We start from the raw sequence: 282063 nt of genomic DNA, 5'->3' as shown, positions 1-282063 counted from the left end.
GGCTTTAAACCAGGGGTTAGACCAGGGTCGGGGGAACCTTTGGCCCTCCAGATGATGCTGAACTACAACTCCCATCAGCCCTGGCACACACGGCCAAAGGCCAGGGAAGGAGGCTGTTACAGTCTGGAAGGGTAAAAGTTCCCTGCGCCCGGGTTAGCCAATTGATGGAGGAGGAGAGGAGAAGCCTGCCAAGGACTTTTAGCGGTGGGAAAACTGCAGGATCAGAGGAAACCTGCCGGTAAGGGGTAACCCTAGTAGAGGGCCGCTTGTGGGCTTTGTGGAAGCATCTGATTGGCTACCGTGAGACGAAGGCTGCAGGCCGGCCCTTGTTCTGATCCAGCAGGGCTCCTCTTCAACATCTCTGCACCTGTAAGGTCCAGGCAGCGCGGCGCAGGTAAAGATAACTTTTACGGATTTAGCCCCGTCAGCTGACTATGCAGGGATGGGAGATTTAAACGGCGATCTTGTAATTCAGGCGTGGGGGAGCTTTGCGCCCCCAGATGTTGCTGGACTGCATTTCCCAGCAGCCCCAGCAAGCACGACCCAATGGCCAGCGCTGACAGGAGCTGCCGTCCCGCAACATCTGGAGGACCAAAGTTTCCCCACGTTTGGTGTAACGGAACTGGAGGCGTCGACTCCAGGGCGGTGTCGGGGGCGTGTGTCTCGGCCTTTTCTGCCGGAGGAGAGATTCTGCCCGCGGGGCTCCAACAGGCGGAGGAAAACTTTTTAGGAGGAGGAGGTGCGCGTGGGAGTTCGGGGCGCCGCCCGGGGGCCACCCGCCACGGCGCCGGGTCCATCGCCACTCCCTCTGCGGGCGGTCGGGACTCACCAGCTGCCCGCAGGACGCCCCGTGCATTCCGCCGCTGCCCCGCAGCGGCTTTCTCCGCCGCTACCCGCCTCTCGCCGCTGTTGCTGCTGCGCGGAGCCGCCCCGGAGGACGCCTTTGCAACCGTGGAACGTCCCCGGCCAGGGTCGCCTAGCAACGGTGGGACGCGGGGCCGCCGGAGCGCTCCCATTGGTGGAGAGTCGTCGCCGTTGCTTAGCAGCGCAGCGCAGCGCGGCGGAAACTTACAAAGGGCGGCGGGAAGCACGTGTGGCTGGCTGGCGGGGGAGCCTGCGTGTACCCGCGCCCCTTACTGGGGCTGGGGTGCTCCTTCACCGCAGAGGCCCTGCGTTCTGGACGAGACGTTAAGGAGTTAATAGGAAAGGGTGCCTTTGTGCATGTGCAAAGGGCTGTTCCTCCGCAACTTCCCGAATCTTTAGGGTGAAAAGAAAGCAGCAACAGAGGTTGTCGTTTGCAGAAGGCCGGATCAGTAACATGAAATGGGAGCGCGGGCTTTCTCATTTGGCCACATCTATTTGCCAGACCGCTTTCCCAGCTATATGCAATATAGGAGGACCTCAGAGGCGGAACAAGGAGCCGTGCACCTCTCCGCGCCCCATTGCACTTAAATGGGCCTGCACTGATAATACGTTGTGGAATGATGACGTCGGAGAAGGGGCAATCAATCGCCACTGGACCCTCCTCCCTGTCCGCCTCGGCATCCTTTGGCGACGATCCCGGGAGTTCGAGAGAGACGGCCTTCCTCTAACGCAGCCTTCTTTCTGTTTTGGACTACAAATCCCATCAGCCAGTAGTAGCCCAAAGCATCGGGGAGGGAAACTTGTTCTAACTGTGATGTCCATCGAACTTTTGACTCGCCAGACTTTGCTGAACTACAACTCCCATCAGACCCAGGAAGCATGCCTAATGACCAGGGGTGATGGGAGTTGCAGTTCAGCAACACCTGGATTCCTCGCACTTGCTTTGGGAGAACCAGTGTATAAGGAGAGGTGACAGCCATCTGCGACCCTTAGAGGGGAAGGGCACCTGGTTCCCGGGAGTCAACCAGGCCACCACCAATTTTGCCTGCTTGTGCCACTCAGGCAGTGACTTTTTCTTAACAGCAATTCATGGCCTTCCATTGCAAGCAAGCTGCGCTGGATGGTAGCTTTGAAGAAGAAATTCAGAAAAAATTGTGTTCAACAGCCTCTCCCTTCATTCAGCTAATAAAGAGCTGCTCAGGAGCCTGGCTGCCCTAGTTGCCGTCTACAACTTGATTTGCCCAAGACTCAAGGTTATTTTTTCCAAATCCAGATGGAAAATGGGAAGTTGTAATACAGAACAGCCCATTTCCTTCCTTCTGAAGTCAACTTCTTATGTGCTTAGTTCTTCACTGGCGATGCAGCTGGAAGAAAGGGCAGGGTACCTTGAGCCCCTGAACTTCGCTACTTAAAAAAAAATCTACTCACGGTTGGCCCCCAGCCCATCAGTCCCAACTCCCACCGAACACTCAAGTATCAGACAATGATTTACTGCAGGATCACTCTCTAAACCAGGGAGAGCGATGCTGTGGCCCTCCAGATGTTTTTAAATTTTAATTCCCACTCCCAGCAGCACGGCCAATGGGCAGGGAATGCTGGGATGCTGCAAACCAAGAAATGGCTCCCCTCCCTAACTATTTCCCACATTTGGAGCTCATTCACATGGGAGCTGAACTTCGCAGTAAAGATGCAGCTTTTGCCATCATGACAGATTTGCAAGGTTCACGCTTCCTAGCTTCAAATCCGCTGTTTTCCTTTCACACAAGTAGGCATCTGGAAAGGTTTAGTATAGCTATTTCCTTGGGGCCCTGCCCCTAATGTTACATGTTTACTCCCTCAGGAGTATCCATATTGCTAACAGAGAAAGGGAGGGTTTGTTTTGTCAGTTTCACTGTTTCTTGTCAATTGCAGGCCTCTCTGGTCAGTGGGTGTGCAATTGACAGAAAACTATGAAACTGAATAGAGGAGGGAGTGAAAGGCAGAGAAGGCAGCAGAGAGAGAGGGAGCTGGGGAGAGAGGGAGCATGAGAGCCTGCCCACTAAAAAAACATTAAGGCAAAGCACCTACACTGAGGAGCGCAGCGAAGCTGAGACAGTTTTTCCTTTCCTTTTCATATTAGAATTGGGTTGGGTTGATACAGGAAAATGTGTGATAGCTGCTGGTTGCCCGCAATGTCATGTAAACCATGCAAATTAAACGGGGATGCAAGTAGCACCAATCTTACAGTAAGTCACTGTGTGAACGAGCCCTGGGAGAGAAGTGACGGATCTCAGCACAGGGTTAAGGTTTAAAACTCCTGAATCCACATTTTTTTTTATTACCATGTAAGGAAAGAGGGATCACGCACAATATTTGTTCTAAAGTATTACATTCAAACAGCATTTACAGTAGGATGACATTAAAATTCCTCTGGTGGACAATATAGAAAAGGACCACAAGACTAGTGCTCTCATTAAGTGTCGTCACACAGGTGGGCTTGCCCTAAGAGACGATTGGTTGCACTAGATGCTTTGCTGCGTGACTCCCCACCCCACCACGACCAAACATCCGAAATTGGAGTATTGTGCCTGTGAGTGTGAAGCTTCTAAGGATGGGAGGAGTGGGCGGCAGGTTACTGAGGGAAAGGACATTTCTGGGCTTTTTTAAAAAAACAAACAATGCCCTGAAGAGTGTCAATCCCATTGGAGGAAGGAATGGAAGCCCACGAACATCCCAACATCAAAAGCTCATGGTCAAATACAAGTGGTCTGATAGTTTCCCTACGCAGTATAGCACTCTTACATGCAACATTTTCTTACAATGTTCTCCTGCGATTTTTGAACTTTTATTTTTAAAAGGCAGACTGTGAAGGGGAAACCACGTCATCTTCACTCAAGCCCTCTGCCATTTGCTTATGTTTGGGACAGAATCCTTCAAGCCTAGCCCATTTAATAGGATTAACCTACTTTGGGAAGGAGAGGCCTGTTCCTTTTTTGACCCCCACCATCCCTGCACACTCAGGTGCCAACACTTAATGAGTATAGCCAGCACCTCTGTCATTTCATTTAATCTGCAAACCAGACTGTATTAACACTGAATCGAAGTTAAGACGGAACTGCCAAACTCTTTGCCAACCCTCGTGATCAAGTAAGCACAGACAATAAGGCATTAGATAGAGCTGTTTCCCAGTAAAGTGAAAAAATAGCAAAGGAAGAAACCCTTGTATCTTTTATTATTATATCACTGGAAACAGAAAAAGAGAAATAGTGTAATGAGTTGAAAACCAGTGTTTGTTGTTCATTTGCTATGCAAAAGTGCATCTCAGGAAGAGGGACACTCAAATATCTTGAGCAGCCATCTCCTGCTTGGCACCCTCTGGATGCTTTTGGACTATAACTGCCATCAGCCCCAGCCAGCATGGCCGAATAGTCTGAGGCTGATGGGGGAGTTGTAGTCCAAAACATCCGGAGGGCGCCTAGTTTGGGAAAGCGGGTTTTAAAAGATCACATCTGAGGCTACCGAGCAGACTGGATCACACTGGGTCACGTTTTTTGTTTTACGTTATGAGAGGTTCAGGAAAAACGCCGGGTTTTTTTGAGCCAGGGAGCCTCAGCCTGACAGAAAGGTAGACAGTCCGTACCTATTGGGTAGGAGCTCCTCACAACGCAACAGATTTAGTTCAAGTCTCCAGTAAGCAGTTCCCATTTCTGAAGATGGTGCCTTGGCTGGAGGGGAAAAATATGAACAAGACCTCAACGTTGCAGAATTGTCTCCAAATGGAGAAAGTCAAAGGACGTGAAGCCATTTTGAACAAACCACCCATCACCTGAGACAGACACACTCATTTCCTGTCCTGCTATGATTTCAGGCCAAAGTAGGTTCAGTAGGTTTTTCGAGCAGTAGATAAATAAATAAATAAAGCCTGCCATACCTGATGGGAGCACAGATAATGACATGAGAGAAAATATGGGCATGGCTACCCCGGTGCAACAGTGGCTCTATCAAAGCACCTTTGATTGTGGAAAAAGGATACCCGTCTCCAGCCTCAGAGCTCATGGGATAGTCTCCACACTAATCGTATGTATTACATTAAAAAAAAAAAAAGAGGTTATAAGAAATTGTTTATTGTCCAAATTAAAAACCCCTCAGTTCATTTGGAGCACACTCTTACTCACACACAAACAGACCAGATTTTCAAAAACAGCATCAAATTTCCTTTTGCTTGTGCCCCCCCCTCCAGTTTTGCAGAACGTTGTTACTTAAGAAAAACTACCCTTGTTGAAAACACCATGTTGACCCAAACTGAAATATATCTACATGTATTTCTATATTTAACCTGGCAGATGTACATGGTGGGTTTTGGCAGGCTGCTGCAGAACATTTCAATAAAAAAAAAATATCAGACAACACTTGTACATATTCCCCCCCCCTTGGATATAGGAGCAAGGGAAAGAACTTCAAAGAAGCACCGCAAAAGTGGTACCTTGAGTAGGTTTTTCAAGTAAAACACAGGAGGAACACTACTTTAAAAGCTACTGTCTGGCTCAATGGGAATCTCCGAGAACCAACAACGTGTTTTCTTCAGAAAGGAACAGTTCCTTTCCTCTGGATCAGCCCTTCCCCAACCTGTTACGCTCCAGATGTTTTGGACCACAGCTGGCTGGGGCTGATGGGAGTTGTAGTCCAAAACATCTGGAGCGTAATAGGTTGGGGAAGGGCTGATCTAGCTCAACACTTTGGAGCATCATTGACTGGGCGCATCTTTTTTTTAAAAAAAACCCTGAGAGAAATGGGCTTGCTCAAGAGGAAGCATACGCAAGCCTGTTCCCTTTGTAGGTTTTGCCCGCTGCATCTTTTCAGCCCACGGATTTGGAACAAATCTTAGCAAAGCAAAGACTATTATAAAAAAAATGGACACAATCCAGCAGGGTGTTATGTTGTGCAAGCCGTCGAGATGAACAGGAGCGGGCAAGAGCTCAGCATGCATTGTGCCTCTAACCTCAATGCTTTGTTTTTCATATTTTTTTTTTTAAAAAGCACGCCTACCCTAAAAGAGGAATCAAAATTGACCACAAATATTTGTACCATAAAAAAATTCAGACAGAGGCATGTCCGTCTTCATTACTTTTCCCCTCTACTTATGTACCATATAAATTCAAACAAAAATAATTTTATATATATTTTTATATATAATATATATATAAATTAGAAGCAATAATTAAGATTAAAGAGCGCACTGAAATCAGCTGTTGGCACACTGATGTTCAGTCACTATAGTTACATTGCACAGTGTGTGTATGTGTGTATATATATATATATATTTGTACAGGCTATGTATGTTTGTATAAATATATATATATATATATATTGTACAGGTGTGTGTACTATACATGCACACAGAGTAAATCATAGTTCCTACAGGTGCTTGAGGGAAGGGGCTGTTGCAAATCCCTTGGTGATAACCTGACTGAATACCGTCCTTTTGCATTCCGGGGGCAGACAGTGAAGCCCTGAAGTTCATTATTGCTCATTTTCTCCCCCGTGGATATGCCTGGCCTTAAGAAATTGGCTGGTTCCTGTATCACAATGATGCAACTGCGAGCCAGAGGACATTTCAGTCTGGGCAGCTCTGTCTTTTCAAAAGGCGAAAGTCCTCAAAGAGCCACCTGCCCCATTGGACATAAGGAACAAATGTCCCAAGCACCACTCCTCCAGAAGACACCTAGCAACCGTGCCTTCAGCACTGGCAAAACCAGCCACTTTGGAAGAGGAACATGAAGTGCAGGTGCCAGGCAAACTTCCCTGTACCCTAAATCCCAGGATGATGGGCTGGGGGCTGGAACCAGAAGGAGCTTGTGCCGTTCTGGCCAGGGGAGCAAGGCAAGTCAGTGAGGGTAGCCGGCAAAAAGATGGCAATGCCTCCGTGGCACAGGGTGGGGTGGGGATGTTGGCAGCACCACGGCCAGCCTTGAATTAAAAACGGGGAGGGGGAAATGGGAGGTACTGAGAGAGGAGGGGGTCACATTCTGACTGGCTACTTGTGGGGCACCAGGTGTGAAGGCAGCTTTCCTTGCAAAGCCTGCTTGTCACTTGACCAGAGCAGTGGTGGTGCCCCACTGGCATCTCCACCACCAATCCTGCTCTCTCCATCTTCTAGATTCACTAGCTCTCTCCACGTCCCAGTGAAGATGACCAGAAGAGGGGAGAGGGAGTGCCTGTGTGTGCTTTTTACCTAGATGGCAACAGGAAAGCCCCAAAGGGATTGCCCAGGTGCATCTCAACACCAGCTTCATATTAATCCACAGCTTGATGTGGCTCAGCTGGATGTCAGCTCTGCACTGGGGCGACTGCTGGCTAGATTTGTTGCCTGAGTCTATGTGAATTCTGGTGCTTCCTAAACAGTGGCAGTGGGAAGTGACCAGCACAGCCTTATGGTGGGTCGGGGGTGGGAAGAGGAGGAGGGTGCTGTTTCTAACTGGACAGATTGTGGGGGAGCCTTCAATTCCACTCTGCCTGTGTTGACCCAGCTCCCTTGAGGAGATCCCGAAGAAAGAATTAGGAAGATGGTATTTAGATGTGCCAGGATTTCAAAAGCCCCAGCTCCCTTCAAAACTAACCTTCCCTGGAAATCCTTTCACAAAAAAAAGGACAGACAGCGAGACGATTGCAAAGGTGACTTCTCTACCAAGAGGCTGATACAGAACCAAAATTAAGCGGCCCTACACTCTCCAAAACACAAAGCCATCTTTTTTCAAGAGAGTTGATTTTAAAGACAAATTAACAAAAATATTGCCTGTTGATAGATATAGGATCCAAGTACTCCAAAAAGCATGGAAGCAAACTCAAATCACAATAATAATACTTCCTCCACACTTCTCCAAAGATGCAAATCTCTAAATAGCCAGGAGAAAAAGTATTGGCTTGCTACCCTCAGACACCGATTGATTGATTGATTGATTGTTCTCACCAGCCCAGGTTGTCCCAGAGGCCCCTCTCCATACTCCTGTATGCCGCCAATGTAGTCCTTTTATCTCTTACATGTATTGGACTAAGACGTTTGTTAACTGCTCTTGCCTGCTTTTAGGGAAGAGCTCTTGACAATGATGATAAATTCAAGGTCTTAGTCTTCTCTCGAAAAAGGGTAAAGCATCGCTGGCAGATCAACGGGCATCCAATAGATCAGGCGGCTTCCTTTAAATACCTCGGGATAATATTACAATTGTCCGGAGCAAGGCGACTCCAACTAAAGAGCGCCATCGTAAATGCCCGGAAAAGTACAAAGGCACTGCTTTCCTCTTTTATACTAAAGGGGGTCAACATGTCCCTTCAGCAATTCAGATCTTCGCAACTAAACTTATTGCTCAGCTGCTTTTATAGATCACAAATATGTGCCTGTGACAACTGTACTCCTTTAGAATCTGTCCAAACCAAATTTCTGGGAGCCATTCTTGGCATACCGGGATGTGTACCCAATTTCATTGTGCGTCTGGAAGCTGGGCTAACCAAGTTAAAAACTTGTATTTGGACATCCGGAATAAACTTCTGGTTAAAAATGATGTTTGCTCCTGTGGGCTTGGCTCCACTCACGTCGTCTGATGCTTTTCAGTCCAAATGGATGCGGTCATTAAACAAGAAGTTACTGAGCCTAGGCTTTTCCACGTCATCTATTCTCACCCTTGGTTATTCGAGAGCAAAATCAACTATTTCCCAACGAATCTTAGACTCAGATTTTCAAAACCACCTAGCACAGGCTGCACTTTATCCTGATCTTAGGTTTGACTCAAGACCATTTGCCATTTGGCATTCACGCGTGCCAAGTCCAGTATTTTACCTTCGGCACTCCTGGATGGTAGGTTTAAAAATATTCCATATGCTGAGTGGTTCTGTCCCTGTGACCAAGGGGCAGTTGAGTCAGCGGGCCACGTTCTACTTCATTATATGTTCTATTGTGATCTCCGCTCAGATTTACTTACTCCCATCCTGCGAAATATACCCGGTAGGGACGAGGCTTTTTATGCGGATCTTTTGCTATCTGATCATACTCCGCAAGTATCAGCAAAGGTAGCTAGCTTTTGTGCTGCTGCCGTACCCTGTAGAAGTACTTTGATAAATGCATAACTAACCTTAGATACAATACTAGTTTTAAAATGAATTCGTTTAAGTATTTTTAATCTGTTTTTAAAAGGTAACTGTCTAGCTGGATTTCTGCTTTCCACTCCTTCTGTATTTTCATGTTGTATTTTACATGCTGGTCTATGACCGACATAAACACAATCAATCAATCAATCAATCACCCTCAGACACTGCATTTTCTCCCTAGAATTTAGAACCCATTCAGGGCACAGGGCACTGGGTTGCCTGCATCTTTACAAAAAGAACCTGAACCATCTGTATACTTTTTAAACCTTTGTTAAAGCTCCACAAACAAATGAGAAAGAAAAAGAAATCAAACACACATCATTCCCCCACAATACCTGCATCTTTGGAAGTGTCAGAGTCTTGGCTGATAAAACCAAGAGCTCAAAATATAAGGAGTCTGCAGCTCCTGGTGCAGCAATAAGTAGGCCAGGCTTAAAAAGGAAGAAAAAAAATCCATCCTCTCTCAATCCTAATTGGTAGCTTAAAAAAGTCACTTTAAAAAATCAAATGCCATTTTATTAGTGCATAAAAATAGATTTGGAGTCCCTGTTCGGTTTGATTTGTGTCTTTTTTTCCTTTTCCATTTTTTTAAAAAATCTCTGTTTATTTAAACTCTTGTGTGTTTCCTCGAGGTGTGTGTGTCGACAGTAGGAGACCTGCTGCCTGGAGCGCTTCTGTTACCGGCTCCTCTGTCCCACAGCAGGAATGGAGAGGCCCTTCCTGGTACCAGCCAGTCCCAGCTTAGAAGCCGCTCAGAAGATACTGGGGCAGGCACTCCATGCCTGTTTCCCCTTGGCTTCCCAATATCCACCCTTGTAAACGCACATCAGCTCCCCTGTTACTGGGTCGACCTTCCGCTCAAACCACAGCGGGATATAGCCGTCATAGTCTTTGCCTGTAATAAAAAAGGGGGAGAGAGCAAGGCATAATAATACTAATACTACTAACACAGCAAGACGTCAAATGAAGGCTCCAGGTGGACCTCACTGGGGAGCGTATTCCGCAGATGGGGAGCCACCACTGAAAAGGTCCTCTTCCTTGTGACCTCTCTGAGCTTCCCTCAGAAGGAGGACCTGGAGAAGGGCCTCAGAAGAAGCCCCACAAAATTTTAGTGCTGACGCAGCTGGAGCCTAGTAGGTTGTCCTTCAGCAGTTGTGGAGTTGGCACTGAACCATCCCTTATTCTAAAGCTCACACAAGGATTCTAAGAGTTTTTGCCAAATGCTTACTTTTGCCTGAAGCAGCAGCTTTTTAATGTTTTGGGGAGAGGAAAAACAGAAGAACTCCCCTATGAGGAAAGGTTACACATTTAGGGCTTTTTAGTTTACAGAGAAGGTGTGCAAGAGGGGACACAATAGAGGTATAACAGAATTATGCATGGTGTGGAGAAAGTGGAAAGGGAAAATGTGAGAACTTGGAGCCATCCAAGGAAGCAGAATGTTGGAAGGTTGAGGACAGACAGAAGAAAGGGCTCCTTCACACAGTAGCTTAGTGACAGATTTCACTCCCACAAAAGGCGGTGGGTGGCCACCAACTTGGATGGCTTGAAAAGAGGATTAGGCAAAGTCATGGAGGAAAAGGCTATCAGCGGCTACTGTCCACGATGTTCTACCTCCACTGTCGGAGGCAGCGTGTCTCTGAGTGCCAGTGGCTGGGAATCACAAGTGGGGAGAGCACTGCTGCGCTCAGGTCGTGCTTGCAGACTTCCCATTGAGGCATCTGGTTGGCCGCTGTGAGATCAGGACGCTGGAGGAGATGACCCTTTGGTCTGATCCAACGGGACACTTCTTATCTCCTTATGGGGCCCTGATGAGACTGATGGGCCATCCCTTGATGAAGTATGGTGCCTCATATTCCACGCTTAGGGGCACTGACGTGTGAACGGTGCCGTCTAATCCTCTGCTCTCCCTCGCCCAAGGAGATTTCTCAGCTCCTTCCTCTAAGGCTCACTCTTCCCACAGTTGGTTTTGTACTACAACTCCCATCAGCCCCAGTCAGAACAGCCATGTGATGCTGGGACTGATGGGGCTGAAGGGATTTGTAGTCCAAAGTAGCTAGAGGGCGCACCAGGCCGCGAAAGGCTGCTTGCTCTAGTGGAGGGCCTGCCCGCCACCTTGCAGAACTACGGAACCATCCTGCTGGGCTCTTACCTTCCTCCAGGGCTACCACGGCCTCTGCTTCTCGTTTGTGCCGCACAGCCCTCTGCTTTTCTTCCAGCCTCTGCTTCTCCACGTTGGCCTCGTCCCACTTGCCGTTCTCCATGAGCCGTTGGTCAGGCCTCAGGCGGCTGTCTGTGGGGGCTGCCCCATCCTCTGGCTCGTTCAGGGTCAAAGCCAGGTTGGAGAAGTAGTACATGTTTTCAGCATTCTCCCTGCAGAAGGAAGATCCATGCCTGATTTAAGAGTGTGTGCATGTGTGTGCGCGCAAGAGCACTTAAGTATTTGGTCGTCTGAGGTTAGGAACATACATAGCTGCGTTATACCAAACCAGGTGTACCATTGGTCCCTGTAGCTCAGCACTGTCAACACTGACTGGCAGCGGCTCTTCAGGATTTCAGACTGGGAATCTTCCCCAGCCCTTCCTGGGGATGCCATTGGGGACTGAACTTGGGATCTCCTGCATGCAAAGCAGATGTTCTAACTGGTGAGCTACAGCGGTTACCTTCACACACCAGAATACAGAAAACTGCCTTTATCTACCTCAGTGTTGTCCATGCATACTGGCAGTGGCTCACCAGGATTTCAGACTGGAGTCTCTCTACCAGCCACACCTGGAGACGCCGGGGATTGAGCCCAGGACCTTCTGCATACAGGTATACCATTGGTCCCTCTAGCTCCGTCCTGTCAAGCCAGATTTTAGGCAGCAGTGACTTAGAATAGGTGTAGGGAATCTGCGGCCCTCCAGATGTTGCTGAACTACAACTCCCACCATCCCTCCCCATTAATCATGCTTGCTAGGACTGATGGGAGTTGTAGTTCAGCAACATCTGGAGGGCCACAGGTTCCCCAAGCTGCAAGTTCACTTGCTGCTCATTGCACCAAGTAACTGTGGCCGTGGAAACATTCATCCTACACCAGCCACTGAAATGCAGACACACTAGCTCAACAACACCCAGCACCCCAGCTCTGCTGGGTCGACTCACGGAAGAGGGTATTTCATCCACAGGACCTTGGGGGACAGCGTCTGGTAGACCATTTTCGGCAGCTTGCCTTCCGAGCCACCATTTCCGTGAGTGCTCTGCGTGATCTTGGAGCATTCCATCTTCTCGTCCCACGTGCCGGACATGACGTAGTGCCCCTTGCCGTCAGCGTCCGTGACCAAACCTGTCACCTGCAAAGGAATGTTATGAGCGCATGTGTGGGGACACCTTTGGCCCTCCAGATGCTGAACTACAACTCCCATCATCCCTGGCCATCAACATCTGGATGACTACACATTCCCTTCCTCAACAGATACAACATCTGTTGGCAGCCAAATTTCACCCAGTTCTAGGTTTTGCCAAAGACTTAAAGCAGACTTGCCCTAAGTAGTCCCCTCCAGATGTTTAAGACTACAACTCCCATGATTCCTGCCATTAGCCATGCTGGCAGGGGGTTATGAGAATTAGCATCCAACAATGGTCAGAGGCAGTATGCGTCTGAATAGCTGGAAACCACAGGAGTGGCGAGTGCCCTTGTGCGCAATTTCTGCTTGCTTATGGGCTTCCCACTGCAGCATCTGGTTGGCCACTGTGAGAACAGGATGCTGGACGAAATGGGCCCCCTTTGGCCTGACCCAGCTTCAGGGTTCTTTTTAAGAAATAATCATTACCGTTATGATGATGCATGTATACGTTTCAGTTGAGAGGTATCTGGTGCCCTCCGGATGTTATTAGACTACAATTCCCATCAGTCCCAACTACATGGCAAGTGGCCAGGGATTACAGGAGTTGTAGTCAACATCATCTGGAGGGCAGCATGTTGGTCAACATCCAATGAAGCTGAATGTTGGAAGATTCAGGACAGACAAAAGAAAGTATTTCTTCACACAGTGGTTAAACTATGGAATTCAGTCCCACAAAAGGCAATGGATGGCCACCAACATGGATGGCCTTAAAAGAGGATTAGGCAAAGTCATGGAGGGCTATGTTCTGCCTCCTCTGTTGGAGTCAGCATGTCTCTGAATGCCAGTTGTTGGGAATCAAAATTTCTGCTCTTTGTTTTTTGGTTTGCTTTTATTAAAACAAGTTGTGTTTTATACCATGTATTATTTACCCTGCTGTGTCTTTGGGGTAATTGTGTTTTGAACACTGGCGTGTTGCAGAAGTTGCTGTGGTCTCTGGCTACTGTATAAAGCAGGGGTGGCTAATTTGCGGCCCTCCAGATGATGTTGGACACCAACTCCCATCAGCCCCAGCCAGCATGGCTAATGATCAAGGATGATGGCTGCTGTAGTCCAGCAACATCTGGAAGGGCACAGGTTAGCTGTCCCTGGTATTAAGACTGAGCATTGTGTATCTCGGTAAATGCTTACCTTTCGGGGGACATCTCTGGAAAAATAGCTGTAGGGAGTGAATTTCAGTTGGCATTTGTCTTTTGATTTGTAGTTGATGATTTCTATGTCACCAGACTAAGGAAAAACAAAGAGAGAGAATTTACAAGATTAGTTTTACATTTCTGTGCATTTGTACAACACCAGCAAAGTAAGATATCCCTTGACTTTCCAAGGAATATGGGGGTAACCTCTGCACATCTTAAGAGCTAGATGCATTAACTAAGCCACAAAAATCTTTAAATTATGCCCTTTCAACTAATGCCCTCGTGTGCCAACAGAGTAAATGCAATTATTTAAAAACACAGGAAAGTACATAAATAAGAACATAAGAAGAGCCTGCTGGATCAGGCCAGTGGCCCATCTAGTCCAGCATCCTGTTCTCACAGTGGCCAACCAGGTGCCTGGGGGAAGCCCGCAAGCAGGACCTGAGTGCAAGAACACTCTCCCCTCCTGAGGCTTCCGGCAACTGGTTTTCAGAAGCATGCTGCCTCTGACTAGGGTGGCACAGCACAGCCATCATGGCTAGTAGCCATTGATAGCCCTGTCCTCCATGAATTTGTCTAATCTTCTTTTAAAGCCATCCAAGCTGGTGGCCATTACTGCATCTTGTGGGAGCAAATTCCATAGTTTAACTATACGCTGAGTAAAGAAGTACTTCCTTTTGTCTGTCCTGAATCTTCCAACATTCAGCTTCTTTGAATGTCCACGAGTTCTAGTATTATGAGAGAGGGAGAAGAACTTTTCTCTATCCACTTTCTCAATGCCATGCATAATTTTATACACTTCTGTCATGTCTCCTCTGACCCGCCTTTTCTCTAAACTAAAAAGCCCCAAATGCTGCAACCTTTCCTCGTAAGGGAGTCGCTCCATCCCCTTGATCATTCTGGTTGCCCTCTTCTGAACCTTTTCCAACTCTAGAATATCCTTTTTGAGATGAGGCGACCAGAACTGTACACAGTATTCCAAATGCGGCCGCACCATAGATTTATACAACGGCATTATGATATTGGCTGTTTTATTTTCAATACCTTTCCTAATTATTGCTAGCATGGAATTTGCCTTTTTCACAGCTGCCGCACACTGGGTCGACATTTTCATCGTGCTGTCCACTACAACCCCGAGGTCTCTCTCCTGGTCGGTCACCGCCAGTTCAGACCCCATGAGCGTATATGTGAAATTAAGATTGTTTGCTCCAATATGCATAATTTTACACTTGTTTATATTGAATTGCATTTGCCATTTTTCTGCCCATTCACTCAGTTTGGAGAGGTCTTTTTGGAGCTCTTCGCAATCCCTTTTTGTTTTAACAACCCTGAACAATTTAGTGTCGTCAGCAAACTTGGCCACTTCACTGCTCACTCCTAATTCTAGGTCATTAATGAACAAGTTGAAAAGTACAGGTCCCAATACCGATCCTTGAGGGACTCCACTTTCTACAGCCCTCCATTGGGAGAACTGTCCGTTTATTCCTACTCTCTGCTTTCTGCTTCTTAACCAATTCCTTATCCACAAGAGGACCTCTCCTCTTATTCCATGACTGCTAAGCTTCCTCAGAAGCCTTTGGTGAGGTACCTTGTCAAACGCTTTTTGAAAGTCTAAGTACACTATGTCCACTGGATCACCTCTATCTATATGCTTGTTGACACTCTCAAAGAATTCTAATAGGTTACTGAGACAGGACTTTCCCTTGCAGAAGCCATGCTGGCTCTGCTTCAGCAAGGCTTGTTCTTCTATGTGCTTAGTTAATCTAGCTTTAATAATACTTTCTACCAGTATAGCCTATTAGATGATAAGCAATATAACATCTTGAACGTTTTTGTAAATATCTAATCATTCCTACACAAAATAAAGAAACCCATTACGCAAATATAACCATTTAAATGTTTTCCTTGCACAACAGGAATTCTGGTTTTATTGGGACATTTTCACACATTACACACAAACAAATCTGGGTTTGCTACTGAGTGTGCACTTTGAAGGGAGTCATCGCAGCCAATCTCAGCTTGCCGGAGAGCATACCTGTTATGACACATACCTGCAGACACGTGTTGTTGCATTCACACTTTAGGTGAACCCATTACTGCTTAATGTGTGAAGAGGCCAACAGGAAGCCTTCAGTTAAGGATCAGGGGTCTAATGGCGAATGAGGCCCACACACCCTCCCAAGTATGGGCTCCATTCCACTCCAGTCTACAAAAGTCTTCCATTGCCGTCTCTGACTATTTTCTTGCAATTGTCATCCAGGGTTGGCCAATGTGTTGCTCTTTGGATGCTGCTGGCCTACAAATCCCATCGTTCCTTGCCATTGGCTGTGCTGGCTGGGGCAGATGGGAGTTAGAGTCCACCAACATGGCTACCCTTTTGCTTTAGCTTGTAGCGTGGGGGGCAGTTCTTGCTCAGCTAACCTGATCAATCCAGAGCTTGCCCACGATGATGTTGTGAACAGTCGAGGTCACCTTCTGCCAGACGTAGTGGTTGCCACTGGAATGGAATTCCAGGTGAATGTAACCTGCAGGGAGGGGATTGAGAGACAAAGAAGTGACCCTTTGTTTCTAGGTTGTGCTTGCAGGCTTCCCTTTGGGGCAAGCTGGCTGACCACCGTGAGAACCGGAGGCTAGACTAGATGGGACCCTCTTTGGCCTGATCCAGCCAATGGGCTCTTCTGATGTTCTTAAAAAGCCTCTGAGAAAGGGGTGGTGTTTCTAAGCGATGCCCTGCTTGCTTGCTGCCTACCACAAAGATGGACTAAACATTAAGTCACGCCTGGGCAGACACTGGAGATTACATCAGGATGCATATACTGGATAAGAGGGTCAAGAGGTGCCTCCAGATGGGTGTTTACAGTGCGTGCATGCATTATTATTTTTTTGCAGCGTCCATATGACATTGTTAGCATCAAAATGCCAGCCTATGTCTCCTCCCCATCTGATACAGATTTCAGCAGGAGGGAAATCTGTTAAGTGAAAAACCACCTGTTTATCTCCAACAATGCATGTTTTGATTTTGCTCAACCTGTGTAGTTTTAAATACCATCGATAAATTCCTTGAAATATGTTTCCCTTCGGGTTACTACTTAATAATATGCTTGAAATGTTCTTAAACAACCAGGCCCACTCTCCTTCTGATACTGAAAAGATGAATTGGAGATGCAGAAGAAGCAAAGCAGGCTATGGACGTGTTTTTTGGGACTGTGCTAAAACAAAACCATTTTGGATACAATTTTAGACTTCATACAGGAAGTGACAGGTCAAACAATATCAAGAAATCCCAGAACAGTTTGTCTGTATATGTTGCATTGGGAAGTTACAAACATGGACTCCCAACGAGTGGCAACATTGCTCACAGTAGTGAAAACATGTATTGCCAAGCCATGGAAAAAGAACGAACCCGCAATGTGGGTCGAATGGTTGAGAAAAGCTTGGGAAACAGGACTAATGCTAAAAACGACATGCAAGAGGAATGCTATTTACTGTGATTGTCAAAATAAGTTCTTACGAGAGATGGGCAGTTTTCATACAATTCTGGAATGGCATAGTAACAGACGACAAAGTTGTTTAATTCATTGACTTTAATGTAATCATCTACCACAAAACATATATATATATATATATATTTCTCATGTATTTTCTGTTTTTTTAAATTTCTTTCCTTACTGCTGCTCTCCGTCCCTCCCTGTCAAACTTCTAGTATTTTTGTTTTGTGAGTAATGTTTTGGTTGTTGTCATGTGCCTTCAAGTTGATTACAACTCATGGTGACTCTATGAATCAGCGACCCCCAACAGCATCTGTTATAAACCACCCTGTCCAGATCTTGTAAGTTCCTCCCTCTCAATACCGATTCCCATTGCTGAGGCCAACAGAGGGAGGAAGACGCCAGCTCCACGTCCTGCTAAAGTATCATGCAGACATGAAGTGCTTTGAAGGACATCTAGGTTGTCAAAGGGCGCTCTCAAACCATTGCTATTTTCATATGGGATTCAGCCACATGCTAGCAAATTCAGGTTGCACAACTACAGTGGAGTCGGCACTCTTAAATTAAGCGGAGGTGTAAACCACTGTGTATTATATATAAAATCAAGGAATAATTAACTGCCAAGAACACAAAATGCTCTCTCTCAGGTGTAGGGAACCTGTGGCCCCTCCAGATGTTGCTGAACTATAGCTCCCATCATCCCAAGCTGTTGGCCACGCTTGCTGGGGCTGACGGGAGTTGTAGTTCAGCAACTTCTGGAGGGGCCACAGGTTCCCCGCTCCTGCTGTACCTGGCGCTTACCCAGAGGCATGATGGAGAGGTATTTGCCTCGGAACTTGCTAGCAATGGTGATGTCCTGCCACAGGGTCCAGCCTCGTTTGGAATAGACGTGATGGGCAGCAGCCGGAGGGTGATGGCTCACCTGAAGTGGTGGTGGAAAGACAAGGAGAAACAAATCCTGACCGTGTTTTTTATTGGTGCATTATTTTGAGCAAACGGTCTATACATTTTCTAAATAAATAACGAACAAATTTGAGTAATCTGGGCTGGAAGAAAAACGCCAGGCCCATCCATGGCAGAGACGGGGGAAGCAGGGCGTGGCTTCCCTGGCCCAGGCGCCACGCCTTGCCCATCCACGACACCACGCCGGCCCTTCCCCCCCTCACCTGCTCACAGAGCGAACGGAAGCCCAGCTCGTCCAGGCGGTCGAGCTCGTAGGTCTCGCCCAGGAGCGGGTTGAACGGCTTTGCCGTCCGGTGGACTGTCGTCGAGTAGGAAGACACGGAGAAGGCAGCCACAAAGCACATCTGCTCCGTGGCGCTCTCGCACTTGACGGCTCTGTCCAGCAGCTCGTGGTACTCCAGGTCCTCGGTGAGCCTCTGCAGCATCGACAGCGGCTCGTTGAAGTTGACCTGCCGAAGTCAAGGCGAAAACAGGCTGGGCTCATGCATGACATCTATAATACCGCTTAGTATTCCAGAAAGGTCTGTGCAGGTGCCTCACGCCTCAGTGCTACTGTGTTCTCTCCCTGTCCCTTTCCATGCCCCCAGTTCGAACCCTGTGATGGTTGCAGCCAGCCAGCAAGGGGTGAGAAAAGGGAACCTTCTTCGGTGAATGGTTTGGGCTACTTTGCAAGTCGGGACACAGGAGGAAAGAGATCCAATCACTGCTAAAACACAAAATGTATCAAGGAACCACCACCAAAGATACCCTGTTGCTTAGGGAGGAAACTGCCTCCACTGTTGGAGGCACTAAATTGCTGGGAAGTACACATGGTGAGAGCACTGTTGCACTCAGGTCTTCCTTGCAGGTTTCCCAGAAAAGGCCTCTGGTTGGTCACTGTGAGAACTAGATGGGCCACTGGCCTGTTCTGACAGGGTTCTTTTTATGTTCGTATTTAGGGAAGCAGATTTTGGCTAAACAGTAGGACAAGCTTCCTAGTGGTAACAGCTTCTAGCCACAATGATTATGTTGTATGGGAGGCAGTATGCCTCTAAATACCAGTTGAGGGGAGGAATCACAAGCAGAAGGAACATTCAGGTCTTGCTTGCCAGCTTCCTTCCCAGAGGAGGCATCTGGCTGGCCACTGTGAGAACAAGATGCTGGACTAGATGGGCCTGTGGTCAGATCCAGCTACAGCGGTTCTCCTCATAAGAAAAAGAAGGGATATCTGCATGGCAAAATAGTAAGCATATTTTTTTTAAAAAAAAGAGGGGAGAAGTGGAGTGAACATCATATTGCAGCTGACATTAGCAACCTGGCAGGGAGCAGGCAAAGATTATTTATTTTTCATTTATCTATTATTGAATTTGTATCCTGCCCTTCCACCCAGCAGGAGCCCACAACACATGTTGTGTGTGTATATAGAGCAAGCCTGCGTGTGTGCATCTGAAGTCCTTTATCATGTACACAAAAAGCTCCCTGCATAGGAGGAAGATTTACCGTCATGCCAAAATGATATTAAATTTTCAAGTATTTCCCAGTGTGGCTCCTGCGTGAACTTTGCTGCTGCAGGCACTGTAACGGCTGAGTTACAGGCGCTCGTGGGATAATTCTATCTAGCTTGCTGCTGCAATTTCACGGCTTATGTGTATTGGATACAGGGATTATTTATACACGGCAATGCCAGGGCGATCCAAAGACCTCCTTGTGGGAGAGAGTGGTGTTGCACTCAGATTCTCCTTGCAGGATTCCCAAAGGGAACTGGCGGGGGGGGGGACTATTGTCAGGTTATAACACCTTACCTGGGGAAACTTGTACCGACTGCCAATCTGCTACTGGGCCAGGTTCAAAGTGTTGGCACGACCCTATAAGGCTCTATTCAGCTCTGGACCAGGTCACTTGAGAGACTGCCTTATCCCTTATAGGTCCAACGTGATCTGTGGGGGAGTTTCTGCTTCAAGTCCAATGACATCAGAAGCCCACTCCACAGTATCTGAGAGCAGGGCTTTCAGCATGGCAGCCCCTGATCCGTGAAACGCCACTCCTGTCGAGATAGACAGGTGCTCATTATCTGCACTTTCTGGAAACAAACGAAGACGTTTTGTTCTAATAAGATTTCTCAGCTGGATGAATGGGTCTCTGCCGGGGGGGGAGGGGGTCTCCTTTCATTGTTTTTCCATTAATTTGCTGTTATTTTCTGTGCTGTTTTCAACTCCCCCCCGCCCGTTTTATTATATCTCATACATGCCTCGAGACATTAATATACAATCATGCTGCCCTGGGCTCCTACTGGGTGAAAGGGCAGGATATTATCTATCTATCTGTCTATCTATCTGTCTATCTGTCTGTCTGTCTGTCTGTCTGTCTGTCTGTCTGTCTGTCTGTCTGTCTGTCTGTCTGTCTGTCTGTCTGTCTGTCTGTCACCCCATAGCTGAAGCTCTCTGGGTGGTTCACTAAAAACATTATTAACAACAACTACAACAACAACAATAATCATGCTGGACTAGACAGGCCTCCTTTGGCCGGATCCAGCAGCCAGACTCTTCTTACATTCTTAGGCAAAGCAGGGCTGTCAGGGTGGATGGAAGAAGGGACCGCGTGGTACAGCTGGCCTGCCTCAGACTCTTCCATAAGGAGCCTGCTTGGCATACTGGCAACAAACAACTGCACATCGACAATTGCAAGCGCACCTCCACAGCTGCTGTGTGTGGGCCTCGTCAGGAAGCAGCTCTGCTCCCAGAGTTTGGAAACACACAAGGAAGCATTCAATTACTTCCTGATTAAATATATCCTGATTGTTTCAAAAGCAGGCACGGCCAAAGGCTTGTGTTGCTGGGACTCTGCCAGCCTTGGCTGGCTTTCCAGACACCCAGAACCCCGAGCTGCTTTCCTGCCTTTGAAGGCCAAGCTTCACCCCCTCACACACACACACCTTTCTCAACAGGAAACAACTTACTCAGTCACACAGGCCATGGCAGCCACAGACTGTTTCAGTGGTCGCAACCAGCCCTTAAGGGTGGCCTTATCATTACTGTAAAAACAAAGGCTGGGACAGGGAACTACTCTGAGGTGCTGAGTTTGTCATTTTTAACTGCCAGCATCTTCTATTACAGGGCTTGGGGTGGGGTGGGGTGCCGGCAAAGGCCTCTCTCTCTCTGCCTGACATTTTAGGGCCAATCACAGGAAACTTTAAATGCGTCTTTGCATTCAACAATCTGGTTTCTTAAAATGCAAACTGCACCAGTTGGTTGGTTTTTTGGGGTTGGGGGGCTTAAAAGTAACGGGAACAGAGCAGGTAGCATGATGGAATTTAACTCTTTCCTCCCAGGCTGCAGTCCAGCAACTGGTATTTGTTTCAGGGGGTAGGGAGGAGCCTATTTGGTGCCTCTCAAGCAAATTCTCCTCCAATAGCCCCCAAACTTGGGAATTATCTGACTATGCTGGCTAGATGGACTGCTGGCCTGACTCGGTGCAAGGCAAACTGCTGATCTCATTTCTGTCCTGCCCTTCCTGAAGAACCCAGGGTGGTAACACAGATGGTTTCACAACAACCCTGCGGTGCAGGTTAGAGGCTTAGAGCCAACGACTGGCCCAAAGCCACCCTTTTAAGCTTTGTGGTTGCCTAGTGGATATGAACCCAAGTCTCCCCATCCCCCAACCTCCATCCTGCCGCTTCCACTCTCTCACCACCCTCTCCTTTCTCTGCTGCCTTGAGCCTGGTGATGGAGGGAAGCCTTTGTTGTTATGTGCCTTCAAGTCGACTACGACTTATGGCGACCCCATGAATCAGTGACCTCCAAGAGCATCTGTCATGAACCACCCAATTCAGATCTTGTAAGTTCAGGCCTGTGGCTTCCTTTACGGAATCAATCCATCTCTTGTTTGGCCGTCCTCTTTTTCTACTCCCTTCTGTTTTTCCCAGCATTATTATCTTTTCTAATGAATCATGTCTTCTCATGAGGTGTCCAAAGTATGATAACCTCAGTTTCATCATTTTAGCTTCCAGTGATAGTTCTGGTTTAATTTGTTCTAACACCCAATTATTAGGGCAGCCTAGATGCTCAAATAAAGGGCTCACCAATGAGCCTCGCTCCCTCTCAGACACGGGGAGGTGCTAAGCATCCTCCCGGTCACAGCTCAGCACTCAGGAGCCGGCCCTGTGCCCCCAGTGCCACGCTGGCCAGAGGAGAATCTCGGGGTCTACTCAGGGCACACACTTAAGAGCTCACAAAAGAAGAATGGAGCGCCTACGGAGAACCTCAAACCTGGGGGGCCAAGTGCGGCCCTCCAGACCTCTCTGCCTGGCCCTCAGACTCTCCCCAGGCCACGCCCCCTCACTGGCCCTGCTCCACACCCTCCTTGAGTGTTTTTGCCTGGCTGGGATCTGGCCCCCAGAAGGTTACCCAGGCCCTTGGACTGGAAACAGTTCTGCCACCCTTGAACTAGAGCGTGTGTGTGTAGGGGGGGCACGTACAGGCATGGGGATCTTGGACAGCTCTTTGCCAATGCAGTTCTTCATTATGCTCCAGAGGTTGAGGCTGTAGTTGGGTTTGTCCGGGATCCGCGACCGCCTCCTCTTCTTGGGAACGCCATCTTTGTTTGAAGCGTCAGTGCTGGCTGGATAGGAGCTCTCAAAGACCTGGGAAGGAAGCAGAGGCACAATGGGAGTTCAAGGGGCTGGTCAACCAGCAAGGCATCCTGGGGCTTTCAGCTCCCTGTCCATCCCCCCCCCACTGCATACATGAAAGCAATCTCCCCCTAACACAAATTGCAACTGCTGGTGGCTGATTCAAATAACTATCTTCTCTATCGTTACGGAAAGACACTCTTCTAAGGGTCAGGAGTCTGAGGAGGGTTGAGCAGCCAACTGTCTTCAATACCACACCTGGCTCTGAGTAAACACAGGGGCATAAGAAGCTGCTTTATATTTTATACCCATGCTCTATCTAGCTCAGTATTGTCTACACTGACTGGCAGTGGCTTTCCAGGGTTTCAGACAGAAGTCTCTCCTAGCCTTACCTGGAGATGCTGCCGGGGATTGAACCTGGGACCTTCTGCATGCAAAGCAAATGCTCTGCCTCTAAGCTATGGTCCTTTGCTACACCGAGTCAGATCACTGGTCCATCTAGCGCGGTATGGTCTACTCTGGCAGGCAGTGGTCCTCCAAGCTTTCAGAGGAGGGCATTCCCAGTCCTACCTGGAGATGCTGCTGGGGACTGAACTTGGGACCTTCTGCATGCGGAGCAGAGGCTCTAACCACTGAGCGATGGCCCTTCTATCCTGTGGGTCTTAGGACATGCATGCTGCCAATAGGTTGGAGTCCCCTTTGCACTTTTGTCCCACCTGGCAGACACTCCCCCCCCCCGCCAAACTCTGCCCAAATACACTTACGTTGTCGTCCAGGTTCCAGTCATCAGCACGACCCTCGCTGGCCCCACTAATGTTGCTGCCGGTCCGTCTGCAGAGGAAACACAGGCGGCAGTGGCAAGTGAGGCGGAGCATGGCAACTTGATGCCATGCACCAACGTGACCCGTCTAGGGCGGAAGTTTCTGCTGTAGAATGTGCCACTGAGGGAGTGTCACAAACAGGGGCGTTCTGATATGCAAATGCACAGCATTCTTAACCAACTGAGCTGCAGCCATCTTGTCTGAGCCCAAAGCCCTTAGCTTGCTCCAACAGGCAGCTGACGAGCAAACTGGCTGGAGGCACTGAAGGGAGGCGGTACTTTTCCCTACTTCAGGGTGAATGCAACTGGCCCATTCATTAGGGATGGTCTTCTAAGCAGTTAATGAAAAGCCAACCTAGTCCCTTCAACATGGCCAAGATTTAAAAGAGGTCTGTTATCCATGCCAAGAGCTCCTCTGAGAGGTGGTTTTTTTAATATATTGAGATTCCCCTCCAATACAACATAATCAACATTTATAATCCATTATAATATTTCAGCTTAAAGCACAACATGCTATCATTAATAAACAATATTGTCCTGCCGAAGACACAGCATTGTCATAACACGCTTAGCGCAATACAAACAGATGCATTTGGCCACAACCTTTGATTTTTACTATATTCAATAAGGCTATTCTATCTTATCTGAAAGCAATCGTGCCTTCGTTTTTGTTGTCTAAATCCGGGACAGTGGGTTAATTTGGCCATAGCAGCAAATTCCCAAAATTTCTCTATCCATTCTTTAATGGATGGTGCGTTCACTGACCTCCATGTCTTAGCAAACAATATTCTTGATGTAGCTAACATATATATAAAACTAATTCTTTATGTTCTGATGCCACTGAGCTTTCCATATAATTCAATAAAAAGAATACAGGATGGAGAGGAATTCCGTAACCTAAAATCTTCTTTATTTAGTTTTTAATTTTCTTTCAATATTTTTTGGCATGCTATATTCCCACCACATGTGTGTGTGTGTGGGGGAAATCACACCTCTCTTTTTGGCATTTCCAACATGTGGTGGGATTTTAATAAACTTTTGTACTGAAGTGATATACCATGTAGTCATAGTCTTAAAACATTTCCCCCTTATTTCCATATTTAAAGAGAACTTGTGTTGCCTTTTGCCAAATATTCTTCCAGATATCTAATGGCATATTTTCTCCAATATTTTGAGCCCATTTTATCATGTAATATTTTCTTCTTTAAAGTGGATTTGTTGCACTAGACCAGCCTTTCCCAACCAGTGTGCCTCCAGATGTTGCTGGACCACAACTCCCATCTTCCTGACCATTGGCAATGCTGGCTGAGGCTGATGGGAGTTGTGGTCCAACAACATCTGGAGGCACACTGGTTGGGAAAGACTGCGCTAGGGTGACAGATCTCTTTAATCCACTTTGTGCAAACCTAAATTTCCCAGTATGCATTTGAATCCCGTCCACAAAATCCTGACAGTCTGGAAGCTGCTAGAGAGCGAGTGACTGTGATAGGAAGCTGCCTTATACTGAGTCAGCACATTGGTCCATCTAGCTCAGTACTGTCTACACTGACTGGCAGCAGCTCTCCAGGGTTTCAGACAGGGAGTCTTTCCCCAGCCCTACCCAGAGATGTCCTTGGGGACTGACCTTGGGGCTTTCTGCATGCAAGACACATGCTCTACCACTGAGCTATGGCCCTTCCCTATAGTGCCAGCGTGGGTGTGTGCATCATCCTTACCTGTGGTGCTCTGACGGATCCGCAGCTACTGTGATGAAAGCGTGCGCGTCCTCCATGGCATCAAAGTACTCTGTCTCCTCATCTTCATCACTGGCTTCCGGTTTCACGCTCTGCACGCTCCCTCCTGGGAGAAATACTCGGATGAGCAAAATAAATAAAAACCGTCCATGTCCAACACATTTTTAAATTTAATTTAGGAAAAATTATATAAGCCACTTAACCAAAAAGTTTCTAAGTGCTGTACATAAACAGTATAAAATAACTGATAAAACACAGGGGGGGAAAACAGGATTTTTTTTAAAAAAAGAGTATATATAACTATATTATAAGTCTGCTCAGGGCTTCTTGAATTTTTTTTTTAAAGCAGGTGTCTAAAACAGTATAGCAACAAAACTGAAGCATGTAGGCCCGAGAAGCACAGGTGTACTGAGCAAATGCATCCAATTCTATTCCTCTGGTAACTCCTGCAGTATGGTGTAATGGTTACAATGTTGGACTAGGAGCCAGGGGACCAGGGTTTAAAACCCACTGGGTTATAAAGCTCACTGGCTGACCTTGGGCCAGTCACCAACTCTTACCCTAGCTTACCTCACAGGGTTGTTGTGAGGATAAAATGGAAAAGCAGAGAGCCACGTTGAGCTCCTAAGAGAAAAGGTGGGATATAAATAATAAATAAATTGAAATGTCTTGCCTATTACTGCATATTGCAGTTACTGCAAATCCCAGGACTACATTAATATATCTGTTGAGCGCTAGTTGGGGCTGATGGGAGTTGTAGTTCAAAACTGCTGGAGGACAACAGGTTGGTGGAACCCAGGAAGATCAGCAGCTGCCTTATGCCAAATCAGACCACTGGTCTGCCTAGCTCAGTATTCTCTACACTGACTGCAGAAGCTCTTCAGGGTTTCAGGGAAGGGCCTCTCCTAGTCCTAACTGGAGATGCCAGGGATGGAACTTGGGGCCTTCTATGTGCAAAGCAGATGCTCTTCCGCCGAGCTGTGGCTCTTTTCTGTGGAGGGCTCTAGACAAAGACGGACACAGCCAAGGGGCAGGGCGAGGGCTACTTGCCAAAGATGAGGGCTCACCTTTGGACGTGCGGCTGCTGGTGTTGGTAGAGAGGGACGGGGCTCCCCGGCAGGCTCTTTCCAAGTTGTTGTGCTGCTTGGCTAACTGCTCGATGGTCTCCTCCAGGCGGATGCGCTGCTCGCGCTCATACTGGAGCGCCCGCTGCCATTTACGGCTGTGGGTTTCTGCTAAGTCCAGGAAGTCACGGCAGGCCTGCAGGCAACGAGAGGACAGAGGTCAGCAGGGCAGAACTGCAGGAACTCTGAAACGGCACAGGGAGAAACAGCAGCACAAGTCCTAGGTGGAAGAAGCAGGACCAGTATTATTGATTTATTAAGCCCAACTGACTAGTCCACCCCTGCCCTCCAGGAGACAGGAGTGTAGGAAGCTGCCTTATACTGAGTCAGACCCACTGGTCTGTCTAGCTCAGTACTGTCTGCACTGACTGGCAGCGATTCTCCAGCTGTTCAGGTGACCTGGAGATGCTGGGAAATGAAGCTGGGATCTTCAGTTTGCAAAGCAGATGCTCTGCTACAGGCTTACCTGAAGATTTTGGTCAGCCTACGTTTCTAAGCAAGTTGCCCTGGTTCATATGCACCATGTATGATCACTGCATAGGACATTTTAGGAAGCTGCCTTGTATTTGAGTCAGACCATTGGTCCATCTAGATCAGCACTGCGTACACCGACCAGCATCTCCTTCCCTTCTCAGACTCCTCCATCCTGAGAGCTGCATTCAACTTTTAACTAGAGACCTTATCCCAGTCTGTGTCAGTGCTGGAATTGCTTTTTTACAGCTTTGTTAAAAAGATGGTTAATGTTTTTAAACATGGTTTGTTGTAATATATTTTAAAGTCTGCTTTTATGATGTTTTAGAGTGTTCTTAGTGCTTTTGTTTCCTGCCCTGGGCTCCTACTGGGAGGAAGGGCGGGATATAAACCTTATAAAATAAATAAATAAATAAACTAAGCCCTACTCAAAGCAGACCCACTGAAATTAACAAACCTACATGAGTCATGTCTATTAACTTCAATGGGTCTACTCCGAGTAGGACCAGCACTGAATACCAGCCTGACAATCCACCCTCTCTCCATTTCCTAAAAGCGTTGAATTATGCACCAAGAGACAATGGAGGAGGGCAACCAGTTCAGATGGGGACATGTACACACATGCGCAGTCTAAGGCTATTGTAGCAAAAAATAGTTCTCTGATATGGCACTCCATCATAGCACATGCTATTCATGTGCCCCTCCCACACATTCCAAAATCTGCAGCCACAAACCTCTAAATAGAAACAGTCTTGCAAACAGAGTTTGCATATTTTACTCAGTATATATAGCTGCACAACTGGGGCATGTCGTGCGTGCACGTGTTCAGAGTTTGGATATTTGAGGCAGAGAGTCCCTCCCTGGGTATGCATATATATGCATGCTCTGGCTGCACACGCATCCAAATTCCTTCCCACACTCTCTCCCCTCCTGAGCCAGACGGAATTGCCAGTTGCCTTTCCCTGTTCTTAGTCAAGCAGAACCGAGACAGAGCGGCAGTCTCCCGTGTAGCAATTAGAGGCACAATATAGCAAGCTGCATCGACAGTTTAAAAGCCCTGCTTTTTACAGATGGAATAAGGCAAGGTCAGGCTCCTGGGGAAACACGGATGTGCAAGCAGAGCCCTCTAACAAGCCATTTCCAACTCCAAGTGTTCAGCATCGGAATTCACAAGTAGAAATGAATTGCAAGATGAACTCCTAAACAATTGCTAGCCTATTTAAATTTCTTGCACATACGCGCACGCACACTCTTAAAAGCAAAGACGTACAAAATAAAAACCAACACAAAGCTATTAATATCCAGCAGAAATAACAATGTGGGCTGCAATGCCTTGTTTAACAAGGTCTGCACAGGGGAGAAGGTGACCTGAAAATGACTAAAGACAGGATGTTTTGTATTTGCCTCCTAGTCAGCAACAAACTACTATTTCCTATTCATTCAGCACTTAACAGTCCTGGTCAGCACCTGCGTTTCCCAGAGGAAGCGAGCAAAGGACAGAGGCAGAAGTCCCTTTACCCCATCCTCTTCAAAACATCCTGCCAAGTCCTATCGTCACAGATGATGATCATCCATACCACTACACTTTTCACCCCCACCCCACTGGAGTTGGAAAGCGCGAGTATAGATCAAGGATGGCTAACCTTTTTCAGGAAGAATCATTTTTATTTACTAATGAAAACATTTATAGATCGACCTTCATAGAAAATGTGAGGGCAGCGTACAACAAAATTTACAAAAGGGATAAAATGCCATCAAAAACAATACAGAACGATCATATAAACGACTGGCTCACCTTTAAAAAATGCAAAACAACCGAATTGGCCTGCTGACATGAGGAAAGCCTTCAAGAGACACCTGAAAGTCAAAAGCGAGGATGCCTGCCGAGTCTCTGCTGGAAGAGTGTTCCAGAGCGTCAATTATCACTGAGGGCAGTCAGCCCTCTGTAACACAGGGGATAACTTAACAGTGCTTCTCTGGATGATCTCAATGATCGAGCTGGTATATAAGGGGTCAGGTGGGCCTTAAGGTATCCTGGAGTTGTTCAGAACTTTGTATATCAACATGAGAACCTTGAACCTGGCCTGGTAGCATATGGGCAGTTAGTGCAGAGTGTGCAAACACTGACCCCCTGGGCCAGCCTTGCAGAGAAGCCACATGGCAAAGTGGACATAGCAAGAACTGCAGCTCTCTCATGCTGGACGCTGATTGCTGGAACCATTTGGGATCCTTCAAAGAGGGCCGCTGAGACGTGGCATAAGAGGAGCAATGTATTAGTGGCTGCCTAGGTTACTTCATACACATCCTAGCTGAGCTACAAATTATGCTGAGATTCTTTTCCACCAGCACCTTATCTTGCATAACATTTAAAAGGGGTGCATTGTAACAAGCATCTCTGCAGCCATTTGCAATTATCTCTTTTGTTCTATAATCCTCCATGGCCCCATAATGGCCCTTTTATGGCAAGCTCTTAAATGAAACTCTGTAATTACAGGCGATGTTCTCAAAATGCATTATTTGAAAACATTCCTTCCCCTGCCACTGGGGACAGCTGGTAATTTCCATATTACCAATCTGCCAGGCGGCAGGCAGACTGGTGCCATCAGTAGGGAGATGAAGATTTTTAATCGCATGAATTTATTATTACCACTAATAATAATAATAATATAGTATCATTATTATTTATTTGGGATGTGATATACAAGATGCTATGTATAAAATGCAAGACCCTCCGTGGCGCAGAGTGGTAAGTGGCGGTAACGCAGCCGAAGCTCTGCTCACGTCTGGAGTTCGATTCCAACGGAAGGAGGAAGTCGAATCTCCGGTAAAAGGGGTCGAGGTCCACTCAGCCTTCCATCCATCCGTGGTCGGTAAAATGAATACCCGGCATATGCTGGGGGGTAAAGAAAGGCCGGGGACGGAACTGGCAATCCCACCCCATATATACAGTCTGCCTAGTAAACGTTGCAAGACGTCACCCTAAGAGTCGGAAACGACTCGCACTACAAGTGCGGGGACACCTTTACTTTATATATAAAATGCACATTATATATTTTTATATATCATAGAATCATAGAGTTGGAAGGGACTTATAAGGCCATTGAGCCCAGCCCCTGCTCAATGCAGGAATCCAAACTGAAGCATCCCCAATGGGTGGCTGTCCAGCTGTCTCTTGAATACCTCCAGTGTTGGATATATATGGTATACGTGCTATATATAAAATTATTCATGGCATGGAGAAAGTGGATAGAGGAAAGTTTTTCTCCCTCTCCTCATAACACAAGAACTCATGGACGTCCAAGGAAGCTGAATGTTGGAAGATTCAGGACAGAGAAAAGGAAGTTTCATTTGTAAACTGAAGTATTATTGTACTGACTTATTGACACGAACGCTGATACCTGCCATTGTCTATGTCATGTTTCGTTTAGTTATGTTTGTAATAGTTATGGCTGATCAGCTGATTTCTTGTTAAGCTTCTTTGGGCACAAATGTTTGGAGAAATGGCTTACTAATAAAAGAATGCATATTAATTAGTATCAGCAATAAAGGTGGGAAAAGGCCACAGGGTTGTATCCCATGTCTGTCCTACGTAGAGTAGACCCATTTGAGATTAATGAACATGCCTAACCTAGGTCTTGTTAATTTCACTTTCAGCTCCTTGGAGGAAAGGTGGGATATAAATGAAATGAAATGAATAAATGGTAAGCAGAAGCTTACACTGTGACAAGTGTACACAATGCCAGCACCTGTAATCCTCCTTTGTGTGAGATGCAGAGAGAGAATGCTAATCCTCTCGTAAGGAAGAGGGGGATGATAGCAGGAGGAGGGAGATTGTCTGGACAATAACTCTATTGCTGCAAAGAGATGCTTTCTGCTGAAGTACACAAGCACTTCTCAGGCTAAAGCTGACATTTCCAACTCGCCTCTCATGGAGGATAAGGCTAACAATGGCTACTAGACACAATGGCTATATCCTGGGTAAGAGGCACTGTGCCCCTGAATACCAATCCCTAGGTAACAACTGCAGCAGAGGGCTGTTAGGCTCATGCCCTGCTTCGGGGCTTCTCAGAGGCATCTCACTGGCCATTGTGGGTAATGGGATTCTGGAACAGACAGGCCGTTGGTCTGATCCAGCAAGGCTCTTAAATTCTTACTTTGCTCCCTTGCTCAAGGCAATACAATCTACCCCCTATCAGCCATTGATGCAGGCCATTCATTCTTCAGAAGATAATTCTCTATTGTTGTAACCCACCTTTGGTGAAGGGTGGGTAATTAAGGATGATGATGATAAATGATGATGATAATATTGTACAAACTCCTGCCTCTTGCAGCTTCCCAGAACAGGGCCTTTAGTGTGGTGGCACCAGCTTTTTGGAACACTCTGGAAATAAGGAACTTTTCACTGAATATGTTGTCAGCTCATGCTAAACCTTTTCATGCAAGCTGTCCCGTATTTTTTGTTGCTGATTGAGTACATTGCTGGAAACTGCGAATGTGTAAAAATGTCTGTTGTCATTGTTATATTGTATCTTTCTTCTGATCTTATGTTTATCATGCGTTCTCTATTTTATATTCTTTGCACAACATGTTTTAAAAAACTTTAAATGGTTTATAATTTTTTAAATAAAATAAATAAAACACCACCAGCTGCTTGAGCAAAGCTCGCTTTTGCACACTACAAAAGCAGAAGAGGGCCAAGGAATCCCTTAAAGCCAAGTTTCTGTTATACTCGGTTCCTCTGTGTGTGATGAAACCGAGCCAAAGGGGCCTCATTTTTAAGTCCAATTAACCAAAGGCACTAGACAGAAAAATCAATTCCAAAAGGCCCATTTCTTAGTCAGCATCTGGCCTTGTTTCCTCCTCTTTGGAGAACAAAGGGGCTTCTCCTAGAATAAATCTCCGCTGGTTAGCTGGGACTCTTACACCTTTTGAGTGGAAGAAATGAGCAGCCAGACCAAGAACATGGTTAATGTTTCCTAGTTTTTGACATCAGCAAGCCCTGTGGTCTCAACACAGCTAACCGAGCTAGCTGTTCCACACGAGTGGGTTGAGATTAAAAAAGGGGGGGGGAGGTCATAAAAAAAATCCCCTCCACCTTCACACTAACAAGTCCACTTGGCCATTTCCTAAATACCTGCAAGGAGGAATAGATTATTGGGGGGGGGGAGTACAAACCAGTCTCATTCACAGTGTACATAGTGTGGGAAGATGGAAGATTATCTACATCCGCTTACCGCAATCTCATCCCCCCAACTTATTTTGGACTACAATGCCCATTATCCATGACCACTGGCCATGCTGGCTGGAGGGAACAGGCTGGGGGAGGCTGATTGAAGACTGTAAGCTCTTGAGGGCACAGACTTGCCCTTGTTTCTGCCACTGCCAGTCTTCGAAAACATCCATATTGTGTATAACCATAACATGCAAAATATTTCCAGCACTGCCCTAGAACTTCCTTTCCTTCACATATGAAACTTGCGACAGAACTCCTTCTCAACCAAAAATGGGGTAGTAAACCTGCTCTCTCTTTTTAAAATACTTTGGTCCCGCCTTTCAACAACAGAGTCCTTCAAGGCAGCTAACACCAGATTTTAATAAAACAAAATTAAACATGACTGAAAGCAGGGGTGGTCAGACATGGGGCTTGTGAGATCTCCTTTGCATCTGCAGGAGGGGAGAGTCACTGTTGCGCTCAGGTCCTGCTTGCGGGCTTCCCAGAGGAGGCATCTGGGTGGCCACTGTGAGAACAGGATGCTGGACTAGATCTGGAGGCGAACCCCAGTGCCAGGTTCTGATACTTGACTAGCAGAACAAATGCCACAAAGGGCATGGGTTTCTAACCAATGTTAAGTCCTACTCAGAGCGGACCCACTGAAATCAATGGGCATGACTAACTTCGGTGGCTCTGCTATGGGTAGAACTTGGCTGAATGCAACCCTAAAACCCTGAAATTGCAGGGAGGATGAACCTGGCTTCGAGAAACAAGCAGGCTCTGTCTGGCTTTTGCTTGTGGGGCTCTGCAGAACAGCCACAAGCCTCCCAATAATAAGGTTAAATTCTCTTAGGAGTACTTTGCTTCCCAAAATATTTTCAGTACTGACCATATCTGCCCATACTTTTAAAAGAGGTATGACCCTGACCTTTTATGTCAATAATAATAATAACAAAAGAAACTAAGTTGTGCAGGGTTCAAGTGGACGTGCACGTGTCTAAGTGGAGTCCTTACCAGTCTCTGCTGTCTCTCTTCCACATAAGTCTTTTTGGTTAGGCGGTGATTTCCCAAGTAACACATTCAACATCTAGCCAATGAAACGAGAGCCCTTTTTGAATGGTTGTGATCTCCGTCTCAGTGCCCCCAAGGCCAAGCTCGAGGGATCTAACTGATGTGTATGTTACTGCAAACCCTTCCTTGTTCTTGTTTGCTGCAACTGACCTCAAAGGGGTGCAATGTAGGCCCTCTCTCTCTCTCTCTCTCTCCTCTCTCTCTCTCTCTCCTCTCTCTCTCTCTCTCTCTCTCTCTCTCACACACACACACACACACACACACACACACACACACACACACACACACACACACACACACGGAGAGCATCCCTAGGGAATCCCCCCTTCCCATTCAGGAACTGTAGTTCTCAGCCCCCTTAACAGAGCTGGCTACATAGAAATATGCAAGCATCCCCCAGCACAAATCAAACTGCAAAGTTAGGACACAGTGCCCTGGGAGGCATGTGATGCTTTCGGAAGAGCTGTGATTCCAATTACAGCCTATTTGGGGCTGCACAACAGAATTTTTTTTCCTCCTCTCCCCAGCAAACTCACAAGAGAAGTGAGATGACAAATACGCAGTATCACTGCCCCCCCCCCCAAAAAGGAATTATTCAACAACAAAAACTTCTATGGCAACTCTTCAGCTGGAGAAAAGGGCCGGTTGCAAAACAAGTGCCTTAACACAGGGAACTCCGCCCAGGCACCCACCCACCTTTCCAAACAGCAGGATGATAGCGGCATGTCACTGTTTGCCTCTTCTGTCCACTCTACAAGTTAATCATTTCTTTATCCATTCAATTTACATCCTTGCATTCCTCTAAGGAGCCTAGGGTGGTTAAGAGTGCAGAAAACATGTCTCAGAGTCTCCCCTGGCTCCTATTTGAATTACATTTAAATCAGGAACTGGAAGCCTCAGACATTCAAGGCCTCAAATGGCCCTCCAGGACGCTAACAGGGACAATCACTAGGCCAATGGTAGCCAACATGGTACCTTTCATGGAGGATGGGAAGATGCATGTGTAGAAACCGCTGGCTTTTGCAAGGCTGGAATGCAGCCTATTCTACAAAGGTAAGAGCAACACTTTTTGCCTCTGTTCCTGCCCACCGCTGGCATGTGGTCCCTAGAAGGTTCCCCCATTAGGGAATGCAGCCCTTGGTCTGAAAAAGTTTCCCACCCCTGCATTAAATGATTGCTCTGGATAGGGAGACTGAATCCAGTAGTCCCATCCAATTTTATTTTGTAATAAAAGCAACTTCTCTGCAGCCAATGCAAGCATCAAGAGATTATTTAAAAATACATATAAATTAAACTTGGAATGGGGGTGGGGGAAGATATATTTTGTAGGGAAAAGATCCAGGTGCACCAACTGAAACAAAGAGCCTTATGGCAGCGATGTTCTTGACTCCCTGGTGAGAATCCTGCAAATGCTTTTTATTTTATTTTTTTGGCAGGGAATATGGGGGGTGGGTTGTTAATCCACAATTGCTACAAGCAGAAATGGAGCATTATTGAAGGAACAATAGAAAATCCCTTCTGTGGGGCTTGTGTTAACAGGGCCTGTTTTAATCTTGTCTGTCAACACACAGCGTTGGATGCAAGAGTGAAAAAAATATCACTTGTATCCAAAATCTACTTGGGTGTTGTTGTTTTTAAAAAAGGAAGTACATTCATTAGCAAGCTGCAAATTAAGCTGCCAAAAAGACCCTCCCCACTCCTATCAAGAACATACAGGATGGATGGCTGAGGAGGCGAGTATTGCTGTGGAACATCTTATAACAAGGAGGGAGGAGTATTTGGACTGCTCAGTGGATCTTATTTACAAAACAAGCCTCTCTGAGCACATCCTTCACGGGTGCAATTACTGTGTCTGTGGGCGGTCAATGAAACTGGATTTCCAATGAAGGGGCAAAGAACTCCTACAAGGTTTGGCCTCCCACACGCATGCACGCACACACAACCCCTTCTCCCCCATGCATGCTTCAGCTTGCGGCAGTTCTTAATGCAGAGATGCTCTCAAACTCTCTGCTGAGAAACATCACCCCAGCAAACCCTTCGTTGCCGGGGCACAACAATAACAAGTGTGGAACTAATATTGTATGGCACCTGTAACAGTGTGAGTTCCGCAAGTGAAAGTTGCCAAGATGATGTTTGTGCTTTTCACCATCATTAGGATCAGAAGCTTTGAGTTTTTTTGTTTTTAAAATAAAATCCAAGATTCTCTGACATCAAGTAGCAGATTTATAAATATCTGCCTGTAGGATTTGGAAAAGGAGGGGAACCCTCTAGCACACAATAGGCAAGCCTGAGATTATAGCAAAAAAACCCTCACTCAGAAGACAGGAGCTCCTTATTCCTTGCACAGCATGACTTCAAGGACCACTTACTGAAAATGACAGCATTCCTGATAAATCATTGAGGACAACACACAGGGCACCAGTGATGAACATTTGATTAGATCAGTATTTCCTCTCTGATTGTTAGGATCCCCGGGTGTGAAAGCAACTCATTTTCTGACGTGACTACCACTGAACATTGACTGTTTGGCATTCACTGAGAGGCAGTAGGTAAGCATCTGTCAGTGAGTTTGCAGGATTCTCTGCCATCTTATCATCACTCTACAAGACAGAGCACGCAGACATGCCTTAGGTGACAAGTTCTAACCAGCACATTTGCCTATCTGATCTCCTTTCCCTCCAAGGCTGTTCAATTCCATAGAAGACAATCTCTGGTTCCTTAAATAGGTAGATAGAAAGCGGATTTTTGACAGGTGCAAGATTCTTCCATGACCCATCTGCTAGGACAGAAGCAGCATCTGCCAAGATTCTTCCTTCGACAAAAAGATCGTCTGGTATGTGATCTTTCATCCATTCACACCCTTCCTAACATACAGATTGAACTCCCTGCCTGTGATCAGCTGCAGGAAGCCTGACTACTTGGTGTGGAAACCATTTACAGAACAGAAACAAACTCGATAATGAGGAGAGTCTCGCACTGCTGTCTCACATTGCATTTCCCATTTTGGATCATTGCTCCTACAACCCTATTCATTTACAGCCTGCCCATTTTGCGGCCGTTACACAAACAAGTAAAAATGGGGGACGGATGGCAAGGTAGCAGCACAGCCAAAGCTTTCCAAAAGAGATTCCCCCCCCATGCCTTAAAAACCAATAAATTAATGCTATAGGAGGAAGGGAAACAGGGATTGCTATTTTTAGTGCACTTTAACAGAACTACCATGGAATGAGGGATGAAATACTGTGCAGAGTCCTGCAGATCCAAAAAGGATAAAATGGCAACCAAAATGATTGGGGGCTGGGGCTACCGTCCTGAGAACCTGACAGTCCTATTGGATCAGCAGGCTGTTCTCACAGTGGCCAACCAGATGTCCCAATGGGAAGCCTGCAAGGAGGACCTGAGTGCAACAGCGCTCTCCCCTCCTGCCGTTTCAAACAACGGGTATTCAGAAGCATACTGTCTCCAACAGTGGAAGGAGAACATACCCATCAAGATTAGTAGCCACTGATAGCCTTATCCTTCATTACAAGGAAGGGTTGTCATGTTGAGGGAGGGTAGCTTAGGTCTATGTAAATTGCAAATTGCAACTAACAGTAGCTTAGGAAAGAAGCAGAATGAAGGGCATGATAGAGGAGTAAAGAATTATGCATGGAGCAGAGAAAGTTGATTAGAAGTTTTTCTCCCTCTTTCTTAATGCAGGAACCCAGGGTTATTCAATGAAACTGAATGGTGCAGATTCAAAATGGAAATGGACTGCCCTCAAGTCGATTCTGACTTATGGCGACCCTACGAATAGGGTTTTCATGGTAAGCGGTATTCAGAGGGGGTTCCCCGTTGCCTCCCTCTGAGGCTGAGAAGCAGTGACTGGCCTAAGGCCACCCAGGGAGCTTCATGGCTGTGTGGGAATTCGAACCCTGGTCTCCCAGGTCGTAGTCCAACACTCTAACCACTACACCACACTGGCTCTCTTGTATATGATATACCAATATTTAAATTCTGGACCTGTGTGTGTGTGTGTGCGTGTGTGTGTGTGTGTGTGAGAGAGAGAGAGAGAGAGAGAATGAGATTGGACAGACCATAAAATGAAATTGAAATGGACTGCCTTCAAGTGGATTCTGAATTACTGCAACCCTATAAATAGGGTTTTCATGGTAAGCGGCATTCAGAGGGGGTTCCCCGTTGCCTCCCTCTGAGGCTGAGAGGCAGTGACTGGCCCAAGGTCACCCAGGGAGCGTCATGGTTGTGTGGGGATTCGAACCCTGGTCTTCCACGTCGTAGTCCAACACTCTAACCACTACGCCACACCACTCTCAGTGCAGATTCAAGACAGGCAAAATGAAATACTTCTTATTATAAATATAAATATTGCTAACCTGGAGTATTTGCTATCATGAGATGCAGCGATGGCCATTAACGTAGGCTGCATTAAAAGGGGACCGGACAGTTTCATGCAGGATATGGCTATCGATGGCTACATGCTATTCCCAGGATCAGAACCAGCTCCATATACCACTAAATGCGGAAGGTTTTCTAATTCAAATTAACCTGTCAAAATTACTCCTATGGATTGGTACCATTGATTTTCCAGGAAAAATTGAATTGGAAAATTTGAATTCAACATTTTCCAGAAAACTCACATCGCTGGTGCCAATTCTTATATATCAGTTTATCTGCACACCCATGAGAGGTACAAAACTGATTGAACAGAACACAAAACGAAACCTGAAGATTTCAAGACTCTGGAAGGAAAAAAAAAAAGAGAGGGCACAGAAACGGTCTGTCCATCCCCTGCCCCCTGGTACAACCCATAACCCTCATGTCCATTCCACTGAGGCTTGCAGCAGCAGCACAAATCATTTCAGCCAGAAATCTGTTTCCAGTGCCACTCAACGAACCCTGAGAAGCCTTTATGAAACTTGCAGACCAGCTTCATCTACTGAACTCCATTGATGCTTCCCCATGCCGTCTGTCTACTAAGTCATCCAAAGGTTTTTTTTTCCTCCTGGGATTGTTGGAATACTCTGTGTAATTTACCCTTTAAATTGGTTCCTCCGTATTGGGAAACACCTCCCACGCCACCTCCGCACCAGATTGCAGTTTCCATCGCAGCAGCTCCTGGCTGTTCTCTGCAACTCTTGCTCAGCCCAGACGCACTGACTCTTTTCTTAATTTAGACCTTAATTTCAATGGTGTGTGCATGAGGAAGCCAAGATTATTATAGTATCATTTCTATCATGTTCTATTCCAAGGGGGGGGGGGAACCTCTTTGTTGGCATACTAATGTACTCCACCCTCCCGGCCCGTTATATATAGACATGGGATTAGATTTGCTCTGACATTATATGAATGAGTCTAAGATTGCATACACACCATCTAGTTACAGCATATGGCTTCTCCCAAAGAATCCTGGGAACTGTAGTTTACCCCTCACAGAACTACCATTCCCAGCACCCTTAACAAATTACAGTTCCCAGGATTCTTCAAAGGAAGCCATGTGCCTTAAATGCATAGTGTGCGTGCAGCCTATGTCTTTCTACATCTATTTTTAACATCTGGACAAACCCTGCACAACCAGCGTCTTTAGAAGCATCACTAGCTGGAAAGTCTACATAAAAGGGGGACAGGGAACATCTCTAGTGAAAACTTTAAAGTAAATATATATAAAACTATCGGCTGCAAAGCGCTTCACAGATCCCCTCTGGCCTTGGACAATTAAAAATGCATTTTAATTGTTTAAACTGCTTTTATCACTGTATTTAAATAGTTTTATTTGTTGTTTTGGTTTTAATTTAGATTCTGTACACCGTGTAGGCATATATATATATATATATATATATATATATATATATATATATATATATATATATAATATGAGTCTGCAGTATAGAAATGAATAAATAAAAATAATGATTTTATGTTGTTAATCACCTACGTTGAGCCACCTTCAAGAGCGGCTTGCCCTGAAAGGCAACACAGAAATGTTGATATCGGTGAGAAGGGAGAGGGTCTTTCTCAGGTCAAAGAAGGTGGCAAGAACGCACTCAGAAAGTCACTCCAATATTCGAAATGCAACAATACTCTTTTCTGGAGACAATTCCATTACAAAATCAGGTAATTCTACATCTGACGGAGCTTCAGTAAATAACCTCCCGGGCAACGGGGAGAGAAAAAGAGGCATGATATATTTCAGATTCTGAAAGAAGCTCCATACCTGCCAAGCAGGTTTTTATCTACCCACAATGCTTTGGTCTGATTGGGATCCCCAAGATACTTCGCCACTGACGTTATGGATTACTGCACAGGCTTTGCAAGGCATTGTTTCACAAGACAGCTGCAGCATATAGACACTGAACAATGAAGACCTGGATGTGTCCTGGCCTAACTTAATTGCATTTCCTAATCAAAATTATCCTAATCAAGGCATCAAGATTACATTAGGAGTGGGTAGGAAAGCAGATCTGGACCTGCAGGTGGATCTCTGGGCAATTTGCAGAGGATAGGCAAGGATTGCTGATTCCCAGCTGTTTAACAGCAGCAACAAAATGACTCCCCAACCCTAATTTTTATACTGCTGAAATGAAGAAAGCTTGGAGTAAACGGGTGGATTTTTGAGCTTTATTCCGTTTGGGGAATATTACTGGATTCGGAATTCTTTAATTCCAAAGTATGTGTCTTTTGCACCAACCTTTGGTTGGTGGATTATGGGGGTTTCAGTAAGAAAAATAAAATGGAGCCTGTAAAGCCTGAAGTCTGGCATTAGAGGACTTTTTTCCTATGTATACTTTTCATCGGTTTGGTATCTGTTTACATAACAGTGCAGTTAATGAATAAGAACAAGAAAAAAAACCCCAACCCATAAAGGACCACAGAGGGAAGGAGGAGCGGTGGAATAGGCTCTGGTAGAGCCCACTGGGACTTCACGCAAACAACTCCAAATAAAAAAGTAAAGGTGTCCCCACACTTATAGTGCGAGTCGTTTCCGACTCTCAGGGTGACGCGATGTTTACAAGGCAGACCGTATATATGGGGTGGGATTGCCAGTTCCTTCCCCAGCCTTTCTTTACCCCCCAGCATATGCCGGGTACTCATTTTACCGACCACGGATGGATGGATGGAAGACTGAGTGGACCTCGACCCCTTTTACCGGATATTCGACTTCCTCCTTCCGTTGGAATCAAACTCCGGACATGAGCAGAGCTTTGGCTGCGTTACCGCCACTTACCACTCTGCGCCACGGAGAAATATGGATCCCAAATCTTCCAGGTGTTTATTCTCCTGGCAACGATAGCCTTTTTAATACGCTGCCCCGTGGCATTAGAGTTTGCTACATGCTCCAGAAATGAAGTTCATGTGACCCCTGTCCCAAGCTGCAAGGACCTTTAGGTAAAACAGCTCTCTGTGTGTGTGTTTAGGGCAGGAAGATGTGTTGAAACGGACAGCTGTGATATTTAGGATACTGATGCCAGCAGTGGGGGTGGGGCAAGGCTATAGACTCGATTGGTGGTGGCTGGTGCCCATGGAGACTGGTAGGGCAGATGGCAGAGAGACCAACAATAGATGGAGCCAGAGCCAATGGCAGGCGGAGTCACCCCGATTGGTTGTACGTAAGAAGAGAAGCAGTTGGGGGCTGGCTGAGGGCAGACTGAAGTTGGTGGGACAGTGCCCAATCTGTCCTAATGGGCCAGCCTCCACTGCTACTTAGCAACAGTGCACATCCCAGAAAGATGTGCTATGCATGACCAGTGGGCTATCAACTTCCTGGGGAACAGGAGACTGTCATTTTCCTATAAGGACTAAATGAAGAAATTCATGTCACTTGCCCTGAGCACTTAGCACAGGGTCAGAGATGCATTTAAGCCAATAAATGCAAACAGCCTTTACGGCCACAGTTGGCCAACACTGGTGGAGAACAAGGTGACGCAAAGGCTGCTCTCAGTTACACATCTAATCCAGAAATTACATGTCAGGGTAACAGCTGAGTTATTGTATCCTTGGATGCACAGCCCATTTTACTTCCGATTTTTCAAATCTCTTCTTTGTGGCATTTGCATAATCGGATAATGAATGCAGGAGGACTTTGCATTAATGAAAACACACACACACACTCTCTCTCTTGCACATACACACACACGCACGTACAGTTAAATCTGTTTCAAGAAAGAAGGCTCTTCCCCTCTGCGGTGCCAACGTCTGAACATTCAGATGGTCTTCCCAGTTAAGTATCCACTAGGCCATCCCAAACACAGCACTCAGCCCACTCACATCTCTGACATGCCTTTCGGAGTATTCTCTGTCCTTTCCCCCCTTTATTTCTAACTGTGGTGTGAGTAGAATAAAGCACTCACCTTTTAACTGAACTCCAGCCTCTCAGAGCCCCAATCCCAATGCTAATCTGAAGCAAAGGCCTGTTGGATCTGTTCTGATTTGTGGGGAAAGCACTGGGGTGTGGAGAGGAATCAGCGAGGAAGAAGAGAATGAAAACTGTGGGAGACGTTATAGAGAAGCACAAGGCAAAAGAAAGGCCGTGGCTCAGTGGCAGAGCATCTGCTTTTGCATGCAGAAGGTCCCAGGTTCAATCCCTAGCTGCATCTCCAGGGAGGGCTGGGAGAAGCCCTGGCCTAAAACCCTGGAAAGCCGCCACCAGTCAGTGTAGATAATACTGAGCCAGGTGGACCAATTGTCTGACTGGGTATAAAGCAGGTTCCTAATTCCAAAACTTACGGGGAGCAGCCACAGAGCATCTGGTAAGTTTGAGGTCCAACTCCCAGGATGTCCTGGTAGGTCTGGGAGAGACCCATCTGAAATGCAGGAGCGCTGCTGCCAGCCAGTGCACACAATACTGAGCTAGATGGTCCAACAGTCTGACCCAGTGTAAGGCAGTTTTCAGTGTTCCTATGAGCGGGCAAGTCTATATATAAAACTGTCAGGTCCAAGTGTTGGCAAGGTTCAAGTCTCCACCACCACTTCAGGAGAGAAGTGCCCTAGTCAGTGCAGGGATAGCCAACATTGTGCCCTCCAGATGTTGCTGGACTATGTTCCATCACCACTGACCACTGGCCATGCTGACTGGGGCTGATGGGAGTTGGAGTCCAACAACTGCAGTGCATCATGTTGATTACCACTGCAGTAGTAAGCTTCCTATGGCAATGAGTTGCCCTGAAGGAGGGAATGCAACAGATCTGTGAGTTTTACAACAGGAGATGGTGCATAAGAGGATGCCCAGGGTCTGGACCGGGAAGCCTGCGGCCTGTGATGTTGGCATCCTAGCTTGAACCACTTGCATTTCCTTTTCCAACCAGCGGCCTGACCCACATGGGTTCCTCTTTGAAGGCTGCAGCAACTGACAGACTGAAAGGGCCGAAGGCTGACGTCCTCATCAGCTTATCTGTATGACTCTTTTCCATGGTAAAACATTCTGAATGCTGCTCACAACATCAGAAAAGTTTACATAATAAACTACAGCAGCATTTCAAGAAAAATGTTTGTAACTGTTAGTGAATTAACAAAACATAAAGTCATATAAATATTAATCACCCAAACAAACATTTCATATTAATAACAATATGCAAAGATTACGCTAATAAATCATACTAAGGCCTAATAACAGAAATACAAAACCATAATCTAAATATCCGTAAACTTGGTACATCTTATCCAATATTGAATGCTTTCCCCAAGCAACAGCTCCTAAATTAGTCAGGGCCCTGCCCACGTGGGCATGTCTAACCGGCACTAACAGGCATTGAAGAAAATCTGATGCCAAGGTCCAAGATTTGGACAAGCTCAGAGTCAACTGACTCAGAAGGAACTGACAGATGGCTCTCGAAGAAATAACATTTTGCTTAAGAGACTTTAGAAATCTTACAGCCACAAGAGTTTTACTACTTCCAACACACAACGTGCTCCACAGTCTGTTATCTCATGTATCCTGAGCTACGACACAGAATGGGCAGATGGCTTATTTCATTTGCTCTTAATCGGCCACCCTTCATCAAAGGGATCGTAGGGCGGCATACAACAACTAAACCAATAAATACAACAAAACCAAATCAGTATGAAATCAAACCACTACAACCTAATCTTACAACAGCAAACAAGAAAAATACAGCTGACTCTGAGCCACACCAAAGGCTCCAAGAAGCTTACAAGTAACAAACAACTAACTACTTTCAAGACGTGTGCAAGTATTTCCTTTTCACCGAGAAGTCTAGAATACTTAAAAGAGAACACAGCAAATCAGGAATTTGATTCCAGGCATCCCAAATGCAAGGCTCAGACCTTCCAACCAGAGAACCACCACCAGCTTGATGTGGAAGAGAAGGTAAAATTGCATGTCAGGGCTGGGATCTTGTTAGCGTGCCTGTCCTTGCAGGTTCATAGGATGTTTATCTGCCTATTGCTACCACTACCTGCCTGCAAAAATCCTGGGAGCTTCACACCTGCATTAGGCAGAAGAGGCTTTGCACATCTAAAAACCAGCACCTCTAACCAGCAGCCATGCCCCACTTACATTGATCATAGCATTGGAGGTGATCCGGAAGAGGGTGGCTCGCTCGTTGACTGTTTTGATCTTCTCCCCGCTCTCGGCAGGCAGTTTCAGGTTCTCCAGCTCACTCAGGGACCTCTGGAGAGCTGCCCCATGCTTTGCAATGAGGTCATTGCAAGTGCTGAGATCCTCCAGCTTACTCGAGAGGTTTTTCAGAGTGCTGTGCAGTTCGCTCTTGTCAGACTGTGAGGCTGGCTCCTCATCGCCAGAGTCATCTGTACAGGGGAATGGCAACAGGGAGAAGGAGGGGAAAACAAAATGGTTTCCATGGTTACTAACTGGACGGCACTAAAAACACAGTGATGGCTTGTAAAGTGAGAAGTGAAGCAAGACCTCTGTTTGCACAGAGTGCCGATTCCCCTAGCCATTCTTGAGTTCAAAAAAAGGCACCACCCAGAGAACATGCCAATTCTCTCCTAATTCCCCTCTGTTCCGAATTCCTGGAAGGAAGTTCTTCCTTCTCTCCAATAACTAAATCCTGAAACACATCACTTGGGAAAGCAAGCCCTATTAGGTTTCAAGGGAACTTACTTCCAAGGAAATGTGTTTAAGACAACAAAGTACTGATGCATCTACATTGCAGTAAGTACCCCACTACTGGAGCAGAGAGTTGCTGGCCTAAGACAAGGGTGGGGGATTCTTTTTCCCCAGCCGGCAGGCCAGATCCTGGCTTCCACACACGGCGGGCTACTTGAATAGGCCGCCCACTGCTCAGGTGGTTCATTGTTCCTTTATAGTGTGGCTAGAGTCTAAGCAGTGTTGCAAAGGAAGATCCAAGCCCTTCCAAGAGGGGCTTGAAGTCAGCACCGATCAGATGGTTGGCGCTGACTTCAGGCCCTGCTTTAAGGCAAGTGCTGGCTGCCCTACAGAATTCTGCATTACACTAAGACAATCTTCCCCAACCTTGGTGGCTCAGAGGTAGTCCCAGTTTCAATTCCTGGCATCTTAAGGTAGGCCTGGGAAGGTCCTTTGTCTGATCCAAGGGCATATCACGCAACCACCTTGCTAAAGCTAAGCAGCTCTGGCACTGGCCACTGCCTGGATGGAAGATCCCCCAGGGACCCCCGGTAAGCTGCCTCAATTTCCACTCTGGGAAAAAAGTGGGATATAAATGTACGAAGCAAATAAACATTCAGCTTGCATGCGAATACCCAACTTTTTAAAAACTATGGTTTTATTATTGCTGTGGTTCGTGTTGTGTAAGCTGGCCTTCAGTTCCACCATGAATGCCGATGAACACGGCAATACAGTAGAACCTCGCTATAATGCAGCTCATTCTACTGCAGATTCGGATAAACCGGTGGTATGATGATGTCCCCGAGTACAATACTGCTTACAGCATTGTGGTTTTCATTATAACATGCAACCTCTGTTTCACGGGTACATCCTTTGTCGTAATGAGGTTCTAACGTATTTGAATTGTTCAACAAGGTATCTAAAAAATATTGCAAGATTTTAAGAGGGCTTATCACCACACCTTGGCACAAGGTGGTCCAACAAGCCATTTCAGCTATTTGACGATTTAGATGTAACGGTGTATGGGAAACACAGAGAAAACAGAACTGGTGAAGTTTTACTAAATAGCTTCACTGAGAGAGCAGACTGGAAAATGCTTGCTTTTCTTAAATGCAGGAAACTGACCACCACCACCAGATGCATATCAAGTGTGTGCAAGTGCATGTATAAGCACTGCAAACAGTACAAACAAATCTAACAGTCAAATCCATCCTTGTGCCCAGAGGACGCTGAGGCAGATGCCAACGTTCAGAAGTAATGAAAGCCAGAAGGTGAGATTACTTCACAGCGAAAGGGGAGGGCAGACGCTCGATCCTGGCCTATGCTCCCATAAAGCAAAAATGCCAACCTTGAAAAGGTTGTCAAAGGTAAATAGTCAGGCTGAGGTGGCCAGGAACGAGACCTACCAGCACAAGGACATGCAAGCAGAGTGCTCACATTACAATTTGCAGTGCTCATGCCAAGCATCTGCCCACCTGCGAGGCGGCAGACAGAGTGGGAAGGAGCTGAGGACAGCTTCTGTTTACAAGAAAGAAAAGGACAAAGAGCGAAGGAGAAAAGAGGCTCCAGCAGCACTCCCCGGCAGACACAACCTAATACAACAAAAGGAATTCACACTCTAAGGCCAATTGTTAAGAAGAGGGGTTTTAAAAAAACCAACAACTGCTCGACTATGTGATCAGAACCAACACAGAAGCCCTAATCATGAATCTAGCCACCACAATGCTAAAGACGCATAGGCACAGCCTCCTGTGCGGGCTCCTCCAGGCAGCCTGTTGGTTGAGCGTTCATCCTGATTGGCTTGCACAAAGCGTACGTAAGGTTTAGATCGTATTCAGTCTTTAGTGAGCGTTCTTTCTGATTAGTTTGCTGGGAGGTTATACGACAATGAGGATTCATCCTGCATTCATCCTGATCTTCCTGTGGGGTGTTTAATATGTTTCCCCGTCATTTTCCTAACCACACACACCAAAAAATCTGTTTCTTTTTCAACATGGATTTGTCGCACTAGGATGACGGACAGGGCTGTGGAGTCGGAAACAATTTTGGGTGGAGTCGGAGTCGGTAGAAATGTACCGACTCTGACTTCAAAATAAATTCTGATTGACAAATTTTTTTAAATATACATTCAAAATGTCAAAGAAGCTTCCCATGAAGTCAGCTGTAGTTGAGCATTTCACCATAACTCAAGATGGAAAACATTTTGTGTGTCAGTGTGTGACACAGGACCCAGATGAAGACAAATGCTGTGATGCCAAGATCAGCGCATATTCAGGCAGCGATAAAAATGCTCCTATGAGAGCTTCCAATTTAAAAAGACATTTACAGCCCTTTCCAGGGCTGTGGAGTTGGAAGCAATTTTGGGTGGAGTCGGAGAGTAGAAAAATAGAGTCGGAGTCGAAGGTTTGGCGTACCGACTCCACAGCCCTGGCGACGGAGTGCTTTAATCCATCTGAATTGTACAAACCTAAATTTCCCAGGATGCACTTCAATTCCTCCTGCAAAATACTGGCAATCTGAAGGTGCCTTGAGTCAGTGTTGCTTACAACTACAGTCACTCAACACACATGTCAGTATTGTCCAAGTGGTGAGCCCTATCCTCCTTTATAACATATTTTATTAACTTTAATTTATTAAAATTATAGTTAAAAGTTCTGAAAAGTTACCAGACCACACATTTGTTTGCTAGCCTGCCTTTCCATGCCAACATGGAAACTGATGTTGCTTTCCTCTTCGTGAGTTCTCTTCCTTCAGAAGGTATCATGGAAACCAAGCAGGGTGATGGAGGAGGGATGGAGCAATCTGCCCCTCCTCCACTAGCCTGTTTGTTTGCCTGCATGGTATTTCTGGTCGCCTTTGGCTATCAGGGTAAGGTTGCAATCCTAACCCCAGTTGTCTGGGAGTAAGCTGCACTGAATTCAATAGGACTTACTTCTGAGCAGACATGGTAACAGAAATGTGTGTGCAGAAACTCATGTGGTGTGAAATATAGGGCTACAAGGTCAGTGAGAGCACATGTTTTGAATGAAGACGGCCCCAGATTCAGTCTCTGGCATCTCTAAGTAGGGCGGGGAGAGACTCTAGTCTGAGACCCTAAAGGGCCTCTGCTAATTCTTCACACAGCACATAGTTACAACTCTGGAATTTGTTCCCACAAGAACTAGCAATGGCCACCAACTGGGTTTTAAAAGAGAATCAGACACATTCACAGAGGATAAATGGCGACCAGCTACAATGGATATGTTCTCCCTCCACTGTCAGAGGCAGCCTGCCTTTGAATACCAGTTCCTGGGAATCACAAGCAGAAAGAGTGCTTGCTGTGCTCAGGTCCTGCCTGTGGGCTTCCCATTGGGGCATCTGGTTGGCCACTGTGAGAACAGGATGCTGGATTAGACAGCCTTTGGCCTGATCCGGCAACCAGACCCTTCCTGTCCTGTAAAGTAGGTCTGCATTATCATCTGTCAGCTGAAGGGGAACGGCACTGAGAGACTGGCTGAGAGACATTAGCTATTGCATCCACGACAGAAACAAAGCTGGAATCAGAGACTTCATAGCTGAGCCTGTCACTACTATACTGCACAGGCCTCATCATAACATAGCAGGCCATGCAGGAACACTGTTCTCCCCTGAACCTTTTCAAGAAGTGAGCAAGATAATAGGATTTCAGCTGGTAACAGGTCTGAATCTGACATTGCTTTACTGCTAATGGAGCTCTGCAATATTTTTATTAATTTATTTTTAGTTTCAAGATACACATCGTCAAATGAAGCCACTACAAACATGAAAGAAAAACAACCTTCGCTATTACTCCCTTCTCCCATGATACTGGCCGCCAATGGTTGATTCCATATTGTTCTTTCCCCCCCCTTCCTTTTTACATACATCCAGTATAACATCCAAATTAAGTCCCAGAGAGTCCAGTAACAGTCCAAACTTTCTGTCTGAATGGCCACAACTTTTGAAATAAATTTACAATGATTAATCTCATACAAATCACAAAGACTATGTTTGTAAGGATCCTGCTAGCAGTGGATCTTTCCATTCTGTTTCACCCAAAATAAACTTCCACCAAATGGCATAGAACGGTTCTGATTTTGCAATATCCCTTAAAACACTTATCACATGAGCTATTTTTCTGCAATCGCTCTGCAATGTATTTTGAGAAGAGATATGAACACACTCAAAGCATACAAACACAGACCCTCAGATACACACCTTTAGAAAGGGCACAGCTAAAACCAGAACCATACTTCCACTGGGTAAGTCACGGCAGCAGACGTTTGATCATGGGTGGGAGGAATACACCCAGATGAGAAGGAAATGAAACTAGCTTCAGGAGGTATAAGATTCATCAGACAGCGCTGGGGGGGGGTAGAAAGGTAAGGCACAGCTGTTCCGAAAAGGTTCCAATTAAGAGGATACATTCATCTTGCAAACAACCTCGCTTTCTTGTGTTCTGGTGCCAACTCAGTTGGCAAAGCCAATCAAACAAAGCAACACAGCAGAAAGCTAAATGAGAATGCAATTTCCTACAGGGCAGGGATTTTAATGAATCCTTCAAGGATCAAACATTTCTCTGCACATCAGTGCAAATGCTTTATGCACAAAGGTATGAGCATTACTGAGTCCACAATAAACTGCGGTGTGGAAGCACACTCAGAAATATTTTCTTATTTTGAGGACAATATAATTAGTGGGGGTTTTTTTAAAAAAAACCCTAAGCCTTATTACCTGAAGAGCATAAAATGCACTAGCTATATAGTACTGCTTATTATGCTTTGAGGAACTAGCTTTACTTAGCTTTATTCCAACAATGACAAATGCGCCCAGTGGCAGAGAGGATTGCAAACTGCTGTGCTGCCAGGTATCAAGATGAAAACTGGGCAAAGACTAACAAAATAAAATGCTGAAAAGCCACTAACGTTGTCCTGAGATGCTCGTCTTTATTGTAACGCATAATTTCTCGCTAAATATGATCTCTTAGTCGTAAGAGACACTTCAGGTGTTATTTAATTCATTAAAATTCTATCCCGTCCTTCCTCCCAAAAGGAGCCCAGGGCAGCATACAAGTGATGGAAGCAGTAGCATGTAGAACTCATTATTGTGAAGAAAACGATTGCTACAGGGACCAGAGAAAAGAATTCAGAAACAAAGTCCCAACATATGAACACAATTATCATTAACACTTGTGAATTTTTAAAAAAAGTTTATTAAGAAATGTAAAAATGTACCCCCAAACATTATTCTATATTGACCAAACATTTTTCTATGTTATCTATAATAATATAGAAGTCTCCCCTACCCCCCCCCAAACCCCTAAGCTTTTACATCTCAGTTTCTGTTAATGCTGACCCCATGGGCATAACTAGCAGCCTTAAAAAAAATGAGAGCCTTGCCACCGGGGACCCAACTGTGGCAGTGGCAGATTGATGCCAGCCTGCTGAGCCTAGACTAGTTCAAATGAGGACAAAGTCCTTTTGACAGGGAAGCTTACACAACAGCTACCTCTCACAGGAACTTTGAGCTACCAAACACCATTCCCTAAGCTCAGAGCCTCGCAGAAGGTGGCTAACAAAAGGATGTGGAAATTGCAGGTGTGCGTCAGCCAGTTCTTCAGAGCAACAGAGTCCTGTGAGCCCTGCTCAAGGGACAGGCAGTCTGCCATTAAGAGGTTTGTGGACAATCTTTGGACAGGATGGGAATGCCAGGAACAGGCTTAGATAGATTGAAGCAGCAGGCAACTCTGAAAGTCAGGCTTTGCTTCTCATGCAGTGTCAGAGATTCTGTCTGTCTGTGTCTGTGTGTGTAAACCCCTAATCTGTTTTCTCCACACTGAACACTACCATTTCCTCCAGTCTACGCTCTTGTATTCCAAGGATTATCGTTACAGGCATTCTACCTATGAATTCTCTCCAGTCTGTGTGGATCACCTTTAAAGCAAAAAAATATGTTTACAGTATGATTTCAGATAGGAAGCCATTATTTCTTTTGATGAAAATACGCCACTGGCATTGGCAGCTGCCGTTATTAAAACTGAAATCTTCAGAAAGTGACTAAAACTTGGGCAACTAGCAACGAAACAAAACCTCTGCAAACACACCCTCTCCAGTTATTAAACTTTTGCAAACTGTTTCAAGAAATACCAGACACAGAAAATGTATACCATTTACTGGATCAATTTCAACCAATGGAGGAACATGCAACTTTTGGAATTCTTTTTTTTAAAACAAGGAATGCTCCATTAGAGTTGATCTCACAAGAACAGTGGGATTTCTCCTCTCCTATAGTCTCATGCTGCCCTAGTAATGTAGGAATATGGAAGGAACAGGGCAAGAACAGGACCACACAAATAGAAACCAGCGTCAGAGGGCAGATCGGGACTTGCTGAAGGTCAACAGGAGTGGTGGCAAAGCTCATTTCAAGGGAACATAGGAAACCATCAGACCATTGGTCCATCTCACTCACTGCTGTCTACGCTGAGTGGCAGCAGCTCTCCAGGGTTTTAGGCAGGAGCCTCTTCCAACCCTACCCTGCAGATTGCAGGAACTGAACCTGGGTCCTTCTGCATGCAAAAGAGATGCTCCAGCACTGAGTTACAGCCCTTCCCCTTGAGCTACGTACCTCTACATTAACAGATTAGCCTGGAGCAGAACCACAGGGGAGTGGGAAACAACAGCACCCTCATTTACTTATTTCTGTGCCATTTTTCTACATCTCAAAGCGGCTTACAAAAATAAATGCAACAATGTAAGTATCAGGTCTTTTCAAGTCTCATTAGATCTAAGCTGACCTTGAAGTGTACCCTGAATTAATAGTTTAATCGTTCCTACCCCTGGTGGCTATGTGCCACTGTTGGGAGGCAGCAGGCTTCTGAATACCAGTTGCTGGAAACCTGAGGAGGGGAGAGAGCTCTTGCACTCAGGTCCTGCTTTCGGGCTTCCCCAAGGGCACGTGGTTGGCCTCTGTGAGAACAGGAAGCTAGACTAGATGGGCCACTGGCTTAATCCAGCAGGCTCTTCTTATGTTTTACTCCAGTCTGTCTCTCATGCTAACTCAATCTGCAAGAAAAATGAAGGTAACTTCTTGCCCTTGTAGACCAGGGTTGCCAACTGAGAACCACCATCCTGTGTCAACAAACAGGGGTACCTGATAATACTGGCGCAAGGAAGACCATTAAAGAGAAGGCCTATCACATTTAGCAGAGGTCTATCACGTGTGTTATGCTTGGATATAGGGATGTGCTTTCAGGCTGTCAAATGGAGATTGAAAATCAGATATAACTTCACATCAGCCTTCCCCAACCTGGTGCAACTCCAATCAGCCCGCTCAGCACAGCTATGTTGATGGGAGTTGTAGTCGAATACCTCTAGAGGGTATCAGGTTGGAGAAGGCTCCCTTTCATGATACCCAGCTTGAGATATAAAATTTCTGGTAATGTTGAAGCCATGGAAAAAAACCATTTCCCCCCTGTTTTTTTCCCAGAAAAAAACAGAAGTTATCAGAAAAATTGAAAAAATGTAATGTTAGCACTTTTTACAGGTTGACAGTCACTTTGCTCCTTCAGGAACATAAAATGTAATTATGTACGAGTTGGTTTGGCATAAAAGTATCACATTTGGTATATTTAAAGTACATTTTATTCAAGCAATTATTACAAATTGAATTTACTTTTTAAAATTTTTACTTTTTTTGTAACAAATGGATCTACAAGATCCTGAACTGTAAGAAACCTCTTGCATTTTGCCAGTTTGAGGAGCAGACAAAAAACAATTACAAAAAAACAGAAGAAACCATCAAAATTAATAACAAAAAATTGTTTGTCTCTGCTAGCCACAGTGTCAAGCAGACATAAAGCATCCATTCCCATAAAAAGAACTGAGAAAAAGGGGTGGACCAAGATTCAATGAAACATGTTATTCATCATGCTAAAATAAAACATTCCATAATCCAGTTTTTCTTAATTTTTTTCAGTTTTTCAAAAAACAAGAACGGCTTTGGAAAAAACCAGAAAAAAACCCGGTTTCCCCAAATTTTTCTGGGCCGTCACATCTCTATACCCAGTTCAGTGTCAAATACCAAGTTTTTACAGAACATGTGGCAGATGGTGCGCCTGGAATTTTTATTCCCAGAATCTCAGAGGCTCCTTCTTGATGCTCCAGAGGACAACCAGTGGACCAGCAATACCGCTAACGCCTCCCCCCACAGCTCCGCACAACCCAACTGTATTCACTCCCTCCCTTACATCTTCACATGTGCCTGCAAGACACACCACCTGCCTCCCCAGAAGCCATCAAGTGCAGCATCAACAAAGACTGGCAAATGTTTTTATGGGAAGGCATTCTAACCTCAGGGACCTAGGAAGCTGCTTTATACCGAGTCAGACCGAGCGTGGCCCTCGGGTTTCAGGGAGGGGTCTCTCCCAGCCCCGCCTGGAGATGCTGAGAAATCTTCCCCATGCAAGGCAGGTGCTCTGCCCCTGAGCTACAGCCCTTCTCCAAGCTTACACTCAATGCCAACGGGAAAAAAACACTAATAAAAATTCAGTGCAAATTCTGTGTGCAGTGGGAAGATATGCATTTATGTTTACAAGGGAAAAATAAAAATCACAGGTGATCCTGTACCAAACCAACCACAACGGCAAGCACTGAGTTACTGGCAGAGCTGTGCCAATATTTATTTATTTATTACATTTATACCCCGCCTTTCTTTCATGATAACAACCCAAGACGGCATACTTACGGTTCCCAGGCGATCTCCCATCCAGGCACTGACCAGACCTGACCCTGCTTAGCTTCAACAGGGTGTTGGCCTCGTGTGCCTTCAGACCACAGCCTGGGACTCTTGTTATATATAGAGCCCCTTGTTTTATTATTTAGTCTCAGTACGTTTAAATGGTAGACCAACTTGTTGATTGTTTTGGGGTGCTTAACATGTACTTGAACCAGGTCCCACATGCCATCTAATAAATATAAACCATAACACCCTTGCCTATCATTCCACTTGTTATTATTGTATTTCAGTGGCCAAACATACAAGCAATCGTATTTTGGTTTTGATTTGTAGGACACTTATAAATGAACCAGTTGCCACAGGAACTGATTGCCTCACTGAAAGCCAAGGCAGCTATTTTTAAACTTGTGACGCTATTAAATCTCTGGCGTAGAATGGATCAGAAGTTATTGGCCCTAACCTCCTTTAAGATGCATCTCCAGCCTGCTGCCTCAGAAGCACTACTGAACACATCTTGGTTCAGGAAACTTTGACACAGGCACAAGGCAGGCTGTTACGGGAAGAACTGCAAATGCACCATTAATTCTATTTTTAAACAATCCTCTCCCGCCCTTCTTGCCATGGGCTCTGGATACTTAGGACTCTGCAGAAAGGCAAGGCTCGATTCCCCACCCTGCGGAATAATCCCACACAAATTCATGCATCAGCACACAGACTTCCAGATTATCCGTGTACACAAAAGGAAAACTGGCTCTGGGTTGTGAACGTGTGTTTTTTTAAACACCCGATAGCCCAATTTCAGAAATGGTGTGGAAGGATTGCTTTCAAGGTCCCTTCTATTCCAGCAGGCGCTTAAAGGAAGTTTCCTGTTTCTATGATTTAATTTATTTTTATCCACTATGTGCTTTATTAAAGTACGCCACTTAGAATCTTCAGTGATTAAGCAGTATAGCTGAAATAAGTAACACAGGTAGTGGGCAATTAATGGCAGACAAATGACAGAAAACCTATGACACTTAAGGGGCTCCTGCCGCTACGAGTCAAGCCAGCTCTTGGCCCAAAATGAGGCTGCAAGCAGCCGAGCTGCACAATTTGACATTCCTGGCATGGCTTTGGCCTGCCAAAGCAGCAGGCCTGTCTCAAAACAGCATCATCCGAATTTTAATCAGCTGCCACACAAACTGCAAGTGACAACACCAGATGCTGTTGCTGATTTTAAATGATTTCCACCTATAGGGTCTTGATGAGCCTGTGGAAGCACAGGGACTGATCTCCATCAAACACAAACAAGGATTACGTCAAAGCACCGAGGGGGAACCTCTGGCCCTCCAAGTATTGTTGCACTCCCAACTCCCATGAGACCCATCAAGCACAGCCAACGTTCAGAGAAGATGGAACTACAGTCCAGCAACATCTGGAGAGCCACAGGTTTCCCATCCCCAAGCTAAAAGGTCCTATTTTTGATGCTCAGTAAAGTGATGTATTGGACACTGGCATGGTTACCGGGGGGTGGGGGGGTGGAGGCAGACCAGCATTTCCTACCCTTGAAATCTCTGACCAAAATATTCTGCTCTTCAATGGTCTCACCTGCAACTAGACTGCACTCTCCTGCCCCCACGCCCAATTTTAAGCAGTGTGTGTTTTGCACTCAAAAAACAGTAGCTGATTCCAGATTAATGCAACTCCATCTCCATCTCTGGGGAACTCCCCAGTGGGTTGGCAAGTGCAATCACCACAGAAATGACGCACTTCCCTCCATCAATAAACTATGGCTATTTGAGAGCATAGCATAGCAAGCCCAGCTGCAAGGAAGGTTCAGGAGGACAACATGATACAACTAGACACACACACACACATAAATTTTAAAACTGGATGAAAATATTAAATTTTTTTAAAAATATTGTACATTTCTATTAAATAATAATTTATTATTTAATAATCCATGGCTTAACAGTATGTGCAAATCAGACCACTGACTAGCGCCATCAGTGGCTGTCGGAAGAACTGCCAAAATCGTTGCATTTTTATCCTGTTCTTCAGCCAAACTTTGCCTCTCAGCCGAGCTCACAGCAATTAAAACAGAAAGCAAAATGACAAAATGTCACCAATGCACATACCTCTAATGTGAAAGGTGAAACCTTCACAAATATTTGGCAGGCACCCTCATCTTTGACTTTCAAGCATCTCTTGAAGCCTTTTTTTTTTTTTTGCACCAACGGGCCTGTGCAGCTGTTTAAAATGTCTTTTGAGTAGGCAGTCATTTTCATGATTGTTTTGTTTTGCTTTTAAATGTTTTTATGTTGCTATACACTGCCTGGATGTTTTGCAAGAGGGTGGTACATAAATACTTTTATAAACAAACAAAATAAATACATAAATAAACCCAGACTCTTTCCCACACAGATATTTCGTCTCATTCTGTTCCCCCCACCCCCACGCCACTTCCTTTCAGACAGTGGAATGAAGGAACATTAGTCATTTATCTAAAGAAAAAAACCCTCACATTGTTTTTTGAATCATTTAACAGCTATGAATATTAAATAGAAACTCGCGTTCATATTTAATAGCCTGTTCTTCTAGTTCATCATATATCTGAGACAGCTGCCTTGTTTTAATGGGACCCACAAATAAAGGCAGAAGTAGCAATTCTTTCAGTTCCAGAGATCTGAAATTTAATAAAACCGACAATATGGAATGCAGATCAGTAACAGCAAAATTAAACCATTTCTTTACCATTACAACACTGCTAGCAACCTTTCCCCACCCCTTTTTTCCCCTTCACAGCTAATGCAGACATACAGCAGTTTGCACAAATAGATACACAAAAAAACAGAAAAGCGATCTCTCACGGCAGGCATGAGACGGCTCTAAAAAGTCAGCACTTTTGAGCACAACAGAAATCAGAAGGAATGTGGATAGCTGAGCAGAAACGGCAAGGCCAGCCTGTTTATAGCACAGATGGGGCCCTGGCCCCAAGGGGGACGATGACAGAAGGCCGCCCAGCCAGCTCCTCGATGCCCTTGCTTGCATTGTACACAGGATCTTTGGGGAAAGGTGCCCCACATTTTTTGGTTGGCCAGATTCACAGTTCACACTGGCTGCTTCTTTTATCAGCACCCTCTCACAATGGCCACTGCAATCTGGCTGGGGGGAGCTTTAACCTGGAGGGGCACTGCTGGTTGTTCTCGGTGTTTGTTTATTTATTTATTAAATGTATATCCTGCCCTTCCTCCCAGAGAAGCCCAGGGGAGCAAACAACAATAAAACATCTTAAAAACAATTGCAATACAGATGCAGACTGAAATAAAGGTCTCTACTGAAGAGGCTTGTTGAGAAGAGGAAGGCACCACAAAGACAGCCGCCTGTCTAATATTCAAGGGGAGGGAATTCTAAAGGGGTCCAACTAGTCTCAGCTAGAAGTTGGATATTTAATGTTGCCAGTCCTGTGCTGTAAAAATTCAGCAGGCACCCTCCTTGCTTTTGACTTTCAGGCATCTCTTGAAGAACTTTTTATGCTGACAGGCCTCTGCTGCTATTTAGTGTTTAATTGTTTATTAGCCAGCTACTTTAACGATTATCTTTATTGTTTTTAATGTTGTACTGATATTTTATGATATGGCAATGCAGAAATACTTTCATAAACAAACAGAACAAAACATCTGGAGGGCACCAGGTTGGCGAAGGCTGATCTAAGCCACCAAAAGCAGAGACTGTGTTAACAGTACACATCACACTGAAATAATCGACTGAGGGGCTGGAGGCTCATATCCCCCCCACCAAATTTTTGGCCCTTCGGCCAAGGTGGCAATGGCAGCCTCCAACTGCAAATTCAGGCTTCATTGCCCCACATCTGTGAAAAGGCTGCAGTTGTCTCCACCGCAGTTTCACCACAATGGGAAGGTCACCAGCAGCTCAGGTAATGTGTCAAAGAGAACAGGCAACATCAGGAACTCATAACTACAAAGCCAGCATGGAGAACAGCCAGAGAAATCAGCAGGAAACGTAATGAGATATATAAACCAACCTAAGCCCATTGCTAGAAAAACAAAGGGCCAGACTTCACTCTTCTGGTTGTGTAGAGAAAGTTATTTATATACCTAGACTGAAAGGGTTTTCAAAAGCAGGGAGGACACCATCCCAAAGGAGTATGGCCTTGGGCTTAATGACCATAACTGCAACAATTACCTGATAATTCCTGCTGTTATCCTGCTGTAGAGTTAAGTAACCAGCAGAAAGTAGAACCTTAAAAACAGACGCTTCAGGGCAGAAACGCCTGAGGAAATCTAAGTGTGAGGGGGCAAATTGACCTCTAGGCCAGGGATGGGGGATCTTTTCCAGCCCGAGGGCCATATTCCCTTCTGGGGGCCACATGCCAGTGGTGGGCAGGGCCAGAGTCAAAAGTGGGAGGAGCAATAAATGTAAATTTTACCTTTGTACAGTAGACTAGTTCTTACACACATAGAGACTAGTTTCTCTATGCTCCACCCAGGGAAGCAAGAGGCATTCACATCCCAGCCAGGCAAAAGCACTCAAGGAGAAAGAGGGCCAACGAGGAGCATGGCCTGGGAAGAGGGGTGTGTGGCTGGGGAGAGAGAGCCCTGAGGGCCAGACAGGCAAGCCTGGAGGGCCACAATTGGTCCCTGGGCTTGAGTTTCCCCACCACCACTCTGAATGGTCACGGTTATGGAATGCAGAAAGTCGCCTTTCCTGGGGCGAAGCTTTCTGTAATACTTCTATTTGGGGCGACGCTAGCTGCTTAGAGAAGGCCTGCAAGAGGGGAAAGGGCAGGGGAGGCCTGATGGAGGGGGAACATCAGGGAGAGAGGAAAAGCCGTGCAGGAGCAAATCATTCCACCCATATACACAACTACAATAAAAATAGACTAGACAAATGCACAGAAGTCAACCACCTCCTAGTTCTTATTAAGTATGAGGTTGTATTTCAGAGGAGGACTTCAGGGCTGGGAGAGAAATGTGGCCCTCTGGGACTCTCTGTCTGGCCCTTAGAGCTCTCCAGAGCATCTGGCTGTCCTCTGTTGGAGGCAGAGTGCTGGAACAGACGGGCACATCTTGGCCTCATCCAGCAACCAGTATGTTAGTTTAGACACACTGCAACCTGTAGCAACTGCTACAGGTGAACCGTTGACCATTAACAGGTTAGCCAGTTAGCCATTATCGTCTCAACAAGACGTAAGGATGAAATGCAGCAGAGCTGCACAAGCCTCATGCAACCTCCATGTTTGGGGATAATGCTGACAAGGGAGAACAGGAGCCTGAAGCCTGTAAGCAACACCAGCTCCTGGACGTCACTTGGAGTCAGGTCCCTCTTCCTAACTGGGGCAGCTCAACTCACTGGCAAGTTTGCCCCGCGGATACAATTTCCCAGCATGTGGATAAAGGCTATCAGACTCTCAAGCTTTTCTAAATGTGCCGCCGGAAATAAATTTTTAATCATTATTTAAATACATTTTCCACCCTCAGGTCCTTCTAGGGTTTCACCATCTCACAGGATGGAAAGGGCGCTAGAAGAGGCTGACCGTCTTTCTCACTTTCCCCAGGGGGGAAAGAGAAAGGAACAGGAGAAGGAAGAGGAGGAGGAAGGAGCAGTTCCTCCTAAGAAGCCCAGACTGTGTTGAGATCAAGCCATTTTGGTCATTTAAAAACAACACGGAAAAAGGTTAAAGTGGCTCCCTTCAGTTCACCTTACCTGGGGGTTGTTATAAACCCCCCTGCCAAAACTCTCCTAAGTGATATGGTATTTATTATTATTATTATTATTATTATTATTATTATTACCACCTCAGTGTTTTTACAGGTTTAACATTTTAAACACGGTTGAGCATTCTTCCTTCTATTAAACCCATCAGATCAGAGTAATTTTATGCAAGACAAGAAAAAAAATGCAAGAGTAAGTTCTAATTATATAATGCACAGACTGCATGTGAGCGCATATGTGCACATCATGGGATGGTGGGGTAAAAATAGCACCTCATTTCCCACCCCAACCCCAACCAAGTGTGGGGAAAAAGCCAGCTGAACCGTACAACAGAAAGCAGTTTTCCTTTCAGGGGCAGAGAGTGACCATGTTAGTCCGCTGCAAGACCTGAAAGGCCAACACCATGACAAAAGCTAAAGAACCTATTTGGATTGTTTCACTTTTCTTCTGCAGTGCTCAAGTGTTGTTGTGAAACAGCTCTACTGTGTTGGGAAATAGTTTCTGGGTGTGGAAGGATGCCTTTGGATCCAACCCACCAAAAGTGTTTCACATAGAATGCTGTAAAACACTATATCAAGTACTATATCAACACTAAGCATTATGTAAGGTAGCTTTCATCAATCTAGTGCCCTCCCAATGTTTTCAACTACAACTCCCATCAGCCCCAGTCAGCTTGTGCTGACGGGAGTTGTAGTTCAAAACATCTGGAAGGCGCCAAGCTGGAGAAGGCTGATATAAGGTAATGAACAAACCACTTCTATGGAGACTGTTGGGAAACCACAGAGTTTTTCACTTATGTTTGCTTCAAGGTACTTATTCTGCTACACAACCAACAAAAAGTAACTTTTTACATTTAAATGCCACATCCATATATTTTGTGGCTGGGCAAGTTTTCATATTCCCTTCTCAGGATGCTGCAGGAAACATTTTCACCTTTCAAAAATCAGGGCATGCTAAGAAGCTGCAAGATCCAAGATCTTCAGGACTCACCACCTTTTGCCAGTTAAACAGTCACAGCCAGCAGCCAAGCTGAAGTGTTAGGCGCTATATTTGTCAGGTAACACATAGGTAACAAGGGAAAAACAGCACTGTGCTTATAAATAGGATGTAGATGATGTGAAAAAACAACATTCTCCATGTTTTGAAAATGTGGATCCCCCACACACACTGATATGTGACAATTCCATGAACTCCGTGCTGTCAACTAGCCAAGAGAATGAAAAGTAGGCATCTTGCACACGCCACTGAGAATCGTTCAATGGGATGCCTATTACCCCTCTCTACATGCTCTGTTAATGCTCGTTTCTTTTATTCTGCATGAGGTTAACACATTTTCTCAGCTGCAATGAATCTCATTCTGTTGCAAGATGCAATGGCAAGGTAATTTCCCCCAAGTACACCAATATCTCCCCCCCCCCCCGCCAATGAATTGATCATGCAGTGAAATATACCAGTCAGTGGAAGCCGGAAATGCTCATAGATAAATGAAGGCCTCCACCAGGAAAAAAAAGTCCAGAGAAGGCCAACTAACCCTTCTTAATTTTATTCAGGCAGCCGGAGTTGCAGAAGGAACGAACGGATCCTGACTCCCAGCAGCCCCTCCCCTTCATTCCCGCCGTTAGAAGGGTCTGGCGGAAGGTACAGCTCAGGGCATTACTACGAGCCTGAGGCTGTTCATAAAAAATAAAAAATAACACTAATATTTAAGAAGCTTCCTTATTCAGCAGCGAGATGATCTGCTGCATCGCTGTTCTCACAGGAGCACATCCCACGTTATAGATTCTGGCCACGTGCTGCTCCCCCCTATACATTTAAGCCCCCTGGACCTCCCAGAAGCCATCAAGCCACTTCGTTATAACCAGAATGCACCACAGCTTCGCTTCAGTGCAATAAGGCAATGCTTAACTCTGTCAATGCTGGGAAGACAAACGAAGTAAAAAGGGGGGGAATAAAACGAGGAAAGGAAAAGAGCAACATATAAGATGTATTTGCTGCTAAGATCCCCCCACCCCGTATGGAACCTGCGTTTGGACAGTCACATGGAACACAGGAAGGTGAGAGAAGCTTTCTGGGAAGAGCCCTGTCTCTTTAAATCCTCATAGAGGTTGCTTTAAGAACACGGGCTAGAATATGTATGCATCAAAGCTTAAACATATACAGAGAGAGAGAGAGAGAGAGAGAGAGAGAGAGCTTGGCACAGTGTTGTCCACATTTGACCAAATAAAAAAATGACCTAAGGATGAAGATCAGAAAAGTCTTCAATAATTCTCTATTCACCCCTAAGGAAATATTACACCGAAAGGTTTCTCACCCCCTCTAGCGCATGAGAATTTTGGACTTGCCCAAAACCTAAATATGCAGCTTTTTTTCTCTCTCTCCCCAGAAAATATTGACACAGCTGGAGAGAAAACGCTGAATAAAACCCAGCAGTGTGAGCTACCGTTAAGTACGCTACAGAAAGGGTGTTTGCTGCTAAACGGCAGTTTAGGGAGATTAAGAAAAATGGAGACGCTACTTCTGAATGCCTACACACACATTATTTTGTTATTCCCAGCCCTTGTTACTTTAAGAAGAAATCCTAAGGTCTGTCAATCGTAAAGATTCAGTGCTCGAATTAAGAGGAAAATGGAGAGCCCAACGCTCACCTTCTTGTCCGGGGAAAAGGTGTGTAGCTCAGTGGTAGAGCAACCACTTTACATGCAGAAGATCACAGATTCAATCCCCAACTAGGTCTGAGAGAGATCTCCTGTTTGAAACCATGGTGAGCTGCTGCCAGACAGAGCGAGATGGATAAATGGTCTGATTTAGAATAAGGCAGCCTTGTACGTCCTTTCAGCACAGCCTTCGCCAAGCTGGTGCCCTCCACCTGTTCTGGATGACAACTCCCATCAGCCTCAGCCAGCACGGGCATGTAAGCACCTCAGGGCAGGGACTTAGCTGCAAACTTGGCCTGCATTGGATCTGGTCCACCATCCAGATCCAGCTCTCCACCCCGGACCACGGCATGCAGATCAGATCTCATTAGCCTTCATAATACTGAAATGTTTCCTCCAAAAGTCAGCGGGTTCTGATGAAACTTTGTCACTAGCCAAGTATCAGCTGAGATTTCTGTTGCGCAGTGAAGAACAGGGAATCCAGAGTGTGAAATTAGGCTGGCCGCCCTGAATAGCAACAAGAGGCATCAAGTAAAAGAGCAGATCATAATGGCATCCACACAGACTTTGCTCTGTGGTTAATTAGCCACGTTCCTGCTTGTGGAAGAGCTCTGTGTATCTCTGGACTTTGGAACACTCCCCTAAACCATCCCTATCTCTCTTTTGACAGGAACGCAGGAAACGACCGCTTGTTAACATGATTTGTGGAACGTATGGGATGCATACGATGCCTTTGAAATCAATGTACCTGTTTGTTATTTATTTATTATTTATTCATCAAATTTATATCCTGCCCTTCCGCCTACAAGAACCCAGTTGGCCTGTCCCAGGTAATGGACAGCTGGGCTTGTCCATTAATTTCAGTGGGTCTTTCTGAGTAGGACTACCACTGGATACCTTAATAGGTAGGCACTCGTGATGAGCGTCTCTTCCCTCTTAGCTGAGCATCACAAGGGAGATTGCCTCTGGCGTTTGGAGCATCTCTGAAGCTCAGTATGGCATGAAAAAAGAGAACCACCCACCACATGGCAATAGAAGCAAGGTCATGATGACCACAACTTTTGTATGGAGAGCAACAAGGGGGTACAGCTGTTGCGTTCATGTCTGGCTTGCAGGCTCCCCAGAGGTATCTGGTTGGCCGTTGGGAGAAAACAGGGTGCTGGACTAGATTGGTCTTTGGTCTGATCCAGCAGGGCTGCTCTTGGGAGAGGGACAGGACACCCAGGGTACTACATTGGGTGGTGGGTACCAAATTCTGTTGCCTTGTTGTGTCATCGGAGACACAAGGTTATATCCAGTGCTAGTCCAATTCAGAGTACACCCATTAAAATCAGTAGACCTATGTTACTCGTGCCCATTAATTTCAATGAGTCTACTCTGAGCAGCTCTAGCTCTTGATACAACCCCATGTAGCTCTCTCTCACACAGAGCACAGTCTATGTAATTTCTTACAATACGTGGAATGAGATAGGCTACAGTACAATACAAAGCTCACTGAGTGGCCAGTCTTTCAAAACAGTACTTGAGGTATGCTTTTCTTAATAGCCACAGGGGACCGAGTGTCCTTGCACTCAGAGACAAAAATGGCAGATGGCTGGGCTGGTTGACACATAGCACTATGCTAAAGTATGGCTTAGAATGAATGTGGAGAGGAGATCTCGCTCCAGACAAGCCATGTGTTCAAGATAAGCCATGGTTTGGCTTAGCATTGCTCTCTTAGTTTATCAGGGAAAATATCCAAACATCACAGTAGGGTAGTGTCTTTATTAGGACCAACTGAAAGTTCAGAAGGAAGTGGGCCAGGTTTCAAATTCACTAGGAACCTTGTGAAGAGAAAGGCGGCCGTTTACCTGGCAAGATGAAAAAGCCCTCCTCTAATTCTTTCTAACGGGCTATGGGGAGCTGGGATGCTGACTTAATTGGAGATTAGTGACACTTGCTGCAAAAACATCTCAGGTTGCACCAAAGACTACAGAGATGGAAGCAACAATGCTTTTCCCTTTGTGAAAATGTTAATGGCCGTTAGAAACTGGTGGGAGATGGAAGGAAAATGGGACGTAACACGAATGGAGGAGTTAGAGAGAAGTTAAGTGGGTACTGTGGTTGAGCATGCTTTGAGAAGAAGGGAAACCGGCAGAGCATTTGCAAGTATAAAAAGGGAGTGGGTGGTGGCTGCAGCTGGGAGCCAGGGCACTAACGGGCAAGCACTGAAGGCAGACAATTCAGGGGTTGTGAAACATCACTGGGGTATATAAGGTATCGCATTCTGTTGAATCAGCTCCTAAAGTTACCTTTAAAAAATGTTTTCATCTTTCGTTTTAATTTGGATCTACTTGCTGCAACAGAAACTGTGGGTGGGGAAGGGGGGGAGAGAGGGAGAGGGGGGGATAACTAGGAAAATCCTGCCATTAATATTATTAGCAAAAGCCTGAAATTAGCCTGTGGCTCCATCTGGCTGGGCTTTTATTGGTTGTTATTAATAATAGATGTGCATATTGATGGCTTTATAATTAGCTCCCGAATGCACCTAAGATATGCTTGCAGGGAGATAGATTTCCCGGTTCTGTGCTCGCTTAATTAGCAGCTTTCTGTCTTGGTTTGCTCCCCCCCACACACACACACCCTTTGTTCCACTCTTTATCTCCACCCCTTGCCTGCAGTCTAAGCACATAAGCCTTCGTATTCCATTGCAAGACCAACAGAGCTCATGCTGACTTGTGTAGGACTGAGTTTCCAACCTTATTTCATTTACGACCCACTTCCCCAAAATAAAAGAATCAAAGGAGTGTTAGGGAGGACCCACAACAATCAAACAAGCCCACAGTAACTCTAAAATAGAAACAAAACCAGCATACCATTTCAAACTTATACTCACACTGCTCCATCAGTGCGCTGAAATGAGAACTGTTATGAAATGGATACTGGAACTCTTCTAAAGCAGCCTAAAGCTTTTGCCAGCCTGGTGCCCTCCAGATGTTTGGAGTACAACTCCCATCTGTGTTGGCTGGGGCTAATGAGAGTTGTAGTCCAAAACATCTGGAGGGCACCAGGATGGCAAAGGCTGGCTAGAGTATGAACAAATTGTGAGGGGGAATGCTGATCAGAAGCTGTGCCACCACCAAAAAGGCTCTGCTCTCTGAAACTACTAATCTGATTTCAGAGGATGAAGATGCACAGAGCAAAGTCTCCCTTGTAGACCTATCAAACATGGTCCAGAAATCCAGCTTATAAAAACTGGGGGGGGGGGAAGAAAGAAGGAAGATCCATATGGGTGGAAAGGCAGCACCCTAAACACCCCTCTTTTAAAGTAGGTTTGACAACTAAACCACACAGCCCTAGAAAGAATTATATAAAGTTAGCAATCGCTCACAGACAAAAAACGTTAGATGAGGTCTGTATATTCGTTAAAAGTTTTCACTGTACGTCCAAAAGCACCTATCATGAAATCTGTATATTTGTGTGTGCCATTCATTGAAAGCAGTCTTAATGCCACCACATCTGGGGATTAAACCCCCCATCAATATTCCCCAAAGCCACTTGTGTTTCAGGGGGATCCATATATAAGGACACGGAAAAGACAGCCTTCAGATGACTTGAAAAAGTGGTGAAAATTCTATTAGGCCTGGGCTATCAATGTTCTCCAAAAGCAACCCAAGAACCATTTTTCACACCAGGTCAACACTGTAGTCTCATCCAGGTACCACAAGCTGTTATGAATCCTCTTCTGCTGTCATTTGTTTTCAGAAGCAGGATATTAAGCCAAACAACACTGTCTGTTGTTTTCCCATGCACACTCAGCTCTTGACAACAACAAGAGCACAGGAGAGTTCATCATTCCCCTGATATTCCTCTAGAAGATGAAAGCAACCTGAAAATGGCTTCACTTGCACCAAGATATGCAGTAATAGAATTGGGTTAATCTCCCAAGTTGGTCAAATTTACTGTACTAGCTTGTTTCCTTTAACTTCTACAAACTCTGCATGAAATCCAAAATGCCATGCCATTGAAAAAGCAAACTGGGATTTCACCTAACAAATCCCACAATCTGGAGTACTTTGAATTCCATGAGAAACTAATGCAGTTGTCAGATCATCACAAGACCAAATTCCCAAAGCAAGTAGCACATCTTTCCAAGGCAACATTCTGATTAGCTTAATTTTTTTTTAAAAAAAATGTGTTAATAGCTTTTGCCTGCTATTACAGGGACCCAGCAATGCCGTAACACATTGCTTCCCCTTCCTTTCAAATGGTTTCTGTACTTTCAACTCCTACCACATATATTAATGTGATCTTTTGGGTTGTTATTCCATTCACTTCTCAGTCTCCAAGTCAGCCAAGCTCAACAGCAAATAATAAACCCAAGAAACAAAAAACAGCAAGATGCTTAGAATCATACCTTGATTTCTGCAATTTAATAAGCACCGATTAAAAAGCTAGTTTATGGCAGCCAACTTGTCCCATGGACCCTTTTATGGTCCTATAAAGCGACAGGCCTGCATTATGAAAAGTGCCCCCCTTCCCTCTCAAGGAGGCTTTGACGCAGCACTTCCAACCAGCAATATTGCATGCTGTCAGTATTGCAGTGCTTCTCTCTTCAACTAACAGAATCAATGCTGGGTTTCACAGACCCTCGCAATCCTTCCTTCTCCCATAGGAATCTGCAGGGTTTCATCCAGAGCCATACGAGTTCATGGTCGGTTTTAAAAGCAACCCAATCTAAAGGAGAGGGCAGTGGTCTGGAAGAGAGATGCTGCTGCTGCTGCTGCATGTATAGAATACATGAACTGGGAGGGGGTGGTCCCCTCTTCCCTCCTCTTCTGCAGGAAGTACCAAAATTTCCAGTGCCTGGTCTGCAAGGAAGACAGCTTTGGTCCCCCCCTAAAAAATTCCACAATGACCAGCAAGCCTTTCTTTTGGCAGAAGAACCTCCTTCCCCCAAGCCCAGACCTCTCCCCTCCACAGCTCTCCTCCTATGTTTTTCTGACCTTGCCACGTGATGGAGACCTCACTCTGGTGGGGCCGCAAGCAGAGGTGACCCATAAGGTTAAGGCACATCTCCCCCATGGATAGGTGGCAGGGAAGGGGAAAGGGACCCAAAGCTTCTTGTGCAGTCCAGCTTCACAGAGAGAAAGAGAGAGGCTAGGAACTAAGCGCTTACTCACAGAGGCACAGCCCAGGCAAAAGGGGGGGGGAGAGCTGAGATCGCCTCTACAGAAGCGATGGGGGGGAAAGAGAAAGACACGAGGGGAAATGTAGCATCACTCATGAATCCCCCTCCCTGCCAGATCTCAGGCTCCCTCCCGTCCCCCACTCCCAAGCCTGTGAAATCAAGAGTTAGATGTGCTGCTCAGCCAGAGCTTTTGCCAAAGAATCCTTAAAAGCAGTCAGAGTTGCAAAAATTTAGTTGCCTTCCTTCCTCCCCCCCCCCACAGCTTTCCACTTTGTGTGTTGTCATCTCTGAAATAATATATGGATCAGCTGAGAGCCCTGAGAAATATTGCAGGAGATGCTGCTGCACGTCTCCAGAACCTGGGTCAATCTTTGATGCTCATCACAGCCATGGAGTCCAATCCCCCCCACATGCCTTTGTCGCTTCCCCTCTGCTCCACCCTTAGGTGCGACTGCCATACACCAGACTGAGAACAGGCTAAGGAGCAGAGCTTGTGTTTGGAATGGGGGGGGAAGACCCCTCTCCCCTCTTGCTCTGCTCCCCCAAGATGGCTTTGCCAGTCCAGCAATGGGGGGAGCCACACTCCACGATCTCCCCACACATATACTACTCACCCCCAGCCAGCTACAGAGACAAAGGGAAACTCTTCACAAAAAGCAGCTGTGGTTCAGTCTTCAGGCTGCAACTCTGGTTCTTCTCTTTCCCACCCCAGTTCTTTTGTTGTCAGCCCCTCCCCCTTGCCTTGCTCACCGAGAAATCCAGGCAAAAAAAAAGGGCAAGGCAAGCTAATCTCTGGAAGGGGATCTGCAAGGAGCTCTCATCAATCACCACCCAGGACAGCAGTTGCAGCAGTTCCTGCCGCTGCTGCTCCCACCTCCGCTCTGATCAGCACCACGGACAGCCGCCAGATGGGTCTCCCCAAAAGCCATCCGCATGCACTGAAGGAGAAGGAGAGGAGACTTATTGGGCAGTCATGTGTTCTACTGGGAGCTAAGCAGCCCCACCCACTCCCATTTCTCCCTCCTGGTTCTTGAAACACCACCACTCTCTGACACAAATCTGGAGTGTGAGAAACTGCTCAATGGGGCTGTTATTTTAATCTTTCTTCTTCCCTGTTCTCTGAGGCCAGAAATTGAAGGGTTAAAACTGACCAGTTAAACCTGATGATCTTTTTAATGCACTGAAATCAGTGCAAGTGGACTTTTTCAACGAGCCATCGCTGTGACTACTTTTCACGTGGCTAATTTCAGGCTGAGGCATAATACATCCTCAATTTAACAAGTTCTGTTATGACTTTTTTTTCCAGAGTAGCACAAGTTACCATTCGGACACACATCAAGGTATTCATGAGACCATTTCAATTGACATGCGCACACAAATCTATTGAAAACACCAACCTGTATTGATGAAATGCCTGGATATGACCTTCCAAATGGAGCCTTTATAATACTAAAATGAGAGTTGCCAGAGAAAGCAATGGAAGATTTCTCGTGTATTTGCACCAAATTATACCCTAGTTTGGCCTACTATACTCAGGTGGCATATAAATGCGTCACTGAATTGACATCCATTTTACTAAGTGCTCTCCCCACTGCTGGAAAGGAGCAGAGCATTTTCAGTGCAAACTAAACTTCATTTTTGCCTAACAGAACAAACAAGACAAATATGAGCAGAGTGTAGGTCAATATTTGTCACAGTCAAAAGGCCAGAAATAAAATACCAGCATAGTGCAAACTGGATGAGGCTAAGCTGTGTACTTCCTATCGGAAATTTGCAATTTGATGACATCTCTGGGATGGTGGCATGCAACAAGGATGAGACTGGAGTGTTGCACAGTAGCCCAGAAACTGAAGCATGAACCAAGAGCTCCCCAGTTTAAATTTATCCTCTGCCACAGCATGGCCAAAGGTCAGGGACGATGGGAGTCCAACAAGATCTGGAGGGCACCACACATCTGCTAGCCCTGACCTAAAGCAACTTATTAGCCATTATTGGAACACCTATTGCTCATCAAAACCCTCAATAAATAATTTGATATGAAATGCTAATATAAAGCCTATGTCCAGCAACACAATTCAAACACAGGATAGTTCTCTCTCCCTCTCTCACGCATGCTATAAAGATATTATTGAATTATTTGCAAAGGCAGGTTAAAATAAAGAGCCCGGAAGTTATAGTATATATAACTTTTGCTAAATTAGGAAATCAGCACTGGAAGAGTAAAAACTCTTCTTGATTAAGGTCAGGCTACTCTGAATGTGGAAAAACTGATGTAACTAAATTAGCCATTTTGGTCTGAATCAAAAGGTTAGGAAGTCCTGCAATATATTAATATTATTTAGTCTACTGCTGTTTATTTAGTAGAGAGAAGGGAAATAAGAGTCCATCTCCCTCCTGAACTTTTAAAAATGTATCTGTTTCTGGCATAGTAGAGGCTGTTCTAGAGCAGGGGTGAACAGAAGGTAGTAGATCTCTGAATGATCTGTAGTAGATTGGCAAGGATCTCCTACTCCCAACTGTTTAACAGCAGCAGCAACAAAAACATTTTTTTCCAATGTATAATCTGCAACATGTTCATGACACAATAACAGTGCCCTAGTGATGATTTATTTATTTAACAAAATTCACATATCGCTCGAATGTAAGTAAAGTAAAGTAAAATTTAATTTTTGTGTCGCCTATCTGGCCGAAGCCACTCTAGGCGACGTACACATTGAAACTGATAAAATACAATATAAATACAGAATAAAATACAATGCAGTCAACCATAACCATTTTAAAAGCAGCAGTATAGAACAATGTAGGGCAATCAATAAACAATTTAAAACAACCATAGAAAAATTAGCCCACCCCGGGGATCCCGAAGGCCTGTCCAAAGAGCCAGGTTTTTAAGGCTCGGCGAAATGTATCCAGGGAAGGGGCATGGCGGAGATCGAACGGGAGGGAGTTCCAGAGATTATTTGTAAAGATCATTTGTTCCGCTTTATTAGTTGTTCTGTGATGCTTTCCCAATTCTGCCACATTATTGCTGCCTGGAGATGCTATAATGAAAAATTATGGGATTTCAACAGGAAGTTCCAGGACGTGCACTGACTGGAAACAAAGCAGTATGACTGCCCCAACACTTTTGCAGGTACGAAGGGTATAGAAAGCAGACTCGCATGTGACCACCCTGTTGCACAAATCATGAATGCACAGTGAAAAGGACATGTGGAGGGCCCCAAAATTAGGCTGCTGAAATGAAAACATCCAGGAATGGAATCTTGTACAAAAGGACTGTGACCAGCTTGATGCTGAAAACAAATTTCTACACTCAAAATGTGCTCAGGTGAACCCTGCTCTTTAATTCTAAATATCTCTTTCTCACCTAGCGCTGGTTGGGAGATCGACGATTGGGAGGTTCTAGTGTTAAAAAAAAGAGTTGATCAAACAAACGCACCCTTGACCTTAATTATAAAGACAGCAGTTACAGATTCACCATGAAACACCCAAGGATTTATCCAAGAGACTATTTTGTTAACATCCTTCCTGCTGAGATCTCTCGGCAGGGCATTTGTGTCTTCTCCATCTCTATTAGTGATGGTTTCTTGATTAAGAGACAATGATGCATGGAACATTCACTGAAGTTGCTGCATTTTAAACAGCAAGAAGTCCTTTGATGGGCTATTCTGAAGAGACAAATAAAAGTATACAAATGTGCTCTAGATGTCTAGGGAGCTGCAATCTGCAAATGATATATTTTAAAATAATGACACCGAAGCCAAGGCCTTGGCAGGATCACAGTCAAGGCAGGGCAAGTCACAAATGGAAAGAGCAGTGCAATGATTTAGAAAGATGAGCATAGGAGAGCACACAGAAGCATCGACAACGTGAAAGAAAAATATGGGCGGCCAACCATCACTGGCCATCGTACAGAGGTTCCATAGCTCAGCTGGTAGCTCATCTGCTTTGCATGCAGAAGACCCAGTATTCGATCTTCAGGTAGGGCTGAAAGAGTTTCCTGCCTGAAACCCTGGAGAGCTGCTGCCAGTCAATGTAGACAATACCAAGCTAAATGGACTAATGGTCTGACTCAATGTAAAGCAGCTTCCTATGTCTTAAGAGAAGGGCCATAGGTCAGTGGTAGGACATCTGCTATGCATGCAGAAAGCCCCAGGTTCAATCCCTGGCATCTCCAGGTAGGGCTGGGAATGCCCCCTGCCTGAAGCCCTGGAGAGCTGCTGCCAGCCAGTGTAGACCAGGGACGGGAAACTTTTTCAGACGGAGAGCCACCATCCTTTCTGGGCAACCTTCCGAGGGCCACATGCCAACAGCAGGTGGAGCAACAAATGTAAACTCTTCAGTTAAGAGCAGGAGTATAAACCCCTCTCTAGCCAGGCAAGCGGGAGGCGTTATCAGAGTTCAAGGGCACATGCCGGCCCAACAGAAACACTCAAGAAAGATGCAAACCGGAGCTGGTAAGCGGCATAGCCTGGGGAGATGGTGTGTCATGGAGGAGAATCCCAAGGGCCAGACAGAGACATTTGGCCCCCGGGCCAGAGAGTTCCCACCCCTAAGGTAGGCAATACTTAGGTGGGACTGCCTTCAAGTGGATTCCAACTCATGGCGACCCTACGAGTAGGGTTTTCATGGTAAGTGGCATTCAGAGGGGGTTTACCATTGCCTTCCTCTGAGGTTGAGAGGCAGTGACTGGCTCAAGGTCACCCAATGAGCTGCATGTCGAACCCCGGTCTCCCAGGTCGTAGTCCAACACCTTAACCACTACACCACACTGGCTCTCTAACACTTAGGTAGTTGGACCAATTATCTTACTTAAGACAAGGTTCCTTGGAAGGGCCATGGTGCAGCAGTAGGACACCTGCTTTGCATGCAGAAGGCCCCAAATTCAATCCCCAATGGCACCTCCAGGGAGGGCTGGGAACGGCCTCTGCCTGAAACCCCTGTAGAGCCACTGCCAGGCGGCGTACGGCAACACTGAGCCAGATGGCCCAGAGAGAGACTTAGGGACCCATACTTACCCCTCAGAACCCTGGTTTTGTTTTAGTGCTAGAAGCATCCACGCCCCCCTTTGTTCCTGTGTGGCAAGATCTTGCCACATAACTCAATAAGGAGCTGCCTTGGTCAGCAGTTTATACTCCCATCAACACCCAGCAGGGTGATTTTTTATTGCTACACTGCTCTTGCTCGCTCGCTCGTGTCACCCCCTTCCAGCTCTCCTTGGCTGTGAATATGAATTAAGTTTATAGCAAGTGGGCTTGTGGGGAAGCGAGGGGGGTGCCATTGCTGCCTTTGTTCAAAATAGATTATTCCAAGACGACCCATACAAGGACTCCATATTCTAAACGGGATCTAGATCCACTTGATAGGCGCTTTTAATTTTAATACAGCTCTTATGACGCTGCAATGAAACTGAATTCTGTGCAGGAAGAGGCACGGAGAAGATATATTGCCACTTATGACACTGCAATGAAACTGAATTCTGTGCAGGAAGAGGCACGGAGAAGATATACCGCCACCTGGTAGTGGCTTGAGAAGTTTGGCAAAGATTTGGGACAGGGCAAGAAACAAGGCAGCTGTGTGTGTGTGTTTGTGTATCTATGTGTGTGTCTGTGTGCGTGTGTGTGGGGAGAGAGAGGGAGAGGGAGAGTGTAGTATGGCCCTGGCCCAGCCTCCCAAAAAAGGCAGCCTACTCTCTCTCTCTCTGCAAGAGGAGGAGCTGCTGTCAGAGTAGTCTTCAATGCTAGTCTTACTCAGAGTAGATACATTGCTGTTTATGGGCATGACTAACTTGGGTTCATTAATTTCAATGTGTCTACTCCAAGTAGGACTTAGCTGAATACAACCCTGGGCCTTTATTCCTGCTGTTTCTTGATGTTTGGGGGGGCCAGGAGAGTGGGTGTATTTGGGATATATAGATAAATGCACACTATGCCCAGAAACTGCATTTCTTTCATTATCCTGAAACATTCCCTCCCCCCCCAAAAAATGGCTGCAACCCAACTAGTCCAAATAGACTTTTAAAAAGTCATTCTTACCTCCTCCAGCAGCCACAGCTGTGTTGGCACAATTATGCAACTCGAATAGGTGGGGGCACTCCTGGCATTATACTCAATACGAAAATGTAAAAGGTATTCCCGCCCCCCCGGCTCCCCAAAAAGTAAGAGCCCCTTCAAATAAGATCGCCTCCTCTGTGAATCAAAGCTGCTCAGACAGGAGCCTGGCTTAAAACAACTTCTTCAGATGTTACTGAAAATTCACATGAGAAGAAACGAGGAGCATTTCCAAATCCTAACGAGATGTTCTCTCACACAAAAAGAAGTCAGGAGGCCTGAACTAGGCGCCTCAGCCTCTTGGACCTCCATAGTAACCCTACTCCAACAGGTTTAGCCAATAAATGGAAGGTATGTATTAGCTAATGCTCCTAAGAATGCCCCGCTTGGCTTCTCAGTCAGCAGAGCTACCAGGCAGCTTAGGGTGCAACTTCCATCTTACACAGCCTCCCTCCTCGCTCACCAGGAACCACTACAAATGGCCATGCTGGCTGGGGCTGATGGGAACTGCCATCCGAAACACCTGGAGGGCACCAGGTTGGGGAAGGCTGCCTTGGAGACTAATAGCAACTTAATCTGAACACATGTAACATGTAAATGTATGTTCTGCCTTTCCTCCCAGAAGGAGCACAGGGCAGCAAACAAACAACAAAACACTAAAAACATCTGTAAAACATATTAAAAACGAAACATCTATTTAAAAAATAATAAAAACACAAAACATCTTAAAAATGAAAACATATTTTAAAAAACCTTTTTAAAAAGCAACTTAAAAAAACCCCTTAAAATGCAATTCCAGCACAGATGCAGACTGAGATAAGGTCTCTACTTAAAAGGCTTGTTGAAAGACGAAGGTCTTCAATAGGTGCCGAAAAAATGACAGAGATGTCTGTCTCATATTTAAGGGGAGGGAATTCCAGAAGGTTGGTGCCACAACGCTAAAGGTCTGCTTCCTATGTTGTATGGAACAAACGTCCTGAGAAGACGGTATCTGCAGGAGGCCCTCACTTGCAGAGCACAGTGATCGACTGGGGATATAAGGGGTAAGATGGTCTTTCAGGTATCCTGGTCCCAAACTGCATAGGGCTTTATTCACAAGTCTCTGTATCCAATATCCCTACACACACACCCAAGAAAAGACAAATGCAAGTGCACCATCTTGTGGCCACCAACATAGCGTTTCCGGTCATGGCCATTTTAAAAAACTAAAATTAAAAAATGAACAAAACGCAGACTTCTAGGTTTCCATCTGGCCCTTGGGACTCTTCCCCGGCCACGCCCATCACTTGAGGCACACCAGCCGAGCTCCACCCACTCAAGTGATTTTTCCTGGTTGGAATGTGTCCATGTACTGCGATAATGCTTCTTCCATCTCTGGATGGAGAGACACAGGGAGAGCGTAGAAACCTCTGCCTTCTGAGTGGCTGGAATGTGGTCAACTGCACAAAGGTAAGAGTCAGATCCACTGCCTCGCCCACGTTTACCCCTGGCCCCACCCACCACTAGCATGCGGCCGCCGGCAGGTCCCCCGCGAGGGAATGGGACCCTTGGGCTGAAGAGCTTCCCCACCCCTGATTTAAGATATTACTGGTCAGGGTTGCCAGGAAGCTAGCCATACCAACTCTATGATCTAAAGAAAAAAATGGAAATGCGTGACTTTGAATTAAATATCTGTCAGGCTTTGTCTGGCACCAGCTTGGAAGAAGGCTGCTATTCTTAAGCATAAAGGATGCTTGGAAAGGATTTGGCAAACAACTTGAAGTGACAAAACTGAGCTATATACGGACTAGGGAAGAGGGGAAGTTTGTTAAGCTTTGCCTGTTGTTGACAGTAAAAGGTAAAGGTGTCCCAGCACTTATAGTGCGAGTCATTTCCGACTCTTAGGGTGACGTCTTGCGACGTTTACAAGGCAGACCGTATATATGGGGTGGGATTGCCAGTTCCGTCCCCAGCCTTTCTTTACCCCCCAGCTATGCCGGGTACTTATTTTACCGACCACAGATGGATGGAAGGCTGAGTGGACCTCGACCCCTTTTACCTTTTGAGACAGCAGTGATGGATAAATTAACAGAGCTAGTAGAAAGAAGGGTGAACTGGAACCAAAGACTTTGCGGAAAGATGGAATTGTTTTAGGGTCTTTTGGAATTCCCAGCATGGCAATGTAAGACTGGAAAGATATTTATTATGTGACTGCTTGATTAAGATGTAATGTATTTGTCTGATGTGACTGCTCGATGAAGATCCTTTTTTACCTTATGTACAAGATCTGAACAGGGTGGTTTGTAACAGATACTATTGGAGGTCGCTGATTCATAGGGTCACCATAAGTTGTAACCAACTTGAAGGCATACGACAACAAAATGCATGTAATATACACTAAATAAGAAGTTTTTAAAAAACACCCCCCACCACTATGTAAGGCCAATTTCCTATGTCTGAATCACAAGCCCCTATGCCATGTAACTATATTCTTAAACTCAGGCTTATCAGCTCAATAAGTGGCAAGAAAACAGGGAGTTCAGGAATAAAGTGCAATGCTGACACTGGGTTCTCTAAGTCAACCTCCCTACAACCTTTCAGATCTATTTGTGACAGTCATAAGGGCTAGAAGCTTCTGACACCTTTTAAAAATTAATGGAAAGGCTCTAAACAGTGCAAAAATCTGCAAAATTAGCATGACACTAGGGCAATATCGTAATCTATTTAACTATGGACTTTATTTTTGTATTATTAAGATGTATTAATCACTTGTTACCCGAAGGTCTTCAAGTGACTTACGACACTGTAAAGCTTAGCAATTTGCAAGTGAGTGTTCAGACTGCTTCATATCCATTATGTTCTCATCTTTTTTTTAAAAAAAAAAATAGTAAATAAAAATAAACTGACCAACAATCCTGTAAGGCAGGTCAGTATTCTTATCTCCAGTAGTGCAGATGGGGGTTCAAGGCTGAGAGGAAGAATGTGGGTTGCCTAAGGGATTTTATGGCAGAGGCAAGATTAAACTGGGGGCTTCCAGATTCATATCTCAATAGCTAAGCTACAACCAGCTTTGACACACTATGTAAAATGCAGCCTTGTGTTGTGAATACAGGCCTCTCTTCTCTTCTGCATAACCCCCCCCTGCGCAAAAAAGCAGTGCATCTTAATGCCTGACACAGTAATTCTGAAAACAAAACTGCTTCAGATTAAACATTCGCAGAGACTTCCAAATGTTGTGGATTCCAGACCCCATCATTCCCAGCCAGCAAGACCAACGTTCAGGAACGATAGGGGTTACAGCCCACTACTTCTGGAAGGCAGCACGTTGGCTACTCCTGCGTTAACCCTATAGTTAAAAGAATGCATGCTTAAAATTCGAGGGGGGAAATTCTACAGGATCAGAAGGTTTCCTAGAAAATGAGATGGGGGAGGGAACCCCCAGTTAAAGTAGCTGCCACAAGGAGCACCCAAGAACACAACACACGCAGAGCCATAAGGAAGAAATGCTTCAAAGCACAGTAAAATCACACATAAAAAACCTGGGACAAAAGTCCTATCACCCACAGGCAAGACACACACACACACACAGAGGACTGGGAGAATGACACATATCACGTTGGAAATTGTGGCACTGCCAGGATTCTAACTTACAAGGGCCTGTCCAGGTGGCATCTCGCACCGCTAAAGGCACAGAAGATCTTTTCACCTGTGCCCTTGAACAAATGTTCCAAGGAGCATGGGGGAAGTTTAATCTCTCGTTAACACACAGTGCATTTGGAGAAAAATGTTTCAAGGGCATAAAATGCATCAATAGCCAGCAGACATAACGTAATCCTCAAATACTGCTGCTGTTGCGACATTACACAAGGACTAGATTTCCCACAGGCTCTTCTGCTGGCAGAGAACTAACTGATAAAAGGCAGCATTAAAAAAACAGTGTAAATGAACTGTGAAGCCAATGCTTAAAGAGCTTTACTTGTATTGGTTTTCATCTGTTTCTCTTGTTACTTTATTATTTACAGGGTTTATATGTCTCGTTAGACTGTGTATTTTATTCATTGTTCAATGAACCAGGCTATGGTCTGAAGGCACATGAGGCCAGCACTCCTGCTGAAGCTAAGCAGGGTCAGTTGTGGTCAGTGCCTGGATGGGAGACCACGTGGGAACCACATGTCAGCCGCCTTGGGTTTCTATCATGAAAAAAAGGCAGGGTAGAAATGTAATAAATAAATATACTGGTGTTTTATATATATAAAAAAAACACCTAAAATTAAAGGTCTTGCAGTGCCACACTGAAAACCAACCCAGGTCCTTGCACAAGTGGCAGCAACTCTGCATGTTCCCTTCTACCACACTGCCAAGAGCCACCACTTCCTACTGCAGGGGCTGCCAACGTGGCACCCCTGGGCACACATGTGCCCTTCTAGAGGCTTTCCTTGGCCTGTGCAGGGTCCCTTCCCCTAGGCTCAAAAGAAGCACTCTCTTGCCACCAACAGAATAGGTTGCAGGGTGTGCTTTGTTGAGAGTTGCATGTGGCACCCAAGACAGTTCCTCCAGACTGTAAATGTGCCCCTAATTGTTGTTGATCCCTGACCTAGTGGTAAAATGCAAAGCCATTGTGTGGCGGGGTATATGCCCAGTGGTGATGTGGAACATTGGCCCATGGGTCAGACGTGACACCTGAGGTATAACGTAGAAGCACTTGGTAAGCAAAATTTCTCGGCTTCAGAAACCCTAGAAGGTGATCCGAAAAAAAAGTTGCTAGCCGGGGAGAGAACAGCGTTTCAAGTCTTTTGCCTCATAGAATGCCTGAGCTACAACCCTTCCCCAACTCTCCAGCCACGTACCAGAGCTCACCAAATGCTGCCCTATTTTTCTAGTTTCAGGTTGACAGTGTGGTTTGCCAAGCCTCTGGTGGGCCATGATACACGGCTGGTCACCAGTGCTTGGCATGGAGAGAATGACACAACATGCCCGGGCTTTAACTAACAGCTTGCATCTGACCGGAAAGGAAATGTTCATTGCACGACGTAGCTTTATACGCCACACCTGAAGTCTGATAAGGTCTGCAACGGTCACCCATCTGAAGACTTGTCAGAGAAAACCAATAATCTATGTTAATTTCCTAGCCTGGAAAGCCTCCTTCATTCTATCTCAGCCAAACGTAACATTAGCATCCCTATCACTCAGAACAGTGACAAGACCTTTATGCTACCCTAAGTTTGCACATTTGTGTCAAAGGTAGTAACATTTAAAATAACGAGATTTTGTTCAGTGAAACATATAACAGATTTTGGGTTTAAATCAAGATGTAAAGGGGGCTGAGGAGTTCTAGGCTTTTAAATGCTGAAGTTCTGCTTCTGACGTCCCTTGGGTCCAGCTCACAGCTGCGTGAAAAGCTACTTGCTGTGCTGACTCATGCTGAATTATCCAAATTCGTAGGAGACGGGTGAGCAGGCATGCAAGTCCCCTCCCTCCTGCTGGAGAACCTTCAGCAGCCTTGCGTAACTAAACCATGCAAGTTCAGCACCCACCCTAAGATTAGAATCCCCCCTCCCAAGGATTATTATCATTTTAGGTCTATGATCCAAGATTATGGATTTCATTTAACTTAGGACTCATTTTAACGTTTCACTCCTCAAAGAATGCTGCTGCACAATCCTTCCTTGCATATCAAGTTTACCAGCATTTTCTTCTGCCACTTTTTTGGGGGAGGGGGGCTTTTGCTGCAGCAGCAGCAGCAGGAGGAGGAGCCTACCAAAAAAAGAAATCCTTTCCACCGAGCACCAACTCTACCTGACTGGTTGTTCCTCATACGAATGGCTTTAGCCTTGGCCAGCTCCAAAGCAGTGACCCACCGCTGTCGCTCCACTTCTGAGTGGGCCTTTAGGTGATATGCCCTTCCCCCGTTGGAAAGCACAATGTTACAGGAGTCCTCCGTATCGATGTGAGCCGTTGACAAGTTGATGGTTCCCCGACAGGTGTGAGCCATTTCAGCTTGAGTCCTGCAAATAGTAGTAACAAGGAAGGAGCGTTAAGAGCCTTGGCTGTTATGTTCTTAGTGATGCTAGCAAGAAAAAACCTCTCCCCTGCCAGTGTGGTGTGCAGTTACTAGAGAGGGCCTTCTTAGTAGTGGTGCCCAGCTCTGAAATGCTCCCCACAAGAGGCTCCAGTGTTTTTCCAGAATTGGACAAATATATATATATATATATATTATATTTTCCCAGGCTTTTTAATGTTGTAGCATACTGCCCTGTTTAATCTCTATGCAAGACTTGTTGTTCTTAGTTCATTTTAGCATACTAGTTATTTTAAGGTTTTATGGTTTTATTTTAAGTTACCCTGTTAACGTATTTGAAAGGTGGGAGAGGTATAAATCTGAATAAAGAGAACAGTCACAGCTCACAATGCTGCCAACACAGATCTCAGTGCTTCGTAAGCCACACGTGTCTAGCCCAGGACTTTGCTTGGAAATCAGTCTTTTACAAATTACTTCCAGGCATATGCACATTCCCAGAAGATAACTTCACCACCAGAAATCAACAAGCCAAATTGGCCGATCTGCATTCCAGAGTGCATTAAAGTTAACATTCCTGCTCCTTGCTCAAGACAAGCCTTTTTTTAAAAAGAGAATTAAAAAAAAAAAAGAATGATGACTTCAAATGATTGCATGGAAATCTACTTTTTCCCTCCCTGGAAGCAGATGCTCAAGAGAGTGCTCCTAGCAGATGCTTCCCTGTCTACTGCTATGCACAGAGCCATAAAGGTGCCCTTCAGCAGCAAATGCCCCAGTATTTCGACAGATTTTCCTATTCAGTGCTAGCATCTAAGCAATTGCATAACAAAAAGACAGGGGCAGGTTTCCAGTCTCAAATTTAAGATAATCCTCAAGAAGCACGTATTGGTGGTGGAAACCAGCACTGTCCTGGATTCCAATGCACATACACACACATGCGCCCTTGAAAATAAAGATAGAACTCAATGCCTACCTTCTACCATATTTGCTGGTATTAACAATCAAGAGGATATTAGCATGGAGGCACCTAAATAAGGAATTAAGAAACAAATGTTTCCCCAAAACACACAAGGAATGCTGTTTTACAAACCTAATGTTTGCCATTGGTTAAGTGAGAATTATGTGAAGGATCATTAAGTGCAACTTCAGGTACAAGCTGAAACCTCAGAGTCAAAAGTACGGGGTGCTTGATTTAAGGTAGCTTCCAAACCCTGTCTGAATATTCATCCAGACTTGCTTGCACAAAATTTTGCAGGGAGGTTATACAATGCCAGTTGTTTATTGAGCATTCGGGGAGATTATATTAGGGTCATGTTGAACAATTGTTACCCCACATTTTCAGTGCATTTTTCGGTCACATTCTTTACTGGTTTTTTCAAGTGCATTTGTTGCACAAGAGTCCCATTTTAATTCCATTTTAAATGGAACTGAATTCCAAATCCACTTGAATTGCATGACCTGAAATTGCCAGTATGTAACTGAATCCCACCTGCAAAATAGCACAGATCTGGAAGGGCTCGTAGTGAGCATAGAGAAAACCTAGTAAAATGGACATTCATCTGGGACATTCATCTGTGGCTACAAAATCTATAGTAAGGATAGGGAAGGGCATACTATGGTCAGAATTGTTCTCTGCATCAAAGAGGCCGTAGTCAAATAAACCAGAAAAATTAAAAGGGACAAACTTCTTCACAGAATCATGGTGGGTTGCAATACCAAGCCGCAAGAGTAATTTAGCCCCAAAGATATACTATCCCAAAAATGCTTAGAGTGATCTCAAAATGGAGAATGAAATCAGGGAGGCATCCAAAAGAGGAAGTGTTATAGTAATCACCATCATATAAATGTGAGTTCTGGTCATGACTATGAGTTAAATTTCTAGATACCCTTAATGACTGGGTCCTAGAAGATTTAGCCATAGAAGTGACCAAAGGGTCAGGGAAAGCAACCCTGAACTTAATCCTAAATGGTGCCCAGGAGTGGCAAATTCAAGTCAATTACACTGAATGGAAAATCCAAGCAAACGATGACTTTACAACAGCAGCTGCAAAAGAAAATCCATGCTAGGGATAATTAAGATAGATAATTGATGATGCCTAAGCACAAATCTATGGTGCCACCACACTTGAAACATTATGTACAGTTCTGGTCAGTGCGCCTCAAAATGGATATTGTAGAGCTGGAAAAGGTGAAGAAACTTTACACCAAAGGAAGATACATAATGTATTTTGCTGATACACAAGTTTTGGGAAATGATCTCATCTGCTTCCCATCTCTAGGAAGTTGCTCAGAAGCCAATACAGTCAATTCGTTAAAAGATATAAAAAAGGATTAGCAACTGCACCCTATGAGAGGAAGCTGGTGTTGTGCTTTTTGTTAAAAACAGGGCCAAAGTTTCTTTGGGCTTCTTAAATTATCTAGACCCAAGGGCTCTTAGGGTGCAAAAATGGATGGACCTAATGAAGTGCAAGCACTTAAATGGGGGAGATGCAAGTCCTTGCTCAGCCTGCCCCGGTCTACACCAAGAGTGCGTTTTCCTCATGTACATGGTCTGACTGTGCAAGTGGACAGTGGAACAATGTGCAGCTTTGATTTCTACAGCTGCGCTCTTACATCGTTTCTGTACCACAAATACTGAGCACTTCACAAACATTTACATAAGTTTATCCTCAACCCCTATGTGAGGTTTAACATTTATGGATTGAGCAACGATTCTGAAAGCCTTGGGAAGGGCCGTAACTCAGCGGCAGAGCGTCCGCCTTGCATGCAGAAAGTCTCAAATTCAATCCCTGGCCTCTCCAGATAGGGCTGTGAGAAACTCCAGATGCGTAAATTTCCAGTATAATCACACACACACACACAAATAGTGACAGTTTCGAGGCTCCCTTTGTTTGTCATGTGCGGATGGCTCGTGGACACTTGCATGGAATTTGAAATATGCCAAAATCACGCCTACAATGTGGCAGGGCTTAGTGTGTTGGGGACGTGGCAGTGATGCCTACAAGGAAGCCAAAGTAATGCAGTTCGAGCACTAGGGTTGGAATGCAATTAACTGACTGCCTATTGCAGGAACGGGGGACCTGTGGCCCTCCAGATCTTCTCAGACTCCCAACTCTCCCAGCAGCATGGCCAAAGATTGTGGGTACTGAAGCTCAACTTCTTGAAGACTACAGGTTCCCCACCCTGGACCCATCAAATTTAGCATGCCTTTGGGTAATTGGGCAGCCTACCTTTTTCATTGCATCATTGAGTCACCCAATACCAATGAGCAGAGACAGGACCACTTGTACCCTAGCCCAGAGTTGACACAACACAAGTATATGTCATCCTACCTGGCTATTCTCTAGAGCAGCCTTCACTAATCTGGCACCTTCCAGATGCTTTGGATTACAATTCCCATCAGCTCCGAACCAGCAAAAACATCTCAAGACTTCTAAAAAGCTCAAGTCTCCTAGGAAAGACTAGCTTTTGTAAATTGGCACAATTCTGTGACTTCTCTAATAAATTATGTGCGTTTAAGACACTCAGCAAATCTGACCTATCAAATACCATCCTTGGAAACACTGCCAGATACAAGTCATTCCTTGCCAGGGGTCCTAAGCAAATTATAAACTTCTCATGTGGGTCTCTCAATCTCTCTCATATACGCAACCAGAAGCAGAAGCAGCCTTGAGCCCAAACACTGCCTCTATGAGGCTCCCACGCATCCTAGACAGAGCGCTTAGACTTGTCTGATCAAGCCACATCTCACGATGCCTCAAGGACTTTGGCGACGCAGCATCACAGAACTCATATTCATGCCTCCACAGGCATAGAGTAGGATGATTAATTGCCTTGGGAGAGAAGCCAGGTGCTCTGATGCACTTATACCAACAGGCTATGTATGCCCTAGTTTCCATCTCTCCAAATGCACTGAAGATTCTGAATACAGGCTTTGAGAAAAAAAATTGTACTCTAAGGCTGCTCAGTCAGAATTTAAGCACTGGTTATTACAGAGCACTAGACTGCCTATGGATTCAAATGTTTACCTGATAGCACTACATCCTTACAACACTTCACATGAGGCAAGCACACCTCTCACAAGCATCAAGGGGCACGAAAGCAGATTTATGTATAAGACAGCAATGAGGGTTTTCCACAAAATATTTGACTGCACCATGCTCAAATTGCATCAGCGCTGCTCCTCACTTTGGCGCACTGGGAGGAAACCACAAAGCTGGCTTAGTGTTGCATGTGAAGCAGAACTTGCTGTTTCCCTGCACACAAAGCACAAGCCAAAGTTTGTCTGGGGAAAACAAGCACTGGTTTGCAAATAATGCTACACCCAGCACTGTGGTTTGTTCCCTTCCAGCTCAGGAAAGAGAGGAGTGTGATGGATAGGATTTGAATAGCGGGCCCTAGCACAGTGCTCGTTCACAGTAAATCATAGTTCATGTAAGTTATGGTTTGCCTTGCTGTGTGCACAGGGCTATTAAAGTACATTTTAATTTTCTTAATAAAATTATTTTTTTTAAAAATAGTTAAGTGGCAGAGTTTGGATGGGGACAAAAATTGAAAGCCCAAAGCCTAGTGTAACATAGAATCAAACTGAATAATAAGCACATAGGCAATGCTATGAGCTGGTGGCAATTGGTTCAAGGCTGGGGGTTGGAGCAACAAAGGCCTGCTGTGCTTATTACAAAAAGGACAGCCACTGGCCCACCTACAAGCCCAAGTATCTTCAAGGAGAGGTTGAACTAATCCTAGCATTGCAGTAATTATTCTCAGAATGCAATTCTGGAATTTATTTTATAGAAATTTGCAGAGTTATGGTACTTGGGTAAGAACAGTACTTCTAAAACTCAACATACCTTCACATACATTTAAAGGATATCTTTATTAATACAGTAATACTATTACTGTTACCATAGCTGTGGTTTTTACATTTATTGTCTGAATGCTGTTGGTGAAACAAGAATGCATAAAAGTATCAAGTGCACATCATAACTCGGGTATAGCCGATGTGGTGCCCTCCAGATATTTTGGACTCCAGCTCCCATTATCCCTGATGACTGGCCATGCTGGCTGGGGTTGATGGGAGTTGGACTCCAACAATGCGTGGAAAGCACTACATTGGCTACCCACGTGTGAACTAGCCTTTGTAGTTTTTTTATTCGTATTAGATTCTTGTAGCAGAAAGGAGAGAGAAGAACATTCTGCATTATATTATTTATGGTTGTCAAAGTGTTCCAAGAACTTGGAGACAAAATTCTTTATTTGCAGGTATTTCTTCAAAGCACATACAAAAATGTTGGTTAAACAATGACTTCTCCAAAAGCCATTTTCTTTTTTGAACTTCCTGAAGGAGTTATATTTGTTGGCTTCGTTGCAACAAATGTAAGAATTCCATAGCATCTTAAAAGACTTAAAAGTTATTATGGCATCAGCGCCTGCCCAGTGTGCCAGCCAGTACCTCTTATGGCACCTGTGAAAGGTCTCAGTAAATATCCCCTCAAAAAAACACAATGCACCAGAGAGGCTGTTTGCTCTCCCTGCTCAGTTCCTGTTTGCCTTAAATTTTGAATATGCCTTAAATGTGCTCACATTTCACTGGATGCCAGGACTGGATGCCCACCTGCCCATCCATTCCAAATATAGAAGTGCAAAGAGCTTCTCTCTGTGAGTGAGCACAGCAGTAACTGATGTAGGTGCCTTTTTCCCTATGGATGAGGTGACTGATGCGGGCGCTGGGAAGGGATGCCCATGTCATTTTGCGGTCCTGTCTCTTTTTTAGCTGCTATTGTCCCACACAGCTTTACTTAGTTATTTCAGCATTTATAGTCCTGCCTTCCATGACTAGCTCTTCCAAGGTGGCTCGCAATATATATTAACATTCATAGCATAATTACAATCTGTAAAAACACAATCTGGGAAAGTGCTCAATCTGGAAGATGCAATATTTAAGTAAATTGACTATGCCTATGTCATTCTGTCCTTTTTCTGTCCACCGGCAGAACTGTCCCCATCGGGCCATCCTGGGCGTGTTATGATCCTGCAGATTGTCTCTGGCGGTTGTGTTGGCTTTCTACAACGTGAGTAGCAATTGTATTTTTATAATTTGCTGATCCTGCAACTCAGCCGAGAGGGAAACAGCTATGTATTTATATTTGCAGAATCAGCTTCTGGATGACAGTGCTGTAAAAGTAACAGTGAGTTTTTCATCCTACATGTTTCCGTACCTCTAGCAGTATTATTAATCTGCATGGGGCTTTGTCTTAAAAGAAAAAATTTCAACACACTAAAACCTCACAGAAGTACTGTAAAGTATGTTACAGCAAGGTTAAGTGCAAGCAAGGAAGCATCTTAAAAAGACAACTAAAAATCTCAGAAAGCCAGATTAACTGAAGATTCAACAGCTAGTTTTTCTCAAACTGGCAATGCTGTGGGAGAGGGAAGACAAACCTCGCAGAAGGTTTTTAAAGTAAAGCAAGTTCTTTTTAAGAGCTAGTTTTGTAGAGAGAGAGAAATATAGGCACTTGTACAGTTACTGCACTTTAGATAAACTGCTGCCAAAGTTCCCCTCCCTTATTTTTCAGGAGACTGTTCCAGTTAGATATGCTTTATAGTTGTACCTAAGACAGATAGGTAATCACCTACGTTATGAGACTATATTTTACAGGGGTTGAGTTGTGGAGTTTATAGCTCGGATAACATTGGGTGTAATCTGACACTGCTTAGTATATATTTGTTATGCATTATGTACTTTAGTTATTTATTAGCATATATTGCTTACTATTAATTGTATATAACTTTTTTATTGCTTGGAAAGGGTTGTATTCAACTAATTTCTACTCTTGATCCAGTGAAATTAATGAACCTAAATTAGTCACATCTCTTCTATTGAAGTTCTCTTCTATTGGTCTACTCTGAATAGAATTAGTGTTGAATACCATCTATGGATATTATATTACGTATTGACTGTCCCGTGGTCTTTTGACAAAGGGCGGTATGCAAGTTTTTGAAATAAAATAAATAAATATTGCAACATTCTGTTTAATCAGTCCTTTCAATCTACACGACTTAAACCTAGACATATAGAATAATTTAAAACATACAAATATATAGTAATATATGTAGACTGCGCTTAGTTTCCACCAAGAGCTGGGATGCCCCATTCTCTTTTATTATTATTTATTATTTAATTAATGAATTTGTATACCACTTCATACTTGAAAAGATACCTCTAAGCGGTTTACAGTGTTGGGGGGGGGAATCAAATCAAATTACACATTTAAAACAATACAAAACATTTAAAAGAAACCATCTTAAACATTAACATATTAACATTAACAATAAACATCACAAAAACCAAATTACACATTTAAGAAAATACAAAACATTTTTTAAAAAAATCTTAAACATTAATATAACATAAAATAACATAATAAATCATAATCTGTACCAATTGCAACTTCCGATCCATTTCAAGGGCAACCCCCACAGAGGTATCATTTACAGCCACCAATCCATGGCATGAACAAGGTCCCTGGAACCCAGGTCACTTCAACGGAGCATCACCAACTTCTCCCTAATAGGTCTTTTGTCCACATAATCCCTTCAGTGAAGACAGAAATTTCCTGTTCGTTCAAGTGTGTGCAGAATTGCCAATAAACTTGGCCTTGCAAATGGACTTCTGCCAAAAGCATAAAGTTTGCTGTGTGCCTACATAGTGTTTTATACTAGAGAAATTCCACCTACTCAAAACAAAGAATGGGCAGAACAGGAGAGTGAGATTAACGTGTTTTGGGAAGGGGGACAAAAAGTAGCCTCTTCTTCCACATGCAGTTTTCAAAAAGCAATCCATGCGCTGGTTACTCCTAAGATATCCAAAAGAAATGCACCCTGCCCCATCTTTCCTTGCAGACTGGCTACCAATGCATTACCAAGTACAAAAAAATTAACACAATCCAAAGTATGGAATCTTTGCATTAGAATAGGAAGAGACTTGCTTTGTTTCCTAATTCAAAATTCAAGAGACTTATTTGGCTTCACAAATAGTTTAGATCTTTAATGAGCGGTAATCTTTTTTCATCTGTATCCTGCCATATTCAGGACTTTAAATTTCAACTATCACTTTTTTCTTTAGTCAGTTCCAAACAGCAATCATACAGATGTTTTGGAGTACAACTCCAGTCTGAACATGACACAGTGCGGCCAGGTTGCTGCCAAACAAGAGCAGAGCTGCCAAATCCAATCAGATTATTGATCCAGGTTTCTGGCAGTGCAGAAAATAAAGAATCAAGTAAGCCAATGACACTGAGCAGATAACAACACAGTGTAGACAAGGGTGGGGAAACCTCCAAGACCTCTCTACCTGCTCCCTGGGATCCTTCTTAAGCCATGCCCCTCTTCCCAGCCCTCATGGGCCGTCTGCTTTGTACCTTCAATGGCTTCTGCCTAGTTGGAATGTGTCCATGAACCCTGATTTGTTTTATTTATTTAACAAATTTGTACACTTCTTCACAGCCTGAAGCCATCAAAGTGGTGTACAACATGGTTTAATCCCCACTCAGTCATAAAGCTTGCTTGGGTGATCTTGGACCAGACACAGTCTCTCAGCCTAACCTACCTCACAGGTTGTTGTGAGGATAAAACTGGGAGGGCGAGGAAGAACAATTGTATGCCACTTTGAGCCCCTTGGAGGAAAGGTGGGATATAAATATAGTAATAAAATGCCTAAACAAGACTTTAAAAGTGCAACTTTTTAAAAAAAATAAACCATTCCTACAAAGTCTAAAAACAATAAAACAATTTCTGCAGATGTACAATTAATAATCCTTAAACGACTGGGTCACACTTCAGGGAAAGTCTCCGATGATGGCTCCTTTCTTGCTTGCCTGGATAGTTGTAGGAGGAGAGCGAGAGAGAGAGCGTGTGTAAGTAAAAAAAAAACCTGACTTTTGCCTGGCTACAATGAAGCCTCCTGTACAAAGATGTCACATCCACTGCCACATCCACTTTGGCTTCTGGCCCTGCTCACCACTGGCATGTGGCCCCCAGAAGGCTGCCTACAAGGGAATGTGGCCCTCAAGCTGAAAAAGGCTGTCCTCCCTTGAAATTCACACACCACTTGTTAAAGAACACTTTCAGGTTATGTTTGTTTTGCTTAGTATTATCTAAACAGAGTAAACAAGGGATCCACTGTCTTGTTAACACTTTAAAGGCCATTTTCCAGATTTGATAATTTAATCCTACCCACTCAATACACTGATTGAAGATCAATTTCAGTGAATCAAAGGTTAGTGGAACAGGATCATAGCTTTGACATTAATATTTGCAAATGCATGATAGTTTAGCCAAACTTCAAGAGCAAGACCTTCAGTAATTCTTTGACCAACTGTTTTACTTCTTCAAAAGTAGGACAAAGGCCTAACTAACCCCACCCCACCCCAGAATGCAATTTCCTTTCAGACCCTAACAGAGATAGCGAGTCAGGAAGAAAGAAATGCAGTTGTTAGTTCAGGGTATCAAGTAAGAACTACTTCAGTTTTCCCTCAAGGACTGGATTGGGCATTTGACTGGTAAAAAAAGAAAAGAAAGATTTGGTCAGATAATGTTCAAACACTGACGCTTTAATCATCAACAGAGCTGATACTTATAACCAATTATTTTTGTAAGTTGACTATTAATGTGGGGCAGTTTTGTTTTTTTTAATTGTAATGAGTTATAACAAGTCTTGCTGGATATGATTTCTATAAATATGAATGATTCACTGAACAGTTCTTGTCTCTGGCATTTATCCTACAATACTAGGCTCAGCCTACAGCTACATTTTTTTTTAAAGGAAATTAAAAACAGAACGAAAGCAGCAGCAAGTATTTAAAGACAACAACTCAGTTGTGATAAATCAAGGGTGGGAAGCTGTGGAATCTCCAGATGTTGCTGGATTACAAAAGAAGCTCTTTTTAAAATGCATTAACTTAGCTCACTTTTACAGGCAAAACTTCCTTTAAAACATGTTTAGCATTCTGTCATCCACCTGGGGCAGAGATGTATTATATTGGGCAGTTAACACCTCAGTGACCAGAAGACTCTCAGCACATGGAAGTATGGGACAGAAAAAGGTTAAATGTGTTTCTAAAATTGGTACCCCCATGCCTGAGATCACCATTTACCCCATCACAATTATATAACATAGCAAAATCTTGCAAAGTTCCCTAGCGTATAATTATAGTTGCTATGGCAACACCTTTTACTATGAATTGTAGTACAGAACTGATCAGAACCACAGGAATATATTCTTTGCTTTAGAGGCAGAGAAGCACCTAAAATTGCAAAGTCTCTTCTGACACCTTAAAGACTTAGCAAGTTTAGAATGAAAGCACGTAACAACAAAATGGCATAAGCCAGGAATAGCCAACCTGATGCCCTCCATCTATATCTTCCATTGTGACTGGCTACCAGCCATGTTGGCTGGGGCTGATAAAGTCAGAGTTCAACAACACCTGGAGGGTACCACGCTTGCTACCCTGGGCAGAAGCTTTCGTAAGCTACAGTCCACTTCCTTCATCAGATGCTTGAAATGTTATCCAGAGTTGCAGATACATATATACATGGTTGGGTGGGGAAATTGTAAAAAGCCAGGTCAGAGGAAATGAAATGCAGAGAAGTACAGACAGTGCATATATACTTCCAGAGCAGCGGTAATTCACAAAACAGTTTTTGATGAGATAGAAATCCTGGCATTGGTAAGCCAATGAACACCTATAACGGTCTCAGTTCTATCCACACATGATAGCACTGAAATGCCTGATATATTACAATTTAGTGGTTTCATATTGCAGTTTCCCTTTGAAGCTCCATCTTTAAAAATAGCACATTATTGAACTATAACCACCATTCATCCTGGTCTAAAGTGTTTACAACCAACGCAAGAATGCACATTCTGGTGTATGGTAAGAAACCATGAACCACAGTTCTAGAAAGGAGGCGACCTCCTGACTAGAGGCCTCCAAGTAAGCAATTTCCCACAAAGCAATCCCATTGAAAACAGCAATGACAGGCCTTACAAAGTACAGATGAAGGATATAGCTGGTAACAACATTCCCATCTGTGGATGCCACCACACTTGATCTAGGGGCAGGGGTAGCCAACACAGTGCCCTCCAGATGTTGAACACCTACTCCCATTAGCCCCAGGCAGCATGGGCAATGGTCAGGGATTATAAGAGTTGAGGTCCAACAACATCTGGAGGGCACCACATTAGCTACTCCTGATCTAGGGAAATAACAGCTTATTTTCCTAAGTGATGTGTTGGAAGGAACACAATACATCTTTATTTAAAAGGACTCCTCCAAAATGAATGAGCCAGAATTCCCTCAGGTTCCAAGTTCTGTCTACCCTCCCAATCTACCCTCCAACCCAAAATACCATGATTATCTAGACGCAACCAAGTTGCCTCTTCACCTTGCTCCAACACAGGACTCCATTCCTTTGTACAACTCTAAGAATGCTAGGATTTGCTATCTCGTAAATAAACTGTCTTTCACTATTTTGATGTTGCCTTTAAATGAACTGTGTGTTTTTTCCTAGTGCTTTAATACTCTCCAATTCTTGATTAGATCAGTCTAAAAGATTCCTAGAAGTCCATCTGCTGTGCTAGACAGGAGTCCAGGACAGCAGCAAGGATCCACTCACCAAGAATAAACTGCAGGGTCCAAATGAATGATTGCTTTGCTAGGGTGGAGCATGAGGAATTTCATGACAAGAAACTTAATTGTTAAAAATATCTCTGTGAGCATCAGTCTAGAAACAGAGCCCCTTTGTGGTATCTCGACACAGCTGGCAGACAAAGGTTAGTCACGTGAAACCATGATGAGAAGGGCTCCAGGACTGCATTTCAGGCAAAGCAGCTGCCTCTGTAGTTAATGGATACTATGAAATACTGGCCTGGTTCACACGTCATGTTAAACCATAGTTAAAGTTTAACTATGGTTTAAAACACAAATGAGCGGCATGCTGGTGAATAGCTTTGCTTTCCCCCGTTCCCAGACGCTCTGCACCATAAGCAACAAACCACAAACTTTAGCTTGTCATGTTGTCTGAGCCTGGGCTCTTGATTTCTTCCTCTACAAGTTCAATTTAAGGTGCTGTCATTGACTTATAAAGTTCTAACAGCTCGTGGTCCCAAATTCTTGACAGTCCCTTTCCCACCATGAGCCAGCCCCACCTTTTAGACAAGATCAAGGAGGTACCCTCCAGGTGTTGTTGGACTACAATTCCCATCAAGTACTCTTCAAATACTTGAAAAAGACCAGGATCTCTTCTCAATCATCCCAGAGTACAGGACATGGAATAATGGGCTCAAGTTAGAGGACGACAGATTTCGACCGAACATCAGGAAAAACTTCCTAACTGTTAGAGCGGTATGACAATGGAACCCATAACCTAGGGAGGTGGTGGGCTCTCCAACACTGGAGGCCTTCAAGAGGCAGCTGGACAGCCACCTGTCAGGGATGCTTTAAGTTGGATTCCTGCATTGAGCAGGGGGTTGGACTCACTGGCCTTAGAGACCCTTTCCAACTCTACTGTTCTAGGATTCTATGATAAATAGCCATATTTGCTGAGGCTGATGTGAGTTGTAGTCCAACACCATTACTACCCCTGATAAGAAGGGCCCCCTCCCATTTTTATTTATTTCATTTATTTATTTCATTAAACTTATAGACCGCCCCATAGCCAAAGCTCTCTGGGTGGTTCACAAGACAAGAAACATCAAAAATACAATAACATGTGACAATATAAAACACATTAAAAGTTTAAAATGTTAAAAATTAAACAATGTCAGCGCATACTAAACATATTAACAAGCCTGGGTGAAGAGAAAAGTTTTAACCTGGCGCCGAAAAGATAGCAACGTTGGCGCCAGGCGTATCTCCTCTTGGAGATCATTCCACAGTTCGGGGGCCACCACAGAAAAAGCCCTTTTCCGCGTCCCATGATTTTTAAGTACTACTACTGAAAAAAGCCTGAGGGATGGTGGCCTGGTTGAGGGGCTTTTTGGCTGTGGTGTCCTGTTTACAGAACTCCTTGCCTCTGGAAAGCTGTCAGGTGTCATCTGTACCTCAGTTTCATTGGGTAATGAAGACATACAGATCATATTCACTGGAGTGATTTCCATTTCAGAAATGTGATAAATAAGCGAACGTTGGCAATTTCCACTCCCGTTTCCATTTTCATCAGAAATCTCCATCATCTCTTCTCCTAACCCACCTCATGCTTCCCGTTCCGGGTGCACTCCTGCTCCTAAGTTCTTGCATTTGCCCCTCTCTTTCTGCCATGTCACAGATGTTGCCAGATTAATAATGTGCACTTCTAAGGTGGTGTTTCAGTCTTCTGTAACATATCAAGCAAATACTGCAACACCGCCAGAGTGCATGTACTTGCTTGTCAACATTTGGCAAGTTATTGCTATAAATACTATGACAGCACATTCTTGAATTTTTGCAAAGGCAAATATAGCCACACTTGAGGACGTTAGCTAAATGGGGCCAGGCACAGCTGGAGGATTCCTTCAAGGACTGCAGTTGGCACAAAGGGCATTTCTTAAGATGAATTATGTAAAAAAATTCCACACACAAAGTCGGTTTCTCTGAGTTCTCAGTTCAGATGGCTATCCAAGTGCTTAAGCTAGGCTACTAACTCCACTGACATAATGGTTATGTGCAATGCTGCTCTGTAAGCAAGTCACATATATCCTATAGATTCAGACGTGTGAGGCACTGGGCTGGGAAGAATTCTAGCCCTTTGTTTCTCTCTCCCATTCCACATTGAGTTGCTCAAACCTGATCATAGCAAATGTATGTAACGGAGGTTAGGGTGAAGCGACTACTTTGATCTCCTCCAAAGTTAAGCAAAGACAAAGCACAGCAGTACTCAATGTTAAGTCTGGTAGACATTGAACAAAGCATACTGCCAGCCTCGTTGTGTACAAAAGAATGTAAGAGCCCTGCTGGATCAGACGGAAGGCACATCTAGTCCAGCATCATGTTGTCCCCGTGGCCAACCAGATGTCCTAATGGGAAGCCCAAAAGCAGGACCTAAGTGCAACAGCACTCTCCCCTCCTGCGGTTTCCATCAACTGGTATTCAGAAGCATACTGCCTCTGACAGTGGAGGGCCCTTGTTAAGTCATCACTCCAAAAAACTGAACTGCAGCAAGGTCCAGTCCTTTCACACAAAGCAACAGGGGCTAGTGGCCCTGTTCCAACTCACCAACCCCTCCTTTTAGAGACTGCCTGGCCACTGTTACTCACACACCCTGCTAACCCTCCAGGTTAGACTACCATAATGCACTGCACATGGGAATGCCTCTGAGGCAGCGTGAAAACCACCATTCAAAAACTAGTTGCCAAGTGGGGCCAGGCAATGGGACCATAGCTTGCTAGTGCTAACACAACTGCACTGGCTCCAAACCCCTTTCCATGCACAATTCAAAGTGCTTCAAAGCCTTACGCATCTTGGGGCCTGAAAGCTGCCTTCTCCAACATGAATTGTGGTGATCCTTGGAGGCCGTCCTCGGGGTGCCCCATCTAAGGCACAGAAGGTGGCAATGCAAAAGAAGCATCTCCACAGTTGGGGCGCCCCTGTTTATTAAATGCTTTCTCTAGGGAGTCTCACCTGGCACACACTTTGATGTCCCCTCAGTGCCTGGTGAAGATTGTTTTTATTTTCCCAGGCCCTGAAGTCTTCGGATTTTTTATTGCATTGTTTTATTCAGCTTTCTGTCTGCTGTTCTTTTGGTTCTACTTGGCTAAACCCACTGAAATTTATGGACATGGCTAACTGCTCAGGCATCCAACCCGCTTAGCATCAAAAGAGAGGACTGTGCACAGGTAGCCAGCAGAAATATATGTTAAGTGCAAGTTTTTATAACCAAGAGTTGAACTTTAATATTAGCCATCATCTTTGCTTATATAAGCATGAAGCTTCAGCCTTTTTAGTTATTTACTTAAAGAATTTCATATCCTGCTCTTCAGCCAAGAAAGGCTCCCTGAGTAATTTGGAGATTAAAAAACAAATAGATTGTCCCTGCCTCAAACTTTCAGGGTTGTATCCAGTGCTAAATCTACTCAGAGCAGACCCACTGAAATTGACAGGCATGGGTAATTTAGATTAACTAATTTCACTGGATCTACCCTGAACAGAATTTAGTTGGATACAACCCAAAATCTGGGGGGGGGGAAAGAGCCATCACAAAAAGAAAATATTTTGGGAGGAAGGAAAAAATAAGTACACTCAGGTAAAGCTCTTAGTTACAACTTCTTCTATGACCATTGGGGTAGCAAAGCTCAAGGACAGAGCCCCAAAGGTTGCTTGTCTATGAGGTGTGCTGATGGAAGGCTTCTACCAAGAGCCAGTTGGTGAAGGGAGGAGGAGCCTGCATTTCATCACATTTTGTGGGAAAGACTCCATTCCCTTGATGATGGAAGAGCATGCAGCCAACTGGCAGATGAAAAGCTATGATTAAGGTATCTGGGAGTAGTAATCAAACACCCACCCAAATAGAAAGCATTACGAAACATTTCTTGGAATACGAGTGGCTAATTGCTATTGCTGGGCTCAAGGAGGTGAGAAGGCAGCTTCTAAGTTTTTAATTCACCTGATGCACTGAAAATGCCACAAGAGTAGAGGGTCTCCATGCACTCAGCCAAAGAATGACTACATCAGCCACAGAGGTATAGTTCCACTGTGAAATATTTTGGTCCATTCAGTTAAACAAGCTGAGTCTCTACTCAGCAATTACTGAAATCCTTTATGTTTGCTTGTTAAGAAGGTGCTCTACCTACTATGCTCTACCAAAGTCTCTGTAGATCAGGGGTGCCTAACCTGTGGCCCTCCTTAACTACAATATCCATAATCCCTGGCCATTGGTCAAGTTTGCTAGGCCTGATGGGAGCTGGAGTCCAACAACATCTGAGAGCCACAGGTTAGCTGTCGATAGGAGGAAGCACTCCTGAATTGTGTGTGTGTACTGCCTTCAAGAGGCAGTGACTGGCCCAAGGTCACCCAGTGAGCTTCACGGCTGTGTGGGGATTTGAACCCTGGTCTCCCAGGTCATAGTCCAACACCTTAACCACTACGCCACGCTGGCTCTCACTCCTGAATTAGGGTTGAACAAATACAATGTACGCCAAATAGGAAAGAAGAAAACTCAAATGCAATTTAGCAGCGGTGACTGTTGCTCTTAGAAATGGCTATCTAGATACGGTCAGAATGTCAGATTAGGCCTTGGGAGACCAGGGTTCAAATCCCCACTCAGGAAAGAAGCCAACTGAGTGATCATTACCTCTCAGCCTCATCTACCTCACAGGGCTGTTGCGAAGACAAAATGGAGAGTGGGGAAAAGCATGTACGTCTTCTCCTTTGGAGGAAAGATGAGATATAATTGTAAAGGTGAATAAAACAAAAATGGCTCAGGCCTCCTTGTAGTCTTCTTGCTTTCCTAGCTTCTCAATATTGCTTTTCTGAGAATCTCAGGTTATGGAAACAAACCTGATTACATTTGCTACCCGACTCAGGGAAAGGTCATTCTCAAACCAGCATGCAGTCTCAACATACAACGTTGGTAACTGGATTAGCAATAAAGTGGTGTTCTCTCACCCAGAGTGTGTGTTAAATGGGATGATCGTTTGGAGCTCCTTTCTGTACAAGAGGTTTTTGATTTCCAATGCATCCGAAGTGTTGACCAGGAACACTTTCTGTATAAAGCATATTAAAACCCTGCAGGATACAATACGAAAAGCTAGCATTGTGTTTTAGGAATCCTGCTTGGACAGTGGGGATTTTCACACGATGCATCAATAGCATCAAAGGCTAGAGGTAAATTGGTACATTCATTTTGGATAAAAACTTTTTCCTTCCTTTATTCATCACGGACGTCAGTATTTCAGCTCTGAAAGAAACAAGATCATGAATTCACTGAAGCAACTAATTCACGGGAAAATTAATGCCAATTGCTGGGAATCTCAAGCAGGGAAAGTTGGTGTTGCGCTCAGGTCCTGCTTGGGGTCTTCCCTTTGGGGCATCTGGCTGGCCACTCTGAGGACAGGATGCTGGACTAGGTGGGCCTCTGGCCTGATCCAGCAGGCTCTTCTTATGCTCTTAATAAAGGGATGGTCCATACTAAAACTATCAGACAGAAAACATATCCCAACATTTTTCACACTCACAAATTGCACCAGGCCCAACAGCTTTCCTCCCTCACAATTTACAGCACATTCTCAACTGCCTTTAAGATATTATGAAGAGAACAAAACTGATTTAAAAATATTCTAATCTGGAATTCTGGCAACCTAAATGCCACTTTCAAAAGGAGCTTCACATATGTGTTTTTTTTTTATTTGCTGAAGGAACATACGGAAAGCCTTTTGAAAGTAAAGAATCAGACTGATCCATCTTGGGTAATTTAGACTGCAGCTTGTTCAGAAGATCTCCTGAAAAGGCCAAAGATCCATTTGCTAAAAGCATATGAGACTTCAAGGTTAGCAAGAACTTACTTCTATGTTCAATGACAAGCACAAAACAAAATTCCCCATCCTACCACAGCTTCACAAAATAGTCATGTTTAATGGTATTCCTTGAATGCTCTTACAATTAACAAGTACTGTTTTAATTACTGAATCTGAAGAACAGTTAAGAACATCAGAAGAACTTTGCAGGATCAGGCCAGAGGCACATCTAGTCCAGCATCCTGTTCTCACAGTGGCCAACTAGATGTCTCAATGGGAAACCCAAAAGGAGGATCTGAGTGCAACAGCACTCTCCTTGCTTGCAATTCCCAACAACTGGTATTGAGAGGCATAGCGCCTCTGGCAGTGGCGACACTGCATAGCCATGATGGCCAGTAGCCATTGATAGCCTTATCCTACATGAATTAGAAGTGGCACCCCTTGCAAGTTGCCAACACATGCAGAAATAGCTCCTCATATGGCAACACAGCAGTGCTTGTTCTACCAAGATAATGTCCATTGTAAGACCATAAGAATGCAGGGACCAAAAAAAAAATTATATAAAGCTGCTCCCAAACTGCAACGTATCTGACAAATACTGGTTAACTCTGGAACAGCAGGAAACCTTCGTAGTCTCTCATGTGCGACCATTTTCTGGCAATAGTTACAAGCTCTGCCGTATTAACTCTGGAAAGTTTACATAAATTAAGCAGCAGAATTCCCATATTCAAAGACATCTGCACATTGCCAGCAATAAGTAATGGCATCATGTAGTCCTCAAACGTTTCGCAGCTGCCCCAAGCACCAGCCATTCAGCCACTGCTTCCCTTTCCCACAGCTTAATATAGAGAAAAACAGAAAGGAGTAGAAAAAGAGGAAGGCCAAACAAGAGATGGATTGATTCCATAAAGGAAGCCACAGAGCTGAACTTACAAGATCTGAACAGGGTGCTTCATGACAGATGCTATTCGAGGTCACTGATTCATAGAGTTAGCATAACTGACTTGACGGCACATAACAACAACAAAAGCAAGATGAAGGGAAAGGCATTGGCTTCCCAGCAGCGTTTGCGTTCCCCTTTCACGCTCTCGTGCCCCTTAGGCTTGTGGCCAAACAGGAGCAAGAGTCCTGCTTTGTATTGTGAGCAATTCAGATGTTCCAGCAGTGAAGAAAAACAAAAATATACAAACACTTGCTGCCCCAGGAAGAGGTCTCTGCGTAGCACCATAGCAGAGGTCAAAGACCCTGTCACTCCAGTTTAAAACCAGTCCACTGGCAATGCTACTCTAGCAACAAAGACACACAGACACCCTTCTCTCTGGAAATTGAGCACAAGGACACGAAACTATTTTTCCACCTTCCACCTAGTCCTCATTCCTCTCCCTCTTTGGTCCTTTTCTTTGTTTCGCTACCCTGCCACTCCCCGCTCTGTCTTCCCCACTGTCAACTCCTAGGGGCAGCAACTTGCCCCTTCTGGTTGCTGTTATTACAAAGTCCTTTCGTGTGGAACTTTGAAAGGCACTGTGTATTTTCACTATGACAGCACCAATGACACAACTGATTCTGCGACTACAGCTGCTAATTCATCTACAAGAGTCCTGCACTGAAGGCACGTTTCCCCGGTGTCCACAGGAGAGGCACGCTAGTGCCACACTACTTGCAGAAGCTGCATAACATCATTCTCCATTTGTGACTATTCAGACAGCACATCAGCACACAGGCACAAGCTCACCTGGTGACCACCATTTCCCTATGGAGCACAGGAACCCAGAATGCTGCCTACGTCAGATCACCTAACTCAGTACTGTCAACACTGACTGGCAGTGGCTCTCCCGATTTTCAGGCAGGGGTCTTTCCCAGCCCTACCTGGAGATGCCATTGGGGACTGGAGCTGGGACCTTCTGCATGCAAAGCAGGTGCTCTGTCACTGAGCTAGTGCCCTTCACTACACTGAGTCAGAGCACGGATCCATCAAGCCCAATATTGTCAGTGCTGGCTGGCAGCACCTCTCCATGGCTTCAGGCTGGGTTCTCTCCCAATCTTTCCTGGAGATGCCACTGAGGGTTGCACCTGGGACCTTCTGCATGCAAAGCAGGTGTCCTGCCACTGAGCTACAGAGCACACATACCCTCTGAGTAGGTGGGCTGTTGCTACTGAATTACTGGGGTGAGGGGAAGAGCAGCAGTATTCAGACAGCCTCTGACCACTCGCACCACTTGCTACCACAGCTACTACAGCAGCTGTGCAGCACACTCCTCACTCGACCACCATACATTACACAGCCACGTTACCATAACACCACTAATAGCAGAGCACCCCCTTCCCTTTTCATTACCCCAATCTCTGTAGTAGCCCACACACACACACCCGTAAGCTTTTTTTAAAAGTGTTTTTAAATTTGCATATTTGTTTTTAATGTTTTTAATTGTTGTAAACCGCCCAGAGAGCTTCGGCTATGGGGCGGTATACAAATTAATCATCATCATCATCATCATCATCATAAGCTTCCCTACCGACCACCCCCTCCCCTCGGCCACTACCACACTGCACCTAAAGGGCGCGCACCCCCAAACTCTCACCACCTCGGAACAAGGATGATGATGATGATGACGGCCACCCACCCAAAGCAACAAATACCACGGTACCTGTAATAGCTGAGCAGCCCGTTGCTCAGCACGAACCAGCGGCGCTGGTAGCCCTTCAGGTAGTTGGTCCACTTGAAGAGCCAGCCCTTGTACGTGTCCGGCCCGGCAGAGATGGAGGGGGCGGCGGCCGGCGAGGGGGCCTCGAGGGCGGTCGCCCCGGCCAGGCTCATGGCGACGAGGAGGGTGGGGGCGCGCGGCGGGGGCGGCTTGCAGGCCAGGCAAGGGACGGCGCTGAGCAAGGAGACCAGCCCGCGGGTGCCGGCGCTGCACAGCGGCGCGGCTGCCTTCCCCATAGGCGGCGCTGCGCCCGGCCGCTCCCGCCACTCCTCCTGGCTGCCGCGACGCCTCAGCTCTGCCGCCAGGGTTGGGGAGGGGCGGGGCCGCGAGGCACGTGACTGCGCCGGGCCACGCCCTCTCCCGGCTGGGCATGAGACGCCCCTCCCCGAGGAAGGGAAGGAGAGAAGGGCGTGACGCGACGGCGACGCACTATCTTTCTTCCACTCGCAGACACAGTCTGACAGAGGGGAGGGGGCGAGCGGCTCCCAAGTCACGTGCCTGTCTCCGCGGACCCTCTGGCGGCCGGAGAGCGGAAGATATCGCGGGAGGTTGAGGGAGGGGGCGGGGCCAGCAATTAAAACAAAAGGCGGGAAGATCGGTGCCGCTCAACGGTTCACGCGGTCCACCGACTTGCCGCGCGGTCCCTGAGGCGAGGGGACGTTCGCCTGGCTACGCAGCCCAGCAAGACGACACAAGCGAATGCTCACACGATGTTTTATTTGTTACACGTGTATTTATAACTGCCAACTCATGAATAGTATTACGGCAGTGTACAGTAAAATCGTTAAAATCATAATCATAAAATACAGAACAAATTTTATTTATTTTTATTATTTGATTTATGTCCCTCCCTTCCTCCCAGCAGGAGCCCGTCCCAAATGATGGACATTGAAATCAAATTAACTCACCAATAAAAATTCCTTGGAGAAACAAAAATCTTTCAGACTGGTGGCAATATTTATGAGAATAATTATAAATTTATTTATATTTATAATAAACAATTCCCACCAATGCTTCTCCGTGAAGCTCTTCCCTCTTCTTCCATTCTGCCTCAGTGGCCTGTATCATCCTGCATCAGGGGGTTATGGATGGTTTTACTCCATGCTTTTTTGGTTAAAAAAAAAAAAATGAGGTGGCGGTACTCATAACTTGACAGAAGACCCATGGGTGCCAGCACAAAATGGCTGGCACGGTCAGCAAAAAAAGAGGTACCGGTGAGTACTGTCACAAAAAAAGCCCTCAGGTGCAGAAGTGTGGCGAAAATGGTCATCCGTACCCACCCACAAACGTTAAGCAACCATCGGCTCTTTGCCCCCCTGGGCTCCTTTGGGATATAAATCCAATTATCAATTAATACAACACACGTGTTGCCACACTTTGTGCAAATGCAAGGTAAAACAGTCACTCCATCCAGACACTCTTTGACTCTGTATCCAACAGACTCTGTATCCAACACCTCCTAATCAGACGTGACCTGTTGAGATGAACGGACATGGCTAACTGAGGTCCAGTAATTTCAGTTGGTCTACTTGGAGAAAGACTTAGCTGGATACAACCTTTTATGACACAGTCTTATTATTTGTATTATTCACCGGCAGGTCCCAGGGCATGTTACAACAGTTTAAAATTCAACATTAAAAACAATTTGTAATTGGTTTTAATTGCTTATAATCAAATAGAGTGGACCCTGAAGATAGGTCTCAGGTGTCAGAGACAAAGATCATTCAGCAAGACGAACAGGTGTGGGGAACCACTGGCCCTCCAGATGTTGTTGGACTCCAAGCAGAAGACTCTGGCTCTTTGCCGACCTAGCATCTGTCTACAGGCCAGCTAGCCAAGTGTACCTGGAGCTGTCCATGGTCCTGACTGCTGCTCACTAGAACCAGCAGTGGCCAAGTCAGTGGACTTGCCCTGCCTTGTTATACCTGGACTTGCTTCCACCTGAGGCCACCCAGCTCAGCCTGCCTCTTCCCTGGTGAGCCCCACATCCTGACTAAACAGGATAGATGCAGGAGCTCAAGGCCAGGTGGCAGAAGCAGCTCCCCAAGATTATGGGAAAGGGCAAGGAGGCGGGGAGGTTGGCACAGGGCAAATTCACCAGCAGAGTCAATCCGGTACTTCCGCCAGTCCATTTGTGCCACGCCACCCTCCCCAGCCCTTTGTTCCTCCTGGTAAGCAACAGTGATCCACCTACTGGGAAGCTAAAGTAGCAGCTCCACCCCCCTCAGTGAGCTGTTCCTGCCAGGCGGATGTTCCAGGTCTGATCTGGAAGCACAGATAGCCTGTCCAAAACCAGGAGGAACAGCCATTGTAGTTCTGGGGATATGACTTCAACCCTGCAAAGAAGCTGGTCCCTCATGGGAGCTGTGGCCGCTGTATTTCTCCACCCACTCAGATCCTACACATTCCCTTTTTTCTGGTCTTCCTTCAGTTGCTGATGAGCGTAGAAAATGACTTTTTTCTCTCTGACATTGTCAGGCCCTGAATTGTCAGAGAACACTAGGAGGCTTTACACAGATTGACACTGACAACGGACAAGTCTTTAGCCTGAACACTGCAGACAGTGTTTGTGCCTGGTACATGAATTAATGGAATGAGCTATCACACACTAACAGCTAATTTACAGTCAGTTCTGGTGATGTCTTGACTGCAAACTTGAATAAGGATATCCACAGACTGCTGGGAGGCACCTGGAAGAAAGGAACCCATATTGGAAGACAGCCAAACACCTACTTTCCTGTGCACAAGTGTGAGAGAGATGCACAAAAAAAGAAATGTGTATTTGCCAAAATCTGGTGTGATGTCAGATTAGACTACTCAGCTTGCCAGCCTCAGCTCAGTTGTGTACAGACCAGTTTGGTCATATGAGACGGTCACATTTGTAGATACCCATGTGAGCAAAACCTTATTGGATTAATCCCTTGTAAATGTGTATCACATATCATGTGTGTTGGTTTTGCAAGTCAGGCCCCGACATCTTTTGGATGCTTGTCTGGTGGAAGCCAGTTTTTCTCTGGAGTAATATACATAAATGACACCATTTATTGCCTGTCCAGGTCATCAGTCAGCTCTGCTGATGACTCACCATCTTGGGACCACATATAGAAAGAAATAAAAAGGGCGCTTGTTAGTAGACTCTGTGTGCAGGAGGCATAAGAAGATTCAAGCCCTGGTGTTCAGTGATTCCTTGAATTCTCATAATGCCTCTTTGCTGCCTGAGTGGAGGACAGGGAGGGGCATGTAGAAACTAACCGATTATTATTATTATTATTATTATTATTATTATTTATTATTATTATCTTTAAACACCTCAAAAACAAAAAATCTTAAACATAAAACAGCCTACTGTATAAAGGTAACATGACAGTCATTGTTCTACCCAATTTTTCCTCTGGCCTCGCCCACCACTGGCATGAGATTGGGGGCTGTGAAATGGCAAACTTTTCCCCATCAACCCGTTGTCTCTTTCATAGGGTAAGTCTGCTTCTACTGAATAAGGAGACATTGCAAGGGTTTGAGAGGTCCCTCTCTGGAAAATGATTGAAACACCTGGCTGTATAAGTGAGGTTCATTCTGTCCACTCCATCAGGCCGCTCCATTCTGCCAGCACCATCAGACCTCCTCTCTATCAACTGTCACCTAACAGCAGCCATTTTCACAAGGCTACATCAGTGGGAGAGATTAAAGTCAGGGTTCATTGCCATCAGCTCTGCTCAAAGCCCAGTTTCATCGGGCACCTCCTGCCCCTGAACTGTTTTCAATTGGTAATTATAAGAACTGCTATACAGGTTAAAGAACTACTGTCTGAGTTTGTTTTTTCCTCTTCCTTCCCCGTCCCTTTTTCCTTGTGTGCCATGTCTTTCAGATTGTAATCCAATCAATCTGGACAAGCAGAGTTCAGATGTCCCCCTTTGTCCATGGGCTCCCTTTAGGCAAGTCATTGTCTCCTTCAGCCTCAATTAACATCTGTCAATAGGGAATAATAGGTTGTGGAGAATCAAATAATAGGTTGTGGAGAACTGAAAGACCAGAACCAGTCCATGACACTATGCTGCCTGATTCAGAGTAGCATGGCACCCTTTCCTGCCTCTCTGAATCAAGGTGCAAAGTATCCAAGGCCAGCTGAGGCATTTGAGCACCTGAGGCAAAAAAAAAAAAAAATCCCATGAACAACCCTCTCTGTAAGTAAGAATCCAATAATCATAAATAGGCCCAAAACTATTAGTCACCTTCTCAAAATGCTCCAAATCTGCTGTCCTCTCCTGCCTAGTGGTAGGGCCAGCCCTGCGAATGACTGTAAATCCTTTAACCATCAAAAAAAGATCCAATGAAAGGGACAGCGCAGGCTATTTGTGTCAACAAATGCTGTGAAGACCTTGCACTAACTTTAATTCCATTTTCCTAATGAGCCAAGCCAACAGGAAAACCTTAAGGTGAAAAAACTTGGATCTTCCCTACGATTTACTCTTGTCAAATGGAATCGTGAAGCCACTTCTCTAGTTTGTCATCACTCAAGTTACCTAAGCCGGCCTTGCTTTGGGTTTATATATCTCCATCCTAAGAAAGACTTGGACTTTTGGGGCTCCACCAGTGCAGAGCTTGAGGTGCCGGCTTTGAGCATGGCCCTCTGATCAATCTGCTCTAGCATCCTCTGGTATCTGCTGTACTGATTCTTCCAGCGGGTCATCTTCTTCTGCTGATCATGTACAAACTTCTTTTTCATCTGGTCACAGAGACTGCCCACCTTCCTTTTGCTGTCTTCAATGTGCCTCAGCTGTAAGAAATAATTCAGAGAGGAAACTGTCAGCAAAGTCACTTAAATAACACAGATGGAGTCCAGACAGTCCTGATCATTTACTAAGCAAACTGGACAAAAAACAGTGTATAAGTTGAAGAGAAAGGAACAGAGAGGTTGAGGAGAAAGGAACAGAGAAGTTTTGTCTTTTCAGTCTCCTGGGTGTCAAGGGCCAGCTAAAGATCACCCCCACAGGGAGTGGCTCAGGGGTTACATGCCCTGCCACCTGTACAGCCATGGGCAAGTTGCATAGTCCCAAGGAGCCCAGTTGCCCCCCAGCTGGCAGTTGCAGACAAGGAAGGGGCAGGCTTGTGCAGCTGCGGCAAGCTGAGCAGGCCCTAGCCAGCTGGGGAGGACTAGCCTCAGAGGGAGGCAATGGGGAACCCCCTCTGAATACCGCTTACCATGAAAACCCTATTCATAGGGTCGCCATAAATCGGGATTGACTTGAAGGCAGTCCATTTCCATGTTTTCATTTTTCAACTTTAGCATACATAATATCAGCTGCTATATGTGTTGTTTTATTTTACTTAGATTTAATTGTATTACAGCTGTTGTAAACCACTTTGATATTGTAGCATAGAATGTGTTTATAAATATAAGAATATACATTTTAATGACTGTGATTGTCTATTTTGCAATGAGTTTAAAATGTGATAATCTGTAATATTATGAAAATGAGATGTTTATTTGGAGTGCCATGTTTTGAAATGAACTAGACTGCATGTTTCAGTGATCTATTTATCTGTTCTTTTGCTGTTGTCTTATGACATTCAAACTGAAATAATAAATGAATAAATGAATAATTTCAGGCACTTGATTGTCTCTGGCTTCTGATATTCAGAGACATACTACCTGCGTTCATGGAGATTCAGTATCTCTATCCATTTAGCCAATAGCCGTTGCAGGACTTATACTGATTCTTGACCCATTCTGGCCAAGAATTCCTGCTACAGGAGCTCTGATGCATGGGTGGAGTTCTTTCCCCTCCTCAGCCCCACTCATTTCCATGGAGGGAACTGATCTGCAAGGACATTATGAGTGCAGAGTGCCTTTCTCCTGGATATGGGGTAGGTTTTTGGTATGCTAGCCAAAAGAAACGTTCCCCTGCATTTGAAGTGTAGCACAGGCAGGACTCATGTGGGAAGGTTCAAACACAAGCTGTACCTTAATCTCTTGCACTCGCTGGACACTGGTGTTGTCACGGATGATCACCTTAGAAAGATGACTCTTAGGTAAAAACCTCTTTAAAGTAGATTCACCACCACTGAACAAACTGCACAGGAGAAAGCTGGCTGGTTAGAGCTGCAGTTCCCTACTGCCTTCACACACGATTATGAAGAATACAGGAATAGACAGGCATTGTCAACATGGCACCTGGGAGTGCAGTGGTACCCTTAAGGTCCTCCCCTGGCACCTCCTGAAGTATCCAAGCCCTGGTCCCACACACAGCCCCCTTGATCATGAGCAGGTGAAGGTGGTTATCTTTTTTCTCCTTTCACTGTCTCAGTCCTTCCACTATATCTAGATTATAATTATACTGACACACATTGTTGTAAGGACTTTAAGAATGCATGCAAATTGCTTTGAAAACTCTGAAAGGCAACACCGTGTGTGGTGGGGGAGATATGCTGGTTGGTCACCCCCAGATTTTGTTTTAACTAACAGCAACTGCTGGGGGGGGGAGGGATTGTCAGAGAGAAGTGGTGGGGATTGGAAAGGAGGGGGAAATCCAGTTTTAAGCTGAATTGCTAGGGGGTGAGGCTTGAATGGCGTGCCATTTGCCCAATCTAAATGCCTCCTCTCCTAAGCTGTGGTTAGCCCCACAAGGAAAGTATTATTTTCTACATACATGTAATATAAAGCTTTATATTTGCATAAGTGGGGGGATCCACCTTTCCCCTCCTTCTATCATGGAACAACAAACTCTCTGCACACGCTCAGAGACAGAGCACTCTTCCAACCCCTAAAAATAACACATATCACAGACACAAGCTTTATAGTTGGGGAAGGGCGGATAAAACCCTCTTCCCCCTTCTTGCAGAGAACAAAAGAACTCTATGCATGCTCAGAGGCACTGTGCCCTAGGACTGTCTTGCCAACTCCGCCCTCGCCAAAAAAAAAGTGACAAACCCATATCTGGGCGCGGAGAGGGAGAAGAGAGTGTCACCCATGAAGCCCACCCCCCATCTCCCTGTGCCTGCCCCCCCCAACGCCCCCCCTCTTTACCTGAACAGCACGAGCACTTGGCCGACGTGTGGCTGGAAGAAAGTGACCTGCGGGGGCGGGACGTCTTCGGCCTTGACGGCCTTCACGGCGCCCTCCCTGCCCGGGGAGCGGACCGGGCTGCGCCGAGCCATGCCTGAGCAGTGCCGGCCCGCGGGAAGGACGGAGGGAAGGAGCGAGGAGACGGGCCCGGGTCACAATGGGAGGGGGCGTGCACGGTTGCCCTGGAAACCGCCTCCGGCCTTGGAAGGGCTCGATGCCTTCTCTGGCTGCTGCTTCTGAGGCTGGAGGAGGAGGAGGAGGAGGAAGAAGAGGAAGAGGAGGGTCACCGCAGGAGGCGTCGCGGGGTGGGCGGTGGGTAAAGACCGAGAGGGGGGAAGCTCACTCAGGAATATCTCTCAAAAGTCCACGGGGAAGGAGAGGAGGGAAAGGAAAGGAGCCACCCTGTCCAGAGGCAGCCTACCTCTGCATGACCTAGCAAGGAGGGCTGGCCAAGGCCCTGTCAATGCTCAGATAGGGCATCCTTTTCTCTCCGTGGACAGGCTTTGCAGAAGGGCCCTAACTCTGTGGCTTTAAAAGCAGACTAGACTAGCACCTGGTTGGCCACTGTGAAAACAGGATGCTGGACCTGATGGGCCACTGGCCAGATCCACCTTCAGGGCTCTTCTGATCTTCTGTCAGTAGTGTGGTGGCAAAATCAGAAGTGCCGGGTCCCTTCATGACAGTCACAGCCATACCCTGCCCCCCCCCTTTTTTTTTGCTGCTGGGTTGAGAATGAGATCCTTGTTAATGCCTTCTCTCGCAACAACAGCCGTCTCTAGGAGCAAATATGAATGAAAGGGGAGAGTGTTAGCTATTGAAAAGAGTCTTCTCAGTGGTTGACTCACCTTTCACTCTGATTATCTCCAATCAGCAGGAAAGGACAAGGAAGCAGGTTAGAAGACTCCTCTCAGTGGCTAACACATTCCCCTTTCATGCTGATTGGCTCATAGAATGTTGGAGACAAAGGGACCCTGCCCCCCAAAAAGTAAGGGGTCTAAGACCCCCTGAGACCTTGGACAACTGTACCCCTGTATTCAGTGGTAGATGCAGCACCTGCTTTGCCATCAGGAGGTCCCAGGTTCAATCCCTGGCAGCCTCTCCAGATGGGGCTAGGAATGTCCCCGCCTGAAACCCTGGAGAGCCACTGCCAGCCAGTGTAGACACTACTGAGCTGGATGGACCAATGGTCTGACTCGGTATAAAGTGGCTTCCTGTGTCGGTGGCGGCATTCTCTTTTTCACGTAATCCAGGGGTGGGGAGGAGCCAGAGTTGCAGTGAGTTATTCGTCCTCAAGACGTGGCACCCTTGCCTTTATGTTCTTTCCTGCAGAAACTCTGATTCGGAGGCATGCAAAGCTCCTGTGGAGACACTCCCTAAAAAGGTACCATGTTTCTCTCTCGCTTACTAATTCATCCCCCTGTCTCTTGTAGCATTGGCAGGAAGCCAGAGGCGGCTGATATGAGGCAGGGGCATTTCTAGGTACTTACAAAGACTCCGAGAGCTAGTGTGGTGTAGTGGTTAAGGTGTTGAACTACGACCTGAGAGAACAGGGTTCGAATCCCCACACAGCCACGAAGCTCCCTGGGTGACCTTGGGCCAGTCACTGCCTCTCAGCCTCAGAGGGAGGCAATGGTAAACCCACTCTGAATACCGCTTACCATGAAAACCCTATTCATAGTGTTTCTATAAGTCGGAATTGACTTGAAGTCAGTCCACAAAGACTCCAGGCGCAGGTCCGCCACAGAAATCTGCTTGTGCTGGAGTGTATGCATGTAGGTGCACAAAGGTAGGTTTCTGAGCAAATTAAAGATAGCTGGTTGTATCCAACACTAGGGGAAGTGCCACAGCTCAGTGGCAGAGCATCTGCTTTGCACCCAGAAGGTCCCAAATTCAGTCCCCAGCAGCCTCTCCCAGTAGGGCTGGGAAAGCACCCTGTCTGAAATCCTGGAGAGCTGCTCTGGTCAGAGTGGGCATATTGAGCTAGATGGACCAATGGTCTGACTCCATACAAGGCAGCTTCCTATGTTTTACTTAGAGCAGACCAAGTAAGGTCCATTCATTCCACGGGGTCTACTCTGAATAAAACTTAGTTGGCTACAACCCCATGAACATAAGCAAAGTTCAAACACGTTGGCCATGTTGAATCTCCACTGCGGGAGGTAGTATGCTTCTGAAAACCACGTGCTGGGAGTCATACGTGGGAAGAGTGCGGTTGCTCTCAGGTCCCTGCTTGCGGGCTTCCCGTTGGGGCATCTGGTTGGCCACTGTGAGAACAAGATGCTGGGCTAGATGGGCCACTGGCCTGATCCAGTAGACTATTCTTATGTTATGTCCTTATGTATACGTGAACCGGCAGCCATAGGGTAGAATGAGGAGGGTCCCTAAACACAGCCAGGTCAGCTTGCCACATTTTGAAATGAGTGAAGTGATATTGAGTGGAGGTATAAGGATAAGCCCAAGAGTCTAAACACTGCCTTCCACAACGTAATGCCCTTCTGATGTTTTTGACTGCAACTCCTATCAGTCCTGATGATTGGCCATCCTGGTTGCTGGGGCTGATGGGAGCTGTAGTCTTAAAAAATGGAGGGTACCAGTTTAGGGAAGGCTGCAACACTCCCTCAAACATTTTAGATAGAAGTCTTCTTTTCCAGAAGAGGCCAAGAACTGAACCAATTGCCTTTTGCCCGGCAAGCACGTATCCTACGACTGAGCTGTGACTCTTCCCCAGCCATTTACTGGTCAAGACAGCATCTTTACTCAGTTTTACATTAATTATCATCATCATCATCAATTATTAAATTTATATCCCACCCTTCCTCCCAAAAGGAGCCCAAGGCAGTGCACACACTAACGATAAAAGAATTCCAACTAGATCTTCCTGGTAGGCCACAAATTCTGTTCTGAAAGGAGAAAATGTGTATCCAAATTCATAATGGGGTGAGATGTTATACAGAGAACTTTATCTTAGATTGTTCCACATTTTCCGCTTCTTTCCGCTTCTTTGCCTTCCTTTAGACGTTATTCAAAGACCGCATCCATGATGTCCAAGGAGAGCGGTTCCTGAATCAGCACGTCTGGGGGGCTACAGCAGATGGTGCTTGACCAAGAATTTCTACAGGTACAGGCAGAGAGAGAACTGACTAGACAATGCTCTATTCCCTGGTGACATTGTGGCAGTCTTGGCGGTGGACAAGATTAACAAGAGTTTTATATAATGACATTAAGATACCTGCGTGGCACTCCCTTCAGCTCCAGCCATCACGGCCAGAGATGATGGGAAATGTAGTCCAACAACAACTGGAGGGCCACACAGCTATCCTAATGCTGTTATATAAAACTCTCACTAGTCTTGCTGTTCTAACCCTTTCCTAATAATAATAATTATTATTGCTATTATTATTTACATTTTTATACCCTCTTTCCTCCAAGGAGCTCAAAGTGGTATACATGGTTTTCAGCTCTCCATTTCATCCTTACAACAACCCTGTGAGGCAGCTTAGGCTGAGAGGCAGTGACTGGCCCAAGGTCACCCAGTGAGCTTCATGGCAGAGTGGGGATTTGAACCCTGGTTTCCCAGGTCGCAGTCCAACTCTCTAACCACTACTGGGTGATATCCAATGTTAAACACACTGAAGAGTAGATGCATTGAAATCAGTGTATTTCACTGACTCCAAGTATGACCTAGTTGAAGGATTCCCAAACTGTGGCCCATCAGTGGTCCATAAGCTTCATTCAGGTCTTCCATGGCATGTCTGCATTAAATACTCACATTAATTTTCAATTGTATTTTCATAGCTTCTCTTCTCTTCTTATATAGTATGTTATGATATCACAGTCGAAGTTCTACAGAATTCAGTACAATACAAGGAAGAAAATAAGCAGTAAAATACATTTTAAAATGATACAGCATCGAGCACAGTGCACTGAAATGGCTAAAAGAAGCAGACAAAATCATTAAGTGGTCCACAAAGGCCACTGGCAATTTTCAAGTGGTCTATAGGGGGAAAGGTTTGGGAACCACTGAGAATGTTGGATATCACCCACTGAGCTTGCCTTTTCACCCCATTGATTAATCAACTGACTTTTCATTGATTAAACAGTAAGTCAACAACCCTAAAAATTCTCACATTTTAAATTTGAAACGGCAAGTTCTTTACTAAAAAAAAAAAAAAAACCACTCTAGCTTCCAACATAACTGTTAATATTAAATCAGCCCAAAATCAAAAGCATTAGAAAATTATCAGCTGGAGAAAATTCATGTTGAGAAAGAGCCTTCTGAGTTTAGGAATCTTCATCGATGCTAGTAATACAGGAGAAGTGAGATCCTCCATTTCCCCCACGTTCCAAAAGCCACTGTATGCTTTTTGTATTCTTGTTGTGTACCACTTAGAAACTTCAGTGATTAAGCAGTATATAAATAGCTGAAATAAAATGAAATAACTCCAAAAGAACTTCCCTTCGTCTCTAGGGAATGCTGTCCCCAGGGAGGCCCGCCTGGCCCCAGCCTTGTCTCATTTCGGCACCAGGCAAAGACGCTTTTGTTGTCTTGGGCATTTTGGCCACACCTGTGATATGATCTTGTTTAAAAATCAATTTTTAATAGTTTTAGGTCATTTTATTGCTGTAATTTTTTACTTGCTTGTAAAAGAACTTTTTAAGAGGGAAGCGATATACATATTGAATAAGCCCTAAACCTTCTTTGCTTCCCTAAGCATAGCGAGCAAGAATGATGCCTCCCATTGTAGCTGATGTCTAAAGTTCGCCTTAATGAATGCAGTGTTTGGAACCATCCCCATCCTATTCAGACACCCGTCTGTCTATGGCCTGTCCCGAATCACCAACAGCCTGTTCCTTAGCAATGGCGAGGCTGCCAATAACAAACTCTTCCTCTACGCCAACCGGATCACCACAGTTATCAACATTTCGGTGGAGGTGGTGAACACTTACTTCCCAGACATTTACTACATACACGTCCCTGTAACAGACTGCCCCTCATCTCGCCTTTTCGACTTCTTCGACCCCGTAGCGGATAAGGTCCACGCCGTGGAATTAAACCAAGGCCGGACGCTGCTGCACTGTGCTGCAGGCGTCAGCCGGTCAGCTGCCCTTTGCATAGCCTACCTGATGAAGTACCATTCCATGTCTCTGGCCAACGCACATGCCTGGGTCAAGTCTTGCCGCCCCATCATCCGTCCAAACAACGGCTTCTGGCAACAGCTCATCCAATACGAGCAGAAACTCTTTGGGAAAACCAGCGTCAGGATGGTCGAGTCACCACTGGGGGTGATCCCTGACCTCTATGAAAATGAAGTCAGAGTAATGATGGCCTTGTGACAATTACAGAACTCGCGCCCTCCACGCACAGAGGGCGCAGCGGAGCTAAATGAACATCGACGCTATCTTTACTAAGTTTGAAATTTGTCAAACTCAGTGCAGCGCAGAGCACGGTTGCCTTACAAGGGAGAGGGATTTGTTGACAAGGGGATCCTCCGTATGCGGATGGTGTTTCTTTTTCTATAAATAAAAACAACAAAAATTAGAAAAAATAGGCAATTAGGTTTGTGCCTCGTTTGTGCCTGGCTCCGAAATTGTGGCTTTGGAAAACAGCAAGTGTTTCAGCAAAGAATGGCTGCAGCCAGAGATAACAGGCCATGGATGTGACCACATGGGTCAGCTCTCCCACTCTGAGCCAAGCCTTCGTGCAGCCTTCACGAACCTTGTGCCCACCAGATGTTTTGGACTACAACTCCCATCAGCATCTACTGGCTGGGGTCGATGGGAGTTGTAGTCCAAATCATCTGGTGAGTACCAGTTTGACAAAGCGTTCCTTAGCGGACCCTAAAAGCTGACTCTTGAAGGAAAAGTTCACCACAAGGTGTGCTTGCAAAAAGATTCTGTGTTGGAGCCCTGAAGTCCCATTGCTTTAGCCTGGATATACATTTATTACACATTTAAAGCACATGACTCCCCCCAAAGAATCCTGGGAACTGGAGTTTGATAAGGGTGCTGGGAATTGTAGCTCTCTGAGGGGTGAACAACAGTTCCCAGGGTTCTTTGGGGAAAACCATGTGCTGCTTGAAATTTATGGTGTGCATGCAGGCAAAGGCACAACTCATTCAGTCTGGATCCAAACCCTCTGAATACAGATAAGACTGCTCTGTATACATAAGATGATGCGTTGTTGTTAGGTAAAATTTCAAACCATCCCATAAAAACAAAATTTTGCTTTTTAAAAAAAAGATGCAAGCCTGGTTACACGTAGTCTTGTTTAGTCTCTCCAAATAGACTTTTTGCTCCCTGTGAAGCCTTTAAAGAGGCGATTCTGTGGCCTTTTTTGTCCCAAATCCCCTGTTGTGAGAACTCTGTCTTCTTGCCTTCCAAAGAAATGGATGGCTGACTGCAATACATTCAGAAACTTGGAAGAGAAGAAAATAATCCTGTCTCTCTTGGCAGGGTGGAATCCACACAGTTCAGCCAGAAGTTGGCACAGCTGGCATGGTAAAAGCTACCCTGGTAGGTAACGGGCCTGGAGTTTCCGGAATGCACCTGGCAAGGCAGAGGGGAAAAAATAAACATCTGGCAGCTGGAATGCAGCAACATCTGGAGGACCTCAGGTTCCCCATCTCTTTGTGAAACAAAGCAAAATAATTTAGATTACCTGGGGCTCCCGCTTCACTTCAGTTAGGCAAACCCCACAGACTTGGTCAGGTGCTAGATTACCAGCTGACGAGTGAGGGTCACTGCCACCGGACAGCTCCAAAAGATTAGTGCCCTGTTAGCAAAGTCAACAAAGAGGGAAATCCAAATATTTAAAAAATTGTCCCTCCGTCTCTCCACCACGCTCCCTCAAATCAGTGGCTGCAGACTCTTGAGGAAAGACCAACAACCCAGCAGTAGACTCCGTAGGAATTTGGGAAGCTGCCTTAGGCCAAGTCAGGCCATGGGTCCATCTAGCTTGGTACTGTCTACACCAATGGCAGCAGCTCTCCAGGATTTCAGAGAGGGAGATTCTCCTTACCTGGAGATGTTGTTGAGGATTGAACTGGAGACCTTCTACATGCAAAGCAGGTGTTCTGCCACTGAGCTTCGGCCCTTCCTTGTTTTGCGCACAGAAGGTCCCAGGTTCAATCCAATCTTGTCAGATTCTGCATGTGCCAATCTTTCTGAAACTCATCCAGCCTTTGCAGAACCTCTCCCAATAACCAGGAAGCGTCACAATTATACAAACCAGCCTATGACACCATGCAAAAAATCCTTGCCTGCTTCTTATAAAATCCTCTTAGCTTCCACACCCCAAAACATGTTATTTATTTATTTATTTCATGTGTTGGTTGCCTCATACCCAGTAGTCTCTAGGAGACTTGCAACAAATTTAATGACATACAATAAAGAACAGATTTTAAAAACATACCATATAAAAACTTCAACCCCATATGAAAAGGAATCAGTCCACATCAAGGGCCAAAGGCCTGAGGGTTTAGAAGTTCAGGGGGAAGGTGGCCACTTACGCATTCCCCACCACCAAGAAAATAGGACACAGATTTGCTTAACATTTGAACATGTTGTAGAGGTGCAAAACTGAAACAATGACTGTGTACACACCATAGATTTAAAGCACATTCCCCCCACACACACACACACACAAGAACCCAGGGAACTGTAGATTACACTTCACAGAACTACAATTCCCAGCGCCCTTAAATAGACATGCATCTCACCATAGTGGGGAAGTGTATGAACAGATGACCTGGGTGTGCCTACTTGGTCTGCTGTCCAAGTGCTCACCATGGACACTTCAGAGGCCACCTCACTGCTCCCCCTTCTTACTCCCCTTTAATGTGGACTTGGAGCAGACAGACCGTTAAATATAGAGAGGACTGTCCTCTGTAAAGTAGGCCACCCGAGGATGAGAGGAGACATCCTGCAGAAGCAGGACAGTGCCATCAGTCAGCCAGGTGGGCACTGCTCAAGGCCCCAGGAGCTTGAAAGGGCCCCTCACTGGCCTGACCCAGTCATGCTGCCAGGACCTTGGATGCTTTTCAGTGCCAGGGCAGCGATACTGCTTCTGAATGAGAGCCAAGCTTAGCTCCCAGCCATGGTGCCTGCCTACTATTTTGAGGTATCCAAAATGTAATGCCCCAGCCCATAGATTTATTTCATAGATCTATAGTCCAGGTAGGTCTATACCCACCCTGGTGGGACCTGCTATCATCAACACCATGCCAGGCGCCCACCCCTTCTGATGGCTGGCACCAGCCCTGGGCCAAAATATCTGATGCCGCCTAATATGCCAGATTTGTGGAACTTTTGAGCCTCCAGGTGTTGCTGAACTACAACTCCCATCAGCCCCAGCCAGCATGGCCAATGGGCAGGGATGATGGAAGGTCATAGTGCAGCAACACCTGGAGCACCAAAGGCTCCTCAGACTTGCTGCAACCAGTTCCTCCCTTCCAAGCGCCCTCCCCACCAATTTATATTAATTTGCACCCAGATTAGAACCTCCATACCAGCATTTGGAATGTGGAACGACCAAAGATGAGAAAAGACAAGAGATTGTTCCAAGCCATGTCCACCTCACGCAAACACTGCTGCAGCAGGTCATTTGCCAGTCGCCGAGCCACCATCCCTTCTTCCAAGCGCTTGGAGACCCGGTACACCTCAGACAACCCTGCATGTAGAAAGATAAAGAGCAAGGGAAGATGCCCCGGATTACTCTGAGGCAGCTTCCTGACTACCACTGTGATTCTGTCACATCGTGGCAACTTTCGGTCGCACAATTAAGATTTTGATTTTGCACAACTGTCCTCCAAGGAGCTTCCAGCACCTTGGACAGCTGCTTGAAAGTTCAGACTATAACCCAGAGCAGATTCACTGCCCCACTGGCGTTGGAGCCACCAATCTCCACTGTCAATAGCATTTAAAATATTTGCCCCTTTTCTGGAAGCACGCTTATTGTCTCCTGGCAGGGCTGCTTCTGCCATCTCCCCTTGCAAATAAATCAGCAGTCAGTTGAATATCGTACTCTTTAAAACCTGGACTCTTGTCCCAAAAGAAAACCGTGGCACTCACACACACTGATCGTCGATCTGTCCCAGGAAAAGAAAACATCAGATCGAGCACATTACACTTCCTCAATCAGGGTAAACATAAGAAGAGTCCTGAAGCTCGATCAAGCCGAAGGGGGCCCATCTAATCCAGCTCTCTGGTCTCACAGAGGCCAGACAGATGCCCCAAAGGGAAGCCCGCAAGCAGGATCCAAAGGCAACAACACCACCCTCCTTCTGATTCCCAGCAACTGGCATTCAGATACATGCTGCCTTTGACTATGGAGGCAGAGCATAGCCATCCTGGGTAATGGCCACTGATAGCCGCATCCTCCATGGGTCTGTCCAATCCTCTTTTAAAGGCATCCAAGTTGGCCACCATCACCGCCTCTCGTGGGAGCAAATTAGCGTAGTTTAACTGCATCTGTGTCTGTGCTGGAATTGGTTTTCAATATGTTCTTAAACCTTTTTTAAAATGTTTTTAATCTTAGAAAAACTTTTTTTAAGAAACCTTTTTAAATACGTTTCGCTTTCATGTGTTTTAAAGTTTGTTTTTATGTTGTTTTAAAGTTTGTAGTTTGTAGACTTCAGGTTTGCTGCCCTGGGCTCCTGCTGGGAGGAAGCGTGGGATATAAATCAAATAATAAATAAATAAACAAACTCTGCACTGTGTGGAGAACTACTGTCTCTTGTTGGTCCTGAATCTTCTAACATTCAGCTTCACTGGAAGGCCCCTGCATTCTAGGAAAGGGAGATAGGCAGGCAGCAGAGGCCTTGATGATGGGCTTTTATTGTAAATATAAATCCATGCCATACCCAGGATATACGCAGTCCCTGGTGCAGACAGCAGCACCTCGCTGCAGACGGATGGGTGGCTTATGCCCGCGAGGGTTTCATTGGCGTTGCTGAATACCTGCAGAAGAGAGAGGAAGAGACTGTAAAACAAAGTCCTGGGGATGGTCATCTCTGCACACCAGGCCTGGACCACCAGTTGGTGAGGCCGGTGGCTCCATGTCAGTGGGGCAGTGGAATCTGCTCCAGGTTTTTGTCTGAACTTTCAAGGAGCTGTCCAAGGTGCTGCCACTACCACCAGTAGGGAACTCTGAAGGGTTTGGGGATTTTTTATTTCTTTCCAGAATAAAAAATGGCAGTTTTAACACTTCACAAGGCATGTTGATGGAACCTCCCTCTTCCTCTGCGTAGCTTGTTTGGAGTGCCCACAGACAGTTGCTATTCTGCGGGTGAGATTCAGCAGCATAACAGCAAATTCAGGCTGTCAATTAAAGTGGAGTCAGCACACTTGCGTAACAAACCTGATTCCACCCCCCAAAAAAAACACCAGACTTTTTGCAGTGAGAAAAATGAAGGGGAAAAAATGCCCTGGAAAGTGAAAACAACTGCTTGATGCAACATGGTATAACCTCCCTGCAAGCCGTTCAGAATGAATGGTCAGTAAGCAGCTGACATATAACCTTCCTACAAACTTTGTGCAAACAGATTGGGATGGTTGCTCAACAAACAGGTTATCCAGGAGCAACCAAGGGGGGTGCTTCTCTCAGAGAGAAGCTTCATTTCATTGGCAGGCATGCAGAGGACTGGCAAGAAGACTTCAGGAGATGACATCACTGCCCCTGCTGTGAAATTAGTAGTGGTTGCACTACCCACTGTGGGCCACCTTGATGCACCAGCCCTCTAGGTTGGTCATCTTCTTCTATTTCAGGGCTAGGGAACTTTTTCAGCCCCAGGGCCACATTCCCTTCAGGGGGCCACACCCAAACATGGGTGGATCAGTGAATGTAAACTGTACCTTTGTACAGTAGGGTCGTTTCTGCACACCGTCGCACATCCGTTTCTGTCCTCCACCCAGGGAGGCAAGAAGTATGATCAGAGTTCAGGGACACATTCTGGTCGGGCAAAAACTCTCAAGGACGTTGCAAAACAGGGCCAGTGAGGCATGTGACCTGGGGAGAGACCCAAAGGCCAGAGAGAGAGGCCTGGAGGGCCACATATGGCCCCCAGAGCCCAAGGTTTTTCCAGTCCCTTCAATAGGAATGGGGGAGAAATTTGATTCTGTTCACATTTCAAGTCGCATCTAAAAAATCCACATTTTCTGAAACGTATGTGAACCGAAACACAGCCATCCTTCGAAATTCATACGCATCCAAAGTTTGTGAGGCAGTTCTCCAACCAACGTTTACAAAAATCCAAACATGTGGGGAAAGTACACACAAAACAGAATACATGAGTGAAAACTACCTACATAGATTAATTATACTGGGAGAAACTGCTTGCAAAAACATCTGCGCCAGACAAAACTGCATACAAAAATGAGTTTAGCAGGAGAAATTAGCAGCAAAGTACTGAAAAATTTCCGTGAGGATTTTTTAAAAAAAATTGCTGCAGAAAGGTGCAGAACCGAATTTAAGATTGGAAAAATATGGAACAGAACCGAAACGGTCAGATCTTTCCATCCCTGCCCTCCAGTCTGTTGCTTACCATAGAGAAGGAAAAACAAACTGCTTTTCAAAATCCTTAACCTTGCAAGTTGAAACAAAAGTTATGCAATGCATAAAGAACATTTTCTTTAAAAGGTGCTGAGTCCCCAGGAGAATGAAAATAAACCAAGAGGCTGACCCAAATAAGCAGGTGCGTTAATGAGGTCCAACCAGCAGAGGGAGCAGGATTCCAACCGTGCCACCAGCCTGCACATTATCACACAGGAAAAAATAATAATCCTGCAACCAGCATTGGAAGGTTTCATGTCCCAGAGGAGGAACGGAGCAGGTGACAGACATGATGAAAGGAAGATAGGTTTAATTTGTAAAAAAGAGGAGTGGGCAGGAGAAGGCTCAAAACTCTTCCAAAGCCCCACCAGCCTTCGCCAACCTGGGGCCCTGCAGATGTTTTGGACTACAATTCCCATCAGCCCCAAACAGGATGGCTGTGCTTCCAACATTTGCAGCATTCTGCAGCTGGGCTGATGGGAGCTGTAGTCCAAAGCACTGGGAGGGCACCAGGCTGGAAAACATGAATTAAGAACTTCTGATGTCTACATATTATGAAGGCAGTCTGCAGCAACTGGGGGGCACCAGGATGGGGAAGGCTGGTATATATAGGATTGCCCTGTTATTTATCTAGTGGCTTTCACAGTTCCCAGCAGAGCTCAGAAAACAGGCCTATCTAGTCCAGCATCTATTCCAGAGCCAGTGTGGTGTAGTGGTTAGACTTGGAGCCTTTCCCAACCGGTGTGCCTCCAGATGTTGTTGGACCACAACTCCCATCAGCCTCAGCCAGCATTGCCAATGGCTGAGGCTGATGGGAGTTGTGGTCCAACAACATCTGGAGGCACACCGGTTGGGAAAGGTTGGGTTAGAGTGCTGGACTGGGGCCTGAGAGACTAGGGTTCAAATCCCCGCTCGGCCATAAAGCTCACTAGGTGACCGTGACCCAGTCACTGCCTCTCAGCCTAACCTACCTCACAGGGTTGTTGTGAGGATGAAATTGGGAGGGGGAGAACCATGTTTGCCTGCCACCTTGAGCTCCTTGGAGGAAAGATGGGATATAAACGTGATAACAAACAAATAATCATAAATGAATCCTCTTCTCACAGCAGCCAACCAATTGCCTCAATGGGAAGCCCACAGACAGGACTACGTCTCCCCACTTGCGATTCCCAGGAACTGGGATTCAGAGGCAGTCCTGAACCAGATGGACCAATGGTCTGATTCAGCACAAGGCAGCTTCCTTTGGACGCATTCCCCACGGGAGCGGATGTCATCCATAGGAACCTAACAAGAGCCTGGCTGCTGAATCAGGCCATTTCACAGTGGCCAGCCAGATGCCTTTTTTGAGAAGCCTGCAAGCAGGACCTGAGCACAGGAACAACATCTCTCCCAGCAACTGCGGAGGCAGACTGTCGGAGCAAATAGCCATTGGCGGCCTTACCTTATGGATCTGCTGCAGGCATCTCATCAGATGGGCAGTCTCAGAGTTCATCTGCCTGGACAGCCTGGAAAGGGAGGGGTGAAGAGAGTAGCAGAAACTGCACAAGGCCACTCACCCAGCCTCGCCCCTTCCTTCACCTTGCCGCTGAGCTTCTGCCTCCAATATAAAAAGAATTTAACAGCTGAAACTTTCCCACCACTCTGCCAGAAAAAAAGCTACATTTCTGGGTGTCACACGTTTATTAAAAGACACAGGAAGAGGGTGGGCCGTAACTCATCAGTAGAGCCTCTGCTTGGCATGCAAAAGGTCCCAGGTTCAATCCCCAAGGGCATCTCCAGCTCAGGCTGGGAACATCCCCTGCCTGAAACCCTGAAGATCTGCTGCCAGGCAGTGTAGCCAAGCTTGAGAATAATCAAATGATCTGCTTTTGTTGCAACAAAAAGAAAACAAAGAGTCCTGTGGAACCTTTAAGGCTGCAATCTGACAAAGTGGACAGTGGTCCACGAAAGCTTACACTGTTAAGCGTTCCAGGTGCCACAGGACTGCTGTTGTTCCACAGTGTGGAGTTAAAGCATCCACTAACGTCCACTGTTAAATTGCATAGTTACAGACACTAGTTCAAAGATGACAACCCAAAGCAAAACATTTCCCCACCGCTAAGGAGCCACAACCAGATTCACATATGCATGTTTAATGCAGCCTTCGCTCAACCGGGCAGCATCCATTCGGGTTTTTTGGACTACAATTCCCATCAACCCTATTAACTACACTGATGGCAGTTGTAGTCCAACCCATCTGCAGGGCTCCAGTTTGGAGAAGGCTGACTTAGCAAAAAGGCATGGCTTTCAAGGATGCCAGAAGCCACTTATTAAAGCATCATTACTCACTGCTCAGTAAAGTTTTGCACACCACCCATCCATATTGTTTGGCACTTATGTCACCAGCAACACACAAAAGCCCTGTCAATCCACCCCGAAACCAAATCCGCAGCTTCTTTACTCCTGTAAAGTAGGAGGAAACTCCTCTACCTACCTGGCGAAGCAGGTAGTCTGCTGCACCTGGAACATAAAGGTGGACCCTGAATGAGAAACGTCCCCAACAGGCAATTACTAAGCCCTCCTCCAATGGAAAAAGGCCAAACAGGAACCCAGGCAATTCTTTACCTTGTACAGGAAGTTTGTTCCATGTCACTCCAGAGAGTCACCTGACAAATTCTGGATTCTGAGCAGGTTTTCTTATCTGAGTTCAATGTATAATCTCCTGGAGTTATCAGGAGTGTTACAGAGCAAGAGTTCACAAGATGCAAGGTTTTACACAGTTTAGTAAACTCAATACTCTCAGTAAGTAAGTGGGTCAAAAAGGGAACTGCAATAGAATTGCCTTTTTTGCATGCATCCTGTGCCTTTAAAAAGTAGCTAGACACAAATTCAACAGGTAAAGCTTTCCATGGCATGGAGAAGCAGTGAAGGGTAAATGCCCAAATTTCTGCTGGTCATGCAGGTGTTAGAGATTTTTTAAGGCTGCCTTTCAGCCAAAGTTTTCAGGGTAACAGAGTCATAGAGACCCATTTGAAATCAAAGTCCATTTACTGCTCTGGGTTTACTCTATGATTAAGGTGTATAGAACCTGATAATAAAATCAGCCTGTTCCACACTCTCCTCTTTCTTTTTAGGAAAAACTACTGGAATGCAATCCTTGGTGTTTAGAAAGTGTCATATTAAATCAGCAGGACCTACTCTTGAGTGAACCTGATTTGGAGCTGAGCTGTAAATTTGGGCAGAGTAATCTTTGCATTCTGCACTCTCCCCAAAGACTGAGGACAAAATCCTGCCAGGAGTTTAACCCACACTTCTCTTTAAAACACAACATAGTGTTCAAGGCTGCAAGTCTACACTACTTACCTGAGAGTAAGGCCCACTGAATTCAATAGGGCTCACGATGGAGTAGACATGATTAGGCTTGCACTGTTAGTGTTTCTCTTTAAAACACAGCATAGTTGTGTCTGTTGTTTTTATGTAAACTGCTTAGAGATGTTTAGTATATTTAGCAGTATAATGTTTAAAATATAAACAAACATAGGGTTGCCAGCATAGGATTCTGACATTGCTTCTCTGTCTTAAGCATGGCAATCATAATGTAATTAAGCAGTTAACACCTTATCTCCCTGCCAAAAAAAAAAAAAAAGATTCACACGCCTAATTTCTTTGTGTCAGTCTATTTGCTGCTAGATGCACAGGAGCAAAAGGTGGCAACCTGGACACAAAAATATGGACCGAAGAATTTCAGTGTGTTTACAGAAAAACATATCCTTTTCCACTAGCTTTAAGAATTTATGTACTATTTAAAATAAGGCACAGAGATAAGCAGCTATAATTATTTCCAAAATAGGAAAAGCCTTGCACGATCACGTCCATTGTGTTTAGAAAAGATAAAGCCAAGAATACATTTGATCTGTTGCTGGTTTTTACTTTTCATTTTGCTGCTTTTTTAGTAATTTGTTATGTGCATTTATTGTATTGTTTTAATTTTTTTTGTTGTACACTGCTGTGGGAGGCTAAAGTGGCTTTTACATAAGGCAAGTAAATGAATAAAAAGAACTATGAAGTATGGCAAGCTGCAACAGAGGATTGTGGATGCCTCCAGACAACCTGCATGTTGAGCATTTGTCCTGATTTGCTTGCAGGTAGGTTAGACAGCATTGCGTCAAAGCAAATGTTGTCCCATACTTCTCAGTGCATTTCCCCTTCACTTTCACTGTTTTCAAAAAGTCAATTTTTGGGGAGGTGGGTTTGTCGTGCAAGACCTCCAAATCAACTTTTAATTGCGCAATCTGAAATTGCCAGTACCTAACTGAATCCCATCAGAAGACAGCGACCGTCTGCAAGTGGCCTGTGTACAGAAGTGAGAGAGCTAGCTTTTCCCCCCTGAGAGAAAGAGGTCTTCCAGATGACCTCTTGAGCATTCATCCTGATTTGCTTGCACAAAGGTTATGCAGAAATTAGACTATGTCTGGTCTTTATTGAACATTTGTTTTTATTTCTTTGCAGAGAGGTTATATGACAACGAGAATTCATCCTGATTTGCTTGTGCAGTGTTTATATGCCTCATTAATCATTCATTCATCCCTCACTTTTCAAAGCTATCATCATCATCATCATCATCATTTGTTGGTCACCTCATACCCAATGGTCTCTAGGTGACTTACAACAGATTTTAAAACATACAACAGAAATTGAAAAACATACAATGTAAATAACCTAAAACCCAAATGAAAGAAATTAACTAAGACAGCACACCACAAGGGCCAAAAGGCCTGAGTGAAAAGGAAGGTCTTTGCCTGGTGCCTCAAGATGGATAGAGAAGGTGCTGGGCATGCCTTCCATGGGAGAGCATTCTACAGCTGGGGGGCCACCACTGAAAAGGCCTGTTTTCATGTTGCCACTCTCCAAGCCTCCCATGGAGAGGGCACCGAAAGAAGGGCCTCTAATGATGAGCACAGGATCTGGGTCGGTTTGTATGGGGAGAGGCGGTCCTTGAGATATTGAGGTCCTGAGCTGTATAAGGCAATAGGTCAAAACCAGCACTTTGAATTGAGCCCAGAAACTGATTGGTAGCCAGTGTAGCCATACCAGAATTGGTGTTGTACGCACTGACCAACTAACCCCAGTCAGCAATCTGGCTGCCGAACTCTGCACTAGTTGGCATTTCCAAGCCATCTTCAAAGGCAGCCCCACATATAATGCACTGCAGTAGTCTAACCTAGGGGTTACCAAAGCATAGACAACCGAAGTTAGGCTATACCTGTCACATCTCTTTGGCTATCTCCAGAATGTCACCGCTTTGTGGGAGAGATCCAAGTAGATACTATAAATTTAGATTTGCACGACTGAAGTGGATGAAAGTGCGGCGTTGCCCTAGCACAAGAAATCCACTTAAAACAAATGAAACTGACTTCTTCCACTGAAAAAAGTGACAGGGAAATGCACTGGACAAGGCTGGAATGAATGACTAACGGGAAACCGTATAAACATGCCACAAGCCAATCAGGATAGATGATGAACGCTCATCGTCCTATAACCTCTCCGCAAATGTATCAGAGGGAATGAGCCAGAAAGACCAGGCATAGTCTAACCTCCGCGTAAGCTTTTTGCCAGCAAATCCAGATGAATGCTTAATTGATGGGTATCTGGAGGTACCAGTTCCTAACCGCAAAATGTCTGTCTGTTTTTAAGCTGCACCAGAGGCCTTTAATTACACAAACCTAAATTCCCAGTATACGCCTGAATCCCTCCCACAGAATACCCAAGTTTTGAGGCCACCCAGGGAAGCTCTGTGACTCTCACCGCTGTGCATGGCAGCCTTGCCCTGCTTTGGGGACACCTGGCCCTCCTTCTGTTCCCCACTTTCTGTTCCATTTTAGGGCTCTGATGCCTTTAATAGCTGCATGGCAGACATCCATCAGGCCGGGTGTGGCATTCCCTGGCACAAAGATTCTGCTTTCCTGCTGCGGTTCCTGCCTAAAAGGCACAGGAGCCCTGCCGGAGACGGAAAATGACAACTAGGAACAGAATGTTCCTTGCTGATTGTGGCTCCCAGAGCAAGCTCATGCCAAAACTTTAATCTCGTTAATCCAAATGACTGGGCAGCGTCAGCGGGGGGGGGGAGATAGGGAAGGGTAAGTACCGAGCATAATTGTTCCCACCCCATCCTTCCCTGGGCCTCTTACAGAGATCTGAGCTGGGCGGGAGCCCTGGTTTGTTAAAGAATAAGCAAGCCTGTAATTCCTGGATGGTCTGTTGCAACACGGGGTGCAGCAACAGGACTTCCTCCACTCTGCTAGCTCAAATATCTAGCCAGTGGTCAGGTCCTAAACTCCTTCGGTAGGCAAACTGGCAAAACCAGTTGGGTGAAATCTGTTGAGGAGCATCCACCAGCCGTCATGGGGATTAGGTGTGATTCCATCTGCTGCGGCCCTCCGATTTATTTCAGCGATCAGGGGGGAGGTATCTCTGCTATGGGGGCCAAATGCGGCCTTCCAGAGCTCTCTGTCTGGCCCTCAGAACACTCCCCAAGCCACACCCCTCAGTGGCCCGGCTTTGCACCGCGAATGTCTTTGCCTGTCCGTGGACTCTGATCGTGCCTCTTGCTTCTCTGGACGGAGGCCAGGGGTGCATGTGCATGCAAAACTACAGGAAGAAAGTTTTTTTCTTTTGTCCCGCCGCCCAATTTTGCCTCTGGCCTCGCCCACCCCCAAGCATGTGGCCCTCAGAAGCTTTCTCAGAAAGGAATGCGGCCCTTGGGCTGAAGAAGGTTCCCCGCCCCCCTGGCGTAGGCCCCAAAGCCTCTGCTTGAGTTTGCTGCTGGCAAGGCAAGCCCTTGCACGGTAGCGGCTGTCATGGCAACCATCAGCGACAGGCAGAAACAGGCAGGCCTGCGTCGCCTGCCTTCTTCGGCAATGTGTGTGTGTGCACGAGAGGCAAAAGCCCTTTGGGAATTGTGTGTCCTCTCACTACAGAGCAAAGCAACAGCTGCCCTTTGGGCAAAGGGTCAGAAATGGAGGAGTGGCCTACAGCTCTCTTGCCTACGTCCCATTTCCCTCCCTCCGGTCATTCAAGGACACAGCCACTCCAGTAAGACAAAAATAGAGCTTTATTCAAAAGGCAACCGCAACTGGAGATGCCTTCGTGTGCTCTTGCGACGCCAGAGGCAGCACCGGGCTCCACCCGCCGTTGTCCGTCTCGTAGCAAAGGGGTGACCCAGACAGTTCACAAAAAGATGAACTTCAAGCATCCTGGTTGGGACAGTTCAGGCTGACTGAGACCACAGGCGAGGTTACTGCAAGGATTGTGCACTGCTGAAAAAAAGATTTTTTTTGGAGGGGAGGGAGTGGTGATGGCATCGCTGAATAGGACACCTGGACTGATATAATTCTCGGAAGAGCCCACATGTGCGTGTGCAAAAACTGTGCCAAACCACACACGCAACTTGGGATGGCGACGCCCCTGCTACCACAGTCATTTTGTTACACTCTTCCTCCTAAGACCACAGCATGGTATACATGGTTCCCCACCCACCCCTTTATCCTCACAACAACTCTGTGAGGTAGGCTAAGCTCAGAGACAACTGGTTTGGATGTAATGATCCCAGCTTTGTAAACCATGGTTTATGAAGCTAGCCTTTGTGCTCTTCCCCTCTCCTTGTACCTTCAGTGCTTTGGGGAAAGGCTGTCGCTCAGTGGTATAGCACCTGCCTTGCATTCAGAAACGCCCACGTTCAATCCTTGGCATCTCTGGGTAGGAATAGCCCCAGTCTGAAACCCTGAAGAGATCCTGCTAGTCTGTGTAAGGCAATCCTGAGCCAGACAGACCAACGGTCTGACTCAGTACTCGGCAGCTTCCTATGTTGATGCTGTTAAACCAAACCACGGTTTCCCATTACATGCAAAACAGGAAACTGCGTCTATACGTTACTATCCAGAATCTGAAAACCATGGTGCAGGAAGCCAGGATCATTATGTCCAAAGAAGGCAAGACGTCAGACTGCCTTGGTCTTGGTTTGACCCACTCTTGACAACTGATGCATCAGACTGGCTGTCCCAGAATACCTTGTACTTGATAGACAATTCGGGTGAAGGGTAGCAGGCAGATAGGGCGAAGTTCCCACTCTAGATATCTTGTGCATTAAACAAATGGAGGAGTTAATAAGATAGAGGAGACTGTCAGGATGGAGACTCCTGCGCTCAACATACCCCAGGAGTTCAGAAGAGATAGAAACCCAAGAATTCCTCATCGAAGATCTTATCTTCCCCTACGCCAACGTTAACATTCTAGCAAATTGTTGCAACTTGACGAAAATCAGAAGAGCCCATCAGCTGGATCAGGCCAAAAGGGGCCCATCCTAGTCCAGCATCCTGTTCTCACAGAGGCCAACCAGATGCCCCAAAGGGAAGCCCACAAGCAGGACCTAAGCGCAACAGCAACTCTCCCAACTTGTGCTCCCCAGCTTACTGTCTCCGACAGTGGAGGGAAAACAGAAGCGATAGGGTAGCTGTCCCAGCCAGCGTATTTTGGGTACCATTAAGACAGCAGGAGAGACAGGGCAGACCTGTACCTCCCACATGTGCAAATACTTTTTCTTGGGGGGGGGAGGTCTTGTGCAGAGGAACGTTCGTATCAATTGTGCCTCAAGTTAATTGACAAAGTGGTCCCTTGGTGTGTGTTTTTCAGCTCAGGCACGGACGTGGCTAGGACTGACCCCAATTCTCTCCCTCCCCCCCAATACACACACATCATTGCAAAAAAAGATGGTTTACATACTGGCATAGACACTCGCGGCTGGCCTTATATTGGCAATCTTATTCATCTGCTCCCCTCCAAGCAATGGCTTGAGTAACAGTCCTCATTCTGGACCGGATGGATTCTGGCAGCATGCACGGGGGTCAGCCATAATGCTTCAGTTTTCGCGTGAGTAAGACATGCCTGTATCCACATTTTCACCAGCCACATGAGTGTTGCCTCAACCTGTGATGCATATAAATCAGCCTTCCCTAAGCTGGTGCCCTTCAGATATTTTGGACTACAACTCCTCTGGAGGGTCACAGGTTGGGGAAGGCCGACATACAATGCACCCGAAATGTCGAGGGAGCTTTGCTGTCGACAACAGAGAGCCAACACTGGTACATTTTCCAGACACTATGGATGCATTCATTAACCTCATCAGGGAAAAATGTTGTGTATAAGACAGGCCAGCCAGCGTCCTGAGGGAACATGAGAATGCCCTTCTGCAGGAGTAGCGGAAAGCCAACCTACACCTGCAGATGAACGGCACAGCACAAGAGTTCCACGTCAAACTGCAGGAATGAAACAGTGAACACCTCCCTGCACACAGAAAAGCAGCATCTGAGGGAGTTAGGTTGGGCTAGAACCCTCTCCCTCACATGCTAGCTTTCTGCGGGCAAGGAGAAATCGGTCTGAAATGGAAATTCTGTGCCATGCGATTTTACTGTGTGTGCAGATTGGCCGATACTCCTTCAGAAACGTGTCCAAGAGTGTTTTACCCTGTGGGTGATAATACTGGCTACATTTACCCACTGCAGTGGGCTTCATGGATGCCCATTCACCAGAGGATGGCAGCAAACACATCAGTGGGGGGAGAAAATGCCCTTCTAATAGACGCACACAAGCCAAACAGTACGATTTTCTACGTCTAACAAGAGCAAGGAGCAAATGAGCACCCAGGCTTTATGCAGTCCAAGGATAGGGAACGTGTATAGTCCTACACATTTTGTCAGGGCTACAACTTACTTACTCAGCTGGCTGGGGCTGACCGGAGCTATGGTCTAGCAACACCCAGAGGGCCACAGCTTCCCCATCCTGATGCAGCCCCTTCAGGATTGGAAAATAATAGTGCATGTGTACTCACAAGCAAATGTGAACGCATTCTCTCTCACACACACACCTCTGTCCAGCAGAGTCAAGCAAAGCCCACCCATTCTTCAAAAGATGGCAACGATTGTGTGCAGACGTGCACACTACCCACACCACACATACACACACTTAATCCATCCACTAGAGGGCAGTAGTAAAAGAAAACATACATACATATAATTGCACTCCACCCCACCAGAGGGCAGTAGTGAACTGAAACAGACATAGAAACAGACCCACACACACACCCTTCTGAATGTGCAACACTTCATCTCCCTGGGCATTTTCCTATAGGGGAACTGCTCCCCACAGATTGTTCAGTACTTTGGTACTGAATGGGATGTGCAGGGAGCCCTCCTCAAGGAAAAGAGAGACCCTGTGCTACCTCCCTCTGTGGGCACACCAACCCCACTGCGCCCTCTGGCCTAAAGGGAACCAGTGCAAAAATTGGCAAAGGTGCAGGTGGCTTGCACAGATGAGAGGTAACGGTTCAGCACATTCAATTCCCAACATTTCTCGTTAAGAAAAAAACACAAACCACACCTGTGGCCTCTTTCCAATGTTAGTCCTGTGCAGAGAAGACTTGTTGAAAATAACAGACATGACCAGCTTAGGCCAACTGATTTCCATTAGTCTGCTCTGATCTGGATACATCCCTGTGGCCACAGGGGCAACCTTAGTGCAAGGGGCCACCTATTAATGAGCAGCAGGCGAGGTTAAACCTGCATCCATCGGTCAGCTAAGATTTAGCTGCTGCCTCTCCCTGGGAGAGCATTTGGCCAAGACATCTAGCATGCCTTAAAAAAATGGATTACTTTTCAATCATCCCAACTTCTTTTCCAAACTTTTAGCCCTTAGGTGGCCCTCTGATCAGGGGAGAGCACTGCTGTGGGGCATCTCCGCCATCCTCTGCCCAGAGGGTGCACGTTTGAATTCTCCACCTGGAAGGAGCTGGGAACCTCCCCGCATGTAGAAAACTAGCACTTCAGGGCAAAAATGAGCCTAGAACCCTCTTTCTGACATGCTAGCTTTCTGTGGGCGGGAATTTCATTTCATGCTGGCGAGAATTCAAAGATGCAGTCTCCGCCCCTTCAGTGGACACAGGAGGTACCTCCTGTGTCCCTATAAAAAACATCTGCTGTAGCTCTTGCCCAGCGTACAGAATGCCCCGGGGTCAGGTGGCAGCAAACTATTTGAGGGAAGATGAGCCTTCCTAAGTTTCTTCCCCCTGCTAATCATGACCGCCAGTGCCCCCTGTGCCAAGAGGCCCAACGGAGGCAAGAGCGCCAGCCTCCTCTCTCAGGGGCGATCAAGCCCTCCCCGCTTACTCTTCCTTTGCCCGCCCAGCCCGCCTGCGCCAGTAGGCCGCGATGCAGTCACAGTGGTGGTACATGAAGACCCCCGACAGGGTGAGCGCAACGCCGGCATAGCCAAGCAGACTCAGGCAGCTCCCGAAAAGCAGGTGCGAGAGCAGCAGGTTCCCAACGACGTTGAAGTTCCCGAGGACGTGGATGGTCAGGGCGGAGGTCAGCGAGATGACGCAGAAGCTGGCCAGGTTGTACAGGACCGAGCCCAGGCAACTCAGCAGGACGCAGGCCCAAAGGCCACCGCCGTAGGCCAAGGTGCCGTCCCAGGCGGGGCCGACCTCCAGAGCCAGGGCTGCCAGGAAGAGGATGCAGAAGCTTGGCAAGGAGGTCAGACACAGCAGCGTCAGCGAGTCCAGGCGCTCTTCCTGCAGGAGGGTGCCTGTGTTGGGGGGGAGACATCAGGGTCAGAGGGAGGCTCCCAAGGATGTGGAGAAAAGTGGGGGGGGCAGAGAGAGCTGTCCCAGGTACGGGCACCCCACAGAGTGGCAGAGAATTCCCCAACAAGCTTCCCTCCGGCTCTCAACGCCCTCAGCATCATACAGCCATGCTCGCCGTGGCCGATGGGAGTGGCCGCGCAAAACATCCGGAGGGCACCGGGTTGGGAAAAGCTGGCACAGCAGATCTGGCAAGGAGCAAAACGCAAGCATGGCCAGGGGTGTTCCAGCACAATAAGGAATGGCTGGGTGATTCTTTACCACAGCGGAGGGGAACAGGATCCAGATGGTGGGCTAGATCCTGACCTCACCCAACCCCATTTGGAGCACTTAGGCTAGCGGGGCAGTTTTCAGGGGAAGCATTTGCCTTCGCCTGCAGGGTTTGAAATCCTTGGCCATGTGATTTGGGGAAGGGATGTAGCTCAGTGGTTAGAGCATCCGCTTTGCAGGCAGAAGGCGCCAGGTTCAATCCCCAGCAGCATCTCCAGATAGGGTTGGGAAGGACCCCTGCCTCAAATCCCAGACAGCAGCTGCCAGTCGGCGTAGACAGTACTGAGCTAAATGGACCATTGGTCTGACTCTGTATAGGGGAGCCTCCTCTCTGCCTAATAGGCCTTTGCAAGCACTGCCAATCAGCTGTGCTCCCTGCAGGGGTGACGCATTGTCTGGGATGAACTACTGTAGACTGCAGGGAAGAGGCCTCACGTAATGAAATGCTTCCTCACAGTCCTCGCACATAAAAAACTAGCAGGTCAAGAAGAATGCATGTTGTTTCTGTGCAGTGAGCATTCAGTCCTGGCTGGGTGGGAGCCCCACCCTGCAGCTGAGGCCCTAACACAGGTGTACCACCTCAGTGAGAACTAGGTCCTTGACTCCCGACATTTACCAAGGCTGTATCTTTTCTTTTAAAAGGTGTGTTTTTTAAAATAAAAAAAGCTGACATAAAGCCTTAAGTGCCCTCTCCTCCAAAAGTAAACAGTCACTTGCAATTCTTTGAGTATCTGGATGAGAGCGCAAGAATGAGGAAGCATATGTCGAATTTGCATCACCTTGCTTTGGAGAGGAGAGGCCAGCCGTGAGAGAACGTCTTTAGAGCAGCGTGTCCCAACGTTGGGCCCTTTTAGACTATAGTGCCCATGAGCCCCAGACAGCATGTGTCATTTTGAACTACAGATCCCACCAGCCCCAGGCTGGGGATGATGGGAGCTGTAGTCCAAAACATCTGGAGGGCACCAGCTTCAGAAAGGCTTAGAGTTTTGCCGGTGTGAAATCTCACTGTCTCCTTTATTAGGTTCAGAATCCTGTAACTCAACAAGGGTTACAAACTGCTGTATGTTTAAGTTACACACACGCTTGTTGAAATAAACTATTTCATTTCCAGAATCACAGTCCAGTTAAGAATAAAGAATTTCCCACTGCAAATCTCCGTGCAAAGATTTAGCATCCCAAACGAAACCTGCTCTCTGCTCTGCTCAGCATTTTAAGATTTCAGCACAAGAATCGAATGAAGGATTCCAGGTTCAAATGCTGGCCAGGGCTGCTGGCCCAAGGAAGGGTTAAACTCTGCTTTAGGCAAGGCAAGAGGCATTTTACAGATATGCTAAATTGATGTAATTTGTCCATAATTTATTCACAGGGAGAATGAAGCAGGGCACTCATCTCCTTCGGCCGCAGCGAAGATTTCCCCAGACACTCCTCTCACCCACACGCTTCCAAGCGCATCTCTCCAACTATAAGGACTAGAAACTTGCTTCCAAAACATTTTGCGCGTTCCAGGCTCCCCCAGAAACCACAGTTCGCTTGCAACTTACTCTGCTGTATGGACTTGAGCCCGCGGAGGAAAGTGGCGGCAAAGAGGAAGCAGCAGCCAGCCTGATCGAAATGTACCTCTCCCACGATGCTCAGGGACGCCCCCAAGCATATGGGCACCATCGCAGCGTACTGCAGGGGGTGGTGGCACTTCCCCAACAGCACCTTGGAGAGGGCCAGGGTGAAGAGCGGCGTGGTGGTGTAGACCATCTGGGCAAAGTCCAGCTGGACGTAGTTGAGGCCCAAGTTCCCGAAAGCCACGCTGGCGCAGAAAGTCATGCTCAGCAAGAAAATCCTGGCCTTGGCTTCAGGGCTGAGGGTGGGGCTCCCTGCCCCGCCGGCCCGGAGCCGGGCCAAGGGGTTGCCCACCACCACGGCCGTCAGCATGTGCAGGGAGGAGAGCAGAACCGGGTACCGGAAATTGTGGATGGCAAAGATCCACTTGTTCAGGCTGGACATGGTGGTCCCGGTGGCCAGCCAGACCAAGATGGTGAACACAAGGGGCAGAGCGTGCCAGGGCTGGGCGGATGGCCTCAGCCCCCCATGCCGCCCCAGATCCAGCTTCCCAGGAGAAAGCGGCCACGCTCCATCGGCAGAGTTCATCCCGGCTTCATTTCTCCTCTGAGAGGGCAGGCACATTGGGGGCGGCAGCCTGGCAGAGGCAGGGAGGGACAGGGTCCCTTTGCAAACAGCTCTGGAGTTGGAGACCCCAAAGAGTAGCCCAAAAAAGGATCTTTAAGCCACCATGAATCCGATCTGGCTGTCACAGCTCATTCTCTCCTGGCCGGCCTCGGTGCCCACAGAAAGTTCGCCTCAGCCCTCTGAGCAATTTCCCCTCCTGTCTCCTCTCCAAAAGTCACTCCCAGTGACTCACCAGGATCCGATTTCCAGGCCCGGCCTGAATGAGCAAGAATCCCACGGCTTGCTTTCTCCGAGGAACACAGGAGAAATCCCCTGGGTGTGTCTTCAAGTCAGAAAACCTCTTTCAATGGGTTGGAAGGGCAGCTGCAATCGAAAGTGCCTGAGATGCGCCTGTTAGCTCTGGTGGGACGCAGATCCAGCAATCTCTCGGGACGCAGCAAGCCCCATCATGCCCCATCAAACAGATCAGATGCCTGAAGCCTCACTTAACAGGCTGCGGAGGTCTTTCTGCTTTTTGCCCTCCTGACTGAGATGCTGACCGGCTCGGGGATAGGCTTGGCGCTGTCTGCTGCCAGCTCGCCTTGGGCAGAGAGAGAGAGAGAGAGAGAAGCCGGCGGAAAGTTTGATGGCACAGCAGCCGGCGAGAGGCTCCTCCTTCCACGTCACCAGGGAAGGCAACAGCAGCAGCAACAACAGTGCACGTGCCCGTGTCCTTAAAGTGATAGAGGCCGGGCAACCCAAGCTCCGTGTGGGCCTGCCCAGGACGACTCATCGGTGGTTTGTCCCTGTGGGAGTGGAAAAAATGCAGACTGTAACTGGGGAAAGAAACAGCAACCAGGAGTATCCTAACCAGGCAACAAAAACAGTCGCCACGGAAACACAGCAAGGACCTAGAGAAACTGCCAGCATCCCTGCTTAATTCACAGCAAAGGAAATTTGCTCCCCCAGGAGGCAGGGATGGCCACCAACTTGGATGGAAGATACATCCATGCAGGAGAAGGTCTATCAAGGGCTACTGGCCATAATGGCTATTGCTCTGCCTCCACAGTCAGAGGCAGTATCCTTCTGAATACTAGTTGCTGGGAACTGCAGGAGGGGAGAGTGCCCTTGCGCTCCGGTCCTGCGTTTGGGGTTCCCTTAATGGGCATCTGGTTGGCCACTGTGAGAACAGGATGTTGGACTAGCTGGGCCACTGGCCTGATCCAGCAGCCAGGCTCTTCTGATGTTTTTAAGTTTAACCAGGCAGACCACGCTTAACATCTCACAGAGCGCAGAGGTATGGAATGAGGATGATTTGCGGTGGCTCCCATCTCAGTGTGGGGTGCACACGCCCAGTTTCTAATTCATGAATGCATATGTTGGAGATTGTCAGTGTGGGCCCACACCCTTAAGACAATCTGGTGCTCAAAGCAGGCATCAGGCTGGCCACAATTCTATTGCCATCTCACAGAGAACACTCTCCTGGAAACATGGGTGTATGATTTTTGCCTAAAACTTATTGTAGGGGTGCGAGGCAGTCCAGTTTACTTGAAGGATCGCCTCACCCCCTATGTGCCAGCCACGGCTTAGATCTACAGAACCAGAACTTTTACAAGGGCCACATAATGTCTGTTCTGCACTTACAAGAAATCGATTCTTCAGTGTTATAGCGCTCACACTTTGGAACTCCCTGCCCATTGATATTAGGCAGGCACATTGTTTTTGATGCCTGCTAAAAACTTTTTTGTTGCTGTTGTTGTTCCAGCAAGCTGACCCAGGCATGTAATTTTAATCCGCAAAGTTGTTTTCAAATTACTGATTTAATTCTATATTTTAATTTTTGTTAATGCAACTTGTTTTTAATGTTCGGAGTTTTTTAAAATATATTTTAATGAATACTTTCAACTCTCTGTTGCAAACAACTTAAAGATCTTTTGTTCTAGTAAGTGGTATACCATTTTTGATAAGCAAATAAATTAATACATATATTTGTGCTGACAAGTGTGAGCCCATGCCACCTATCTTGAACACATCCAAAGCATCAAGCTGGGCACTATTCTCTGCCATCTTACAGAGGACACTCTCTTGGAAACATTGGTTTATGAATTTCACCCAAAGCTTAGTGTCGGGTGTCACTCTCTAGATATGCTTGTTATCATTGGTAAGAGGGTGCCATGCTTGACAGCGTTTTGCACGCTGAGAAAGAATTTGGCCAGATGTGACTCTAATGCTGTCTCAGAGAGCAGGCTCTCCTGGGGGAGCGGGTGCAAGATTTGGGGTGAGCCAATCCCAATTCCTTAGCTGTAATTGTCTTTGAAGACCATGTGGCAACGGTCCTGAAAGCATGGCACTGGCTGCCGGTGAGCTACGGGGTCTACTTCAAAGTGTTGGGGACCCAAGTACCAATATCAATCATCTCAGACCCCCACAACCGGCAGGTGAGGCCTTGTTGGTGGTGCCGACACTGTGGAGACGCCCAGTTGGCATTGATCCACAACAGGGCCTTTTCACTGGTGGCTCCCCATTTGTGGAATGCCCTCCCCAGTGAGGGGCATCCGTCTCCCTCTTTCAGGAAGAAGGTCAAAAACCCAGGCATCTGATGCTGACGAAGACTGTTCCTGGCAACCCAGGTATCACTGGACAGAAGAACGTTTGTATCTCCAACTTTTTTTAGAACGTTTTTAATTGTTCTCAGAATGCTTTTGTTGTTATTGTTAAATTGGTGGTTTTTTTGCCCCTCAGGAAGAAGGGTGGGATATATATGTAGTAATTAATAACAACGGATTAACGAGCATCGTGCAAAAGCAAGAGCTTCGATTCTTTGATGCCCCCCCCTCGTGTTTGCGGCCCTTCAGATGTTGTTGGCACTTGCAGCTCCCAGCAACCCTGGCATCCAGCGGGGCCAACGAACAGGGATAATGGAAGCGGGAGCCCAGCCACATCTGGAGGGCTGCAGATGTTCCCCAGCTCAGCTTCAAAGCAGCCGGGCTGGCTGGGAGCTGGTGGGAGTTGTCCAAAACAGCTGGAGGGTACCACATTGTGGGAGGGTGGTTTAAAGCACCCTGAAGGTCTGGCCTTCTCTTGCGCAAAGCACCAGATGTCTTCAGATCATCCCTGGAGATCCTTCTTCACCCCTCCCCAGTCGTCAGAGTAGAGGCACATAGAGACAGGGGCTTCTCCGGGGCCACACCCTAGCTATGAAACTCTCGGCCCAGGGCATAGGGCAGTCAGCTTCAGGGGCCAAAAGCGGCCCTCTAGGCTTCTCTTTCTGGCCCTCAGAACTCTCCCCAGACCACACCCCTCACAGGCTCTGCTTTACTCCCCAAGCACAGCAAAGGAAATGAGCCCCTGGCTGGTCTGGATGGAGCATAGAGAGAGGAGCGCACGTGTGTAGAGAAACTAGCTTTCTGTGCAAAGCGAAACTTTGCTTTTCTTGCTCCACCCACTGTTGCTCCTACTCCCGCCCACCACTGTCATGTGGCCCCCAGGAGGCTGCCCAGATGGGATTGTGGCCCTCAGGCTCCAAAAGGCTCCCCAGCCTAGCAACAAGCGCAATTTCTTTCCAACCCGAGGCCACAATTGACCTTTACTAATGACTTGCTCTAAGACATCTGAATTTACAAAAGGGATGTGGCCACCGTGGCTCCACCGTCATTTTAAAAAGCGCTCACTATATCTGAATGCTAGGATGTTGTCCGCTCTGCTGTTCAACCCATTCGTTCATTTATTTTAACACTTTATAAACTGCATAATCTCTAAGCGGCACCTTTGATCAAACTGCAGACAAAACATCCCTTAAACCCACAAAAAGCAAATACTCGCTTAATGTATTGTTTTACACGTTCTGTAAACTGCTGAAATTGCACACAGTTTGAAATATGGGGATCACGCCCACCGCGTAAAGTAAATAAATATCCCACCTGTGCATAAGACACACGCACAGTTAAGTGGAAGCTCCCCTCGAGGTCACGTATGAAACCAGGAAGGGATGCCGCGTTTGTTTCAGTGTATACTTGACTGCGACAAGCAGCCACTGAAGAATTCATTTAAGGAAGAGGGAAAATCAGCCACTGGCGGGCTCTTTTACTGGCTTCTTAATCAGGTGCCGACAACCCAGTGCACCTAGATTAATGCCAGGAGCACACAACACAAGGGAGAAACTAATTAAAACTAATTGGGAGCCAGGGCTCCCAGATTTTGTCGTTCTGGTGGCTGCAAAGGGTTCACATACCCAGGGGTATGTAGCTCAGTGGCGGAGCACCTGCTTGGCACTGCAAAACAGAAATGTGAAAATGGAAATGGACTGCCTTCAAGTGGCTTCTGAATTATGGTGACCCTGTGAATAGGGTTTTCATGGGAAGCGGTATTCAGAGGTGGTTTACCACTGCCTCCCTCTGAGGCTGAGAGGCAGTGACTGGCCCAAGGTCACCCAGGGAGCTTCACGGCTGTGCGGGGATTCAAACCCTGGTCTCCCAGGTCGTAGTCCAGCACTCTAACCACTACACCACACTGGCCCAGGAAAAAAACCTGGAAAAATTCAGGGTGGAAATGGGTTTCCCCCCTGATTTTTCCAGTCCTTCACATCTCTAAGAGAAAGCCCCGCCCCCCCAATCTGAGGTCCTGAAGAGCCACTGCCAGTCAGTGTAGACAATACTGAGCTAGATGGACCAATGGCCTGATGCTGTATAAGGGCCCTTCCCATGTCTTAATGGAAGGACTTTGCATGCACAAGGTCCCAGGTTCAGTCCTTGGGATCCCCAGGTGCAGCTGGGAGAGACCCCTGCCTGAAACCCTGGAGAGCTGCTGCCAGTCAGTGTGGACCACTGTGAGCTAGATGGACCAATGGTCTGACTCAGTATGGTGAAGGGCTGTAGCTCAGTGGTTAGAGCATCGGCCTTGCAAGCAGAAGGCCCCAGGTTCAGCCGCCCAAGGGCATCTCCAGTAGGACTGGGAATATCCCCTGCCTGAAACCTTGAAGAGCTGCTGCCAGTCAGTGCAGACAATACTAAGCTGGATGGCGCAAGGTCTGGCTCTGTACAAAGCGGCTTCCCAGGGTTACTCAGGAACAAAGTGGATTTCTTTACTGCCGATTCAATGTATATCCCGCCGCTCCTCCCTCCCAGCAGGAGCCCCCTTCACTCGACGGGGAAAGCGTGCCGGAAATGCCTGCCTGCCTGCCGCGCGAACCGCACACGCGTCCATGAAGAGCGGGGTCACGTCGGAATCGAGCCTCCTTGCCTCTCCGCGGGCCGGGAGGAGACCCGGGGCCCCGGAGAGAATAGGCTCCAACCAGCCAGACGACGGGTGCAGGCGCGCGCGCGCTGTAGAGGGGGGCGCGTCGTCCTCAAGGTAACTTACCTTCATTGCAGGCGGCCCGGGGGCGGGGGCTTCTCGGCCTCGCTCGCGGCTCTGCCCAGATGGCCGGGCTCGGCATCCGAAGCAAGAGGTCTCCGGCCCCCGGCGATGTCCGGCGCGGCCCGGCGTCGCCCCTTTTCCCAGGCTGACCCCCCTCCCCGAAGCCTAAAGGGCGAGAAAAACCGGGGACAGAAAGGAAAGAGATGTGCGGAGATGAGGGAGGAGTAAGAGGATCGCGCCGGTTCCGCAGCTTCGTCTCCCGGGCTTTGCCAAACGAAGCCGAGCCGGCCCGAGCCGTCTCGCCGGCGCCCCCTCCTGCCGGCGGAGGGGTTGCACCGGCTGGGAAGGGGCCGGGGAAGCGAAACAGCGCCTCCTGCGCCCCCGCGCAGCAGCAACCATCACCACCACCACGGGGATGACGCAGGAAGGGCCCAGGCTCAGCGGTAGAACATCTGTTTTGCACGCTCAAGTTCAATCCCCGACATCTCCAGGTAGCGCTGGGAGAGGACCCAGTTTGGAACCCAAGAGAGCTGCTGCCAGCCAGCATAAACGATACTGAGCTAGATGGGCCGATGTTCTGACTCACTATAAGGCAGCTCCCTGTGTTCCTATGAATGGAGGACCTTCCACAAATCTGTCCATGGTGCGTTTCCCACTGCAGGGAGACAAGCATGAAGGGAATTCAGCTACAAAATCTTACATTAACATTTGAATTGTATTCTCACTTTACGCGCAAAGCTAAAGGCATTTCCGGTCTGTCCCTATTTTTAGGCAGGATTCAGTCATAGTCACACACCAGCAGGTTGTCCAATTAAAGTACATTTGGAGTTCTTGCACAAACACTGGCCTTTTTGCATTAAGGAAAGGGACAGGGAAATGCACTGGGTAGCCTTGCTTGCCACAATGTTGTGTCTCAGCCCCCCACAAACACACAACGAGTGCTCAGCAAACTGGTCATCTGGGAGCGACCTCAAGGGTGGGATAACCAAAGTTTTAACCCAAAGTTTTGCCATTGCACGACCCCTACCGAAAACTGAGATGCAGAAGCCAACATCGTGGAGGACTAGAAACTGATGCTGTGACTGCAACTTTTAAGAGATACAATACAAAAGAAAGGAAACAAGCCACATTTTTATTGCTAGGCTTTAAATGCGTACAGTCTTAATTTTGTCAGTCATGTGATCCTTGCAGTCGGAAAGTAATTGTTATTTGTTAAGGTTTGGCATCAATGATTTGGGGGAAGGCTCAACTGCATACACAGCTCATGAGATCTCTTTGAACGGTGCCATTTTAGCAGCACCCACAAATCAGCACGCAATTAGAAGGGATGCCTTCCGCGGTGAGGAATGACCCCCCCCCCACTTTCACAAGTGACACTGCACACAGCGGTGGCTGGTGCCCCTCGGGGCTCATGGAGCAGAAGGCAGAGAGCCCCACAGGAGGCGGAGCCAGAGGCAGAGCCAATGAGAGGAAGAGCCAACTCATTCTAGTTTCGTCCCCCATCCGCCTCCTCCCTGCTGAGTTCTACAAGGGTGACACTGAAACTGAGGAGGGGGGAACTGACAGGTAGTGCAGACGCCTCCTGGGCTGGTTGTAGATAAGAAGGCCGACAGGGGGGGACTGGCGACTGAGGTTGGTGGGGCAGTGGTCCATGCACCCTAAATGGAGCAGCCTCCATCAAGTCTGCAAGGGATCTTGGGGAGACCTTCCTGGATTGAGCGTGGGTAGCAACATGTCAGGTGACTGTCCTGTGCAGGCGCTTCGTACAACATCAGGATTAGCAAAGTGTGTCCATGTCCAGAGGTTGCATTTGCCCCGGACTTTGAACCTGCTTCGAGCAATTAGTTTCATAGTATCTTGAAAATGGAAATGGCCTGCCTTCAAGTCGATCCCAACTTATGTTGACCCTCTGAATAGGGTTTTCATAGTAAGCGGTATTCAGAGGGGGTTCACCATTGCCTTCCTCTGGGGCTGAGAGGCAGTGACTGTCCCAAGGTCACCCAGTGAGCTTCGTGGCTGGGTGGGGATTCGAACCCTGGTCTCCCAGGCCGCAGTCCAACACTCTAACCACTACACCACACTGGCTCTCTCATAGTGTCTTGAGAAGATGCATTCTTTGGGGAGCAAATGTATCCTTGTGCCAGAAAGTAAAAATCTCATTTGAAAAGACCTGGATCCTAGTCCTCATTTAGATAGAAGAGTGTGAGGATGATTTGCAGCTCTCTGATGTCGACTTGACGCAGGAGAGCGGAGTCATCCGAGCAGAGGGCGCTGGAGGGCGGCGAGGGGCTGCCTCTACCAAGGGAAAAATTTCAAGAGGATGGATTCTTTATCTTGTGGGATGTAGTCAGCGATACCTGCAAAATATAAGAGCAAAATACAAGGTTGTGAAGTGAGAGAGAGAGAGAAACTGCCTTATGCAGACTGAATCATCCTCTTTTCCAGGACTTCCTGTATTCTGCAATTGCGTATTCTGCAGAAATGAAATGCAGGATTCAGCTTCCCGACAATCTCATTTAAAAAAAAAAATTAAAAGCAAGTTTCTAGCCCTCAGGGTTGCTTAAAGATGTATCATGCAAAGCAAAAGTGTGATGCACTGATATGTCCATCTCTCGATGCCTGTAACATCCAAGCCACCTTCAACTCCTTCTGGAAATGCGTGAGGTTTTAAGTCTAAATTCAATCTGCTGGTTAAGTGACTTCGGTGCTGCATGTATTAAAGTGCCCTTCTATAACTGCAACACACAGGCACAGAAACTGGTGTAGGGTGCAGCACTCGCTATCAAGAGAATCTAAGTTTTCATATATTTTTTAAAAAACCCACAAAGTTTGTAGCCCCTAAGGGTGCAAAACCCAGTCTTGGAAGTGTATGTGGGCAATGCCTAGAGAATGGATTTGAGTCATACTTGGAAGTGGTCAGGGTTTGTTCGTTTGTTTTGTCTAATATAAGTTCCAGCTGAATTGTTGAATTACCTTTCACCAAGAAGTTCAGTGCCAGTAGGTAAGGGTTAAATTGAAACAAAGGATTCTGACTGTTAACTGTGTTACTTAGCTTAACAATGCCAGAATATCTGTGCTATCAGAGACTATTTCTTGTGATTGGTTTCTTGGCCCATTATAGGTGTAAATACAATTATCTCAGCAATTGCCAAGCAGATTGTCAGTAGTCTGCTATGATAAAAGGGCACGCCTATTATCATGGCTTGCAATTTTTGCATCTCAATGCTGTTCCACTTCCACTTAAGAATTTTTCTCCTTTATGTGCCTGTCACCTAAAGGCGCTTCCATCCTGTTGCTATTTTTGGGTAGTTCAATCATATACCAGCAAATTCAGGTTGCACAATTGATTTGGCGCTCTTGTGCAACAAATGCACTTCCCCCCCAAACTGGCCATTTTTGCCATTAGGAAAGTCATGGGAAAACACACTGGAAAGCGTGCTTTAACATGTATTTGACGACGTCTAGCCTCCTGACAAACAAATCTGAATGAATGCCCAATAAATAGCCAATGTTGTCTAAACTCCCCGCAACCAAATCAGGACAGACGCTCAGCAAACAGATTGTTTAAGAAAGCGGCCCAATATTTCACTTTATGCTTCTGACGCAGTGGGCTAGAGTCACGAAAGCCTGTGCCGTAATAAATGTTTTGTTTTTAATATATTTTAAACTCTGTTTTTATGATGTTTTAAAGTGTTATTAGTACTTTGTTTGCCGCCCTGGGCTCCTGCTGGGAGAAAGGGCCGGATAGAAATCTAATAATTAAATAAATAAAAATAAATAAATAAAAATAAACAAATGTATTTAAGTCTTTAAGGCGCCACAAGACTCTTTGCTGTTTAATATAATGTTTCTGTTCAGTTTTCCTGTTGGAGGAAACTCAAAACGGTTTTGACACACCCCAGATCAGAACAGCAATTTCAAACATCGAAACTCCTAGCACACTGGGAAGTCTGACACAAGCGCCACCAAAGTGAACAGGGGCACCCTAACTAGGCTTCTGCTGGTGGGCGTGTCATAGGACTTTCTAATGGGAGGAGGAGCAGGAGGGAGCTTTCCCCCCCAAAAACCCCTACAGCCACTGGTGCATCCCCCCCCCCCCCAGGCAAACAAAATCTGCTCTGAAAGTTGGGTGATCCTACGGGACACTACCTGGCCGTGCTGGCTAGGTCTGAAGGGAGATAGTCCAAAACATCTAGAGCAGCACCAGGCTGGGAAAAAGTGGCCTCCGCCAATCCGCCTCTGGAGCTATGAGAGCGTCTCCTTGGCCCTGTGCTTCCAATACTTGCCTTGTTCTAGGAGGGTGTTTGGGGCCCGGAGAATCTTCCAGTACTTGCGTTCTCCTTCTTGGGCTTTCACCCCCATCACTGCAGTGAGCAGCGGCCCAGAGAGGGTGTTCTGGGTTTCAAACCTGTCTACCAAAAATGAAAAGAAAGAAAATGTCATGAAGAGTGGGGGAATGAGTGGGCATAAGAACATCAGAAGAGCCTGGCTGCTGGATCAGCTGAAAGGGGGCCCATCTAGTCCAGCATCCTATTCTCGTGGTGTCCAACCAGATGCCCATGGCAGGCCCGCAAGCAGAACATGAGTGCAACAGCGCTCTCCCCACTTGCAATTCCCAGCATCCTGTCTCCAACTGCGGAGGTAGAGCATAGCCATTGTGGCTAGCAGCCATTGATAGCCTTCCCCTCCGTGACTTTGTCTAGTCCTCTTTTAAAGCCACCCCACATGGTGGCCATCACTGCCTCTTGTGGCAGCCAGTTCCATAGTTTAATTACACGCCTTGTGAAGCAGCGCTTACATCTGCAGAAAGGCCCTCCAGACTTAAAAGCCACGTTGCAGGGCGAGTTGGGTTGTGCCCGCTCGTCTTATGTCAGGCAAGGAGAATCGGTGGTTCTCCAGATGTTACTCAGCCTCCTCAACCACCAGTCATCATGGTCAAATGTCAGGAATGATAGGAGATGGAGTCCAGCAACATCTGGAGGGCCACAAGTTCCCCACCCGTCTTGTGTGAACATTTACAGGAGTCTTATAGACTGTGGTTGGGTCTACATGTTAAGGCAGTCTGGGCTCTGAAGGCAGTAATCTGTCTTACAAACTTGGTATTGTTTTAATTTCACTGTCACGATGCAAGCTCCAGGCGCTTCCACACAACCTGCTGGTTGAGCATTCATTCCCGATTTCTTTCGGGGAGTTTAAACAACGTTGCCTCATGCGTTATCCTACACCTTCTAATCCACTTTCCTGCCCCCTTCCTTATCGCAAAAAGTCAGATCTTTTAGGGGAGCCAGCTAATCAACTGTCCTTGCACAACCTGAATGTGCTGTGATTGAATCCCGCCGGAAAACAGGGACACTGGAACCTGGCTCACACTAATTCAGGCCACTGGTCCATTTAGCTCAGTACTGTCTATCTACACTGACTGGCAGCAGCTCTCTAGGGCTTCAAGCAGGGGACATTCCCGGCCCTCCCTGGAGATGCCCTTGGGGACTGAACCTGGGACCTTCTGCATGCAAAAAGGTGCTCTGCCGCTGAGCTATGGCCTTTCTCGTAGCAACAGTCCAGAAGTACCCCTACACTCGCTAGGCTGGGAGTGGGATTTACTTCTGAGTAGATGCGTATAAGATCACACAGTTAAGCTCTCTCAAATCTCAGCCTCCCATTAACGCCCGACTAGGGCAAGTGAAGGAGATGGCCTCACGTGAATGGCTTGGCGCCGCCCAACTTTTCTGCAGTTTTCAGCACGTCCAGCAGAGAGGAGCCACGAGGAACTGTGAGGAAATGCAGGTACAAGGGTAGGTGACGCGGAGGACGCTTCACAATCAGTTTGACAAGGGTGCTCTCTCTCCTCCCGGTGGGCAGCTCCAGTTCGGGAGATGGAGGGCCGACGGTCAAACTGTCTGCAAACGAGGACGCAAAAGTCAAAAAGCAGGAGCCAAACCAGTTCCTGATGGACCTTACCCTCTTTATATTATTTGGTGGGTTTTTAAAAAAAATAATCTTCCAATCGTGTTCCAGGATTACTTCCCCAAACGGATCTCTTCTCCTCTTTTCCAGCCCAATCTGAAGTCATACCCTGAGAACCCTGCCTCTTAATCTTAGAGGGGAGTAAAAGGCACTCTGCATATGCTCAGATGAAACCCCTGGTTCTGTTTTTTTTAACAACACTACATGCACTGGTGGCAAAGAGAACGTGTGAGCTGTCATGGGACATCAGGCGCGGAGATCTCTTTATCTCCAAATTAGGCATGAAGAGCTAAAGTCAGAGATCTGCTATTTCGGATCTTAGAGCTGTGCCACAGTGCTAAGATCAGAGATAAGCCTGTGCCTGGTCCTGCAGCTTGATGTCAGTGGATTAGGAACACAGAAAGCGGCCTTACACTGAATCAGACCATTGGGTCCATCTAGCCCAGTACTGTCTACACTGACCGGCAGCAGCTCTCCAGGGTTTCAGGCAGGGAATCTCTCCAGCCCTACTTGGAGATGCCACTGGGGACTGAACCTAGGAGGCCTTCTGAGTGCAACGCAGATGGCTCTGACACTGGGCTACGGCCCTGCCCACCTGTCCAAATGGCCCGTGGAGGGCAAGACAGGTCTGGATGCGTCCCTCTGGCTGGATCCAGGCCCTCACCCCTGCGCTTGGGTCTCAGAGGTGCTCTGCAGTCCTGTTGCTGCCTCCCCCGGAACCGAAAGCAGGACACATCCCAAACTGCAGCCATCTCACCCCCCCCCTTGCTCTCTCCCCTCTACCTCTCTCATCTCGGCACTCCGTGCTAGCGATGTCCAGGTAACTCTTGTCCTGCAGCACAGGCAGCAGCTGGGACTTGATGAGGGCGTTTTGGAAGTCTCCCCGCTCCAGGCTCCGAAGGAGGGTAGCCACGGCCTCGGGACACTCCTGGCTCATCCCTGTAGCAATGAGAAACTGAATCGCCCAGAGATGAAGAAGCATGTATGATGCCGGGGAAGGCAGCTGTGGGTTATTTATGACGCTGCATCTGGAAGAGGCATGCACAAGGGGAATGCCTCTTCTGCAGGAACCTGCCTTATACTGAGTCCATCCAACTCAGTACTGTCGACACTGACCGGCAGCAGCTCTCCCAGCCCTACCTTGAGAAGCCATTTGGGATTGAACCCGGGACCTTCTGCATGCAAAGCAGACATTCCACCACCAAGCTACGGCCCTTCTAATATAGCACCCTCTTCAACGTGCACCACAGAAACCAGGGGGTTAGGAACCTTTGGCCCGGCAAGGGTCCAATCTGGCCCACAAGGCTGTTCCCCGCAAACCACGCCGACCGGCCCCACACCTGACACCAGTGTCAGGCAGGTGAGGGCACGGCTGCAAAGAAACCATCAGGGGCTGAAAGGCGAGCTGCCGATTGTTCCTGATCAGCTGAGAGGTGCTGACAGCAAGCCCTGCTAGGATCGGCTGCACTGAGAAGTTCCCATGTGGAACCCCCTAGTGCAGAGAGGGCTCGCTGTCTGCTGGGCCTGCTCAGTCGGTTTGCAGACACACAGTTTGGCTTCAAATAGCGCCTGCAAATGGACTTTGAACAGGCTCGCTGTACATAAGGAGAGCACTGCTGGGTCAGGCCAAAGGGGGCCCATCTAGTCCAGCATCAACCAGATGCCCCAAAGGGAAGCCCCCAAGCAGAACCTGAGCGCAACAGCACTCTCACTGCTTGTGACTCCCAGCACTCAGAGGCATGCTGCGTCCGACTGTGGAGGCCGAGCAGAGCCATCGCGGCTAGTGGCCACCAATAGCCTTACCTCCCATGAATTTGTCTAACCTACTTTTAAAGCCGTCCAAGTGGGCGGCTATCGCTGCCTCTTGCGAGAGCGAATTCCACAGTTTAAACCTGCACTGGGTGAAAAAAGCCCCTTCCTTTTGCATTTTCCAACATTCAGCTTCACTGGATGTCCACGAGTTCTAGTGTAACCTCCAATCAGCTGATCAGCAGGAACCGTGAACATTGGCCCCCAAGGGAGGTAGGAGGTCGCATGCAGTTCCCCACCCTGATCTAAACAAAGCTGAGTCGTCCCCCCCCCAAGAACTACTGATGTATTCTTACACAAATCTATGCCTTCCTCACCTGCACCGCTAGGGGGCTGCTGTAGATATTCCCAAAAGCCCCTTCTGGAGTCTGAGCCTGGAGGATCTTCTGCTTCGCTCTCTGGATAGCCTGCCCAAGCTTTGCCACAAGCTCTGGTGTGTAGAAGGTGGCCTTTCCCAAGCAGACAAAGGCCAGCCCGGCCATTGCCTCGGTGTCTGGGTGGAGAAGAGTGGAAGAGTTTTGTTTTTTTGGGGGGGGGGGCGAGGCAGAGGAAATGAGATGGAAGGTGGTGAGAAAGCTGGCAGCAAGTAATTGGACTGTCGCGGCTCAGTATTGCTTGCACTGGCTAGCAGCAGCGCTTCAGGATTTCAGGCAGGGAGTGTTTCCAACTGGATGCCCCACAGATCGACTGACTGACTGACTGATTGATTATTACTATCAACAACAACAATGTATTAATTTAATTATTATTAAAATGCATACCCTTCCCCAAAGCAGCCTAAGGCAGCAAACAAGTGATGAAACAATCAAAACATTTAAAAACAATGGGGAAAAAGATCTGTACTTAAAAGTCATGTTGGATTTAAGCCAGAATGCATCAACTGGGGGGGGGAGGGGAAGGAAAACACTTGAGGTCTAGAAACCTGAGTGGATTAATGTGCAAAGCTGGCTCTTACCCACAGAGAGCTTGGTCCTCTCCTCCGCACTCAAGAGCTTGTGGATCACATGCTCATCGACCTTCTTGCCATGGACACACAAGGCTAAGATCCCCAAGCTGTATTGGTAGTAGTTGGTGATAGGGTGTCCCATGCCCTCGTGGCCTGGATACAGGAGGAGAGAGGACAAGAAGTAAGCCCACCCTTCCCACAGTAATTAACAATTACCCATTCCCTCCCTGGCCCTTAGCTGAAGCAGCCCTGCTTTGAGGATCCCAAACCTCTCCTTATATGTGAGAGCCAGTGTGGTGTAATGGTTTGAGCGCCTGACTAGAACCAGAGAGACCCAGGTTCCAATCCCATGCTGCTCACTGGGCAATTGCGGGCCAGTGCCATCTCCTCTCTGCCTTACCTACCTCACAGGGTTGTTGTGAGGATAAAATAGAGGAGGGAGAATCTCAGTGAAATACATATGCAATGAGTGGTCTTAGTCAACTCAGAGGAGACCCACTGAAGATCGATAGACTTCAGTTTAAGCCCATGGATTTCAATGGGTCTGCTCTGAGCATGACCAAAGTTTAATTTCACTCAAATTTAAGCCACCACTGCTGTGTCCCAACATTAATATGGATAAAGATAGTCTTGCCATGGTTCTCTGTGTCCTGGTAATATCCACACTTGACTACCATCGTGCTCTCTACTGTGGGGCTGCCCTGAAAATAAGCTTCAATCGGTTCACAATGTGGCATCCGGATTGCTAACACAAGATGCCTGGAACAGATCTTGATAGTATAATTCAAGGTGCTGGTTTTCTGAATCAGCCCCTAGCATCTGAAGGACTGTCTATTCCTGTGTGAAGCTCCCTGTTGGGTAATATCTGGATCAAAGGCCCTGTGGCAGTGGTCCCTGTCTTCTGAAGTGTGTTGTGGTAACCAGAGACCGGGCCTTTTCAGTGATGGTGCCTGTCCTTGTAAGATGCTCTCCCCAAGAACACCTGGCTGGTGCCAACTTTGTTGTGGTGGTTGATGACGATTTCATATCCCCTGCCTTTCCTCTCAGGGTGGCTTACAATAAAACTACAGCATTAAAAGCAAACGTCGATATGGATTAAAGCACTCCATTGCACCGGCGTAACAAATCCGCTTTAAAAAAAAGAAAAAAGACTTTTTGTGGTTAGAAAAGTGATGGGAAAATGCGTTGAAAAGGGTGGGATGAACGAACGATGAACGGGAAGCTGTATAAACACCTCAGGATGGATGCTCACATAACAGGCCTGGGGAACCTTTGGCCCTCCAGATGTTGCTGAACTGCAACTCCCATCAGCCCCAGCAAGAACAGCCAATGGCCAGGGATGGTGGGAGTTGTAGTTCGGCAATATCTGGAGGGCCAAACCTCCCCACAATCAAATCAGAACCAATGTTCACTAAAAACAGAAATCATCTAACCACCATGTAAGATTTGTGCAACCAAGTCAGGACGAACGCTCAATAAACAGGTTGCCCAGAGGAGCCCCAAGATCACCTCCGACACCTGCCTGCTTCGCAGCCCCGATGACGTGATTTTTCTCAGCGGGGAAAGTGGTCAGCAACCTGCGCCCCTTGCCAAAGGACAGCAAACCCAGCCAAGGGACTTCGTTGCCAGCCCAGCATCTTACCTATCCGCTCCTTTTCCTTGTGCAAGTGAAGCTTAAGCTGGGTCACCAGCTGACTCCCCTCGAGTGTCTCCATGTTGTGGCAGGCAGCCCGCAGCACAAGGAGGTGCAGAGCCAGCCGGCCTGTCCCGGGCTCCTCGTGGTAGCTGACTGCAGATGGAGTGCTGGATCCAAGCAAGTCAAACAAACACACTGTTAGCCCTTTCTACGCACTCAGGCTAGACCCCTCCGGATTTAGTCTCGCCTACAATTATTTCATTGTTTGTTCATAACCTGTTAAAAATCACATCTGGTAGCATTATGATGATATTTTCAATAAAGGCCTTATTGCATCCCTTGCCAGTTCCATTCTCCCACCGTCGGCTCTCACGTTGCCAGAATTCAGACTGCAAGCCCCTTGGGGCAGAGATCTCTCCCCGCCCCGCCTTAATCTTTTGTCAGAACACAGCGTATGTTGATAGAATGTCAGAAATAATATATCATAATCTTAAGTTTCCAAACAGCTGGTATAGCACAGTGGGGACGAGAGCATGGCTGGGAGTCCAGAGTCTGTGAGTTCAAATCCCCACTCATGTCTCCTGGGTGTCAAGGGCCAGCTAAAGATCACCCCCACAGAGTTTGTCTTTGGGATTACGTGCCCTCCCATCTGTGCAGCCGTGGGGAAGCTGAATAGTCCCATGGAGCCCAGTTGCCCCCCAGCTGGCAGTTGCGGACAAGGAAGGGGCTGGCTTATGCAGCTGTGGCAAGTGAGCAGGCCCTCACCAGCTGGGGAGGACTAGCCTCAGAGGAAGGCAATGGTAAACCCCCTCTGAATACCGCTTGCCATGAAATCTCTATTCATAGGGTCGCCATACGTCGGGATCGACTTGAAGGCAGTCCATTTCCATTAAGTTTCCAAATTGTTTTCCTGTAGACCCTTCCCCCAAGCTGATCCCAGGTGCTGAAGCAAGGATCGGGTTGAGAAAGGCTGGATGAAGATGAGCTTGTTTTGTATTTTGATAAGTAAGGCAAGGCAGGTTACACGGAGAGCTTCCAGCCACCCTGGTCTGCATATGCCATAACCAGTTCAGCAATGGATAGTGTACATAACGCTACAGATGTGTAGTGTATTGGCCCTCCTGGCTTGTCGTACCAGGCACTGCTGAGTCAGCTCCCAGGCTGGGTGCAGTCTTGGTTTCAGTTCTGCATTGCAAGCAGCGCCACGCTGCCGGGTTGGTTCCCTCTATAAACGGATTCATATTAAAAGTTATCGTTGTTGCGCATCCTCTGTGTGGCTGACTCTTCACGATGCCTTTACACATGGCCACTCAGAAGTTCAGTGGTGCTTGCTCTGAACTGCGTACAGGATGGCAGCTTGATATGAGAGCCAGTTTGCAGGGGGGGGTGTGGGCACCACAATTTTCATCTCCCTCCCACCCCCCAAAAAAGTCTATTTCCCCCACGTTTTAAAAATCCACAGGGATTTTACTTTTCTACCCCTGCCCTGAATCATCTCCTCCCCCAATTGAGGGTTTTGCTCATAAAAGCAGCCTATAAATATTTTTAAATAAATGTAAAAACAAACAACAAAAAAACAGTTTCCTTGTCTTTGCCTAATTAGTATTTTGAGGTGGAAAACCTCAAGCCCAAATGTGGCCCTTCAGGCCTCACCACCTGGCCCTCGAAACTCTATCCAGGCCACACCCCTCACTGGCCTTCCGTCAACCCTAAATGTTTTTATCCTGACTGAAATGTGTCTTGAACTGCTATAAGGCCTCCTGCTTGCCTGGATAACGAAGGGCGTGCACGTCTGTAGAAACTGTGTCACTCTACAAATGTAAAATTTACATTAATTGCTCCTCCCACTTTGGCCTCTGACTCCGCCCTTCACTGCCAGGTGGCCCTCAGAAGGTTGCCCAGAAGGGAATGTGGCCCTCGTGCTGAAAAAGTTTCCCCACGCCTTTGCTAGACGTACGTGCTGACGCTGGGCTGAAAGGCATCCTTCAGTCGCTCGAGGTACTGCCTCTCTTTCTCTAGGCTGTGATCATCAGAAAGGCGGAGGCCCAGGTAGACACTGGGGTTGGGCTCCTCGGACGCGTCCTCCGTCAGCTTCAAGAGCTCTGTGCTCACAGACCGGATGCGATGGGAATTTCCTGCAGGGATTTCTAATACAGGAGAAGAACAAAGGATTATGAGGGTACTTCCAAACGGTGGCTGCCAGTGGAGGTTGGTGGTTCCGATGTCAGCGGGGCAGTCTGCAAGTTCAGACTAAAACCTGGAGCGGATTCACTGCCCCGCTGCCACTGGAGCCACAGGCTGCCATTGGACGCTTCCCAACAAATTACTCTTTAAAAGTGAACAGAAGTAATAAGGTACTTTTACAGACACGAGGGCCACTGCATACAAAGAGCAGGAGGTGGGGGCCACATTCATCCTGTCTCTGTCTGGCCCTCTGTCTGTCTCTGTCTGGCCCTCTCCCCAAGCTACACCCCTCACTGGCCCTGCTCTGCACCCCTCTTGGATGTATTTGCCTAGCTGGACTTACCACACAGCTGGACAGAGGCGAACAGGATACAGAAGAGGAGGAGCCTGAGTCCTGTGGGATCCATGCCTGCAACAGGAGGGAACAGAAGAGATGCTGCTCAGAACTCCAAGGAGGAGGCCAGGGGCCGTTCCAAGGAACGCTGCCGGTCCATCAAAGATCACCAATTCAATTGGAGACGCATCACAATGATGGAACCTTCCCAAGGAAGCAGAGCTGAGTCTGCAAAACAGGAAGAACTTTGGCTGAATCAGAAGCAAACAGAGAGGGCCAAAAAGTGCAAGTGACACAGATCCAGAGCGTGCATCTGTTCTCCTTTTTCTTGGTGCAGCGCCTCCTCACCAAAGCCTTTAAGGTCAGGGATCAGGAGTGCTCCACCGGGCATCCAAGGAGAGGACTCTTGTGCCCATAATGCAGGACAAATTCATGGTGGAGAAGGCTCTCAACAGCTACTAGCCACAACATACCACCACTGCTGGAGGCAAAAATGCCTCTGAATGCCAGTTGTTGAGAATCACATGTGAGGTCCTGCTTGTGGGCTTCCCATTGGGGCTTCTGGTTGGCCACTGTGAGAAGATGATGCTGGACTAGATGGGCCCCCTTTGGCCTGATCAAGCTGCAGAGGTCTCCTTATGTTCTCATGATGAGGAATCTGTGGCCCTTGAGATACTGGTAGACTGCAGCTTCCATCATCCTAAGATCCTAAGAAGCGCTCTGCTGGATCAGGGCAAAAGCCCATCTAATTCAGCAACCTATTCTCACCATGGCCAACCAAATGCCACAATGGGAAGCCTGCAAGCAGGACTTGAGTGCAACAGCACTCTCCTCACTTATGATTCTCAGCAGCTGGTATTCAGAGGCATATACTGTGGAGGGAGGACGTAGCCATCATGAATGACTAGTAGCCATTGACAACCTTATCCTTCATGAGTTTGTCAGATCCTCTTTCCAAGCTGGTGGCCATCAGATTGTGAAAACAGATTCCACAGTTTAGCTATGCATTTTGTGAAGGACTTTTTTTTTTGGCCTGTCCTGAATCTTCCAACACGCAGTTTCATTGGATGACCACGAGTTCTAGTATTACGAGAGAGGGAGAAAAACTGCTCTCTGACCACTTTCTCTACAGCATTGCATAATTTTATACGCCTCTATCATGCCCCGCCTTACTTGCCTTTTTTCATCCTTGACCATTGGCTATGCTGTCTGTGGCAACATTAACATACTGGGGTAAAAAAAAATGTCCCGTGAGATTATTCAAGAAAAAACAAATTCATAGCAGCAGACAAGTTCCTTCCTTCAGACGCACGGCTTTGTCTTGAAACATTTCACACCCTGAGGCATATTTTGAATTCAACCAAATGTGAATTCAAACTAAAAACTGTCTGTGTCAATTTCTTAGTTTCTATTTAAGAATTAATGTGTTGGGGTAAAACAATCCTAGTGTTTCAAGCCACAAAGCAAAGAAACAAAATCCAAGGAAGCAGATTCAAGTGCTCACCTCCGGACACGACACACGTGGATTTATTTGGGATATTCTACTATTCCAAGATACATTAGAAGTCAGTTTGGGATAGCAAATTACCCACAAAAACTGTCTTGTACATTGTTCCCCCTAGCACACAGTAGTTCTTCCTTAACTGTGAAGTAAGGAGTCCTGCTTGGTAAATTTAACACACTCACATTGCTGCACCACAAAATGAAAAAAGAAATGAACCATGAGGCAGAAATCAGCAGATCCTTGATCTATGAGATCCCCAAAGAGAAAAAAAACGAGCCTGTTTCCTCACTGCTCAGCAGAAAAACCTACACATCCCCTTTCATCTTGTTCAGCCATGCTGCTGGCTTGTCTTCTGCATCCTTTGCGGATAAAGATGTTTTAGGCTGCACTCCTACGCATGCTTCCCTAGGAGCAAGTCCCAATGAACTTATTTTGGGGCTACTTAGCTCTGAGTAAACATGCACAGCATTGAGCTCTATCAATATAACCAAACATCAGTCCTGCGTGAGTGAGGTCGACACAGGAAGGCTACCAAACAAAATGGACTGCTTTAGTAATGAAACCTACCTGGTCACAGGATAGTCACTAGATGTCCAAGGAGTCTTCACCTCTTCCCCTTGAATTATGATTTGGGGATCAGGAACATGGAGGGCTGAAATCAGCGTTTAGAAAGAGTCCTTTCCTCCACTTTACTCAATGGAGATAGGGGGAAAAGGAAATCTTCTTGGGCTCTTGTTTATTTGATGTCACGTGACCCTCTCCTCCAGCTGCTTGATGTCAGCTGTCTGTTGCAGAGTGTTTTGTTTCAAGCTCAGAGGCTGGCTGGGAGTGCTGGAAGGGAAGCAAACAAGTGTCATAACCATGCACATAATGGAATCTGGACCGGTCAAGAGAGTACATTGTAATCATTGATAGCGAAGGGCAAAAAAAGAAAGGATTCCTATATAACCTTGCATCCTTTCGCTTGATTAATCTCAGACGATCATCTGAAATAATTCAAGGATCTTTGTTGGAACGTCTCTTCAGATAAGGGGTACAAAGGTCATAACAGCCTGAGTTGGCATCTGTCTGCACACGCCTCTCTTCCTACTTTATTTTTTAGAAACATAAGTCTTCATTCCCTCACTGAAAGAAACCTCCAGAGTTTGCTCCCAATGACTTTGCAACAGGGTATGTTATGGCATACAGCGGTGGCCTCCGAACCCTTTTCCCCCCACGGACCACTTGAAAATTGTTGAGGGTCTTGGTGGACTACTTAAAGACTTTTTTCCCTGCCTGTTGTAGCCATTGTAATGTGCAGTGCTAGATGCTGTATGATTTTTAATTGCATTTTTATTGTTTTTTTCTTACATTGTATTTTATTTTAGAATGCAAATATTGTAATATAATAAAATACATTAAAAATAAAAGCATTAAAAGTGCAATTAAAAATCATTATGAATATTTAATGTGGACATGTCACAAACCACCTGAATGAAGTTTCTGGACCACAGTGGGGGAACCCTTCATCAGATGTTTAAACAATCCTTTCATTTTTTGCTGCACATATCATTCATGGGCTGCATCTTTCTTTAAAATACTCTAATTTGGAAAGTAATCTCTTACCTTCAGGAGTACAGTGTTTTCCCAAAAAAACCTGCATCAGGCTACTTGCTGTATCCTAAAACGAAGACAGTACATGCTGTTATCCTGGTGTTTCAGTTTGGGATGGGCCTGTGGCTGAAAAAGAGAGGCTTATGACAGATCTGCCATGTAGTCCAGTATTAGGAGCTGAGAGACTGGTTTGAATTTCTAGCCCCATATCCACCACACAGAACTCCCCCTCATGCTGCAGAAAGATCAGGTCAGTTAAATCCAAACACATCATTTGAATACAAAAGCCTTCCATCAACTTGCACAAAGATGACTTGCACTTTTATATATTTAAAAACCAGTTCGGAAAAAGCAGGGTCTTCTGTCTTTGCTGCTATATTTGCTTTAGGGGTGCTGCTCCCCAGTCACAACAATGCTAAAATGCTAGATTTCTCACTAGACATCTGCAGGCAGCTGTGTGGCAAGAGAGTGAAAACAAAATCTACAATACAGATGGGAAATGTTTTTATTAATTATTTATTTAAAAGATTTCCATCCCACCCTTCTACCCTGTAATAGGGCACTCAGGGTGGCTTACAATAAAATTGCACACATACATAATAAAACAGTACACAATAAAGAGCACAAAAACATTAAAATAAATTAAAATACAAAAAATACTGTATAGAAAGAGAGAGATGTCAAAGGTCACATTATTACATTTATATTCCACATTTCCTCCCAAGAGCTCAAGGTGGCGTACACATGCTTCTCACTCTCCCTATTTTATTCTCATAACAACCCTGTGAGGTAGGTCAGAGTGAGCGACAATATGTTTCATGGCTGAGTGGAGATTCAAACCCTGGACCTCCCAGGTCCTAGTCCAACACTCTAACCACTACATCACACTTCCCTCCTGGGCAATTAGACATAGTAAAAGGCCTTGTAAACGCTAGAAGAACCGAAAGTTAAGCCCCGTGTGGGAATCTATTTTCCTATCTCTAGGCCAGTGGTTCTCAAACTTTTTCGGTTCGCGGCGCACTGTAAAACATAAAAAACTTCTGGCGCACTTCGTGTACAAAATTAAAAATATATTAATATATTTTAAACTATGAATAAAAATAAACTATAGAAAACTATTACTTACCCTATACAAATGGGTTTCTTCTCATTTTTAAAATATACTTTCATAATATTTGAGGCACACCTAGCCACCTCGGAGGGCGCACCAGTGGGGCTGGGTTTGAGAATCACTGCTCAAGGCACTCGAAATTCAACCTTATGCCAAAGATAGTCACTCTATCTCTACACCTCTATCACGGTCAGCCAATCTCCCAGGGTGCGCCGCGTCCTCCAGCAAAGCTGCGGAGGGTCTTGCTTAAGGTCAGCAAGGAAGGTGGGGCGCAGCCTGATGACGCGAGCAGGGGGCGGAGCCTACTGCGCCCAGCCTGCCAGAGTCGCCACGTGAGGACGGGAAGGGAAAAGCAGCTGCGGCGGCCGCGATGGGCGGCTTGGAGAAAAAGAAGGTACCGCTTGGTTTAGGAGAGGCCCAGCCCGTGCACCGCGTCACGCTCGGGAAGGGGTGCTCTTTCCTCCCTCGTGTACAGATTAACGTCTGGAAGGAGGGACACGGTACTTCCTGGGCTGGCACCCTCGTCTTGCGAGTTTTCCAGCCTTCTAGTAGGAAAAGACCGTAGCTCAGCGGGGAGAGCACCTGCCTTGCACGCAGAAGGTCCCAGGTTCAATCCCCAAGGGCTTCTCCAATTAGGGCTGGGTCTAGAAACGCCCTGCCTGGAACCCTGGAGAGGAGCTGCCGATCAGTGCAGACGACACAGAGCTAGAGGGACCAGTTGTCTGACTTAGTATGAGGCAGCTTCCTATGTTCTTCTCTGAGGAAGGGCCTTGGCTGGATAGGCAGAGCATCTGCTTTGCATGCAGAAGGGCCCAGGTTTTAAATTTGGCATCTCCAGGTAGGGCTGGGAATGTTCCTTGCATGAAATCCTGGAGAGGAGCTGCCAATCAGTGCAGACGACACAGAGCCAGAGGGACTAGTTGTCTGACTTAGTATGAAGCAGCTTCCTATGTTCTCCTCTGAGGAAGGGCCTTGGCTGGATAGGCAGAGCATCTGCTTTGCATGCAGAAGGGCCCAGGTTTTAAATCTGGCATCTCCAGGTAGGGCTGGGAATGTTCCTTGCATGAAATCCTGGAGAGGAGCTGCCAATCAGCGTAGACAATACTGAGCTAGAGGGGCCAATGGTCTGACTCGGTATAAGGCAGCTTAGAGAAGGTTGGAGCTCAGTGGCTGAGCATCTGCATTGCATGCAGAATGGCCTAGGCTCATTCCTGGGATATCTGCCAGTAAAGCTGGGAATTTTCCCTTCCTGAAACCCTGAAGAGGCTCAGCCTGTCCAAGTAGACCCCTGAACCGGATGGACCAATGGCCTGACTCGATATAGGGTAAATTCCCATGTATTAAGGGCTATGGATCAGCAGTAAAGCATCTACTTTGCCCACAGAAGGTCAGGATTAGTAGGTGGTATCTCCTGGTAGAGCTGCTGCCAATCAGTGTAGACAATACTGAGCTAGACGTACCCTAATGGGTATAACTGAATAAGTATAAGGCAGCTTCTTTCTATGCTCTGGTATTCTAAAACAAGAATAGCCAATGTGGTGCCCTCCAGATTTGTTGGACTCCAATATCCGTTTTCCCTATCCATTGGCCATGCTCGCTGCTGCTGATGGGAGTTGGGGAAGGGCCAAAGAGCATCTGCTTTCCCTACAGAAAGTTCCAGGTTCAATTCCCGGCATCTCCAGGTAGGGCTAGGAATATCCTCTACCTGAAATCCTGGCAAGCTGCTGCCAGTTAGTATAGACAGCACTGAGTTAGATGGACCAATGGGTCTGACTCAGTATAAGGCAACTTCCTATGTTCTTATCTTATGTATGCCTTTAAGCTTATGCTCTAATTCTATGCTGTGAGTTGCTATGGATTTTGTTTGGGTTTAACTCAAGGAATGACATATATTAAACTTTGTCTGATTTATCTCTTCTTTCCCCTATCTCCCCCCCCCCCAAAAAAAAATAGTATGAGAGGGGTTCTGCCACCAACTATATTACCAGAAACAAAGCCCGGAAGAAGTTGCAGTTGAGCCTTGCAGATTTCAGGTAAGGAAAAGGTTTGCCACTTACTGGCTTGTTGTTTTGGCCCTTATCTGTGGAGAGAGAGCCCGTGTATTGCAGTGATTCCAGGGAGAGATGTAGCAGGTCTCTGTGTATGCATGTGCCACTGGGTCCCTGTCAGTGAGGGCTGGGCCACACCGTATCCGAGGCAGAGGGCGCAGAGGGAACGTACAATGCTGCTGTATGGCAGGCCAGACTATGTTTGTTTCAGCCAGGGTGGGGAACTTCAGGCCTATCTGACTCTCCATGGGCCAGGGTATGGGGAACCTTTGGCTCTCCAGATGTTGCTGCGTCACAACTCCTACCAGCTCTAGCAAGCATGGTTGATGCCCAGGGAAGATGGGAGTTGTACTTCAACAACAACTGGAGGGCCCCGCCCATCACTAGCATGTGGCCTCGGAAAGGTTACCCGTGCAGGCAGCTTCAGACTAAGGAATGTTCCCTATCCCTGGTTTAAGGCATAGCAGATCCTGTCTCAGAGATGGCTTCTTGGCTGTAGGATTTTGGTAGCAGCAGTAGCATCCGACTTGCGATGGCTTAGGAACTAATAGCATTTACAGTCCCAGTGCAGTGTGCCTTGTTTTGGACATTATGAGTCATAATAATTGATACCCACCCCCAGATTCAGGACAGGACCCAGATCATCAGGTCGACAACATTCGACTCTGTGCTCCCATAAGTTCTGTGGGAAAAAACCAAATTAGAATTTATTTTAACTTCTTATACATCCTTCGGTTTTTCTTAAGGGTACGACTGCCCCTCCCTGAATTGTCTTGGTTTTTACAGTCGACACCTATGATGCACAATGTATACAGTTTGTAATCCTGACTTCACTGACTTCATATTGTTTATACCATGTGGTAATTACGTAATTTGTTACAATAAATCTTATATATAGAAAATAAAAACAAGGATTTGGGTTTTTTAGGAAATAGGAATGAATAGCTCTGGGAATTATGTTGCCTTAGCTTGAAGCCACCTAGGGCCTTGTGGGCAGGGTTAGGGTAAGCTGACAGTCTCATCTACCCCCCCCTCTTTTCCAGGCGACTCTGCATCCTAAAGGGGATTTACCCCCATGAGCCCAAACATAAGAAGAAAGTGAATAAAGGATCTACTGCTGCCAGAACATTCTACCTCCTGAAAGACATAAAATTTCTCCTTCACGAGCCCATCGTCAACAAGTTTCGGGAATATAAGGTATCGTGATCCTGGAGACTCCAGTGGCCAGTCAGAAGCAGCAGATTTAATATCTCAATGTGCAACAGTTGTAGGGGGTTGATTTTGGAGACAGCTATGGATGGGCAAAGGAGTTACCTGTGTCTTTCAAGAACTGCAATTTGGAGTCCATTTTGTTCCCTTGCTCAATGATGTGGGTTTTCTGGGAAAAAAACTTGAATTGGAAAGGAAAATGTTTGATTCAAAATTTTCCATAAAGCTCACATCGCTGAGCAGAGGTCAGGGGTCTGCAAGCCAGTGACCCCTAACTACTTCCTCAAGCCTGCAAGCTTCAGTACATTTCCTGTCCTTGGATACCAGAGGACAGACTGCTACCACGTGATGGACTGGCATCCAGGGAAAATGTGCTGGGTGGTGGACCCAAAACTGCAGCTCCTGAAAGGGTAATTTGTACAGACTGATGCGAGTTGGAAAATGTTATGCCGAGAGGGTGATCTACTTGAGCATGTTTACTTGTACTAGTAAGCAAAGTTAAACCTTTCTCTCTGCAAGGTGTTTGTCCGGAAACTGCGCAAAGCATATGGGAAGAGTGAATGGAACACTGTGGAACGACTGAAAGATAACAAGCCAGGCTATAGATTGGACCACGTTGTCAAGGAGAGGTAAGAGATGTGATGGCCCCAGAAGAAATCCACAGTGGAGCCACATTGGGGAACAAGGAGCTGGGTGCAGGAGTGTCCAACCAGAAGCCTTATTGTGCCTTTTAAGGCAGTGGTAGATGGTAAGACTGGCAGAGTGGGCCTTCTTCGTAGTTCAGGGGGGCAGTCAGGGAGACAGTATTCTCTGTGGCAACTGTGGCCTCATCTGCGCTATACGTTTAAAGCAGTATGATAGCACTTAACATAGGAAGAGCCGGCTGCGTTAGGCCAGTGACCCATCTGATCACCCAGGGGCCAACCAGATGCCCATTATGGAAAGCCCACAAGCAGGACCTGAGCACAAGGGCACTCTCCCCTCCTGCGGTTTCCGGCAACTGGTATTCAGAAGCATACTGCCTCTGACTTTAAACAGTCATAGATTCCCGTAGAGCATCCTGAGAGCTGTCGTTTGTTAAGGGTGCTGAGAGTTGTTAGGAGACCTCTCTTCCCCTGAAATTCCCAGAGTTCCCTGGGAAGAAGGAGTGATGGTTAATCCCTGGTAAGAATTGTAGCTCTGTGAAGGGAATAGGGGTCTCCTAACCGCTCTCGGCACCCTTCCCAAACAACAGTCCCAAGGATTATTTGGAGCAATGTCTGTTTAAAGTGGTACGAACCTGTGTTGAATGTGTATGTGCAGATGGGGTCTCTGTTTATAAAACACTTTGGGGCACTCAAGGCTCCATGAGCAATTAATTCAGTCTTGCTCTTCACCTTTCTCGCCTCCCCCCCCCATGTCGACTGCAGGTACCCAACCTTTGTTGATGCCCTGCGGGACTTGGACGACGGCCTCTCCATGTGCTTCCTCTTCGCAACCTTCCCGCGCACTGGCAAGTGTCACGTCCAGACGATCCAGCTGTGCCGCCGGCTCACTGTGGAGTTCCTCAACTATGTCATTGCCTCCCGCTCCCTGCGCAAGGTGGGCAGGGAGAGGCTCTTGGGGAGGAGTTCAGGGTCCAGGCAGTGTTGCCTTTATTTCGGGTTGATCCACGAGTGCTGAGCGGGGAGCGTGAGAGAGAGGGAGCGTCTAGAGCAGCCTACGCTAACCTGGCGCTCTACGGATTTTTTGGACTACAACTCCCATTGGGCTCAGTCAGGATAGCTGCACGATACAGGGGCTGATGGGGCCTATTAATTTCCTCCCAAGTAGCCACAGGTACAGCTGGCTGGACACTTTAGGGGGGCTCACACGTTCCTGCCTGGCTGGCCATCTCCTCTGCTCCTGCATCCTTGGGGGGTGGGGGAGATATTTGTGATTGTGTGTGTTTCTGAGAGCCAACCAGGAACCCAGACAGCTTGTGCATAGGGATCTCCAGTCTCTGGGTCTGGGATGTCCAAATGTTACTGTTTCTCAGGGTCATTGGTATTGCAGAGCTGTCCTGGAGGGTCCTGCTCCTCTTGTGGTCTCCTCCTGGGGACGCCTCCAGTTTGAGGTCTGAACAGAACTGAGCAGGCTGCTGGGAGTTGTATTCCAAAATACTTGGAGAGGAGAGCTGGCCTAGAACGCCTGCTGGTCGTTTGCGTAGTATTGGAGTTCCCTGTTTCCCTCTGTGTGGCTTCTCCCCCTGAAATCATCCTCTCTGCTCTTTCCCCCTTGCCAGGTATTCCTGTCCATCAAAGGCATCTACTACCAGGCTGAGGTGATGGGGCAGATGGTCACCTGGATAACACCCTACGCTTTCTCCCACAACGTGAGCACCTGTTGTTTCGTCCCCCTCGCCGAGGGCAAGATTTCCTGTGATCTTTCCCTGCCATCTTCACCATCTAGGGATGGAAGGTTTGTCGCTCAGTGGTAGAGCACCTGCCTTGCATGCAGAAGGTCCCGGGTTTAATCCCTGGCATCCCCAGGTAGGTCTGGGAGAGACTAAAACCCGGGAGAGCTGCTGCCAGCCAGTGTCAGCGGTGCTGAGCTACAGAGACTCAGTGCAAGGCAGCTTCCTACGTTTCTGCGACGAATCTGTCGATTTCGATTTCTCATCTTCCCATTCCTCAGTTTTGTTTGCCACATTTTCACGCGAGTTTGCAAGGTTTTTTTTTCTTTCAAAGCCCTCACGAAAGCTTAGGTGTGTTTGAAAATGTCCTGACATGCTGTTTCCTGACTCTTAATGGAGCAGAGCAGAAAGAGCTGCGTCAGCAGGTCCGTAGGAGATACAAGCGAGCCAGCTCTCAGAGAGCGAGCGAACAGGAGTTTGGCGGAGGAGGTGTAGAGAGGAAGAGACAGACAAAGAGGGCTCTGAAGCCATGTGCTCTCAAGGGCTCCATAGCAGCTTCACTGGAAGGGGCGTGGCCTGATAGCTGCTGGCTGAAGGGCGTGGCCTGATAGCTGCTGAGTGCAGCTAGGAGCACTGTGTGGGCTCTTCATTCTGTTTCCTGACTCCCAACTGAGCAGAGGAGAGAGCTATGTCAGCTAGTCCAGAGCAGATACAAGCGAGCCAGCTCTCTTGAGAGTGAGCGAACAGGAGTTTGGCAGGGGAGGTCAAGGGCGAGGTCCCTAAAAAATTTGTTCCCTTGTACGGCGCACACATACCAGTGGGGCTCTCCTATTTACCGTGAAGGAGGACAGGACAAAGCACAGGCCATTCCAACACAAGTAGGAAGAAAGAAATGAAAGGCAGTAGAGACTATGGACAGAAAGGACTCTCCAGTGGTGGTGACCTGCAAGGTGTGCGCAGTGTTTGTTTTCTTGCCTGAGAACAACATGGCGTACACGTGCAACAAGTGCAAGCTGGTGGCGCTGTTGGAGGAAAAAGTGAGGGGCCTGGAACGGCAGGTGGCCACACTGAAGAGTATGAGAAGATGAAGAGACAGCCAGACAGCCACCTGTTGGGCATGCTCTAATTTGGATTCCTGCATTGAGCATGGGGTGGACTTGATGGCCTTAGAGGCCCCTTCCATCTCTACAATTCTATGATTCCTGGTGCTGCTGCAGTCAGCTCCCTGGAGGGTTACTCATTAACGCCCATCCTTCTTTCCGCTCTCTACTCAAATGGAATGAGATGACCATGACTGCTACTTGATTGCCTTTGCCTGCTGTGCCTGCTGACCTCTTGCCCTTGGCGCTTGGCTGTCCTAGCTGAGCTTCCTTTGGGCTGAAAAATAATTAACTTCCTTAATATCTGGGGGGAGGAAGTGACCTGAATTAACAATTAACTCCAGGCACGCAGCTCTACTGCTAGAAAGCCGGTGGGTGAAAGCCAGTTATTTGGAGGCCATAGCCCTATTTGTTTGCTTGTCTTAACTTGCCTCTTGCCTTTTCCATTGGGCTGTGCTTTGGAGCAGCCTGAAGTTATATTTGTAACGCAGACAAGCCAGCTTGCCAAGTAGCCCCTTGAAAAACAGCCACCGCTCTAGGCGGGCAGGTTAGGATGCTTCTGTGAATGGGATGGGGAACCTTAACCCCTCCCCCAGGCCTCTGTCTCATAGGTGAGTCAGCCCACTGTTCCACCCAGCTCGGGGCTGTCTACACCAGTCAGCCGTCAGAGAGCGGTTCCCAAGTGTAAGATTCGAGCCTTTCCAACATTCGGGTGAGAGTGTCAACACAGCAAGAGGTGTTCAACGTGCCATTTAAAGATTACAAGCAATCATTGTTTTGGGTTTACTTATAAAGCCCGTGATCCGCATGCACAGGCTTCATAACCAACGGGATGGGAAACATGCATCTCTACCAGCCTTCACCTCCCTGATATTTTAAGGTTGCAACTCCCATCAGCCCCATCCAACGTGTTCTGCATTGACAGACTCTCCAGGACTTCGGGCAGGATTTCCCACCAGCTTGAGTGCCAGGGATTGAATTTGGGGCCTTTTGGCCTGCAAAGCAGATGCCATAAATGAGCTACAAATACAGGGTAGTTAGGAAGCTGCCTTAAATGGAGTCAAGACCATTGTTCTCTCTAGCTTCATATTCTCTACACTGACTGGCAGCGGCTCTTCTGTGTTTCATGTAGGGGACATCCCCAGATCTGCCTGGAGACGCCATTGGGGGGTTGAACATGGGAGCGTCTGCATGCAAAGAAGATGCTCTGGAGCCGAGTTATCTGGAAAGCTCACAAACAGAACATTAAGGCAGTGGCTCCCTAGCAACTGGTATTCTGAGGTATACTGCCTCTAAACATGGGAGTTCTACTTAAGTACATTGTATATATATATGCACAAAGGCGAAAATGTCGGTAACTTCTACACGGAAGTAAAACTGGGAGTTTTGAAAGAAGTGTGTATGTGTGGCACAGTTGTTGAATTGGTTTCCCTATTTTCTCCCAGCACCCGACGGACGTGGACTATAGGGTCATGGCTACCTTCACTGAGTTCTACACCACTCTCCTGGGCTTCGTTAATTTCCGCCTCTATCAGTCCCTCAACTTGCACTACCCCCCAAAGGTGAGGAAGTAACTGGGTAGAATGAAGAGGGCGGCCCTCTGCAAGCAATCTGCCTCTCCTGGTAGTGCAGTTAGATGTTGTTTATTAATTAAAATAGTCATATCTCGTAGACAAAATCCATTTAAAAGCAACAGAACATCATTTTTTTAAAAAAAGACAAAATGAAAAGCACAAAAGGGTTAGGGCGGGGAGAGAGAGGGAGAAAGATCAAGCCAACCGAACGCAGCAAAATAAAAATACCTTCATGAGATGGCAAAACGCTGATGAGAGAGCTCCACAACTTGGGTGCCATACTTGAAAAGGCCCCGCCCAAACTTCCAAGCAGGCCCTCAGCCTGACAGCAGTGAGAGAGAGAAAGAAAGGCAGAGCCGGCCCTCCTCTGGCTGCAGCAGCTGGGCTGGATCAAGAGAGAAAAGGCAAAAAGTCCTTAAGATGTGCTCGGGGCCGCCAGCTCTTGATCTTGGCTTGGTGGTGGGGAGCTTTGGCTTGTTTGTGTGATGTCAAAAGTAACAAGGCAGATTGTCCTGGTGGGGAGTGGGCTGGGGGGGGGCATCTATCAGTGCTCTGAAGTTTCTCCCTTGCGCTTGTAGGGTACAGGAGTCTTTCCATGTTAAATTGATCCTGAGGGAGGAGATCTGGCCCCTTATCTGTGTATGTCTTTTAGATCGAAGGCCAAGTGTCTTCGGAGCTGAAGACGGAGGAAGAGGAGTCGTATGCGTTGGACTCCGAGAGCTACATGGAGGTGAGTTGGGCCAAGGAACCCAAAGTGTCCGAAAGAACCCTGTTCTGGAATTCAGACATCTGGGCCAGGGGTTTGGAACCTCACGGTGGGGGCCAAATGTGGCCCTCCAGGACGCATTCAGTCTGGTCCTTGGGATTCTCTCCCTGAGCGCATGCCTCCCTGGCCCTGCTCTGCACCCTCCTTGAGGGTTTTTGCCTGCCTGGCGTGTCTCCCTTGAATCCGGACCATGCCTCATGCTTATCTGGATGGAGAAGGGAATCTGTGCAGAAATTAACCTACTCTGAACAAAGATAACATTTATGTTCATTGCTCCACCCGTTTTTCCCTCTGGCCCTGCCCACCACTGGCATGCGGCCCTCAGAAAGGAATGCGGCCCTTGGCCTGACCCATACCCGGCCTGGGCAGCGTCAGGAGGATATGTGAAGGGTGGGAAACCTTTTCCACCCCGAGGGCCGCATTCCTTCCTGGGCAACTTTCTGGGGGCCAGTGGTGGGCAGGGACAGAGGCAAAAATATTAAATATTAGACTGGCGCCATCTCTGTCATCTTTTCGGCGCCTGCTGAAGACCTTCCTCTTTCAACAGGCCTTTTAAGTAGAGACCTTATCCCAGTCTGCGTCTGTGCTGGAATTGCTTCTTAAGATGTTTTTGAAGTTTTGTTTTTACAGATGTTTTGTTTGAATACGTTTTAAAGTGCTTTTAGTGTTTTTGTTTAACACCCCCGGGCTCCTTCTGGGAGGAAGGGAAGAATATATGTTTAATTTAATGAATGAATGAATTGAAAAGTGGACAGGGCAATGGGTGCCACTGTTACCTTTGGACAGTGGGGTCAGAGGTCCATGCAGGCGAGCAAGGTCAGAGGTGTTATCACAGCTCAGAGCACTGGAGGGCCGGGAATCGGGCCAGATATAGAGAGTTGTTTGGCCCTCAAGGCATAAGGTTTCCTATTCCTGGTGTACACCCTCCATTTCTGCTTTACAGACCATCCCAAACTATCTTGCCAAGAAAAAACAACTTAATCACTCTTTTGTTGTTGTTGTTCTTTCATCTGCTCCCAGCAGAACGAGTTCTCTGTTTTTTTTTTTCATTAATTTTTATTCAAATTTTCAAAAACAAAAAACAAAACAAAAACAGTCAAACAACAAAATAAAATGTTGACTTCCGATTTGTCGCAGATCAATTATAAGTCTACAATATATAACAATCCTATCTCTAAAATTATATTATAGAATCACTTTCCTCCAGTAGTTATCTTAATTAATCATCAAATCTCATAAACATTATTTTATTCTTTCTACAAAAAGTCAAAGAGAGGTTTCAATTCCTTGAGAGATATATCTTTCAATTTTTCTCCAATAAACATGTCGCTTAATCCATCTGATTCAAATCTGTTAGGCCCAATAATTTCCATAACCATTCTTCCATTATCTATATTAATTCCATCTTCCATCTTCAATAATCCTGTTAAGTCCAGTAATTTCAGTAGCCATTCTTCCATTATCAGTATCCCATAATAATCTTGTTGTCATAACCATAGTCCAAATAAACATATCGATTAATCCATCTCGTCAAATCTGTTAAGTCCAATAATTTCCATAACCATTCTTCCATTTTCAATATTAATTCCATCTTCCATCTTCAATAGTCCTGTTAAATCCAGTGGTTTCAGATTCCATTCATCCATTATGTTAAGTCCAGTGGTTTCAGTATCCATTCATCCATTATCAGTATCTTATGATGATCTTGCTGTCATAGCCATAGTCATATAACAAGAGTCTGATGGGAATTTCCCCCATCACAAATATGTCCTTGCCATCAATTCTGAATATGTTACTGAAATATTGTTGTAAAGCCACATCTCTGTTCTGGGTACATCTCTGCTCTGTCACATATTTGTAGTTAATTCCATATATTTTTTCTATGACAAGCCCCATCACATCATTCCAGTCAAGAATTCTGAATATGTTACTGAAATATTGCTGCAAAGTCATATCTCTGTTCTTCTTTTTTACAAAATGCACTGGTTCATCTCTTAAGAGTTTCTCCACTGTCACATATCTGTAGCCAACTCCATAGATTTTTTCAATGTCAAACTCCATCACATCATTCCAGTCCAGAAAATTATCCAAGGCAATTGGTAACTTTACCACCAAAATCTTCATTAATTTCTTCAGAGACAACTTTGAATTCCAAACAGTAAACTTTATTTCTAAGATCCATAAACTCCAAATCTTTTTCCAATTTCACACTTATTCCAATCTCCAGGGCTTGTGGCTTCCCTTTAATTTTTCTTTTTTCATCTCTAATCCCATCAAACACCTCTTTTACAGAATCCCCTATTTCTTTAAGCTCCTGTGTCATTTTGTTAAATTCAATTTTCATCTCCTGTCTGCCCTGTCTCAGGGTTTGTTTTGTTATCTCAATCTCATCCATTATTTTCTGAAACATAATTTCTTCCATGGTCTCAATCACTTTCCTGGTTGCCATTCTTAAAACCACAGAAACAAAAATTATTTCAGCCACAATTGGGTTAATATTCCAGGCTGCTGATATCAGTGTAGACAGTACAGCCTGCTTTATCTCTATGTATTCAGGAATACAAAACAAACTTAGTTCCCAACATCAATTAGTGGCGTCGTGAACAAGCAGATTCGTCAAAATGAAATAGACCAAAAAAAGTTTTTTCCCCCTCCTCGAAATAGAAATCCCTCTTCCGTTGGTATCTTTAGAATGCACCTCCAGGACAGCTTTTTGCGATAAAAGCAAAGATAAGCTTTTTCGATTTCTTTCCTCCTTAATTTCGTAAGTGAATGAGAAAAGCCATAACTCACCTAGGAATTCTTCACAGCTGATTTATTGACAAATCTCTTTTTTAACTGCACCAATTTAAACCAATTGAAAAAAGAAAATAGAAAGAAGGATGCTTGTTTGCCTGTTAAAATCCGTTTTTTCTTTGAAGAAAAGATAAACGTATCGCTATAATCAGCTAGAGCTTGATGAAAGTCCGTCCGACATTGCAGTTTGAACCTTTTCTCATAAATAAATGAAATCCAGTCCTCCCCACAAAAACAGGCTTTGTGGTTAATCTCACGTTTCTCCCTGACCGGAAGAAAATCTTTACCAGTCAAAAAAGACGCAGAACGAGTTCTCTGTTTAATTGTGGGTCTTCCTTTGTATCTCTTCAGAAACTCTCTGCTCTCGGCGCCAGCCTGGCCCGAGTGGTGGCGCCAAACCCAGAGGATGAGGCTGAAGTGGACGAGTTCCCCGTGGAGGGAGTGAGTGTCTGGTGTGGAGCCCCTGAATGTAGGGGGGTACAGGGCCCCACACGTTTCCCACGTCTGTAACTGGGGCTTGCTGGAAAAGGGCCTCCTTGTGTTATGAAGGGCTGGGACTGGCCCTTTTTGGGAAGGCGGAGGCCACATGGTGTAAGTTGCCACTCCAGCCCATTGTTGAGGGATTGAGAGGGCAAGACCAGCTGCCGGCTGCGGCTGTCCTTAGCCATGATGGTTCAGATGAGAGAGCTCTGCTGAAATCAGAAACCATCCAAGAAATCATCATCCTTTAAAAATCAATATATTTTAAAAAATATCTCTGATAATTTTTCCAAGCTTATCAAAAGTATATGGGAAAATACCAGCCTTTGTGGTCCTCAAAAGCCCTTCCTGCCAGCCCCAGTTCCCAAAATATGCTCAGTTGTTCCGTTATCTTTCAGTCGGCATTTCTAGCAAGAGGAGCAGGGATGTTCAGGGAGAGGAGTTTTTTTTTTTTTCCCCTCTCCCTTCCTCCATTTCCCTGATGGTCTGCTATGACACAGATGCCTTGGGGATCATGGGAAATGGAGTTTTCCAAAGGGCTGCTGTTGCAAACTGTGTTTCCCATGATCCCCTGGACTTTATGCTGGGTATATGAGGGTGATGGGGAATGAGTGCTGCTCCCACAGGAGAAGCTAGGAATTCTTCTCCAGCTGAGATTTTAATCTAAGCCGGCAAATAATTTTGGGGTTTGTCAAGCTCACCTCTCCTTTTAACGGGGGCTTGTACGAGCCCCCAAAGTTCATTGCGAAGCTCAGGTTTAGAGAACTTTGCTGGTATCCCTAGGTGTGTGAAGTAGGGTTACCATAGAAACCCGGCCTAGAGCAGCCTTCCCCAACCTGGTGTCCTCTAGATGTTTTGGATTATAGCTCCCACCAGCTGGCTGAGGCTAATAGGAGTTGTAGTCCAAACATCTAGAGAGTACCACGTCGGGGAAGTTTGGCCTAGAGGGATCTCACGGTGCCTTGCCCCTCACCAGGAGAGTTCAGAACAAGAGGAGTCCCGGCAGAAGGAGCAGGAAGCCTTGGAGAAGCAGAAGAAGCTCTTTGAGGGTCTGCGCTTCTTTCTCAACAGGGAGGTACCCCGCGAGCCCCTGGCTTTTGTTATCCGGTACGTAGGGGGGTTCTTTTCCCTTGGGCTGTTGGTTCTGGTGCCGTTCGCTAAGCAGTTTGCCAACTTTGCTTGAGGGGGAGTCGAGGGGGTCTCCTGGCAAGGCCTTGGTTGATGACAGCAGGGCTATCCTGATTTCCAGGCTCAAGGGCTAAGGCCGCAATCCTCACCTCGCTTAACCTGGGGGTAAGCCCCATTGAATTTGGTGGGACTTGCTTTTGAGTAGATTTGTGCTATAAGCCCCCGCCATAGCCAGACTTGGTATGTATCCTTGCCTAACTAGGACTGCACGTACAAGTTTCTAGCCCACATTGAGAGCAAAGAGAAGCTATCTTATGTTAACTGCACAGTGTTGATTTTTTTCATCAGTCCAAGATATCTCATTATTTCTTTTCCTCTCCCAACCCCAATGTGTTCTAAGCTTCCTCCCACCCCACCAACCCACTAGGGAGATAAACTAGGTTATAACAATTTCTTTAGGAGTGTCAGGTAGAGCAGATGTAGCCAACATGGTGCCCTCCAGATGCTGGTGAACTCCCATCAACCCCAAACAGCATGGCCTCAACAGTCAGGGGTGACGGGAGCTGTAGTCCAGCAACATTGGAGGGGGCCACGATTGGCTATCCCTGAAATAAAGAGAAGCCCCCCCCCAAAAAGAAGAATTGTACCCAAAATCAGTTCAAGAAGGGTGTCTCTCCCCCCCCCCGGCAGGTGCTTTGGGGGCCAAGTATCCTGGGACAAATCTGTTTGCATTGGCGCTACCTATGACGTGACAGACGCAACCATCACCCACCAAATCGTGGACCGGCCTGTTCCGGAGGAGCAAGCGATTGGCAGGTGAGTCCTGCAGCTCATTTTTCGGGACAATAACATGAAGTGGGCATTGGGTCCTTCTCCTTTCAGAAACACCACTGCAGTCCAACAACAACTGGAGGGCACCATGTTGGCTATCCCAGGGATAGCTGCTTGGAGAGTCATTCGGCCTGCAGGGGTGAGGTTCCCCACCCTGTGCTCCAGATCAAGGGTTCCCGAACTGTGGCCCATGGGCCACCTGTGGTCTGTGAGCTTCATTCAGGTGGTCCACAGCATATCCATATTGAATATTCATACTGATCCTTAATTGTGTTTTATTACTTCTTTCATTTCTTATATTGTATTACAATTTGCGTTCCACACAATTCAGATTGCAATACATCAGAAATAAAAGAAGCGATAAGAAAACAGGATTTAAAAAAGTCATTCGGCATCTATATCACAGCGCATTACAGTTGCCACAACAGACAGAAAAAAATCATCAAGTGCTCTGCCGAAACCATCAGTAATTCTCAAGTGGCCCATGGGGGGGGACGGGACGGGACAGTTTGGGGGCCACTGCTCCTGATCCTCTGTCCTTTCTCGTTCTCATCCGACTTGACTTGTGTTCCACCCCAGGTATTACCTGCAGCCACAGTGGGTCTTCGACTCTGTCAACGCCAGGCTGTGTCTTCCAGTGGCAGATTATTTTCCTGGCGTCTTACTGCCTCCGCACCTCTCACCATTTGTGTCTGAGAAAGAAGGGGATTACATCCCGCCGGAGAAGCTGAAGCTGTTAGCCTTGCAGAGGGGGGATGAGCCAGGTAACCCTATGTTCTGTGTGCTCTGGGTCTAATTGGTGCCCTCCAGATGTTGCTGAACCACAACTACCCTCAGCTCCACCCAGCCTGGCCAATGGCCAGGGATGATGGGAGTTGCAGTCTGAGCACGTCTGGAGGGCACCAGGATGGGGAAGGCTACTCCAGGCCTTAAAGATGGTCTCACCCCTTATATCCCCAATTCGTCTCTGCTTTCTGCCAGCGAGGGCCTCCTGCAGATACCATCTTATCAGGAGATCCATGCTGCACAAATACAAACTGGGCCTTTAGTGTTGTGGCACCTTATAGAATCATAGCATCGTAGAATAGTAGAGTTGGAAGGGGCCTATGAGGTCATTGAGTCCAACCCCCTGCTCAAAGCAGTTATCCAACTTGAAGCATACCTGACAAGTGGCTGTCCTGCTGCCTCTTGAATGCCTCCTTGTGGAATTCCCTCCCCTTAAAAATTAGGCAGGCACAGTCTCTGTTGTCATTTTTTGAGCCTGCTGAAGATCTTCCTCTTCCAACAAGCTTTTTAAGTAAGATAAATGTATCCCAATCTGCATCGGTATTGGAATTGTTTTTAGGCGTTTTAATTGTATTGTTTGTGTGCTTGCTACCCTGCGCTCCTTTGGAGGAAGGGTGGGATATAAATCTACTAAAAACTAATAATAGGCAGTGGTCAAATCCTGGGATTGGGCATTGAGTCCTATGCTGATGTGTCCTGTTCAGCAGATGTTGGGGGGTCTTCTCCCAGAAACCCACCCTGATGAATGTGGCATTCATTGAAAGCTATGACGCTATATGATCCCTTCCTGTAGGAGAAGAGAGCGGGTCAGAAGTGGAGGAAGAAGAAGAGGGTGAAGATGAAACAGAAGGCTCAGAGGAAGAAGGGGAGCAGGAGGATTCTGAGAAAGAAGATGAGGGGAGGCTGAAGAAGATGGAAGATCAACGCACCAAGAGCAAGGTACGTGGGAAACCAGGAGCGATGCATGAAAACGTGGAATGCGGAAGGCCTACAACCCAAGGTTCAGCAGTTGATTTCCTCTGCTGCACGAAAGCTCCTCCTACTTGCCCCCCCAGTGGGGTAGGGCTATGCAAATCAGACTTGTCACTGCCATCCAGTGTGGAAGAGAGCCTCCCCCAGTTCTAGTCCTGCCTAGCTCCAAGGGACAGGGCATCGGCATTGCCCTGCCAAACTTCACTTTGCCTGTCACCACCCGTTTCCCTTTCAAGAAAAGGAAGAGAGAAGGTTTAAGGAGGGGAAATGCCACTTAGGCATTTAAAACAGGGGCGAGGAACATTTTTGGCCCAGCGGACCAGATCCTTATTTGTCCTGTCCACCTCCCCTTGCAGGCCAACTTTGGCAGGTGGGCAGGACAGAATCTGGGACCTTTTGCATGCAAGCAGATGCTGTATCACTGAGCCACATCCCCTCAGTGAGAAGGAAGGCCCCTCATTTATTTAGAACTTTGATCACCCTCGGTGTACAGAGTGCTTTATTTTATTTATTTAGCATATTTGTATGCCGCTTTTCATCACCAGGTGACCTCAAAACGGCTTCCATAGCAAGAACGAAACGATATAATAAACAAATTTAATTTAATAATTAAAAAAGACTACAACAGTATCAATAAATAGCACCACAAAACAGGCTGAAATGTCAAATCTTATCTAGTCTGAGAAAGAGGAAAAAAACAACTGCAATGTAAAGTCCTGCCATTGTATAACAGGCCACATCCATCAAAGAGGGCTGTAACAGATTCCTTGGTCGCAGTTTCTTCCCCGTGTCCAGATAGGCTTGCTTCCATCTCCACATCCTCGGGCTCGTTCAGCCGCTGCTCCCCCCTCTTTATAATGCCTTAAACTTGCTTTTTTAAAAAAAATAATCTCGGCAACTTGTGGAGAGATGGTATTATTCCCCAGGCCATCCCTGCAACTTTTTTTACTTTTTTCTTTTTTCGTATTGAAAGCCAGCACACTCTCGCGCCTTTGCCACAGAGGTTTCTTGAGATTTTTGGCTGCCTCCAACTTGCCCTTTGAGTCTGCCCTCTTTTTCTCTCTCAGACCCTCCCAGTGAAGGTGACGGCTGGCAGAGTTCTGCGAGAGGACAAGCAGCGGCTGGCACAGGAGGAGCAGAGCGAGGAGAAGCGCTTGGCCATCATGATGATGAAGAAGCGGGAGAAGTACCTCTACCAGAAGATCATGTTTGGGAAGAAACGCAAGATCCGAGAGGTACTGTGAGGGGTTGCGCCATCCTGTGCTGGGCTTTGAGCTCTTCTGCACCTAGGAAACTGGGCCTTGCACACAGGGGGCTGGATCCAGCGAAGGGGGCTACACACAGGGGTTGTATCCAGCTAAGTTGTCCTATTAGCACAAAGACATGGGACGCCCTCAACAGAGCTCCAATGGCCAGAGTGGCTTAACAGTCAGTCCTTCTTCCCAGAGAATTCTGGAAATTGGAGCTCTGTGAGGGGAATAACAGTCTCCTAACAGCTCTCAGCACCCTTCCCAAACTACACTTCCCAGGATTCTTTGGGAGAAGCCATAATTGTTTAATGTGGAATAAATGTCTGGTGTGGATGTGGCCTAATTAACTGTTAAACCACTCTGGGAATTGCAGCTCTGCGAGGGGAATAGGGGTCTTGTAACAACTCTCAGCACACTTCAGAAACTACACTTCCCAGGATTCTTTGGGAGAAGCCATGACTGCTTAAAGTGGAGTAATAGTGAAACAAACATATGGTGTGAATGTGGTCTGCATGAGTATGAGAGACGCATGTGTGTCTGTGGTCTGTATGCATGCAATGAGAGAGAGAGTGTTGTGTGGCCACTTTGTGTAACGCTGTGCCCCCTGTGGCAGCTATTTTGTGACTGGGACCTGCATCACTTTCTCAAAATTCAAGGCTGGTCCAAAAAGGTTCGTGGACCCCGGTTTATACTATACCGTGTGTATACATACAAAGAGCTGACATTTTGGTGGCCTCAACTAAAATATATACATCTCCCCCCCTTCCCCCTCCCAGGCTAACAAACTGGCAGAGAAGCGAAAAGCTCATGACTCAGTGGCAAAATCGAAGAAGAAAACCAAGAAAGCACGGCGGGAGTGACCCGGGTCTCTCGCCCCAGCCTGTCTCTTCATACACAGGCCTACAAGATGGACACTTTGGGCATGGAGTTGGGCTTTTAAGCCGGTGGTGGGAACCCTCGGAATCCTGGCTTCTTGCCCTGAATCTATCTTCGTCACGGCGGTGCCCCAGGGCACGCAGGGACTAGTACCTTGGCCATGGAACCCATGACTTCTTGTGGGGTGAAACACATGATTTATTTAAAACACATCTGAATTCTCCTCAGTTTCCTCCAGGATTTCCTCATTGAGTGCTGGCTGCTTGTAGCTCAACCAGTCAAGACAGATTTTTTAGGCTCTAACAGGAAAAAACCCACTTATCTCAATGGGAGGAAAATGGCCGCCTCTCCCCGCCATTTCACTGAGAGCATGAATAAGGGTCTTCTATCTGAGGGGAAAATGGGTTTACCCACACAGGCTTCCTGTGAGAGGATCTCTCCCTCTCTCTGGCTGTTTTGGCTCAAGAGAATAAGGAGGCATACATCCCTCCACAGCCGCCATCCCTTATGTTTTAAAAAGTCACTATCCTCCAGCTGGTGGATGTATGGGAGGGAACCTGTGACCCTTCAGAGGGCAGAATACCTCAGAACTGTTGCTGTGTTTGGTAGAGAAAGCTGCTTCCATGATCACCACGAGGGCTTGGGTTGGACAGCCCTGTTTTTGGTAAACGGAACAGCTTGGGGATTCAGGGATCATGTGGGTGCGTTTTCTCCCCACCCTACTTCTGTCATGTTTGATTTGGAGGGCCCCCCTCCCAGCACCCACCCATTGCCTGGACAGCTGCAACAATACATCCGGACCCTGAGCTGCTTCTGCCTTTGTCTTACAATTGTAAATTGCAGGATAGCGCTGTTTCTTTTATTAAATCGAGCTTTGAAATTAACGGCTTTCAGCAGAGTCTTTAAATCCATCAATGTTCCTGAGACAGCGAGTGGCAGAGAAAATGTGCCTTATGACTTGCCTTTGGCCTCTCTCTTCCCCCCTGCCCCCACCACACCAGGATGTAGCCATTGGGGGTCTTGGACCCTTTTTTGGGAGCCAGGTCCCAGCAGGGTCCCTATGTCTCCAGCGTTCTATGAGCCAATCAGTGTGAAAGGAGTGTGTTAGCTGCTGAGAAGAGGCTTCTAACATGGTTCCTTGTCATTTCTTGCCAACTGGAGCCAATCAGAGTGAAAGGAGTTCCTGTTTAGTTCTTCAAAAAGCCATGTTGTTGAGAGTGCGAATTCTGTAACTGCAGAAGAAGAGACAGTGAAGCCTGATGATAGCATCCCATCGACATCATCAAGCCATTTGGTGGTAATGGGATTAACATGTAGCCACTGCATTCAGTAATTCAAGCAATATCTGAGAAACGCCAGTCAAATGGTGACAGTGATAAAGAAGCAGGAAGCAGAATTCAAACCTGGCCAGATCATTCTATAATCTTAGAAGGGGGCATGGCTGTGACTGTCATGAAGGGCCCCTGCACTTTAAATTTGCCACTGACTGCACCACACACAAAGGCCAGCTCTTCTGCTCCCACACCATATTGACAGACTAAAGACAGGTTAAGGAAGGGAATAGGGCTGGAAGGTCATTTTATTTCTTTCCCATCATTTCTCCAAGGAGCTCAAGGTGGCATACATCTTTGCAAAAACCCTGTGAGATACGTTAGGCTTAGAGACAGCAGGGTAAGGCAGGTGGGACAGTGCAGAGTGAGTGAGCTGTTTGCACCATCTAGGAACAGGAATCTGCCTTACACCATTGGTCCATCTAGCTCAGTATTGTCTACACTGACTGGCAGCAGCTGTTCCGGATTTCAGATGGGTCTCTCCCAACCCTATTTGAAGATGGAACCAGGGACCTTCACATGAAGCAGATTCTCTGCCCCTTGAGCTATGGCCCTGCCCCAAGCTGGACGCTATCTCGGCCCTTGCTCTTTGGTGATATCATGCTGCTCTTTTAGACACTGGCATCTTTGCTAAGAGCAGTAAAGAGGAGCATGGTGCTGCAATTGCTCTTTGACTGAGCACAAAAAGGGGAAGTGCAAAGGGCAAAATTTCAGTTTTTAGTGGATATAGACCGTGATGCTTTGTGCTTCGCTATCTCATTTCCCAATTTGCAAATTGAATTGATCAAAACTCATACCGTAAGATCTATTTAATTGTGTGACACCCCTTAGGGGAGGAAAAAACCTCTGCAAGAGTATTACTCCTACATCGCACAAAAAATGACAGCACAATCCTATACAGATCTACTCTGAAGTAAGCCCCACTGTGTTCAATGGGACATACCTTTAGGAAAGTATTTACGATTGTAGCCTTCATTTGAAGGAGAAATTGCTTCATAGCGGTCTGACTTTCAACTCTTACGGAATCGAGGAAACGTACTTGCTCCAGCAAGCTGCAAAGCATTTTTTGCGTGGCCCTGCGTGATCTGTTGGAGCAATTGTACCTGGCTTAGGTAAGAATCTAGAAATATACTTTTAACACCGTTCTCTCTCTTCCAGTAAGCACAACATTTTTTAATACAAGCCTCAATGTCTTCCTTAAGTCAAAGGGAACACCGATTATAGTGTGGAGGATTACCCTCAAAGGGCTGATGTTTTTAATTATGAATCCTTATTTTAATTGGATGTAGGTTCAAAATATGCCAGAAATTTAAAGATACTTTAAATTTGGGGAAGGCCTGTGGCTCGGTGGTAGACCAAGAAGGTCCCAGGTTCAGTCCCCAATGGCATCTCTAGGTAGGGCTGGGAGAGACTCCTCCATGGAATCCTGGAGAGCAGCTGCCAGTCAGTGTAAACAATACTGAGCTAGATGGACAGTAATAATATTAATCTGCAGACTTGTTCTTGATCCCTGTTACTTTCACAGCCGTTGGGCTCTTCTGTGTCATAATTGTGTCTCTCTCGTCATCTGTGACACGAATACGAAATTCTTATGGCCCACTCTATTTTTCACGATATGATTTTAGGTTGTCTTTAACCGGTTTTAATGGCGTATCTTAAAACTGTTGTGGCCCACCCTGGGATCTTTGGGTGAAGACAATAAATTGTAATAATAAGCAGCAGCATGTGCGGAGCGGAGATCCCAATCCGCAAGAGTGTTAATGCTTCTGGATGAATTAATCTGGAGTAAAAGGGATGGGTGAGCAAATGCAGTGGCATGAGGGTGGAAGCGGCTCTGCCTGTGCTGCACACCCCGGAGTAGGCCGAGGGGGTGAAAACCATGGCTCCAATCTGAGGCCCAGAGGCCAACCCGGGACCTTTACAACAGCAGCCTCCTTCAGGCTTCAGAGCAGGCTTTTTGGGCAGGAAAAGGAGAGCGGGGCCTGTTGCCATCCAACTTTGGGGAAGAATTTATTCTTTTTTGCTTATTCCTCCTGGTCTCAAAGCTACAATTTGTCACAACTTGGTGCTTTGTTTTGCGTTTGAGGATCAGGGGAGTTCCTGCTGTTTATTATCTTCCATTTATTTTTATTTTTTTTCGAGCTGCGGGAGCGAGTGAGGCTTGCTGGTGGCTGGGGGGGGGAAGGTAACGTGGCATGTTCTGTGTGGCGCGGCCAAGCTGGGTGTAATGGCGGCAGTGTGGCTGTGAGGGAGGGGGTAATGTAGAAGAGAGCGACGGGTTGTCTCTAGCTAAGTCATTCTCTGAGGAGGCCCATTGAAATGAATGGGCGTGATCAATGGATAGCAATGGGTCTGCTCTGAGTATGACTCCCTTGGTGGGCACCCTTGGTTTTTATTTTTACCTCAGGTTTGAGGGGGTTCTACCAGGCCCCCAAATGCCCTGCTGTGTGAAAGAATTGGCAGGCCTAGCCACACATTATTTTCAGGCACATTTTCCAGAAATGCATGCATAAATAAATGATTCTGGGAATGGTGAAACCTTCCCAGGAAAGGCACTAGAGGCCTTTTGGTTTAAAACAGAGCCCTAAGGAATAGTCTCCTATATTCCGTGTTGCACAATACGGCCTTTGATTTGCTATATACATTTATTTTGGAGGAATGCTCAGGTATTGCTGTAGTTGTTTATTACTGTTGTTGCTTATGAATTGCATCCTATGAGGCATCCCAAAGCTATTTATTTATGTATTGCCTTTGTGACCCGCCCTTCCAAATGAGGCCAGAGCAGCGACTTCCCAGGAGATTGCTCCGCCTGCAACTGCCTCTGAGACGAGCTCCCATTTTTCCAGTTTTAAAACCAGTCAGAAGGGTTTTTTGACTGGTAAAAACTTTCTCCCACACAAGGGAGAAACGAAGAGATCATCCACAGAAGCTTCGTTGTGTTTGTTGGGGACTGGAATTCATTAGGATCGCCTATGAACGAAGGTGTAGCCAGCAGCGTCGGACGGAGCCAAGGAATTTAAGCAAGCTCAAACTGATTAAGCGAGACTTTTTTTTTCTTCAAAGAAAAACGGATTTTAACAGGCAAGCATTCTTCTGTCTACTTTTATCATTCTTATCATTGTTACAGTAAAAGAGATTTGTTAAAGAATCAGCAACAAAGAATCCCTGGGTGAGTTATACTTTTCTCTTTTATACACGGAATTAATGAGGAAGAAAATCGAAATAGCTTATCTTTGTTTATATTGCAAAAAGCTGGCATGGAATTGAGCATTATAAAGATATAAATGGATGAGGGGCATCTAATCTGAAGAGGAAAATTTGATTTATTTGAATATTTGAGAATTATATGTCTGGGACTATTTTTTCTGGTCTACTTCATTTTGACGAATCTGCTTATTCTTTATGCCACTGACTATTTTGATGCTGTGAACTAAATTTGTTTTGCACTCCTGATCACATAAGAGATAAGGCAGTTTGTGCTGTCTAGATGATGATGTCAACAGGCTTGGAATATTAACTCCTTTGTTGCTGGAAAAAGAAAGAAATTGCTCTTTGCTTGAGAATAGCGGGTATATTGGAAATTGAAGGGGCTTTTTTCTGGTCCTAAGAATGACAATCAAGAAAGTGGTTGAGACCCTGGATGTACAGGAAGGGGTTTTCTCTCTAGATATGTTCCAGAAAATAATGAATCAGATTAAGATAACAAAACAAGAACTGAGACAAGGCAGACAAGAGATGAAAATTGAATTCGGCAAAATGAAACAGGAGCTGAAAGAAATAAAGGATTCTATGAGAAAGGAAGATGAGACCAAAGATATAACTGGACAAGCAATAGAAAATGAAATAAAAATTAAAGGGAAGGTGCAAGTTCTGGAGATTGGAATTGATATATCAAATGTGGAATTGGAAAAAGACGTGGACTTTATGGCTGTGATGGATCTTAGAGATAAAGATCACTGCTTGGAATTTAGCGCTACCTCTGAAGGATTTGATGAAGATATCAGAGATAAAATTATCAATGTTTCAAAAAAATCCATGGACTGGAATGATTTGATGGAACTTGAAATAGAGAAAGTTTACAGAATTAACTCCAGATATGTGACAATGGAAAAACTCTTAAGAGATGTGCTTGTGCATTCTGAAAAAAAGAGGATCAGAGATATGATATTACAACAACATTTCAGTAATATATCTAGAATTGACGGCAAGGAAATATTTGTGATGAAGGAAATTCCTATCAGACTCTTACTATATGACTATGACAGCAAGATTATTACGTGTGCAAGGATGGAAGATGGACCTAATACTGATAATGGAAGAATAGCTATTGAAATTACTGGACTTAGTAGACTTGAAGAGATGGATCAGTTGACATGTTTATTTGGAGAAGAATCTATGGATATATTTCTCAAGGACTGGAAACCTCTCTTTGACTTTTTGTGGAAAGAACAAAATGATATGATGTTAATGAGATTTGATGATTAATTAAGATAACCATTGGAGGAGGAAAGTGACTTTGTAATATATTTAGGGACAGGTTTGTTATATACTATAGACTTATAGCTGATCTACGACAAATCGGAAGTCAACATTTTATTTTATTGTATTAGTTATTAATTTGTTTATTTGTTTTTTTCTCTTTTTGTTTTGTTTTGTTTTTTGAAATTTTGAATAAAAATTAATGAAAAACAAAAACAAATGAGCCCAGAGCAGCAAACAGCCGATAGTTAAGACAGTGCAATTTAAAATTGAGTACATAATTAAAATGATTAAAAATGTTTAAAAACCGTCTAAGAATATTTAAAAGCAATTGCCTACCATTTCAATTTACAATAGATTTATGATACAACGTATATAAAGAGTTGTTTGTTAAAACAGTTTAAACCATTGCACATATAAAAACAATTATTTAAAAAACCACAATAAATATGAGAGCAGTTTAAAAACAGCGCATGCATAAAAGTAATTCAGAACCAAGACAGGTACCAACTGGGATTTTAAAAGTGTTGAGAACACTTGAGGAAAAGAGATTTAATTTAAAACGGGTGGGGAACCTGTGGCCCTCCAGATGTTGCTAGCCTCCAGGGCCCATCATTTCTGAACATTGACCATGCTGGTTGGGGCTGGTGAGAGTATTAGTTGAACAACTTCTAGACCCCACTTCTGACACAAACCTCCAAAGTTCATCATCTGAAGTCTTTCTCCAAGTGCTCCTTCAGAGAGATGTCTGGAAGGTGGTGACAAACAACAGGCTGCGACAATGGACTGGATGAGGGCTAATAAACTGAGGCTGAATCCAGACAAGACTGTGATGCTGCTAGTGGGTGGTTCTTCTGACCAGATGGTGGATGTCCAACCTGTCCTGGATGGGGTTGCACTCCCCCTGAAAGAGCAGGTTCATAGCTTGGGGGTTCTCCTAGAATCATCTGTGTCACTTGAGGCTCAGGTAGCCTCGGTGGCACGGAGTGCCTTCTACTAGCTTTGGTTGGTGGCCCAGTTACGCCCCTATCTGGACAGGGATAACCTGGCTTCAGTTGTCCATGCTCTGGTAACCTCCAAGTTAGATTACTGCAATGCGCTGTACGTGGGGCTGCCTTTGAAGATGGTTCAGAAACTGCAGCTTGTGCAAAATGCAGCAGCCAGGTTGGTAACAGGGACCAGACGGTCCAAACATAAAACCAATTCTGGCCTGCTTGCACTGGCTGTCTGTATGTTTCCGAGCTCGATTCAAGGTGCTGGTTTTGACCTATAAAGCCTTACACGGCTTGGGACCACAATACCTGATGGAACACCTCTCCCGATACAAACCCACCCGTACACTACATTCAAGATTAAAGGCCGTCTTCCAGGTGCCTACTCCAAGGGAAGCTCGGAGGATGGCAACAAGGGAGAGGGCCTTCCCAGTGGTGGCCCCCAAATTATGGAATGATCTTCATGACAAGGTACGCCTGGCGCCAACACTGTTATCTTTTTGGCACCAGGTCAGGACTTTCCTCCTCCCAGGCATTTTAGCATGTGCTTTATACCGTTTTAAATTTTTTAATTGTGTTTTAAATTGTTTTTATAACATTTGTTTTAAATTGTGTTTGTTTTAATGCTTTTAGTTACTGTAAACTGCCCAGAGAGCTTCGGCTATGGGGCGGTATACAAGTATAATAAAATAAATAAACAGGACCTCTTTGGTGATGGCCACTGACGTATGGAATTCTCTTCCGAGCAAGGTCTGCCTGGCACTAACATTAATATATTTTCAGTGCCCGGTTAAACTACCCTCTTCTCCTAAACATTGGATGGCAGTGATGTACTAGTTGCTGTGCCTTTATTGCAGACTTGCTCTTGATAATATTCAATACTGTTATAATGTTGTTTTATGCTTGTTTTACAATTTGTATGTTTTTAAAGTGTTGTGAATCTCCTGGAGACCCATAGTGCATAGATGAAACAAACCATAATCCCTAGTTTAGCATTATGTCCCAACCCGGGGATCATGGTTTGATGAGTGGCCAGCCAAGAACATGCAAATACACCCAATTACTTCTGACCAGACATTAATAAGCTTGCAAGTTTTCTTCTAGAATCCCCAAGGTCCACTAATGTGGTTTTTTTTACTTACAAAGCAATCTAAAGCAAACTCAGTATCTCCCAAAAATTAAGCCAGAACTAATCTGTGTGAAAGCGATCTTCTTTGGTATGCACTTTCAAAGAACATGGAAAGCACTTTGCTGGGGTTCTTCCAAAAAATGTTCAAGTGAGCAGACCTTGGCCTGATCCAGAAGTCAGTGCCTTCTCTCCTAGAAAGTGCCCCGTGGCAGATAGCTTTTACCTTCCAGACCCCACCCTCCAATCTTAATCCAGTGCAATACCTCAACAATTTGGATTACGTGGTCCGTTCCAATCTGGAGTTTTGATCTGGTTTCAGGACAGACAACCTTGGTCATCCTAGTCAATTTCCATGTTCTGTAAACAATCAATTTCAAAAGCAAACCTAGGTATTTTGCAAGACTTCATAGACAAAGCCAGGTTTGTTCTTTCCACAGGAGAAATAAAGTGATTATTAGTAGTTGCAAAAACGAAATGATGTAATGGAGATGCTACACCTGTATGGTCATGAGAATGTCAGATCTGACTGTTCCTTTGCCCTTTTTGCTTTATAGTTCTTGGGGTACCTTTTCCAGGAAGATTGGAGTGGCCATTCAGATGACTCAATAATTACTTTCAAGGTAATTGCTTTAATGGCTGCTTTTGGGTCCAGTGTGGTTAAGACATTAATTTCCCTCCCTAGCTTGGTTGGCCCAGACATGTGCTGCTCCAGACAACAGAAACCATATCAGAAAGATCAGGAATATGAAAACGAACCTCTGTTTAGGTAGACTCCCTTAATCAGACCGTTTTGTATTTCAGGCAATGCAAGAACATGGTGATAGGAACATTGTTGGTAATTGTGACTTGGGGCAGGAGTAGTCTTCTGAAACTTCTGCTTCTTAAAAACGAGCCTTTCACAGATATTATTTGTGGGACTTCAAGCCTAATGGAGTATAAGAAGGTGCCTTATACAGAGGCACTATTGTCTACCCTGATTGGCAGAAGCTTTTTCAGGCAGGAGTCTCTCCCAGCCCTCCCTAGAAATGCCGTGATTAAATAAATGCCTGGGATGCTCTACCCACTGAGCTACAGCCCTGCCCCTAATGCCATGCACAATCAAGGCTAGAAAATAAATAGTCAAGAGAACTGACAATCTTCTGAATGCAAAGCTGCACAGCAGGCCCTCTTGAGTTCTCTGCCAAATCCCTTAGTGCCGAATCACAAAAGTGAGCAACTCTGTTTAGTGCTTTCATGCCCCGGCACCCACATTTTCAAGCTCGAATTGGATTCTTTGCAGCCCACAAACTGCTCCTTTCAGTTCAGCGGAGCTCTTGACCGGAAGCGGGTAGAGGCTGGTGCCTGGCCAATCTGATCAGAAGTACAGAGGCTGAGATGACAGAACGCCTTGGGGCCCTCCTCGCTGAGACTTCATGAATAAAACCACACGTGGGCACCCAGCCTGGCCCTAGCATTTTCCTCATTCCTTAGCTAGCCAGTGGGATGGTGGGTGGACTCCTCCGAGGCTTGGAGATTTGAGCCGTTTCAGCAGTGGCCAGTTCTCTTCCTGCACATCCTGCTTCTCCAAGCCCGGTATATATTGAGAAGCAGAAAAGCAGAGGCAGGAAGAATTGCAAGGGGTTGGAGCCGGAGACTGGCAAGGCTTGCTGCACCTGACAACCCTAGAGCGCCTTCTGGACTATATTTTATTTATTTATTTATTTCATTTTTAAACCGCCCATAGTAAGTAGCTCTCTGGGCGGTGTACAAAACAGAGTTAAAATAGAATGTTACAATAAAATCCATTTCAAATAACAAGAAAATTTAAAACATTAAGTTAAACAATTAAACATTAACATTAAACATTAAAATGCCTGGGAGTATAGCCAGGTCTTAACCTGGCGCCTAAAAGAAAATACCGTAGGCGCCAGGCGTATCTCCTCTGGTAAGCTGTTCCACAATTCAGGGGCCACCACAGAAAAGGCCCTAGATCTAGTAGTAATCCTCCGGGCATCTTGATGAGTTGGTACCCGGAGGAGGGCCTTAGATACTGAACGAAGTGGACGGGTAGGTTCATAGCAGGAGAGGCGTTCCACAAGGTACTGCGGTCCCACACTGTGTAAGGCTGTATAGGTCGAAACCAACACCTTGAATCTGGCTCGGAAACAAATAGGTAGCCAGTGCAAACGGGCCAGGACAGGTGTTATATGCGCGGACCGATTGGTCCTCGTCAGCAGCCTGGCTGCCGCGTTTTGCACTAGCTGTAGTTTCCGAACAGTCTTCAAGGGCAGCCCTACGTAGAGCGCATTACAGTAATCCAGTCTAGAGGTTACCAGAGCGTGAACAACTGAGGCGAAATTGTCACTGTCCAGATAGGGGCGTAGTTGGGCGACTAAGCGAAGATGGTAAAACGCATTCCGTGCCACCGAGGCCACTTGAGCCTCAAGTGACAAGGAAGGGTCAAAAAGGACACCCAAGCTACGAACCTGTTCCTTCAAGGGGAGTGTAACCCCATCTAGAACAGGTCGGACATGCACCATCTGGGCAGAAAAAGAGTTCACCAACAGCGTCTCGGTCTTGTCTGGATTGAGTTTCAGTTTATTAGCTCTCATCCAGTCCATTATCGCGGTCAGGCAACAGTTTAGCACATCGACAGCCTCACCTGAAGAAGGTGAAAAGGAGAAACAGAGCTGCATGTCATCAGCGTACTGATGGCAACGCATTCCAAAACTCCTGATGACCGCACCCAGAGGCTGCATGTAGATGTTAAAAAGCATGGGGGACAAAACCGATCCCTGAGGGACTCCTCAATGGAGAGTCCAGGGTATCGAGCAATGTTCCGCAAGCACTACCTTCTGGCGACGATCCGCTAAGTAAGAGCAGAGCCACTGCCAAGCAGTGCCCCCAACTCCCAACTCCGCAAGCCTCTCCAGAAGGATACCATGGTCGATGGTATCAAACGCCGCTGAGAGATCAAGGAGAATCAACAGAGTCACACTCCCCCTGTCCCTCTCCCGACAAAGGTCATCATACAGGGCGACCAAGGCTGTTTCAGTGCCAAAACCGGACCTAAAACCAGATTGAAACGGATCCAGATAATCGGTTTCATGCAAAAGCGCCTGGAGCTGGGTGGCGACGACCCGCTCCAAAACCTTGCCCAAACAAGGGACATTCGCCACCGGTCTATAGTTGTTCAAAACATCTGGGTCCAAAGAAGGTTTCTTTAAAAGAGGTCTCACTACTGCCTCCTTGAGACTACCAGGGACTACTCCCTCCCTCAAGGAGGCATTTATCACCTCTTTGGCCCAGCCGGTGGTTACAGCCCTGCCAGCCTTCACCAGCCAAGATGGGCAAGGGTCCAGAGCAGACGTGGTCGCCTGCACCATTCCAAGTATCTTGTCCACTTCCTCGAGCTGCACCAACTGAAACTCATCCAATAATAAAGGACAAGGCCGCGCTCTGGACACCTCAATGGATTCAACTGTCATAATATCAGAGTCCAAGTCCCGACGCATGCATTCAATCTTTTCTTGGAAGTGCTCCGCAAATTCGTTGCAGCGGGCTTCCGATGTTTCCTTAGTATCAGGAGGGCCAGAATGTAAAAGCCCTCGTACCACCCTAAAAAGCTCAGCTGGGCGGCAAAGAGATGATCTAATGGTGGCAGCAAAATATGACTTTTTTGCCGCCCTAACCGCTTTTACGTACAACTTAGTGGAAGCACTTACCAAAGAATGACTACATCCGTCAGGAGTTCGCCTCCACCTGCACTCTAGCCTCCTTCTCTCTTGCTTCATCACTCTCAGCTCCGGGGTATACCACGGTGCTGCATGAGTTCTGCACCGAAGGGGGCGCGTGGGAGCGATCATGTCAGTGGCCCGAGTCATCTCCGTATTCCACAGATTGACCAGGGCCTCGACAGGCGCGCCAGTACTATCAGCCGGAAAAACCCCCAGAGCCCTCTGGAAAACTACAGGATCCATAAGCCTCCGGGAGCGGACCAACTTAATAGGTCCCCCACCTCTGCGGAGGGAAAGGGCTGTTGTGAGTCTAAAACTCAACAAGCGGTGATCTGTTCATGACAATGGAGTAGATGAAAAATACCCCACCCTCAGATCACCATCTCCATGACCAGTGGTGAAGATCAAATCAAGAGTATGTCCTGATACATGCGTTGGGCCAGTAACAATTTGAGACAGCCCCATGGTTGTCATGGAGACCATGAAGTCCTGAGCTGCCCCAAACAAGACAGTCTCGGCATGAATGTTGAAATCCCCCAGTACCACAAGTCTGGGGGACCTCAACAATACCTCCGAGACTATCTCTGTCAGCTCAGCTAGGGAAGCCGTTGGGCAGCAAGGTGGGCGGTACACCAACAGTATTCCCAGTCTGTCTCCTTGGCCCAGCACAATATGAAGACATTCCAGACCAGTCGCCATCTGGACAGGGTGCTTGGTGAGAGAGAAAGAACTCCTATAGACCACAGCAACCCCACCTCCCCGGCCCTCAGATCTACCACAGTGCTGCACCGAATACCCAGGTGGGCACAGCTGGGAAAGAGCAACTCCTCCCTGCTCACCAACCCAGGTCTCGGTAATACACGCAAGATCGGCGCCCCTCTCCACAATCAAATCATGGAGAAGGGGGTTTTTATTAGCAACCGACCTGGCATTTAAAAGCAGCACCTGGAGATCCGAGAGCTGGCTGGCAGTACAACCAACAGTCCTGTGGATATGAGGAGAACCGGAACAAGGCACAGACACAACTTGTCTGGGACGAGTTCCCCTTACCTGGCACGTTCTCCTCCCAACACCATACCTCCCATTACCCGTCACTACGTTAATTGGGGTCCCCGAAAATCCCCGTACCAGGTCCAAAGTATGTTTTCCCAGGCACATCTTAAAATAAATCAACACAACAAACTTAAACAACACAAAACACAAAATATACACACACATCCACTCAATCTCAGTCAAACAACAGGCAAACAACAAGCAAACAACAGGCAAACAGACAACAACAATTTAAAATGCAATCAAATAACAACAATAACAACCAAAATTAAAAACCCTCCTCCATAGTAAGCCTCTTCTGCAGGAGGTGCCGTCGTTCACAACGTTCTCCTGCCGCCGCCGTCGCCGCCAGCCGGGCCGCAATGACAGTCTGGTCTCCTCCAGCAATGCTCTCACCACCGCCAGGCCAAGATGTTTCCTCCAGCGGTGCTCTCACCACCACCAGGCCAGGATGTCTCCGGCAGGATCCCACACTCAGCCGCTCCGTGCGGCGCTCTCTCGCCGCCGCCACTCCACGCCAAGCTGCCTCGGGCCACGCCCAGAGCCTAACCAGCCTCGTCAGTGCTCTCACCACTACCACGGCATCCTCCACGCCCCAAACCGAGTCTCTACTCGCCTCCTGTGCCACTCCACACAGCGTCCTCCACGTCGTGAGCCCGGTCCCCCTCCAGGCTGCTCCCACCATCACAGAGTCCAGGCTCGCCACGACGTCCCAAGCTCTGCGTGCCCCGCCAGCGCTCCCACCACTGACGGTAGCCGACACTCGCCTACGAGGCCCCCGGCAACAGCAGCGAAAAAGCAACAGGCTCAGCTGCCAGAACTCCAGCGGTTGCACAAGCAGCACAAGCACCAGAGGCAAACCGGCGGAAGCAACGTCAGCAGCAGCAGCAGCGCAACAACCCACACGACAACACAGCAACAGCGGGCAACAGTCTCACGGTCCAGGTATGCAGCAGCAACCAGTCCATAGGCAATCAGGCAGGCAGGCAGATGGTAATGATGGTATTTGATGGCGTTAAATATCAAGTATTAAGATAGTTTTAAGATGAAAACGCGGAACTCCCTGCTAAGCATCCGCCTCCGTCGCCATCTTTACTCAGCTGAATGGAACACTGATGGACTTTCCATAGCCTCTTATGTCCTACCCATGATTTGAGATCTGCTGGGGAAGTCCTTGTTGTCCCATCATCAGCTCATGAAACCTGGAGACCTGGGACCTGGAATAGGGTCATTTAAAGCAGTGTTTATTAGGAGAAATTCACACTAAAATGCTGGACAATTTTAATGAGGATTTTTTTTAAAAAAATTGCAAATGGCTGCAGAAATTTGGGGAACTGAATTTACGACTGGAAAAATGAGAAACGGAGAGAACTGAAATGGATAGATCTTTCCATCCCTACACCTGAGATGCTCAACTGCAGCAGAATCCCAGGTTGCCTGCTTGCTTAAAAGGGCACATTGATCTACGGTTGTCGAGAACTGTGGTGGTGTTGCCCTTGACTTCAGGCCGACACGCCATAGCCCCGACGCACAATGCGCCTTCTTCTGTGGAGCAGGAGGTGGGGTGATGTCTTAGGCAATCCCAGAGGATGGGAGCAGGGCTCCACTGCCTCCGTGTGGCCAGAAAGAGCAGACTCTGTTTTCAGCCCCCCATGATCTTGCTTGCTGGGAACAAAGGAGCCAGTAGGCTGCCTCTCCAGTCATCCCTGTCTCTTGTCTAACGGCAACAGGAACAGTTTGTTTCCATTGAACAAAACCCCAGTCTTCACAGGCCCAAGACCTTGGAAAGGAAAGGAGTTTCCTTGGCCCTCCTAGAGGGCAGCACTCAGACCTGTTCATAAGATATTGGAAACAGACGTTGGCAGACTGCAGTTTCAAAAATAAAAGGTGCTGCGGAATCAAGAACTGCCTGAAAACCATAAGAAGCTGCCTTATACCAGGGCAGGACATTAGTCCATCTAGCTTAGTATTGTCTACACTGACTGGCAGTGGCTCTCCAAGATTTCAGACAGTTCTCTTCCAGGCTTACCTGGAGATGCTGGGAACTGAACCAGGGACCTTCTCTATGCAAGCAGATGCTCTGCCACTGAGCTACGCCCCTTCCTTCAGAGATTCTGACCAGGAAGCTTTACATGCCGTCCTGGATGTCTTGAATGGACTGCCTTCAAGTCGACCCCGCCTTATGGCGACCCTACGAATAGGGTTTTCAGGGCAAGTGGTATTCAGAAGGGGTTCACCATTGCCTCCCTCTGAGGCTAGTCCTCCCCTGCTGGCTAGGGCCTGCTCAGCTTGCCACAGCTGCACAAGCCAGCCCCTTCCTTGTCCACAAGTGCCAGCTGGGGGGCAACTGGGCTCCTTGGGACTATGCAGCTTGCCCACGGCTGCACAGGTGGCAGGCCACGTAACCCCTGAGCCACTCCCTGTGGGGTGATCTTTAGCTGGCCCTTGACACCCAGGAGACACGAGCGGGGATTTGAACTCACAGCCTCTGGACTCCCAGGCAGGCTCTCCTCCCCACTGTGCTATACCAGAGGTGGTTGTGTTTCATCAGCAGAGAAAGGCACTTTGAACAGGTTCATTAATACCCTTTTCTTTATTATTATATGTTATGTTACGTTTTATTTCTAGGCCGCCTTTCGGCCAAATAGGCCCCCAAGGCAGCTTACACACAAATAAAAATACAAATACAAAATGCAAATAAAAACAATACAATTTACAAAAAAAAAAAATCAAACTAACAGAGTCCTAATATCTCTAAAAAAACAGGAGCAGCAAACCAAAAGCATTCATCTTCCTGGTAAAGGGCAGTCCCCAGAAAAATGTCACTAAGAGCAGGGGTGGGGGTCAAAGCAAGTGGAAAAGCATGCCGCTTGATGGTCCCAGTACAGTCCTATCTCTGCAGCAGCGTGTCTCAGTCTGCAGCTCTTCCTGATAAGGCCCACGCAGAGGGGTGGGGCAAGGCAGATGGAAATGCTTGCCCCTTGATGGTCCCAGCAATCTCACCCCAGCAGCAGTACCTCTCAGCCTGCAGCTCCTCCTGATATGGCCCAGGCAGAGGGGTGGGGCAAGACAGATAGAAATGCTTGCCCCTTGATGGTCTCCCAGCACAGTCTGCAGGGATTAAAAATAAGTGCAGGGAGTATGCTGTGGTAAAGCCTGGCTTTGGAAGCAGAACCTGGCAGAACTTGAGCACTCACAAGAGCTAGAAACTTAGTGGGGCTTTGTTGTTGTTGGGCTTTGTTTTTTTTTGTTAAGGAGAGCGTGGATTGTCTGGGTCCATCTTCACCAATCTAGAGCCCTCCAGCTGTTCTGGAGTCCAGCTCCCATCTGCCCCACCAGCATGGCCAGGCGGGGTCAGGAAAGATAGGGGTTGCCCTCCAGCTGGTGCTGGACTCCCCTTGTTTCCCCCCCTGAGAAAATCAGTCCCAGTGCTTTTAACCTGCTGTTCAAACAGGCATTGACTTGCACGTGAAATAGAGTTAAGGTGCACATGCAAGCAAAATTTCCAAAGGCGACATCTGGAAAAGCAAACAACTATTTACAAGAGATCAGTACCGGAAAAGACAGCTACTGTTATTGGTACACAGGGACATTTGGAGTGCCTGAACTTGAACCTAGTTGCCTGTTTATTGAATTTATACCTGCCCTTCTTCTTGAAGGAGCCCAGGGCGGCGCAGCTGAGCACACACAGCCTAGAAGATGGCTGATTGCTGAATGCTGTGTGAGTGCCCTTCCCTTTAGTTTCAATCAGACTGAGACTTTTGTTATGGAAAATAAGGAAACTTTGTTATAGGAAGTACATACGTGGATAGACAAAATCCTCGTTCTAGCTAACTAACTTGATTGCAGAGATGCAAGGAGCCATGTTTGCTCTTTCACCTCTGAAGGGCAGAGAGCGAGAGAGAGACAAAGGAAAGATGTCTCCTCTCTCCCAAAATAGGATGGAGTCAGAAAATGAGGTCAGCGACCCTACGAATGTCAGTTTACACCTGAAGGAAGGTTAGCGTAGGTTAGGTCAGAAAGACAGTCTAGGAAGCTTGGAGGTTCCCTTCTCTATCTACTTTCCCCCCACGCAAACCCACCCAAGTTGAGTTGCATCCCAACACTTCCAACATTTGAAGTTTCCTGGCTTTGCAGTTCCTAATGTTGATGACCGGTATTGGGACGTACGGCTTAAGGTATTTTCCTGCTTGTGGCAAAGGATAACACCTTTCCACGTGCAGAAGCCAACTAGAGTGTTAGCTGAATCTCAAGACAACAGTGGCAAACAGTTTTCTGCCTGAGGGAGCTGCCTTCCTCTGCCCAATGGTGGGGCCGGCCTTGACTGAGAACGGCCATAGGCCAATGGCGAAGATTAGGCCGTGCACACAGATCAGATGCCGCTGTCTCCACGATGTCCATTTAAAAGATCTCATATTGCAGGGTTGGGGGGGGCGGAGTTTAGTCTGCCTCACTTCATTGAGCTAGTGTCAGACCAATGGCCCAAGTCAGCCTGAAATTTGCTGGGTCTTCTTTCTATAAAGCCATCTAAGCCAATGGCCGTTACCAAATATATAAAAAAAGGAGTTTCATAACTCAACAGATTACAGAAGTTCACAAGTGGGATGCTTCATTTCATTTGCCCTCCTGCCTGCCCCAATAGTCTGAGGATTCCATGGCCACTGAGCATGCTCAGCTCTCATTGGGATCTTTTGGGGGTCCCCACCCCACCATATCCCCCCCCCAAATAGTTTTTATGCTTTCAAGTGAATCTTGGCTTTTTCCCTCTTGAACCTGCTTGTCCCTCCCTTCATGCATGTTGGTTGGTGCCTTCTGGTGACAGAAACCATGACCATCAGAAATTACTCTTGCTTCTGTTTGTGCAAGCCTCTCCTTGCGAATCGAGGTGTTATTTACTAAATTCTCAGCTGGCCTAGAAAGCCATTCCCATCCCGCACCAAGGAACTGACACACGCGGACCCCGTGCGCTTGCCTCTCCAGGTCGTGCTGTTTAATTTGTGAGTTTCGTACCAGCCACCCACAGTCCGTTGCCCGGTTCTTCCAGTGCATGGCGTGAGCCACCGCTCTGTTTTCCTTGCCATGCTTTGAGCTCCAGCTGTAGTAGGTGAGGCTGTAGAGAGACCTACTGGATTTTGCTGCTGTTAGCAGGAGCAATGGGGAGTGGAAGCCAGTGGGAGTGGCAGAGAGACAATGTCTTTGTTGATACCAGCACTGCAGATCTGTATAATTGGTTGTGTTGTTCTCTCAGAGCTGGCTTGGGAACCCTTGTGAATGAATTCTCTGTGCTCTCTGAAGTAGGAGGAGAGAGTCAAAGCCTGGAGAGTCAGCCTGAGTGCCAGCAGCATCAGCTCAGTCCCAGAACCTTGTCGTCCTGGGAGATGGTGGAAGGGTTGCAAGCTTCCCGAGGGAGAGAGCTGGAAGTTGCAATGAGAACGATTTGCACTGGTGGGCCTTTGTGAGGGTCTTTAGCTCGGGCAAAGGCCCCCTCTCCGGCAAAGACTCAACAACGCCAGCAGCAAAGGCTTTCTAGGGTGCTGCTTGCGGCAGATCTGCTTGAGGAGAGGCCACCCCATGTCGGAGAAGCATCCCAAAGTTGTCCCGGGCAAACTCTGCTTTGGCACGGACAGGGCAAAAGGAGGCTTGCCGGAAGGCGCTTAAACCAAGGGAAAGGTGAAGTTCAAAGCCAGGTTGTTTGTTTTGCTGCATAGCTGGCTACCAAAGGGACAGCGAGGCAGGGGGAACAGGCAAGGCTGTGTAGATGGGATATACAGGGTGCGAATTGGGCTGAAGGTGATGTGTAGTTGTAACAGTGAGATTATGTGCTCCAAAGGAGGCTTGTATGTGTGTGTGCTTCCGAGTGTGTATGGCAGGGAAGAATATTCACTGTATACCAATTTTCAGAGAAACTTTTCTCTTTATTACTTGGCGCATTAAAGGCTTGGAGCTGGCAATCAGGATGTGGGACTTAGACCTAGTGAATTCTGGCTCAAAATGAGCCCTTCTGTGCACGTGTGCATTGATCTATTCCACATCCAGGCATGCGATAGTTTTTTCCGACCCTGCAGGGCTGCTACTATCTGTCAAAGTGTACTGTTGTCTGGCAGGAGATTGGCTGATTCTCACGTCAAGCAAAGCAGGAAATCACAAATTGGGGTGTGTGTGTGTGTGTGTTTTTTAAAGGAGCTCCCAGACCCCCCTCAGTGTCTGAGTTGTTGCAATCTCAGTTGCTTCACTCCTACTGGAGCATATTAATTATTAACCCTCACACTGAATGGAAAGTCAACACAAAGGATGGGCAGAGAGAGAGAGATCTTAAAACTGAACAGTACAGCCAGACTTAAAAGTCCAGGCTCGACAATGGAAAGAGACCCTCTACCTTGTGTAGCACGATTCAAGTATATTTGAGCTTCTTTTCTGCAGAGTCAAGGGCTCATTTCTTCTTTCCCATGAAACTTAACCAGCCTCCCTAAACTGTCTCTTGGTAAACACGGTGTTCGGCGCACATGATTGCTGCCTGCCATGCCTTTGGAGTGGCTGGAACGTGTCGGCCGAGGGGCTCTGCCAATAGTATCCCAAGAATCTTGGCGGGGAGAGGCAGCAATAGGAAAGGCCTCACGCTCCCTGCTTCCACCTGCATCTCCATCATGACGTCAGACCAGAGCTTGGAAGTAACTCGTTATTTTTAACGAGTTACTTTTAATTCGTTACAATTTTAAATAACGAGTGGGTAATTCCATTACATTTGGCAAGTAACGGAATGAATAGTAATTTCCCTACTTTTCAGCTTCAACTTTAACGTTTCCACGCTAGGTTGGACGTTACTTGGGGGCGGGAACAAGGGGAAGTCAGCTCCTGGCTGTGATTGGTTAACACAAGACATATGCCTCACACTGATTGGACCTCTGCGCAGACTGTCTCTTCCCTCGTGATCTGTGTTAGGAGGCACGAGGGAAGAGATGAATAGGCAGGGGGAGCCTGCTAGCGTCTGACTCTGAGAGGAAAAAATGGACGCCGGAGGAAAAAGCCAGGGCAAGGACAACAACGGAGGAGAAGGCTGCAGCAGAATGGCGAAGAGCTGTGGAGGTGAGTGACGATGATTTGTGTGTGTGTGTGCCCCGGTGTGTGTGTTTTCGGCTGGAGTCTCTGGTTTTGGGGGAGGGCTCCGGCTCTCTGGCTATCACCCTTACTCTCTGGACTCTCCGCTTCAATTTAAAAAAAAATTAAGTTTCTAGGTGGTCTAATTCCCGATATATACACCAAAACGTAACCCCCCCCTGCACAACTTTTTTTTAAACAGATCATGCTCTAGCTACAACTCCCATCAGCCCAATCCAGTGGCCATGCTGGCTGGGGCTGATGGGAGTTGTAGTTTAAAGTAACTTTTCAAAGCTCTGGCTGCAACCCCGCCCTTTCATGATTGTGAGTAAAGTGCAGACTTGTGTTTGTGTTGTAAATCTCTCTCCCTCCAACCCTATTTTTAAAGAAATTAGGCAGGGTTTATCACAGTTTTTATTATGTAGGAAACTAATACTCATTTTTTAAAAAAATGAATGAAGTTTATTTATTTATTTTTATTATTTTATTTATATCCCACCCTTCCTCCCAGTAGGAGCCCAGGGCAGCAAACAAAAGCACTAAAAACACTTTAAAAATCATAAAAACAGACTTTAAAATATATTAAAACAAAACATCTTTAAAAACATTTTTAAAAGCTTTAAAAACATTTTTTTTAAGAAAAAGTTTAAAAACATATTAAAAAGCAATTTCAACACAGACGCAGACTGGGATAAGCTCTCAACTTAAAGGACTTGTTAAAAGAACAAGTTCCTTATCACTTGAGGCTGCAGTTTTCCCTGGTTGAGTAAGCCCCATTGAATACATTGGGACTTGCTTCTGAGTAAACAAACATAGGATTGCACTATAAATATCTTTACAGGTTATATAAACAAACATATTTGATAGTCATGCTTATATAAATATTTTCATAGAATCATAGAATAGTAGAGTTGGAAGGGGCCTATAAGGCCATCAAGTCCAACCCCCTGCTCAATGCAGGAATCCAAATCAAAGCATTCCCGACAGATGGCTGTCCAGCTGCCTCTTGAATGCCTCCAGTGTCGGAGATCCCACTACCTCTCTAGTAATTAGTTCCATTGTTGTATGGCTGTAACAGTTAGGAAGCTTTTCCTGATGTCCAGTCGAAATCTGGCTTCCTGCAACTTGAGCTCATTATTCTGTGTCCTGCACTCTGGGATCATTGAGAAGAGATCCCGGCCCTCCTCTGTGTGGCAACCTTTCAAGTACTTGAAGAGTGCTATCATATCTCCCCTCAGTCTTCTCTTCTCCAGGTTAAATATGCCCAGTTCCTTCAGTCTCTCCTCATAGGGCGTTGTTTCCAGTCCCCTGATCATCCTTGTTGCCCTCTTTTGAACCTGTTCCAGCTTGTCTGCATCCTTCTTGAAGTGCAGAGACCAGAACTGGACACAGCACTCAAGATGAGGCCTAACCAGTGCTGAATAGAGGGGAACTAATACTTCACATGATTTGGAAACTATACTTCTGTTAATGCAGCCTGATATAGCATTTGCCTTTTTTGCAGCCACATCACACTGTTGGCTCATATTCAGCTTGTGATCAACAACAATTCCAAGATCCTTCTTGCATGTCGTACTGCTGAGCCAAGTATCCCCCGTCTTATAACTGTGCATTTGGTTTCTTTTTCCTAAGTGTAGAACTTTTACTTCCACCCAGTTTTGTCATGCTGTGTCCTTATAAGTATCCAATTGCATACTATGGTTGTACAATACTTCCTTTACATTTTAAGTATGCCTTGGAGTAGTCATGGTTCTCGATTGTTTTCATCCTGAGGGGCAGATAGGCTGAGAAATGGTGAGTAGCCCATGGTCACCCACTACACTTTATAGCTTATTTTCATTTTGAAAAATTAATTAAAACAATTTACATGCAGGCAAAATTTATTAAGCAGATTCACACAATATGTGTAAAGCACATCCAACTCGCATTTAAAGCGCATGACTTCCCCTAAAGAATTCTGGGAAGTGTCATTTCCCCCTCACAGTTATAGTTCTCACCACTCTTAACAAACTGCAGTTCCCATGATTCTGTGGTGGGATTCATGTGCTTCAAATGGGTGTTGAATGTGCTTTAAAGGAATGGTGTGGATCTGCCCTAGGTATGATGTTCATTCAAGAGTGAATTGAAAAGAACAATTTTAAAAGATACTTCTTACTCTTACTCATTTTTCAGACCTCTTTCTGAAGTAAAGGGTCAAATCTGTAAAAACATTTGGAGCAGCCACATTAAAAGATAAGGGCAGGGTATTCCAGGCAGGGGGTTGCCAACCCTGCTTGGATATGGATGTCTTTGCAGAAGAACCCTAGTCAAGGTTTACCACAACAGCACAGTCCAAACTATATCTACTTAGAAGTCAGTCCTGTTGAGTTCTATGGGGCTTAATCCCTTAGTAAGTGTGTTTAGAATCGCAGCCTTCAGGAGCCTCCATCTTTACTCCCCAAAGCTCCCATCTAACATCTCCACAACACTGGGCTCCTTTGTCTCTGCTGTGGCCTTCTGCTGACTGCCCTAGCCTGAAGGCACTTAACCCTTCTTGCTGAAAGCAAGTAGGCTAGATTAAATGTTCCCTACCCAGGCTCATATATATAAAATATAAATGGCATTTTGTCAAAAGTATTTTTGTCTACATTTTATACCTCATCCTTGGTTTTCCAAGCTTGGCATGGAATGCTTCTCATACAGAATTAATTTGAAATGCTGCATATTTATTATCATAATCATATTCAAAATAAAAAATATATGTACCGCCTTCAAGTTGATTCCAACTTATGGTGACCCTATGAATAGGGTTTTCATGAGGCTGAGAGGCAGTGACTGGCCCAAGGTCACTCAGTGAGCTTCATGGCTATGTGGGGATTTGAACCCTAGTCTCATTTTGTTCTCACAACAACCCTGTGAGATAGTAGGTTAGACTGGCCCAGGCAGGGTTATTTAGTGAGCAAAAATGATGCAAATAGGATCTCTTTTAATTGTGCTATCGACCTGCTTACTTCCACTCTGACTGGGGCATCTTGCAGCATGGGGAAGAGATGGGGGCACATCACAGCTGAAGTTCACCCACATAGGAGCATTATCTCTTGTTTATTACAGAGACGCCTGTTGCAGGTTTTGCTGCTGAGAGCAGCAGTCAGTTAGTGCGGCCACTTGAGTCACAGCTTGTTGATCCTGAGGAGGCAAAACTAGAAAGTGAGGTTCAGAAAGGAGGCCCTGTGCACGAGGAGGAGGAGGGCATGAAGCAGTGCCAGTTGCCCACAGCCACATCTGCAGAACAGCAAGTACCATGGTTTGGCTTTGAGAAAGCTTGTACATTTGTGAGCCAGAGTGGGAAAAATGTTGTTGTACGATGCAATTACTGCCTTCCAAGGATCAAAAATCTGAGCTCAGCTGTTTCCTCCTCATCCAATGTGAAGAAACATTTTGAGGTAAGCCTTTGTCATGCTGGTCCTCAAAGAGTGTCCATTGTCTATTTATGTTTAAATTGTGAAGTTCCTCTTCCATTTTTTCTTGGATTCATGCTTTGTTCTTCTTCCTCAGAAGGCACACCCTGAGAAGCTGAGAGCAATTGAAGAAGCAATAAAGGCAAGGAGACGTGGCCTTCCTGAACCAATGCATGACACCCCTCCTCCCAAAATGCTGAAGCAGCAGCAGACAACCCTTGAGAGGTGGGGATCTGGCAGGGATCTGCTTCTTCTGGCAGCCTGCGTACACCCTCGCTACAAACTAGATCGGCTGGAATCGTGTCAGGCCACCACCCATACCAACAAGTAAGAACATTAGGGAAGCCCTTTGGGTGGATTACTCCAAGGGAAATGTTGTCTCAAGGGAGGCATCAGAGGGCTTAAGGTGGTAGGCAGGGGCTGGGCCTTTTCTTCCTGGGGCTCCTCATCACAACCTTGGGTTGCTGCAGGTAATCCTTAAGGGTCTGCTGTGCTGCCCCATGAGTGTGGTGACTTGGTCACCTTCCTACCTTCCATGTCATCATCCACAGGCTCAGGCTGGACCCTGAACCAGGGGACATGACAAGCATCAGGAAATGAAGAGCAGATGATGGTTTCCTAACGTATATGTGTTAACATATCCTCTCTCTTTCTTAGATACACAATGGAAGCCTTGTTGAAAGCTGAAATAAAGATGGGTGTACTTAATGAGGACAGTGATCAGTCTTCAGATAAAGACCAGGAAGGAGATGACTTAGAAGATGACTTCTTTAACTTTCTGCCCCAGGGCAAGAAGTCAGCAGTGGACACTGCTGAGGAGGAACTGGTGAGGTACCTGAGGTCTCCCAGTAGGGAAGTGTCATCACTCCGTGGCTTTCCACGTGTGCTGCAGTGTTTTTTGCAGCACAACACAGGCATGCCTTCAAGCGCCGCAGTAGAACGCCTGTTCAGTACTGGTGGCAACGTAATGACTGTAAAAAGACATTCCTTGTCTGACATGCTCTTTGAGCATCTTGTTCTTTTGAGACATAACAGAAACATATTATAAAAGCATTTCAAGTGTAAAATTTGATTTCCAGAGTTGGGGTATCTTCATTGCTTGGGGGGATGTGAGATTCTGTTATGCCATTATGTTAATCTTATGGATAATTTTTTTGATTCTACTACCCCCTGTGTGTGTGTGTTTATTTTTAATATTGTTTTAGGCTTCTTAGATGTGCAGCAGCCAAGGCCAGCACCTTGTAGGAGTTTTTTTTAAAAAGTAACTGAAATGTAATTGTAGTGATTACTTTTGAGAAAAAGTAAAGTAATCAGTTACTTTCAGAGCAATTGTAATTGTAACGGCGATTACTACTTTTTTGGGCCAAGTAATTGTAACTGTAATTTATTACTTTTTAAAAGTAATCTTCCAAGCTCTGCGTCAGACGTGGAACGCTGGCATCCCTTCCCAAGATCAGCTACGCAACCTCCAGTTGGCAGTAATGGGGTAACTTTGGGAAGCATCGCGGAGCAACGAACAAAGTGGAACGGTGTGTGGACGGGCCAGCAACAGCCCCCCACCAGTGCACTATTATTCCACCAATGACATGTTGTTATTCGATTTATATCCTGACCTTCCTCCCAGCAGGAGCCCAGGGCGGCATATGTTGCAGCATACGCCTGCAAAAAAAACCCCCAAACCAGCCTGGACGGGCCCAAAGACTAGTAGGGTGTGTCATATATGTGTTAGAGAAAGTGGGGAGCCACAGAAAACACCGGGAAGACCTAAGCTGTTGCTGTCAGGCTGGATGCAGTGGGAGAGGGGATACGTTTTCATACTTTTTCTGTGCAACCAAGTAAGATGGCTGCCAAGGTGACGGGAAGGATTTTGGCAATGGAGTACAAGGTGCCTCCAAAGCTCCAGGTGGTCTCCCTTGTGTCCAGACAGATCAGAGACTGGACCTCTCTCTCCTCTCCTGCAACCCCCAACCTCTCATCCTTCACTTTGTATCAGATCCCCAGTTCACTTTCTATGGGTTGGCCTTCAGGGAAAGGTCAACATAAGTCACTGAGATGCAGTGTTGAGTATCAAGAAAGGAATAAGAGAGTCTTCTTGTTACCCAGTTTGGGATCTATTTACAATTTCCATTCATTATTCATTGAGAAGGGAATCTCAGCTGCATAATGCAGGCAGGCAGTGCCACACATTATCTCTTATCCTGGTAGCCCCAGCCTCTGGCTGCGTGTACACCATACATTTAAAGCACATTCTCCCCCCACACACACACACACACAAAAGGAATCCTTGGAACTGTACCTTTAGGGTGCTGGGCACTGTAGCTCTGTGAGAGGTAAAGCACAGTTCCCAGGATTCTCTGGGGGAAGAATCAGCCTCTACCTGATGCGGCAGGTCACTTTTGGAAGGAAGCTCATTCTTGGAGTTTGCGCATCGACAGAAAACTCAAATTTTGGATGCCCTTTGGTAGGCTTGCAGGCCAAATCAAAACGCTTTTCAGTTTTTGTAGAATTTGCAATTAATTGGCAGGAAATGGTCTGAGGCCAGGTGTGGGTAATTGACGGGCTGTAGGGTTGCAGAGGTTTGGTTTGGATGCCACTCTGCGTGTGGTCCAGAACCGTTTCACTCCTTTACTGGTGACTGGGGAATGAGTGTAGGCTCTTGCAAGGACAACCAAGGAAAGAATCCTTGTTGTAAGCTGGCTACCCTTGCTAACAGGGCCAGCTCTAGAAGCGTGTTAATACCTAATCTGAAACCTAATCAGTTGCCGGCTGCATAAGCACATGACCCTATACCATTGTTAATTAGCCCTAATGAGTGAAAGCCTCTTTCCAACTGGTAGCACCCAAACAGTCGTCTAATCAACATCTATTTGCATCTCCTCAGGGGAAATCTGCCACCTCCATTCCCCCTCAGGTTCGAGGTCTGGGCAGGGCTGAACCCAACATGCTCAGAGAGGGTGGCAGCTCTGTGGCAGAGCATCTGCTTTGCATGCAGAAGATCTCAGGTTCAATGCCCAGCATCTCCAGGTAGGACTTAGAATGTGCCCTGCCTGAAACCCTGGAGTGCTGCTGCCAGTCAGTGTAGTCAACACTGAGCTAGATGGACTGCTGGTCTGACTCAGTATAGTGAAGGACTATAGCTCAGCGAAGCATCTGCTTTGCATGCAGAAGGTCCCAGGTTCAATCCCTGGCATCTCCAGGTAGAGCTGGAGAAACCTTGCCTGCCTGAAACCTTGGAGAGCTGCTGCCAGTCAGTGTAGACAATAGTGAGCAAGATGGACTAGTGGTCTGACTCAGTAAAAGGCAGCTTCCTTTGTCCTTATGACAGCCTCTAGAACAACTTACCAATTGGAAGCGCCCGCAGTCTTCACTTCCAGATGACCTGTTTACTGAGCATTCATCCTGATTTCTTTGCAGAGGCTAGACGACATTGGCTGTTTGATGAGCGTTTGTTCTGATTTGTTTGCGGGAAGTTTAGATGACGTTGCATCAAAGCAAGTGTTATTCCGCACATTTCAGTGCATATTCCCATCACTGCAGAAAGTCCGATCTTTTGGAGACGTGGGTCTCTTGCACAACACCTCCTTCTCAACTATAACTGCACAGCTTGAATTTGCTGGTATGCGACTGAATCCCACTCGAAAATATCTGCTCAAAACCCACAACACCTTTATTTCCAGTTAGACATGTGTTTTTGTTGTGGTTATATGCCTTCAAGTTGATGACGACTTATGGCGACCCTATGAATCTTTTTTGGATATATTTGTAGGGTTTTCATGGTAAGAGGTGTTCAGAGGTAGTTCACCATTGCCTTGTCTCCCATCCAAGGACTAACCAGGCCTGGCCCTGCTTAGCTTCCAAGATCAGATGAGATCCGGTGTGTTCAGGGTAATATGGCTGTAGGCAGACATGCATTTACTCAGCCTTAAAAGAGGTTTAGACAAACTAACATAGGACAAGGCTATCAACGGCTACTCGCCACGATGGTTCTGCCCTCCCTCCTCTGTCAGAAGCATCATGCCTCTGAATGTCAGTATCTGGAAACCACAGGAGGGGAAGTTGCTCTGCACTCAGGTGTTGCTTGCAGGCATCTGGTTGGCCACTGTGATGAGCCGCACTGGCCTGACTCAGCAGACTCTTCTTATGTTCTTAGATTTCAAACAATACCTACAGGACGTCTGATGGGTAAATTATTTAATAGGCCAACAAATGACTCTTTGTGTTTGCTGATCAGGCCAGTTCGAAGAGGCTGTGCATTGTATCTTGTGTTCCTCTTTATATAACTCACACGGATAGATTTCTCTATTCATTTCAGAATTTTGTAGAAGGCCAATCAGATGATATCATCTGCCCAACAGCCTCCCTAACTGAGCTGACGGAGGTGGTCTCGGGTTTGGTGTTGCGATCCCCCAAATTTATGGTATTGGGGGATCTCAACATTCATGCCGAGACCGCTTTGTCTGGGGCGGCTCAGGACTTCATGGCCTCCATGACAGCCATGGGGCTGTCTCAATTTGTTACTGGCCCTACGCATATTTCGGGGCACACTCTAGACTTAATTTTTGCTACTGGAGCAGGGGATGGTGATCTGGGAGTGAGGGATTTTACATCTATTCCTCTGTCATGGACAGATCATCGCCTATTGAGGTGTAGGCTCACAATGTTTTCTCCCCTCTGCAAGGGTGGAGGACCTATTAAGATGGTCCGCCCCTGGAGACTAATGAATCCTGAAGGTTTTCAGAAGGCTCTGGGGAGTTTTCCGGCTGATAAAACTGACGCTCCTGTTGAAACCCTGGTCAATCTGTGGAATACGGAAATGACCCGGGCAGTTGACACGATCGCCCCAGTGCGCCCTCTCCTCTGCAGAGCTCAATTGGCTCCGTGGTTTACCCCGGAGCTAAGAGTGATGAAGCAAGAAAGGAAACGGCTTGAGTGCAAATGGAGACGAACTCCCGACGGCTGTGGTCTTGCACTTGTGAAGATCTCTACCAAGCTCTATGTGAAGGCGGTGAGGGCAGCGAAGAAGCAGTACTTTGCTGCCTCCATTCAGTCATCTTCTAACCGCCCAGCGGAACTTTATAAGGTTGTTCGGGGACTTTTACACTCTGGTCCTCAGAACGCAATAATACCATCAATAGCCCGCTGTAATGAGTTTGCGAGACACTTCCAAGATAAGATCGCAAACATCCGCCGGGACCTTGACTCCAATATTGTAGCAGTTGAGCCTAATGAGGTGTCCGGAGCACAGTCCTGTCCTGTTTTATTGGATGAATTTCAGTTGGTTCAGCTCGAGGACGTGGACAAGGTGCTTGGACAGGTGCGGGCAACCACTTCTGCTCTGGATCCTTGCCCCTCATGGCTAATAAAAGCTAGCAGGAACGGAACAGCCGGATGGGCCAAGGAGGTGATCAATGCCTCTTTACGAGAGGGAGTGGTACCACCCTGCCTGAAACAGGCAGTGGTGAGACCGCTCCTAAAGAAAACCTCCTTGGACCCTGAAAATCTTGACAACTATAGACCGGTAGCAAATGTTCCGTTCCTGGGCAAGGTTTTAGAGCGTGTGGTCGCTCACCAGCTCCAGGCTCTCTTGGATGAAACTGATTATCTGGATCCATGTCAATCGGGCTTTCGGCCGGGGTTTGGTACAGAAACAGCCTTGGTCGCCCTGTATGATGACCTCTGTCGGGAGAAAGACAGAGGGAGTGTAACTCTGTTGGTTCTCCTTGATCTCTCAGCGGCTTTTGATACCATCGACCATGGTATCCTTCTGGGACGTCTTGCGGACTTAGGAGTTGGAGGCACTGCTTGGCGGTGGCTGTGCTCCTACCTCAAGAATCGTCTCCAGAAGCTGGTGCTTGGGGAGCATTACTCGAGTCCCTGGATACTCCAATATGGGGTCCCACAGGGTTCAGTTCTGTCCCCCATGCTCTTTAATATCTATATGAAGCCGCTGGGCGAGGTCATTAGGAGATTTGGAGTGCGTTTCCAGCAATATGCTGATGATACGCAGCTCTACTTCTCCTTTTCATCTTCTTCAGGTGAGGCTGTTAATGTACTAAACCACTGCCTGGCCGCGATAATGGACTGGATGAGAGCTAATAAACTGAGACTCAATCCTGACAAGACAGATGCTGTTGGTGGGAGGGCTCTCTGCCCAGATGGTTGATGCCCGACCTGCCCTAGATGGGGTTACACTCCCCCTAAAGGAGCAGGTCCGTAGTTTGGGGGTCTTATTAGATCCGCTCCTGTCACTGGAGGCTCAAGTAGCCTCGGTGGCACAGAATGCGTTCTACCAGCTTCGGCTGGTAGCCCAACTACGACCCTATCTGGATAGGGAGAACCTTGCCACAGTTATCCATGCTCTGGTAACCTCTAGATTGGACTACTGTAATGCACTCTACGTAGGGTTACCTCTGAAGACGGTTCGGAAACTTCAGCTGGTGCAGAATGCTGCGGCCAGAGTTCTTACTGGGACAAAAAAATTTGATCATATAACACCTGTCCTGGCCCAGCTGCACTGGCTACCAATATGTTTCCGGGCCAGATTCAAAGTGTTGGTTCTTACTTATAAAGCCCTTAACGGCATCGGACCGCAATACCTGGCGGAACGCCTCTCCCGCTATGTACCTACCCGGTCGCTGCGCTCGACGTCGAAGGCCCTTCTCCGTGTCCCAACGCATAGGGAGGCACGGAGAACGATAACTAGAGCTAGGGCCTTCTCAGTGGTGGCCCCCGAACTATGGAACGCCCTCCCTGATGAGATACGCCTGGCGCCTTCTTTGCTATCTTTTCGGCGCCAGGTAAAGACCTATCTCTTCGCCCAGGCATTTTAAAAATTTTTAAATTTGAATTTAAAATTGAAAATTTTTAATTATGTTTTATTGTGTTTTTGTATTTTAACCTGTTTTATTATGCTGTGCACCGCCCTGGGAGCTTATTGCTATAGGGCGGTCTAAAAATGTAATAAAATAAATAAATAAATAAATATCAAACTTAGATGGTTGCTGGCCAATTTAGAGAAGTTTTCTTACCTATCACAGGCTAGTTTTATACGTGGTGGCACCAAGAAAGTTATGGGCTACTTATTTGACCCAAAACAGTGTCGAACTGCCAAGGGGATTTTTAAAATCTAAATTGTTTGGGGAACTCTGCAATTTTCAGTTTTGATAATTTGCATTTCTGAAAATGGGTGTATTTTAACCTACTCTTGGATTAGCGGCCATTGCTTACAAACAATACAAATCTAACTGCTAGCAGAGATTGTAACTTTTGAGCTAGGGCGATGGCTTGTTTTCTTGTATTTTTCTATTAGTATGTATATGATGTTTGTCATTAATCTATTGTTTTATAAAACTTTAAATATTATAATGTTCATGTAATCAAACTGAGCTATTTGTTGGATTGTTATGTTTCGAAATGATTTACTGTTTGATTGTAATTGATGTAGTGATTGGCATTTTTCTGTTGTGAGCTGCTTTGAGCATATTTATATGGAAAAGCTGCATGCCAATTTAAGTAATAACACACACATGCACATATATACATACATATAGCTTTGCTGCTGAAATTTCAGACATGGCTCCTCTGACCTTTGCTGTCTTGGGGACTTTGCTCGTGGCTGCTTTTGTGCCTGAATCTCTTGCAAGCTCCAACTCTCTAGCTGGAAAAGGTGAAACAAGTAACAAAGAGATCTTTTCTCCCTCATTCTCACTGGACTTTCCAAGGAACGTCTCATGGCAAGCAAAAAGCTCTGTCCTTAGATTGTCTCTCCCACAAAGGGGGTAATAAGTGGTCCGTAGCTTGATTTATTTGCATGCAAGTCCCTGAAGTTCATTGTCTTTTTTTCCTGGTCATCTGATTTATAGGTTTTGATTATTTTATTTTCATCATTGCCTGTATTTGTCTTATGTTATATTTGTTGTTTTTCTCTATGTTTTTAATTAATTAAACTGCTGAAAAACATCTAAATAAATATATGATGAAATTAAGCAATCCCCACATAACTTCATGATCAGGCCTGCAAAACCCCAATCCCAATAACAAGGCAGCAAGGGAGAACTTTTTGGGAATCTCTCTGCCCATGAGGACAGAGGCAGCCAGTGATGCAGCAGGGAATCGCATGGAAACTTGAGAACTTTCACCAACGTGGTGCCCTCCTCCAGACATTTTGGACTACAGCTTCCTTCACCAGTCAGCATAGCTGTATGAAGCTATAGGGCTGATGGGAGCACAGCCGTGCTATCTGGGGCTGACTAGGTGAGTACTCCAAAACATCTGGAGGGGGGCACCAGGTTGAGGAAGGCTGCTTTAGCCACAGCTGGAAACCCACCTGAACCAGAACTTCCTGACGTCAGAGCCAAGGAGCAACGTGCTGGCAGTACTCTTGCCCAGAGAGCTCTGCCTGCCTGCTGTGACCATCCCCAGCCCCGCAGAGCCCCAGGAAGACTGTCTCCTTGGCCTGACGCAGAGGACACGGTGCTGCTGCAATGCAGGCACTCACATCCACTCAGGCAGGGAGCAGGCGTTTGGTCCGTCCTGGAGAAACTCAGGTCTGATGCCAGCCGACTTCCCCTGCTGACAGCAGGCAGGTGCTGTAGCTTTTTTAACGTCTCTAGTCTGCTCGCTGCTAGAGAGCTGGTTGCTCATCAAATTGGGTGGGGGGGGAGGAAGGAAGCTGGTGTGTATGTGTTGAGGAGAGGTATTGTCTGGGTAAGAGACAGTCTTGCACCCCCAAATTTACAGGGAAGGGAGGCGAGAATGAAGCCAAGAATACCGCAGGAGATTCTTTTTTGGGGTGGGAAGGTGGGATGTTCTAGAGCAGTGGTTTTTCCTCCCTACAGGCCACTTGAAAATTGCTGAGGGTCTTGGCCGATCACTTAATGATTTTTCTGCCTGTTGTTGGAACTTTAATGCACTGGGCCAGATGCTGTGTGATTTTTAATTGTATTTTATTGCTTCTTTCATTTCTTATAGTGTATTTGATGGCATTGCCGTTTGCATCCCATAGAATTCAAGTGGGAATACAATACAAGAAATGTGCCTCCATAAATCAATATTAAATTTCTTATTTCTAGCTTCCCATTAACTTAGCTGCTAATCCTCTCCACCAGTGAATTAACGCCCCCTTTTCTCTGTTTGTTTTTCCACCCCCAGGTGATCGCGATGTTGCAGCAGGGAAAGAACTGGAATATGTGTAAGGGTCTCATCTTAGGAACTCTCCTAACCAGTTTCATGCTGTTGCTGTACTCTTACGCCGTCCCACATGTCAGCATGACGGAGTGAGTAAGTCTGGCATGCATGGGAACATGGGTGTACAGAGAGATTGTGGGTGTGAGTCATATATATATGTGTGTGAGTCATATATATATATTTATAAGTCAGGCGGGGGTGTAATTGTCTGGGGTCTCAGGGGGTCTTAGACCCTTTACATTTTTGGGAGCAGGGTCCCAGCAGGATCCCTTTGTCTCCAGCAACCTACAAGCCAATCAGCATGAAAGGGGAGCGTGTTAGCCACTGAGAACAGTCTTCTCGCATGCTTGCTTGTCCTTTCCTGCTGATTGGAGCCAATCCGAGTGAAATAAGGTGAGTCAGCCAATGAGAAGACCCTTCTCAATAGCTAACTCTCTCCTCTTGCATGCTTATTGGCTCCTAGGGACATCTGTTGTTGTGAAAGAAGGCATTAACTAGGATCCCATTCTCAACCCTGCAGCAAAACAAGGTGGGAGGGGACACGGCTGTTACTAACATTAAGGGACCCTGCACTTCTGAATTGGCTACTGCACTACTGAGGCCAGGGTAAAGAGGGGTGTCTTTAGCATACGGCAGAAGCTGCACAGTGAAGATGCCAGGTGCACCTCAGTGGGGAGGGTGTTCCACAATTTAGGGGCTGCTACAGAGAAAGCCCCATCCCGGGCTACCATTCCCCGCACTTCTGAGGGTGACGGAACTACCAAGAGAGCCCCTGCTGCAGATCTTAACAGAGTAATATCTCGGTAGGGATGGAGGCAACCTTTCAGATACTTGGGGGCTCAGTCATTTAGGGCTTTGAATGTTAATGTGAGCATCTTACAGGGAAGGGCCACAGCTCAGTGGCAGAGCGTCCGCTTTGCATGCAGAAGGTCCCAGATTCAATCCCCAATGGCAGCATCTCCAGGGAGGGCTGGGAGAGACTCCTGCCTGAAAGCCTGGAGAGCTGCTGCCAGTCAGTGTGGACAGTACTGAACTAGATGGACCAATGGTCTGACTCAGTAAAAGGAAGCTTCTTACGATCCTCATTGGGCCTGGAAACAAACTGGCAGCCAGTTACCTCCTCTGTCACACCACATTCAACTCCTAAAAATGAATGTTTGCCTCCAGTCCCACTGATGGGACCTGGAAGTCAAGGGGTGGGGCGAGACACAGGACCTTTGCAAAGTATAGCCCAGTCAAGGGAGGTGACTGGAGACTTCCTTCTCTATTCAAGGAGAGATCCTCATTGCTCACCCTTTTGTCCTCCTAGGGTCCCGATCCCCTACTCATGCTCTTCCTACCCTGCCCAGGCCCGGCTGCCGGTGCTGGCAAACGGTAGCCGCAATCCGCCGGGGCAGAGGTGCCACCCCAAGCTGGACATCATGTTCATGAAGACCCACAAGACAGCCAGCAGCACCATTATCAATATCCTCTTCCGCTTCGGGGAGAAGCACCGCCTCAAGTTTGCCTTCCCCAACGGACGCAACGACTTCCACTATCCGTCCTTCTTTGAGCGAAGCCAAGTGAAGGACTACCAGCCCGGCATGTGCTTCAACATCATTTGCAACCACATGCGCTTCCACTACGAGGAAGTGCGCAAGCTGCTGCCGACCGACACCATCTTTGTGACCGTGCTGCGGAACCCCGCCTACCTCTTTGAGTCCTCCTTCCATTACTTTGGGCGCATCATTCCCTTGACCTGGAAGCTGTCGGGTGAGGATAAGCTGGCCGAATTCCTGCGTGATCCTTGGCATTACTACGATCCCAATGGGTTCAACGCTCACTTCCTCCGGAACCTCCTGTTCTTCGATCTGGGCTACGACAACAACATGAACGCTAACAGCCCCCTGGTTGACCGGTATATCCGCGAGGTTGACGACCGCTTCCACCTGGTCATGCTGGTGGAGTACTTTGACGAATCACTGATGCTTCTGAAGGATTTGCTGTGCTGGGAGCTGGAGGATGTCCTCTACTTCAAGCTCAATGCTCGGAAAGACTCCACAGTCTCCAAGCTGATGGGAGATCTCTACCAGAAGGCCACTGCCTGGAACCTCATCGACACCAAGCTCTACCGCTACTTCAACACCACCTTCTGGCGCAAGGTGGAAGCATATGGGCACGAGCGGATGGCCAAAGACGTGGCCAGGCTTCAAGAAGAGAATGAGAAGATGAAGAGCATCTGCATTGATGGTGGGCGCCCGGTGGATGCCAACGCCATCCAGGAGTCCGCCATGCAACCGTGGCAGCCGCTCGGCAAAAAATCTATCCTGGGCTACAATCTGAAAAAAAGGATCAACAAGAAACACCGGAAGCTTTGCCGTAAGATGCTGATGCCTGAGATCCAGTACCTGATGGACCTGGGGGTCAACCTCTGGGTCACCAAGCTGTGGAGATGGGTGTGCGATTTCCTCATCTGGTAGAAGGACCACGATCCCTGTCCCCCATCTGTCCCGTCCTAGAGAAGGACCAGCTTTCATTTTGATCTTCTCTGCTGCCCCGCCTTCTTCTTCACAGCTCATGTTGTGCCACCAGCAACTTGTGTGAACTTGTGTGAGAGCAAAAAGGCACAGCGGCCTGGAGAGGAATAACCAGAGCAGAGCTTGGAAAAGTTACTTTTTTGAACTACAACTCCCATCAGCCCCAGCCAGCAAGACCACTGGATTGGGCTGATGGGAGTTGTAGTTCAAAAAAGTAACTTTTCCAAGCTCTGATTAGAGCTTGCGGCTAAGTGGGGAGAATTTCCTCAGCGCCCATTTTGGCCCAGGCTTTGGCGGGAGGGTAGCTGAGGCACAGGCAAAGGGCTGAAGCAGATGGGATCCCCACCCATGGGTGCAATGTGGATCCCAAAGACCTGAGTCAGCCCCACTGCTTTAACTCAGAGCAGAGCAAACAACAACAGACCATGGCACCATGACACCCTTGCCAATTGCATTATTTTGCTAACCGTTTAGAGCTTTGACTTTCTCCTTCTTCCTGACTTCTGTTTCAAACTGGGGTTGGACAGTGGAGGATGAGCGGCCACCCTGCTTTCTTCACCCGCAGGATTGGGAGGAGCCGGAGGAAAGCGGCTGCTTGGAGTTGGTGGGGTGTGCTTCTGTGCTGATGAATCTTATGCATTGATGGATGTTCCTTTTCTAAAGAAGGGAGTCGGCACACAGGCAGTTTCCCCCCGTGACGGACGGCAATGCATTTTGTAATGAGCGTGTGAGGAAGAGAGACCCAAATGTTGTTGTCCATGGGTGGTATTCAATGTGTGCCCTGCTCAGAGTAGACCCATTGAAGTTAATAGACATGATTAACTTAGATTTATTCATTTTAGTAGGATTACTCTAAGAAGGACTCAGTTGAATACAACCCCCTGCGTCTATGGTCATATATACACCACAGGCTTAGACACTTGAAATAAGGGTAGCCACCATGAGGTCCTCCAGATGTGGCTGGACTCTGACTATAGTCATCTCTGACTTTTGGCCATTCTGGCTGGGGACGATGGGGTCCAACAACATCTGGAGAGGAACCACATTACCTGCCCCCATGTTAAATAGCCATCTCTCCTCTGGGAATCCTGAGCACTGTAATTCTTTGACAGGAGAGAGGGCAGTCTAATAGAATTCTCTACGCCTGCGTCATCTTACAGCTCCCAGGATTCTTTGGGGGAAATCCACAACAGTTAAATCAACACAAAACTGCTATAGGTTGGTAGTGTTAATATTGCTCATACATCTACTGAGTAGATGAGTTGCGATTGTGTGTTTTAATTGCACACGCCAACTCCGACACAAGCATTTTTAAAGGGTGGTGTTTTGCCTCCTTGTGGTGGTGTTGTTGGAACGTCATTCCTAAGCCTGAATCAGTACAGTCTCTTTTTTTTTTGCTGCAAGGAACGAGTGTGTTCTCGGCCATGTGCTCACATCTGCCTCCCTTTCAGAATTGTGCATGTCACAATGTGTGAGAGGCAGCAAGAAACTGGGATTTGCACTGACTCGCAACGAGGCAGCCTGTGGACAGTCCACAGGTTGCCCAGCAGCTTTTGCCAACCTGGCATCCTGCAGATGTTTTATATTATGACTGCCATCAGCCCCAGGCAGTATAGCAAATGACATTAGGAGTGAAACACCCTTCATCCACGGCCAATCTGCAAATTCAAACCACAGTAAGAAAAAAGTGGTGTTGCTTTAAGCCCAGCCTTGTGCAAACGGAGTCTGTTGAGGAACATGGAGTTACAGTGCCTGTTGACATTTAACTGGAAGACCTCAAGGTAGCATTCTGTGCCCAGGATATATATGCATATGCACATCAACATCATCCAGTTGAGCCATGTTCTGTATACCTCTGAGGGCTGGTCCATGTGCTGCAGAATGTAGCCTGATTTATTTCTCCAAACCTCTGCCTCTTCTGCCATCTTCGCCAGAGCTAATGTCCTCACTGGTTTGAGGGTCCTGGAGTTCAGCCGCTACTAGCTATGGGATCTGATGACGACTAGTATACTTACAGGGAGGGCTCAACTCAAAAAGTAAGGAAAGAGCAGGGGGAGGGAGGAGGATGTTTCCCAGTTGCTGCTTCTTGCTAAAAATGAATCTAGGAAAGGCATCAAAAAGCACATCCAACACACATTTAAAGCACCCAACCTCCCCCAAAAGAACGCTGGGAACTGTGATTTCCCCTTCATAGAGTTACAAATCCCCAGTACCCTTAACAGCTCCCATGATTCTTTGGTGGGAGCATTAAATGTGTGTTGGATGTGCTTTAAATGTATGGTGTGGACCTGTGAGAGTGATTTTATGCTACGTGTAGGAGCTCCTTGGGAGATGGCGCTAAAGGGCAAAGGAAATATGGGAAGTGTGCTGTTGGTATGGGAAGGGAGATCCCTTTGGGAATCTCTTTGTCAAAAAGTTTAAAAGGACATCACTTCCTATCACATCTGTCCTATCACAGCATGCTCTCGTTATACACACACACACACACACACACAACATACCCCCATTAACTCACCATGTATGTCTAATGTTCTCAATTTGCAAAAAAACACTATAATTTTGTAAAATAGTTATAATGTATATTAGAGTGTTTTTAATACAAAGATCTTTGAGCTGTTCCCAGTCTTGACTCTTTTCTCCTCTTTTTGCCTTTTGGAGGTCACGGCAGGTTGGGTTGGGTGTGAGACCATAAAGAGAACTTGTTCAAGAGCAGGGACTGCAAAAAAAAAAAAAGCTGAAGGAAGCACCTTCAACATACAGAAGAACAAGGGTCATAGAATCACAGAACAGTAGAGTTGGACGGGGCCTATAACACCATCAAGTCCAACCCCCTGCTCAACGCAGGAATCCAAATCAAAGCATTCCCAACAGGTGGCTGTCCAGCTGCCTCTTGAATGCCTCCAGTGTTGGGGAGCCCACTAGGTAATTTGTTCCATTGTCATATGGCTCTAACAGTTAGGAAGTTTTTCCTGATGTTCAGTTGAAATCTGGCTTCCTGCAATTTGAGCCCATAATTCCGTGTCCTGCACTCTGAGATGATCGAGAAGAGATCCCGGCCCTCCTCTGTGTGACAACCTTTCATGTACTTGAAGAGTGCTATCACCCATCTCTCTCCTAGGAAGAATGCCACAGCAAGGGTGCAACCAGCCTGACTGCTGCCATCGGCCAGAGAATGAGCGGCTGTAGAGAGCTTGCCTCCCTCCACCCCCTGAGAGAGACCCCTGCCCTGAAAGCCTAGAGAACTACTCCTGGCCAAGCTAGATGAACTGGTGGTCTGACTTGGTGTAGCGAAGGTCAATCCTCAACATCCCCAGGTAGTGCTGGGGAAAAGACTCATGCCGAAACCTTGGAGACCTGCTACCAGCCCGTGTAGACCGATTCATTGCCACAGGCTGGGGCCAATGCGCAGCGGTGTAGGCGTGTGGGATGCTTTCGAGGAACAGCAGAGGAGCAGAACAAAGTGGAATTCTCCACTGGTCCAAAGCACCAACCATCGGCACAAGAGCTGCAGATGTATACAGACTCTGTTGGGGTGGACAGGATGCGGCCAATAGGGGACCGTTGCATTTATTTATTTGTTTATTATTTGATTTATATCCTGCCCTTCCTCCCAGCAGGAGCCCAGGGCGGCAAACAGAAGCACTAAAAACTTTAAATGATAAAAACAAACTTTAAAACACATCAAAACAAAATACCTTCAAAAACGGTTCTTAAAAAAAACAACGTTCAAAACATCTTCTAAGATTAAAAACATTTTTAAAAAGAACGTTTAAGAACGTATTAATTCTTCCAACACAATTCCAGTTCCAACACAGAAGCAGACTGGGATAAGGTCTCAATCTGAAATACTGCAAGCTGTGCTAGCTGTAATCATGTTAATACACCTCGACAGTGGCCTTCTATTGAGTCAGACCGTTAGTCCATTTGGCTCAGTGATGTCAACAGTGGCCGGCAGCAGCTCTCCAAGGTTTCAGACAGGGGACATTCCCAGCCCTACCTGAAGATGGGGGGGGGATTGGATCTGGGGGCTTTCTGCATACAAATGGTCTGACCCAGTATAAAGTAGCTACCTGTGATACCGCTGTGCATCAGATGAAGAAGGAAATCAGGCCAGAGCGTCTGCACTGAACCTCACAACGGACAACTCTGGCCCATGACAATCAGGGCACTTCCACACTGTCACCATTTTGGGGTGGGATCAAACACATCCTGGCAAATTTAGGTTGCGCGATTACACTTGATTTGGCACTCTTGCAGCGTAACCCTTTCTCCCCCCTTCCCCCATAAAATTTGTTGCAATATGGAAAGCAATGAGAAAATGCACGGAGTAAGCCTCTGCCAGAGAGACTGGACAGCTGTTCTCAATTAATCAGAATAATGTGAGGCTGCTAGATAGACCGGTGGGCTGACTCAATACAGAAGGCAGCTTCATATCATGTGGAATGGTGGAATATTCAGGACAGATGGAAGGTTCAGGACTTCTTTACACCGCCCAGCACATAATTAAACTATGGAATCCGCTCCCGCAAGAGGCAGTGATAGTCACCAACGTTGACAGCTTTAACAGAGGAGTAGGCAAACCCATGAAGGATAAGACTATCAGTGGCTACTCACCTGATGGCTATGTCTACCTCCACCGTCGGAGGCAGTAGGCTTCCGAATACCAGCTGCTGGCAACCACAGAAGGGGACAGTGCTGTCACATCCAGGTTCCGCTTGCAGGCTTCCCATGGGCGTCTGGTTGGCCACTGTGAGAACAGGATGCAGGACTAGATGGGCCACTGCCCTGATCCAGCAAGGCTGTTCTGATGTTATCTTGTTACTTGCATTAGGATTTGGAAGCCCATGTAAAATATACAAAGACCCAGGTGATAGCAGTGTGATCTTAAGTATTTTCACCCAGAAATCCCTACTTAGGTCAAAGGGACTTACTCCCTAGTAAGCACCCTTACAATTGGAGACTTACTAGGAAGTAAATTCTCCTGAACTCAGTAGTGCATAAAGGTATCAGGTAATCAAGCCCTCCTAAAACACTTTTCATCAGCATAAAGGCCTGATTCTGTATTTGCATATGTTTGCAGTTAATCACACACCCACATTTCTTTCTTCAACAGGTTGTATTGCTATAGCATTAAATACTAAAAAGTCTTGCAGGCACTGTTGACTAAAAAAATTAATTATGATACAAGAATGAAAAGCATCTCTGAGCATGTACAGAAAGCCTTTCTCTAATCACAGAGTAACAGCAGTTCCTCGCTACTGTAGAATTACATTGTTTTCTATCAACATGAAACACAACCCAAGCTTCCTTAAGGACACAATGTAAGCAATTTGTGGGGACAGCTTTTCAAAGAAGATAGCTTATGGAGATATTTTGTGCATCACCCAGAAATTCAAAGCAGCCCTTGAGCTGCTGCTAGAGTTGCCAACTGACGGGGTGGGGGACCCAGATTACTTTGCTTCATGCCTTTAGTAACAACTTGTGCTGCAGATATTGGTAGGAAATGCCATACAGATAAATATTATCAGCTGCTAATGTCTGCATATCAAGCTATTACAAAAGACACAGCTACAGTGGCTGGTTGAAAAGCTGGCAATCTTACTCAGCTCTTTGTGGAGCCCACCTCTTCTGCTGAATTTATACCAGGTTTGGGGAACCTTAGAGAGCCAGTATGGTGTAGCAATTAGAGTGTTGGACTACGACCTGGGAGGCCAGGGTTCAAATCCCCACACAGCCATGAAGCTCACTGGGTGACCTTGAGCCAGTCACTGCCTCTCAGCATCAGAGGAAGGCAATGGGAAACCCCCTCTGAATACTGCTTACCATGAAAACCCTATTTGTAGGGTCACCATAAGTTGGGATTGACTTGAAGGCAGTCCGTTTCCATTTGGAAAACCTTTGGCCCTCTAGATGTGGCTGAGCTACAACTCCCATTATCCCTATGCTTGTTTCCCACACCTGATTTATACTGTTATATTCAGAACAGTTTTACCTGTTTTTATCATTGTAACTGGTTTTGTCTTTTTTTAGAACTGTAGACATTGTGCTGTTGTAAGCCGTTATGGGACCTTAGGGTGGGTAAAAAAAGTTATCAACAGATAAATAAATAAAGGCCAGTGCTGTCACCACTGGACAACCCTGCCCTGTTATGTGCCATCACATGGTACATCTGGGCTGCTGCTACTTTTGCATGGATCTCTCCTCCATTTGGGTAGATGCACCTTCCCAGTGAGCATTTCCAAGAAAGCAGGTCAGAGTGGTACACTATAGTGCCCGTGGACGACACACCCGCTTTAAACAAAATTGATGTTTGATGGTAAGAAAAGTGATTGGGTGGTGGTGGTGGGGAAACTCTATTAGACTACCATTTGCTTGGGGATGGCATCTAACCTCTGTGCAGATTTTGTGCAAGCAAATGCTTAATCATCGAGTCGTCTGGAAGCAACCTCAGGTGCCCTTTTCTCACCAGTGTCTTCAGTGATTCCTTCCAGGGGAGAGGCAGCCTGGCAATGCCCCTTTCTGATTGGGAGGAAGGCTAATCCAATGGAATCCCCAGCACCTGTGCCCTGGGGAAATGGGGGAGGGCCTCTCTCAGACGATGGGTGTATAAATAGATGCTGCAGAGGGTGCAGAGTAGATAGTGGCCTTTTTCTTTCCTGCCTTCCAAATGGAGAGTCTCAATATGGGATTATGGAAGAGGGTCTTTGCCATCTATGCCTGGAGTCTGGTGGCTGTTTCTGCTCAGAGGGGTAATTTGCACCTTTTTTCTCTCTGTGTGTAATTTGCATTTTTTTCTCTCTCAGTGTGCTGTAGCTGAATGGGTAGAGCATTTGCTTTGCATCCAGAAGTTCCCAACTTCAGTCTTCTGGTTCGCCAGGTAGGGCTATAGATGTTCCCTGCCTAAAACCCTGGACAGCTGCTGCCAGTCAGTGTCAGCAACACTGAGCTAGATGGAGCAATGACTCGGGACAAGGCAGATTCCTATGTTCTTAAGTGACTCCATATCGTGAAGATGGATAGCTGGATTGGTCTCCTTTTTCCACTGTAGCTCTTTCATCTAGCTTGCCTTCTTTGAAAGGAGCATGGGCTGATGAGCATGAGCTATCTAATCTTACTGTATTCCCCGCTACAACCCTGTGAGGTAGGCTAAATGGAGAATGACAGGAGGCTACCTAGTGGCCTACCTTGGCTGAGAGGGAAGCTTGAACCCAGATCCTCCTTTCTCCCTCTCCTGCCATCTAAATCTAATAGTCTTCTTTGTTACAGTAACTCTTAATGCTTCCCAAAATATTATTGTTGTTACTGAATTTATATGCTAAATTTCATGTAAGTTGCACTGTGATTGATTTCATGTATCAATATAGCACAAACCAAGGGTTCTTAAAAAAAAAACATAACCCAACAAACAAAACCAATGGGTTTTTTTAAAACCACAATAAAAGACCAGATTTGAGTCAAGAAGGAACCTCACCAGCTTTAACTATGGTTGGTTAGTGCTGATGTAACACAAAAGTCTGGTTTGTCACAGGCTCTACTGCTACACCATCTATTTAAAGTGCATGATTTCCCCCCAAAGAATCCTGGGAACTGTAGCTTGTTAAGGGTGCCATAAGGGATAATTGTGGTGCTATAAGGGGTAAACTCCAGTTCCCAGGATTCTTTGCCGGAAAGAAACACGCTGCAAATGGATGGTGTGTATGCAGCCAGTCTGCCTTCTGGTCAGCTCTGACCCTTCCACCACCCCGCTCTCTGATCTTTCAGTGCCTGCAGCTTCCACGGTCTATGAATGTAACAGGACCAGGATCCATCTGGTTGTCAAGATGGACCCTTGGGGCACAGGCCTCAAGCTGGACCCACAGCATCTGCTCTTGGGTCGCTGCTCTCCTTCCTTCGAGAACACTGCCCAGGGCCTCTTCCACTTTCAGTACTACTTCAAGGAGTGTGGCTTTGCACGGCTGGTGAGTGTTCTGAGGGGCACGACTCCCCAAACCTGGGTTTTGGGGGTGGCGACTGCAGCAGCTCACTAAAGCTGGGAAACTTGGATCTGGTGAGATGAGGTACAAGTTGCTAATGAGGAGACTGAAGAATAGGGCTCTTTGGAACTGGTAGGGCGGAAGGCAGAGAGCCCAACAGTAGGCGGAGCCAAAGCCAATGATGGGCAGGCCCAGGCCAATGACAGGCAGAGCCAACTAATTCTAGTCCTGCCCCCAACCCTCCTCCCTGGTGACTTCTACAAAAGCAAAATTGAAAGTAAGGCGATGGAAGCTGACAGGCAGGGCTGTTCCTGTTTTGGAGAAACTTCTCCGTATCTTAAGAACTGACGAGGGGTTCAGGTGGGCTTCCAGTGCAAGGAGGAATTATATGACTTAGAATCATAGAATAGTAGAGTTGGAAGGGGCCTATAAGGCCATCAAGTCCAACCCCCTGCTCAATCCAGGAATCCAAATCAGAGCATTCCTGACAGATATGGCTGTCCAGCTGCCTCTTGAATGCCTCCAGTGTTGGAGAGCCCACTACCTCTCTAGGTAATTGGTTCCATTGTCCTATGGCTCTAACAGTTAAGAAGTTTTTCTTGATGTTCAGTTGACTTCTGTAGTAAAGATGTGCCTGTAGTCTATGCATTGCCAAAAAGAGAAAATGTTGAATAAAATGCACACATTTGTGTAATAAACTTTGCATATGCTAATTATTATTAGTTATGAATCTCTTCCTGTGAGGCATCCCAAAGCGATTTATAATACAACAACATATATAAAAGTTACATATGAAAAAGCTGTTAAAACGACTGCATAAATAAAATCAATTTTTAAAAAATTATAAAAATTTCATACATAAAATAAATGTATATGTCTAGATTTAGAATTTTGGACAACTGAGCTTTCTCCAACTAAGCATCCATGATCTTGCCACCACCTCATTTTTTTTTTTATGATTCTTGCAGGCGTCTGGCACAATGGTTGAGCACTCTAGCAGCCTAGTCTATAGGCCCTCGTCTTCCCGGAGCGGACTGTATAGCAGCCCTTTTGTGGAGCAGATTAACTGTACTGATTATGAGTAAGCACCGAGTGTGGACACTGAAAAGAACTTTCTGGCAAACAAGCCGGAAGGGGGATGTTAGCAGTGCCTTTGCCGAAAGGGGTGGAGAGAAACTCTAAGGTCTTCGCAGCAGAAATCTTCTGTGGATGGACAGTCTGGTAGTGCTGTCTGTGGAGGGCACCTGGTTGGGGAAGGCTGACTTAGGGCATTTTTTTGTAAGGTTTGTTTTAATTACAATATGCATGTAGATCATGAGCATCTCTTCAGCTTTCTAGTCCACATCAAGGTCACTCAATGTAACTCTTGCGGTGAGGGGGAGGAAAAGGCTCTCTTTCTGCTCCGAGTGTGACCTTCTCCTCCTGTCTTCTTAGGGCAGGGCCCTTGAGTCCTCCTTCACAAGTGACCACAGCCACCGGCCAGCTCTCTGCCTCCAGTGTGTTAATGTTCACCGGGATGCTCATGAATGGTAAGCAGCATGCAGCTGGTGCCCGTTGGGACTGGTGGGGTGGAAGACTTGGGAGGCTTACAATAGCCGGAGCTTGAGCCAATGGCAGGCAGAGATAACTAGTTCTAGTTTTGGTCCCATCTTCCTCCCTGGTGAGTCTGAGGAGCAGAACGCTGTCAGCCAGGACCAGGTGGGGATCTGTCTGAGGGCAGTCTGGTGAGGCAGCAGCATATCTGCCCTACTGGACCAGCCTTCATTGACTGGGCTAACGTTTGAGCACCTTTGCCTTATCCTAAAGGCTTGAGGTGGGCTTGAAACCACCTGTATTTATTTCATCCCGACACGTAGGTGAGGATGCGAGATCCTCCTATCCAGACCTTTCCTGTGGTTTCACTTATTATAACAGGAGCTGTATTCTTGTCTGATCTTGGGTCCAGACCCCTGCTCTGCTGCGAGTCATGTTATCAAATGCAACCTTCTCTTATTGGCTCTGCTGGGCAGTGGTGGCAGGTGCCCACTGGGGCTGGCGGGGCGGAAGGCAGGGAGCCCAACAGTAGGCAGAGCCGGAGCCAATGACAGGCAGAGCCAACTTAGTTCTAATTTTGACACACACACACACACTCCTCCCTGCTGAATTGTACAAGGGCAACAATGAGGTTTGAGGAGGAGGAAGCTGGCAGGCAGAGCTACACCCTGGACAGGTCCTAAGTAAAAAGGCAGGGACTGGCTGAGAGGAGACTGAGGTTGGTGGAGCAGTGCCCTAGTTACCCTAACGGACCAGCCTCAACTGCGGCTGGGACCTGGCAAGGAGATGCTCAGCACTCTTTTCTAGCAGCATGACTGTAAAAAGCCATAAACTGAATAGGAGCAGTGTTATTTTGCATGCCTGCATGTAACCGAGATAGTCTTGAACAGGGAACCTGGGGGATGAAGGCGGCCCTCTTGGTCTCTCTGCCTGGCACTTGGGACTCTCCACAGGCCAAACCCCTCACTGAACCTTCTCCACACCCTCCTTGAGTGTTTTTGCCTCGAAGGAATGCGCCCTTGAACTCTGACAATGCTGCTTGCTTGTCTGGGTGGAGAGAGGAGTGTGGATAAGGCCCTCTGACTCTTGTGTGGTTGGAAATGTAGCCTGCTGTACAAAATTCTGGACCCGGAGGTTGCCCAGAAGGGAATATGGCCCTTGGGCTGGAAACATTTCCCTCCTGCCCATAAAGTGCTGCCTCTTGTGTCTCTCTGCAGAGGACTTCAGCGCGCCATCTGACTCGAGGGTCTTTTTCCTGGGCTCGCAGATCCACATAGAGTTTGCTGTGCAGAGTTTCTTCCACCAGCCTCTGCGGGTTTTTGTGGACGAATGCGTGGCTGCTGCCACTCCAGAACTGAACCAATCTCCCCGGAATTACAGTGTTGTTGCAAACCATGGGTGAGTCTTGACTGGAGGAGTTTGAGTCCTGTGATTTGTGGGAGCACAGGGCAAGGAAACGAACCCGACCAAGCTGCTCAAGCTGTAGGTTCCTGGCTTTCAAAGATTCCAGATTCTGTAGGGCAAAATGATGCAAGATGCAAGTTGCTTGTAAGTACAACAGATCTTCTAGAACACGACGGCTAGAACACTTGCTGGAGAATGTCCAAGCAGCCCTAGTCCCAGCTGTCCATTTGCTGCCGGGCCACGTTCAAGGTTCTGGTTTTGGTGTACAAAGCCCTATACAGCTTGGGACCAGGATATCTGAAAGACCGTCTTGCCCCTTATATACCCAGTCGATCACTGAGCTCTGCAGACAAGGGCCTCCTGCAGATACCATCTCATCAGGAGATCCATTCCTCACAACATAGGAAACGGACCTCTAGTGTAACGGCACCAACCCTTTAGAATTCCCTCCCCTTAAATATTAAACAGGCACCATTTCTGTTATCTTTTCAGTCCTCTTTTAACAAGCCTTTTAAGTTGAGACCTTATCCCAGTCTGTGTCTGTGATGGAATTGCTTTTAAGATGTTTTTAAAGCTTTAAAAAAAATGTTTTGTTTTAATATATTAAAAGTCTGTTTTTATGATGTTTTAGAGGTTTTTAGTGTTTTTGTTTGCTGCCCTACTGAGCTCCTATTGGGAGGAAGGATGAGATATAAATTAAATAAAAAGTAAATAAACCCTGGTGCCCTGCAGATGTTTTGGACCACAACTCCCATCACTTTTAAATGATGGCTCACGGAGACAGCAGCCTCACACAGGGAACTTCATAGGAAGCTGCCTCTGTATCAGACCACTGGTCCATCCAACACAGTATTGTCGACACTGACTGGCAGTGGCCTCCCAGGGTTTCAGGCAGGAGCTTTTCCCCCATCCCTACCTAGAGTTGTCAGGGATTGAACTTGGAACCTTCTACATGCAAGGCAGATGCTCTACCACTGAGCTATGGGAGAATGTAAGGCGGGGTGTCTGAGGAGAGTCTTGTTTTCTGCCCTCTTCAGCAACCAAAGTGCCAGGATTGTTTGGTTTTTTTAAGCTGCCAACGGCACCTGGAATTTTGTGTCTTCTTGACACGCGCTTGTGGCATTGAGTAGAAATCATTAGATGCATTTTGTCTTGTGACTCTGATGTGCTGTTTTATTTCCTGGTGGGGCTTCGAGCAGGTGCCTTGTGGATGGCAGGGTTGCCAATTCCCATTTCCTCCCTAGACGGGCTCCTGAAGTGATCCATCTCTCTCTGCAGGCCTTTGAATTCATTGGGGTAAACGCTGATGTAAGTAGCTGAACTCTAACATCATCTGCATCAGCAATTTCCTGTGTTTGAAATAACTTTATAACTTGCATAATCCCTCTGTTCAGCCACGAATCTACCTTTAGAGACTCTTCAGCAGGAAGTTGCCAACTCATTCATCCATGCCTTTTATAGCCTTGAGGGCTAGGAACTTGGGCTGCGTATACACCAGACATTTAAAACACATTTTCCCCATCACCACCAAACAATCCTGGGAACTGCAGTTTACCCCGCAGAGTCACAATCCCCAGCACCCATAACAAACTACAGTTTTCAGGATTCTTTGAAGGGAGAAATGTGCTTTAAATGTATGTTGTGTATGCAGCCTTGTTAGAATGGACGCTGAACTCTCTGTCCAGTGGTGCATTTCGTGTTGAAGCATAGTACATCAGAAGCTGCTTTATCTTGAGACAGACCATTGGCCCATTTAGTTCAGTATTGTCTACTCTGACTGGCAGCTGCAGCTCTCCAGAGTTTCAGGCAAGGGACATTCCCAGCCCTATCTGGAGGTGGTGGGGATTGAACCTGGGACCTCTTGCATGCAACATGTTTTGGTCACTCTATATAGCAGTAATCCACTTTTGGAGGTGGCTTGTGCAAGGCAGCCCTCATCGTGCATCTGACTTTGAGGGTCTCAGTGGTGCTGTTTGCAAGCCCACTTCCAAAGAGTAAAGGATTATGCAGCATAAAACTGCACTGCAGAGAAGTCGCAGCCCATGGCAGTCTTCACACTGCTGGCCTGGGTCTGCACAAGGGTCCCTCCAGGCTTGCATGTTATTGCGGGTATATTCTGCAACATGTTCATGACACAACAACAGTGCATTTTGTGGCAGATTTATTCTGCCTTGGTGCATTCTGCAACGCTTCTCCGATGCTACACATGATTGCTGTCCAGAGGGGCTGTAGCACTACAAAAGTGGGTCGAAAATAAATTGGAACATATCTGGGTATAAAGTTATGGGATTTCAGCAGGAAGTTTCAAGGATGTGCACTGAAACGAATAAGTGTGGCCACTTCAAAGCATAGGCAGGCAGACATGGCACTGAATGCACATGTGGATATTTCATAATTCCTTTTATACTTGCAAACCTCTTCGAAGCCATTTTGGCATGCAAGCAGAATACAATAATGTGGGATTGCCTATGACGGTCTCAAGAGCATCATGCGCACCAGTCATGAATGCGCAATAAAAAGGACGTGTAGAGGGGGCCCAACTGAGTGGAAGACTGCAAGGCTGGATGCCTTCAGCATCCCCAGTGAGCACCTGCAGTTATGTCCATATCAGGATGATTTTGGGATCTATCCTCTTGCTAAAAATTTAGGCTGCATAACAAGTCAAAGCTGCCTAGGCCCCAGTGCCTTACGAAGCAGAAGAGGCGTACAGCTCGCGATGAAAATGCAATTGCTCATCTTGGCTTCACTGCAGTCTTTTCCTCTTGCAGATCTACTTGCACTGCCACGTTTTGGTCTGGGACCCAGCTGTTCTCACCAACCCCACGAGGAAGGCCTGTTCGTTTCACAGAGACACCAACAAGTAAGGATTGTGGGAAACGGCCCTCTTTGCCAAAGGGATCTGTGAGTGGTGACTCTTGGCTAGCAGGGTGGATAAGGTGATGCCAAGAGACTCATTCTAGGGCCACTGACAGATCCTCAAGTTGCGAGGATTGTAAAATTTCTCTATGCATCTAATAATGGTATAATAGCGTGAACTGTCACGGACTCTACAGTCAGCAGGCGAGGCCTCGTTGGTGCTGCCACCAAGTGTTACCTGGTTAGTGCTCACCCGTGGCAGGGCCTTTCCAGCGGTGGCTCCCCTTTTGTGGAATGCCCTCTCCAGTGAGGTGCACCTGTCTCCATCACTATTAACCGGAGGAATTTGAAAACATTCCTGTTTACCCAGGCCAAAGGGGACTATTCAAGGCAACCTGAAAGTCACTGGTGAAAGGATGTTTTTATGCTGTGATTTAGAATATTTTAAGTGTTTGTTGTCCAATGCATCTGGAGGGTGCCAGGCTGGAAAAGGCTGCAACCAGATGTCAAAAGTTGGTATCTTCTCTTAACAGATGGGAGCTCCTAGATGACCCCTCGAGTTCTGTCTGCACCTGCTGTGACTCAACGTGCCAAGTGGCTGGGACACGGCACAGGAGAGATCTGGGAGGTATCTTTCGATGTCTCTTATTTTTGTATGCAGCCCTGAAAATGGAAAAGGCAGCAATTGATGAAGGGTGGTCTTCAATGCGAGTCCTACTTGGAGTAGACCCATTGCAGTTAGACATGACTAATTCATAATTTTAAATGGGTCTGCTCTGGTTTCATTCAACTAAATCCTACTCAATCTGTGCCAAGGCTTTATTGTTTCATTCTGTTGAACGAACATGGAGATGTTGTTGTTACATTTATATCCTGCCTTTCCTCCAAGGAGTTCAAGGTGGCTTACTCCTGATTTTATCCTCGCAACATACCTGTGAGGTAGGTTAGAGTGATAGACGGTGGCTGGCCCAAGATCACCCAGTGAGCTTCCTAGCTGAGTGGGGACTGAACCCTGGTCTCCCAGGGCCCAGTGCAATACTCTAACCCAGCCTTTCCCAACCAGTGTGCCTCCAGTTGTTGTTGGACCACAACTCCCCTCAGCCTCAGCCAGCATTGCCAATGGTCAGGAAAGATGGGAATTGTGGTCCAACAACATCTGGAGGCACACTGGTTGGGAAAGGCTGCTCTAAGCATTACACCACATGTGTCAATAGAGCTTGCCTTAGACGCATCGTGAGTCCTGTAGATGGAGGGTTCAACAAAAGTCTACTAAAGAAGGGAATCCTCGTTCTTCTCTTCAGGTTCTTCTATGGAAGCAAATCCACAGCAATCGCATGTGGTGGTGGGCCGCTTCACAGTTCAGAAACCAGCTCAAAATGCAGGCCACTATGAGTGGGACTCAAACAGTTCCTTCAGTGTCAGAAGCCACAAAGGTAAGGTAAGTCGTCGCACTGTATGTCCTGTGCTGAATTCATGGTGATATCTCTAGTGTGTTCATACATAAAGTAGGGAGGGGCAAGGAATTCAATTTTGGTTCCATTTCAAGTCTAATCTATCAAACTTGCACGTTCTGAAACAATAGGAGAACTGAAATACAGCCATCTTTTGAAATTCATACTTACTTGCATTTTGCAATGCAGTTTGCCAACCAATGTTTACCGAAATGCATACATTAGGGGATAGTGTTCATAAAGATGCACATGCGAGTGTCAATAACATATAAAAATATGATGAGAAATTGCTTGCAAAATAGTATCAATTAGTCAAAACTGCCTACAAAAAATGTGCATATTAGGAGAAATTTGAACTAAAACGCTGGAGATTTTTCATGAGGGTTTAAAAAAAAATCAGCAAATTGTTGCAGAAATGTGGAGAACTGAATTTAAGGTTGGAAAAATGAGGAACTGTCAGATCTTTCCATCCTTCAGCATCTTGGGACCAGTTTACCTGAAGCATCGCTTTATACCATATGTGCTCACTCAAGGCCATATCTTGGTGGCAGAGCAATTATCTTGCAGGAAGGTCCCGGGTTCAGTCACTGGCATCTCCAGGTAGGGCTGGGAGAGACTCCTGCCCTGCCTGAAACCCTGGAGAGCTGTTGCCAGTCAGTGCAGACAATGCTAAGCTCGATGGACTAGCACTCTTGACTCAGTATAAGGCAACTTCCTGGGCTCCTGCTTGCAGAACTGCCACTTTTGCAACAAGCCTTTTAAGTCGATATCTTTATCCTAGTCTGCATTTGTATTGGAATTGTTTTTTTAATGCTGTTTTATCACTTGTTTGCCGCCTTAGCTGGTCTCCTTTTGAGAGGAAGGGCGGAACATAAATTTAATAAGAGCCGCACGAACTGTCTTTCCATGCTTGCATTGATCCTTCAGTGTGGCAATGCATTATATTAGGGAATGCTTTTCCAAAAATGTGTATATTGCTGATTAATTTTCATGGAGGCTTTAAAAGAATTTGCAAACTAATGTGGAGAAATGAATTTAAGATTGGAAACATGAGGAACTGAAACTGGCAGATCTGCCCATTCCTAATCTAAGGATTATTTTATTTATTTATTTAGTCCATTTATATGCCGCTTATATTTAAATAAAGCTAAGCGGTGTACAAGTCAAAACATCTTAACAACTGCAAATAACAATCAATAAAATACAGTTAGCTGAACACAACATCGTCTTTAGTATCGACATTGCATATAAACATTGCATATAAAATTAAATTCAAGAAATACACAAAAAAATCATAATAAACATAATAGACTAAACAGAATATTCCCTACGTTGCAAGGAAGAACAAACATGTCAAAACAAGCTTATTGTTAAACATAATAAATTCAACAAATCAGATTTCTTAATCGCAATATAATACAAAGCAAAACAATTGAAACAGCCCCCCCCCCATTATAGCAGAATTTTGTCTTGCTACCATTGGGGAAAAGAAAAAAATAGTTTAGTTTACTCAAACACACCCTTACAAAATCAGCACATTCATATTTAAAGATATCAACATTCTAAACCAACACACTCACACTTACCTCAAACCACACTCGACAAGCACTCGCATAATTCAACCTCAGATCCTAAAAACAGCATACTCGCATGTCCATACCATAAACATCGCCGTGACAACCACTCAAATATCCATACAGCACACGCACATTCTAAGTACAACATTCATACCAAACTCTCCCCCTTGTCTCTCGCTCAAGGGGGCAGAAACTAGGTCCACCAGGCTCTCACCCTGCATTATGAGCTAGATAGTGCATATTAAGTGCTTTCAATAAAAGCACCAAGGGAAGGGCCGTAGCTCATTGGCAGAGCATTTGCTGTGCAGGCAGAAGATATCTGGTTCAGTCCCCGGCATCTCCAGGTAGGGGTGGGAATGTTCTCTGGCTGAAATTCTGGAGAGCTGCTGCCAGTCAGTGTAGACAATGCTGCGCTAGATGGACCAACGGTCTGACTCGATATCAGGCAGCTTTCTCTGTTCTCTTCCGGCAGGTGGGAAGCGGAATGTGATGCCGCCCGCTGTGGCTGCCCTTCTCCTGGAGATGGCTGTGGTTGCTATTCTCTCCCTGGGCTTCTGCTTCTATAACGGCTATCAGAAGAGACTCTGCTTACACTACAGGGAGGTTGGGGACCTGATGACTCGGGGACTGGTGAATGCTGAGCAGGACTGTAGCAGTATTAATGCTGATGTAGAATGTACTTAATAAAAAAAATGCTTAATAATAATAATAATAAATTTAATTTCTTTGTCGCCTATCTGGCCAATGGCCACTCTAGGCGACTTACAAAATTATTAAAATACAATTAATAAAATACAGTAATACAATAAAAACAATAGATCTACAACAACAATATTAAAACTGGGTAGGAGGCATTACAATTATATCGATTAACCCTCCCCGGATACCCCGAAGGCCTGCTGAAAAAGCCAGGTCTTTAAGGCTTTCCGAAATACATTTAGCATTTTTAATTAAAAACAGTAGTGGCTTATGTACATTACTTCTTCTGGGAGCGATTGGCAATATAAAGCAGGTGTGAGGAACCTTTGGCCCTCCAGATGTTGCTGAACAACTCCTCCCCTCCTCATCCTTTGCCATCGGCCATCCTTGCTACGGCTGCTGTGAGTTGTCGTCCACCAACTTCTGGAGGGGCAAGGTTCCCCATACCTGATATAGGCTGTGCCCACACTAGTCACTTCAAAAGCAGCAAGAATGGTTTTTCTGGTTGTTTTGAAGCAACTCCAAGAGATCTGGTGTCTGAGAAGGGCAAGAGGGTACTGCCCCAGGGTAGCTAAGCCTAGCCAGTGGTTCTTTTGTTCTTCGCCTGAATCAGAACAGAAGATGAACTCTGAAGTCTCTGGGTAGAGACATGTTCCCTCTTCTGCTGGTTCCAGTGTGTCTGCACTTCTCTCTTCTGAAGATGGGGGCACACAATGCTTGTCAAACCCTGGCCCTTTTTACTATCAAATGTTCTCTCTCCAGGTGTGGCTAATGGTAATGTGGGCAACCAGTGTGCTCAAAGTCTAATTTCCCTATAAATAAAGCAGGATGAATGTCCAATAAACAGGTGGTCTGAATGTGCCCTGTGATTGGGGCATGGAGGGGCAGAAGAGTGGAGGCAAGCTCGTGGACAGCAAAAGAGGTTTAAATATGTTCTCAAAGCTAATCTAAAACAATGTAACATGAGCATGGAGAACTGGGAAGCCTTGGCCCATGAGCGTCCCAATTGGAGGTTGGCTATTATCAAAGGTGCTACGGACTTGAAGAATCACGAGTACAGGGCGAAAGGGACACACGAGCTAAGCGGAAGGCACGTCAAGCAAATCCTCACTGCGACCGTCTTCCATCTGGAAACCTATGTCCTCACTGTGGGAGGCTGTGTGGATCCAGAATTGGCCTACACAGTCACTTACGGACCTTACCCTGGAAGATAATCTTACTCGGCCACAAGTGATCGCCAATGAAATAAAATGGAGGCAAGCTATGCTAGGGTTGCCAACCGATCAGTCAGTCCCAAGTGAGTTCAGTGAGGGTCACAGGAAACCATGCACGGCTCTGTAGCCCTTGTTCTCCGATAAAGAACATTGTTTTGTAGCCAACATGCTCAGAACAAACCCATTGAAATCAATGAACATTACTAACCTGGATCCATTAATTTCAATGGGTCTTCTCTGAGTAGAACTTAGCTGTATACACAACCCAGTCTTTGGAAGCAGGGAATCCCTTTGACAACTGGGCTCCTGCTGGGCGGAAGGGCGGGGTATAAATCGAACAATAAATAAGTAAATAAATAATAAAAGAAACGTTTGCAGAACAACATAGTGTTAGGTCCAAACCCAACACGCAAGTCGTCCTGTCAACCCCAACTCGCTTATTACACCCGGGAAGAGTGCGGAGCTGAGTGCAAATGAACCCACTATCAGAGATCAAGTAACACGAGACAAAAACCTTTGCAAAGGGGACCCAATACTTACAAGCCGAAGCAGGCCAGCATGGGAACCTCGTTTATTGGTGTTCAATGGTTTATATAGGCTTACCCCGAAGTTTACAATATCGGGTTCACGTCATAAAATACAAAAGAAGCAATCGCCAACTATTATAGCTTTGGGGCATATGTAAGGAGGTAAAGGGGTAGCGGGGGAAGGACAAAGTGGAAACATCAAGACTATCTCTCAGACTCCATGTCTGCATATTTCGCATGTCCTTGAGATAAGCACTATGCAAGAGCAGACAAAGGCAACTATTGAGGGGAGGTCCAGTTGCAACCGGGCGCCCCCTAAACTGGAGACCGACATGATATTACTCTGCTTACATATCAAAAGGAGTAGTACAAGTCAAGGATATGAGGGGCATTGGAATAGCGTTTGACATTTCTATGCAATGCACATTTGTAACAATAAGCAAGGCCATAAGCACAAACAGGATAACAGAAATGCATAGTAGGGAAGTTTCCAGCTTAAACCGGCTTTTATTATGCGAGCCACTGGAATGTAGGTAAGGGTCAGGTCACCAGGAAATAAACTGACATTTTATATCAAAATACAAATAAAGGCCACTTTGGTTCTATTTCCCATAAAGCCCAAGCTGGTTTAGATAGGACAAGTGAATTATAGTTTGACTGGCACTGGGGGTTTCAATTTATCCCTAACAATAGGAAGCTGCTTTCTCAGAGCTCGACATTGCCTACCCAAACTGGCAGCAGCTCTCCAGGGTTTCAGGAAGGGAGCCTCTCCCTGTCCCACCTGGGGATGCCAGGGGTTGAACCTGGGACCTTCTGCATGCCGCTATGGTTCTTCCCCCAAAGGCAACACATGCCATGCATTGTCAGCCTAAGCATGCTTACTCAGAAGTAAATCCTGCTGCATTCAGTGGTGCTTACTCCCCTAGATAGGGTGCTGAGTCCGTGGCTCCAAAGACTCGTGCGAGAGTTCCTGACCAATAGGAATCTAAGCAGTACAGGAAGCATCAGGTGCACTTAATTTTCTCTCTCTCGGCAGCAGAGGGCTGGCAGGAGGCCTATTTAAGGAGGCTTTTTGTGTGTGTGGGGAGCAAAAGATGGCTTCTTGTAGGAGAGTGATAGCTGGCCTCTGGTGGGCTGCTGTGTTTGTTGAGTTGCTGGGTAAGTCTCTGGTGGGTGTGTTGATGATCCCGTCAGCTTGCAACTGAAAAGGAGGCTTGGTTACTGCTTGATATTGTTCTGGGCAAGGTTAGGTCAAGAGATGGCTGTCTAATGTGTTAGGCTCTTTGGTGCACATGGCCAATTGTAACCTGCTTTTTGGCTGTGTGTTTGTGTCTAGACCTAAGGCTTCTTCACACATTACACTGAATGTGGGTGTAAGCTGTCTATACACATGTGAAAGAGTGGATGCTGGTTGATTTGTATAGCTCAGCTAATTGTGTGCCCAAACTTGTTGAACATCACATGTGAATGACTGTTATGAATGCACAGCTCAACTCTTTGTGGAGACAGGTGCAGAGATTGGATGTAATGTGTGAATGAACACCCTTCTAGGCATTCTGCAGTAGCTATTCTTGAAGTTGAGTTTGTGATGGAGACTCAAAGCCTGAAGTAGGCTGGAAGAGTGCCTCTCTAACCAACTAAAAGCCAGCACTTTTCATCTTGGAATAAGTAACTTAACAAATGTTGTTGAACTACAGCTCCCATCAACTCTGGCTGTTGGCCTTGCTTGCTAGAGCTGATGGGAGTTGTAGTTCAGCAACATCTATAGGGTCAAAGGTTCCCCACATGTGATATATGTCTGTCTGGGGTGATGTTTCCAGCACTGCAAATCAGTAGTCTCCTTAAATAGTTCTTGGAGGCTTATTGGGGCTACCTTGGCATTGTGGCATAGTGGTTAGAGTGTTGGACTACAACCTCGGAGACCAGGGTTCGAATCCCAACACAGCCAAGAAGCTCCCTGGGTGACCTTGGGCCAGTCACTGCCTCTTAGCCTCAGAGGAAGGCAATGGTAAACCACCTCTGAACACCACTCACCATGAAAACCCTATTCGTGGGGTTGCCATAAGTCGGGATCAACTTGAAGGCAGTCCATTTTTTTTTTAGAGACTGCTATGGTGGTTTCATGAGCTTTCCTGAAAAATAGCTAGTCCACATAGTGGAAGACGTGTTTGGTGTGAATGTGGCCTGTTTGTACCCTAGGAGCATGTTCCAGGCTCTCCTACATAACATGAGCTTAGCCAGCGAATGAGCAGGGGAAAACGTCCCTGAAGATGGAAAGCTTGATATTTCTTGGTGTCATAAAAGGATGAGGAACTCTAAACTGTTCTGGTCCCATTAACCGTCTGCTGCCAGTACCTTTAACTCCCTACTCAGTTGGGATAGAGAGAGGGAGAGTTTGGGCTGAGAGATGAAGTCCTTAAGATCCCTGCTCAGTTGCTCTGCTCCTTTATTCTTCAGCTGCCCAGGCTGTGGCCCAGGGCCAAGGCTTGCCTTCTCCAACAGCAGCGGGTTCTAACCCTCGTGAAGTGACAACCGCCACGATGGGATTCTTCAGGAAGGTCTTTCACGGTGAGGTCACTTGCTTAATGTCCCGGGAGGGGATGCGGGCCATGTGTTGAGCTATGCATAATGTCGGTGGTGGCTACAGACTCCCAGGTGTTGCCTGGGGAGCAGGTGCAGGGTTCCAAATCAGAGGCTGGAAAGGGACTTGTAGAAACCATCCATCTCAACCCGAAACCCATAACAATACTTTACAATCCTTCCATAACGCAACAAGATACAAACCCAAATCCTGTTTTTCTTTCTCTTGTGTTTGCTCCTATTCTGCTTGTATGTGCTTCCTACTCTCCGGGGATCTTAGGTCATAATGTCTGTCAATTTCAATGGGTCTACCACACTCAGTAGGGCTAACCTTGAAACTGGATGTCACTGCGGACATACGTAAATGTTTGAGTGAGCATCCAAACACAGCAACCCAACAGGAACGAACAAGCGAGTTGTGGCTCTTGTTTCAAGCTAAAATTTGCTACGGAAACTGTCAAAAAAGGTCCAGTTGATTTCTCTCTCTTGCTCTTCAGCTGCAAAGGGTCTAGTGTGGAGCGGCAACTCCAATGCCACCATGAGCACAGCGACCAGCTTGCCAACACTTCCTAGCCCCGTGGCAACCAGTGCACAGGCTCAGGTCCAGTTTGTGCAAGGTGCTCAGCCCAACGAGGTGAAGCTGAATTTCTCTCTGAGGGTCCTTAACGGTAAGAGTGTGTCTCCCACCCACCACGACAAGAGCCAACCGTGGTCTCCCCTCGTTCCCAGCTTTGGTATACAATTCTGCAGTGGTAAAAGATTCCCCACCTTGGTCCTTGCACCTTAAAGCTCAACTCTAGGCAGGAAACTTGGAGGGGGAGATGTCTAGGCCACTCTGGTGCCCTCCATTAAGAACATAAGAACATAAGAAGAGCCTGCTGGATCAGGCCAGTGGCCCATCTAGTCCAGCATCCTGTTCTCACAGTGGCCAACCAGGTGCCTGGGGGAAGCCCGCAAGCAGGACCTGAGTGCAAGAACACTCTCCCCTCCTGAGGCTTCCGGCAACTGGTTTTCAGAAGCATGCTGCCTCTGACTAGGGTGGCAGAGCACAGCCATCATGGCTAGTAGCCATTGATAGCCCTGTCCTCCATGAATTTGTCTAATCTTCTTTTAAAGCCGTCCAAGCTGGTGGCCATTACTGCATCTTGTGGGAGCAAATTCCATAGTTTAACTATGCGCTGAGTAAAGAAGTACTTCCTTTTGTCTGTCCTGAATCTTCCAGCATTCAGCTTCTTTGAATGTCCACGAGTTCTAGTATTATGAGAGAGGGAGAAGAACTTTTCTCTATCCACTTTCTCAATGCCATGCATAATTTTATACACTTCTATCATGTCTCCTCTGAGCCGCCTTTTCTCTAAACTAAAAAGCCCCAAATGCTGCAACCTTTCCTCGTAAGGGAGTCGCTCCATCCCCTTGATCATTCTGGTTGCCCTCTTCTGAACCTTTTCCAACTCTAGAATATCCTTTTTGAGATGAGGCGACCAGAACTGTACACAGATTTGTAATTTGAAGAAGTAGTGGAGGATCCCTCGGTAGGCAAAATCTAGACCCTGACTAAGGAGGAGAGCCTAGACCTATAGGGTGGCTCTTAAGAAGACCGCCGTATTATTCGTTTGTTTGTTTATTTATTACATTTATACCCCACCTTTCTTTTCATGATAGAAACCCAAGGCGGCTTCCATATGGTTCCCAGGCGGTCTCCCATCCAGGCACTGACCAGACCTGACCCTGCTTAGCTTCAGCAGGGAGCTGGCCTCAGGTGCCTCCACACCACAGCTTCTGGGAGAGGACATGTCAACCAGTGCCTGTGGGTCCCCAGTCAATATCTACACTTGGAGTAGCTCAGTGGCAGAGCATCCGCTTTGCATGCAGAAGGTCTCAGGTTCAATCCCCACCATCTCTGGGTAGAGCTGGGAGAGGCCCCCTGCTTGAAGCCCTGGAGATCCCTTGCCAGGCAGTGAACCAGTGGTCTGACTCTGTAGAGGTAGAGCAGCTTCCTTCCCCAACCAGGTGCTGTCCAGATGTGCCGGACTACAACTCCTATCAGTCCCAGCGTGACAGGGCTGTGCTGCCTGGGGATTGCGCCGAGTGCATCCCTCTCCTTGCAGTTTTTATTTCAGTGGCGTACAACCTGCTCCTCGTTGTTCAAAACCAGTAGTGTAGTGGCAAATTCAGAAGGGGAGGGTCCCTTCATGATAGACACTCACCACACCCCCTCACAGCCATGCCCCCTTTTCCACTTTCCCTCCTCTCTCTTGCTCTCCGTGTCCTCCCCAAGTCCACACTCCACTGTAACAGACGTCCCTAGGAGCCAGCCCGCACAAAAGGGGAGACTGTGTGTTAGCTACTGAGAAGAGTCTTCACAATGGTTGACTTGCCTCCTTTCACTCCGATTGGCTCCAGTCGCCACAAAAGGACAAAGACTCTTCTCGGTGGCTAACGTGCTCCCCTTTCATGCTGATTGGCTCATACATAGGGACCTGTTGGGGACCCTGCTCCCCAAAAAGTAAGGGGTCTATGATCCCCATGACCCCAGATGACTACACCCCTGCCCAAAGCCACTGGAGAGCGCCAGGTTAGGCAAGGGTGGTATAGGATATCATTTACATGGGAGGGTGCAAAATCTTGATGGGGTGGTCTTCTTCACCTTTCCTATCTCCTCCCTCAGAGGACCTCAGTGTTGCCGCAGAACCCGGTATATATGTTGAAGGCTCTGTTATTTACCTTGAAGCAAGAGTCCAGGCGAGTCCAGGCCTGTTCCCTAAGCTCTTCATTGATGAGTGCTATGGAACTGATGCCCAACCCCAGAGCCATTTCAGGAGGGTCTACATAATTGTGGATAACCATGGGTGAGTGGCATGCCATTCTGTGGATGGCTGGAGGGAGCGGGGCTAGTGGAGACCCACCTTTTGCTTCTCTCCGAAGGGTGTTTTGACGTGGTTGCTCCTTGGCGGCGAGGGACAGGGGAGAAACTTGATTCAGTTTGCATTTAAAGCTGAATCTGTCAAATTTGCATTTTCCAAAGCAACACAAAAACCAAAAGACAGCCATCCTTCAAAATTCACACATATCCGAATTTTGTGATGCAGTTGTCCAACCAAATAACGTTTACAAAAATGCATAGATCTGGAGAAAGTGTGCATAAAAATGAATAAACTGGTAAAAATAAACAAACAAAAATGTATTGTATTAGGAGAAATTGCTTGCAAAAATGTGTACATCAGTTAAAACGCCGTGCAAAACTGTTTGCTAAGAGAAATACGCATCATAAGCGCTTAAGAATTTTTGTGAGGCTGTTTTTGAAAAGAAATTCACAAACTGCTGCAGAAATTGTAAAGCAGGGGTAGCCAATGTGGTGCTTTCTGAATGTTGTTGGGCTCCCAGCAGCCCCAGCTGATAGAGCCAATGGTCAGGGATGATGGGAGTTGGAGTCCAGTAACATCTGGAGGTCACCATGTTGCCTACCCCATTCTAAAGTCATCAGGGACAGTGGGTGCTCCCAGACTGTTGCTATTTTCGAGTGAAATTCAATCATATACCGACAAATTCAGATTGCACAATTATAGTTGGCTGGGAAGTCTTGCACAACAAACCCGCTGCCCCAAAATATCACATAAGGAAAGTGACAGGAAAATATCCCCAAAGATGTAAGCTAGCACTTGCTTTGGTGCAACGTTGTCTAATCTCCCTCCAAAGAAATTGGGACGAATGCTCAATAAACAGGTTGTCTGGAAGAAACCGATGATCTAGAGGGGTGGTTTAGATGCTTTTGCTCAGGGGCCCCACAGAGTACGAGAGGACTGGCTTGCTACTAGAAAGTGAATATAATTGTCATGGGAGATGAAATACAAAATCCAGAAGGGTACATATGTTTAGACTCTGATATTAGTCAGTGTTGCACTAGTAAATGCTCCCATAAATACCTTCTCCCATCATCAATAATGGAACAACATCCAACAAACTAGATAGAGGGATTGTTTGGAACATGGATTGCCAGCAGTGGAGCCCACTGGCTGACATGCCCCTCTGAGGCTTTCCGTGGAGCCCCACATGGTGCCATCTCCCTGCCCCTCCCTCAGCTGAAAGAAGCTTTCTTTAGCCAATAGAAGGCTATTAACTGCAGTATGGGGGTATGTGGTTCTGGGGTGTGTGCGTTTACTGCTGGGGGAAGGAGAGTTGCAGCATGTGACAGATTCTCCAGCTTGCAAATGTGCCCCCAATCCCAAAACGTTTGGTGACCCCTGGTCTAGAATGTAATATGCACTGAACCATTCCCTCCACCATAGTTTTTATTTAAGTTCACACAATCCCAGAACGAGGGACTAACATGATCAGTATCAAATGCAGCAAAACAAGTACACATTTAAAACAAATGACAGGAAAACATGGAAGCTAACATTAAAAATACAAGGAAACAATATTCCATTTAGAAGCATTGATGTGTATGAGGTCTAGCAAAGTCAAAACTGTGTGGCTCAGCGCGCAGGCAGTGCAAACTGGGTCAGTTTGCAACAAAATACAAACTGAATCACAATGTCTCCATCTCTAAAAAGGATTCTGGCACTCAGATCATTCTCTGCTCATTCTTACTATCCATTTGGCAGGTGCATGTCCAGCGGAGAGTTGGAGGCGAGGTGGTTCCGTAAAGATGACTCTGTGCTTGTGTTCACAATGCCTGCGTTCTTGCTGACTGGAAAATCTGAGGAGGTAGGAATCTTGCCGGGGTAATTGTCTGTGTTCTGGAATGCAGCTGGAGTTCTGTGAGAGAATCCCTAGTTTTCTCACAGAATTTACTGCAATTCCAAGGATCCTGTGGAGAAGCCGTTCACTCTTAAACTGGTGATAAAGCAGACTGTGCCGAGATGTCCTAACATAGGTGGCACCAACGATGCTTAAAATCCCTAGCAACTGTTTTTAAATCTGCTGCAAAAAACGTGTCCTTCCTCTCCTCTAGATCTATATTCACTGCCTCCTGACAGCATGGAGCCAAAAGATTCCACCCACCCCTGGCAAGAAAGCTTGTTACTTTGACAGCATCTCCTCCAGGTTAGCATTAAGACCCTGCCTTTTTTTTTTTTTGCTTATTTTACTCAGTTTCTGAACTATTTTTTAAACAATTAAATAAATTTATTTGCATTTTATTCACGTAAATAAATGCAGAACTTACAACATCTGAAAAGGGTGGTTTATAACAGATCCTATTGGAGGTTGCTGATTTATAGGGTCACCATAAGTCATAATCGACTTGAAGGCACATAGCAAGCAAAGCATGCCTTCAAGTTGATGACGACTTGTGGCAACGCTATGAATCAGTGGCCTCCTATAGCATCTGTCGTGAACCACCCTGTTCAGATCTTGTAAGTTCCGATCTGTGGCTTCCTTTATGGAATCAATCCACCTCTTGTTTGGTCTTCCTCTTTTTCTACTCCCTTCTGTTTTTCCAAGCATTATTATCTTTTCTAGTGAATCATGTCTTCTCATGATGTGTCCAAAGTATGATAACCTCAGTTTCACCATTTTAGCTTCCAGTGACAGTTCTAGTTTAATTTGTTCTGACACTCAATTATTTGTCCATGGTATGCGCAAAGCTCTCCTCCAACACCACATTTCAAATGAGTTGATTTTTCTCTTATCTACTTTTTTCACTGTCCAATTTTCACATCCATACATAGAAATCGGGAATACCATGGTCTGAATGATCCTGACTTTAGTGTTCAGTGATACATTTTTGCATTTGAGGATAGTATCTCTCTAAGGTTTCAGGCAGGGGTCATTCCCAGCTTTACCTGGAGATGCTGGGGCCTGAACCTGGGCCCTTCTGGATGCAGGGCAGGTGCTCTACTACTAAGGCATAATATTGAATAATATCATTATTATGGTACCTGGAAGAAGGGGTGCTGCAGTCACAAAACTAGGCAGGTACAGCTCCCCCTAACAGTTGTATATTACCTGTAGTGATTCTTCCTTTCCAGCTGGAAGAACGTGGATGAACCTTCCAAGACCTCTGTCTGCAAGTGTTGCGACAGCTACTGCCCCGTGGAGTCTCCACCGTTTGGAAACGAGAAAGGTACCTGCAAACTTGTCTGACTTATTTATTTATAAACGTATTTGCATACCGGTTTCACTTTTAAAAAAAAGCAAAGCGGTTTACAGCAAATAAAAGCTGTAGTGTGAACTTTTAAAAAAATATGGTAAAAACACCAAGGTCAGCTACTGCAAAAAGATGGTGTCTTAATTGCCTGCATAAGCCTGGTGGAACAGAAAGGTGTTCAGCAAGTGTTTAAAGGTCAAAACAGAAGGCGCCTGCTGAATCTCTGTTGCCATCATCAACCGGGCCAATGATACAGAGGCTCGATTTCCTGTCAATGTTGGATTACGGCTCCCATCTTTCCTGACCATTGGGCAATCCTGGCAGATGGAACTGGGGTGTGTGTCCCAACATCTGGAAGACCCCAGGATGGCGGAAGGATGGCATATGTATGAGCAATCAGTGGATTTCTTATTAAGCTTTGATAGTGTGTGAGTTCTGCAGGAATTAATCGTAAACTACTTTTCTACCCCTAAACAACTTACTCTGTCCCCAAACAGCATTTTGGGGTGAAGGGAGACTACACAGGGAGGTGGTTGGCCCTTTGGCAGTGCACAGAGAAGATGTCCCCTGGTTTGAAGGTTGGTGTTTGTTTCCCCCCTAAAATCCTTATGGTCTCTTCTGGGCACTGGGGTAGTAATCCAAGGTCTCAGGGGGAGGGTCTTAGACCCCTTACTTTTTGGGGAGCAGCGTCTCTATGTCTCCAGCATCCTACCAGCCCATCAGCATGAAAAGGGGAGTCTGTTAGCCACCGAGAAGAGTCTTCTAACATGCTTCCCTGTCCTTCTCTGCTGATTGGAGCCAATCGGAGTGAGAGTCAGCCATTGAGAAGACTCTTTTCAGCAGCTAACACTCTCCCCTTTCATGCTTATTGACTCCTGGGATTTGCCGCTATGCTATTGGAGAGGCTGCTTTACTTGGGGGTTCCCTTTGGGCAAATAGGCTTCCTAAATGTCTCTTCCTTTCAGGACAATGTCATACCATGAAGAGGTTTTTGCTGGTGAGCGTTGCCTTTGGGGGCAGCTGTCTGTTGGCGGCCCTCTTTGCCGGTGCCCTCGTGGCTCTGGGCCTGGCCGTGTATCGCTACTCCCACACCAGCAAACCCCTGAAGAACCGGATGGAGCAGCCCTACCAGACAGAGCTGCAGACGGTGCTTGGGAGCCTTGCTGTCGACGAAGATGTGGAGAAGGAATCGAGCCTGGACTATTGCAAACTCAAGAGCGACACGCCTGAGAAGGCCTAACCCTCTCCTCCTCATTTAAGCAGAAATAAAGAAATGGTAGAACACTTCCTAACTTTTCGTTGCGCTGCTGCTCTGGTAAAATGTTCTAGTTCGCTTGCTTTAATAAATGAGAAGTAAGGAACCTTTATTTTTTTTAGCACGAGGGCCATCTTCCCTTCTGAGCAACCTTCCAGGGGCCATGTGCTAGTGGTGGGTGGATGTATTACATTTATACGCCGCCCTTTCTCCCACATTTTACCTTTGCACAGTAGTCTAGTTTCTAACACAGACTTGCACACCCCTCTCTACCCCTCCATCCAGTTAAGTGAAAGGCGTTATCAAGGAGGGTGTCAAAGCAAGGCTAGTGAGAGAGGTGACCTGAGAGGGGAAGGGGCTGAGGAGAGGGTGTCCCAAGTGCCAGAGAGGCCTTCCTTTCACCGCTAGGACTGATGTTCCCTGCCTCTCCAATAAACAATGCTCCTGTGCCCTCGACCGTGGTGAGCTGTTTTTGCAAATAACGGACTATGGCCTGTGTGAAATGTCTAGCTGTATTCCTATATTCAAAAAGCTTTTTAAGCAGAGTCTGGATCTATCAGAAGTGCTGCAGTAGTAGATTTTCTGCAGGAGTAGCGGGTTGGTCTACATGACCTTTGGGGGTCATGGTCACCCAAGAACTCTGACATGTGGCTGGATTTAGGAAAGACAGAAAATGGGTATCGCTTCCTAATGCATGTTTTTAAACAGGTGGCTTTCTACTAGAAGACTAGTACTAAACGCTTTTTTAAAAGGGTTTAGATCAATCTTCCCTTACCTCAGGTGTGGGGAATCTTTAGCCCTCCAGCTGTTGCTGAACTACAACTCCCATCATCCCTGGCTATGCTTGCTAGGGCTGATGGGAGTTGTAGTTCAGCAGTGTGTGGAGTGCTGCAGGTTCCTCATTCCTCCTCCAGCTGTTTTGGACTAAAACTCCCATCAGCCCTAGCCAGCACAGCTGTTTTATTTTATTCTTGCTGGCTTTTAGTGGTGACTTTTTTTGTGTGCCGTTTCTGATGAGCTGTGTATCTGTTTAGCTTTACTGTGGGTTTTATTTGGCTATTGTTAAAGATTCTTGAGAATCTTTTTGCTTTGCAAGTATAGAAATTTGATTAATTTGAGCGGGTGAAAGCAAAGGTCTCCCTGTTATAAAGGGGTCCTGAGACTATGTGAAGTGCTTTGAACCCCCAGAACTGTCATGTAAATGCTGAAAATGATCATTAATGGTGCACACAATCACTTGAGCTGCTCAGACAGAAAATCAGGTTTAAAGCCCTATTATTTATTAACTTATATACCACTTACATGCCAAAACAGTCACTATCATTGACCCAGGTAGAAGTATGTAACTACAAGGATCTCTTTCAGATCGTCAGTAACAGCAGCCATTTGGAACTAACACAGTTAGTGCAATTAACCATCCCCATATTGGGGTTTCACAGTGCAGAATAATTTGATGGATCATTCAGCACGCTAGTCCACATTGCTCCCAGGAACAGCAGCCAGGAAACCTAAGCGAGGCAGGCACTTGTTCCTTATTTCAGGGAACAGTCCCTTACTCTGTAGCACAACATTTCTTCAAGTCAGTGTTCTTCAACCTTGGATCCCCAGATGTTGTTGGACTACAACTCCCATCACCCTCAGCTAGCATCCTGGGATGATGAGAGTGGTAGCCAAACAACACCTGGAGACCCAAAGTTGAGCAGCAGTGCTTTAAGTACCTTCTAACCCCCTGTTGGGTGGACTTTGCCTGAACGGGACATGAAAGGATTGCTCGATGGACATGTGTAGTTCCTCTGACCCAGGAAACAAACTAGTCTCCATGCTGGAGTTCAGGACAGTCCCTGAGTTGCCCTGTTAGACCCCCACACCTTCCCAGCACCAAGCCGGACTGGTGAAGCAGAGGTTTCTGCCTGCTAAGCTGGATTTCAACTTTTTTTAAAAAAAGTCCTGACAACACGGAGTCTGAAAGGAGCGGTAGCAGCCACAGAGCATGGACGAGCCGAGGGCTGGTTTTGCAGTCGTAGGCATCGGCAAGCCAGAGGAAGAGGGAGTCACTCTTCAGTCTTGTAGAGCTTGCGGAGACTGGCGTCCATCAAGAAATCCACTGACCTGCAGGAGAGGCAGGGAGGAAAAGTAGAACAGAGACTCGCAAGAGCTTTTTTGTTTTGCCAGCATTTCCACAGAGGCAAAACTCCTCCAGGAATTTGGGGGATGGGTGCGTATGCTGATTTTTGATTCTCCCATGGAAAAAATCTGTTCCGGACCTCAAACCGCCAGTAGTGTGCACCTCTCCCCCCCCCCTTGTGTGACTGTCAGCCCCAGCCAGCATGACCCTGGCTCCCATCTGGCCTAGCAACATACAGCGGTGCTGCCAGGGGCTGATGGGAGTTGCGGGCCAAAATGGCTGTGCTGGTTGGGGCTGATGGGAGTCGTAGGCCAAAATGGCCATGCTGGCTGGAGTATGATGGGAATTGTAATCCAAAAACGCCATGCTGGCTGGGGGCTGATGGGAGTTATAGTCCAAAATGGCCATGCTGGCTGGAGTATGATGGGAGTTGTAGTCCCATCATCTGAAAGGCACCAGGTTATGGAAGGCTGATCAACCCCACGCCCGCCCAGCTATGTCCCGGAGGCTGAAGCAGCCCATACCTGTCGATGGGTTTGATGATGAAGGGAATGGCTGAGAGGCCAACGGCTGTGGTTGCCCACTTCCTGACCGAGAGGGGCCAGCGGGTCATGCTGGCCATGAAGTAGAGGGACGCTGCACACAACCGGTTAATGGTGAAACCGGGAATGGCCACAGAAGCCAGAGCCTGCCATATGAACGTGTCCACAACGGCCACCGCAGCCCGTGTGCTCTGTCCTTCACCCTCAGGCTTTGCCTGTCAAACGTAGCAAAGATGAAAGGGAGAGGAACTTGAACTTTTAAAGCCACAAACAAACTTGACCTTCATCCCATTCACATTCTCCTCTCTGTCCTTCGGACACGCATGTCCTTTCTTAAAAACAAAACCTAAGTTACCAATTTGTTTGTGAGCTGCCTTGGCATTTCTTCTTGAAATGACGGGCGTTACATAAATTCTTTTCATAATACAACAACTGTGTTTACTTGAGGCCTCCTGATCTTATGGTTTAATGCAGAGGTGGGGGAACTCAGGCCCGGGGGCCAAATACACCCCTGTCTGGCCCTCGGAACCCTCCCCAAACCACGCTAGCTTGGCTTTGAATCCTGAATGCTTTTGCCTGGCTGGAATGCATCCTTGAATCCTAATCATGCCTCTTGATAAAGGACAGAGAGAAGGGCGTGCGTAGAAACGGCCTATTGTACAAAGGTAAAATAGACATCAATTGCTCTGACCACTTTTGCCTCTGGCCCTGCCCACCATTGGCATGTGGCCCCCGGAGGGGAACGTGGCCCTCAGGCTGGAAAAGGTCCCCTCGCCCTGCTCTGTACTCACAGCAGATGCTTTCTTGCCCTTGTCGAATGCGTCAGCCGTCACATAAGCGGTTGCCACTCCGTAGCTGGCCCAGACCAACGAGACGGGCACGATAGCCCTGAAGGACTCCCCAACTTCATTGGCATAGCCTGCAACAAAGGTCAAAGGTCAGCAGGGATGCCCATAACCTTAAGCTCCACCCACTGGTGTAAAAAAAAAAAGAGCCCAGCTGGAATATTCCAACCAGAGTCATTCATTTCAAGAATTAACATGTCCATTACCACCCATGAAAAAAACTGCCTGCTTCTCTCATTATGCTACTTTTTTGTCATCTTAATCCACTATGCAATAAAACTGCATTATTAAAAATGAGGTCCATTTAGCTCCACTAAATCTAACCTGTATTTTATTTAAATTTTTTTTTTAAGGGAAGGGAAATAGCTTATGCCTCATTATGAAAAACATTCCCCGTCATTTCCTGAGGTCCTGTCAGGTTACGGAATGCTGACAAACATCTTAACTTCTGAGGGATAATGTCATGGAATGTTTACAGCTGCTATGAGAAAGGAGACAAGCTGGTTGAGGATGAGAATCAGAGCAGAGTTTTACCAAGGTTTTTAGATTATGCTTCAGTGGATCCCATGCATTGGGTTTTGGATTGAGGACCACAATGCCACCAGACCTGGCATATGAGGGTGGTAATCACCTCTGAGCAGCTCTCACATGATGAATGGTATCTAAAAATTGTCAGGCTGAACGAGGCCAACTACCCCCATCCATTTCATATTTTATTAAGTAAATTCTTCCCCTTGCAAGGAGCTCAGCAAGGTCACATAAATTTTTCTCCTGCTGCATTTTACCCACATAATAAACCTGTGAGGCATATTAGGTGAAGCGATAGTAACTGATCTAAAGCATCATGGCTGTGTGAGGATTTCAGCCTGGGTCTTCCCAGTCTGGCTTCAAATCCCCACACAGCTATGACCTTGTGACCTTCTGTCAGTCATTCTCTCTCAGCCTAACCCACCTCACAGGGTTGTTGCCATGTTTTCATACCACTCTGTTCCACCAGAGGAAGGAAAGTACATAAATACAATCATTGCATTAAATTAATTTGTTGTCTACAACCCCCAGATGTTCACCTCCATCATCAGTTTTGCTCCCGGGTGCCTTCCAATAGCAGATGTTCCCACCAGATTAAATTTAGCTGTGCTGCAAAAAAAGGAGGTGGCAATGCAGTCCGTTTGTTCTGCTGAATGCCCTTCAAGGTGCAGCCTCCTTCTCTTCCTGCTGCATCTTAACAGCTGCCCCCAAACATAAGAAACACAGGAAGCTGCAGTTTACCAAGGCAGACCATGGGTCTATCTAGCTCAATATTGTTGACACTGCAGCGGCTCTCCAGGGTTTTAGGCAGGGGGTCTGTCCCAGCCCTACCTGGAGATGCCATTGGGGACTGAACTTGAGCCATAGACCAGTGGCCTGACTTGGTAGACAACAGCTTCCTATGTTTCTCAATTTTAACAGGAAGACTCTCAGAGAGTAAAGCCCCTTCGCCCTCACCCCAGTTGTCCACTGCAGTGACAAAACTACCTTCCGGTGGGAACAGCTACTTTGGGAAAGAGCCTTCTCGGTGGCTTCCTAGGGAGTTAGACCGACTCCCTTCCTGCTGTCCTTCCACCAGCAGGTGAAGACTTCTTTGTTCCGACAGGCTTTTGGGAACTGACTGCAAGGGCTATTAAACAGGGTGCTGTTTTTACTGATTTGTATTTTGTGTGAGGGGTTTTTAATCGCTGTGTTTCAAATGGTTTTAATTTTATAGTTAAATTGCAGTTTATTTATAACTATAAAAAACTTCTGTATGTATTTATTTATTAGATTTATATCCCGCCCTTCCTCCCAGCAGGAACCCAGTGTGGCATATTTATATTTTATGTATTTATTTATTTATTATTTAATTTGTATCCCACCCTTCCTCCCAGCAGGAGCCCAGGGTGGCAAACAAAGCGCTAAAAACACTTTAAAATATCATAAAAACAGATCTTAAAAGACATTAAAACAAAAGAGCATTAAAAACATTAAAAAAATTTTTGTTAATATGTTATTATTGTTGTTGTTGTTCCTGTGAATCGAAACACCGCTATCTTTCAATAGTCACAGGTCTTCAAATTTTGCAATGTGCTTCTCCAATCAAACACTGTGTACAACGATGCATATATGAGGGGAAGGTGTGCCTTCGAAGGTGTATTCATCTTAAAATGGATTTTAATATTTAATAAAATTGCTGCAACCTGCCCTGGGACCTTCTGATGGCAGGTAAGAAATCAAGTAGGTATACAGACAGATAAAAGAAGTCATACATATTGATGAAAATGACACACACATGCATTATTATATGAGAGGAAATCACTTGCAGAAAATGCGTATACTAGTCAAAATTTTAATACAGTGATGTGTTTATTAGGCAAATTCATGCTAAAATGAAATGCTGATGAATTTTCATGAAGATTTACCGGCTTTTAAATGTTTTTAGATTATTCTTAAATGTTTTCAGATGGTTGATGAGTTGCTGGTGGAGCTTTTTGCTGTTGCTTATTTGGGGGTTATCTCTGGATTTTTTTAATGAACTGTTTTACATATATATATATTTCTATATATTCTTATACGCACATATATATTTCTTTTATTCTAACTGGTTATTTTTATTTCTGCTTCATGGCTGGTTAGGGCTTTGAACCTGGGCTTCCCCAGTCCTGATATAACACTCTTAATGGCACGCAGTCTTGTCTTTCCCCCTTGCCAATAATAATGGAAAAGACACAGGCCCCCAGATGCTTTTTTCCCCACAAGGGAGAAAATCATCTGCGGTGGGTGTGTGGGTGGGATTTAGAATGGAAAGTGAGTTTGCATGGGAAATGTATCTTTTTTAAAAAAGTCTCACACTTCCTCAGGCTGCAGCACATGCCCAACCTCTGTGAGAACACTTACCCTGTATATCCTTTGGGCTGATCAGGAAGTGTGTGTTATAGAGGCAGCAGGATTTGTGTGCCACATGCTCATGAGTCCGGAGAGGAATAACGTCACAGGGAGGGGAAACAGCAAGGACCTAAGACTGACCAGCTTTATGGTGGCATCAGCTTTTGCTGACTAGACTGTGGACTCTAGGCCATGAGCTCTCGTCTTTAAAAAAAAAATGCCACAGACAAAGGCTGCAATCCTAACCCAACTCAACAGGGAATAAGCTCTACTGAGTTCAATAGGGTGTAGTGCCTAAGGTGTTGGACTATGACCTGGGAGACCCAGGTTCGAATCCCCACACAGCCATGAAGCTCACTGGGTGACCTTGGGCTAGTCACTGCTTCTCGGCCTCATGAAAACCCTATTCACAGGGTTGCCATAAGTCGGAATGCCTTGAAGGCAGTCTATTTACATTTTTTCCTCCTGAGTAGACAGTTAGGATTGCGCTGTTACACAGCTGCCCTGCTAGAAGTTCCTTGAGGTTACCTTATGCAGTTTTACCTAGAAACGCTTAATAACAACAATAGATTTATACTCTACTGTTCAGGATAACGGTAATAGGTATAATATTAATAGATTTACAATCATTACCCTGAAAGGTAATAATACTAACAGATTTACACTCTATATTTTATCACCATCATCGTCATCAGTTTATAATCTACCTTTCAAGGCAATTATTTCCCCAGCCTTTCATGCACCTTAATGGTGGCTGCTGTAAATCAGGAGGAGGAGGGCTGCCGGAAGGACAGTTGGCAACCTCCGCAGCCCAATCCTGAGACCAGCATTTGCTTTGGGAGCGTCTCCAAGGCCAGTCCTGCTCAAGAGTGGACACCACACGGCTCACCGAGGCCCATGCGTTTCAACGGGTCTACTCCAAGCAGAGCTTCGCGGGCGACCAGCCCAAGTTTCTTCTGGGAGGAAGTTACAGCGCTCTCTGGCGCGGACCGCAGACTTCTCCCACAGGCTTCCTCGGGAGGAAGTCTCCCGCTTGGAGCCTCTGATTTCGAGGAAGCGCGCTGATTGCGCCCCGGGCGCGCCGCGGCCCCCCACTCACCCAGGTAGCGCACCCACGTGTCCCGGTAAAGATCGGGCGGCGGCGGCTCCTCCCCGGCTGGCGACCCCATGGCCGGCTGCTCCGGGCGGGCCTCCGCCGCGCCGATCCGAGCGCCAAGGGCAGCTGGAGGCGTCCGGCGCAGGCTAGCTCAGGCCGGGCCTCTCCAAGGCGCGCCACATGGCGGGCGCACGGCGCGGCGGAGCCCCCGGCCAATGGAGCCCGCCGAAGCCGAGCCCGGCCGGGCCAGCCGCCTTCCCACTGGCCACCCGCGCGGGGAGAGGGCGGGGAGAGCCGGCCCAGGAAGAGGAGGAGGAGGAGGCGGAGGCGGAGGCGGAGGCGGTGGCGGCCGTCCTGCTCAGCTCGCCCGCGGACCTTTTCAAATTGTACTTATATCGCTTCTTTTATGTCTTGCATTTAATTCTATTACTTAATGTGGACATGCTGTGAATTAAGCCCGTGGACCACCGTTTGGGAACCTCTGGGGAAGGGGTCCTTCGGAAGTGTCGATAGGAACGGATCCGCGGAACTTACCCGAAAAGGAGCTCCATGAGGTCGGTATAGATTTCAGGATTGTCCCGGTCAGCGCATCGCGGTCCCAGTCTCTTAGTCGCCCGGCGTGCGCATGGAGATTTATAGGGACATGATTTTCAGGACTTCGGTAGGCCTGGAGGCCGCTCCATGGAAGGTGTGCTTGAGGGGAAACCGACCCAAATCCCAGGAGGATGCCTCCTGGGCATATAATTAGGAAATTTAGGAATAATTAGGAATAATTAGGAAAGGTATTGAAAATAAAACAGCCGATGTCATAATGCTGTTGTATAAATCTATGGTGCGGCCGCATTTGGAATACTGTGTACAGTTCTGGTCGCCTCATCTCAAAAAGGATATTCTAGAGTTGGAAAAGGTTCAGAAGAGGGCAACCAGAATGATCAAGGGGATGGAGCGACTCCCTTACGAGGAAAGGTTGCAGCATTTGGGGCTTTTTAGTTTAGAGAAAAGGCGGGTCAGAGGAGACATGATAGAAGTGTATAAAATTATGCATGGCATTGAGAAAGTGGATAGAGAAAAGTTCTCCCTCTCTCATAATACTAGAACTCGTGGACATTCAAAGAAGCTGAATGTTGGAAGATTCAGGACAGACAAAAGGAAGTACTTCTTTACTCAGCGTATAGTTAAACTATGGAATTTGCTCCCACAAGATGCAGTAATGGCCACCAGCTTGGATGGCTTTAAAAGAAGATTAGACAAATTCATGGAGGACAGGGCTATCAATGGCTACTAGCCATGATGGCTGTGCTCTGCCACCCTAGTCAGAGGCAGCATGCTTCTGAAAACCAGTTGCCGGAAGCCTCAGGAGGGGAGAGTGTTCTTGCACTCGGGTCCTGCTTGCGGGCTTCCCCCAGGCACCTGGTTGGCCACTGTGAGAACAGGATGCTGGACTAGATGGGCCACTGGCCTGATCCAGCAGGCTCTTGTTATGTTATGTTATGTTCCCCCCCCCCCCCGCTGGGGTAGACCTGTAGGCCGCTGCAGGGGGAAGGTGGTGATGGGGAACAGACGGAGTCCCTGGGGGAACCCTGGTCTACCGACAGCGGGCAGGAACAATACAGCTGGAGGGAGTCCTACGGAAGCCTCGATTGGGACGGATCTGTGGAGCTTACACGAAAAGGGGCTCCAGGAGGTCGGTATAGATTTTGGGAGGGTCCCGGTCGGGACATTCCGGTCCAGGACTCTGGGTTGCCGGAGCGTGCAGGTGGAGATTTTTGGGGTCTGGGTTTTCAGGACCTCGGTAGACCTGGAGCTCGCTCCAGGAAAGGTGCGCTTGAGGGGAAACCGACCCAAGTGCCAGGTGGAGCCTCGGTGTACCAGCCACGGCAGGGGTAGACCAGGAGGCCTCTTCCCCCCCCCCCCCGTTGGGGTAGACCTGTAGGCTGCTGCGGGGGGAAGGTTTGGGGGGCCGACCAAGTCCCTGGCGGAGCCCTGGTCCAGCGTCCCTGGCCGTAAGTAGACCACGAGACATCATCCCCCCACAGGGGAGACCTGGAACCCGCTCTAGGGAAGGTGCATGTGGGAAGGTCCGTCTGACCCGAGTCCTTGGGGGGAGCCCTGGCTTAACAGCCACGATGGACCAGGAGCCACTCTCTCCCGCAGAAGTCTCCTGCGGCAGACCAGGAGACAGCTCCGGGGAAGGCGGGTGCGTGGAACCGACCGAGTCCCTGGGGAAGGCCCAGTCTACTCCCCCACGGCGGCAGACCTGGAGCTCCTCTCTCCCTCGGTAGACCTGGAGGCCACTCTCAGGAGGCAGGGGGGGGGGAAGTATGGCCAAAGGCCTGGGATGATGGGAATTGTAGTTCAGCAACATCTGGAGAGCCCTAGACCTGCTCCAACTGATGTGTCTCCAGTGTTCATTTTAGCTCCATGTTTCATTTTATCAGGATGATTTCAATTGCATTGTTTTTAGACTTGTGACTATGAACTGTCCTTGGGAGCCCCGTGTGAGGTCAAAAGGCAGGATAAAATAAGTAAGCATGGAGCATGCTCCCTCAGGAAGGTCTGTGGTGCAAGCCCCTCTGTAATGAGCTACTCAGGTACAGGACATGTGCCAGCATTTAGTTGTCTTCATCATCCCTCCCGACGCCTTTCCTTTTGTGATGCGTCTTGTAAATCATAAGCCTGCAGGCAGGAACAATCTTGTTTTTAATTAGTCTTACACAAGGTGCTCTTTGAAGGCACATAACAACAACAAGGTGCTCTTTGAGCCTTTTTGTGTGAAGAGCTTGCCGCTAGTACACAGGAGGCAGCTCACTCTCAATACCAACTCAGACATTTATTAACATTTCCCAGCTTCGGGATCACTGAAAAACCAAAGGGGTTCAAAAGTGCTATGCATCCGAACAGTCCAGCCAAGACTTGGGTTTAGCCGAGAGCCACGGTTGAACAAAGTCCATCAGCGAAATTCATTTTTCCAGGTCACTGGTTTCAGACACTGGCCACGCACTCAAACTTTTGACAGAGAAGTCCGAAAGAGTTAGGCGGGGGCAGCCTTCCCCTTCCAACTTCCTCTCTGGAACTCGTGGCAGGTACAACTCGAAACCACCTTGCTGAGCAAGATACAAAAAACAAAACTAACTAGACAGAACCTGTTCTGTAAACTGCTTACAAATCTTGTGCAGGATTTTCAGACATTCAGAAGGAGAGCCACGCTGGCAGGTCCCTCGGGTGGTGTGGGTTGTGATGCGTCCATCACATGGGTGCCCTGGCACAGACAGTAAACAAGGGGGGTGGATTTAAGGCAGTACATTAGCAGCAAACTTGAGGGGGGAGAAAGTTGGCTGGAGGCCTTTGCAGCCAAGTCGTTTCCCAGTGTGTTGGTTCACAGTGGGGAGGAGACCCTGTCTGGGAGTCCAGAGTCTGTGAGTTCAAATCCCCGCTCAAGTCTCCTGGGTGTCAAGGGCCAGCTAAAGATCACCCCCACAGGGAGTGGCTCAAGGGTTACTGTTGGAATGTATGAGGTTCAACTCCAACTTGGTGGGTTGAGGCTGCATGGGGTTAATAAAGGTAGCTAGAGAGAGCTAGACCTCTTGCTGGTTGAGGCCATACCTATCCCTTTGACCCTGCCGTCTTGTCCCTTCCTGCTACACTGATAAGCAACAGGATGTTTGATCCCAGTTCCTTCCCACCTCTCTCTGTGTTCTCTTTCTCTCGAGAGGGGAGCAGACATCTTCCCTTTGTCTCTTCTCTCAACCAGGATGAGGGCGAGTACTGGGACCAGTGCTCGTTGCTCCAGCATAGCCAGTTAGCTAGATATAGAACTCTTTCCTATCAAGCATGTACTTCCAGAATAAAGTAGTTGTTTCTTATTTTAAAGCTTAAAGTTTCTGTCTGACTAATTTGCAGGGAAGGTAGAATCTTAGCAAAGGTTCAAACACACACACTAAGCTCGCTCAATACTCTCCGTTCCGCAGCACTACGCAACTCTGCTACTCATCTCAATAGAGAAATTCCGACAGTTACAGGCCCTGCCACCTGTGCAGCCGTGGGCAAGTTGCATAGTCCCATGGAGCCCAGTTGCCCCCCAGCTGGAAGTGGTGGACAAGGAAGGGGCTGGCTTGTGCAGCTATGGCAAGCTGAGCAGGCCCTAGGCAGCCGGGGAGGACTAGCCTCAGAGGGAGGCAATAGGAAACTCCCTCTGAATACAGCTTACCATGAAATCACCATAATTCAAGATCGACTTGAAGGCAGTCCATGGTTCTCTGCAGACAGTTTTAGAGATGCCTGTGCTATTCTTGGGAATAGCCAGGATTGGGGGGAGGGGGGGCACAGAATGGTCAAGGTGGGACCTTGCAGGACACCGTAAACGGCTGATGGGGAAGCATGAGCCCTGCCAACCAGGTCTGGGAGACGGACATCACACCATGCTTGGCGAACTTGTGGAATTCACTGCAAGAAGTGGTGACAGCCAATAAGCAAAGGTGGCTTTTAGGAAGGGGATTGGGGGGGAAGGATTAGGCAAATTCATAGAGCAGCAGGTGGGAAACACCTGTGGCCCTCTAGATGTTGCTGGACTCTAGCTCTCATCAGCCCCAGACAACACCGCCAATGGTCAAGGAGGATGGGAGTTGAGCTCTCCTGGTGCTGCTGGACTACAGGTGAGCCACCCTTGCTCTAAAAAGTAGCATCCCCTATTGGAGTGGTTCCCAAACTTTCTTTCCTGTGGACCTCTCGCAGAGGTTCTTGGCGGACCACTCGGTCATTTTTCTACCTGTTGTACCAATTGCAAGGCGCTGTGGAACATGCTGCCTTATTTTTAATTGCATTTTTCATTGCTCATTTTATTTCATCTATGTTGAATTTTGTCATATTACAACTTGAATTCCATGGGATTCACACTGCGATGCAATAAAGTGCCATACACGACATAACATAGCAATAAAAATGTAATTAAAAATCAAGATGAATATTTAATGCGATTGATATGCCGTCTCCCACCTTCAACCAGAAATCCACAGGCATGCCATGGACCCCCCCCCCCAAAAAAGAGTGGTCTTCAAGCCATAGCTTGGGAACCTTCAGCATTCAAGAGATTAGAGAATGCCTCTTTTCCTCTTTTTAGAAGAGGCATTCTCTCCTGAGAGTGGGGAAATGATCAGGGACAGGGAACGGCCGACGGTCAGGGATGATGGGAGCTGAGCAACGTGTGTGGGGGACATCATATTGGCTGCCCCTGAGATAGAGGACAGGTCCATCAGCGATTATTTGCCAAGTGGAACCTCCAAGGCCAGGAGCAGCATACCTCTACCTGTAAGGAAGATCAACAACAGGATGAGGCATTGCCTTTAGACCTTGTTGGCCACTAAATGGGAACAAAATCCTGAACTACGTGAATGTTAGTCTGGTTCAGCAAAGGAGTTCCTAAGCCTTTTTCCTTCTCTCACCCAATATACTTAGAACCTAGCTCTATGTGGGAAACCTCCAGCCCTAAGGATGCAGGTGGCCCTTGGCCATGTTTCAGAAGCCACCGGCAAGCACTTGGTTCAGACCTCTGCACAACAGTGATCTTGCTCCAGCAGCTTAGAGGACGGGATGGAGAAAAGGGGGTGGCCCCACCCACTTTTGCCTGTGCTCCGCCCACTGCCGGTATGCGGCCCTTGACGGATTACCTTCCTTGACTAGGGAGGGAGAAGAAGAGACGGTTCTCCACCCTTGGTCTCAAGAGCAATGTAAACACAGAGGGAGGCCTTTGCCAATCTCCCACCAGGACAGGCAGAGAGAGAGAGAAAGAGAAAGAAGAGGAAGGGAGCCAGGCCCCAATACTGGCCATATAAAATTCCAGCTTTCCACCATCATAAGCTTTGTGGTATCAATCCCTCTCCCCCCCCAAAGCCCTAAAAACTTTAGGACAGGGGGACTGTCCCATGGTGGGAGTAGAAGAGACCCATCCGTCATCACATCCAACTGCCTGCAGCAAAAGCCATCAAGATGTTAGCCCCCACCCCAAACATCAGCTATTCCTGCTGCCTCGCCCCATAAACACCCCTCCCAAAGGTTGGGGAGAAGCATTTCAGGGTGCTCTGGGGTGAGGGAGAATAAGGCTCCGTCAGGCATGGTTGATTGTCAGCTCCTTCGCCTGGTCCTCCAGTTGCTGGAATTGCTCTTCCGATTTCTTGTCCGGCAGGAGCACTTCCACCGTGTAGCTAACTTTCTTGGAATGGATGTAGCTGTACGTGTTGTCAAACCGCAGGACATCTGCATTGGGGGGTGGAGGGAGAGAAAGAGAATGAAGTCATAGCAGGGTTGCCATCTTCTCTTTACAAAAATTCTGGAAGCCAAGGGTGCCACTGAGCATATGCGGAGTTCTTCCCCCCGAGGAAATACGTCTTTTGAAAAGAGTGATGCGGAGAAGGGCCGACTCCACCATTAGGCATAGTGAAGCTGCTGCCTTAGGTGGCAGATGCTGGGGGTGGGTCTGGGGGGAGGCGCAGTGCTTTAAGGTAGGCTGCTGCTCTCAGAGGAGTGGAAGATGTTGCTCCAGCACCAGCTTTGAAAAAAGATTCAACTGCACACTAGCGGAGAAGGAGAAGGAAAATGTTTGAATGTTCCTGGAGAAGGAAATGTTTGGAACGCAGAACAGAAAGACAAAAAAGTGTCCTTCACTCACTGTATTTCTCTACCAAATAAATATGCAACTTTAAAAGCAGCCCAGTTTGCTGTTTTGGCAGCGAAACATAGAGAAGATATTGCAGGGAAGAGAAACTGCAGATAAAAGAAGTTGCAAACTGTAAGGGTCAGCAGTCAGAATGTCTACGTTCTTTTTAGTTTTTGCAGCTAGCCTGTCATTTTTTGAACGTAAAGAATATTTTATACATATTACATTATCGCTTACAAATAAATATACAACGAAGTTATTTTTCTGCAAATAAAGTTCAATTTCTAAACATGCATTGGTTCACACAATTAATTAGTAACGTTAAAGAACGCAGTGCTGGCTGGTGCCCAGTGGGACTGATGGGGCGGAAGGCAGAGAGGCCAACAGTAGGTGGAGCCAGAGCCAATGACAGGCACAGGCTATTGCAAGTAAGGAGGCAGTGGCTGGCTGACGACAGACGGAGCTTGGTGGGGCAGTGTCCAACTTGCCCTAATGGACCAGCTTCCACTGAATGAACAAATACAGAACATCCTGTAGCTTTAAAGCTGTAACTAACTTCCGATGAATACGCCTAGAAAATAAACATGTATTTAACGCACAACTTTTGGGGTGCACCAAAGTTAATGTGGTTTTTGTTTGCCGCCCTGGGCTCCTTCTAGGAGGAAGGGCAGGATATAAATTTAATAAATAAATCAATAATAAACAATTTTCAGTTCTCCTGTTTCTCTCCTCCCATAAATTTAAAATCAGGGAGGTGGTGGGCTCTCCAACCCTGGAGGCATGTAAGAGGCTGCTGGATGGCCGCCTGTCTGGTTTCCTTGAAGCGGGATCCCTGCATTGAACAGGGGGTTGGACTCTATGGTCTTACAGCACCCTTCCAACTCTACGATCCGATGATTCTAGATTTCCTTCCTAAAGCATCAGCTTATCTCAAGTCAGCCCAGAGGGCTGCATTAATTGAACGAACCAAGGAAGACCAAGATTTGCTAAGTGTTCCCAAATATACATGTTGTGCAGAAATGATAAGCTGGGGGCTTATACTGCAGTTTTTAAATATTATTGCAACATGTGAAATACGCAGGGGCAGTAGTGTTGTGGCAAATTCAGAAGTGCAGGGTCCCTTCGTGATAGTGATGCCATGCTCCTGTTACAGCTATGCCCCCTTTTCCATTTTCCCTTGTCTTCCTTGCTCTCCCTGTCCTCTTGAAGTCTGCACTCCCCTGCAACAGCCATCTCTAGGAGCCAATCAGCATGAAAGTGGAGGCTATGGGTTAGCTACTGAGAAGAGTCTTCTCAGTGGCTGACTCACTTCCTTTCACTCTGATTGGCTCTAATCAGCACAAAAGGACAAGGACTCTTCTCTGTGACTAACACACTCCCTTTTCATGCTGATATATCCAGAAGGACCTGGCTGGGACCCTGCTCCCAAAAAAGTAAGGGGACTACACCTCTGCGTAGGGGAGGAATTCCTCATGAAATTCTATGCAAAATAAAAATTATATTGCTGCAGATTAATGCAAGTCCATCTAGTTTGGGCAAAAGTGGAGATTAGGGGGGCACTTACAGATACCAGCATCCGCACAGGTGAGGGAGCCATCTTCGGGCACCAGGTGGGCATTGTAGCGTTCGTTTGGACGCACTTCCGCCATTTCGCTGGCACGCTGACGCTCCCTAACTTTGGTCTTCAAGAAGATACCAAAGCCTATATCAGCACCATCAGACATGAACTGCCATCTGCAAGAGGGGGAATGGGGTGCCACGAGTGTAAAAGCAAAGGAGGGTTATAAATAATGAGGGGCATTCAGTACTCCCACCCTGCCTGTAAGTGATACTGTCTGCACTATTTTGACTGGTGATGTCCATCCCCATGGGCCAAAATCCTTCTACAACGCTTACACAGAATAAGTTTGGTCTAGCAAAGGTCCCCTACACCTTTATTAAAAAGCTTACAGCTAGAAGCTTCTGCTGAACAACAGTGGGATTAATGATGAATAGTGTGTTAGCTGCCTTTTAATGACAATTCTTGTTCTGGGGGAAGAGGAGGTATCCATTCCCCCAGTTCAGGAAGCTTAGTGCTTGGAAGAAGGCCGCTGCAACCCAAACTGGGACCTTTCCTAGGAACAAGAGGCTCTCCTTTCTCATCTCTCAGCCAGGCCCTGAGCCAGGCAGGCCTTTCCATGCCCCTCGCCTTACCTAAGGACGCAGCCTGGAAAGAGGATCTCACATTCCACCTGTTGCGAGGAGCCCCGGTTCACCACCACCGAATGCTCATACTGCTGCTTCAGCTGGTCCTGAACGTAGTATTTCTTGGGGATGTCTCCGCCGTAGGTAAGCTGCGCACAAGACCATGTCAGCGTGGAGAGTGAGGCTGTCAGTGGCGGTTGGTGGCCCCCAGTGGCGGCAGCACCTGGGACAGCTCCTTGAAACTTCTGACTAAAACCCAGAGCGAATTCCATGCGTCCCATTGAGATGGAGCCACTGGCCGCCGCTGGAGGCTGTGGCTGGCAGAATACCATCTGTCCAGCTCTCCTCCCCTGCTGCTCATCTCCCCTCACGCCCATCCCTCCGTGGACACTGAGTATTGCTTCCTCCCTATCTAGACAAGCCTAACCCCTGGCCCTCCAGTGCTCTGAGCCTTGTCCAAACCCCTCCCAACACCCCCGAAGAGTAGCCATGTGGGTCTGTGACACCAGAACAGCCCTCGATATCTGCCAAGGGTCTAGAAGCCTCAACCCAGATGGTTGGCTTTCTGAGCAGCCTAGGATGAGGTCCATGGCCCTCTGGGTCAGGCCAACCACAGCCCTGGATGTGGCCTACACTACGCGATCACCAACGTGGGTGCTGTCCAGCTCCCATAATCCATTGGGGGCTGGTCATGACGACAAATAGGGCAATGCCCCACCAGTCTCAGACAGGCTCTACCTGCCTGCCAGCTCCGGCCTCCTTAAATATCAGTGTTATCCTTGTAGAATTCGGCTATTAGTTGTTGGCTCCACCCATCATTGGCTCTGGCTCCGCCGACTGTTGGGCTCCCAGCCTTCCGCCCCACCAGTCTTAATAGGTACCAACCACCACTACCAATATCCTTCACCACTGGCCATCCTGGCTGCTGGAAGTACGGGTCTCCCATTGCCTGGACGGCCCTGCGTTTTGTCTCCCTGGCTGAGGAGTCTTCCATGCGATCGGGAGCTCCTGATCGCTCAGGGTTGCTGACTGCACGGGAGAAGCCTCCATGCACGGAGACCTCCTTTCATACATTCCGGACTGTAAGCAAGTGTGGGGCCACCAGGGGCAGAGGGACCGATCCCTCTGCCCACCTCTCCGCCATTTGATGATCACATCTGGGTGGATGATTATCCTTAAAGGGCAACCAAGTTCAGGCAGCTAGACTTCTCCTGCTGCTGAGGGCAGGCCCCGCACAGGCTGAGGACCCGAGGGCCTGCCGAATGCCCATACCTTGGTTTTACATTTGGGGTCCCCATCTGGGTCTGTGAGGGTTCCGCCGTATTCCACAGGGATTTCTGCAGGGTCAATGTGCTTCTGCAAAACCTCCTTCCAGTTTGCTAGGAGAGAGGGAGAGAGTTACCGTTGTTTGACAGAACAGCTTTCTGACCAACTTTGTCTCTGGGGGCTTGTGAAAAACTTGAAGGCCGACCAGCAAGTGTCAACATTTGCCAAAGCTGATGTTTATTGTCACGATATAGCACTTTTAACAAAAAATAGTTTCTACACCTGGAATTGACCCTCCATTTCTCTGGGATCTCCATCGCTGGTGGGGCATCAAGGGACAGGAAAAACAGGAGTCTGCCTTCTACCAAGTCAGACCATCCGTCCATTTGGCTCAGCACTGTCTGTGGGGAACCTGTGGCCCTCCTGGTGTTACTACAACTCCTATCATCCTTGGCCATTTGCCATGCCGCCTGGGTATGATGGGAGTCCAACATCACCTGGAGGGCCACAGCTCCAGCACCCCCTCCCCCGGGGGAAGTTGCAGGTCCCCCCTCTGAGGGAGGCTCGGAGGGCAGTGACAAGGGAGAAGGCATTTTCAGTGGTGGCTCCCCATTTGTGGAATGCGCTCCCCCAGTGAGATCCGCCTGGCGCCTTCGCTGACATCCTTTTGGCACCAGGTAAAAGACGTACCTTTTCCCCCAGGCGTATGACAGACTGAGATGATGTTGCCTGCTATTAGTATGCTGCCAAAGTTTCCTGTGGTTGCATGGGGATGTTGCCATTTTATGGCTTTGTTTTTTTTAGCGTGATCTCTTTGTTGTCGCCGTTTTAACATTGTCACAAACCGCTTGGAGACCTTCGGGTAACAAGCGACTAATAATAATGAACAGCCACCCCTGGTCTGCACTGACTGGCAGCAGCTCTCTGGGGTTTAAGGCAGGGGTCTTTTCCCAGCCCTACATGGAGATGCCCTTGGGGACTGAACAGGGGACCTTCTGCAAGCAAGGCAGATGCTCTGCCACTGAGCTACAGCCCTTCCCCATACAGGGATGAGAACCAACGTGCTTAAGAGGGAGGCTGAATTCCTTACTGAAGTTCCTCAGGCTCTGGTTAGTGGCCTGTTCTAGGCTGTAATCCTGACAGCAGACCCACAACAGCAGCCCTAGAGAGCTCCCCCCCTTTCCCCCCCTCCGACCCAGTTTGGCTGGACCACCACTGAGTAACCTCTTGGCTGGAAGTGCTCGCCCAACGAAGGGTCCAAATCAAGTGTGTGCTCTGGAAGCTTCCCTTGCATGCTCTCACTCTCTCCGCCCTTTGTGCACTCCCTTGCACTCTGAACCACACTGTGGCCAGACAGGGTCAGCGGCCTCGCAGTTGCTTTTACGAGGACATCCCTGGGTTGCTGTCCCAGGGAGGCCTCTGGAGGCAAACATTCCCTCTCACCAACCAGGTATGCGAAAAAGCAGGAGGGATTTCCTAGAGTCCACAGTCCAAAAGTCCCAATGCCTCCCTCGCTCCTTCCAACCCACAAGATTTTACATGATCAGACACTTGCCTGGTTCCATCCTGCCTAGCAACTTGCTGCCAAGTCTTGGCAAGATTTGGATGGTTGAAAGGGAGAGATGGAAAGCAGGGCTCATCCTCTCAATGCCCTCTCAATTCTAGGCTGGCTGGCCGTTATAGGAGCTACTGTTTAAGAATTGGTGTCTGGGTTTGCTTTTTTCCTCTTCCTTCCCTGCCCTTTTTTCCCTTGTATGTCGTTTCTTTTTCTTATTGTGTTTTTTTTTTAAGATTGTATGCCTGCGGGGCAGGGCTGTCTTGGTTTAACTGATTGTGTGTAAGCCACTCTGGGAGTCTTTCTGGCTGAAGAGCGGGGTACAAATGCTCTAAATAAAGAGGCATACGCCAAGCCTTTCCCAACATGCTGTCCTCCAGATGTTTTGGGACTATGACTCCCAGGTAATCCTGTACCTTTGCAGTGACTGGCCAGGCCTAGGGATAGAGTAGAAATTCAACTCAGTTTGCATTTAAAGCCGAATTCATCGAATTCGCACTTAATTCTGCAATGCAGTTCTCTAACCAAGCAATGTTTACAAATGCACATATATTAGGCAAACATGTCCATACAAATGAAGATATTAGCAAACATAACACAAACATGCATTATATTAGAAGAGGTTGCTTGCAAAAATGTGTACATTAGTCCAAACGGCAGACAAAAATGTGTTTATTATGAGAAATTTGCAATAAAACGCTAAAGGATTTTTAAGGTCTGTTTAAAAAAAATTCCGCAATTGCTGCAGGAATGTGGAGAACTGAATTTAAGAATGGAAAAGCTGAGAAACAGAAGTGACATTGGGCACGGACCCTGTGATATGAGAAATATGTTTATTATCTCCAGAAGTAAAAGGCATAGGAGCATGTTTATTTTTAAACAGGAAACTAAACACCCCTAGAATACTGGGGGGCAGGGGCGGGCAGGGAACTTGCTTTAAGTTTCCCTGCAGCTCACTAAGGAGGGAGAGATTCAAAGGAAAGATGAAGAGCTTTCCAGCAGAGAGGGCGAGAGATGCCGCCCGTCTCTCCAGACAGACTGGGAGCCTGAAATCCAGGGGAACTGTATCCCAGCAAATGCAGAATACCTCTGGCTCTAGTGCTGTGAGCACACCCACCAGTCACCACAGCAAACTGAGCCACACCTGGAGGGGGAACAGGTTGATCTGCCAATCACTTGCAAAATCCCTTTGAAGCAGAATTTGTTTTTAAAAAAACGCACTCAAGCTACTCCCACCAGATTGTGCAGTTACAAGGAGCGGGGTCTGGCTCGCCTCCTCGTGGTGTGCCCTTGTTTTCAGAAGAGACAGGTGGAGATGCGCTGGAGCTGGCAGAACAGCGAGTACGTCTCTACCCTAGGCTAGCCCTGGATGGGCGTGCAGGATTTACTTTTGGTTTGCTTTATTTTACTAGAATCCCCAGATCCACTTACCGGAACCAGGTGCAAATGTAGAACTAGAGAATTCCGAGCCCGGGAATTTCATTTTAAGTCACAGAACTGAGTGGAGCGCACAGTTCACCAAGTCAAGACTTTCTGTCTATCTAGCTCAGTGTTGTCTACACTGACTGGCAGAGTCTCTCCAGGTTTCAGGCAGGGTGCCTCTCCCAGCTCTACCTGGAGATGTGGGGATTGAACCAGGGACCTTCTGCACGCAAAGTTGGTGCTCTAGCCCCGAGCCCTTACACACACATACATCCACTCCTGGTCTTCCCCCTCTTCATTTCAGCAGTATAATTTGCAAGGGGGGAGTGGCAGTATAGTTTTTGCTGTTTGCAAACAACTGGGAGTCAGAAATCTTTGTCAACCTACTTCAAGTCACCCAGAGATCAACCAGTAGATCCTGATCTACCATCAATTCACCCCGTTCTAAGAGATGCTCGATTCATCTCTTAGAAAGGTCGTTGCCCAGGGGCAGGGCCTCCGTTCTGCATGCAACGGCATCTGCAGGTACGGCGGGGAGAGAGACTCCCTGTCGGAAACCCAGAGAGCCACTGCCAGTCAGTGTCGACAGTCTTGAGCTAGATGGACCCAATGGCCTGATTCGATACAGCGAAAGGCTGTTGCTCAACAAGGCAGGGATAGGCCCTCTGCCAGAAAACTTAGAGAGCTGCTGCCGGTCAGAGTGGACAACAGTGAGCTAGATGGACCAACTGTCCAACTCGGGATAAGGCAGCCTCCTATGATTCTGTCTGCGGCATACACTACCAGGAAGAAAACGGTTGTTATGCCCCCCTCCGCATGCACCTACAGAGAAAGTCAGCAAAGTATTAAACACACACACACACCCCACTTGACAAGGGCTTACAGCACCTGCTGTGGCTTTGCTGCCCACAATCTCTTTCTTGTTTTGTTTTGAAGTACTTCCCATCCCCCCCCAGCCCCCTTTTTTGCTCGTTTCCTGGTTGCCGGAAACAAGGGGACCCGCGGACCCAAGCGCTGCTCACCTCCTAGAACCACAATCTTCTTGCGAGTGTCTTCACTCAGGAAGTGCTTCACCAAGTTGTAAGCCACAGGGAAGATTTTGGGAGCTGCAATGTATGGAAAGAGACTGGAGTGCGTGGAGGGAAGGAGGCGGCGTGCGTGTTTCCTAAGCCCACATGCCCAGGGAAGGGGAACATCCGGGATGGGGAACCTGGGGGTTGAATTTGGCCCTCCAGGCCTCTGTCTGGCCCTTGGGGTGCTCCTAAAGCAACAACCCTCTCCCCCAGCCACACCCCTCATGAACCATCTTCAGCACCATACTTGGGAGCTTTTGTCTGGTTGGAGAGTACCCTTCAATTGTGATGACGGCTTGCCCGGATTTTTGATTGACTGATTTAAATTCTTTCCTTTATCATTTATTTATTTACTTATTGAAATTCTTTCCTTCATTATTCATTTATTTATTTTAATAAATAAATTTCAATAAATTCTTTCCTTTATCATTTTTTCACTTATTGAAATTCTTTCCTTCATTATTCATTTATTTTAATAAATAAATAAATAAATAAGGAAAGAATTTCAATAAATTCTTTCCTTTATCATTTTTTTATTTACTTATTGAAATTCTTTCCTTCAGTATTCATTTATTTATTTTAATAAATAAATTTCAATAAATTCCTTCCTTTATCATTTATTCACACCAAACAGGAGACAGAGATATGTACTTGTGTACAGGGGTAATAGAAACCGCCGGCTTTTGCGTGGCCAGAAAGCAGCACACTGTACAAAGTGAAGAGTCGAGGCCATTGCTCCGTCCACTTTTGCTGCTGGCCCTGCCAGCCACTGACAGGCTGCCCATTAAGGAATGCAGCAACCTTTGGCCCTCAAGAAGTTGCTGAACTACAACTCCCATCATCGTCCCTAGCCATTGGTCATGCTGGCTGAGGCTGACGGGAGTTGTAGTTCGGCAACATTTGGAGGGCCAAAGGTTCCCCACGCTTGCTAGAAAAGGCTTTCCACCCCCAGATTACGCCTTATGCTCACCTTTTATAATAAAGACTTGCTTGAGCGACTCTGGATAGTTCTCTTCAAACATGGAAAGAATCTGGAAGTGCAGAAAATCAGAAGTCAAGAAGACACTTGGGAGGTGCTTTTATACCAAATTAGACCACCTCGCTTAAGTCTGCTCAGATCTGACAGCAGCAGAGGGCTGACAAAGCTCTGCCAAGGGTTCCCAAACAGTGGTCTGCGGACGACCAGTGGTCCACAAGCATCATTCCGGTGGCCCACCGCGTGCCTGTGGATTTGTGGTTGGAGACTGCACATCTGTCACATCAAATATAATTTTTAAAAATGCATTTCAATTCCTGCTTTTATTTCTCAGATTGCATTTCATTACTGTTTGAATTCTGGGGAATACAATACAAGGAGAAATACTGTAAAAGCAGCAATGAATGCCATTAAAAACCGTACAGCACCTAGCACAGCGGACTACAATTGCTATAAAGGCCAGAAAAAGCATGAAGTGGTGCGCCAAGACCCCCCTCAGCAATTTTCAAGCGGTCCATGGTGGGCCGCTACTTTGGGAACCACAGTCTACATGGCTCAGAACTGCGCTGCAAAATTCAGAACGGATCCAGAGCGGTTTGAGCACACAAAAGGCTGGGATTGGGGTTGGATCAGAACTCAAGTCCCACCTCTGCCAAGCTGCCTCAGGCAAATTTCTCAGACTCGGTTTTGCCAGTGTGTAAAATGGGAAACACAGCCTGCCTGGCATACAACGGGAGAGAGTTCCAAAGGGTCGGGGCCACCACACCAAAGGCCCAGTTCCAACATCGTGCAGAACAGACTTCCTGGTAGGATGGTATCTGCAGGATGCTCTCTGCTGCAGAACACAGTGATTGGTTGGGTATGAAGGGGATGAGGTGATCTTTTAGGTATCCTGGCCCCAAGCTGCATAGGGCTTTGTACACCGATAAAAGCTCCTTGAATCTAGCCTGGTAGCTAATGAAAAACTAAAAATAATCTGGCTTCTAGTAAGGAAGGCATTTTATACAGTGGCAGACTATGGGGCTGGTATCAATCCTCAGTCTCATCCCAGGTTCAATCCCCTATGGCATCTCCAGGTAGGGCTGAGAAAGACTCCTGCCTGAAACCCTGAAGAGCCGCTGCCAGTCAGTGTAGACAACACTGATCTAGATGGCCTCTGTCACTTGAGGCTCAGGGAGCCTTGGTGGCACGGAGTGCCTTCTGCCAGCTTTGGTTGGTGGCCCAGCTACGCCCCTATCTGGACAGGGATAGCCTGGCTTCAGTTGTCCATGCTCTGGTAACCTCCAAGTTAGATTACTGCAATGCGCTGTACGTGGGGCTGCCTTTGAAGATGGTTCAGAAGCTGCAGCTTGTGCAAAATGCAGCGGCCAGATTGGTAACAGGGACCAGACAGTTTGAACATATAAAACCGATTCTGGCCCACTTGCATTGGCTACTTGTATGCTCCCGAGCTCGATTCGAGGTGCTGGTTTTGACCTATAAAGCCTTACACGGCTTAGGACCACAATACCTGATGGAACGCCTCTCCCCATACGAGCCCACCCATACACTATGTTCAAGATCAAAGGCCCTCCTCTGGGTGCCTACTCCGAGGGAAGCTTGGAGGCTGGCAACAAGGGAGAGGGCCTTCTCAGTGGTGGCCCCCAAATTATGGAATGATCTGTTTGATGAGGTGCGCCTGGTGCCAACAATGTTATCTTTTCGGCGCCAGGTCAAGACTTTCCTCTTCTCCCAGGCATTTTAGCATGTGTTTTAAATAGTTTTTAAAAGATGTGTTTTTAAATTCGTATATTTGTTTTGATGTTTTTAGTTACTGTAAACCGCCCAGAGAGCTTCAGCTATGGGACGGTATATAAGTACAATAAATAAGATAAATAAATAAGTCTGACTCGGTGCAAGGCAGCACCCTCTGTTCCTAGTGCAAAGGTACAGAAGCCCACTAAACCCACAGACCAAAGAAGGGACAGGATGGTCCTCCCGGACACAAGGGGCCACCCTGCCATCCTCACCGTGGAGAAGACGTCAATGGCCGGCTTCCAGAGATGTTTTAACCCCAGCCCTTCGAAATCTCCAACCATTATGACCGTTTCAATCTTCCTCCCCAGCTAGAAATTAAATTTTTTTTTTAAAAAAGAGAGAGATGGAGGCAACAAACAAATATTAAAAATGTGGTTTAGACACAAATGTCTGCAGCCAGGTGGCACTGAGTTGTAGTTCAAACCATCTGGAGGGCTCCAGGTTGGCGAAAGGGAATCATCATTTATATTTAGTCGTTCAGATTGCTATTCCACCGTCCCACTGACGTAAACATGGTGGCCACAGCCGGTGCCAGGCTATTTTGCGCCCTAGGCAAGGCTAACTACTTGCACCCCCCCAAAAAAAATTGCTAACTTCAATTTTCAAAAACAGATGTCTTGCAGAAAAAAATGAAAAGCACAAAACTTGAAACTGCTAAATTTATTTTAGTTGCATTTTTTCCAAGGGTTAAAAAACTAATCTGTATAAAACTGTGCCCCTCAAAGGTCAGTGCTGTGCCCCTCTGGGGTCTGCGCCCATGGCGGCTGCCTACTTGGCCTAATGATAGCACCGGCCCTGGACAGCACAGAAGAGGGTTACAAGTCCGTGCAAAATGCATGGCAAGCCTAACAATGACCGCATGGAAGATCATTTTTAACAGGGAGCTATTAGGCAAGGAAATTGCGAGGAACTGGCTTGCAAAAGCAAACGTTCAATTCCTTGAAGGCAGAGTCCGGCTGAGGACAGCCCTGCTTGGCGTTTGCCACAGGTAGGCTGAGAGTCTTTAATCCCTTCTCTGCACAAGTCGTGGGGTGCTACAATTGCCTGCCCTGCCATCTCCCCCTTCTCCTGCCCTGGGTAAGGTTTGTGGGGCCGGGGTGGGCCGGCAGGAGGGTCACAGCGGTGACAGTGGGGGAAACATCGGACGCTGCCTTATACTGAGTCAAGCCATTGGACCATTGAGCTCCGTACGGTCAACATTGACTGGCAGCGGCTCTTTGGGGTTCCAGGCAGGAGTCTCTCCAAGCCCTAGCTGGGGATGCTGCTGGGGTTTGAACCTGGGACCTTCTGTATGCAAAGTGGATGCTCTGCACCTGAGCTACGGCCCTTTGAGCACCCACAAGGGTTTAGATAAGAAGAGCCTGGCTGCTGGATGAGGCCAATAGCCCATCTAGTCCAGCATCTGCAGTGACCAGCCACTTGGTGTCACCGAGTTTATCGGGAGGACAGTGCCCACATTGCCTTATGGGAGGAGCCCCCCCACGCCAACTAGAGGCCTCTGGGAGCCCCATGAGAGCACCTGAACACAACAGTAGCTCTCCCCCTTTGCAATTCTCAGCAACTGGTACTTGGAAGCATAACGCCCCCAACAGTGGAGGGAGAACACTGCTATCGTGGCTAGTCCATGAATTTGTCTAATCCTCTTTTAAAGCACTACTTCCACAGCAGAATTTTGTTGATCACCAAAACATCATACAGGGCAGGATTTTTTTCTCTACTGAAGTCCACCCTTATCGGGGGGGGGGGACACACTTCAGCTGATGAGATTCCTCCTGCCTTCATCTGGCAAGGTTACCACCAGTACGATCACAATTTTCTAGAGAGAGAGAGAGGGAGAGGGAGAGAGAGAGAAAATGGGTGGGGGAATTAATGATATATCCTGGAGCCTTCACTAGGTACATCTTTCAGAATTGACTCCTGTGCTGCATTGGCTGTGAAAAGGCCACAGCTGTATCCTTCACAAGTGCAGAATAAAACAGCAAGGTGCTGTTGTTGCTTTTCATATATAAATGTGAAACACTTCAAGGATCACCTCTCCCAGTATCAGATGTGGGGAACTTTCAGCCCTCCAGACGTTGTTGGACTACAACTCCCATCATCCCTGGCCATATCGATCTGCCCTGAGATCTGCAGAAAAGGCCCTTCTGAAGATCCTGCCAGTAACTGTGGCACATCAGGAAGCAACTCAGGACAGGGCCTTTTCTGTGGTGATACTCCACCTATGGCTTTAAAAGAGGATCAGACAAATTCATGGAGGATAAGGCAATCAATCACTAGCTATGATAGCTGTGTTCTGTGGTCACTGTTGGAGGCAGTAAATGCCTCTGACTGCCAGTTGCTACAAACTGCCCATGGAAAGAGTTGCTGTCGCACTCGGTGCTGGTGGGCTTCCCATTAGGGCATCTGACTGGCCACCGTGAGAACAGAAGGCTGGATTAGATGGCCCCCATCTGGGTTGATCCAGCAGGACTGTGCTGACAATCTTCATTCCCTGACGTCAGAAACAAGGCTGATGCCAACCTTGCGTTGGTTTTGATGCTAGTTGGAGACGTCTTTCTTCATCAAGATCTTTGGGATAAATGGAGGACTGCCTTTCTGATGTTGACTTGGTATGGATTTTTGCTTGGGCTTTAATGTGTTATGTTGTGTTTCATAGTTTGAAGAGAAAGGTTTGTGTACATAAACCACCCAGGGGTCATTAAAGGTGTGCAACAGGGCAGTAGGAAGAACGTCTGACAGGAGGGGAATGTGACGCAATGGTGGGTGGAGTCAAGAGTAAGCGACAGGTAGACAGTGTCAGTGGGGAAATGACAGATGGAGTTGAAGAGTGGATGACTCTGCATTTGGGCACCTCTTACGAGAGTGTAACCAAATTTTGGATGGTGATTCATGAGATCAATGAGCCAGTTTTCGTCTAAGCTTGGATGCAACTGGACGCCATTTTGATTCAAGACGGTGGACTGCGCCTTTCAAAATGCACTGATTTCAACCCCCAATTTCAAAACCACACTGATTTTGTTCATTTCTACAAGTTCCCATGCAACACCAGGTATAAAGTTGACAGCAATAAACCAAATATTCTCTTAAGACACTCAATGGCAGATTCAAGCTTCCTAGGCTGGGCACCACAGCCTCACCTTCTGGGTCTGCTCGTGACACAATCTCCGCACCCTCTCACAATGCTGGAACTTTTTTTTTAGCAGATCTTGTTTCGAAACCGAGAAGAGGAGGCCTTTGGCGTCAAGAAGTCCGACCATCTCGTACCAGACGGGGCAGCCGTCCCTGTCGAAACCACACATTCCCCCACACAGATATTTCTCAATGACCTGAGGGGAAGACACATACAGATAAGACACATAACAGGCAGAGGTACAGCTGAGAGCTGGCCATTCTTAGCAGGAGAAGGGGAGAGATTTGGAGCAGGATAAGACACATGGGTGAAGCAACGTAATCAGGACCTCACCTCTGGAGGCTGCCACTCGAAGACATGATCAGCGTCCATGTGCTTCCGGTATTCAACATGCTATTTGGGAAAACAAAGAAAGCCAGCATGAGAAAGAGAACTACTAAGTCAGGCTACATGTCCTTCTCGGGGGTGGCCTCTTTATTGAGCATTCCTCCGGATTTGCTTACACAAAGCTTAACCAGAGGTTAAACCATTTCCAGTCTTCAGGCATTTGTTCCGATTTGTCTGCCATGAGGTTATATAGCAAAGGTGCAGAGCCTCAAACTAGTAGCGGGAGATGATGAATGCGGCCCTCCATGCCTCTCTCTTTGGCCCTTGGGACACACACTAGGCTACACCTCCTCCTCATCAGGCCACACCCCTCACTGGCCTTGCTTCCGATCCTCCTTGAATGCTTTTGCCTGGCTTGAATGCACCCTTGAACTCTGATCATGGCTCTTGTTGCCCTGAAGGGAGGACAGAGGGGCGTTTGAGTGTGTGTAGGAACTAGCCTACCACACAAACGTAACATTTACATCTATTGGCTTGCCCACTTTGCCTCTGGCCCTGCCCACCACTGTCATGTGACCCTCAAAAGGTTGCCCAGAAGGGAATGTGGCCCTCAGGCTGAAAAAGGTTGCCCACTCCTTGTATACAACAGTGAGCATTCATCTTGAGTTCATCCCCATTTGCTTATGGAGTGTTTATACATCTTCCCATCAATCACTCACTCATCCAACACTTTTCAATGCATTGCCCTGTCACTCTGCAAACTGCAACAAGTCAGATTCTTTTTTTAAAAAGTGGATTCGTTGCACTACAACAACAGGTGGCTTTAATCCAGTTTAAACCTAAATTTCCTGGAATATGCTTGTATTTCTCCTGCCAAAATGCTAAAAATGAGACGTCATTAGTCAGTTCCTGACTCAAAGTAGCTTCTTCCCCTCCCTCCCCCAGTTTTCTGCTTTTAGAGTACAAGAGCAACAGAGAGCAGGAGCGTTTGAGTCAATATTTCCGTAACGTTGAGACTTTCCCCAAGAACACCTGAACATGCCGGTCGCCTGGAGCTGTATGCATAATTGCCAGGGCGTGTGACATGTTGGAAGCCAGGAGGGTGCCATAGATCAGAGGTTGTGAAGACTCTCTTACCTTCTGAGAGGTCTTAAGAGTTCTTCAAAATTATTTCACAGGGTGCATCAATGAGACTGATGTAGAAATAATTTACTGACAGTTCCAAAAAATGTCATTAGCTATATACTGGAAAATCAAACGTTGCCCTTCCTTTGTCTGACTTTTCGTTTTTCCTTTTTCTTTTCTGAAGGATTTGTGACATAGGTGCAACGGTGAAGCTTACATATTCTATACAAGATCAGAAGAATCTTGTGTATGATTTTCACCATATGCATACGCACTTTTATTATGGCCTGGAACAATACATTTTCTTAAAATAGTCATCCTTGTTTATTGGCCAGGTTCACATGTAATGCTAAGCCGCAGTTTATTAAGCGATGGCTTATTAAATGATGCCTTAGTGTTATGTGCAAACTTTGCCCAGGAGCTTAACTATGGTCTATTTACTGCCAGCAAACCATGATCTGAAGCCATGGTTTGTTGCTGGCTTATGAACCTTGGTTTGTTTGTTTGTTTTAACTATGGCTTAGTGTTACATGCAAACCCAACAGTGTTGCTTAACTGTTTGGCCACCACAGATGCTCACCAAACTACAGAAGAATGAGATGACAGCAGCTGGAAAACAAACCATACTTTAAAGAATCAAGCCATAGTTTGATATTCTATGGAGCAACTTGTGATTTGTTAGACAAATCATAGCTTTCATTATATGCAAACCAGGCCATTGTTTACAATGATTTGATAACCCCATTTGGGATCCAGTGTATAATATACTGGGTCTGTTTGGATGCACTATATTATTTATGAGTGTGTAGTTTGATTCGTATGCATTTTTCAACATTAAAAAGAAAGAAAAGAATCTCTTACCTTCCGGATCATGGCTTCAGACTTTTGCAAGTCAAAACACCTGGCTGCAACAAGATCAGGAAAGGTTAGAGACCAACCTTCAGACAATACCTGCTTTAAAAGGTACAGCACCCATTATGTGCCGGATGTTGGCTTGCTTCCCATTTGCACAGCCAACCCTTTCGTCAGATAAACAATACAACTACATGTTGAACTGGACTCTCCACAGCTGCTATTTGCAGTAACATCCACACCATGCCTTATTCCACTATTATTCCACAGTCATGCCTACCCCCCAAAGTATCCTGGAAAATGTAGTTTGCGAAGGGTGCCGAGAATTGTTAGGAGATTCCTGTTCGGCTACGTTCCCCAGAGTTCTCTGGGAAGAGGGCCTGTTAAACCACTCAGGAAATTTTAGCTCACTGGGAACAAGAGTCTCTTAATATCTTTCAGCACCCTTTGTAAACGACCCTTCCCAGGATTCTGTGGGAGAAGCCATGACTGTTTGAAGAGGAAAAACAGCAGAATAAATGTCTGGTGTGAATGTGGCCAAAGATTCACACAATTTAAAAGCAGCACATGAACATCAAGTCTCGCCCAGAGTCCGAAGTGGCTTTCTTTTTTTCTTGCTCTTCAGCTATTGAGTCCCTCCGAGAGTAAACTCAGCAGTCTTTATCTCCAATATCTGTAATCCGCTCTGGGAACTTTATGCTATTATCTCCAGCTGAATGTGGGGTTTTTAAAAAAACCCGATTTAAATGAAAGAATGAATGGGGAAGACCCATAGCTCAGTGGTGGTGCATCTGCCTTGCCTTTAACACTTGGCATCTCCAACTCCCCTGGGCTGGGAATGTCCCCTGTCTGAAACCCTGGAGAGCCGCTGCCAGTCAGTGTAGACAATACTGAGCTAAATGGATTGAGCATAGTCATAAGGCTGTAGCTGAGTGGTAGAGCATTTGCTTTGCATGCAGAAGGCCCCTGGCTCAATTCCTGGCATTTCTGGGTAGGGCTGGGAGAGAGAGTCTCCTGTCTGAAACCCCAGAGAGCCGCTGCCAGTCAGTGTAGACAATACTGAGCTAAATGAACCAAGGGTCTGACTCAATATAAGGCAGCTTCCTATGTTCTGATGCCTTAAGGGAAGGGCCATAGCTTGGTGGCCTGCAGGAGGCCTCTGGTTCAATCCCCAGCATCTCCAGGTTGGGCCAGGAATATCCCCTGTATGATATCCTGGAGAAGAGCTGCCTATCAGAGTGGAACAGCCTTTGCAAACCTAGCTGGCTGGAGCTGGTGGAAACCGTCACCCAACCCACGGCCATTCTGGCTGGGGCTGATGGGAGCTATAGTCCAAAACATCTGGAGAGCACCAGGTTGGCGAAGGCTGTACTAAACTGTAAAAAAAATAAAAACTGCAGCTTCAGGTACAGCGTCACGTCTGACCTTGTTTAAAAAATGTGACGATTATAAAATTCTTTGTGAGACAGACAGGCAGCTAGTCACTCACTTTACTTTGTCATAGTAGCCGGCTCAACCTGTTTATTAGCCCTAAGGTTGTAGGTGCCCATGGGAAGTGGCAGATCCTGCTTTTCTCAATGGAACATGAACTGGGATTTAAAAAAAGAAGGCGGCAGTTTGCACCTTCAAACATCAATTATGCCTTGCAGCATCCTCCTTTTCTCCCTGAGAGTTATAATTACTTCTCTAGTACGATTAGGGCGCAAATGCCAAACACAGCAACAAGAGACCTTTATGAACAAGATGTCAACTGCTTACAAGGACCAAGCATATTGTTGCGTGCCTCCCCAATCTTTCAGCGGTGAGATTTCAGGGGTCCCTGCACACATCCAGGGTTTGGTTTCCTTTGGGAAGAAGGTCAGCGGAGACTGCGGTGGCTTTATGAAATATGGTTTATTTATTTACACACATTCCAACCTGAGCTTAGGATGGAGGGGTACAAGGCATCAGCAGTCCAATATCCAGCGTGTCCATCAGGGTTACAGGAGGCATCCTAAAGCCATGGTGCAAAGAGACAGCCCCTCTGCCTGCCTCCAGTTCCCAGCCTTTCTCCAGACCACTCTAAAACACTCAAAGCACAAACCTCTGCTAGCCTCCAGGAGGGGCAGGGAGGCTCTCCTGCAGAGTTTAAATGACAAAAGGATCTTCCTGGCTCATTCACCAGTTGCTGGGCACTTGAAAGACCCATTAGCAAACTGGCCACTCTATTAGCTTAACAAAAGAAACTCATCTAGCCAGCAGAGCCAGCCCCTCCCCCAAGGCACAGGATTCCAAATCAGAGGTTGGAAGGGGACTCACAGGGATCATCCATTCCAACCCCAAACTCACAACAGTATTTTGAAGAAAGAGATCCATCTTAGGTAGAGAGTGGTCTTAGCCACATTGACCCAGAGGCTTCTCACCCTCTGGCAAATCTTGAGCACCAGGCAGAGCGGGAGACAGGCCTGATCTGCGGGCACCATCTTTGGGGAGCTTTTTCCTGAAGAAGCCAATCAAAAGGTGATTTTGTTCCCTGAACAAAAGGCAGGGGACTGTGTAAGAGAGGGTGACTAGGCAAACTCACCAGGCCAATCCAGAAAAGACAACCAAAATGATCATGGAACTGGAGTGCAGTTAAACTCAGCTACAAGATGCAGTAATGGCCACCAACTTGGATGGCTTTAAAAGCAGAGGGGCCAAATTAACAACGCTACCAACATCTACTAGCCACAATGGCCAAGTTGTCCCACCACTTTTGGAGGCAGTAGATCTCTGAATACCAGTTGCTGGGATTCACAAGTGCTGTTGCTCTCAGGTGGTCCCGCTTGGGGGCTTCCCATTGGGGTATCTGGATGGCCACTGGGAGAACAAGATGCTGGACTAGATGGGCCACTGGCCTGATCCAACAGTCAGGCTCTTCTGATGTCCTTATGTTCAGCACATATCTTTTCGAGGTCACCAGCTGAGAAAGATCAGGAATTGCTTGCTGTGCCTCATGGTAGGACCTGCCCCGTGTTGCAACATCGGCCCTTGGGAGGGCAAGGCTGATAGGACTCCAATGGATTATCAGAGGTTATGGAGGACAGATAAGGATGCAATAACATCCTGATAATTTTAATTGCTGAAAGAGCCTCTCTCGCTTGGGCCTTATCTTCCAAAAGGCAGAAACTCCAGGGCAGAGTCTCACGCAGCAGAACAGGTTCAAATTAGAGGCTGTAGGATCTGAAGGAGAAACAGTGTTTGTGGGTGCCCCAGTTTCCTGTTTGGCCTGGATGCCGGAAATGACGGAGTCAAGGTGTAATTGTACTCAGGAAATGACGGAGTCAAGGTGTAATTGTACTCATCGCAGTTACAAAACTCTTCCTTTCCATACAGGTCAGAGCAAATATCACTGCACTGACTTGTTAAGGAGGGAGAGAGAGAGAGAGAGAGAGAGAGAGAGAGAGAGAGAGAGCACGTGATCTCACGTTAAACATTAGACCTTCCTCTTCCAACAATCCTTTTAAGTAGAGATCTTTTCCAGTCTGCATCTATACTGAAGTGGTTTTTAAGGTGTTTTAAGCTGGGTGTATTTGTCACTCTGGGGTTCTTTAGGAGGAAGGGAGGCATATACATTTTAATAATAGGTGGTATTCCTTGAAGGGTCAGAGAAGAAGGGTGAACAAACACATCCTTCTGTTTATTTATTTCAATTATGAGTCACCCAATGAAAATATTCTCCCATCCAGCCTTCCCTAACCCAGTACCCTCCAGATGTTTTGGACTGCAACTTCCATCCAGGGACATTAGGCATAAAAATTTTCATTGCTTTTATTTTTCCATGGGATTTCCCCCCATTTGATAAGTTCAACAGTAACAACGAAGGGAGGCCAATTGCAAACAAATATTGAGGCAAGTGTGGCAGTTTTAACTTTTTTTTAGCTTTGTTTACTAAGTACAAAAGAAACAAGCATGGTAAATTAGATCACTCGATAGGGCAGGGATACCTGATGTAGTCCAACAGCGTTCAGAGGGGACCACATTTCCCATCATCCCTGGCCACTGGCCACAGCGGCTTGGGCTTATGAGGAGTTGGAGCCCAACAACATTTGGAGGGCACCATGTTGGCGACACCCTGCTCAAGCACATCAGAACATTTCTTGCCGGTTCCCAATGCAAGTTAACCTATGCAAAATGTCTTCTTTTGGCAAAAGAAATTTTTCCAATTCAAAATTTTCCAGAAAACTCAAATGACCGCTCCCATCAGCCTCAGACAGCACAGCTGATGGCCACGGGCGATGGGAATTGCAGTCCAAAGCATCTGGATGGTATCATGTTGGGGAAAGCTGATTTAGTCAAATAAGACCTTCATGTCTCAGTTAAAAAAAACCCACAAAATCTGTGCCGAGTTTATGCAGCCATGGCTATTTGTGTACATCAATAACATTTCGCTGGATTGAACCCTCAGTAACCAGAGCCTGGCCTTGGCATTTTGAACTGGACCTGTGTCTATATGGACCCACTGTGTTTAATGTAAAGTGTTTATTTTATTGTGCCTTGCACAAAAGGCAAGGCAAGGCCGTGCTCTGGTTTTTGGACTTTACCAAACAGAGCGGCAGGAGAAAGTGCAAGTAGAGAAATCCTGGGTGATAATAAACAGTTCCCTCTGTTCATCCCGATTAGAGAAGATAAGCACTCCTGTTCCTGCCATCTCCTCTCAGGTTCTCCATATCCGCCTCTAAGCTGGAATTGCTGCGTTCGCACTGGGAGCACTTGCATGCAAGTCTGGAAACTGCCAAAGTACCAGGGAAAGGGACGCAGCTCAGTGACAGAACATCTGCTTTGCATGCAAAAGGTCTCAGGTTCAGTCCCCAATGGCATCTCCAGGTAGCGCAGCAGAAGGAAGATTCCCTGCCTAAAAACATGGAGAGCTGCTGCCAGTCAGGGTAGGCCAGCCTTTCCCAACTAGTGGGCCACCTGAGGTTGTTGGACCACAACTCCCATCAGCCTCAGCCAGCATTGCCAACGGTCAGGAAAGAGGGGAATTGTGGTTCCAACAACATCTGGTGGCCCACTAGTTGGGAAAGGCTGGGGTAGGCAATACTGAGCAAGACTGACCCAATGGTCTGACTCAGTGTGAGGCAGCTTCCCAGGTCCAAAGGGGGTGTTTTCCACAGAGCTCTGCGCAAGGTTGCGGCATGACTCGCTGGAGCGCAGAAGAGCCACAGAATGCAGCACCTTGTTATAGAATCTAGATCCAGTTTTTAAAAATCCAGTTTTGTTTTGTTTTGAGACAAGCCAGAGGAGATGCTGAACAAGTAAGGATGGGGGGGGGGAAAGAAATTTGGTGGGGTTTGCAATTTAATGTGAAAGTACCTAGTTCACACCTCCTGGGGAAAAAAATATGCAGGCTGAAATACAACTTTCCTTTGAAATCTGCACTTCATCAAATTTTACAATGATGTTCTCCAGCTCCCAAAAATGTGTAGAAAAATGCATATATTATGGGGAAGTGATCTTAGTCCGTGTATTATTATTTATTAAATTTATTAGCCACTTTTCTTCACAAAAGCGACTTACCATCAATGAAAAAATCAAAAGCAATAGAAAAAATTAAAACAAATAAAAAGTAAAAACAAACATAGTACATAAATATAAACAGCAGTGGAGCAGCCCGCCCGCTAAAGGAGGCCACAACAGCAAACCCGGAGCAGATTCCACCGCCCCACTGACATGGAGCCATCAGCAGCCACTGCTAAGTTGTAAGTCGCTTTGAGCACTTTGCTTTGTGGAAAGGCAGCACACAAACAAAACAATGATGATCATGATACGTTTATTTTTCTGCGGGTCGACCGATAATGGAGGAAGCAAGGTTCCCCCCCTTTAGCTGCCCTCGGCATCCACCTTGGGTTGGTTTACAACAAATATTTCCTGGAACAGAGCAACTCCCCCCCCCCCCAGGCCTTCTTACCTCGTAGCCATTTCAAGATGTAGTAATCATCTTGGTCAGGGAGCAGAGGGAGAATATCCTGGATGTTCTCACGGAACTAAGAGGAAAAACAAAATATGGGGTGTGTATTGAGATTTTGGATCCCTTCACTGAGTTTGGCTCCCACACTTTGCTTTAATCCTACCAAAACTTCCCTAGGAATTACGTCCCACTGGATATCATGGGACTTATGTCCTGAGTAAACACACACAGGACAAAAAGGTTTAGGAACAGTTGGAACCTACTTAAGATTTAAAGAAAAATCTATCTGCAGCCGTCAAGATGTTTATATGTATATGCACAGCAATAAATAACCATTAATCCCCACATTATATCAAAATGGCTAAACACAGGCTACAGCTTCAACAACCAAACTCAGTGGTTGGGGAAAGCCTAGGGAACAGTTTCACACAGGCACGGACTCATTTCCTTTGCGCAAGTGGCAGGCTGAATGTGTGAACTAAGTCCACAAAAGGTTCTCTCCGGGATGGCTGCATTCCCATATGCTGGCTTGGAGGTTGTATTCAAGAAACCAATATGTAAACCGACCCCGAATGAGCTGAAGAGTTCTGCAAAATGGAATCAGAGAAACTGATGTGCCAAATAAATTTACTGATGGACTCCTACTGGGAGAAAGGGTGGGATATAAATCAAATAAATAAATTTAATCCAAAACTTTGGACGAGCCCAGTTGCTTTTATGCAAAATAGCATCTCTCTCTCTCTCCAATATAAATGAAGCCTATCTGGTTCAACAGCCTCTTCTGCAAGATAGATCTTCCTGGTTTCACCTTCTCATTTCATAATTTGATATTTGCAAAATCACACCCAATAGTAGCCTCTTACATACGTCATTTTCAGCCCTATATTTTTTCTTTGACCCTTCTTTGACACATTTTTTCCTTCCAGCTCTGTCTAAAATGAAAACTGTTAACATATATTGGGCAGCTAATACACATTGTAAATAAACAAAATAATAAAAAATAAATAAACACACATGCGCCAGCTAGAAGAATCAGCCCCATTCACACCAGACATTTATTCCACTATCATTCCTCTTGAAACAACCATGGGCTCCTGCCGGGAGGAAGGGCGGGATATAAATAAAATAATAAATAAATAAAATAAATGGCTTCCCTCAAAGAATCCTGGGAAGTGTAGTTTGCAAAGGGTGCTGGAAAAGGTAAAGGTGTCCCCGCACTTATAGTGTGAATCGTTTCCGACTCTTAGGGTGACGTCTTGCGACGTTTACTAGGCAGACCGTATATATGGGGTGGGATTGCCAGTTCCGTCCCCGGCCTTTCTTTACCCCCCAGCATATGCCGGGTACTCATTTTACCGACCACGGATGGATGGAAGGCTGAGTGGACCTCGACCCCTTTTACCTGAGATTCGACTTCCTCCTTCCGTTGGAATTGAACTCCGGCCGTGAGCAGCGCTTTGGCAGCGTTACCGCCACTTACCACTCTGCTGGAAGAAGACTGCTATTCCCCTCTCAGAGCTACAATTCTCAAGAATTTTCTGGAAAGAAGAAATGAGTGCTAAACCACTATGGCAAGTTGTAGCTCTGTGAGGAGAATAGGGGTATTTTAACAACTCTCAGCACCCTTCACAAACTACACTTCCCATGATTCTTTGGGGGAAGCCAGTACTGTTTAAAGTGGAATAAATGTCTGGTGTGAATGTAGCCAAAATCTACTGCAAAATACAAAATCGATCCAGTGCTTGGAACGCGGCCAGCTAGTTTCCAGAGGTGTGCGCTCCAAAGTATGAAGAGAGATCTCAAGAGATACAGACTGCTGAAGGTCCTCTCCTTCTTAATGAAGCCAACCAATTAGATTATTGCAGACTGAAATTAGGTGAAATTGGCCCGAGCATTAGCCAGCTGTACTGCTGGGAACAGAAAACCACAGAGGGGTTGTGAAATGCAGAAATGAAAGCTCGAAGCCTCCACAGTTGGGAGCATTTTGCAGAGATTGTACCATTTTCCTAATTATAGTTTTTCTATCAAAGGTGAAATCAGGCACCAAACCTGCAAGACATACAAATCTCATGGCTTGGAGTCACCTTCCATCTTTAATCCACCCAGCAGGGCGGAAAAGTCGGTGACCTGACATGTGTCCTATACAATAGAAATAAATGTCTCCCATCTAGGGGCCCAGTTCAGGTGATGAACTTGGAACAGCTGAAGTGGTTCAACAAGCACAAATGTTAATTGATCCACCGACTATTGCAACATTACCAGTTATATACATTATGTTAAAAAGCAGACAGCAAGATGCACAACATCGGATTTGGCAGAAAATGACCTGCAGCAGAACGGAAACAGCGCCGATTACGATCATGGCAGGTTGGAACGGAAATTGCCGCCATCTACCATCTGTACTTGCAGGAGCACTACTAGTGAGTGGCATGGGTGGGGAGCTTTTGCTCAGCCCTTTGGCTTTGGGGCTGTGGGCGGGGGGAGGAGTGTCTCATAGGATTCCATTTTGTCCCTCACACTGTTTTAAGTCACTGGGAAAAGGTCACCTAGGGATTTGCAGCACAGCATCACCAATACGCTGATGATGCTCAGCTCTGTCTCTCCATACCATCTGAATCACCCGATGCTGTGCAGGCATTGGACCAGTGCCAAGAGGCAGTAATCAGCTGGATGAGGGCTAGTTAAACTGAAGCAGAATCCCAAGAAGGTGGAGGTGCTGTTGGTGGACTGTTCTCGATTCTGACAGCTGGGGAAATGACCTGTGCTGGACAAGAGTCACAGTCCCGCTAAGGAAGGAGGCATGCAGGTTGGCTATAGTCCTGGATTCAGGTTTGTCAATGAAGGGCAAGTGGCTTCAATGGCTAGGAGGGCCTATTCCCAGCTTCAGCTGGTTCACCAGCTATGGCCATTCCTGGATCAAGAGAGCCTAGCCACGGTTATCCACGCCCTAGTATCCTCCCACCTAGACTACTGTAATGTGATCTTTGTAGGGCTGCCCTTGAAGACAGTTCAACAGGTACAGCTGCAAGTGCTTTGAGCAGCACAGCAAAGAGGTATCATACAACATTGTTTCTTCCAGAATTGTGCTGGGGCCAGTTCAAGGGGTAGACTGCAATGTATAAGGCCCTGAAGGGCTTAGGAGCCAGATTCCTGAAGGAGTGTTTCTCTCAGCATTTGCCAACCCAGGTGAGGCCCTTTTCAGGCACATAATTTCATGCAATCATTTAGGGGAGGAGTGCAACCTATGCATTAAAAAAACCCAAAAACCTCGAACTCTGGGGATTCCAGATAGAGGGCATTAGAATGTCCAAGCAGTTTTGTCAACTGTCTGTCTACAGCAGACCTCAGCAACCCTTACTCAAAGGGGGGGAAAGCCTGCAATGCAAGCCCATCCCACAGATGGTAGAAGTGAGGCTGAAAGGACGGCGGTTGGCCTCTGCAAGACTTGAACCAGGACCTTCATGGCTTAACATTGACACTCTTGGGCCACTCCGTGGGTAACCAGGCTGAACCCTCCCAGCTAGAAGACAGCTTGGCAAGGGGGCGGGGTAGCAAAGGGGAAAGCCCCTGTCCTGGCTTGAAACTCACTGCTACACAAAGGGACGGCCGAATCTGTCAATTTCTGTTCCGATCTTAGATCCAGTTCTCCACTCTTCCGCAGCAATTAGCTTTATTTTTGTTTAGTCCTCTTGAAAATCTGTCAGCATTTTAATGCTAGTTTCTCCTCGTAAGCCCATTGCTGTATGCAGCTGAAGGCACATAATTTTTGCAAGCATTTCCCCTCTAGTATACAGCATTTTTGTATGTTAATTTCACCAACATATACACTGATGTGCACATTTTTACCCCAATATATGTATTTTTGTACATATTACTTGGCCAGAGAAGAGCCACAGCTCCGTGACAGAGGCTGAGCATCTGTTTTGCACACAGAAAGTCCCAGGTTCAAATCCTGGCATCTGCAGGCAGGGTAGGGAGAGACCCCTTTCTGGAGCTCCAGAGAGCCGCTGTCAGTCAGTGTGGACAATACTGAGCTAGATGGACCAATGATCTGTGTCAGCATAAAGGCAGAGTCCTACTCAGGGTAGACCCACTGACCTTAAAAGACATGGTTAACTAAGGTCCATTAATTTCATTGGGTCTACTCTGGGCAGGAGTAAGAAGAAATGCAAATTTCAAAGGACGGCTGCATTTTGGAAAAGCAGACGAGGCAGGTTTGCCTTGAAATGCGAACTGAATCGAATTTCTCCCCTCATCACAAAGATTCAGAGCAATGCGATGTGCGACGTGTGGTTCCCGCCAGTGCCCAAGCCCCATGAATGCAACTCTTTGCATGCCATCCCTTCCACCCGTCTCCAAGCAACCACATTCCCCTGGCAGAGGTGCTGGCTCCTCCAACCCCTGGGACACCCTGCAAAGCGGCGCATGATCGCAGCCTGGCTGCGAAGAGAACCTCCTCTCATCCGTTTAGCTTTATAAGACACCCATCTTCCAAAAAGGAGGCAGCTGCAGTAATCAATCTCCCAGGCTGTCACAAGACCATTGTTTCAGGATAGAGATCTAGTTTTGTCTTTTATAATGCCAATGATGCAAAAGGCCACGTGGCAATATCAAGATGTTTCTCTTGAACTTGCTCAATGCACCTCTCAAGAACTATTAATCTGCTCTTAATTACATTGGGATTAATTCTTCCTCCACACCTTGAAGCCATCTGAAAAGAGCTTGTGCTGGCATGCCACCTTTCAGAGCTGAGCAAGGCTCACTTTGTAGTGGCTGACACTTTCGGGAACTCCCTCCCACAAGCAACCTGCTTGGGACCCTTGATTTCTAGTAGTTCCACTGTCAGTCAAGAACATTTCCAATCTTTCAAAGGAGTGGCTCGCTCTGCCCATTGTAACAAGATGGCTTTTGAACCTCTCTCAACAAGGTCACACCATTCATTTAAAGCACATGTTGTTTCCCCAAAGAATCCTGGGAACCGTAGACTACCCACACACCTCCTGTTCCCAGCACCCTTAAACTACAGTTGCCAGGATTCTTTGGGGGAAGCCGTGTGCTTTAAATTGATAGTGTGGCTGTGACCATGTGTGTGTATGTGTGCATTACCCATTTATAAAAATTTGTTGTTATTTATGAGAGGCTTTTTTGGCTTGGAGTTGGTTTAAGTTTTGCTGTACTTCATAATTGTGCCAATTGCATTGGCTGCCTGTACACTTCTGAGCTCAGTTCAAAGTGCCAGTTTTGATCTACAAAACTCTTTATGGCTCAGGTTCCCAATATCTTTTGGAATGCCTTCCCCAATATGAACCTACCTGGACCCTTAGATCCAGATTCCTCTGAGGCCCTCCTCCAGTCCCCTCTCTGGGGAAGGCTCGGAGGGTGGTGGCAAAGGGACAGGGCCTTTTCAGTGATGGCTTCCCATCTGTGGAACGCGCTGCCCAGTGAGGTCCACCTGGTTCCATCATTGCCATCTTTTCAGCATCAAGTAAAGACATCCCTTTTCTCCCAGGCATTTGCTAGATTGAGATGATGTTTTGTTTTAATATGCTGCCAAACTTTCCTGTGGCTGCGTAGGGAGGGAGTTGCTATTGTTTTTGTGTTGTTTATTGTTATGTTTTTATTTGTTTTTGTTTTAACATTGCGTAAGTTGCTTGGGGACATTCAGGTATCAAGCGACAGATAAATAAAATAATACAATAATAAATAAAATGCTCAGCTACATAAGTGGAAAAATGCCTGGAAAAGGGTTTATTTATTTATTATTATTAAATAGTCACTTTTCCTCCAAAAATAACCCAAAATGACTTGCATTAAAATCAGTTAAAAGAAGCACAATAAAGAAAACCTATGAACACATCTGTATATTAACACCAGTTAGAAACAAACACAATCAATCAATCAATCCCTAGAAACACATCAGCACAAAATGAAGGGCAAGGCTATGGGTCCTGCCCCACTAAAAGAGGCCATCAGTAACTAAAGCCCCACATGTTAAGGGCAAAAGCCTGATTTAAAAAGGAATGTCTTTATTTGGTGCCTAAAAACAGATAAAGATGGCACCAGGCGGGCCTCTCTGGGGAGAGCATTCCACAAGTGGGGGGCCACCACTGAAAAGGCCCTATCTTATGGTACCACCCTCCAAACCTGGAGGAGACACATGAAGAAAGACCTCAGATGACGAACACAGGGTTTGGGTTGATTGATATGGGGAGAGGTGGTCCTTGAGGTATTGGGGTCCTGATAGGTTGAGCCCAGACACTAACTGGTAGCCAGTGCAGTTATGCCAGAATTGGTGTTATATTCAGACCGACTGGATTAACCACACATCTTTATGAAACACTAGGAGATACAGTCCAAGCCATTTTGCAGAAAACTCGAAAGCAACTGGGATTTCAAGGCTGCAGTCCTGCACTTACAAGAGGGCAGCCGCCTCTGCAGGGTACCAGGCTGATGCAAGCTGCCTGAAGGAGTAAGCCCCACTGAAAGCCATGGAACTTACTTCTGAGTAAAGACCCGCTGCCCTCTCCTTTTTTCTGGAGAATGTGCTCTTTCTCCCCAAAAGATCTGAACAGCTTTCCCACTACCTGTTCACGAAAGCCGGGGATGTCTTCGTGTCCAACGAGGAAACACTCCCAACAGCACAACCTTGCACCCATAGCCAACATGGGGCCCAATCCATTGAGGAAGTGTCCCTGCACAAGCCCTTTGAGATGAATGGGGGCCAAGTGGGAACAGAGCTCTAGGCAAGAGCACTCTGCACATGCTCTTTGCCCTGTGGCATTTCCATCTCTCACTGTGACACCAGAAGTGGCAGATGCCTGTCTGGAACAGGAACTCTCCACCAGAGGCAGCTGCCTCTCCTTATGCTTCAAAGGAAGGCCACCTCTATTTCCAAGGCAGAGGCTTTGGGGCACGTATTGCCAAGGCATCTGGGCACAGGTGTATGCCCTGGGAAACACAGGAAACTGCCTCATCCCAGGACAGACCACTGGTCCAACTAGCTTAGTATCGTCCACACTGACAGGCAGCGACTCTCCAGGGTTACAGGCAGGCATCTCTTTGAGCCATACCTGAGATGCCATGGTTTGAACCTGGGACCTTTGTGCATGCAAAGCACCTGCTCTGCGCTACAGCCCTTCCCGCACTTATCAGTGCGGACACCACTTCATCAGGCATTTTTGCCACAAATCTGCACATGGCACATTCAAATCAGAGAGCTTTTAGGTGATTAACCTATCAGGATGGCATATAAAGTGAAGTAGCTGCAAAGCTAGACAAAATAAAAACTTTTATTTTTAGAGCAGGGATAGAAAATGCGCTTTCAATGCATTTTGTGTACAGACTCTCAGTTAGACAGCTTTTAAAAAAAGACAGAGAATTAGACACATTTGCAAAGGGCAGGTCGATTAGTCAGGAGAGTAAAGTCAAAACTCTACGATCACAGAGACAGAATCATCATCCACATTTTCTCTAGCAGCAAACTCAGGCAGTGAGAGCCAACAGAGACGGAGCCAAGATGCGGCCACTGCATGCACACGGAACCCCCGAGTTTCGAAGAAAAAAAAAAAGGTTAGAGTTATGGGTAGCTGGCGTTTTTTTTTAGAAACACCCAAATATGGACTGAGCAGGCAGAGTAGCTTCAGACTGTTGCATAAAATTGCGAAAGAAATGGCCTGCTGGAAGAAGAAATGGCTGGCTAGCGCCCTGGGTAGAAGCCCTCCTATGAACAGGTACACCAAAACATTTTGTTCCATGACCCACTTACTCCCTCTAATAGCAAACTCTGGTGGTTAAGTGTTGATCACCTTGGAAGCAAAACAAGACCAGCCCAAAATAAGGGGGCGGTTTCTACACACTAAGGCGACTTTCCTCGGACACAAAAGTACATTTGTTTGCAAATTAAAAGGGAGGGGGTGGAACAACCCAAAAAAGGTCCAACAAGGACGTCTGAGCTATGTACAAAATAAAATACATTTTGTGAGGGGTGGGTTTCTAGCAGAACCAGAAGGTGGGCAAACTGAGATGGGCAGATCAGTTCAGACTGCATAGACGCCATACATGTAAAGCAAATTCCCCTCTGGCAAAGAATCCTGGGAACTGTAGTTTACTCCTCACAGAGCTACAATTCCCAGCACCCCTACAGTCCTCAGGATTTTTGTGTGTGTGTGGATTGCACTTTAAGTGTAAGGACTCAGCAGTCAAAAACAGAAGATTAGGACATCTGTTGCAATGTGTCCCAAACTGGCAGGGGCCCTGGACGAGAGCACTCCTAAGTGTGTGGGGCAGAGCTTGGAAAAGTTACTTTTTTGAACTACAACTCCCATCAGCCCAATCCAGTGGCCATGCTGGCTGGGGCTGATGAGAGTTGTAGTTCAAAAAAGTAACTTTTCCAAGCTCTGGTGTGGGGGGGATTCACCACAACATTTTGTTGCAGATCTTACTTATGTCTGGGAGAAAGGAGCAGGGCACACTGTGGCTGTCACACTTTGCTGACAAACCTACCTGGAAATAATTGGCCAGCCTGTACCGGGAGGCAGACCAATGGAGGAGACAGACCAATGGAGGAGACAGACCTTTGCAAGGCAGTCCTTATGTAAGCTAGCCAGTTGGCCACCAATTTATGAGGCAACCTGCTCTGTCCTTTCCCCCCAGCACGGTTGTCAACTATGCAGTTTTTGGATAGGGTGCGGTGGGGGACTCTGCCATCATATCATGAGCTTCCTCAGGCAAACCACTGTTTCGCTCTCAGGCAAAACTCCTCCCCATCAATATTGGTGTGGAGGGTGTTGGAAAAAGAAAAAGTAGAGAGAATGATACAACAAGCCTGCAAGGGAGAATGGCAAGACACAAAACACAAAGCACTCCAAGCTGGGCGTCAAAGAGAAAGAGAGAACATTTATACAACAAACAGGCAAGGCAGAATGGCAAGGTAAAAGTGACACAAAATGACACAAAGCACTCCAAGAGTGGCTTCAATCCCATGCCCGTTTTCCAGGGAGTAAATCCCACAGACGTCAAAGACGGGAGAGCTTTGTTGCTTCCAAATAAACATGCGCAGGTATCCAGGCTGAAGATCAGGAAGCCGCCGCCTGCGCTCAAAGGAAGCGGCTACCTAGAAACCGCAGGGACATCTTTTGCAGCGGGGGGTGGGGTGGGGAACGGGAAGGAAAAGAAGAGGCTCTCAAACTACAGCGGGGGCAGCCCCAGCAGCCGCTTTTTAAATGGGTGCTTCGTTTTTAGGAAGTTGCGTTGGAATAAGCTAGGCTGAACAAAGACGTGGCGTTAGAATTGGTAGAGCTGGAAGGGGTCCATAAGGCCATCAAGTCCAACCCCCTGCTCAACGGAGGGAGGCGGTGCTTGCGGATGTCATGGGGAAAAAACCCAAAAATTTTTAGGAGGGGGATCAGTGGAGTAAGGACAGAGAGAGTGGAGTCGGGGGGGGGTGCAAGGCTGAAGTTCGGGCCCCCACCCTTCTCGCCTTACCTTGGCCAGCGCCTCCCCCTGCTGTACGCTGAGGTCTCCAACGTGCCCACTCATGCCGCCTCACAACGCTGCTCACACAACCGGCGTCTACCTGCCGGGCGCTCGGCTCCCGGGGTTTTCATGGCCAAGCCGGGCTCTCCCAGGCTCGCCAAGCCACGCCCCCTGCCGGCCCTTAAAGGGGAAACGCCTCGCTCGCTCGGACCCGCGCGCATCCCTCTGCGCACCCGCGCAGGGAGAGGGAAGGGTGCTGAATAGCAACCAGGCTCGGGGGAGGAGGGGGGAGGGCGTCACGGAGGTCAGCGCTTGAGCTGTGAGGATGGGGAGGGATCTAAGCTCGCCCACTGCGTGGAAAGGAAGAAGAGCTTGTAGGGTTGCCAACTAACCGGGGCAAGGCATTCGCCCCCAGTAATAGTTGTGTGGGCAAATGAACACCCAGGGGACACGAATGGACACAAAATTTAATCAATGAAGCAAGAACACAAATTCAGATTGGAAGGAGGGGTGTAGTCGTCCAGGGTCTCAGGGGGTCTTAGACCCCTTATTTTTGGGGGGAGCAGCTTCCTTATGTCTCCAGGATCTTACAGGCCAATTGGCATGAAAGGGGAGTGTGTTAGCCACTGAGAAGAGTCCTCTGACATGCTTCCTCATCCTTTCCTGCTGATTGGAGCCAATCAGAGTGAAAGGAGTCAGCGATTGAGAAGACCCTTCTCAATAGCTAACACTCTCCCCTTTCATGCTTCTTGGCTCCTAGGGATGTCTGTTGTTGTGGGAGAAGGCATGAACATGGATCTCATTCTCAACCCAGCAG

At 46.8% G+C, this 282063-nt stretch overlaps 13 protein-coding genes and 1 long non-coding RNA gene across 36 annotated transcripts in view; 5 read left to right on the top strand and 9 right to left on the bottom strand.

Moving 5' to 3' along the window:
• LOC133373481 (centrosomal protein of 164 kDa-like) overlaps positions 1-8100 on the bottom strand; it is a 34380-nt gene extending 26280 nt beyond the window's left edge. Inside the window, exons 1-2 of the mRNA XM_061603271.1 lie at positions 8061-8100; positions 830-1067 (exon numbers count right to left, since the gene is read on the bottom strand). Coding sequence (XP_061459255.1) covers positions 830-1067; positions 8061-8100 — 278 coding nt within the window. The remainder of the gene's footprint in view (positions 1-829; positions 1068-8060) is intronic.
• A 1382-nt stretch (positions 8101-9482) lies between these two features.
• On the bottom strand, positions 9483-99048 carry OSBP2 (oxysterol binding protein 2). Of its 3 annotated transcripts, XM_061602643.1 has the most exons (15): positions 98496-99048; positions 79336-79389; positions 78143-78351; positions 43497-43747; positions 26176-26368; positions 25091-25214; positions 23320-23386; positions 22403-22567; positions 18153-18398; positions 17788-17908; positions 15920-16023; positions 13494-13589; positions 12124-12311; positions 11132-11352; positions 9483-9877 (listed from the first exon to the last, which is right to left on the bottom strand). In XM_061602643.1, exons 1-15 carry the CDS (start codon positions 98786-98788, stop codon positions 9735-9737), a joined length of 2475 nt encoding a protein of 824 aa, XP_061458627.1. In that variant the 5' UTR covers positions 98789-99048; the 3' UTR covers positions 9483-9734. The 3 variants fall into 3 exon arrangements, with proteins under 3 accessions (XP_061458627.1, XP_061458628.1, XP_061458630.1); XM_061602644.1 differs by lacking the exon at positions 79336-79389 and having other exon boundaries at positions 98496-98994; XM_061602646.1 differs by lacking the exons at positions 79336-79389; positions 98496-99048 and adding an exon at positions 95003-95114.
• A 336-nt stretch (positions 99049-99384) lies between these two features.
• On the bottom strand, positions 99385-105707 carry C19H5orf52 (chromosome 19 C5orf52 homolog). Of its 3 annotated transcripts, none has more exons than XM_061602379.1 (4): positions 105577-105707; positions 104515-104623; positions 103073-103326; positions 99385-100026 (listed from the first exon to the last, which is right to left on the bottom strand). In XM_061602379.1, the coding sequence occupies exons 1-4, from the start codon at positions 105705-105707 to the stop codon at positions 99954-99956; spliced, it is 567 nt and encodes a 188-aa protein (XP_061458363.1). In that variant the 3' UTR covers positions 99385-99953. The 3 variants fall into 3 exon arrangements, with proteins under 3 accessions (XP_061458363.1, XP_061458364.1, XP_061458366.1); XM_061602380.1 differs by lacking the exon at positions 99385-100026 and adding an exon at positions 100048-101242; XM_061602382.1 differs by lacking the exon at positions 99385-100026 and adding an exon at positions 101255-102518.
• A 72-nt stretch (positions 105708-105779) lies between these two features.
• Positions 105780-111124, top strand: DUSP18 (dual specificity phosphatase 18). Its single transcript, XM_061602383.1, has 4 exons — positions 105780-105927; positions 106945-106996; positions 108631-108733; positions 110328-111124. The coding sequence occupies exon 4, from the start codon at positions 110383-110385 to the stop codon at positions 110947-110949; it is 567 nt and encodes a 188-aa protein (XP_061458367.1). The 5' UTR covers positions 105780-105927; positions 106945-106996; positions 108631-108733; positions 110328-110382; the 3' UTR covers positions 110950-111124.
• On the bottom strand, positions 105787-120566 carry LOC133373095 (synergin gamma-like). 8 transcript variants are annotated; one of them, XM_061602374.1, is made up of 8 exons: positions 120506-120566; positions 119637-119662; positions 118605-118760; positions 115476-115572; positions 114123-114283; positions 112274-112387; positions 109385-112161; positions 105787-105857 (listed from the first exon to the last, which is right to left on the bottom strand). In XM_061602374.1, the coding sequence occupies exons 3-7, from the start codon at positions 118653-118655 to the stop codon at positions 112024-112026; spliced, it is 561 nt and encodes a 186-aa protein (XP_061458358.1). In that variant the 5' UTR covers positions 118656-118760; positions 119637-119662; positions 120506-120566; the 3' UTR covers positions 105787-105857; positions 109385-112023. The 8 variants fall into 8 exon arrangements, with proteins under 8 accessions (XP_061458358.1, XP_061458357.1, XP_061458359.1 ...); XM_061602373.1 differs by lacking the exon at positions 120506-120566 and adding an exon at positions 119768-120400; XM_061602375.1 differs by lacking the exon at positions 120506-120566 and adding an exon at positions 119768-120400 and having other exon boundaries at positions 118605-118756.
• Positions 120567-124235: 3669 nt separating this feature from the next.
• Positions 124236-137008, bottom strand: SLC35E4 (solute carrier family 35 member E4). Its single transcript, XM_061602370.1, has 3 exons — positions 136620-137008; positions 130643-132067; positions 124236-128776 (listed from the first exon to the last, which is right to left on the bottom strand). The coding sequence occupies exons 2-3, from the start codon at positions 131277-131279 to the stop codon at positions 128355-128357; spliced, it is 1059 nt and encodes a 352-aa protein (XP_061458354.1). The 5' UTR covers positions 131280-132067; positions 136620-137008; the 3' UTR covers positions 124236-128354.
• Positions 137009-137727: 719 nt separating this feature from the next.
• Positions 137728-153921, bottom strand: TCN2 (transcobalamin 2). 3 transcript variants are annotated; one of them, XM_061602468.1, is made up of 12 exons: positions 153713-153921; positions 152599-152712; positions 151561-151824; positions 149499-149564; positions 148929-149118; positions 146978-147138; positions 145345-145488; positions 144707-144882; positions 143364-143535; positions 142315-142513; positions 140903-141024; positions 137728-138973 (listed from the first exon to the last, which is right to left on the bottom strand). In XM_061602468.1, the coding sequence occupies exons 4-12, from the start codon at positions 149560-149562 to the stop codon at positions 138912-138914; spliced, it is 1290 nt and encodes a 429-aa protein (XP_061458452.1). In that variant the 5' UTR covers positions 149563-149564; positions 151561-151824; positions 152599-152712; positions 153713-153921; the 3' UTR covers positions 137728-138911. The 3 variants fall into 3 exon arrangements, with proteins under 3 accessions (XP_061458452.1, XP_061458453.1, XP_061458454.1); XM_061602469.1 differs by having other exon boundaries at positions 152599-152706; XM_061602470.1 differs by having other exon boundaries at positions 152599-152653.
• On the top strand, positions 153915-172771 carry PES1 (pescadillo ribosomal biogenesis factor 1). Of its 2 annotated transcripts, none has more exons than XM_061602466.1 (15): positions 153915-154091; positions 155651-155730; positions 156789-156942; positions 157474-157583; positions 158364-158535; positions 159218-159307; positions 161874-161990; positions 162655-162732; positions 165916-166005; positions 167021-167151; positions 167863-167988; positions 168583-168767; positions 169583-169728; positions 170829-170996; positions 171788-172771. In XM_061602466.1, the coding sequence occupies exons 1-15, from the start codon at positions 154068-154070 to the stop codon at positions 171869-171871; spliced, it is 1755 nt and encodes a 584-aa protein (XP_061458450.1). In that variant the 5' UTR covers positions 153915-154067; the 3' UTR covers positions 171872-172771. The 2 variants fall into 2 exon arrangements, with proteins under 2 accessions (XP_061458450.1, XP_061458451.1); XM_061602467.1 differs by lacking the exon at positions 153915-154091 and adding an exon at positions 154123-154197.
• Positions 172772-173897: 1126 nt separating this feature from the next.
• Positions 173898-209438, top strand: GAL3ST1 (galactose-3-O-sulfotransferase 1). Of its 8 annotated transcripts, none has more exons than XM_061602295.1 (8): positions 173898-174330; positions 180373-180438; positions 191498-191670; positions 194773-195104; positions 195220-195446; positions 195777-195945; positions 204270-204394; positions 205615-209438. In XM_061602295.1, the coding sequence occupies exons 3-8, from the start codon at positions 191592-191594 to the stop codon at positions 206762-206764; spliced, it is 2082 nt and encodes a 693-aa protein (XP_061458279.1). In that variant the 5' UTR covers positions 173898-174330; positions 180373-180438; positions 191498-191591; the 3' UTR covers positions 206765-209438. The 8 variants fall into 8 exon arrangements, with proteins under 8 accessions (XP_061458279.1, XP_061458276.1, XP_061458281.1 ...); XM_061602292.1 differs by having other exon boundaries at positions 195217-195446; XM_061602293.1 differs by lacking the exon at positions 173898-174330 and adding an exon at positions 176299-176387 and having other exon boundaries at positions 195217-195446.
• On the bottom strand, positions 209408-213384 carry LOC133373066 (uncharacterized). The gene is made up of 3 exons (XR_009759610.1): positions 213212-213384; positions 211436-211568; positions 209408-209537 (listed from the first exon to the last, which is right to left on the bottom strand). It is a non-coding gene; the product is annotated as an uncharacterized LOC133373066 (long non-coding RNA).
• Positions 213385-213447: 63 nt separating this feature from the next.
• LOC133373065 (zona pellucida sperm-binding protein 3-like) lies at positions 213448-224340 on the top strand. 2 transcript variants are annotated; one of them, XM_061602301.1, is made up of 10 exons: positions 213448-213570; positions 214583-214779; positions 215763-215875; positions 216229-216323; positions 217545-217725; positions 218931-219039; positions 220500-220591; positions 221121-221215; positions 221889-222020; positions 224088-224340. In XM_061602301.1, exons 1-10 carry the CDS (start codon positions 213489-213491, stop codon positions 224297-224299), a joined length of 1308 nt encoding a protein of 435 aa, XP_061458285.1. In that variant the 5' UTR covers positions 213448-213488; the 3' UTR covers positions 224300-224340. The 2 variants fall into 2 exon arrangements, with proteins under 2 accessions (XP_061458285.1, XP_061458286.1); XM_061602302.1 differs by having other exon boundaries at positions 213449-213570; positions 221889-222025; positions 224088-224189.
• A 2764-nt stretch (positions 224341-227104) lies between these two features.
• LOC133373336 (zona pellucida sperm-binding protein 3-like) lies at positions 227105-236018 on the top strand. Its single transcript, XM_061602929.1, has 9 exons — positions 227105-227213; positions 228513-228623; positions 229133-229303; positions 231304-231484; positions 233240-233342; positions 233590-233681; positions 234608-234702; positions 235224-235304; positions 235692-236018. The coding sequence occupies exons 1-9, from the start codon at positions 227150-227152 to the stop codon at positions 235964-235966; spliced, it is 1173 nt and encodes a 390-aa protein (XP_061458913.1). The 5' UTR covers positions 227105-227149; the 3' UTR covers positions 235967-236018.
• Positions 236019-237239: 1221 nt separating this feature from the next.
• On the bottom strand, positions 237240-243761 carry MTFP1 (mitochondrial fission process 1). The gene is made up of 4 exons (XM_061602930.1): positions 243491-243761; positions 239440-239567; positions 238631-238863; positions 237240-238090 (listed from the first exon to the last, which is right to left on the bottom strand). The coding sequence occupies exons 1-4, from the start codon at positions 243558-243560 to the stop codon at positions 238033-238035; spliced, it is 489 nt and encodes a 162-aa protein (XP_061458914.1). The 5' UTR covers positions 243561-243761; the 3' UTR covers positions 237240-238032.
• Positions 243762-246170: 2409 nt separating this feature from the next.
• Positions 246171-281393, bottom strand: SEC14L2 (SEC14 like lipid binding 2). The gene is made up of 12 exons (XM_061602439.1): positions 281256-281393; positions 271773-271848; positions 265853-265896; positions 263873-263932; positions 263547-263735; positions 260622-260717; positions 258607-258667; positions 257586-257669; positions 253593-253699; positions 252330-252469; positions 251701-251870; positions 246171-249736 (listed from the first exon to the last, which is right to left on the bottom strand). The coding sequence occupies exons 1-12, from the start codon at positions 281307-281309 to the stop codon at positions 249588-249590; spliced, it is 1230 nt and encodes a 409-aa protein (XP_061458423.1). The 5' UTR covers positions 281310-281393; the 3' UTR covers positions 246171-249587.
• Between the last annotated feature and the right edge of the window lie 670 nt (positions 281394-282063).

The sequence above is a fragment of the Rhineura floridana genome, chromosome 19 (genome assembly GCF_030035675.1).
Source record: "Rhineura floridana isolate rRhiFlo1 chromosome 19, rRhiFlo1.hap2, whole genome shotgun sequence".
NCBI classification, from domain to species: domain Eukaryota; kingdom Metazoa; phylum Chordata; class Lepidosauria; order Squamata; family Rhineuridae; genus Rhineura; species Rhineura floridana.
Note: the sequence above shows the minus strand (reverse complement) of the source record. Positions and strands in the feature narration are given on the sequence as shown.

Excerpts from the sequence above, each read along its gene's own strand:
- OSBP2 (XM_061602643.1), bottom strand. The coding sequence starts at position 98,788 with ATGGGGAAGGCAGCCGCGCCGCTGTGCAGCGCCGGCACCCGCGGGCTG. Across the intron at positions 26,369-43,496 it reads CCTCCAATGCTATGATCAAT|GCCTGCCGTGACTTCCTGGA; the intron begins GTAAGTGGGGCA and ends CGTTGCCTGCAG. Across the intron at positions 22,568-23,319 it reads ACTGGAACCTGGACGACAAC|GTCTTTGAGAGCTCCTATCC; the intron begins GTAAGTGTATTT and ends CTTCCTTCCCAG.
- C19H5orf52 (XM_061602379.1), bottom strand. The coding sequence starts at position 105,707 with ATGGCTCGGCGCAGCCCGGTCCGCTCCCCGGGCAGGGAGGGCGCCGTG. Across the intron at positions 103,327-104,514 it reads AGCGAGTGCAAGAGATTAAG|CTGAGGCACATTGAAGACAG; the intron begins GTACAGCTTGTG and ends TATTTCTTACAG. Across the intron at positions 100,027-103,072 it reads CCAAAGCAAGGCCGGCTTAG|GTCACGTCTGATTAGGAGGT; the intron begins GTAACTTGAGTG and ends TCATCTCAACAG.
- DUSP18 (XM_061602383.1), top strand. The coding sequence starts at position 110,383 with ATGAATGCAGTGTTTGGAACCATCCCCATCCTATTCAGACACCCGTCT.
- LOC133373095 (XM_061602371.1), bottom strand. The coding sequence starts at position 120,057 with ATGCCATGGAAAGCTTTACCTGTTGAATTTGTGTCTAGCTACTTTTTA. Across the intron at positions 118,669-119,767 it reads GAACAAACTTCCTGTACAAG|GCTGTCCAGGCAGATGAACT; the intron begins GTAAAGAATTGC and ends CTCCCTTTCCAG. Across the intron at positions 114,284-115,475 it reads AGGGACTGCGTATATCCTGG|GGTTGTCTGAGGTGTACCGG; the intron begins GTATGGCATGGA and ends TTCTACATGCAG.
- SLC35E4 (XM_061602370.1), bottom strand. The coding sequence starts at position 131,279 with ATGTGCCTGCCCTCTCAGAGGAGAAATGAAGCCGGGATGAACTCTGCC. Across the intron at positions 128,777-130,642 it reads GCTCAAGTCCATACAGCAGA|GCACCCTCCTGCAGGAAGAG; the intron begins GTAAGTTGCAAG and ends CCCCCAACACAG.
- TCN2 (XM_061602468.1), bottom strand. The coding sequence starts at position 149,562 with ATGGATCCCACAGGACTCAGGCTCCTCCTCTTCTGTATCCTGTTCGCC. Across the intron at positions 149,119-149,498 it reads CGCCTCTGTCCAGCTGTGTG|AAATCCCTGCAGGAAATTCC; the intron begins GTAAGTCCAGCT and ends CTCCTGTATTAG. Across the intron at positions 147,139-148,928 it reads TTTCAGCCCAGCGTCAGCAC|CACTCCATCTGCAGTCAGCT; the intron begins GTACGTCTAGCA and ends GCTTGGATCCAG.
- PES1 (XM_061602466.1), top strand. The coding sequence starts at position 154,068 with ATGGGCGGCTTGGAGAAAAAGAAG. Across the intron at positions 155,731-156,788 it reads TTGAGCCTTGCAGATTTCAG|GCGACTCTGCATCCTAAAGG; the intron begins GTAAGGAAAAGG and ends CCTCTTTTCCAG. Across the intron at positions 162,733-165,915 it reads ACTCCGAGAGCTACATGGAG|AAACTCTCTGCTCTCGGCGC; the intron begins GTGAGTTGGGCC and ends GTATCTCTTCAG.
- GAL3ST1 (XM_061602292.1), top strand. The coding sequence starts at position 191,592 with ATGGACGCCGGAGGAAAAAGCCAGGGCAAGGACAACAACGGAGGAGAA. Across the intron at positions 195,105-195,216 it reads ATGTGAAGAAACATTTTGAG|AAGGCACACCCTGAGAAGCT; the intron begins GTAAGCCTTTGT and ends CTTCTTCCTCAG. Across the intron at positions 204,395-205,614 it reads CCACATGTCAGCATGACGGA|GGTCCCGATCCCCTACTCAT; the intron begins GTGAGTAAGTCT and ends TTGTCCTCCTAG.
- LOC133373065 (XM_061602301.1), top strand. The coding sequence starts at position 213,489 with ATGGAGAGTCTCAATATGGGATTATGGAAGAGGGTCTTTGCCATCTAT. Across the intron at positions 217,726-218,930 it reads AGTGTTGTTGCAAACCATGG|GTGCCTTGTGGATGGCAGGG; the intron begins GTGAGTCTTGAC and ends GGCTTCGAGCAG. Across the intron at positions 221,216-221,888 it reads GCACAGGAGAGATCTGGGAG|GTTCTTCTATGGAAGCAAAT; the intron begins GTATCTTTCGAT and ends TCTTCTCTTCAG.
- LOC133373336 (XM_061602929.1), top strand. The coding sequence starts at position 227,150 with ATGGCTTCTTGTAGGAGAGTGATAGCTGGCCTCTGGTGGGCTGCTGTG. Across the intron at positions 227,214-228,512 it reads TGTGTTTGTTGAGTTGCTGG|CTGCCCAGGCTGTGGCCCAG; the intron begins GTAAGTCTCTGG and ends TTTATTCTTCAG. Across the intron at positions 233,682-234,607 it reads TTTGACAGCATCTCCTCCAG|CTGGAAGAACGTGGATGAAC; the intron begins GTTAGCATTAAG and ends CTTCCTTTCCAG.
- MTFP1 (XM_061602930.1), bottom strand. The coding sequence starts at position 243,560 with ATGGGGTCGCCAGCCGGGGAGGAGCCGCCGCCGCCCGATCTTTACCGG. Across the intron at positions 239,568-243,490 it reads CACGTGGGTGCGCTACCTGG|GCTATGCCAATGAAGTTGGG; the intron begins GTGAGTGGGGGG and ends CCTTTGTTGCAG. Across the intron at positions 238,864-239,439 it reads AGGGCAAGAAAGCATCTGCT|GCAAAGCCTGAGGGTGAAGG; the intron begins GTGAGTACAGAG and ends TACGTTTGACAG.
- SEC14L2 (XM_061602439.1), bottom strand. The coding sequence starts at position 281,309 with ATGAGTGGGCACGTTGGAGACCTCAGCGTACAGCAGGGGGAGGCGCTG. Across the intron at positions 260,718-263,546 it reads GTCACGAGCAGACCCAGAAG|CTGGGGAGGAAGATTGAAAC; the intron begins GTGAGGCTGTGG and ends TTTAATTTCTAG. Across the intron at positions 251,871-252,329 it reads TTTCCAGGCTGCGTCCTTAG|ATGGCAGTTCATGTCTGATG; the intron begins GTAAGGCGAGGG and ends CCCCTCTTGCAG.